General features: G+C 35.3%; 14 protein-coding genes across 21 annotated transcripts; 8 read left to right on the forward strand and 6 right to left on the reverse strand.

Moving 5' to 3' along the window:
* The first annotated feature begins 314 nt into the window (after positions 1–314).
* On the forward strand, positions 315–75,844 carry LOC142985240 (uncharacterized). Of its 2 annotated transcripts, none has more exons than XM_076133283.1 (5): positions 315–571; positions 9,988–10,353; positions 54,129–54,518; positions 57,343–57,564; positions 72,325–75,844. In XM_076133283.1, the coding sequence occupies exons 2-5, from the start codon at positions 9,995–9,997 to the stop codon at positions 72,515–72,517; spliced, it is 1,164 nt and encodes a 387-aa protein (XP_075989398.1). In that variant the 5' UTR covers positions 315–571; positions 9,988–9,994; the 3' UTR covers positions 72,518–75,844. The 2 variants fall into 2 exon arrangements, with proteins under 2 accessions (XP_075989398.1, XP_075989397.1); XM_076133282.1 differs by lacking the exon at positions 57,343–57,564 and adding an exon at positions 59,821–60,045.
* A 617-nt stretch (positions 75,845–76,461) lies between these two features.
* LOC142985290 (uncharacterized) lies at positions 76,462–80,127 on the reverse strand. Its single transcript, XM_076133377.1, has 4 exons — positions 79,182–80,127; positions 78,164–78,297; positions 77,107–77,218; positions 76,462–76,794 (listed from the first exon to the last, which is right to left on the reverse strand). Exons 1-4 carry the CDS (start codon positions 80,052–80,054, stop codon positions 76,483–76,485), a joined length of 1,431 nt encoding a protein of 476 aa, XP_075989492.1. The 5' UTR covers positions 80,055–80,127; the 3' UTR covers positions 76,462–76,482.
* Positions 78,210–137,821, forward strand: sim (bHLH transcription factor single-minded). Of its 6 annotated transcripts, none has more exons than XM_076133375.1 (9): positions 78,210–78,311; positions 125,510–125,725; positions 126,010–126,185; positions 126,911–127,032; positions 127,462–127,582; positions 128,736–128,914; positions 134,831–134,937; positions 135,949–136,096; positions 136,515–137,821. In XM_076133375.1, the coding sequence occupies exons 2-9, from the start codon at positions 125,551–125,553 to the stop codon at positions 137,110–137,112; spliced, it is 1,626 nt and encodes a 541-aa protein (XP_075989490.1). In that variant the 5' UTR covers positions 78,210–78,311; positions 125,510–125,550; the 3' UTR covers positions 137,113–137,821. The 6 variants fall into 6 exon arrangements, with proteins under 6 accessions (XP_075989490.1, XP_075989487.1, XP_075989486.1 ...); XM_076133372.1 differs by lacking the exon at positions 78,210–78,311 and adding an exon at positions 90,990–91,243; XM_076133371.1 differs by lacking the exon at positions 78,210–78,311 and adding an exon at positions 105,910–106,185.
* Positions 80,531–84,365, forward strand: Nop60B (dyskerin pseudouridine synthase 1 Nop60B). Its single transcript, XM_076132928.1, has 2 exons — positions 80,531–82,155; positions 83,097–84,365. Exons 1-2 carry the CDS (start codon positions 80,738–80,740, stop codon positions 83,221–83,223), a joined length of 1,545 nt encoding a protein of 514 aa, XP_075989043.1. The 5' UTR covers positions 80,531–80,737; the 3' UTR covers positions 83,224–84,365.
* Polr2H (DNA-directed RNA polymerases I, II, and III subunit Rpb8) lies at positions 85,741–86,817 on the forward strand. Its single transcript, XM_076132929.1, has 2 exons — positions 85,741–86,137; positions 86,609–86,817. The coding sequence occupies exons 1-2, from the start codon at positions 85,845–85,847 to the stop codon at positions 86,766–86,768; spliced, it is 453 nt and encodes a 150-aa protein (XP_075989044.1). The 5' UTR covers positions 85,741–85,844; the 3' UTR covers positions 86,769–86,817.
* A 7,155-nt stretch (positions 137,822–144,976) lies between the features above and the next one.
* Nse4 (SMC5-SMC6 complex kleisin component Non-SMC element 1) lies at positions 144,977–149,235 on the reverse strand. The gene is made up of 7 exons (XM_076133160.1): positions 148,942–149,235; positions 148,509–148,619; positions 147,871–147,989; positions 147,162–147,331; positions 146,538–146,731; positions 146,018–146,130; positions 144,977–145,132 (listed from the first exon to the last, which is right to left on the reverse strand). The coding sequence occupies exons 1-7, from the start codon at positions 149,039–149,041 to the stop codon at positions 145,079–145,081; spliced, it is 861 nt and encodes a 286-aa protein (XP_075989275.1). The 5' UTR covers positions 149,042–149,235; the 3' UTR covers positions 144,977–145,078.
* A 383-nt stretch (positions 149,236–149,618) lies between these two features.
* Positions 149,619–188,432, forward strand: mahj (LisH and WD40 domain-containing protein mahjong). Its single transcript, XM_076132921.1, has 35 exons — positions 149,619–149,944; positions 151,444–151,594; positions 152,061–152,198; positions 152,434–152,558; positions 152,953–153,022; positions 154,466–154,577; positions 154,712–154,798; positions 155,345–155,461; positions 155,913–155,998; positions 157,232–157,399; positions 157,937–158,070; positions 158,485–158,596; positions 159,515–159,651; positions 161,679–161,763; positions 162,222–162,382; positions 164,347–164,477; positions 164,676–164,767; positions 165,291–165,413; positions 166,320–166,473; positions 167,087–167,232; positions 172,115–172,309; positions 172,788–172,912; positions 173,559–173,768; positions 174,776–175,001; positions 175,670–175,789; positions 176,866–176,957; positions 177,719–177,918; positions 178,585–178,682; positions 179,320–179,397; positions 180,275–180,395; positions 180,865–181,022; positions 182,552–182,633; positions 184,130–184,257; positions 186,230–186,289; positions 188,329–188,432. The coding sequence occupies exons 1-35, from the start codon at positions 149,847–149,849 to the stop codon at positions 188,407–188,409; spliced, it is 4,401 nt and encodes a 1,466-aa protein (XP_075989036.1). The 5' UTR covers positions 149,619–149,846; the 3' UTR covers positions 188,410–188,432.
* A 4,244-nt stretch (positions 188,433–192,676) lies between these two features.
* Positions 192,677–210,044, reverse strand: Golgin104 (coiled-coil domain-containing protein 186). Its single transcript, XM_076133158.1, has 13 exons — positions 208,762–210,044; positions 207,078–207,290; positions 206,445–206,564; positions 205,767–205,875; positions 204,890–205,044; positions 204,304–204,573; positions 203,810–203,947; positions 203,333–203,434; positions 203,026–203,116; positions 202,500–202,588; positions 199,909–200,115; positions 198,832–198,978; positions 192,677–198,374 (listed from the first exon to the last, which is right to left on the reverse strand). The coding sequence occupies exons 1-13, from the start codon at positions 209,905–209,907 to the stop codon at positions 198,300–198,302; spliced, it is 2,862 nt and encodes a 953-aa protein (XP_075989273.1). The 5' UTR covers positions 209,908–210,044; the 3' UTR covers positions 192,677–198,299.
* An 812-nt stretch (positions 210,045–210,856) lies between these two features.
* On the forward strand, positions 210,857–251,609 carry Klp64D (kinesin-like protein 64D). Its single transcript, XM_076133055.1, has 14 exons — positions 210,857–211,024; positions 212,797–213,009; positions 234,219–234,424; positions 237,269–237,399; positions 238,503–238,702; positions 239,667–239,864; positions 240,619–240,749; positions 241,663–241,715; positions 242,290–242,420; positions 243,163–243,239; positions 244,144–244,324; positions 247,720–247,956; positions 248,707–248,832; positions 249,436–251,609. The coding sequence occupies exons 1-14, from the start codon at positions 211,019–211,021 to the stop codon at positions 249,565–249,567; spliced, it is 2,022 nt and encodes a 673-aa protein (XP_075989170.1). The 5' UTR covers positions 210,857–211,018; the 3' UTR covers positions 249,568–251,609.
* Positions 251,610–252,648: 1,039 nt separating this feature from the next.
* LOC142985134 (uncharacterized) lies at positions 252,649–260,710 on the reverse strand. The gene is made up of 8 exons (XM_076133119.1): positions 260,476–260,710; positions 259,979–260,134; positions 259,024–259,149; positions 258,321–258,484; positions 257,397–257,552; positions 254,278–254,405; positions 253,645–253,751; positions 252,649–253,263 (listed from the first exon to the last, which is right to left on the reverse strand). Exons 1-8 carry the CDS (start codon positions 260,608–260,610, stop codon positions 253,078–253,080), a joined length of 1,158 nt encoding a protein of 385 aa, XP_075989234.1. The 5' UTR covers positions 260,611–260,710; the 3' UTR covers positions 252,649–253,077.
* Positions 254,970–256,320, reverse strand: Kpc2 (Kip1 ubiquitination-promoting complex subunit 2). Its single transcript, XM_076132871.1, has one exon. It carries the CDS (start codon positions 256,131–256,133, stop codon positions 254,970–254,972), a length of 1,164 nt encoding a protein of 387 aa, XP_075988986.1. The 5' UTR covers positions 256,134–256,320.
* Positions 260,711–261,251: 541 nt separating the features above from the next.
* LOC142985225 (uncharacterized) lies at positions 261,252–272,085 on the reverse strand. Its single transcript, XM_076133261.1, has 7 exons — positions 271,920–272,085; positions 271,088–271,225; positions 265,488–270,599; positions 264,757–264,929; positions 263,850–264,073; positions 263,256–263,461; positions 261,252–262,710 (listed from the first exon to the last, which is right to left on the reverse strand). The coding sequence occupies exons 1-7, from the start codon at positions 271,961–271,963 to the stop codon at positions 262,650–262,652; spliced, it is 5,958 nt and encodes a 1,985-aa protein (XP_075989376.1). The 5' UTR covers positions 271,964–272,085; the 3' UTR covers positions 261,252–262,649.
* On the forward strand, positions 264,819–275,640 carry LOC142985226 (uncharacterized). Of its 2 annotated transcripts, XM_076133263.1 has the most exons (3): positions 273,059–273,282; positions 273,552–273,787; positions 275,384–275,640. In XM_076133263.1, exons 1-3 carry the CDS (start codon positions 273,133–273,135, stop codon positions 275,460–275,462), a joined length of 465 nt encoding a protein of 154 aa, XP_075989378.1. In that variant the 5' UTR covers positions 273,059–273,132; the 3' UTR covers positions 275,463–275,640. The 2 variants fall into 2 exon arrangements, 1 of the variants encoding a protein (XP_075989378.1); XR_012960191.1 differs by lacking the exons at positions 273,059–273,282; positions 275,384–275,640 and adding an exon at positions 264,819–264,957 and having other exon boundaries at positions 273,552–273,691.
* A 293-nt stretch (positions 275,641–275,933) lies between these two features.
* On the forward strand, positions 275,934–279,638 carry LOC142985293 (V-type proton ATPase subunit e 2-like). The gene is made up of 4 exons (XM_076133381.1): positions 275,934–276,127; positions 276,207–276,254; positions 276,724–276,811; positions 279,197–279,638. Exons 1-4 carry the CDS (start codon positions 276,030–276,032, stop codon positions 279,212–279,214), a joined length of 252 nt encoding a protein of 83 aa, XP_075989496.1. The 5' UTR covers positions 275,934–276,029; the 3' UTR covers positions 279,215–279,638.
* The last annotated feature ends 8,720 nt before the right edge of the window (positions 279,639–288,358 follow it).

Below are 288,358 nucleotides of genomic sequence, written 5' to 3' on the forward strand. Positions count from 1 at the left end.
AGAAGAATGTAATTTTACCGCTTCGAGAGAGAAAGGTACCTATAAGAAAGTATGTAACCCTACTTTAAAAATAATTTTGGGGCTAATCATTACCAGTAATGACAAAAGTTAGTTAAATTTTCAAGAAATTTATTAAAATTACATAAATAGTTAAAAATCTTACAAAAATACGTAACTTTTTCCTTAAAAATACAAGAACCATAATTAAATGCAGTATGACGTATCAATTTTTTAATTCGACTTCGATATCGTACGATCCCACGTTGCAAACACGTTGGCACAGAGCGCGGTAAATTCAGCCAGTGCCCGACCCGCCGCCGGCCGGTAAAGACGTCATTTCGCGCCACATCGCGCGCCGCTCCCGCCAAATTTACGACGAACTACTTTCGAAAACTTAAAATACGTATAATTTAAATAAAAGTATTATTAAAATAGACGGTTTAAGTAATAATATGGAGTTTTAAACTGTATAAATAGTGAAAGTGATATATATAAGTGATTTTTAAACTGTTTTTTGGTTCAGTTCTGGTTGGATGTGAATCTTGAATGGATATTGGGTAACAGTGAACAGGTAAGGTTCATTTTTTAATTAAAACTTGTATTGTAGAACGAGACATTTTGTCTTTTGTACATCGGAGGTTACATTACTTAAAATACACTGTATGACCGGTTACAGACTGCACCCGAAAATGAACACCAACATTTTTGGCAAGTGACACGTAAAAAATTATTCGATGCAGATTTTTTTATTTGGTTTTTTGAGAAATATTTATCTTAGGTTTTCTAAAAAAATTCTATTAATGTTCATTATTTTGTAAGACAGTTCTATTTTGTAAAATACTTCAAAAATCTTAGAAGTTGCGATTAATAGCGAATAAAATAAACGTGTTTTTTTATTCCTGTCATAAAAAAATATTTTAATTCCTACAATAAGGTATACGTATATGTATTGTTTGAACGAAATACAAGTAAATAGGAAATGCTTTACTACGTTAAAGAACGCATACATAATTCATAAGAGCATCTACTGAAAACAATTACCTATACATGAGTTACAGCTAATTAATTTAGTCCTACAATTTATCAATATGCTTCAAATACCATTGATTTTCAATAAAAAAAATTCATTATAAAATACTATTCGAACCGCAAAATAATATTGTTCGGTCCGAATTCAGATATTAAACACTTCTGTGCTGAAAACCGCATCAAAATCGGTTCAGCCAAACTCGAGATAATCGCGCACAAACATACCTACCTAGGTAGGTACATTGAATTCTTATTTATAAGTCGATCAAAAATATTATTTTTTGTTACGATAAAAGTAACCTACAGTACTCGAGGATATAACAAATTCCTCACAAAGAGGAATTTCCAAATATTTCCAGTAATTAATCATTAAATATTTTCCCATGTATTCTTTATCCTTATAACTTTAAATATAGTTCAACAATATAAGGTTATAGTAATTGTCATCTCATAATAGGTAGGTACCTACCTATTTCGTAAGCATAACATGATGTACAATACATTTTAGTTAGGTACCCACCTATGTGGCTATGACTTTTCCCTAACCTTAACTAAATACGGTAGGATGCTACTTACACGCGGAAAATTTATTTATATTTCATTTTATACATACATACATAAATACATTTTAATACTCCTTTTTCCCATAGGGGTAGGCAGAGACCAAACGCCACTTGGTATGATTCTAAGTTTCTAACAAACTTTCCTTGCTTCATTCACATACATACATGTTGTTATACAGGACTGGACTGCCGGTTACAAGTTCTACGCACCTGACCTTTTTTCAAGATGTCGTACACCCGAAAGTGTAGGTGTATGAAATACATACGCGTTGCGCCATTTACTTGTTAGTACCAGGCAGCCACTCTGCTCAAATTCGGAACTCGATAACAGCGCTATATTTATATTAATTCCAATAGGTTCTTTTTTAAATTTTACGTCACCTTAAGATCTTTTTTTAAGTTACTAAAGCTTTTGGTGGGAATGCATATATGCCAATGTAGCTACATAAAACCACGCCTTCTCCCATAAGGGTAGGTAGAGACGAAATAACGCCAATTGGGACGTTCTTGGTGGTAATAATCTCCAAAAAAGTACCCATTCCTCTCCCACTGCTCTGGATGCAGGTCTGCTCTCGGAATGGAGGAGACCATTGAGTCCAACAGTTTGCTAGGGACTTTGCGACACTAGAAAAAACCTGTTCTGAAATGCGCTAAAATTTTAGGCATGCTAGAATTCATCACTATTTTTTTTATCGTTATTTTATCTTTAAATGTTAATAAATAAATATGTAATACCTAACTGTAATCAATATTATCTATTTACCTATTCAAAAACCATTACCTTCATTAGTGATTCATGAAATTCTTCTGTCGGTAATATTTCATTATTTATTTCACCTTTGAATTAATTTAAAATCTTGAAAAATGGTTTTCTTAACGAGATGTTGATAAAAACTTGTTTTAACTGTAGCTTGGAGTTGCCAATTACAATAATCATTGTAGACTTGAGGGTGTAGGTTAAGGTGTATAAAACACAGTGATGTTTCGCCATTAATAATGTTAGTCCTACAAATATTATAAATGCGAGAGTTTGTGAGAATGTATGTATGGATGCTTGTTACTCTTTCACACAAATACTACTGAACCGATTACGATGAAATTTGGTATACATATACCTATATAGGTAGCTGAAGACCCAGAGTAACACATAGGCTACTTTTTAACTCGGGAGTTGCCGAAGGATCGGAATTTACACGTTAAGGGTTTCCACGCGGACTAGCCTATTGCCTTATACCGGCCACGTTACCAATATTTGGGCTTCTACTGAATCCTAGATCCTATTAAAATTATAAACTACCTGTATGCTAAGTTTTATCAAAATCTATACAGGAGTTTTCGTTTGAAGAGTCACAAACATATCATGTTTTTATACAGTAGCAGTAGGTACGAGTATCTAAGTTTTCTTCTAGAATAACTAAAAGATTTCTTGAAATAAATTATGCACTTAGAGTTTACGTAACGTATAGATATATAATACTTTAATATACGTAATTATTTATAGTAAATAATTATATATTATTATATACAGGATACCTAGTTGACATTATATAACCGGACGATGTCATAGTGCATTACATAATATGAAACCAGTTGCATTATGTATCTGAAAGGGCCGACTTAGGACTCAAAAAGGCTGTTTTAGTTTATACTCATCATTTATCGAGGGCACGACATAACAGACGTTAAGCCACAGGCCTTCAGGCGGCTTGAACAACTTTGACACTAGGTTGACCACTAACCATACGATAAGAATAATAAGATCTTGGGGTATCGTGTTATATCCCAGGTAACTGGATTGTGGAGGTCCGATAGGCAGTCGCTCTATATATAATCCTTGAAACCTTGCATGCCTGACAGTTATTTAGAACAGTTCTTGATGGTATGAAAATTCCCAGCCTGCACTTGGCCAGCGTGGTGGACTCAAGGCCTAACCCCTTCCTCATTCTGGGAGGAGACCCTTGTCCAGCTGTGGGATATTAATGGGGTAAATTTATTAATTTATACATATCTCTATTATATTATATATCTATTTATTAGAGCCCCAAACTCTTTTGTTAAAACTCAATTAGTTAGGACGTTTATAACATTACGAACAAAGTTAATGAGTATTTGTATTTATAAATGAAATCATTAACCAATGACAGTTACTACCGCGTTTCAAAATAACTATTTAGCAAATTAGTTAACCTTTTACTTAGAGATAAATACGAATTAAAGACATCTTTTGTTTTGATGGGAATTCTGCTCTTCGAGTGGGAGTTACTAAACGTATCGAAAAAGAAGTATAAGTATAATATATGTATTACATAAGTAAATATATTTTAATTCCTAATTTAGGTTGTAAAGTAGGTAGGAAAACGTATGCCTTTTTAAATTCTGTAATTTTTCATAAAATATCCATTTAAAATGTATTTGTCGGCATAATTTCTGCATTTAACTATAGATCTATGTATGATGTTGAGCGATTTAAACATCGAAAAGCATAAATTTTGACCAAGACTGAAACTTTAGTTTGACAACACACAGAAAAATACGATTATTATAAAGTGAACTGCAAAAGAACCTTGAACTTGACTGCACATTTTATCTTAAAAATAAAGTTAATTAAATAGATAAAAATACTATTACGTAAAAATATGATAAGTATTGACATCAATTTGTATTTATTTACTATACTATACGATTATCACATATTTATTATCTTTGAAAGGTTACAGCTACACCCATTTTTTTATTCGACCTACCTTATTATCGTCGTTTAAGTTTTATCACCACGTAAGTCATTTTTAGCATTTTTTTCAATAGAGACTTTCAAATTCGTCTTTCGATTCTCTAGCAAATGACATCAAAATGTTAAAACTACCAAAAGATGACTTACTCGTACGTGGTGATAAATATAATTTTATTTATATCTCTAGGCACAGAGTAGATGAAGAATTATCTGTTCTGTGTCTATAACAAATAAGTTTGTTTTGTATCGAGTGGTCATGTTAGTGTCAAAGTTGTTCAAGCCGCCTAAAGGCATTTGACTTCAGTTATAACTAGTAGCCCTGGTGTATTGCTTTACCCGGTACTGCTCTAAATGCTGATTTGAAATGATTATCTTGACTGGTCTGAATGTCAAATTTCTAGCCTGTAAAAATTTCCTTTTCGGTAAAAAAGAGTTCTTTTCGAAAAAAAAAGTATTTTTTGCTAAAAAATTACTACTATATGCATATTAAAAGTAATAGTAGTCGATCTCAAAATTGTAATTGATAATTCCATTGAATCAAAACATGATTCATTCATCAAATACGTGTATAAAATGGGCTTGGTCTACCACTTCAAATGGTAAAGCACCAATAAGCTAGGCATAAGTACAGCAGGACATCCGAATGAGATTAAATAATTAGAAATTTGACTTGTATAGCAATTTCATACGTTTCTTTTCTTTTAAAGACATATAAACAAATAACAGACACAAAATACAACCAGACCCGAAACAATTATTTGTGAATCGCACAAATGTCCGTGTCTGCTACTGACTGAGTAACTTCTGTCAGTAACTTCGCCCACTTTAACGAATTCCCCGAGTTTAAATATTTTTTCACAGATATACTGAATTTTTATACTGTATTCACTGCCTCGTTGAGATATGAAATACGGGTAAGGAAAATAAAAAAAAAAAACATATTTAAAGAAGACGGTGCACCTGATATCTTACCCGTTGTGTCGGTTATCCGTTTCACCAGGCTATGGTGTATGATGAAATATAAAATACCTGTACGCACTTGGATACTATAAACGAACTGATGCAGGTCGTTAATGAAACAATATCGAATATTATTTAAAACGTAATAATTCAGTTAAAATCTCTCTTATTGACAAATATCATCAAAGTCAATCAAATTGAATGAAATATAAACATATAACTCATCTCTCGCAAATTTTAATATTAAAAGGTTGTATTTGTTACTTTTTCGCCATCCCGTTTATAAAAAAAATTAAAATATACAGTTTTAATGTTATATTATCATAGAATCATACAATAATGCGGTTAAAATATATCTAACTTGCGTACAAAGTTACCGCAGCTGAGTTATTACTCATTCAACTGAGATATCGAATAACAAAGATATTGTGTATAAACCACGGTTTTACGTGTACTATGTTTAAGTAAAGATTATAAATTATATACTGTTATTAGCAGTGATAGCCGAGCGGTTTAAGTTGGTACCCCCCACGCTAGTGGTCGCAGGTTCGAATCTGAGACAACACACCAATGACTTTTCGAAGTTATGTGTGTATTAGAAATAATTATCATATGCTCCAACGGTGAAGGAAAACATCGTGAGGAAACCTTGCATGCCTAAAAATTTGTTTAATATGTTTATTGAGGGCATGCAAAGTCCCCAACCCGCACTTGGCCAGCGTGGTGGACTCAAGGCCTAACCCCTCCCTCATTACGGGAGGAGATCCTTGCCCAGCAGTGGGACAGTAATGGGTTAAACTTATTATACTGTTATTGTTTAACGGGGGTCTAGGTCTAGAATATATGTTTAATTTTTCACTTTTTAAATTCGTTCGGAAGGTGCCTGATATTTTTTCTGTTCTATGGTGTTATTTGAAGCTACCTTTTTCTTCAGCAGATAAAGTTATTCGAGAGATAAGTAAAGGCAGATTAAACTAACTGCGTATGTATGTAATCTTATTAAATAGTGTACGAAACTAATTACCAGTAGCCCGATTCTCTACTACTATCGACTACCGACAACCGACCTGTCATCGAGAAAATTTGTATGAAAATCTGATCAGCGCCTCTGGACGGGCGTCGTAGGAAATATTATGGCAGTACATTCTAAATGTCAAAATTTCGATACTCGACAGTACCGATTGTACAGAATCGAGCTACAGGTCTTGGGTTGGGATTCAGGGGTTGGGAAGAGCCTCATACCCGGTTTCTGTGGCACATTTAGCGGTAGTTTATCGATTCAAACTGTTATGTTTATATCAGCTTAAATGCTATTGAATAGATAAACTACCGCTAAATGTACCTCAGAGACCGAGCATTATTGGGTTTCATTCACAGAGAAGAGGTTTCATTAAGAGCATGCCAAAAGCATGCTTTCCTTTTCTTCGCCGATGCCGATAATGGGCGTCTTAATCATCCTTCAAAACCATACGTTTATATTTATAGATTTTATAGTTCCCAACTGGATAACACAAAACTCATAATTCCTATAATATCAGGAACCCAAAGGTCAATTGGTATAATTACTGAAATATCCCATTTTAAATTAACTCGCCATTGAGGGAATTGATAAATATCGTCGTACCGGCTCATTGTGCGGTTGTCACACACGGTGACACTTGAAACTGGACGGTAAATCAATATGCGGTATGTACTAAGTTTTATTATGATAATGAAATGCCTGTCTGCTGGAATTTGGCAAACTTTTTGGGCTTTTGAACAGTTCATTCATCGTATGGTTAATGGTCAACCTAGTGTCAAAGTTCTTCTAATCTGAAGGCTCTCTCCGAAGAATCCGAAGGATCATCTTTATTAACGGACTTCTTTTGCTTTCTTGCGTGTCCACGAAGCACGAAAAACGTTAGCTTGTATATTTCTTCTTTCTTTATCCAATGGTTAGATGTCAAATCGTTGTTCTTGTGGAAATCGAACTCACGACCTCCCGACGCAATGGCAGCGGCGTGGCGACCTAAACTATTACGCCGAGGAGGTAGACACTTTATTATGATCAGAAAAATTGTTCAAGAGGTTCCCTATATCATAAGCTATCACTACCACAGTACATACACTCACTCGCCTTATTAATGAAATGACAGACAATAGTCATGCGATTTGCTAACAAACAATTCTAATGACATTTAAATCATGTGACGAAATGCATACAACGCGGCCCTGTTCTTATTTACTGACCGATTTTCAAACTTTTTAATTCGGATTTTTAATTAGTCATATATTATAGGAAGTATATCGAAAATGACTCTGTCGCGGTAGTGTATTCGGCTGCTGATTGTGAAGTCTTGAATTCGATTCCCGAGTTGGTACTATTGGTCTGTTTTAATTATAGTAGGATATTTCTCAATAGAGCCCAGATTGTGGTTGTGTGTCCAGTATATGGCAATAGCCGCGTTCCCTATTACATGGGACTTACATTGTTAATTTAATTGGATTAAAAATCGACTACATATTATTGTGTCTTTTGCAACTTTAAAGATTTAAGACCTAACCGTCTTATTCATAAAAATATATGAAGTTATGAAAGGCTTATAAAGTGTTTATGTTTCTTTCACTCCTTAGCGAAATGAAAAAGAGAAAACATATTATAGTAGTATTTTAACTAAAATAGGTTTATAGTGAGTTTATGAATAAGAGGGTAAGAGTGTAAACACTTTGATAATTTTGAAAGGAAACCTTTGCCCAGCTAAGAGACAATAATGGATGATTTTTTTTTGCTTTTTTACTGTTTTTCTATCCCGTTAATAACTTTATTTAGTCACAAATGAACGGGACTACGTACAAACACTACGCATAAGTAAATACAATTTATTAATTAACTTACTGTACTTAGAGAACCTTGAATATCAATATATTTTAGTGTCAAAGTTGTTTAAATCTGAAGGCCTTTTAGTTTTACGTAGTTATTTGTGAAAATAACAGGAAATGGGCCTCAAGAAGGAACGGGGTGTACCGTATTTAAGCGAAAAAACGTTTTATAAAAATCTTGCATCGTGAAAACTTTTACAAACATACAAACAAGAGACAGACAGTTTTCAAATGACTGTACTGACTGTACTGAATCATCTGAATAACTGTACTTTAAACAATCTTTGTTCTATTAATTTATTTCTCTTCTTTTTCAAATAAGTAGTTTATTATTTACACAAGAGTATTTACAATTGACAAAAAATATTTTGACTAAACTAAACAAAAAAAAATATTCAAGTCAATACTCAAATATTAACGAATTTGGATTAATAGTCGGTAATTAATAGTAATTATACACCCATAGATTTACAAATATATTAATTTACTTGTTATACATGTGCATAGAGCTTAATCAGCAAATATCTCATCATTATCTGATCTCATAGTGTTAATGACATTTTCTTAGAACATATTGGTAGGTCCACTCCACACTATCATTAGGGTTGCCTAGCCGAGAATCTTTCGCCTGTACAACACACATACAAAATATCACGCCTTTTCCCATATGGGAAGGTAGACCCCAAAGAACGTCACCTGGTACGATGCTTACAAACTTCTTCTTCTTCTTATCGTATGGTTAGTGGTCAACCTGGTGTCAAAGTTGGTCAAGCCGCCCGAAGGCCTTTGACGTGGCTTAACGACTGTTATCTTAATTGACAACAACCGGGACCGACTTTTTACGTGCCCTCCGAAGCACGGATACGCCCAGCTCAAATATCGCTATGCTTTCACCCATCTATGAAATGACCGCGCCAAGGTTTGCTTAACCCACAGATCGTTTACCGACCGGTGAGCGCAACTGGCTATGGGCGCCCCTTACAAACTTCCCTTGACTTATTCACTTCCGTACATGTTGTCATACAGTTGTTCACCTGTACATCTCTTTGCATTAAAATGTCTACTTTTTTAGCACTCACTCACACGATCAGTGAGTTTCCATTCATTAGGACTATGTGTAATACTTCATTTGTTCCTAGATAATCAAAACTATTCGATTTTTCATCCTCACAGAAAGCTTGTACGTTAAGGCCTTTTAATTTCTAGTAATCTACCAAAAACCTAAAAATTATTAGCCCAAAATAGACAGCGAACATCGACGAACTCAATTCTTATATATTATTATGTGGTAACCCTATAAACATGCTAAGTATAATATTTCACCTGTATTCGTATCATCATTTATATTATTATGCTTACTGCAATACGACACGGCGTCAAGTAACTTGCCAGTTAGCGATTATATTGACGACTGTAGAGAACAAAGTTCGAATTTATTGTTGTACCTAATCTTTATGCGTGATAATCACTCAAAATAATTAATGCTTGATTTCTATATTTTCTGAGAACCTGATTTACGCAATAATATACAGTTAAAACTAGCTCAAAATGACAGAATCTGGCAGAACCCATGTTAGAATAAGAGTAACATTAAGATAACAAAAGTAACCCCTTCTAAACGGCTGAACTGATTGGGGATGAAATTTGACAAGAAGATAGATGAAATATTCCAGGTCCGTAGCACAGACCACTGTGTAATTCTAACCCTTACTTGTCTGTAAGTTTGGCATTCTCTTATTATCTAATGAAAAACTCGCAATATTTCAGAAAATCTTTGTTGTTGTATAGGATTTGAAACCTCAACTATATAGAATGGGATTCTAATCTAAGATTTCTTTGTTCCAGGTTAAAAATGGAGTTAAAATCACCAAAAGCGAAGAAAAAGTCGAGCATAGACAAACTGATATCGTGGGGCAGAATGTTCAAAACTCCTTTGCTCATACTTTTTTTATTGGGCACCACAAACTGTGAACGTGAAAGTGACATTAATGACATTGACAGTTTGCCGATACAAAATGTCGGCCATATTAGGCATAGACACAGAAATGATACAGATAGGAACATTATGAGTGAAATTAAGTATTTGAAAAGACATTTGAATAGACATGTGGTGAATTTTGTGATGACTGATTTCCTTGTTGATGGGGAAGTGGAGAATCGTGTTCATTTTAATGGAGTGACTGCTAAGGAGACGTCCGTTGGAGCTGATGGGTAAGAATAATATTATTTGTTATCTTTTTGTTCTTATGTTCTTGTAATACGCGCCAATATGTGAGCATTGAAGTCCGCGGCCTTTGTTTCTTGGCTTTATTTTTCGGACTTCACAGCGTCTTGTTGCTATATTCAGACGCATAAAGTTAAATAGCACGTATCATATGCGATGCGACAATTTTTAATCTGTGCCTGGAACCGGATGGCTGAATTGCACTATGGTTATCTACAATAATCGTTTTTATATGTATTTCTATTTCTACCAATGAAAAAAAAAATAGTAACCAAGTTGTAAGTGACTTGCGTTTTTATAAATTCGACGATAAAAATAAAATACCTAATTACTTGTCATTTCCTAATTTATATGACAAATTATTAATTAGAAAACTTTTGTAAGCAACAGACACACCCTTCCCCGTACTTTGATTCATCCATTTTGTGGCATAGTCTGTCCGGTTTATTGTCCGGTTGATGAGTGTATATTTACTAGCTGACCCGCGCAACTTCGCTTGCGTCACCTAAGAGAATGGGTCAAAACTTTCCCCGTTTTTGTAACATGTTTCGGTGCTACTCCGCTCCTAATGACCGTAGCGTGATGTTATATAGCCTATAGCCTTCCTCGATAAATGGGCTATCTAACACTGAAAGAATTTTTCAAATCGGACCAGTAGTTCCTGAGATTAGCGTGTTCAAACAAACAAACAAACAAACAATCAAACAATCAAACAATCAAACAATCAAACAATCAAACAATCAAACAATCAAACAATCAAACAATCAAACAAACAAACTCTTCAGCTTTATTATATTAGTATAGATTATTATATTAGTATAGATTAGAATGTTAGAATGACGTCAAAGACGCAAAAATAACTGAACGAATTTACTCAAAAATTTGTAGACCGGTACTTCATAACTTGGATTACCACATAAGACAGTTTTTACTCCAGAAAATCTACACACACACAGTCACACACAAAAGCTAGTCTATTAACATTGTTAACAGCGATAAAGGAAGATAAAATGATATATTTATCAACAAAACTGCACACAAATGGCAATAGTGTAGAGGTTAATTCATATATTTGTATGACATCATACATAAACAACAGTTTACTGTTTTACACAATATTCTTTGTGTCTTATCTTGGTTTTTTAGTATTTAATTAAGATGATATAAAACCTCTGTGACTGCTTCTGTGCGTTTGAACGGTAGTATATAATAATGCAGATCAACGATTCCTAAGCCAGGCAAATCTATTTATTTTTCTTCTTCTCGTATGGTTAGTGGTCAACCTAGTGTCAAAGTTGTTCAAGTCGCCCGAACTTTTGACGTGCTTAACGACCGTTATCGACAACAACCGGGTACGACTTTTAACGTGCCTTCCGAAGCACGGAGACGCCCAGTTCAAGTACGCGGTCACCCATCTTTAAATAATCTAAGACAAGTCACAGGTGCAAAAATGAAGACAACATTTTCAAAAAGATATCAAAATTTGGTCAAGTAAGTTTTGCAAGTGAAGTCTTCAAATGCGCAGATTCGCTATTTACAAAAAGTAATTTTTAATGACATAAACTAATTTATTTATTAAGTAGTACAACGACATTGATTCAAATGAGTGAAATACGCTAATTCATTTCATTTTACAATTTACGACGCATGCCGAATTGACACTATTACACAATTTTAATAATAAGTAATGTAAAGTTTTATAAAATCAGTAGTTTATTGTACGCTGCCAATAATTTATGCACTCATCAATAATTATATTGAAAGTAAGACAGTCTGTCACGTTTTTAGGGCTAAAGAATTGAACCAGTTGAGTTTTGCAGTTTGATAACTGACATCTCGAGTAATGCAAGATAAGATTAGTTTGAAACGCAGTTACGGGTAGTTTCAACTGATATATGGATTATCATAATTATGAATGACCATAGTTTGTGCGTGCTTATATGTATCTCTTACAGACGATAGGTTATTGAAAACGGCCATGAATTAAGTGAGAACCATGGATATAGTGTAACCCTACTATTCATAAAAATATATGAAGTTATGAAAGGCTTATAAAGTGTTTTGTTTCTTTCACTCCTTAGCGAAATGAAAAAGAGAAAACATATTATACTAGCTTTTTAACTAAAATAGGTTTATAGTGTGTTTATGAAAACGAGGGTAAGATTACACATGTAATACCCGAAGAAAGGTAGAGTTGAATGGGAATACAACCACTTTATAGCATATAATGTTAGACCCATAGAATAGGGGGCGAGCTTATTAGCTTATATTAGGCACGTTAGTAAACTCCGGACTACTAAGGATATTCCTACAGCAACTAAGAAATCCTTTAAGTGCGCAATTCTTTTCAAAAATCAAGCTTGAAAACTTGCATATGAGGAACACGAAATTTCAAAAATACTGTCCCTGATTCGGGATTCGAACCTGAGACCGCATAACGTGATCTGCAGTTATCATGGACCACAGGCGCAGTTATGAAATAACACAACAAATAGCTGAACACGCGCAATTCAGATATGCACATGTCAAATGTCATATTATAAGTGTCATGGCCGCGATCCCAGATAGAAAACTAATCTGTTTACTAAAGACATTTCTAATTTGATCTCTTGTTAATCTTAGAATTATTTACATTGTTCGATACGATTTATTTACGGCAAAATTATATCGATAGTCGTGAAGTAGGAAATCGCCTGCCGGGTTCCCTTTGATTGTAGAGGTATAATGATTTTTCTGCCTAGAAATTTAAAGAAATTATATGACATTTAGAAGATGTGTTCGTAGACCTCCTTATGTTCATAATGGCATATTAAGTCTTAAGCCTAGTCGGGCTTTTACTGACCTTCCCAGTCTGGAAGAATACGCTGTAAAAAACTCTCGAGCGGCTAACTTGCTTCAATGAAGCGCGCAGCCATGCAATGTAATTTGGACCCAATTTTAAATATTCTTGATTATTCATTTGAGTCTGGCTATAATAAGTCAATAATTTGTATCATGTCAAAAAGTTTTAACAACTTTTAATATCAAATTGACAAACTACGTCAACAAATCGGATCGTATAAATGAATTATATTTAAACTTTATTGATATTATAATCTTTGTTGATGTCCGTTTTATAATTAATTATTATCAAGAGAAAGATATAATGTTTATTATTGTTTATCAATGTATAGACGTAACATGGAGATACGCAATCGTTATTGAGATAGTCTAGAAGATTTAAATATCTATAAACAAGTAAAATACATTTTTAGGCGCTGAAATTTAAGTTTTTAACAGCCATTTTCAATGCTCTGTCAAAGCTACGTAGTTAAAATCAGCCTAGTCTTTCTTCCAACTATGTTGGAGTCGGCTTCCAGTCTCACCAGATGCATACGAGTACTTTACTTGGAGCGACTGCCTATAGGACCTCCACGATAAATTAGCTTGGGTTATAACACGATACCCCTCGGTAAGACTGGTTGTCAGACTTTCAAGCTTCTAACTATTGTTAATGTCTGTCAAAGACCTTTGAAAATGACAGCCGGGACCCTGAATTTAACGTGCCTTCTGAAACACTGCAAAAATCGGTATGTACATATGTATAATATGGTCACCCATCCTCTGAAGGGTGCGTCCATATTTATATTTCTTGCCAACAAAAGATTTAACAAGTTTTATATACTTACTGATGTATTATTTTCTATTTTTGTGGTTTATATAAAAAGTTGCTGTCTCAATGTAAAATATTTCAGTATCAAAGTCCAAACTGCATTAAAATCTTCGGCATACTTTTAGTAAATAAATGCATTGTTAGAAAAAACTCTTGCAAGTTTTATTTTTATATCGTTCAGTGGGCAAGTCGTGCCTTACATAATACTGAAGATTTTTATAGCATCACGTGAAAAATTGCGAACTTGCCAATTTTTTGCGCTTCTAAGAACTTTTTGCCTATGTATGACAGTTGTTATATTTGAAATCCAACCTTATGTGTAAGAAATAAGGTGCAAAATTAGGGTTTTAAGTTAGGTATATAGGACTTTTTCCTAAATTTAACGTAAAAAGGTGTGTTATTAATTACTTCTTTAATTAACAGCTTCGCGGTCATAGAATAGTTCTGATTTTATCGCGAGGTCAGATAAAGGGCTAAGGGATAGAAGACGGTCAGAGGAGCTCGTACAACAGCAAACTTTCTAAAGTTAAGGTACTATTACCGAGGTCGGTTATTAGATCGGTGACCATATTATACATACCAAGATTTTTGTTTCGGAAAACATGTTATATTGTGGGTCTGCTGTCATATTCAAAGATCTTTGGCAGGTCTTTACATATAGTCAGAAGCTCGAAATTCTGACAACCAGTTTTACCGAGAATTATCGTAACCCAAGTAACTGGGTTGTGGTCCGATAGACAGTCGCTCTACATAAAATACGAGTATTTATTTGCGCTCGGTGAGCCTGAAAGCGGACTCCAACATAGTTAGAAGAAAGGCTAGACTTTCTTTCTTTCTGCCGTATGGTTAGTGGTCAACCTGGTGTCAAAGTTGTTCAAGCCGCCCAAAAGGCCTTTGACATGGTTTAACGACTGTTATCATATTAGACAACTACCGGCACCGACTATTTACGTACCCTCCGAAGCACGGAGACGCTCAGCTCAAATTCCACTATGCGGTCATCCATCTATAGATTGACCGCGCCAAGGGCTGCTTAACCCACTGATCGTTTACCGACCGGTGAGCGCAACTGGCTATGAGCGCCTCAGATGAGAAGGAAACTTTACTTTAGCTTAAAGACTCAACGATATTTCTAAGGGTGGGCATGCAACGGCATAGTTCCAGTAACGAGTGAATGAAAGAGATGCTGTCGGCCAGTCTGTCGGGAGTAAGATAAAAGATGATAGCGAGTGATGCACTGAGATGATACGTAACAGTGTCGTTTGTGTACTTGAACGTGATCAACGAATTACCTGCCAAGCGCAGTTACATATAAAACTTAGGGCTGCCAAAACCATATAATACTGACTAATTAGCTAGACTTAGAGACCTTTGCCCAACAATGGGACAGTACAGGTTAAGAAAAAAAAAAATGCTGCCCCGTACATATCAAAATATTTAATATATTAACTATTATATCAACTTTCCACATTTTTTATCAAGAATCTGTCTGAAGAAGTCTCTTCAAAATTGGTCGGACTATTTCGGAGATCGGCTTGAACATACAGACATTATTTTTAATATAATGTGGTTTTGATTTTTTGTTGTGTTGCAAGAAGACTAGATGGTTCTTTAATCTTTTCATCCCATAGATGGGTGACCGCATAGTGGTATTTAAACTGAGCGACTCCGTGCTTCGGAGGGCACGTAAAAAGTCGGTCCCGTTGGTTGTCAATTGAGATAAAAGTCGTTAAGCCACGTCAAAGGTCTTCGGGCGGCTTGAACAACTTTGACACTAGGTTGACCACTAACCATACGAAAAGAAGACCAGCTATTATGAGCAGACCCTATACTATTATAAGGTCTTTCGTCTATATATATCTATACTATATACTATAATATTATAAAGCTGAAGAATTTGTTTGTTTGTTTGAACGCGCGAATCTCAGGAACTACTGGTCCGATTTATCAAGGAAGGCTATAGGCTATATATCATCACGCTACGACCAATAGGAGCAGAATACCAGTAAAAACTGTTACAAAAATGGGGAAAATTTTGACCCATTCTCTTTTGTGACGCAAGCGAAGTTGCGCGTGTCAGCTAGTATATAATATACGCGTCACAGACCAGCCCTACAGTATTGTTTACACAGTGTTGTTACGGGCGAGAACGGACGAGTTCCGTGTACCTGGCACATGAGCTACTATAACTACTAATTATAGACACGACAGACTTAGATTCATTTACTATTTGATTGTAGCGACATATGGCTGTGATAGACGAGTCGACGCCAACGTCTCACTCAAGCAGTCGAGAGTACGAATGAACGCGATATTACGTGATACACCAATGACTTTTCCAAGTTATTTTTGTAAAAAGATCATCACTTCTACGGTGAAAGAAAACATCATGAAACTTGCGTGGCTGAGAGTTCTTGGAAAGAGTTTAGGAAAGGGTACAAAGTCCTAGGTAGTTTGTAGTACCGGCTAACTCCAGGTACAGAGCCGCAAGGGTCTCCTCCCAGAAAGAGGGATGAGGTAGGCCTTAACACCACCACGCAGGCCAAATTCCCATTAGTGACTATATAACTTCAAGAACTGTTCAAAGCATAGGTTCTTCTTTTTTAGGGCTTCGGAGGTAACTCTAGATCTTTCTCTCCTTTACAGTTAGAGTAAAACAAATGCACTAAGTAGTATTTGAGCTAACCCAACTAGCACACAAGCGCTATAACAAGCTGCACAATGGCCGGTTAAAGGATTTTTATAACGCCTTAGGCTCCTTAGTAAGAAGTATAGTGGTTCTATAAGCGGCTACAGATCTCTTGTAGCGTCAAATAGGCCCATACTGTCCAGCTTATAGCTCGACATTGGATCTACAGTGGTCGTAAATAGTAATTATAACAGTACGTAGTATAGTAGTAATACAGGAGCGCTAAAATAAGATGAAGGTGGTATAATCGCGCTACAAGAGCTTTTTCACAGCTTCGTGGCGCTTACCAGCTGTTGTACAGAGGTGGTTAGCGCCACGAGCGTTCGAAAAAGCTCTTGCAGCGCGATTATACCACCTTTACCTTATTTTAGCGCTACTGTGTAACGGTTAAAAATGCTAACGCTCTAAATTAGTAATATGGTCGGTTTATTATGGTGTAAACTAAATATATTTTTTTAAAATGAATCATCAGTGACAAATGAGGAGACATTTTATTTTTACGGATTGGATTATTAAAATAACAAGTAGTCTATCGCTTTTATTTCTTTGTGTACGTGATATGAAACTGCGAGTTCCAGTTTGCTGTCAATATATATGTATATTATCGTCAATATTTTCATGCGCCCTCAAAATATTCAGTTTTAAATGCAAAAATTATATAGATATGTGGATTTGGAAATTGTATTTTGAACATAAATAAGACTTTGAGGGTTACAGATAATTTAATTAGGGTTATAGGTAATAAAAAATGATTTTAATTATGTTAACGTTACCAGGCTATAGATTTATATGATCTTCAAAAGATCGTAATAACCTCAAAAAATATGTTTACCAAATGCTGTAATGGCGTCTCGATCAAGCAGCTCTCAGAGTTGGTTACATCTGCTCTAGCGCCTTAAGCTGTACAAAGGCTCTAGTGTTTGCTGTTGTAGACCTCAAGGTTTTGCAGTTGTGGCATAGGAGTGCTTCAATATAACTGTTTTGGTCGCACACCAGCGTACTTTTAGGGGTCAGTCGTTGAATATTAAAATAGTTTTAGAAAAGTAGAATTTTATTTATTTTATTTATTTTATTTATTTTATTTATTTTATTTATTTTATTTATTTTATTTATTTTATTTATTTTATTTATTTTATTTATTTTATTTATTTTATTTATTTTATTTATTTTATTTATTTTATTTATTTTATTTATTTTATTTATTTTATTTATTTTATTTATTTTATTTATTTTATTTATTTTATTTATTTTATTTATTTTATTTATTTTATTTATTTTATTTATTTTATTTATTTTATTTATTTTATTTATTTTATTTATTTTATTTATTTTATTTATTTTATTTATTTTATTTATTTTATTTATTTTATTTATTTTATTTATTCTTTAAAAACAGTTGACAGACTGAACCACCACTGCACCTATGTAAATATATTATGATAATAATTTTAAGCTTTAGTATAAAGGTATATTACTCGGTTATAGCGCTTTAGGTGCTTAACATAATTCTGTAATCCCCATGGCTGTAAAAATGTTTCGAATGATACTTTATACATCTATTTGCCGTACAGAAGCCATATAAATATCTGATATAACGCTCAAGGCGCTATTAAAGACCTACGCAACTCTTTTATAGATGAGTAATACACTAGCCCTAAAAAAATCTGTTATAGAACCTAAGGCATTACAAAAAGCTTATTTACGCTCTTGAGCGCTATAAGCGCAACGCATAACTCCGTTTAAACTCCTTTATCTCCTGAAGTCCCCTTATACAGTTAACGGTGTTATAGAAGATTCCATTAACTCAGTTATACTTCCCTAGGCTGTCTAGCGATGCAATTACATGCTCATATATCACTATAAGTCATTAGTTTCCTACTAAACGGCTACTGTCCCGCCTAGCTGTTAAAGGGTTTTTTAAATAGCTAGTATACAACTTATAGAGAATTGTACAGCATTTGAACGACTCTTATGCAACTATCAGGCTGTATAACGACTGTATAAGCAGCTTGTGTGCTAGTTGGGAAGTGTCTCCATGCATAGGACGTAAAAAATCGATTCCAATTTTTGTCAATATTAAGATAAAAGTCGTTAAGCCATGTCAGACACTTTTCGGGCGGCTTGAACAACATTGACACTAGATTGACCACTAACCGTAGACATAATAAAAATAAAATAAATTTAACCCATTTCTGTCCCACTGCTGGGCATGGGTCTCCTCCCGTAATGAGGGAAGGGTTAGGCCTTGAGTCCACCACGCTGGCCAAGTGCGGGTTGGGGACTTTGCATGACATAATAATATTACTTTTTTGAAGAATGTTAATAATAGTCTAAACGTACCATGAAATTCAGACAGAAACTCAAAAATAACGAGAATGACTCAATATTTTTACAAACACGTCTGCTATACAAAGTCCAAAGTCTTTGCTATGTTTAATTAGTAGTTATATATTCACGGGACACCTGTTTATTTTTCATCTTCAACTCGTACGATGTGGCGTGATTTCGCGTGGTGTTTGCACAGGTTAAGCAACCTTGAGCAAGGTTTGGAAATGGATGGGTGATCGTAACATTATGTGACGATTGGTTTTTAGTTCTTTTAATTGTTAGATTACTTACTACAGATAAATAATATAATGTATTTTTAGTAGAATACTGAAACTTTGTATGAGAATGAATAAAACGTCTTTAGCTTAGTAGTTACTGTGGATTATCATACTGCTATCATTGCTCCAAGGGGTACTAGGTTCGAACTTCACATGAAAAATATGTAAAACCCTAAAAAAAATCTTGTTATGCTTTAGGTTTTGTAAATCGTATGTTTGTTATATAAGAAAAAATCTAAGTTGGAGAACTGCCTTACAAATTAATACTGATTATAATTTGTCTAAAATTCCTCTATTTGGCTGCCCATCTTAAAATCAACCTCAACAACATAACTTAACCTAATCAATTACTAAAGCTATCATCACTCGCGCTAAATCTTTTGCTAAATCTATTCTAGACTAACTATGCCTTCCGGTTCCCTTCTCATTAGACAACAGATTTATAATTAACTAACATCACGCCACTAAACACTTGGCAACGGCAGACAGAGGTATTTATGTCATTACAAACTTATATTTGCGGTCGTGAAACTGTTTTTGTGTATTAGTCAAATTAGTCCGCGATTTCGTTCGCGTAAAAAGATTTATAATGGTAAATATTATCCTATATGATAATCCAGGTTATAATCTATCTGTGTACCAAATATTATCAAATACCGTTCAGTAGTTTTTGTGTGAAAGTGTAACGAACATACATACATCTTCACAAACTTTCGCATGTATGTTATTAGGATAGTTTGATTGTCATGATGATCAAATTTGATCACTAATATTGATCAATAGATCGTTTTGTAAATGGTATCAAACGATGATCGATTAGTCTTCGCTTTGTCCCTTATTTATGAAAAAGAAACAATAATTTAACAGCCCTAGCCTTAGCCCTTTTCATATTAAAGTATGTTTTAACCTGAGCTCAAATATGTGATGAAACCTTTGCATGCCTAAAATGTATTTAATAAATTTCTTGATGGCATGTACAGTCCCGAACCCGCACTTGGCCAGAGTGATGGACTCAAGACCTAACCCCTTCCCCATTGAGATCCTTGCCCAGTAGTGAGACAGTTAAAGGTTAAAAGACTCTTTAGTCAAGTCTATCTACTTACTTCAATTGTTCGAAGTTTGCGTGTCCTTCATATATTTTGTAAAGCAATAAATAAATAAATATTATTGGACAACTCACACACGGTCATTAGATTCCAAACTAAGCAGAGCTTGTACTATGGTAACCAAATAACTGATAAACTTACTTATATACTTCTAAATACATACTTATATAGATACATTAACAATAAGTCTCTCTTCAGTCAGTCTTTCTCATAATGACACAATTGTAATCAACAATCGTATATCTTCAACCGCAAATATAACTTTGTCAACTCACGAGATTTGTCATTGCGAATTTTTGTTCTACTATTTTTATGCAATAAATAAATGTTTATGAGTCTTTAGTAGTTGAAATTATTATTTTAATGAGTAATAGGTTTCTTTGATTTAAGATAAAAGTGATTTGAAGAATATGGTTCATAGAAATGAACAAGAAGAAAAACATCGAAATTGTACATCTCGGGTTAGTCATCTATACTAGTCCGGCAACTTAGTAGTGAGCCTTGTCATACCCGATTTATCTAGATTAAAACTAATAGGTCTGTGTATCTCCAAAATAAAGTAGCTTTAAGAAACAGTTATGCAGATTCACTTAATAAATATTCTAAATTTTGTTTTCACATTAGTCAGTATTAGACAGTAAAATTTGTTTAAAAACATTTATTGAGGGCATGCAAAGTCCCCAACCCGCACTTGGCCAGCGTGGTGGACTCGAGGCCTAACCCCTCCCTCATTGTGGGAGGAGACCCTTGCCCAGCAGTGGGACATTAATGGGTTACATTTATTTTATTTATTAGTCAGTCGCAAACCTTGCATTTAATCAAAATAGGTTCAGGAGTTTGTTCATGGAAACGTGACAGACAGACTCTAGCATTTATAATACTAACTGTGCCCGCGACTTCGTCCGCATGAACAGATTTTTCGGGGTTAAAAATCTCTAGTTATGCGTTATCCAGGTTATAAAATACCGGTGTCAAATTACATCAAAATCTATTCAATAGTTGAGCGTAATTGAGTAACAAACATACAAACTTTTGCATTTTAACATTAGTATAGATGAGAATTAATGTTGTAGGTTTAGTAAGGCTATTTAAATCTATACGTTTTGATAAAATCGTAAACAAATACGCGATATAAGTTAGCATGAATATATTTATTTCCCGATGCCAAAGTACCGTTCAAGCTGTTTAGAAATTCTAAATATTTAAAATACTATGAAAAAATGTTTTAGAAATGCGTAGAATAGAAATATTGGCCTGGATGTTAATGTATCTATATAAGTATGTATTTAGAAGTATATGTAGAAGTATGTGTATCAGTTATTTGATTACCATAGTACAAGCTCTGCTTAGTTTGCAATCAAATGACCGTGTGTGAGTTGTCCAATAATATTTATTTATTTATTTTTCCCGTATAGTCAATCTAGTGTCAAAGTTGTTCTAGCCGCCCGAAGGCCTATAACTTAAACTCAATTGGTCTTCCGAGTAGCCTCTAAACCACGGAGATTTTTAATGATACCTTGGACTTTGTTCAATTACGGATCTAATAGTCAGTTAGTCCACTTAGTTGTGCCAAAACGTCAAGTATTTTATTCGCGATTTACCTTTGTGTGTATGAATATAGCCACAAACCGTTCCTGGGAAGAGGAAACAGAAATACAAGAGATAAAATGTCCTCTTTTACGTCTCTTGCATTAATTTTCTAACTTCTTCGTAGCGGCTTGTTACTATATTCAGGCACACAAAGTAATTCGGTTCAACCAAATATTCTCCCTAACGCGCTATATTCTCTAATATTTATAAATTTCTCGCAGCGACTTGTTGCTATATTCAGACTAACAACATTAAATGGTGCGTTTTTTAAACTCCGCTTATTTTTAGGTTTAAAGATGCTTTCCTTTGAAACAGGTGTGAAATAATAAAAGTTATTTAATTAAGTTTTATACTACACATGATATAATCGTTAAATTATAATTATCATTACAATTTACAGCTGTTATCTTGATGGAGATCAAAAGATACATAATTTTGTAAACACGTGTCGTTACGTTCCGTTTTACGTGCGATATAAAAGTAATTATAAAAAAAGGTTTAATTTATTTACGCTTCTGATATGAAGGGTAATGCTTTTTTGGAAGTTTAAGTTTATGATTCCCGCGACTTTCTTTGTCTTATATAAGAAAAATGTGAACATATTTAGAAAATAAAAATGTGTCTTTATCTGTTTTGTTGTAAATAATATGTGTTCCTGGTCTTGACTTAATAGCTCAGCCACCAACTATCAAATCTCTTAGAGTAGACCCGATGCATTACAAATGTGCGCATGAAGAAGTGCCATACTCAAATCTCCTCCGAGGCGCAGTGGTTTAGGTCGCCACGCCGCTACCATAGCGTCGGGAGGTCGTGGGTTCGATTCCCACACGGGACAATTATTTGTGCAACCCACTAAGCATTGTTTCGGGTCTGGTTGTACTGTGTGTTCTTTGTTTGTATGTTTGAAAAGGCCCCGAAACACAAGAGGAATTATAAATGCAGGAGTTGTCTTTAAAAAAAATCTTTTAACTTTGCTGAAGAGCCATTGGCTGCAAGCTACTAATTTATAACCCACCATAAAATAATAGCAATAGGCTCACCCTCTGTTACGTGGGTCAAACATGGTTAATGGCGAAACTAGTGTTTATCATACCCCTCTGCACACACCTTCGAGTGTCACAACCGTGAAGGTACACTTACAAATTGTTTCTAAAAGCCATATGTTTTACTTATAAATATATTAAATATGTCTATTTTAAAATTTCCTATTGACAGACAGGTGGAAAAATAGTTATATTTTAAGAATCGTTGATGCTGAAAAAATAAATCTTAGGTACTACCTACACGTATTTTCTGAGAACTACTCGAAAATATAGGTTTTTACCTGTAATTTTGACACATAAAAACAACTTTGTTTATGTTTATTCTTAATCTAAAAACACAAAACTATTTTGAAAATGACGGACGGTTTTGTAAACGATTTATCGAGTTTGAAAAATACAATATTTTTAAAAATACCATATTTATTGACTAGTTAAGTACTTAAACTTTAAGTTTCGGGATTTTTTTGCTGTTTTATGCTATTCTAAGATTGCTTTAGTTAATGTATAATAGAATACGGGAATTAACGCGAACACGCATTTTACCTTAAAATGCCTAACGTTTCGGTGCAGGTTGCACTCGCCATTAAACATGCAACGCGAGAGTTTAAAAGTTATGATTGCTTTAGTTAAGAGAGAATTCGCAAAATCTTTTAACTTTTTAAATACAATTCGCGGCAAAAACCTATCAATCTACAAACTGTCATCAAATGTCAAAAAGCACGTTTTCCCGCCAATAATTCCTTCACCATAAACAAGGCTATATTTTTATGAAGCATATCGTTAGGCAAAGGCAGTCGTCCCAGCAGCCTACAATGGGCCTAGCCTTTGTGCTTGGCAGAATAGATGCAGTCGCGACTTCGAGAGCATGAGGGAACATACGACACTTATTTAATGTGACGCTAGCTAATGTGGATGAGACTGCTTTTGTAATCTATACTAATATAATAAAGCTGAAGAGTTTGTTTGTTTGATTGTTTGTTTGTTTGAACGCGTTAATCTTAAGAACTACGGGTCCGATTTGAAAAATTCTTAGTGTTAGATAGTCCATTTATCGAGGAAGGCTATAGACTATATAACATCACGCTACGGTCATTAGGAGCGGAGTAGCAACGAAAAATGTTACAAAAATAGGGAAAATAATGACCCATTCTCTCTTCGGTGACGCACGGTGGATCGAAAATCGGCTGTAGAAGACATAGAATCTCGATGTCGTGAATGTTATTTTTTTTGATGGAAATGTATTCTGCTGATCATTACTGTTCTATAAAATGTCATATGAACTAATTGTGTGCACAAATGGAAGAGTTATAATTTTTTAAAGAAAATTTTGTATGGAGCTGACATGAAAAATTAGAATATCTCTGGAATCGCAAGGTTGGCCGTTATATCCTCGCACACTGATATAGTACTATTTATTTGTGAATTTTTGACATACTTTATATCGCGGCATCACTTGCGATTTTTTTTCTAAAAATCGTCAAAATTAAAAAAAAAAATATTTTGTTTATGATACATTTAAATGCTTAAGTATGACTATAACAAGTGTAATTTACAATATTTTTTATGCTTACACCAAAACGTTCTTAGAAATCACAAAATCGTACTACTCCTCCTCGAATGGTGTTCTCTAAACCTCGTATAATCTTTGTTTCGGGCCTCCGAAGCTTCTTCCGAAAGACTTCCAATTGGTACAATAGCATTTACTGCAATTATGTCCCCTCCGTGAATCAACAGTTTGTAGACGGTTGATGACATCTAGCACCCATCGTACAGTTCCATGTATTTTTCAGCGGTTGTTCTAGCGTATTCGTTAAATTACGGCATGTCTACAAACTCTTCAGATGTGATAGCTCTCAGAATCACAGCAAATCTGCGTATTATGTGTTCATCTAATGCAATGATCATCTTTGAATCGATCTTGGATTAGTTTTTACGTGGATGCAATAACTCTTGATGGCCTTTACCTCTAGCAGACCACTTTTTGTAGTCGAGACGATACGGTAGGTATGTGTAAAAATTATTCCATCACATTTATGCGGGCATGAAAGTGATACCGTAGTTGATAGTAGCTGACGGTGATACCGTATGGGTGAATCCAAAACCCTACTCACCTATGTATTACCCTCCAGTCCAGTTTAGTTTTTCGAAAGCAACCAAAGAAGTTGTCATAAAGGAAAAAACTGCTATGGATATTGAAACTCTCGTTACGGATAACAAAATTGCAGCTCTCGTTCCCTCAAAATGTCAGGGACATGAAATTAGTCACCAATTAATGATGACGATGATTGAGGGCAAAATTTGTATAGATATGTACAAAGAAGCGAAGTCAATGCGGCCTGCTACATGTGTTTGGCTAAGACCACATAAATGAATAAGTTAGATGCCGTTGCGTCAAAAACCATTTCTTCTGGTGTGTATGAGTCCGGATTATCATCATTTCATGCATGCATTTCATAAATGTGATGGAATAATTTTTACACATACCTACCGTATCGTCTCGACTACAAAAAGTGGTCTGCTAGAGGAGAAGGCCATCAAGAGTTATTGCATCCACGTAAAAACTAATCCAAGATCGATTCAAAGATGATCATTACATTAGATGAACACATAATACGCAGATTTGCTGTGATTCTGAGAGCTATCACATCTGAAGAGTTTGTAGACATGCCGTAATTTAACGAATACGCTAGAACAACCGCTGAAAAATACATGGAACTGTACGATGGGTGCTAGATGTCATCAACCGTCTACAAACTGTTGATTTACGGAGGGGACATAATTGCAGTAAATGCTATTGTACCAATTGGAAGTCTTTCGGAAGAAGCTTCGGAGGCCCGAAACAAAGATTATACGAGGTTTAGAGAACACCATTCGAGGAGGAGAAGTACGATTTTGTGATTTCTAAGAACGTTCTGGTGTAAGCATAAAAAATATTGTAAATTACACTTCTTATAGTCATACTTAAGCATTTAAATGTATCATAAACAAAATATTTTTTTTTTTAATTTTGACGATTTTTAGAAAAAAAATCGCAAGTGATGCCGCGATATAAAGTATGTCAAAAATTCACAAATAAATAGTACTATATCAGTGTGCGAGGATATAACGGCCAACCTTGCGATTCCAGAGATATTCTAATTTATCATGTCAGCTCCATACAAAATTTTCTTTAAAAAATTATAACTCTTCCATTTGTGCACACAATTAGTTCATATGACATTTTATAGAACAGTAATGATCAGCAGAATACATTTCCATCAAAAAAAATAACATTCACGACATCGAGATTCTATGTCTTCTACAGCCGATTTTCGATCCACAGTGTGACGTAAGCGAAGTTGCGTGGGTCAGCTAGTTAATAATATTGTGCTTTTAGCCAATGAGAGAAACCGGTGGAAGATTGTAAAGACCTTTGCCCAACAATGGGAAAGTACAGGTTAATAAAAATAAACTATTGTGCGGCAAAATGAACGTAACTCACGTGAAAAGAATTTTAGTAAGAATTGTTTTTTTTTTTCATTTATTATTGACACTTATGGTTATCATTGATACTTATGGTTATTAGTGACACTCACCGGCTGCAACATAGTTGAAAGAAAGTCTAGGCTGATGAGTATTGACAATTTATTACGGCTGCAAATTATTTTAAACTTATGAATGCCGCGAATAAGATATCCTTAGGCGCAGATATTGAGGTTTCCGTAAATTCTTAATGCAGTGCTGCCGAAAACGTACTTACGTACTGAAACGTACTTCGAAGGGCACGTAAATACGTCGGTCCCGGTTGTTGTCAATTAGAACAACAGTCGTTAAGCCATGTCAAAGGCATCGGGTTGAACAACCTTCAAAACTAGGTTGACCACTAACCATACCTTTAGAAGATATAACTCTACAGTTAATAATTATTTATTTTAACTGTAAAGTAACATCCGCACTACTCTCATCACACAATACATGATCGCACAAGGCGGTCAACTGAGTGCCGCGCTCACTTCGACACTCTTTGCCGAGTGATAGTGATGCGACACTGACGCGCCATAGACAAGCATACATTATCTGTGCATGTTTATTGACTGTTTTATTATTGTGCCTATTTCGTTTGTAGGTTTAATGTTTAACCTTAGAGTTATGTAGTTAGTACTATAATGGTTAAGAAAATACATGTTTTAGGGTTATTAATATTTATTTTAACTGTAAAGTAACATCCACACTACTCTCATCACACAATACATGATCGCACAAGGCGGTCAACTGAGCGCCGCGCTCACTTCGACACTCTTTGCCGAGTGATAGTGATGCGACACTGACGCCATAGACAAGCGTCTACATTATCTGTGGATGTTTATTGACTGTTTTATTATTGTGCCTATTTAGTTTGTAGGTTTAATGTTTAACCTTAGAGTTATGTAGTTAGTACTATAATGGTTAAGAAAATACATGTTTTAGGGTTATTAATATTTATTTTAACTGTAAAGTACTATCCACTCTACTCTCATCACACAATACATGATCGCACAAGGCGGTCAACTGAGCGCCGCGCTCACTTCGACACTCTTTGCCGAGTGATAGTGATGCGACACTGACGCGCCATAGACAAGCATACATTATCTGTGGATGTGATTGACTGTTTTATTATTGTGCCTATTTTGTTTGTAGGTTTAATGTTTAACTTTAGGTTTAACCTTAGGGTTAAGTACTTTAATGGTTAAAAAAAGTCATGCTTTAAGTCTATTTTAAAGATACGGCTAATTTTAATGTTACACTATCTCGTAACTAGCTTTTAGGTGCAAAACAAGGTTTACTAAACCGTTATACCGATACTTACTTTAAGGTTTTACTAGCTAACTCACGCGGCGCCGCTTGTAACCTATCTAGAAATAGTGAAGCCTAAGTTAAGTAACATTACAAGCGTGAACTTTTAAAAACAAAACAATCGCTATTAGGACTATGCTACTGTACTCCGCAAATATTTACATAAAAAAATTAAAACATCTTCATATTTTTTTTTACCATAAACAAGTAGAGTATTAATCACCTCACTGACAGGTGACATCTGATTCTCACCTGACATCACTAATCTATGCCTATTGTCTATGGCCAGCGGCGCGGCGTTTGAGATACGAAACGCGACGCTAGGGGTGCTAGTGAAAAGAAATGGATGTCTTAATTTTAGAATTTGCGATTGTGATTATAGCAAGAAGTAGTCAGTGGTGAAGTTTCGGTGCTAAGGTTAAGCAAGGGATGGGTAGTCGTTGACCACAATATGTAACTTTGAATGTCTTAGATATTCCGCTTTCGAGTATAAACTACGTACCTATGAATGTTAGTATTGTCTCTTGTAAAGAATAGAAAATCAGCATCAGTCTTCCAACTATGTTGGAGCCGGCTTGCTATCTCTACTGACTACTCTATACTTTGACGGCCACAAACATATTGCCGAACACCTTAAATCGAAAAGGCCATAATTATGAATCACATAAATAGAATTCCCGAGTGAGAATCGAATCCATACCACCAAAAGCAAAGGTGGTGTAATCAACAGCTTTAATCACGCATCTTACTATTTATTCAACGTTCGTCACATTTATTCTGCCAGCCCTGTCTTAGTTGTGCTCATAATAATTTATTATCTGTGAACATTGACAGTTGGCGGCAAAAACGAAGGAAAATGTCTGACGTTTTTTTCGGTGTTGATATTACGAAATATTGATAAAGACACCTTTGCAGTAAATAGATGAGAAATACACGCCTTTTGATACAAAACTAGAGATATTTTTTTATTAATTTAACATTAATGTCCCGAACCCGCACTTGGCCAGCGTGGTGGACTCAAGGCCTAAACCCCCTCATTACGGGAGGCGGATCTATTATTTTTATTAACATTAGATAAATACTTTAAATACTAATTTTATATGTACAAACGAAAAAGCTATAACGGCAGCATTGCCGCGTTGAATGGCAATGCTTGTTCTTTGCCCTAAGTAAAGGCCAGCCCTCTGGTCACGTTATAAAAACTATATTATGCGTAGCTTTTTCTTGTATTTGAAGATATGATTAAAAGTACATTTCTTTCGTACCCCCAAACTTTAAATTAACAAAATTATTGAAACCCAAAACAAGTAAAATAAAACAAAAAGCGTTAACAGTGATAGCCGCCCTTTTCTACTAGTTAGAACATAATGAAAACATCTTCAGAAATGGCTACAACAAAACAAATAAGTTATAATGGTCTATTAATAAAAACTGTATGAATATCGCACCGTCATACTGTAACACTTTCTATTAACTTGTGGGAGTGTGTTACCGTTTCATTAGATATAAGGCTTCTTTTACACTTATGGTTTTAATTTTATTTCTGTCAATCATGCTAGGGATTATTTGCATTTTTTTTTGGCAACTTCCGCACTAAGCATTGGTCTTGTGTCGCGGGGGTCTACAAACATATAAACAAAGTACAACCAGACCCAAAAAACTTGTCGATAGTACAAATATTTGTACTGTGTGAGAATCGTACCCACGACCTCCCGACGTAATAGTACCGGCGTTGCGACCACCTTAACCACCACTAAATGCATATAGATGAAAATAAATAGATGTGAATATAGGACAACAAGTTTATAGGGATCGTAGCTATAATGTTTCTTTTCGTCTCTACAGACTATCATGAGATATAAGCGTGATTTTATTTACGTATACAATTTCTTACCCCCGGTTTCTGAGGTACATAAAGCGGTAATTTATCTATTCCAGGGGTTCCCAACCTTTTCTTAGTCAGGGACCACTTTCATATTATTTTTGTTGGCAGGGACCACTATGTAAGTATCTTAAAAATAAAGTGTAATAATAATCCTGTAAATTTTAGGTTTTAAAATAATTCGCGGACCATATTTTGACTTCCACGGACCACCGGTGGTCTGCGGACCACTGGTTGGGAAGTGGGGAACACTGATCTATCCAATCGCGTTTTTTATATGATTTTAAACGCTATTGAATAGATAAACTACCGCTAAATGTACTCAGAAACCGGGGGTTAGTAATACATACATACTTAAAATTTACAATTGATTCAATCAGTTAATATTTTCCCGGAAGTTCTGTTACGATGTCTAGACGCCATAAAACCCATTAATACAGTTCTTGCTCAAACTGAATGCTCATTACAATTTGTCCTATAATCTATACTAATATTATAAAGCTGAAGAGTTTGTTTGTTTATTTGTTTGTTTGAACGCGCTAATCTCAGAAACTACTGATCCGATTTGAAAAATTCTGTCAGTGTTAGATAGTCCATTTATCCAGGAAGGCTATAAGGCTATATATCATCAGGCTACGACAAATAGGAGCAGAGTACCAATAAAATTTGGTACAAAAATGGGGGAAATTTTGACCCATTCTCTCTTATGTGAAGTAAGCGAAGTCGCGCGGGTCAGCTAGTTCTATTATACAAGCTTACTGCAGTGATTAAGAAACTAACGGATATGCATTCGTAAATTGGATTTCGAAAAACAATAATACTTGTTTCATGTAGGTTTTCAGTGATAGCCGAGTGGTAAAGTCGGTGCCTCCCACGCAAGTGGTTGCAAGTTCGAACCCGATGCAACATACCAATGACTTTTCCAAGTTATGTGTGTATTAGAAATAATTATCACTTGTTCCAACGGTAAAAGAAAACATCGTGATGCAACCTTGCATGCTTGAGTATAATCTGCTTAAACTAATTAAATTTATTAATTCCAACACTGTGTGTAACCCACCTTACTTCACAATTGACACGTATCCCGCTAATGGAAACAGGCCTTATTTTTTACTTTTAATTAATACCACTCTTTAATCTATGGTTCCCAGATAACGCCCAGTGTTGTTTCGAAATCGATATGATATTTAAATCGATACTCGAATCGATTAAAATAATAGATAATGTTATGTTTTGTTATGGTACTCCATTTGTTTTTGGTGTGGGAGTTATTTTCTTTAGAAATTGGTTTCATTAATATTATTGAAGTTATAAATGAATCTAACTAAATAGTGGGTGCAATGATACTCTCCATAGGTATTAAACTTTCGCGTTACATGATTCTCAATTATGTCTAATACTAGTTGGGACACAAGGCTGCCCTCGCTCTTCGTCGTTAGGTCGTCTAAGGTATAACTTTCAACTATTTTTATTCCAAAAATATAGTTCAGTAGTCGTGGAAACGTAACAGGCGGGTTTTAGCATTTAAACATGAATTTATCAGTTATATCGACCACAGGCTTTTTGGCTTGACGTTTCGGCGCTTACCTAGTGTAAGCAAATCATGTTTTTGAAATCGACACAAACGTTAACTTACTTTTATACTTATGCAAAAATGCGAAATCTTATATGGATGTTTGTTACGTAATCACTCATGAACTACTAAACCAATTTTGATGAAATTTGGTACAAAAAATATTTAAAACTTTCTACCGCGTTAGATCTTTTTACGCGGGCCAAGTTGCGTATAATATCTAATGTCATAACAAAGTAGAAGTTAGTTGCGTATAAAACCTAGTACCAATTGCAAGTAACATTTACTAGATATCTTTAACTTAAACGATCAAATCAGCTTTAAGTTTTCAACTTGTAGTTTAAACAGGCTTATCTATCTCAAGTTAGTTGACATTTCAATTTCATACGACTGTTATATTTAAATGAATTAATAATGTAAAATGTCAACGAGATAAAACAATTTAGTGGGGCATTAGGGCTTAAAGTTCTTGAGTGACTGTTGTAGTTTGTCATTATTTGGTTTAGTTTTTAATAATCACTTTTCAAAATTATCTGCACGTTTGGCGCAGTGGTTTAAGCGGTCACCTCGCCGCAACAACCGTAGCGCCGCGTGTGGTGGGTTCGAATCCCACCCGGGACCAATCTTTGTGTGATGAGCATGAGTATTTGTTCTGAGCCTGGGTGTCAATTTATCTATAGGTATAAGTGTGTATTTAGAAATATATAAGTATGTTTATCAGTTATTTGGTTACCATAGTACAAGCTCTGCTTAGTTTGGAATCAAATGACCGTGTGTGAGTTGTCCAATGATATTTATTTATTATTTTATTTAAAATGGCTTTCGATCCAACGACCGCATAATACGCTATTTTTCGACTGTTAACTTACGAAGAACAAGCAATTTATAGTTAACGGGCTTTTGTCAGCGTCTTCGTCCGCGTGGTTTGTGACTTAGGACAGAATTTTCATACAAACTTTCATCCCCTATTTTATCCCATTGGGAGTATAATTGATTAAAATCTTAACGAATGCATTCGTCATAATATCTACCTGTGTGGTGAACCTAAACTCCACCTAAACTCCTTCTACTCTATGGTAGATGCCATATATTAATCATATAACGATTTGGCATTCTCTGTCAATAAATATATCAAACACGTAATGCTCGTATTTTATTAATACATAATATTGGCGACGAGGAAAAACTGAACCTAAATGGAAAAGCTACGTAAAAAACGGAGCACCCTACGTGGGATGCTCACCAGACTCGATACCTACATCGAGCAGAGGGCGACGATGTCTGACGAGGACATCACCGCTCGCTCCGCAGCCTTGAAGGACACCATAACAGCACTGCGAGAGTTACAAGAGAAGATAGAAAACAAAACCATAGATGATAACGATGAAACAGCGTATTTACACGAACAAAATTACGGCTACGAATTCGAAGAACTTCACACTATTTTAGTATCAAAACTTTTAACAAAAAAAACCATTATTCAAGGTCAGCGACAGGAAGACCAACATAGAATATACCAATACCATAAGATTATACCAAAAATACAATTTAATCCTTTACATGAATCAGAAACGTTCAATAACTTTAAAAAACGTCTGGAAGTGTACTTTAGACTTAATGAAATTACTGAGCCCCACATGAAGACAAATATTCTTCTGTCTACATTATCACCAGAACTCCATGAAAAATTATGTGATTTAATAGCACCAGACGAACCATTGAATAAGACATTTAACGAAATTACTGAAACACTTGACGACTACTTAGACCCAAAACCTAGCAAATGGGTTCTACAACATAAATTTATATCGAGAACTCAAAAATCGGATGAAACAGTAGCGCAATACGCCGCAGATTTAAAAAAGCTCACTACCAACTGCGAATTTAAATGTCAACACTGCCAGAAAAACATTTCAGAAAGCTTTTTATCTCTTCAACTCATAAGAGGATTGAAAGATAGCGACGCACGTACAAAAATTTTACAAGACCGAACAGTATGTACATTTAAACACCTGACACAGATTGCAACATCTATTGAAATGAGTAAAGCAGAAAATACATCAATGCTTCCGAATGAACAACCAAGTAGTGACAATATCAATAAAATTTCCACTGATTCCTACAATAATTCAAAAAAATCTCCTTTTAGAGGAATCACACCAAGAGATTTAAAAGGGAAATGTTTCCGCTGTGGTTTAAATCACGAAACCAAGAAATGTAGCGCTATAAACATAACATGCTATAAATGCAAGAAGGTCGGACACTTAGCTAGTGTGTGTCTACAACGGCGCTCAGATGCGAAGCCCAGTAAGACTGCACCGGATATAAATCAATTAAACGACTCAGCGATAAGCGATGATGATGAATGGAATGATATTAATGTTATATCTGGTGAAACATCCGAAAAATACATGATAACGGTACACATTGAACATGCTAAGATAAAAATGGAATTTGACACTGGAGCCACACTTACTTCTATGTCATTACGAGACTACAGAAAATTGAAAATCGGCAAAAGAATCTTTAAAACTAATATAAAACTCAAAACATATACCGGCGAAGTAATCGAACCTGCAGGTGTTGCATACGTTCAATGCAGATGCCAAGGAAAAGAATTCCACGGTAAATTATACCTCATCAACAACAACGTTGACCCCGTTTTTGGCCGGAGTTGGATGAAAGAACTCGAAACTCTAAATTTAGCAGATATAAAAACTTTACAGCAATCAGAAAATCTAGAATTAGACCAGCTTTTGGAACTTTACAAGACATCAGTATTTCGATCCGACTTAGGCGAAATACCCAATTACAGAGGACACCTAAATCTACAAGAAAACACAAGACCAATTTTTATCAAACCACGTAGAATACCGTACGCTTTAAAAACCAAAGTGGATGAAGAGATCGAGCGACTATGCAAACAGGGTGTCATCACGAAAGTCGACCACTCTGATTGGGGTACTCCAGTGGTACCAGTTGTCAAACCGAATGGGAGTATCCGATTGTGCGCTGATTATAAAGTTACACTAAATAAAGTCATACAAGATGAACAATATCCAATACCTATGATAGAAGATATATTTGCAGAGATGAACGGAGGTAAACTATTCTGTACACTCGACATCACCCAGGCATATCTCAACATGACAATGGATGAAGAAAGCGCAATGCTACAAACACTAAGTACGCATCGAGGCACTTTTAAGGTGAACCGCCTAATGTTCGGCGTTAAGGTCGCGCCGAGCCTTTGGCAGAAATTTATGGATAAACTCCTTCAAGATCTCGAAGGTGTAAAATGTTTCTTTGATGACATCATCATTCAAGGCATCAACAAAGAACAATTACTACAGAGACTTAAGCTCGTGTTAGACAAACTAAAAGAAAGTAACCTACGAGTAAACAAAAATAAGTGCCACTTTTTCAAAACAAGCATCGACTATTTGGGACACACTATCGACAAAGAAGGTCTACACAAAAACAGAGAAAAGATTAACGCAATAATTAAAACAAAACGCCCAGTCAACACCGCAGAATTGAGGACATTTCTTGGAATGGCAAATTTTTACAACAAATTTATACCCAACCTATCATCGATCACGAATCCACTGAACAACTTACTCAAGAAAGAATCTAGTTTTCGATGGTCTACAGAATGCGAACAGAGCTTTATACACATTAAAAAAGAAATTCTAAGCGAAAGAGTACTTATACATTTTGATCCCAAGAGGCCCTTGGTTCTTGCAACAGACGCATCTCCACTGGGAATCGGAGCAGTACTGTCACATAGACTCCCAGATGGATCAGAAAGACCGATAGCATTCGCTTCCAGAACACTATCGGATAGCGAGAAGAAGTACAGCCAAATTGACAAAGAAGCTACTGCCATATACTGGGGATTGAAGAAGTTCTTTTATTATTGTTACGGTAGAAAATTTATCCTAGTGACAGACCATAAACCACTGACAATAATTTTCCACCCACATCAAACGTTACCAGCAATGAGTACAATGCGATTATTCCACTACGCTCATTTCTTATCTGGATTTGACTACAACATTGAATACAGAACTTCGCCTAACAACTCAAATGCAGATTACCTATCCAGGTTCCCAGTAGAAAACACAAAGGCAAACAAAATGGACCAGAATTACAGCTTTCAACTTCAACAAATACATACCATTGATGTCAACCCAAATATCATAGCGAAAGAGACAAGTATTGATTCCGATTATACACCATTAGTACTCGCATTACAAACTGGCCGATCACTTAAAACGCTCGGTTACAATGATAATGAATTTACTTTACAAGATGGATGTATACTAAGAGGAACGCGAGTCTTAATCCCAAAAACATTACGCGAACGAGTGCTGGACGAACTACACCTCGGTCACCCGGGCATTGTGAAAATGAAGCTACTGGCCCGCAGTTTTGTATACTGGAAAGGAATTGACAATGATATCGAAACAAAAGTTAAGTCCTGTAGAACATGTAGATTACAACAAAATGAACCAGAGAAAGCACCACTACACCACTGGGAACACCCAAAGGGCCCCTGGCAAAGGCTTCATATTGATTTTGCCGGACCTGTTTACGGATACTATCTTTTAATAGTTGTAGACGCATTTTCGAAATGGACAGAGATTATACCTACTAAATCAACGACAAGCTCTTGGTGCATCCAAAAATTGAAAGAACTATTTTGCACCTATGGAACACCTCTACTCCTTGTCTCAGACAATGGCCGACAATTTGTATCGGGAGAGTTCGAAAAATTTCTAAAAGACTGTATGATTTCGCACAAAACCTCTGCTCCATACCACCCTGCAACCAATGGACAAGCTGAACGATACGTACAAACAGTCAAGAGAATCTTACGAAGCTTAGAGGGAGAAAGGGGTAATCTTCAAGAGAAACTTGTTATGGTAAAAACTCGCCTCAGACGGACACCAAACTTGAATGGTCAGACACCTTATCAGTTAATGTTTGGAAGAGAAGTTCGAACAGCATTACACTGCATGTTTCTAAACACCCATAAGGAAACTACATCAAAACATCAAGAGATCAAGGTCAGACAGTTGGAAGTCGGCGAACGTGTACAGGCCCGTGACTACACGAGTGCTTCGCACCGTTGGCAGTTTGGTACTATCACAAGACGTCTAGGCCGACTTCATTACGAGATCCGCACCGACAACGGCGATGTCTGGCGCCGACACCTCAACCAGGTGTTGGCTGCATCTTATATTCAGAACAGCTAAGAGGTTAGGAGGGGAGAAATGTGGTGAACCTAAACTCCACCTAAACTCCTTCTACTCTATGGTAGATGCCATATATTAATCATATAACGATTTGGCATTCTCTGTCAATAAATATATCAAACACGTAATGCTCGTATTTTATTAATACATAATAACCTGCATGCCAAATTTCAGGCCGATCCGTTCAGTGGTTTGGGCTGTGCGTTGATAGATCACTATGTCAGTCAGTCACCTTTGAGTTATAAATATTTAGATAATTATTACAAAATGACAACTAGATAAAACAGCAATTTAGGGGAGGATTAGGGCTTTAAGTATTTTAATGACTTCTGTAGTTCGAAATTATTGTCCCCGCGACACAAGACAAATTCTTAGTGCGGGACATATCTTTAAAAAAATTGTTTATTTTTCGATAATGATTTAATACTTAACGGATTTCAATCTAACGGTTGCTAACAATATGCTAAATGTTGCGAAAACTAACATGTTATAATTAATTTGTTAAGTCATTAATAGATAAACAATAATAATTCTCCCCAAAATCATCAATCAATTGAAAAATGTACACAGAGCCCACATTGGAAGTAGCATAGACAATTGTCTGTCTGTTGACCATACAAGGCTAATTAAAAAAGTAAAACAGGAAACGTCAGTTCTTATAGCGTTCCGAATTTGAAATTGACAGCTGTGACGGCTGCGGGCGGGAAAGATGAATATTATTTTTTGTTTTGTTTGTTGCAATGAAAATTGTGGCTCTAATTTATATTTGAACATTTTATTTTATGTAATTTTATCTTATTAATATCGTAGTTAAAAATTTTGAAACGGCTTCGCTGGAAAGACAAGTAATCTTTTCAAAGTCTATTGCACTAAGAATCGTTCATTTATCGACAAACATACAAACTACAACCAGATCCGAAACAACTATTTATGAATCGCACAAATAATGTAATAATATAAATGACATTATTTGTGCGATAAGTCCATTAATTGAGCAAGGCTATTATTATAGGCTACGTGAAATCACACCATGACCACGCATGATTGTGTAGACATGAAAACTAAATTACAAACGAAAGAAATCGCGAGCGGCCAGTAGTAACTGAATCGTACCTAGATCCTAATCTGGAGATATAGATTGAACCTAACAATCCATACTAATATTATAAATGCGAAAGTAACTCTGTCTGTCTGTCTGTCTGTCTGTCTGCTACTCAATCACGCCTAACATCTGAACCAATTTGCATGAAATTTGGTATGGAGATATTTTGATACCCGAGAAAGGACATAGGCTATATATCATCACGCTACGACCAAAAGGAGCAGAGTACCAGTAATTAATGTTACGAAAACGGGGAAAAGTTTCACTCATTCTCTCTTATTGGACGCAAGCGAAGTTGCGCGGGTCAGCTAGTTCGCTATATTTTATTAGAATTGATGACACGTGCATCATGTGCGTGTTTGTTCAAAAAGATTTCCCGTTAGCTAATTGTTTAGTGATTGAACTAAGCCGGCTTCCGTGATTATTTCAATCAACGGTACCTTCTAAATGTAGTGTAGATGTCGCCACTGCGTGTGACCTTAAATTGTTTGACCGTCAGATTTTGGCAGAACGAAGTCCAGAATGGCTTAAGACTACTGTAATAATTATCTATCCTTAATATAATATTGTCATAAATGTGAAAATTTACAAAGGTACTAACCGGATTTGGATAAAACTTAGTAGATCCACAGGTCGTTTTTTACGTGGGTAAACACATAGGATACTCTTTACCCTGAAAAATCTTTACACGTAACTATGTTGTACTTTTTAGTGCAGTTACTTTATCTATAGAATAAGCTATGCGACACTTGTCGAGCTGAAAAACAGACCCTTCATCATCAGTTCGGCTTTTCTTCCAACTACATTGCAGTTGACTTCCAGTCTCTCCGGATGCAAATAAATATTAGTATTTTACATGTCGCTTCTACCTATCGGACCTCCACAACCTGGTTACCTGGGTTATAACACGATACCCCTCGGTAAGACTTAGTTGTCAGACTTTCAAGCTTTCGATTACTGGCAACCACTGTTAAAAATGTAAGGTTTATCACACGATACCCTGCTGTAAGACTGGTAGTCAGACTTTCAAGCTTCTGACTACTGGTAACGACTGTCAAAAATCTAAAAAACAATCTAAAACCTTAACAATGTTTCTGCTGACGATGTTCTTCACCGTTATACAGTATGAATCATTTCTCTCAAGAATTAGTTCAACTAATAATCTCTTGTTAATCGTATGCATACACGCATCATACACTTTCACGTGATAATTGCAGTGTGGTACAAAGAATTAGCTATTACTACTTGCTAACTAGTCGGGCGGTAGAGTGACTACTAAGCAGATAAGCCTGTGTTCAAACTGGTTCAAGAATAATCTGTACTAATATTATAAAGGTGAAGAGTTTGTTTGTTTGTTTGAACGCGTTAATCGCAGGAACTACTGGTCCGATTTAAAAAAATATTTCAGTGTTAGATAGCCCATTTATCGAAGGCTACAGGCTATAGAGATGAGAGAGAAAATGGGGAAAAAATTCACCCATTCTCTCTAATGTGACGCAAGTGAAGTTGCGCGGATCAGCTAGTTGTTAATAAAAACCTGCTATATTAAAAAACGGTGAAAACAAATTATTCCAATGTTAAAAATGTAGATAGTACAAAATATTTTTTCTTATTGCCGTATCTCAGTCAAACTTTTGGGCAGTTTGAAATATTTTGGTCGAATATTTCAGTGGAAGCTATACCCTTATGATGAGGTAGAAATTACTAACGCTCTGACAACATCCAAAAGTGTAATTTTTTGCAAATTTTTATTTAACCGTGCAGAAAAAATCATCTTGACCTATCATCAAACAGTTCTTGGGGGAACTATTACTCTCTCTTTTAAAGTACCTACAGTGTGAAAGAGATGCAAGATGTATATTTGTAGTATGGCAACAATCTGTGGCTAATCAACATGCATTACAAAAATCACACAGGCATCCTCGGCAATTAGATGAAAGTGTCCGCTAACCGCCGCTCTGCGCAGACGCACAGGGCTACCTTATACAATTACTTATATTTTCTTTATCTGACTGTTCTTTTGTCTGAATATTTGCGTTTTTGGAGGTTTTCTCTATGGGAAAATTAGAAATTTAAAATGGGTTTTAAATTAGTCGCTTTTCAAAATTCCCATTATGCGTAATCTTCCCAGGGTGTAGCAAAATTTCTCGGGTATCGAAATATTTCCATACCAAATTTCATGCAAATTGTTTCAGTAGTTTAGGTGTCATTGAGTAACAGACAGACAAACGGAGTTACTTTCGCATTTCGTCGCTTAGGTAACAATACCGCGCAAGTTAAATTTGACATGTTTCCAGGAGAGATAAAAAACTGATTATTATCTTTGAAATACTTCTGACATGTGTACTGAATACATAAATAGGTAGATATTAAGTTCGTTCAAGATTGGACAATTTAAAAAAAAATCTAACATCATTCGATGCGCGCTGACAAAATCTATCCAATGAAGTATAAAACGTCATATGACCATTTTCGACTTACGCGGTATTGTTACCAAAGCGACGATTTATAATATTAGTATGGAAGTATAGATCACTACTTTCCTACGGCTGAATAAGGGTTTTCACCACCAATGCCTTAAAAGTTTTTTTTAGACTTTCCATCCTTCGGCCAACACTAGCTTTGTAACTTGTTTCCAGATTTAAATAGTTAAACTAACCTTTAACTTAACTAGAGGTCCCTTTTGTGTGGAATTTTCACTCTTGTTCCTCTCTGTCGATCAGTCTTTTGTGTGAGACTAGCTGACCCGCGGAACTTCGCTTGCGTCACCTAAGAGAATGGGTCAAAATTTTCCCCGTTTTTGTAACATTTTTCGTTGCTACTCCGCTCCTAATGGCCGTAGTGAGACCGATAAATGGGCTATCTAACACTGAAAGAATTTTTCAAATCGGACCAATAGTTGCTGAGATAAGCGCGTTCAAACAAACAAACAAACAAACTCTTCAGCTTTATAATATTAGTATAGATCTTACAAATTAAAATTTGCTCAGACAATTCAAAAATTACTTTAAGACATTTCGAAAGTTACCATCCTTATATACGCTCGACACATAGCGTGCGCAGTTCAATTAACACCAATTGCGCGTTAGTGGCTGTACAAGAGTGAACTTTGTGCTGTTAAGTGTTCAGCAACTGACAGATTTTAAGATATCGCCCCTTATGAGCTCAATGAGTTACTGCTGAAACAATCATGGACATACCCTGGATATAATATATATATTAGGTCGGGGAAAAAGTCTTTTCGCTTTATAGTATGTATGAACTTGTAATAAAATCTCTTTGGCATCAAGAATCACAAATGAGTACACGGTTCATTAGGTTTCTTTCAGTGAGCTGAGGTACCCAAATATCGAGCTTTTTTGTGTAGAGAAAAGATTTTATTACAATTTCATACATACTATAATGCGAAAAGACTTTTAACCGACCTAATAATATAATATATCAACGGTAAAGTTGTTATGCTGCCAGTATTCTGGGTACGTTACCGGTCCACGATGATGAAGATACTAAGACGCGTGACGCACTCAAAGTGTTTGGCGCAGTAGTTAAAGTGGTCAACCGTAGCGCCGCGTGTGGCGGGTTCGAATCCCACCCGGGACAAATACTTGTGTGATGAGCATGAGTATCTGTTCTGGGCTTGGTTGTTAATGTACGTATACAATATGTATATACGTATATATTTAGAAGTATATAAATATGTTTATCAGTTATTAGGTAACTATAGTACAAGCTCTGCTTAGTTTGGAATCAAATAACCGTGTGTGACTTGTCCAATTAAATCACCCTTCAAATTTTCCATTCACCCATCAAAATCTATACCTCAAGTACATGAAACGTACACTTCAAACAGCCAGCATAACTACAGTAGCCAGTGACCAAAACAAAGCTTCTCAAAGCTCACTCTGAAACAAGACAACAAGATTAGGAGCCGCCATGTTGGTTCAAACGTCAAAGTTACAAAATGGATTCCAGTTTTGGCGCGCACTCTGGGGATTTTAATGTCGCTAGTTTTGAGTATTTAAGTGATATGATACGTTTGAAGCCTGTTTAACTAATTATTTAAATAAATATTTTTTTATATACTCATTTTTATTTTTCCAAAGTATGTTTTCATTATAAATCCAACACGCTCTTGTGGACTTTAGGCCTAAACCCTATATCCATTCAAGGAGAAGGCCTTTGCCCAGCAGTGGGACAGTAATGGGTCAAATTAAAAAATATTTTTTATGGTTACTGGTCACCTTAGTATCAAATTTCTTAAAGTCATCCGAAGGCTTACACGGCTTAACGACTGTCAAATTAATTGTAGACGATCGAAAGCGACTTTTATCATTGCCTCAGAAGTACGATACTTTTTAAAAATAAAACTAAGCGGTCACCCATCTATGGAATATTCGCACGTTAAGTTAAATTAACTCAATAATCATTTACTGATGATTAGTGACCAGCAACTGTGTATACTTCAAGTAATCAATATTTTATTTGTAACTTTTACAAAGTTTTCAAACAAACAGCGTGTTTTTAAATAACTGTCTTGGTTTCCCAATGAGAACCTAATGAATAAATGACCGCTGACAACGAAGTCCCAAGTTCTGACTTTAGGCGAACTTTCTCATAATGTAAAGAAACCCATGCCCAACATTGGGACATAAAAGTTTAGCATTACTTTTTTAAACCACAAAAAATCAACCATCTGTTCTTCTAAAATAAGTATCGCACATATTTTAAAGTCATCCCATTGAATTGAACCGATATAAATAGCCACTCGATCCTAATTTGTCAACTGTGTTACCTTCACTCGTAAACACAACTTATCAAAATTGTACACCATCCATTGATGTATCTAAATGATTGTTATAATACAACTGTGAAGCAAAACCAGAAATGTAAAACGTGTAGATCGAAGAACTAGTAATTTGCAGGTTCTAAACACAACTTATCAAAATTGTACACCATCCATTGATGTATCTAAATGATTGTAGTAATACTACTGTCTAGTAAAACCAGCAATGTAAAACGTGTATATCGAAATATCAGTAGTTAGCAGGTAAAATCAAAGATCGCTCGGACGATAACAGAAAAAGTTTGACAAAAACTTTTCGAGAGCTTTGAACTTTTGTTGTGGCGGTTAAAATGGCGCTTCTGGTTTACAATTGTTTATTTTTTGTTTGCTAATGTATCATTTTTGCAATATTGGATTGTTTTGTCAATATAGTACCAGAATTTTTTTTTTTAGTAAATGTAATGTAAAGTTCTTTCATCCATATATTTTTTCTTGTTACAATGAATGAAATCGCCATCTGTGAAGCGAAACGTTTGTCTGGTAAATCAGGCAGAAGAATTGATTTGTATACCAATTATCTAGAAAGAACCCTCAAAATAGCCGCTAAGTTTCAGTTGAGTATCTCCTTGTTTTCAAAGGCACGTTTCAATTCAGCCCTATTTATTAGATAAAATGTTTTTCGTCAACTCAAAAACTTAAATAATTAAACTACTTTGACACTAGGTTGACCACTAACCATACGAGGAAAAGAAAAGCTAAGCAGCATTATACCGCTCCACAGTACAACGGTCCGCCTAAAATGTTTTTGCCCGCGTGAATCATTCGTTAATAAAAACATAATTGTTTTGCCACGGTGTCTATGCTCGCCATAGACAATAATACGATCACGCTTGCCATTTCCGGTGTTGAAAGAAGTCATTAGAAAAAGTATTATAGATTTTTTGTTATCGTTTAAAATAGTGTTTGATTGTAATTGCGCTAGTTATTTTGAACCGGTTTGAAAACTAGATCAGGTTATTGACTGAGCAACTAGATGTATGTTGTCCATACTAACTTACTCCCGCGTCTTCGCCTAGAAAATTTACAACCAATAAAAAAAATAGTCTTATCTATCTCAATTCATTTTAAATGCGGACATTTTCTTGCTGTTTTAGTTACGACTACTGCGTTACGAATCTCGGATTCATATACTTCTACAAAAAAACTGTTGAATTGAATTTTTTTAATGTAAATTATTTACCCATGAAAAAGTTGAAAACATTTCTCATTTTCCCGTGACCACGGTCGATGTAATTAGATCGAAACGTCGGGTAAACAAATAAGGTATTCTAACCTTTAATTTTCAATCGCGCTTAAGACCTGTTACTTTGAATAATAACATTTTGCATATTATTCCGTTCAACGTTAAGGCGCAGGTTGCCTTTAACATAATACTTATTTAATCTACTAGGTTACCCCATTGCTGGGCTAGAATCTCCTACTCAAATAAGATTGAGGCGTTTAGACGGGTCTATCCCACTAGTCCCGTTGAGTTGTCCCGTGACGGGACAACTGGCACTATTTTGTCCCAGTTGTCCCGTGGCGGGACAAGTGACACTGTTTTGGTGCCAGTTGTCCCGTTGCAGAAAAATCACGGGACTAATGGGACAGATGGAAGGGTCAAACCAACTGGTTCCATGGAGTTGTTGTGTGACAACAGGTACTTGGTACTTTGGTAAGATAGCAGACGTTATGCAAACTAGTACATTTTAACAAGGGTAGATATCTCAAATGGAATATGCACTATACTTGTGTAGATAAATTGTAAAACCAAAGGTATTTAAACCAATATCTTAATAATAATATTCAAAGTGTACACAGGGATAGTTACCGAATTGTGTCCCATTACATCATTGTTATACTAAAACTGTCTAAAAGGGTCTCTGCGAGTTTGCTTCGTGCGTGGGGACGCATGCCTTCCAAAAGTCCGGAACTCCATAGTCCCGAGATGGAAAGGACAAACAAATAATATGATATGATATAGCGTACAATTCATCATCTACTATCTTACCAAAGTACCAAGTACCTGTTGTCACACAACAACTCAATGGAACCAGTTGGTTTGACCCTTCCATCTGTCCCATTAGTCCCGTGATTTTTCTGCAACGGGACAACTGGCACCAAAACAGTGTCACTTGTCCCGCCACGGGACAACTGGGACAAAATAGTGCCAGTTGTCCCGTCACGGGACAACTCAACGGGACTAGTGGGATAGACCCGTTTAGACCACCACACTGACCAAGTGTAGGTTGGGAACTTTTCATCCCTTCAAGAACTGTCTTTCAAAAACTCTCAGAAATGCTAAGCTTCATCACAATGTTGTCCTTTACCTTAAACTAATAGATAAATAAATTTAACCCATTAATGTCCCACTGATGGGCAAGGATCTCCTACCGTAATGTGGGAAGGGTTAGGCCTTGAGTCCACCACGCGGGCCAAATGCGGGTTGGGGACTTTGCATGCCCTCAATAAATGTATTGAACAAATTTTTAGACATGCAAGATTTCATCACGATGTTTTCTTTCACCTAAAACAAAAAATTTAAGAAAAATTAACATTTACTTACACACAAAAATAATGCCTTTATTAAGTAGAAAGTAATAGTTATCCCAAGTAAAGCTACCGTTACCCACTTGACTGTAGCCTCAGGCTGCCATACCTGTGAGGTGACGCCGTAATGATCACGCTATACGGCTACCGGTGTCGAAACACTTCGTTCCGATGATTTATTAGTAATTTGAGTTTTATGAATGAAACTAGTATTCAATTTACTAGGAAATAGTGTGTCTTTGGCGTGGTCGGTAGTGTATCTGATTGGTATACTAGGTCTGGGTACGATTACTAGGTCAGACAAAGATTGGTCAGTCAGTCTCATTTATATGCTTTTCCCGTAGACAAACGCAGAGACCAAAGAACGCCACTTGGTACGATCCTTACAAACTTCCCTTGCCTCATTCACATACATCAGCGGTTCCCAACTAGTGGTCCGCGGGAGTCATAATATCGTCCGCGAATGACTTTAAAATTATAAATTTTCAGGATGATTACTACACTTTATTTTTAATATACATACATAGTGGTCCCGGACTAAGAAAAGGTTTGGGAACCCCTGCTCTAAAGTGACGCCGTAATGATCACGCTATACGGCTACCGGTGTCGAAATACTTCGTTCCGATGATTTATTAGTAATAGGTTTTGTGAATGAAACTAGTAATATTACAATGAATTAGTGTGTCTTTGGTGTGGTCGGTAGTGTATCTGATTGGTATACTAGGTTCCAGGTTCGATTACTAGGTCGGACAAAGCTATTAGTCAATTTCTAATTTATATTAAATTCTTATCAATAGTAGTCCGGAGTTTGTCAAAATACATGGATCTAAAATTGTTAATAGGCAATGGCCAAACGTGGGTATATTTCATTCACCACATCTTCGCGCTTTTTTCCCGTAGGCAAAGGCAGAGACCAAAGAACGTCACTTGGTACGATCCTTACAAACTTCCCTTGCCTCATTCACATGTATACATACATGGTGTCATACAGGACCGCCGCGCCGGTTACGAGTACTACGCACCTAACCTTTCTGCAAGATTTTTATTATTCTTTAGATTATTGTGATCATGCATGATCAGCATCATTAAACTAGTGCCTAATTTTAGTTAACATTTCAAACATCATCAAATAAATTAATTATCAATCTTTAGATAACTTACATCCGAAACACAATTCAAAATTAATAAACTCAAAAATAACATCGAAAGCCTTTCTCGAGCGCCATATTGAAAAAAAAACGAACCATAGATTATATAGCATTCCAACAAATGATTTTGAACACGACTGGCCGTTAAGAAAGCTATCAGTCAAAAACGAACAAGATCCAAAATGAATTAATGATGTATCGATGCCGACAAAAGTTTGAGTAAAACTCGATTTATTAAATACTAGCTTTGACCCTCGACTCCGCTTGCCATTTGAGCATAATTCTTACAAAAAATACCAACTCCTTAGACAAGAATTATTGCAGTGCACATTAATATTTAGTTTTTTATATTTTAGAAAATAAGAAACTTTATGATTTTTTTTTGTCTGGGTAGTATCTTATTTGTACAAAAACCGACAAACATTACGACGGCAAACGGTCTGTTAGTTAAGCATCTCTTGCCGCGGTCATACCATAGATGGGGGACCGCGAATTGGTATTTAAACTGGGCGTCTCCGTGCTTCGGAGTAAAGAGCACGTAAAAAATCAATCCCGGTTGTTGTTATTAAGATAATTGTCGTTAAGCCATCTTCGGGCAGCTTGAACAACTTTAACACTAGGTTGACCACTAACCATACGATAAGACGAAGAAGGACCATGGTTACAAGTTACTTCGGCGTACTACATCAAAGCTGTCCAAGCCGCCTGTTGGTCTGTTCCTAATCCCAAGAATCACTGGACCGATTTTGATGTGGTACTAAATATTAGTACGCCATTGTTCAGGATGCTATAAAACTTCACGCGTCGCTTAAGTACGGAGTTGAACGTTTAAAATGTAAAGTGAGACTTGCTAATGTACCAGGAACATAATATTATGACTGTTTTAAAATTGTATAGTATTATGTAAAATGCCAGTCCATTCCCATACAAACTTTCTTCACCTACATCGGCTGTTAAGGGGATTATTTTTCAAAAACTGAGTGTCATACCTTTCGGCCCGGATTTTAAACTATCTTCATGCCAAATTTCATCAAATTCGATCCAGCGGCTCAGGCGTAATAGCACAACAGACCGACAGACTTTCGCATTAGTATGAATAAATTAGTTGGCATGACTAGACGTACATTGTTCTGCAAGGGACTCCTCCCGTAGTGAGAGAGGGGTTAGGCTTTGAGTCCACCACGCTAGCTAAATGCGGGTTGGGGACTATCCATACCTTCCAGAACTGTTCTAAAGAACTCTCAGGCATGGAAGATTACATCATGATGTTTTCCTTCACCGTTGGAACAAATGATAATTATTTATTATACACACATAACTTCGTTGCCTCGTGTTCGAATCTGCAACCACTTGCGTGGGAGGTACCGACCTATACGACACGGCTACTAACGATAGATTATTGAAACCATTTCTATCTATACAACAATTAGCAAACTAACTAGCTGTACAGCAGACACGCAAGGAATGTCGTCGAGCGCGTGCGCCGTACTTCACCGATTAGTGTTATAGTATTGTTTCTAAGACATTTTGATTCTGTTCACATTCTTATGCTAAACGACTAGAGAGAGATATTGTTTTGGTATAGATGTGGGTCAACGTTTGGTAAAACAGTGGATTCAAGGATGGGTTAGGAGGTAGAACAAACCTCGTAAAATTTATTTTAAGTGTTTTAACGTGCTGTTGTAACCACATTAGGTCCTCTTCTCCCCCCCTATCTCAGCAAAGAAAATATTGAATTTTATCGCTAGTCTATGAGTCACTATGTTCAAGCGTTATCCCGTCCTCGGCTAAGAGCTTAATTGCATTATTCTACTCATCCATTTCCACCATGAAAACCGTAGTAATCATTCGAAAATAGAAAAATTTAGGTGCTTGCTGAAGAAGTATCCAAATTAGAGCCATTAGGCAGCCATTTCTTCAAAAAAATGGTCAAGAAAATAGCTGTTTCGAACAAATATTTGGCTAGTGTAGTGCACTAAAGACCATTACAGACCAGTAAAGAATCTCCTCCAAAGGAGACCCTTCCTCAGCAGCATGATAGTGATTTGATCTTATATGGTTGAGAAGGTTTTAACATTAATAATTTTATTACGAAACTACTATTATAATCATGTCTAAAAACTTTAATAAGCTTCTATCTCTTTCTCCCAATAAAAAATACTAATCCAAAATACCCAAGCACTCAAATAATCTTAAACTAAAAAGTATCAAGCGTAGTAGGAGTAGAGTCCCGCCACAATCCGTCTGCGGTGCAAGCAATAAAGATTAACTCGCCACTGTATAGATGGCGCTGTACTCAATGTTTAAGAGCTTCTTGTTTTCGTTCAGTTTTATTTTGCTTTTTCAAGATGGATTTTTTTGTTGATTTAGTTTAGAATTCATAGATATTGAGGGATGAAATAGTAGTCAATAAATAAAGTTTTGATTTTAATAGTAGTACAGTCCGAAATAATTAGTTGTGTTCTAGAATCTTCGGCAGGCATTGTTTTGTCACTCGGAGCTAGATCGCTATGTATTTTTTTTTGACATTATATATATATATATATATTTTTTTATATCGTGGAAATCCTTCTTTTAGAGCTTTTTCTCGAAAATAGATAGACTGAAACGGCGGAAATATTTATTAAGTGGTCTATTAAGATTGTCATCGATACTAGTACCAGTCGTTCGCACAATTCCTACACAATTTTATTAACTTAAACTAATTAATTTGGCTGTAAGTTCCACTTTAGATCCAATTTTTGTCAAAATCCACACAATACAAAAAAAACTCAAATTTTCTCCACCAAAAAATAAAAACACAATTTTTTCTTAGATTTCCTTCACCATAAAACCAAGAGACAATTAACATCCCAAACAGCATCGAAATGCACCTACAGTTTTGTTAGTATAAATAAACCACCACTATCCCCTAACTAGCGGCCCCCGTACACTCGACAGACACGGTTCATTTAGCACATTCGCGGTGCTCGTAACGACTTATTTATGTACTGGCTTGTGCAAAAGTGTTGGCGATAGTGTGATTGAAATTATGTGTATACATATTAGGTCGGGGAAAAAGTCTTTTCGCATTATAGTATGTATGAACTTGTAATAAAATCTTTTCTCTACACAAGAAAGCTCGATATTTGGGTACCTCACGAGCTCACTAAAAGTGACCTAATGAACCGTGTACCTACTCACTTGTGATTCTTGAAGCCAAAGAGATTTCATTACAAGTTCATACATACTATAATGCGAAAAGACTTTTCCCTGGCCTAATATTTCTGACTTTTTTCTTTGTTATAGATTGAAATTTTATATTCGTTATACGTACTTTTTTTAGTTCCTGAAACTAAAAGCTATTTTTCAGATTGAAATCTATGTTAAACTCTCGCGACTTGTACAATAATACTATAATCATGTAATGCAACGGGTTATAACAGCGATTGTAAATTAAGAAGAGAGGAATAAAATCTATCATTATTTTCGCTTTTACATACGAGTTCACATACCTACTTTTTCTCGTTATTCCTAGCCTAACAACAAACTATAAATTACAATTTTCTTTTTGAAATTACATCTAAAAACTTGAAAACTTTATTCATAGGCGATGTTGCGAGAAAAGGTTATAATTATCAAAAGTTTTATCTCTGTCACACTACGTATATTTCTCTTACTAACCCCCCGTTTTCTGAGGTACATTTAGCAGTCATTTATCTATTCAAAAGCGTTTAAACTCACATAAAAAAACAGTTTGAATACATAAACTACCGCTAAATGTGTCTCAGAAGCCGGGCATAAGTGATTCTGCCGTCGACTGTACAGATCAAAGCATCATAACTCTCTAGGGACGTGTCGATATTATAATAGTTATTTATACCAATTTGTGCGCGACTGTACTTGGGGTACTCGCGCTAATCGCGTTACACGATAGTATATCAACTAACTGATTTATAAGTATGGCTTTTGATGGGGATGGTGGCAGGTTTGATTCCTGATTTGGGTATATAAAAGTAAATTTTTGATAAAAATCGAGCGAAAGTGGGTGTTGAAAATCTAGAAAATGATATTCATAAGTTATGTGTGTAATAGAAAAAAAATATCACTTGTTCTAATTGTGAAGCAACCTTGCATGCTCGAGAGTGCTTCTACAACCCCACTTGACCAGCATGATGGACTTTGAGCCTTTTATTCATCCATGGAGGAAACTCTTGCCCAGCAGTGGGACCTTCATGACTTATATAGACACTAATACAGCTACAATTTACGACGACTGCTGATCACACAATCACAGGTTTAATTCCCAGGTCAGACAAGGTACCACTGACGTATTTTTCAAATTTTATTTCCTAAGTCCCCAACCCGCACTTGGCCAGCGTGGTGGACTCAAGGTCTAACCCCTCCCTCATTACGGGAGAAGACCCTTGCCCAGCAGTGGGACATTAACGGCTTCAATTTATTATAATTTTATTTATTAAATACATTCTTATTAGTAGTACCAAAATATCGCCTTAAAATAGTTCTCTTTTCATCCAAAAAACCACCTACCAAAATGACTTCAGTTAAAACTCTGTCGTTTTCAAACTCGAACCCTTCCATTCCCTTCGGCTATTCTAATTTTACTTTACTTAGAACATTTTCAAGACCTAGAAGACCTATATTTCACTTTAAAATAGTACTCTTTTCATCCAAAAACTTCAAAACAAAATGACTTCAGTTAAAACTCTGTCGTTTTCAAACTCGAACCCTTCCATCCCCTTCGGTCGTGATCTAAAAAATAAACACTCGGCCGCAGACGAACGCTTGCACTTAATCTTTGAGCACACATGCCTAACTATAGTAGGCTGTAAGTAACTATGGTTAGATAGTAATCTATCGACTGAATAAAAGTTAGATAGATTATTCAACTTACCCCCGGTTTCTGTGTACATTTAGCGGTGGTTTATCTATTCAATAGCGTTTTTTTATACGAGTGTAAACTGTAAGGGCCATTTTCACGACTTATAGATAATAATCTGCCCGAAACATAGTGACCGAAAATATAAGAAAATAATTATCAGATAACCAACTGATAAGCTAATTGACGCAAATTTATTAAGAAGTGTAAACCGAGGCATACTATTTGAAATTGTTAATAATGCAATGATGTAATTGTATGTTTAACCGTTTACAAGTTAAGTGATTTTATTCATACTATGTTTTTGAAAAATTATTTAGTTACTACTTCTTGACTGTACTGGGAATTATAGGGGTCACTTTGGTAATTAATTTAAGAGGTGTCTTTAGACCATAGTGGGTACATCACATAGTATAATATACATTTGGTAGATTGGTCTACCTTTAATAAACTGTTAAAAAAGCTCCCTATTGTAATAAATTCACTCTCGTAACCAAATAGAATTAAACATCAGATATAATAAAAAGTGCATAACCCAGGGAGTGGCAATTACTATTTCCCTAGAGATGACGTCACAAGGGTGCAGTACATACACACACTCGGATTGATGCACTATCAATTATTACTAACCACCATAGATAGCTGGTAGATATGAGGCCAGTTAGTTTTTAAAGCAGGCCGAATGTCATGATTTTTTTAACGTTTGAGGTTATTTTTTTATGCAAAAACGTTTGACATAGGAAGTTCTTTAGTATGACTCCTTTTTATATAAATTTATATATTTTTTAATATTATATAATTTTCAAATAAAGTTGTTTAAATATAGAATATTCCAATAAATACTATATCGATTTAAATATAGAAAATTTACTCTACAAAGATGGTTCTAATAAAATTAGGGTGAATTTATTTTTTGCACTTTATAGGGTCGAAAGTTTATGGTCAAATCTGTCCAAAGTGAGATTCCACTTATAAGGGGAATATATCCCTCGATTGTCATGTTACTTACACTTCATTGACACGACAATTCTGTCAATACTTTAGTACAAATAGCCATGTGTCGAAATAATTATAAATTGTACCATTTTAAACTGCCTTAGATTTATTGTGGTTAGGTTAAATTGACTGTAAATATTGGTAGGCAATGAGATTGAAAAGTTTATTTAATTTTGGTATTGGGGTGGAAGGTTCAATGTCTATACTCGAAATAGATCAATTAATATTGATCGTAGTAGTCCTAAATTGGGGTATCATGTCATTGTCATAATTATGGTCATATTATTACAATATAGTATACTTTCGCATCTCAGCAACGTTACAAGCGTTGCCACGATAAATGAGCCATTTAAGAAACAAAAATTGGATTCATAAAACAAAACTAAAAATAGGTAGCTTTGATCTGAAAAACATCTGACTATGTCTGATTTTCTAGCGAAGAATACAAAACTTATAACCTCAAAAAAGCCAAACTAGACCAGTCCTACATGCTTCTAAATCAAGATATCTGATCTATCCCACTATATTTTATCAAACTAATTAGTGTTTCCCAACATTGTATTACACTATTAGCTGCATTATATCCCCAACTTGATTGACAAGTGGTCAGAGGTTGCACTTAAAGTCAGCTGGAGACGTTAAGTAAGTTTAGTATCGAAACTATGTTTTGTCTTAATTTATTAACTTCGATGGTAGTGTGGAGCGATAAAATTGATAATAGGCTGTTAAAAGTATTTTGCTTGATATCAAAAGAAGAAACAAAAGAAATTCGGCTTTTTTGTCAAGTTGCTATGAAAACACGTCCAGAAATTTATTTTAATACAACATACTATCGAATCTAAACTAATATTATAAAGCTGAAGAGTTTGTTTGTTTGATTGTTTGTTTGTTTGTTTGAACGCGCTAATCTCGGGAACTACTAGTCCGATTTCAAAAATTCTTTCAGTGTTAGATAGCCCATTTATCGAGGAAGGCTATAGGCTATATATCATCACGCTATGACCAATAGGAGCAGAGTACCAGTGAAAAATGTTACAAAAACGGGGAAAATTATGATTCTCTTATGTGACGCAAGCGAAGTTGCGCGGGTTAGCTAGTTACGTAATAAAAATGACTCAAGATATGCTTATCCTTGTCTCTGAATCGATAATTAGATGCCCCTCAGTATCAACAGTAAATTTTCAGGTCTAGAAGTATATTCAAAACGAGACAGGTCAAAACAAAAAAAAGTATGTTATATCATATCTCTCCTGTTACAAAGATCGCCTTAAGATGTGGGCAGAATAAATACACCCGCGTTTCGCCATTTCCAATGAAAGTTCCATATAGAAGAGGGTGAGAAACAAAGTGTTACGTATAGTGTGCTGCTGATTATGGGAATTGAACTCCAATTTCGCTTTCAAATTAATTAATAAATCACATAAAAGGACAATAATATAAATAATTATAATAACATTTCGTTAACCAGACACGGAAGGGCTCGAGGAAGTCATAAAGCATGTTTGCTGTAATTGAATCCGCGACGCTCTGGACACATCACTTAGTTAAGACAGCACTTTGATGTTGCACATTTTGGAGTATTTTTAACTACAGAAATTGTGAGAACTCATTACTTGGTCTTTTCGCAGTATTTGGCTAGGCTTTAATCCACCTCATGAACTGAAATCAAGTTGGATACGTTGCATAATGCTGGTCTTGCAAACTGTTTGTTCAATTGCCAGGCATGGTTACCTTATTATCCGTTCTTTGAATGATAAAATAACTTATATCCTTTTTTGTTTTTAATGCTCAACCAATTGCATGATAACTTTTACAGTTTACAGTCCCATTGCTATAGTCCCCTTTTTCCTTCCAAATTTCTAGATCCTGCATCTTGTCTTTCCGCGCTGGTAGTACGTAAGCAGTGTGATCGTCGTTCCATCTACAACATAGTCGGCATCGACTTGTCTTTTGCCAACCAATACATGACTTTATTTACCCGACTGCAATGGCGTTTGCGTGACTACAATACATAGTTTTATTTATTAATTTCATCTTTTTCTTTGTTCCAGACAAGGCCTAAAACTCCGCCAGCTGACAGACGGCCGCCATCTCATCCAAGTGATATATTCACAAAATGGCGCCGTCCAAGACTGCGAATACGTAACCCAAGAACGGACAGCCAGAAATTTTCTAAAAACATTAAGAAACGAACTAAAATCGGCTCTAGATGAGAAAATTTACAGCATTATTAATAAACAACCAAAGTTAGATGAAGAAGATAAGTTTTACAGACGATTTGGGAACGTCAGTTTTCGGATATTAAAGAATGGGGAGAGCTTGCCTCCAGATATAGCCAGTTGGATGCAATATGATAAACTTAAAATGGAGTGCTTGAGACGACATGAGGAGCTAACATATATGATGGAGAATAGAAATAAGACGGAAGGCTCTTTTGCTAGGTATTGATGATGAAAGGTTTTTTCTTGGGGTTATTTTTGGTTGTTCAGGAAACTTTGACAATAAGGTTTTGTAGGTACCATTTATTGGACATTATTTTTTTCTTTTCAATCGGAGTAATACTAAATACATTTTTTGGTTTTAATGATATTATTATAGTAGATAAACTACAATATGTGTTTGTATATATTGTTCGTAAAACTTTGTCAAAGTTACCTGAAGTAGTCGAATTGGTTTGAAATAAAATGATTTTCGTATAATATTAGAAGTGGGTATGGCTATGTCAGACACTACTTGTATCAATTGTATTTTATAATCATAGAAGATAATACGCAATGACATGTATAGATCGAATTATTCAGGAAAATCATTTTATTTCAATGAAAAAAATATATGCTACACAAAATTGTGTAAAGTCATTTGAATACCTTGAACTGCGTCACTGCACTTAAAATGCATGAAAAACGACAATCCAAATTTAGCAGAAACCTATTAGATTTAGTAATAAATGTCAATCCAAAACTTTGTGTACAAAACAGACTCATGATTGTATGTTTGTTAATACGTCAGTCTGATATGTGACGTCACCTTGAAATGTCAAATTGACGAAAGTATCAACAAGATTAATTTTCAAACTGCGAAATGGTTTATGACAAATATGAAACATTTAGCAGTATTTTTTACATTGAAAGATGCACAGTAGAAATATTTCTCTATCTTTTCTTAATATTGTAATTTATTTATTATTCTCATGTTATACCTATAATAAAATTTCATGTAAAAGAACAGTAATTGAGATGTCTAGCAATAGAGAGAAGAAGTCTTTAATATTGACAGATGCACAGAAGAAATATCAAAAAACTCTACATAAAATTGACACTTATTAAATATTTTCTTAACTTTTTTAACCCATTACTTTCAACCTTCCTAATGAGGAAGAGGTTAGGCCTTGAGTCTACCATGCTGGCCAAGTGCGGATTGAGAACTTTTCTTAACTAATTAAGTAAAAATTATCACTTTTTTTAAACTTTTTATCACAGTTCAAGGTATTCAAATGACAGCTATCACTGTAAAAAAAAACATCACGACACTCATCTCTATGGTTTCATTACTTCGGGTACTCGTACATTCAGTTCAATGACCTCTTCACGACAAACACCATTTTTGGCGCACGTATCTTCAAAATTTTCAAACGGAACGGACATTTTTTTATTTCTATCGCGGCTTGAACACTTATTAGTATATAAAGGGGTCTTATGCCCGGTTTCTGAGGTACATTTAGCGGTAGTTTATCTATTCAAACTGTTTATATGAGCTTCTACGCTATTGAATAGATAAACTACCGCTAAATGTTCCTCAGAAACCGGGGGTTTAACGCAAACGTCGGGTTATATTTACATTTTCATCGCGTTCAAGACCCACTTGCATTGTATAGTTCGCACAATTTATCATTGTGTGTCTGAATATAGCAACAAGCCGCTGCGAGCAAGACATGACAAAAACAATAAACATAGGTGTGTAGTGCGAGTGAACGAGACGTAATAACTACAGCTTACTTCTGTTCAGTCACTTGCACTCCTTGTCTACATCTCTTGGATTAATTTTATGCTTTCCTCGTCCCTCCTTGCTGCTATATTCAGACACACAAAGTTGAGTGGCGCGTGCTACAACGGAACGGATTTATTATATTTATTGCGAAACTTAAGTTTGTTATCTCATCACCAAACCACGTCATTAGAAAGCGAATTTCGTTCATTTCGTTCACTCTATCATTCATACCTGTCTAACACTTCATTACTCATTCAATTATTCATTTCATTCGTAATTAATTTTATATCAAAACCACCATTTTTTGTTGTATCTGTTACTGTAAAAGCCCGAACTGTGGCAAATCCTAAGATTTTCCGGTAAAACCTAAGATTTACCAACTCTCAATGGTAAAAGTCCGAACAAGCCGGAGTTTAAAAACTATGTTACGGTATATAAAAAAATCCTCCTTCATAACTATGTTTATAACTATTTCACGGTATAGTTATATACTGTGACATAGTTATAAAGAAGGAGTTTTGGGCACAGCGACATGGGTAGGTTAGGACGCGGAGTATCCAATCGGAGGTACCGCGTCCTGGCCACTTTATGGTGACAGTTGAAGGAACACCGTCAGGTTTTTAGTCGGTATGCCCAAGGTTAGAAGGCTAAGGTGGGAGCGAGCGAAGCGAAGCTCCCACCTTAGCCTTCGTGGTTATTTTTTTTTAACCACCCAGTAGGAGGAGCGACATCTCGACATCATCAAGTGAATATAGGTAAAAGTTCGAAATAAAAGAATTGTTCGGACTTTTACCATTGCGAGTTGGTAAATCTTAGGTTATACCGGAAAATCTTAGGATTTACCACCGGTCGGGCTTTTACAGTAACATATCGTTGTTTTTATGTTCCGAGTCAAATATTTTAGTACGTTAAAGTTTAGGTTTTCTGTTTATTCATACGTAAAGCCTAGATAAAAAGCTTTTTTATGAAACAATACTTCGTTAGTTTCATATAAAATTGGCAAAAAAAACTAATCTTTGTTTTCACATATATAGTTTAAATAAAAGTAGTAAAGATATTTTCTTGTTTTTTCACTTTTTATTTGACGAAGAAGCATGAATTATGACGAAATTAGGTAATTTTTTAAATTTAACGCTGTTTGTCTGCTCAATTTGGTTAACCATCAATCTACACTGGTCTAACCAAATCGAGAGTTCGCAAAACTACGTTAAATTTATAAAAAAAAATGGTTTTATTCTTTTCAATACGTCCAATAAATTTAGTATAACCTGAAAACAGGTCGCGTCGCTCGCTCAGGGAAAATTTCATTCTACCCGGCACGAAATGGTGCGGGGCTGGCCACATAGCGGCTCAATACGGGGAACTCGGCCTAGATGCAGCAGAAGACAAATGCTGTAGGTCCCATGACCACTGCAAATTCAACATCGGCATGTTCAAACGAAGATTTGGGTACCTCAACTATAGGCCTTATACGATATCGCATTGCAGATGTGACAGGAGGTTGGTTAACAGCCTTTTTGGTCTGTTTTTTTTTATATTTTTTACGTCATGTTGGCAGTGGTGGAGTTGAGATTTGAATTTCGAAAGGGTTTTTGGATTTGTTTTTTTTTTATTAATGGCTTTTTAGAGTAATTTAGGTGAATTTGAAACAGCCTTTACTATATAAGTAGTATAAAACTAGCTGCTTATAAAATCTAGTAAAGACTGTTTTATACTCGCCTAAATTTCTATAAAACAAGCCGACACGTTTCACCACTTACGTATAAGTTTCGGATTACCTATCTGATAGATTTTTGACAGCTATTTCTGAAAAAAGCTGTCAAAAATCTTCCTGATAAGGTAACCGGTACTTATTCAGTAGTAGTGAAACTGAGTTTAAAGTTTAGGTAAGGATTTGATCGTGTTGTGTGTGGTGGTGACGGGGCTTCTGTACACAGCAGTTTGTTGAAAAGCTTTCTTGTGGTAATAATTTGAAATATCATTGAAAATTCTACAAAAGTCACTGTAAATACACAAATTTTTTTGACATATTTCTTTCAGGTGTCATTCTATGAAATGTTTTTATTTGATAGGTAACCTTGACATTTTATCAGACAAAATTATCATCCGAATAAATTGGCTGAAACCTCCAACCCTTAGTTACTTATAGGGAATTATTTTAAAATCAAATTTACCACCTTTTGCAAAAACTGGTAAAACTACCTAGGTCTTCATTTCACTATTTTTCCCCTCATAAAAGCGACAGCGTACTTGTTAGTATTGGGTATAACCATTTTAAATTTGTCCGACTCATATATGAGACGACAAAATTGATGCCATGAGATCGACTACAAAATCAGAATTCTTCCACAATCAAAACGTAAAGACTCCTCTAAAAAAGAAATAAAATTTCGAACAACCACTAAAAATAACCAAAACTAAATATCATATTACTTCAATTAGTAACATCAGTAGTTTTCCCATCACTAAGACATTCAAATTTTAAATCTAGAACCACAATTTCAAATATCACCACATCCATTGCTGGTTCTCTTTGACAGTTACTGTCAAACATACAGTAAGAACCGTCAGTGGATAACTTAAATTTTAAGAGTCGTTATATTTTGAATTTTACTGTCGTTTTTTTCGTAATCATAGTCCTATATCATAAAGTTTATGTCCCGATTTCTTGAAAAAGCGAAGGGACGTCCCATTATGCTCCTAATTAAGATTAGATGTGAAATAATCTGATTATTACGTTATTTATTTTTATAGTGGTGTTTAAAGGATATTTTATCTAAGTAATTTTTGAACTATCAAATCAAATGTCCCGTAGCTCTGAAAGCCTCTATTTTAAGGTAAAAAGTTTCAACAACTTTTTAAGAGCGCGTGAGACAGTGCGAAAGACTATAGTACAAAATTTAAAATGATTTAATATTACAAAATTATGACTTTCATTGCAAAAGAAATATACTAGTTTACGGTTTCTTTAATATTAAACAGAAATCAGAAAGCTACAAAAATAAAAAATGCACTCCAATTACGTAAGAGTACTTAAAACTATTTCGTAACCTCAAAAATGTCATTAATGTTATTTGTTATTCATACCACGGCCCAATAAAGCAATAAAATCGCGGCGATCCATAGATCATTCACGCAACGATCTATAGATCTTTATAGCACTTCGGGATCTATAAAGGATTTACAACTAAACTCCCGCCATATTTACGTTCTTTTTTTAAAACGCGTTGGTGGTCCATATATTTTTAACACGTAGATTATGAAATAAAGAAGAGGTCATTAAGAACTGAATACCTTTGCCCGAAATTAAAAAGTTAAATAAAAAAAGAGATGGGTGATCGTTAGAATGTTTCCGAACGAATGATGAATCGATATTTGAATTAATTTGACGTTTGGTTATCAACAACCGGTGTTCAATTGAATTATTCAATTAATTAGAAACTTTGATTTCTTATTTCCGGATACGAAAATATTTATGTACAATTATTATGACCATAAAAAACCGCAAAAATAACTATATTTAATTTGCATTTAAAATTAAAAAATACCGTATGACACTACAACAGCTAAATACAAGTCATTGGCCCACATTTTTCACTAATCTAAATCTCAGGCCTCTAAAAACACCTCAAGTCGGCCTTAATCAGATAAACTCAATAAATATTTTCGCTATTCATTTGCAATGACTAATCAAAAATTGACAACCGTTACAAATATCGAAAGTCACATTCGTTCAGAAATTTGATATCACCGTAGAATGAAACGTGATACCATGGAGTTACTAAGAGTTCCTGGGACTAAATGGTGTGGAAAAGGTTTTTCTGCGACGAGGTATTCGCAACTAGGAGGCTATACGAGAACAGACCGATGTTGCCGCGTCCATGATTTAAGATGCCCTTTCTGGATCGGGGGTATGGAGAAAAAATACGGAATTTACAACTGGCGAGTCAACACATTAATGCACTGCCGATGCGATGAAAGGTTTGTTGGCTGAATGCTCGGTGCCGTTGCTTACCGCCATGTTTTTTTGCATAGTTATTTTAATTCTTAATCTGTAATTATCTTGGTGATCTTGTTACTTTTTTGTTTTATTTTGAGTTTAATAGTTAATTTGCTTATCGGTGTTGTTGGATGAATGTTTATTTTTATTTATTAATTTTAATAAATTTTTGCATGATCGGTGATGGTTTAATTGTTGAAGTCGTTGTTGTATCTAGTTATATTTTCAATTCAACTTTTGGAAATAGAAGTATTTTACGAAATAAAGGTGGATTAATAACTAAAATCCTTACTATTTGCTCAGTTAGCTTGTTATTTTAGAACTTTAAGTTTTCAAACTCTATTTCACGTTTTTTGGAAATGTCGAGACGCAAGTCTAGATATAAATCTTTCGAATTTAACCTTTCGAGTATATGACCTAACTCCCGAGTTTCCAGGTCGATTTTATTTTTTTTTCTTTTACACAATACCTATCTCTGACTGAAACCACATTTAAATCCAAATATTTTATTTAGAAACTAAATTTGTATACTAAAACTCCCATAAAATTTCTTCCAAAATATTTTCAAACTACATAACGCGCAAGCAATATTCATAATCCCATTAAAATTAATATCAACAATTAAACAAAAATATTACAATTATAAAATCAAACAGTCAAATTAATTTACTTCCCTCGGTGACATTTTTTTCATGTCACAAATGGCCGCGGCACTTAATAGAGTCATTTCCTCAACTCGACACCGTAGAGAATCGATGCGTTATAAACGAAATAAATAAAAATAAAACTGACATTCAGATACCGCAGGATTTGAGGACAGAGAAAACTATGGAAGAGTATTGTAAGAATTTTGTGTTCATGGCTGTGAAACATCCAGATATTTAAGTACTTTTGAGTGTCAGCCTTACTTATTACAATCTTAATATTGTAAGAAAGCCTTTTAAAAATGCGCCATTCTGAGAACATTTATTTATTCAAGACATGCAAAGTCCCCAACCCGCACTTGGCCAGCGTGGTGGATGCAATGCCTAACCACTCCCTCGTTTAGACCCTTGCCCGTAGACAATCTTTGGATTCATTTAGCGTGTAGAGCGAAAAAATATTTTGAGCTTTGATTTAAATGCATATCACTGGTGAGGTTCATTATTTTGTTGTTTCAAGATATTCCCTGTATCTACAATTCAAAATATACAGCAATTTTGAAACGTTAAATAATTTGACAGCGAAAATACCGCGAAAAGTCCCAGCCAAAACATGACCACAGACAATCCACTCTACATTGCCGTGTGCTTCACAAAAAAGGTCCGACTATCTCGCACCTCCTAATTGGTGCTCATAAATATCTCTCGTATCTCTGTCCGTCTGTTTGTTGGCGTGCCGTAGTGATACTATGTAGGTTTATTACTTAATTATTAATGAATTTAAAAACTGACTTTGGTTAAATTTGTACTTTAAAAAAATGTTTTGTTGAGATTTAAGTTTCGTATTTTTGAATTGATGTAAACTTTATCGCAAGTGCTGAAAAAAACGCGATAAAAATGAGTAAGATCACAGTAATTTTTGCGTTATTTTATTCGACAGTAAATGATTGTGGAATAAAATTAAACGAAAAAATATTAATATGTAAAAATTCCATTGTGTGAAAGCTACAAAATTGGTCATGCTGGCAATTTCAATACTATTTTAAACACTGGTCTAATAGTCACTGAAACTTTTGTCGTTACAGTAAAAAGATATCGATGTCTTAAAGACTTCTAAATTCTCCAATTCAGAAATATATTTTTTCATAAAAAAGATAATATAACCATTTCACCTTACCACTCGACTACGATAGTCAAAATTTCAATGAATGAAAACCCTAAAAGGCCACAGAACCCACTTCAAAATAACTACTAAATCCAATAAAAAAGTAAAAAGAACGTAATCGGAACTCTAACTAGGTGTTTATGGTCTCCAATTGTCAAAGAACTGTTTCTTTTTTATCGGGATGCAAGGCAAGAATCCTGCGCCTTGTATCGATTGAATCAGAGATGGGATAGAGCGATAATATTCATGTTAGCCACGTCCGTTACATAGAGTTGTACTATTCGAGTTTAAAACTTTTGTCAATGTTCGGAAATGGATTGTTATAAATGTTTTTTCCGTATTCATGATAGATTTTTTACAAAAAATATAAAATTAAACGTGCCCACGGTAACCGGGAGTAGTTATTACTATTATTATTCGTATGGTTAGTGGTCAACCTAGTGTCAAAGTTGTTCAAGCCGCCCGAAGGCCTTTGTCTTTGCTTAACGACTGTTATCTAAATTGATAACAACTGGGACCGACTTTTTACGTGCCCTCCGAAGCACGGAGACGCCCAGTTCAAATACCACTAGACGGTCACCCATCTATCAAATGCGCCAAGGTTTGCTTAGCCCTCATATCGTTTACTGACCGGTGAGCGCAACTGGCTATGCTATGGGCGCCTCACCTCCTCACGGAAGTAGTTACTATAGTCCTACAACTTAGTAGAAGAAAAAGACCTTAGTATGCAAGGTTCGCGGTTATCGGAGACATACAAAATTATCATGAGAATATGACCCCTAGGCTTATTCAACTGACTGTGGCCACTGGCCAGCAGCTTTGATACTGTTTCTATTAGGAAAATTATCAAAATTCTTCATTACAAACTAGATTATCCAGCCTCTAAGTAACTAACGCAAATTCAAGTAAAACTGCAGCACACAGCTAGTTATGAGATATTGCGAAAAAAGTGTTAAATATATTTTCCGAAGTTTAGTTTCCTGTATAACATTATCATTAAACTATTTAGATTCAAGATAAGACAATTAGTCTTATTATAGCTTGCATAATTTTAGACAAGCATAGCAATGTGGAATTTTAAAATACGAGCTGTATATCCTAACCCTCTTAATCACGAACAAACTATAAACCTATTTTAGTGAAAAAACTACTATAATATGATTCTCTTTTTCATTTCGGTAAGGAGTGAAAGAAACAAAACTCTTTATATCAGATCGAAAGAATTGTACCAAAATTATCTGGGAACAACTGTTTTTTTATTCATTTACTTATTCCTGGTTTTGAAATACCTCAATACCAAATTTCTTCAAAATCAGTTATTCAGTAAAATCCCGTTTGTTGTATGCAAGCCCCTTTTAAAATTCATTTTAATATTTTTTTAGTATTCGTTGTTATAGCGGCAGCAGAAATATATCATATTGTAAAAATTCAGCTGTCTAACTATCACGGTTCATGAGATACAGCCTGCTGACAGACAGACAGATGGGCAGCGGGGCCTTAAAATAGGGTCCCTTTTCACCCTGGATACGGAACTCTAAAAAGGTTATATCAGAGTCGAGGGCTTTTACTTGATCATTTATGAAAATAACGATAGCTAATTAATTATCATAATTATCTTAAGCAGGTTTAAAACTAGTTGGAGTAATTTTATATTACGATACGGCTATAACGCGACATCCGGTACTTATGATTGCTGCAAAGTGGTAAAGAATCATGGATTCTAGCAAAAATAATATTTAACACATTACTGTCCCACTGCTGGGAAATCCACCATGCTGACTAGTTAATATTTAAGAGAATTCTTTCTAATTAGCTTTTGCCCACGATGATTATATTTATATCTTCTTTTTATGTCACAGGCCATCGCTAGTATTTCTATAGCCCGTGTAAGTTTCAACAAAATATGTTCAGTAGATTAAAATTTGTCAACCAATTATGCGAACATCTTTTCGCATTTATAGCATCAGTAAGATATAATTGTGTACCTTCCCATGCTCAAATAATTACACAAAAATTTACCTAATTATCTACTTACCAAATAATTGGTTTATCTTTACAAAAATAAATAATTTACCCATCTCAACACACAAAGAAATTAATGAACAGTGTTAAATTAGTCTACTGAACAACAAAGACATTTCATTAGCTCTGAATCGATTTTTTTCCACGTTTCTGCACGCAAACCGTTACGTCAACTTGACGCGCGATGGCGCCATTTTCTCCGTTCGAAATTCGAAAATCGCGCGCGGCTCAATGGGCGGGTAATGGCGTGGAAAGCATAGACTAAACAGGTGTCCGCTTCCTCTGTTCGAGGTTTATTTTCAGCCAGTACTAAAGTTGAAATTGTTGCGAAATGTGTGGCTGTTTTCTTAATGCCATTGTTAATTTGTTTGTAAGTGATAAAACAAGGGATAGTAAAATATGAAATTACATTTATAGTTCTTAGGTGCTTTAACTTTAATACTTGTAGTCTAAGACTATGAAACTATTTCTGTGTACTGTTTAAAGCTGATCCCTATTAAAATCGGATTACGAAATTAAAATACTTTATTATAGTTACTCATATTCAATACTATCATATACTAAGGTTTCAATCCACAACGTTAGACCCAATACAAAAATAAACAATAGCGAACATAACTCAAAAACGCAACAAAAAAATGACCCTAACTTTTTCGCGCCAAAACCGCTGTCAAAAAACTGTCATCCGCCATCTTGGCGTTTATGGGCGCGTTCCGTTATCTCCACGCTTCATAGGATTTATAATGTGTGAATAATACGCGTAAGAATACGCTAAGGTTAAATATGCTTGGTGACAATACATAAATTATGATATTCGAGCGCCCCCTGGCGGCTAGGTGTGATAACTATATTCTTGTTTATCGGCTCGGAAAGGTTCCATGTTTGGTTACAATAAGACGCCGGCTATTGGGCAGATTATTTGCTGTTTATGTTATGTGGGTAGTTTTTTCTTTTGTTGTGTTACCGAGTTTACGGTCACCTGGCCTAAAAATTGTACAATAGGCTGTGGTTTCTTTGAATTAATGATCTAAAATATCGTTAAAAAGGCTTGAGGCTTTTCGAACGTAATTATAAGTTACCTAGTCTTGTAACAGTTTCCACGGACAAAGATCACATGTGAGTATTATCTGTTTTCATTCTTATGCTTTTGATTTCCAAGTCAATCAAACGTACTTATATTTTTTTCAATGAAAAGTTGCAATTTTTAGTTAGTATTCTTTCTTGTGTTTCAGTCTACTTAATAGTTAGAACTTACACAAACAACAGTCAGTAACTCTATATTAAAAAGTTTTTAGTCTGGTCAAAAATCTATTCAACAACATAATAATAACATACAAACAACGGACACAAAGCACAACCAGACCCGGAACAATTATTTGTGGATCGCACAAATAATTGCTCCGTGTGGGAATCGAACCCACGACCTCCCGTTGCAGTGGCATCGGCGTGGCAACCTAAACCACTGCGCCACGGAGGCAGATCACTTTTTACTCACAAAGTCCCAGAGAACCAAAATTTATTCTCAAACAGATCTAGTTAGTTCTGTAATCTGGCTAACGGCTCTATAATTACGTGGCCTCTATTCACTCAGTTGTATTAGTATGCAGTAATCTTTGAAACTCGCCTGTTTGATACATTTTGTACCACGTTTACCGTTGTTAGGGCTGGTTAGTGCAAGAAATTAAACAAAACAACAACAACAAATTAACTTTATATCGTCCTCAACCCGCACTTCGCCAGCGTGTTGGACTCAATGCTAATCTTTCCCTCCGTCCGGAAGGAGATCCTTGCCCAACAGTGGGACAGTCATGGGTTAAAAATGGTACTTGCTAGTCTACGGGGCTCTTGTAGAAAATGTAAGCCTTTAGTCTTGGTTTTTAAGCATAAAAATAAATGAAGATCCTGGGATCGGAATTGGGGTTATTTTTTTTTAAAACAAACTAAAGATTACATTCATTTATTGTATTCATTTATCGCACCGGTCAGTTTCTTAACTTGAGACTGACTGCTTCTGGGCTAAATTCATCGAATTTGATTCAGTGGCTTCGCCATACAAGCGAAATAGATAGACAGACAGCCTGTCGCATATAATATTGTTATATAATAATATTATATTATTGTTATTATTTTTCATAGTCCTAAAAATCCTTTCCTAACATACATAGATTTTGTTAGTCAGCCCTAAAAATCCGTGGGCGTAGTTCTATTTCGTGCAACGAATACAGATTGCGAATGCAGATAATAGACAATATCTCTATCACACGTTAGCTGTCAAAAAAATTCGCGCCAAAACATACAATAATGTCTATGGGCTAAAGATTTAAAATCGCATAAAACATATCTGTGAATAAAAAAGCATTCTTTGAATGTTTTTTGCGAATAATTTAAATAGAAATTGCAGATTTGTTACATTTTTTATACAAATCTGATGTGAGGTGAATATGAATTAACAATAACGGGCAGAGCTATATTTATACCCTTTTATACAAAAGTAATTTTGATTCCTGGGTCTTTCGACTGTGTATATAAAATAACACTATACCAAAGCTGTGCTATAATTCACTCACTTTTGCAGTGTTTCCTCTGCTTCCCGTAGGATATAGCATGATGAGCGGATTGTTGCTACAAAAATCTTCTTTTCTAATCTGATTTTAAATGTCACTCATTGGCCGTTAGTTCTTTGGTTCTGCCTACCCCTAGTAGAAAAAGGTGTGATATGATGTAAAATTATGCAATAGCAAAATTTAATTATGTTAAAAATTATTGTTATGACTCTAAATACTTAAACATTGTGTTCAAAATAAAATTTCAAATGAAAACAAAAGTTTCAATAGAAAGTCAATAAGTTTTATTTTTCACTAAGCTAACTTATTTTTAGATGCGGGTTGAGAAACTTAAACTTAGGATTAACGTTTTTCACCCCTATAATAAAAGTACGAATGATTGAATCGTTAAGATTGAGAATTACTAGTTACATTGTTGAGTTTGTTTCAATTACTGTACTTACATATTATGTAAAAACAAAATTATTCTATTTTTTATGGGAAGAAATACACCATACAATTATTTCGGGCCATGTCTAGCTTAGCCAGATTTAATGCAGAAATATTCAAACGACTAATTATTTACTGAAACAGTCAGTCATCTCAGAATATTTTTAAAAGCGAAAAGCTATTTTTATGCATCAAACTTTGTCAGATAATTTCACTAATATAAGATTAAAGTCAAAAAGTTTTCACCAAACGCCACCCCTATCCGCCATCTTAAAAATTTCCCGCCACAATTCGTTCGGAAACTCACTGCAACAAAGCATGCGGGAAAAAAAATCAAGCAATCATTTTCGTCTAGCTGACCGTCCAATACTCTAACGACCAAAGACTAACAACTCTATGTGTTTTTTTCTTTACTAATTCTTTTCGGGGCGAAGGAAAGCGTTTGTAATCCTTCTTTTGTTCTTATGTTGCCCGCATTGTTACATTTCGCGGTGCTTGTAGAGTAACTAAGCCACTTATGGCTTACCTCATAGTGTTGGGCAGGTATGTCGATAGTTTTTGAAATGAGTTGAGTTCGTAGCTAAATATTTATATTGAAATTGGTCATTGTACTTATTGCTCTCGTTGCAGCGTAGTTTTGCCTTTATAGAAATTAAGTAAATAGCTGATATGACCCATTTTCTGGTCACTGATCATAGATGTGACAAAACGTTTTATTGAAACAGTATATTTGAGAATAATCAAGGTTCACTTTTAATAATGATTTTTAAGAAATATCTCATTTAATGTCAGATTTCTCTACAAAATGTACTTAATACGATATTATCATTTATTTTACGTCTTGTTAGTATGTTTGCAATAGTTTTAACACAAGTTGTAGCACATAAAATATAGTCTATAGTAACTCAAAACAATTATATCGCGGTAATAAAAAGCTTAGACAGACTATCGATACGGCTAGCTACATCACTAGGCCGGCAGCTTGACCAGAACTTTGGCAAATGAAGCGAGAGAGAAAGCGCGGCGATCACACGTGGTGACCACAGAGCACTCAGAGTACAGAGATTACTATTGTAAAATAGTTTTAAATTATGATCAAAATCGATTATAATATTGGTGGGCTGATGGATAAGTGAGTAGAAAGTAAACTACATAATTTAAAAAGATATTTACATGTGCATTTTTTTTAATCAAATTCTAGACGAATATTTTTAATAAAATAAGATGTTTATAGAATTAAGAAACTTACAAATAACTGGAATTCAAAATTTTGTATTTTACCAAATGTACTTGAAACTTCTTTTGCTATCAGAATATATTATTATAGTCTTACGATCCAAGCCCACGCCCAACTAAGTTCTATCTATTTCCGAATATACCTTAGTAACTACAATTGTGTTCATTTGAATATATAACATATTTACTGTTTCTATCTCTGTTTGTCTGCATCACAAGAAAATGCCTTATTAAATTAAACCCACACCCTCTACATTCGCCTCTACCCTATGGTAACCAAAGCTCACAAACCAAAGTGGCAATACACGGCTCGTTATAGCAAAACCGCGTCTTTGTCAGCTTTTACTAATCCCATACGATTGGGCAACCTTTACGTACATTTGACCACCCCTACTAATCGAAGATTTTGGTGAAAAAACAAATAAAAAATGTATAGAAAAAATGTTGTTGACCTCTGGCAAGTGTTGACTGTCATTTTGTACAATGACAGTATTAATTTTTAATGAAAGTAAAAATGTTGTTGACCTCTGACAATTGTGTTTTTTTATTGAGTCTTAATTGTAAATCTTAAACAGCAATACTGTTTTTAATGCAATTACATGTGTCGTAATTTAACGTAAAACAAAAAATTATCCGTTATTATTGATCATTTCGTGATCTACAAAAGAATGCTGCATTTTTTCCTTCCGATATCTATCTTTTTCTGATATAATATATAATCTATAGATAGATCTATAATCAAAAGATAAAAAGATCTGAGTATAATAATCTATAGATAGATGTAGGTACAGATTATAGAAAGATATCTGCAAGGAAAATTATATGTAAACGCACCATTTCTTTCCACTTGACATTTAAACATAAAAACAAATTTTAATGTTTCCAAAAGTGTGTATATCTACTCTACTTGCCCGTCATCAAATTGACCTCCTTCACAAACAGCCCAAGGGTCTTAAAATAACATCTTGGATCCACATTCTTAGCTAAGACCAAAAGCCACCATTAGCGGCCGCTGTCCATCGTCAAATCCGAGGTAAAAACATCATTTAAACCAATAAAAAGGTTTTAAACCTAAGTTAACTCGCCTAGACAAATAGATGGACCTTTTTACTTAGAGTTTAGATAAATAAAGACTTGTAAGAATGTCTTAGTGTCATCAAATCTTATTTTACCAAGTGAAGAGTACGATTGAAAACTGCTTTAAACGAGAATATTATGCAAAATAATGAAAATATAACTATCAACCACCAATAAACTATATAATCTATTTTAACAATAATAATTAAAACTAAACATTAAATTAATACATTAATGCATTACCACCAATTGTCCAATTTACTATAGAGAATTACATAAGTCCTGGCTAAAAACATATGCTAAATATCAATATAAAACGGTTTTTGTGGGTAAACGCGCAGACAGCAGACTTTGATAAAGTTAATGCATAAGATCACGCCTTTCTCCCATAGGGGTAGGCAGAGACCAAAGAACGCTACATATTACGATCCTTAACAACTTCTCCTGCCTAATTTTCATCCATACATTTTGTCATACAGGACGAAAAAATAGCTATATAAAGATTATTGCTTATCTTTTCATTACAAAACTAAAAAAAAATGCGTAAAATACATTTCATACTATTAATTAATACAATAGTGTAACAACTAAAAATAAAACTTCAACTATACTTAACACTATAACCATATTAATTGTTTTAAAATTGGTTACAAAATAATATCTTCTATTTCGTTTTTAAAATACTTAGAACATTTAGTTTCTTTGTATCCATAATAGGGGAGTGATAAACAAGTTAATCGTCGATTCTGATAAGAATCTATTCTGATAATTCTGATAAGAAGAAGAAAAGTTGTATTTTGAGTTACTAAGTTATTATTAGTACGATTTTACCAATTTGGCGTTTTCATAAAAAAAATCACGTAAAACAATTCAATATTTTAAAAATCTTCAGTCGTAAGTATTCCCTTGTTCTTGGCATAGGCGGGCACTTTATCCGAATATATTACTGGATGCACCGATAAGTGCCCTCCGAGTGGTTTCCGAACGTAGTGCGTTTGACAGCGCAGCGCTGGACGTAATGGCGTTTCGCGCCATTTGTTACCGCCTTTTTTGTTTTGATGCCACCCTTGTAAATTTTGATGGTTTGTAGTATTATTTTATTAATAGATTTGAGCTTGTAATTTCTTTCTTTTCTTCTTTCAGCTTTTTAATATATTTACGATTTATAATTATAAATGTAAAAAAATGTGTATCACGGAAAAACTACTGGACGGATTTTAATGGTACACTGATAAGTGATAACTTATAGCCTGCTTAACCTAGACTAACACATTTTTAACCCAGGAAATCTTACGTGGACGGAGAAGCTAAGTTTGTTACAAAATGAAACTGCATCTCAATAATAAAGTTTGAAAAAAATCTCCTTAATTTAAGATAAATTCTCAGATCAGCATATGTCTTTCATAAAAATATTTATATTCCGACCAAAGACACCGCTTTCAACCATTAATTGACCATAACTGCCCGATATTATCTGCCACCCAAACGCCTATAAACTATAAAATACTCATAATGCAACCTTTTTTTAATTCTCTGCACTAGGCAGTTCAATAAAACGCATTCGCTGACGTAACACAATAAAAATACTCAATAAATCTATGGTATAAAACTGGACAGTAAAACCTCATTTTAATACGTCTTACCGCGATAAATGTTACAAAATATGTGATAATGATTTTGTTCTATAAAGTTGAGATGTGTCTATGGTGGAGAGGATTTTCACGCGCATTTTATTGCGCACCGGAACTAAACCAAAGGACTTTAAGAATAAATAAAGTTTTAATTATGGAAGGTTTTGTAAATTCTTAGGTGTAACTTCGCATGATTTTAACTGCTTATTATTAAGTATTAGATTTAGAAAATGCATGTTGTACCTAGTTATCTATGTAAATCTTACTTAAGTTACAGCATTAAAATAAAAGATGTATTAGTTGCCCCTAGACATATAATTTACATTTAAACGGCTAAGGGATTCAAGGGAGAGAACTTTTAAAATCCCAGTCCAATCCTCTGACCTACTAGTAAGCCTGACCTTTCTTCCAATTATGTTGGAGTCGGCTTCCAGTCTCACCGGATGCAGCTGAATACCAGTGTTTTACATAGAGCGACTGCCTATCAGTCCTCCACAATTTTAACCAACTACAACTTATGAAAGGGCATCCATATTTCCCCACAGCATTCAAGGAAATAATATTCTAAATCTGCTAACAACAGTTATTTTAATACATCTTCAACATAATCGCAAACGGCTATTTTAAATCTAAATTTATGGCACACAAATAAAGATGCACTTTACCGTTAATAGCTAAAGATTTCCCGCCTTTTACGGTGACTGTCAAAACTGTCACTTTATGACGAGGCCGTCGTAAATTGCCGCGAAATGTTTGAGACGCCATTTTGACAGTAGAATTTAAATGGCCGCATGTAGCATTTATGTAGAAATTAGCTGACACTTGCGTGAAAGTTTTGACTTTTGATGAAAGCATAGGTAGCCTAGCGCTAGGTCCCTAACTGTAACAGTCTCCTAACTTTAGAACCTTAACTTTAAAGTCTGAATTAAAGCCTAAATTTAGGCTACAGATTACCACACCCGTCACCTTTCAGGAGTTATATTAAAATTGCAAAGGCATGCAAGGTTTAATAACGATGTTTTCCTTCACCGTTATATCCAGTAATAATGATTTATAATATACTTATGACTAAGAAAGTCCTATCTTTGTAATGCCTTAAGGAATATTCTTTTCTCAACAGCTTCCATAGGTAATGCTCCACTCAGCTACTATTTCTATTAGTCATGATAACTTGTGTGTCTGGTAGTGGTCATGAACAAGACTCGGGTTCGAACCCTGATTCAGTTCAAGAACTTTCTCCTTGGTTCTGAGCCTGACCAGTCGGCTCAGTTATCCTACTGGGTTATGACATTTGAATAGATTAACTATTATTGTTGCTCTGGCCTATGAGGGTGAAGGAAAAGACAGAGAGTGTACCTGTGTATTGTGCATACACTTGGACACTATAAACAAACTCCTGCACAGTTGACTGGTTTCAACAAAACCTTAGCCTCATATCGGCCATTCTTATCGTGTATTGTATATTCAAATGCTTTAAAAATCCTCAATTTTTCAGATTCCGCGCCTGCCTTAAGCTAGCCGACACTTCAGTATCCAACATGGTCGGTAAATTATTCTTCAACGTGGTTCAAACAAAATGTTTTATCCTCAAGCCAGTCAAGATGTGCACGCAGCGGTCCTGGTGGGGCAAGTGCCTGCGAAAAGGTTACACCAAGCAGGCCTTCTTGAGAGACAACTTACCTTATTAGGCTGTTTGGTAAAGTTACCTGTGCCCAACATGGCTGACAGCTGTCATTACTGTCAATTTTGGCGGGAAATTCGTGACAAGGATTTTACTGTCGTTAGATTTACTAACGAAAATAATGGCAATATTTTTAAGAAATATTTATTTATCTGAATAAATAAAGGCGACATATTCTTTTCAGTTTTTACTGCAGAAAATGTAACGTAACTTATGTTGCATCATGAAATGTCTACAGTTAGTGAGTAGTTAATTCAGTATTTTATCAAAGTAGACAACAATATTGATTCTGAATATTATTATTATCTTTCAAAATACGGTTGAATTGAGAACTTCTATGTGTCAGCATTTGACCTAATTGAATAAATGATTTGATTTTGGTAGTGGCTATCCAATATTAAAATTTATCAACTCAGATACAGAATAGCCCTCCAGAATTCTTAAAAATCTATTTTTTTTTCTCTCGATTCACTGTCATTTTAAAATTAAAACCTGCCAGTTGTGAACCGATGTATTTATTTATATCTTTCAAAACAATTATTAATGAATTCAATTTAAAATGGACGAGCTTAAAATATATATTTGTTTATTTTACCCAACCCGCACTTAGCCAGCGTGGTAGACCCAAGGCCTGACCCCTCCCTCATTACGGGAGAAGACCCTTGCCCAGCAGTGGGACATTAATGGGTTCAATAAAATAATTCTCAACGTGTCAAATTAATTTAATTTCCAACAAAAAAATCATGACAGTTTTCCACCTTTTTTTTAATATTGTACATAAGTAATAATAAATCGATCAATTTTATTTATTTAAAAAAGAGTTAACCATAAACTAAGTGAAAAAAGTTAAATTTTATCTCTACATCTTCTTGTAAAAATAGGAAGGGTTTTCCGAATTTATGAATGGTAGATCGAAAATGAATTTTGTGAGTGAAGAGGATGATTAATAATGATTTTCGAATAAAATATCAAACCTGAATTTTAATTAGTTTATTACATCAGTAGCGTAGTGTTTATCATGTTGATAGCATAGCGCTCGTGTGTCATAGATTCGGTTCCCGTACAAAACAAACTTAAGTGCAAATCACGAAAATAATATTTGGGTCCGGTTTAATTTTGTGTTGTTTGTTTGTAAAGGTCTACAAGATTTGATTCTTTTTGACTGTCAATTTGATGGTCTATGATGGCAAAATTTTACTTCGTAAGTTTCAAAAATGTTTCAAAAATCTTGCGAAATCGTCTAAATATAAAAAAGTTATAATCATCTTCTTCACATATCTTTGGCAATAATGTTACTTAATAGAGATAGCGGTGTAGATTGTAGATATAGAATAACGAAAGCAAATCCTCGACGAAGGCTTGTATTACATAAGCGGGACTTTAAAACGAATTGTGTTTGCCGAAATATCTATCAAAGTAAGTAAACTGGTGTTCATTTAAAAAATACTATAAAAATATAATAAATAGGTTTATTCCTTAAAAACAAACTTTATATTCCTCAAAATAAAAGTGATGCATTTTAAGTTGCACGTTAGCAGTAAGTAACGCCATCTATGAACGAGAAGAAGTACTAAATGTTTGTTGCTGTCTAAAATGAAATAAATTTCGATGAAAGTAATGAAATTAAATGGGTGAAATAGTGTATTATTACCAAAATAATTGATATCTCATCATTAATTATCTTAATTACGTTCAAATATACAATTTTTGAAGAATTTGGACAAACCCAATTCGCAATTATACCCTTACTGTTCTTTATACCGGAGTTTTCCGACCTAATCTGTAGTAATAAGTGTAAAAAGGTTTAAGAACTAAAATTAAATTAATATAATATTTAAATTATTTACCGCTGAAAAGTTTATTTTGTTAATACTACATTTACACGGAAAAACATAATGAGATCAAAAAAAATTAATGGTATTTCAATGCTGCCCCTGTTTGGACAATTATAATACCTTACTCTCAAAATAATAGTTAAAATCACATTTTCCCATAGGGATAGACCAAAGAACGTCACTAGGTACGATCCTCACAAACTTCCCTTGCTTCATTCACATACATACATGTGTCATACAGGACCGCCAGTTACGAGTACCACGTACCTGACCTTTTTGTGACCGTTTTTCAGGCGTGATTTTATACATATATATTTATATAATTTTCTTTTCTAATATTTTAACCTTTTGACCGCCACGGCTATACTCGACTCACGACGCTTTCCTCGGCAAATGTCTACAAAAATATAGCGTCGGGAGCACATTCTGATTTGTCGAGTATAGCCGACTGTGGCGGTCAAAGGTTTTAAATAAATGTAGTATTTATATAAATAAACGTTTTTAGCGTATTAATATTAAGAATAACGTGCGAAGTTCCTCTATTGACAATATTTGTGTACAGTCCGTTAAGTATTTTGTGATTCTCGACTAGAAACTCTATATTGTCTATGTTAGATTAGTGTAGAGAACAATTGTTAGGTACTTATAATCCAGGTTTCATTAGGGTTAAACCCGGTTTCTTTATATCTGGATAACTGCACGTTTGGCGCAGTAGTTAAAGTGGTCGCCTCACTGCAATAACTGTAGCGCCGCGTGTGGGACAAATATTTGTGTGATGAGCACGAGTATCTGTTCTGAGCCTAGTTGTTAATTTATATAAGTATGTATTTAGAAGTATATAAGTATGTTTATCAGTTATTTGGTTACCATAGTGCAAGCTCTGCTTAGTTTGGAATCAGATGACCGTGTGTGAGTTGTCCAATGATATTTATTATTTTATTATTTATATCTGTCGGATATTTTTTCTAATTAAATTTTGAAAAATGTTTGTATACTGGTGTCAATTTATCTAGTGAATAGTTTAAAATTACACTTATTCTTTAGACTTGAAATTGGCCCCTTAATAGAAAGAGGCATATTCAATTATTTTATCCTTAAAATACTCTTAGATTTATGACTTTAGACATGTTCATCTGTCGTCATCGCTACTGTTATACCGTGGTCGGGGATTCGATTCCCACGCGAAAAAAATATTTGCGTAACTCACAGATAGGATGATTTTCGTCTATTTAAGGTACGTAATCTGCCTTTAATTGTATTCCTTTAAAATCCCTATGATACATAATTTTTTATTGTTATTGAAGATGTATCTCGCAAAGAAAGAAATTAAAACAATTTTCTCAGTTTTATAAATCCTAATGAAACTTTGGATAATATAGAAATGTAAATAGTAATTGAATGCATGTTAGTATTGTGGAAATCTTTCTAATATTATAGAGAACGTTTATTTTTGTTCCGATTAATTGTAATGATGAATCTAATATAATAAAAATATCTTGTAAATAATTTGTTGTGTTTTATTCTGTAGTATTTTAAACCTGACTACCATTTTTTATAAGAAAGGATCACTTAAAAATGACGAGAGAAATAATAATAAAATAACTTCTTAATTTCTAATATTTCCTACCTACACATAGAGAATAAGTACCAGACTTCTTTACAAAGCGATCTCTTGAATTATTAATGAAGTAAAAATTAAAGTTTTGCAGGTTGCAGCGACATCTGTTGTGTAGTAGCTAAATTAGTACAATAACCACTTCATCTATTATTCATAATGTATTATTTCAGCTACTGCACGACAGATGTCGCTGCGAACATTATATTTTTACAAGATCTCTTTGTAAGTTATGCCTGGTGCTCAAAAATGATGCTAAGGGCTAAATATATTCACAGCTATCAGTATAACTACTTGGTTGATGGTCAGAGAGAGCCAACTATCATCAATAATTATACACAGCTTATAAATTGTATTCACACTACTCGTCGCTAGATGGCGTTGTAATAAAACTTACTTAGTCCGTTTGCTCAACTACCCAAATTGTGTCTTGGCCTCCGACACGAGAGAACGTCACTTTGCCCGATCTTTTTTTTTGTAATAAAAGCACTAAATAAAATTACGATGTTTTATTTTACACATTTACACCATATACACATCACCGTCTTGATGTTTAAGTAACAAAACATTATCAGTATCTTTTAATTCATATTCAACATTTTTTATTTCATTCATTTTATTACAATCTTCAGTGACTTGTACTAATATATTTTCGTCGGTCTTGTTCTTCACTTGCACTCCATGTTTTGACGCCAGATGTCGCTTCAAACCTCTAACTCTTGCGTAGGTGGCGTTGCAGTGCTGGCACGGATGAGTTTCAGAGCGAACGTGTGTTGAAGAAATGTGTTCTTCTAAACTTATTTTGTAGCCGAATTTTTTATTGCATATTGCGCACTGAAATGCAAAGAAATCATATTATAAATGTTAAAATAACTTTCTTTCTGTATCCGAATCTTTCACGACTTAATTACAGGATGGAGGTACATAAAATTCGTCATAGCTTTACACTCGTAGAGAAGGCAAATATCGTTTTACTGAAGTAATATTAATAATTCAGAAGATTAACGACTAAACACAAAAACACCCTTTAACATGACATTATTCTGAAGTATCGTGCTATCCTTGTCACTTTGACGTATATCGTAACTAAAGAAATATTTATAAGCTTCACTTAAAATGACGCTATTCTTCGGTATGGAGCATTACCTCAAATTTCTTAACGCCAAGATGTCTTCTCCGATGCGCGCGAAGATTACTACTAGATATACATCGTTGTGGACAAATGTCACAAGTGTACGGCCTCTCACCGGTGTGTTTTCTGTAAAATAAATATATAAATATTAATATTCAAACAAACAAACAAACTCTTCAGCTTTATAATATTAGTATAGAACAGTATCGGAGGAGAACTACGACATCCATAGCCAGTAATTGCGCTCACCGGTCGGTAAACTATCTGTGGGATAAGGAAACTTTGGCGCGGTCATTCTATAGATGGGTGACCGCAAAGTGGTAGTTGAACTGAGTGTCTCCGTGCTTCGGAGGGCACGTAAAAGTTCGGTCTCGATTGTTATCAATTCAGATAAGTCGTTAGCTACGTCAAAGGCCTAAGGCTTGAACTACTTTGACGCTAGGTTGACCACTAACCATAAGATCATTATTATTTTATATTTTTATTTATTTGTAAAAACAGATTTTAAATGCATGCATTATAATCCACAGCATCGGTAAAGCAGTCCCAATCAATTTAAAAATATTGATGACCAAGTGAGGGTAGACGTAGAAAATCGCGCCACAAGGAGACGATGCTTAGCATCTACGTCAGTAAGCGCGTGACCACGGTCGATGTAATACGATCGAAACGTCGGGTAGCAAAGGTATCGTTATCTTTGAAATATTTGTCGCGAATACGACCCGTAGTGAATTTGATAATAAAGAGAAAAGTAGTGACAAAGTCAATCAATATTTATCTCAAAACTAAAGAATTTAATAATCAACATAAATAAAAGTTTTTTTTAAGTTTGTAACTGTCATGTCGGCTTGAGCTCGTGGCTTAGTTAACAACAGCCGCACGGATCGATCTCTGAGGTTCAGCCATGCTTGCTAAGGCTGATCTATGGATGGGTGACCATCTTATACATATCGAGTTCCGTATATACATAACTGTCGGGACAAATTTTCTATCAAATTCCCACGGGAGTGGAATCTACGGGATAAAATTGTACTATACATGGCCAGTCAGCTAGTAAATAGTTATAAGTACCTAATATGCATAGTGAGTGATGATCGTTGTGTGGCTTTGAAGTCACAGTGCGGGCACTGATGTCGTTTGACTCCCGTGTGAGTGAACTTGTGCTTGTATAAGTAATCCTGCCGCGAGAAGATACGACCACACACCTGAAACATCAAATGTAAGTCAAATTTAATAATTAATTACTTAATTGATAAACTACGTTAGAAGACTGGACAATAAAATTTCGAGTTAGATTTGCGTACAAAAGGTTCTGTACCATTATTTATAAAAAAACAGCATATAAATCTATTGTATGGGTGCTCCTTAAATATTATTTTATCCTGTTTTCAGTACTTTTGTAATAGCAGCAGCAACAGAAATACATAAAGCCTAAGAGAAAATTTCAACTGTCTAGATATCATTTTTCATGAAATATAGCCTAGTGGCAGACAGACAGAATAGTTACAATAATATGGCAGGAGCCCTAAAAAGGGTTGGAGTGCAAAAAAGCAAATGGAGTGCAAGGCGACTAGGACTTCTCAAAAATTTTCTAAAATGTTATAAATTGTGATTCTTTTGAGAGATAGATATCGATATACTTATTTGTATCTTTTTTTTTCTTCAAAGGATTTCAGCTAGTGCATTTTGCAACTGGAACTAGGGGTATATAAAAAATATCAAATTATTTTTTTTAAACTTTTGACAACAAAAGATGAAGACAGTCCGTATTTGAGGATAATTTACATAGTAGTAATTAATATTTTCAGGGATAAAAAATATTGAAATGTATATTATAGCAATGTACCAAATTTCATTCAAGTCCGTCCAGAAGACATTTCATGAAAGAGTAACCAACATACATCCATCTATATTCTATACTTAGAAACTTGGATTTATTTATATTAATAGGATTAGAGTAAATATATTGTAATAGAATCTGGTATTGTTTAGAAATTAAATTGTTGAGTATATAGTAAAGTTTAAACATAATACAAATTTTATACATTATGCAATTAGAGCAGCAGCAAATAAAGTAAAATATACTAACATCACAAACATATTTTTTCTCTTTAGAATGTTCACTCAAAACATGAGCATTTAACAACTCATTAGTTTTAAACCTCTTTTCACATTTACTACACTTAAATAAATGTTCTGGCAACTCCGTCAATGTGTTGTGTCTATGGTCTCGCAAATGTCTCTCATAAATACAGCGTTTTGGCAAATATCTATCACAAAAATTACACTTGTAACCATCTTTTAAACCTTTACAGAAGTTAACTTCATGACTGAGCCTGCGTTTTTTACTTTTAAATCTTTTTTCACAACCATAACATTTAAACTGTGTTCCGCCATTCTCTATGCCATGTAGTTCACTATTATGAGCGGATAAAACCTCTTTACTCTTTAAATCTATGCAGCAAATATCACAGGAAGTTGACGAACGCCTTTGTGAATACTTTTTCCTGAATTTAGAATGTGTTATTATAGCTTTTTCTATTTCGGGTTCGTATGCAGTAGTTTCATCCAAAAAGTCGTCGCTTTTATCGAAATCTTCGTCGATAACTTCATCTTTCACAGATATAAGGTCTAATTCTTTGATTTTCAGCTCGTAAGGACCTTTAGACAATATTTCGCGAAGCTTTTCATCAGACTCCCGACAAAACTTTTTGTATGAATAAAACCGTTTTATCTCGTTGCAACAACTTTCACATAGTTTACTAGGATTCATATTACTTAGATCTATGTCTAAGAAGTCTTTAATAACATCTGCTACCAATGTTTCTTCGTCATTTTCGATAAATTCTTGAAATAAATCTGTTACGGCATTTCTGTTCCAACACAGTCTACAAACATCGTCTTGTAAAAAATAATCGTATGTATAGACGTCGTCATCGATTACGACTTCTTGCCAATGCATTTTTCACTCAAAAACACGGATTATTTGATGAAAATAACACGAAAACAGTTTTGTTTTTTGTTGTGAATACCAATTGTCAGATGTGACATAAAAAAGCTTATAAATGATATTATTATAAAACCCGTGGGTTATACTGGAAAGATTTCAGAAAACGTCGATTACCAAAAAAATGATTTAATTTTATTTTCTTTTTAAACTACACGACTGAATTAATCTCCAGAACCTAGTCTGATTAGTCGTTAAAAATAACAAGGAAAACATAGACACATTATTACTATAAGTAGCCACTGTATTTAAAGTTAGCTAGTTGCTAGATATTTAGACACGCTAGTTTAGTAATCGTGATTAATTTATTTAACGCTATTTTATTGGTTTCCTGGCATAGTTTGATCCACATTCGGGCATGTTCTCTGTAGGTTGGCAATGTTGGCACCACTGCTTTCATTCATTTCAATGACGTGAAGCGCCATCTGGTGTCAATAGATTTCAGAAACTTATCAAGCACGGCCCGTGAAGCTAACCTACAATATTGTAGTCAGTTTGCACGTGTCGGCTCATTGTTTGTGCGTATCTATTTTAATTTACAAACAATAGTAATTATTACTCAATCAAATTGCCCTACATATCGTGTTGGATGCGCATAGTGCTTAGTTTTACCAGAGGAAACAAGTTTTTACTCAAAAATGACCGAAGTACTGCAACCCGGCGGCGAGGTGTTTTCTGAAAAGAAAAAGAAAAAAGTCAAGGAGAGCAAGGACCAAGTGACTCTTGGACAGTTTCAAAAGCTCGGAGATTTCAAAATAGAGCCTTCCGAGAGCGTCAGTAAGCTAGATACAGCGTATTGGCCATTGTTATTGAAAAACTTTGACAGACTCAATGTGCGTACTAACCACTACACGCCGCTGCCATTCGGTCACTCGCCACTAAAACGCCCAATCTCGGAATATATCAAAGCTGGATTCATCAATGTCGACAAACCGAGCAACCCAAGCTCCCACGAGGTAGTTTCATGGATAAAACGTATACTAAAAGTTGAAAAAACAGGCCACTCGGGCACGTTGGATCCTAAAGTGACAGGTTGTCTTATCGTGTGCATTGACCGCGCTACACGCCTGGTAAAATCACAGCAGAATGCAGGAAAGGAGTATGTCGCAGTGTTTAATTTACATTCAGCAGTTGAAAATGTTACAAAAGTTACCCAGGGCCTGGAGAAGTTGCGAGGAGCTCTGTTCCAGCGACCCCCCCTGATTTCAGCGGTTAAACGTCAACTTCGTGTCCGCTCTGTATATGACAGTAAACTCCTTGACTTTGATGCTGAACGTAACATTGGTGTGTTCTGGGTGAGCTGCGAAGCAGGCTCATACATCCGTACCATGTGTGTCCATCTTGGACTCATGCTTGGAGTAGGTGGCCAGATGATTGAGCTTAGAAGAGTACGATCAGGCATCCAAGGAGAGAAAGAAGGCATGGTGACCATGCATGACATATTAGATGCACAATGGGCTTACGAAAACCACAAAGATGAGACATACTTACGCAGAGTTATCAAACCATTGGAAGGCTTATTAATAGGACATAAGAGAATATTTATCAAGGACAGTGCTGTAAACGCAGTCTGTTACGGTGCTAAAGTCCTTCTCCCAGGTATCCTTAGGTACGATGATGGAATTGAAATTGACCAGGAAATTGTTATTGTTACTACTAAAGGAGAAGCTGTTGCTTTAGCTATTGCGTTAATGACCACATCAACTATGGCATCCTGCGATCACGGGGTAGCTGCGAAACTGAAAAGAGTAATCATGGAGAGAGACACATATCCTAGAAAATGGGGCTTAGGACCGAAAGCTTCACAGAAGAAACAGCTAATCTCGACAGGAAAGCTAGATAAGTTTGGTAAACCTAATGAAAATACACCGTCGGAATGGTTGAACAGTTATGTGGACTACAAAGGGCCGGCAGACCAACAGAATGGTGATGACGATGGTGGTAGAAAGAGAACGGCTAGTACGGCAAATGCTGACGATCCTAATAACTCTGTAGAAGTTAAGTCTGAGAAGAAAAAGAAGAAGAAGAAGAGGGATAGTGAAGCACCAGAAGCCACGTGAGTTTTTATTTATTATTTAGTTTGATACTTTTCAGGTTCAAATGACACACAATGTTTGTAAACACTAACTGACCTAGCACTTATTGGTCTTCCGAACTTCAAGCCAGATAACTATAACTTTTTCTATCCCTTCAGCAATCATTATCATATTTAATTTTCAGCCAATACAAATTGAATTGTTTAGTAAGACCATCCTTTTATATTTCACTTCTTCCATTGATGAAAAGTTCTTTAAAATCCATTCAGTCCTTTTTGATTTAATAACATAAATTCCTTTTGATGAGATTTTGTTTCATAATATGAAGTGATAATATATTCATAAATATTTACTACTAATAAGGGTACATATACCCAAGTTGATCAGTTTTATCAATTTCAATCCACTTTAAAACTATAGGTACATAATAGAAAAAATCAAAATCACTATTATCAAGTTTTGTTTAAGATTCTATTTACATATTTATTAATATTCATATATTATTATTACTTCTGATTAATTTTATTATAATGTATAGAATATAACATTTTGATATAAATTTTAAAGCAACACATTAAATATTCATTCCTTTATTCTTAAAATAAACAATGTCCTAATTACAATGCATACAGTGATTCTGTGTCTGTACCTTGGATTGTAACTAAAATAACAACAAAAGGAGGTCAACAAACTTTACTGATAACATTGTCTTGTCAGGAAACAAAGATGGAAAATATATTTATAAATAAACATAGGTTTGTGATGATGATCAAAATTGTTGTTATATAAAAATCATAATGGAAAATGATTTAAATTAAAAAAGTGTGTTTAATTTTGTCATTTGCATTTAATAGTGTTTAACATAACAATATATGTTATTTTTGAGGTTATAAAAGAGTAATTTTGGAGGTATTCTTGTGCAACTATAGACAATACTAAAGTTTATATTTTTCTTTTCCAGGGAGGATGGTTCAGGCGACGCCACAATGGAGGCGGATGTCACACAAGAAGCCGATGCCGACACGTCGCGTAAAGAGAAGAAAAAAAAGAAAAAGAAGGACAGGGACCAAGAGAGAGCAGATGAATAAAATAATATAGTCCACTAATAAAAATTTACCTAAGTTGAGAATTTTAATTAAGCTAACTAAATTTCATAACAGCTGCTTTTTTTAGTGCCTTTGCCAGCATAGTGTACTACAAATTCACTAAAAAAAGTACAAAGGATTGGCTGTAAATTAGCAAGTGAATTGATTTATAATCTGTGTGATGAATCAGTTATCTATGGTGTATGAGCATCAAGCCTTGTTAAAAGTTAAGTTTGCTTCCATGATGGTTGAAATATTATGTTGAGTCTGTTTACATATCTCAAATGGAGAAATAGTTGTGTAGTTTACAATATGGTGTCACATATACGACTTTTATATTAATTCATTGTAATAGCAGGGGTATTTAGCACTATTCTTTTCAAACAACCTCAATGTATGTTACTTGTTGAAAAACATAATTATATTATGTTTTAGCTTTTTGTATTCAGTCTTACATACCTTGACAACCAAACTGGCTTAGGCGAAATGTACTCGAAATCTTTTCTAAAATGATATTCAAATATCAAGCCGGAGAAAAATAAGATCATAGTTTACGCTAGCAAGTAAGTTGATCGTTAAAAATAAAGTAATTTTCATATATTTTTTATATTTTAATACGGGTTTTCACTATTAGCCATTAGCATTTTGTGACCCCGTGCACGTTTCCTGATGTCTAGAGATGTCTATTTTCCATTCATAGAATAGATTTTCATTATATAATATTTACCGAGGTTTTCGCGCGCTTTTACCTGTCAAAAATGAGAAGCATAAAAATGGCGGTATGTTGTCTATAAAAAATGAAAACTATTATCAATACATACAATGTTAATTAAATAAATAGCGTTTTAAGAGATGTTTCCTAAAAGCGTTAATTGTTCTTGGCGGAATTGAAGATGCCTTTGATTTTAAGGGTAAGCCTTAATTTTGTACAAAAGTAAAACTTGTATTTTTCAGTTAGTGTTACCGGTGCCAGTAACCCGTAATTTTATAATTAAAATGAAGTTTTTGTGTAGGCATCTATGTGATCGTGAGCGAAGCTTAGTTCATATATTTAGGTGTAAGTTCTATTTGTCTATAGTCTAGTTTTAAGTAAGGTTTTAACAAGATATGTGTTGGTTAATCAACATTAAATCTATACACTTATATTGATGGTTTTATTATACTACTTTTACACGTTAACCTTCTCTCGTTGATCTCGTTCAGATAATGATTTTATAGATAATAACATATTGAGTAAATAATACCACCTGTCCAAATAGTAACTTCGATAAATATATTATGTATATCAGTACTCTTTAACTGTGCTTAACTTGTAACTCTCCCGCTGAAAATTTGGCTAGGAAACGTAAATCATAGGTCTATCAAATTAGCCATCACTTTCTTCAACTCGCATGTTGTTATAGGTGTTCAACAGTAACTATTCTAATAATAATCATTTTGTATGGAAATCATCATGTTTCGCCGTTACAGTTAAGAAATGGTCAAATTCTATTTACGAACGGCCTAAAAATATCTTGTAGCCGACTGTGAGAGTACTAAAATAGATAGGTATCGTTTTATTATAAAAGCGTCAGTTCTTGACTATTCTTGAGTGACTCTATGGCGCGGCCGATAGAGTATCCGACTGACAAGCGAGAGGTCTCGGGTTCCATACGAGTACTTTACTACTACTTTTTGTTTTTCAATTTATAATATTTTTCTCAATAGCAGTCCGCAGTTTGGTAACATGTCCGGTAAATGCTAAAAGACTCGACCCCTATTACATGGGACTATCATTATTAATGGCGAATCGCGTGTGTATTTCATTAATTTCTGCATACATTTTTATTTTAAGATTATGCCGGGATGCTTCTTAAAAACAGTGTAACGATCACATTTGAATACCTGTTGCTCAATAACATAAATTAGTACCTATACTTATACCTACTGTGTAATGACTGTCTAGCTTACGTTACAAACAAATGACGTATTGGCCAGATTCTGTTATGATTATTATCTAGAAACTGCATAGATAATATCAGATCATTGACTTTGCTATGTAAACAATGAAAGTCATCGATCGGATAAAGTTTACAATGCACTTTCAAAACAACGTGATGTTACACACACATTCGCTTTAAAGTCACACACAAGACAGACCGACAGACTTGTATGGCCTATTGGCCAAAATCAGCCATAGAAAGGATTCCGCGCGTCATAAGCTCAGTAACCCTCTTTGAATGTGAAGATTACAGCCCCTCTTTTAAAACGAAGTAGAAGTAGGTATCATTCTCAAAAGTCTTTTATGTACTTGTTGTTTTCTACTAAGCAAACATGCCTTAGGATTGAGTATACATAAATACTGGTAATAAAAAGAAGATACATTTTATGTTTGACTCTAATATAATATTAGAATTTAAAAATTATTTTAATTGAGGACTTCAAACTATGCTATAGTAGTAATAAGATATTTGTACGCGTATCCAAACTAATATGCAGTTTAGCCAACCTAAGAAAACAAAAAAGCAGTTGTCTTGTCGTTGTCACTTATTTGTCAAAGTTGTCACCTGTCACTAAAGGAAGCTAAAGCGTGTTTTTATTTTAGTTTTGGAATTTTCCAATTATTTGATAGTAAATACAAGAAAATGGCAGGTGTATTATTCGAAGATATATTTAACGTGAAGGACATAGACCCTGAAGGGAAGAAATTCGACCGTGTTAGTAGACTACACTGCGAATCTGAGTCGTTTAAAATGGACCTTATTTTGGACGTAAATTCTTGGATTTATCCTATGGAACTTGGTGATAAGTTCCGTTTGGTGCTTGCTACGACTCTCAGAGAGAACGGCTACCCTGACGGAGGAGAGTGGAACCCTCTAGAAACGGAGGGAAACCGCGCCGACAGCTTCGAGTATGTCATGTCTGGAAAAGTTTATAGGTTAGTATCATGAACTTTAAAAAGTGCTTCTGATGGGTAAATGGTCAAATTTTGAAATAAATTCTACAAGCAAAGAGTAACACGGTGCAACCTACCCCATATTTTATTCGCCCAAGTTATTCAAATAAAGTTTTATTCTAAAAAAAATTTCAAATAGTAGCTAGACTTCATAAACTCCTTCAAGTAGTCTCATCATCCTTTTGCTATGTAAATTCGTAGCAAAGTCTAGCAATTCTATGGTTTGAAAAACCTGGAGTATCTATTAGCAGTTTTATAACTAAAAAGTGTTTTTTTTTCTGATAAATTACAGTTACAGTAGTAGTTGTCATGTATTTATTGATTGATATTTTATTTTGTAGAATGTCATCAAACTCCATTTGATTTAATTGCAAAATGTATCAGATGTGCTTCGGCTACATCTTTGTGTAAATTTATTCAGAAATGTCATTGATATTCAATCTCTGTTACCAGGATAGAAGGAGATGAGGCAGCAATGGAGCCAGCCTCTCGTCTCTCAGCATACGTGTCTTTCGGCGGCCTACTGATGCGGTTACAAGGCGACGCCAACAACTTGCACGGCTTCGAAGTAGACCAACACATGTATCTGCTCATGAAGAAACTAGCGTTTTAAGTTTATATACTGTAAGGTTATTGATAAGATTAAAGTATATTTTAATTCAGGAAGTTTTTTAATTTCCCCTGTTTTGATTGTTTTTAAAGAGTAATGATTAATTATTCATAAATGAAAGAAATCTTGTGGGGTGTTGTCTAGTTGACGAATGTTATAACAGCGCCATCTATTGGCGCATGATGGAAAATAAAGATTAGCGCAATTTTCTATTCGTTGATAGATGGCGTTACTTGTATCTTAGGACGATCTAATGAACTTAAATCGCATTAATTTTGTAAAAAAAAACAGCATTCGAGCCTAGGCACAAGATGAATAATCGATTTAAATCGGATGGCAGGTAGGACACAGGAAATATAGTTAAAAAGATTTCTCTTTGACAACGAATCATATTCTTATAAGAACGGAACCTGCGACATTCAAATTCATTACAAAAAGGTGCATTAAATTATATTAATTTTATACTATCACATATCTTTCTAACCCTAAAAAACAAATAGGCGTGATAATAAGTATCACACGCTTCATTTGTTCCATATTCCCAAAAACAGCAGGGCGCTAAATAATGACGTGAGCTGCCATTTTGTTGGTGTCACCTTTTTATTACTAGATGGCGCTTTCCCAAGACCACCGCTGTGATTTCAGCCATTGATTCATTGCCGCAGGGGTTTCTCATTATAACAAAACAAGGGATCTTTTTGTTTAATGAGGCGAATCATTTAATATTTGTAGGTGGCGGAAGGATTTTAGAAACTACGGATTAGATACTTGACAATAGTCAAATCAGCTACTCATTGTGAAATGTCAATAACACATTTTGTTAAAGTTAAGTTGGAATCAAATGAGTGCCTAATTTAATTGAATATAGCCACAAGCACGGAAGTATAATAATAAACAAGAGATGAGTGCGCGAGATAGAGATGGAACAACGATTTGTCCTTCCGTTCCGTCGTTGGTTTTCACAAGATGTATTTCCGTTGCCGCTATAAACAACAAAACAATATTAAAAACAATAAAGTATTAAGGGACCCCCTTAATATTTTATTGTTTTCAATTTTATTTAGTTCAATATATGTTTTTTCTCGTATTCTTTTGCTCAATATTAATTTTCTATGAAAGATTATGGAACCCTTCCTCCATGAGTCCGACTCATACTTGGCTAGTTATAGGTATCTATCCGATTTCCAACCACCCTCAAAAGAAACTTAGCTCAGCTTCTAATCTTAAAGTCTTTTAAGTCAAAAGCCAAACATATTTTCTATCCCATTAGTTCAAATTAACGAGTATTTCACTAGAACAGTGCACAGAACAATGCGCAACGCTCGTTAACGCCACGTGCGCCCCGCGTGATGTCGTCTGATCACTGGGTTCACTTTGATTGTGATTGTGGAAGATGTTTCTTTTACTTTAACGCTTTTTGGAATGGGATTGCATTGTAGTCAGCTGTTAAATAGTCTTGACTGAGCAGCCTCGCGAAACAATATCTAGGTCTCTTTTCTTTCAGACCGAAATGAGCGGGACCGAGATATTGACTCGAAAAGCTGCTCGCTCAGTTAGGACCCGGCTAATCAGGAAGAACAAGGTATTTATGAACTCACAGCTAATTTCAATTTTAAGCAAATCGCATTAAATGACTTAGAAATCGAATCCTATTATATCTACCTACCTAATCCTTACGTAATAATATTATAATGCACAAACCTGTCTATCTACGTTTTATTTATTTAACTGCACGTTTGGCGCAGTGGTTAACGCGGTCACCTCGCCGCAATAACAGTAGCGCCTCGAGTGGTGGGTTCGAATCCCACCAGGGACAAGTATTTGTGTGATGAACACGAGTATGTCATTGTGTTCTTAGCCTGGATGTCAACTTATCTATATTTAGAAGTAGGCATATATAAGTATGTTTATCACTATCAGTTATTTGGTTACCATAGTAGGTACAAGCTCTGCTTAGTTTAGAGTCAAATGACTGTGTATGAGTTGTCCAATAATACTTATTAATTTATTTAATTATTTTCGCGACAAAACCATGATCCATTTAAGTATTTCAGTAATTAAAAGCGGAAAAAGCCGAAGACCCGGAATCAAGCTTATTTTCCTTCAGAAATCAATACCATTTCCCCACATACACGCGAGTAGAACCGTGCTGGTCATCTAGTGTTAAACATCAGCCATAAAGATACTAAAACCTTTATTTTCTCTTTCAACAACAGTATCAAACAACGCACAGACACTGTCTATAAATCTAGCTGTATTATAGAGGTGTCCCCGCTAGAGGGGTGACGCGGAATTAGTCCAATTTGCGACGAAATGGCGCCCGCTAACGACCCAGTAATTATAGCAACTCGTTAAATGTTACAATGTTCTCTTATTAATAAGGTTTTACTACGAATATATAAATGTCAAATATGGAATGACATTTGTATGAAAGGCGTATTTTTTTTTTATTGGATTATCGATGATAATAAGTAGGCATCTATTGACTTCGGTTTTAAAAATTAATAATTTGTACTGTTCTTCTTTCAGGCGACTGTATTTCATTCTATCTCTTTAAAATCTTTAAAATTCAGGTAATAAAATGAAAAAAGGTCCAACTGCTGAAAAATATTTATTTACGAATAAAATACATTGTTTGTGGTAATCTTAACAAGTTAATTTGTGAATTTACGTATGAAATAATAATATAATTTAAACATACAATTTTATTTCAGACTTAAATATTAAGTATTCAGAATTCAAAAATTATGGAATTTTAATACCACCTAATAATAGTCAGAGAGCTAGAATAAAAACATTTTCTATATTTTGTTCTAAAAAAATGAATACTTAATTCTTAACTTATGTATTTTTAACGACAAACAAAGTCATTGTCAGAATACATAGATAGGAATATGTAGGGTATGTAGTTTGGTTTTTGTGTACTAATCTTTATAGTAAAAATGATAATGATATCATACTTATAGGTATTGCCGTTTTCGTAATTGACCTTTAAAGATTTCCATTTATTCCATAAAAGGAATCAGGAATAGTACAAGTTTTGTTGACCTTTTTTCTATGTATAAATAAACAAACAGATTTTCTTTAACCTGCTGAATAATATATCCAATAATACAATGTTATAGGTAAAACTGTAAAACTTTTATTTAGGTATTTACGATTAGCGAGATTCTTAATGATACCAAAAATATTTCAACAATGCAAACAATAAATTAAACAATAATTACTGCCTCAACTCTTAAAAAACCACTTTAAATTTAAAACCAATGACTTTTAACACCTAATCTTTTAATCCAAACAAAATGCATTTTGAACAATTCAAAAAATTAAAAAATCACCGGACATTTGTATTATAGAACGGATTTTAACGGCGCCCATTGGTTGAAAACTGTCCAATCAGCGCGCGGCTTACAAAGAGGCGGGAAGAGGCAAACGTCAAACCAGTTTTTTTTAAGAACCAGTTTCGCTTGTTTTGTTTAGTCTGTGGCGGAGTAATCGCGTCTGAGTTATGACAAACGCGATTTTTATATAAAATTAATGGAGATCTTGTATATAAAATGCTGTATATTTAATAGAATATCGATTTGATGAGCCATTGTGAATTTTTATTATGTATTTTGTATGAGAACTGATTATAGAGGCTGATTTCTTGAGTTCCTTTGTTCCGTAATAGTATGAGCTTACCTGTGACGTCACATTAAAGCTTTTTTCACATTTTCTATAAGTATAAATACTATAGGTACAGTAGATACACATTATGACCTTATTAGACCATGAATGCAATATAATCAAATAAGATTCTTTACCAACAAACACTTATTGACTCTAATTAGTAATTAGAAACCTTTTCCCAATTATTTCTACCTTAATAGAGAAATCGGATATGGCAGCTTTGAAAAGTATTTTTATTGATCTTCGGACTTGCAATTAATCACTGATATATCGCTTTGAAATATGTATAAAAGTATTTAAAACATTCATGTATAGAAACCTTTCTTTCTCCACAATTTTGAACAAAGAAATTATAATGTACTGCAAAACTGAAAACTCTAAAGCTCCCAACTTATCTATAAAATGCTAACATCTGCAAAATCCATGTCAAAATAATTCATTGCGTTGTTATCGCACACCTCAGCCGGGATTATGTCCCCTCTCTCTCTATCCCTCGGGATGAGAGGGAGCCAACGCTTGTACTTGTCAGTCAACCGGCGACAACCGCCCGAAGATAACGTATCGACAAAAAAACGTGTTTATTTTATTAATTTACTAATTACTTATTAAAAAATAAATAATGACAATTTAAAAAACAATGTTGGATTAAAAAGTGTGGTTCCAAAAAAAAATATAGTGCAGTAATGAGGTTTCGTTTTTTAAATTTGGAATTGGAAAATGGTGGTATTGTTTGTATTTAGTTTTGTGAAGTGATTTTAAATGAAGTAATGTTAATTGGTTTCGTGTTCTTGTTGGATTCCTGTAAGGTAATTATTTTAAACTAATTTGATTGGTTTTTCTAACAGGCTGGTTAAATGTAAGTTATTATGAGACTAATTAAAAAGATTTATATTAATGTCACATTTGAATATAGAACTAAGTATTTAATTAGCAACGAATAAAAACAAAATGAAAATAATAAAATATCGATAGATAAAAAAATGTCTAAAAAATATTTATGACAAACTCTTTGACTATAAATTACTTTTTACCATTTTTTTTTTAAATTATACGTGAAACTTTTTTATTTTGTAATATTTTCAATATGTAGGTAATATTTTTTCTTCAATCAAGTAATTATTAATTGAAGAATAATCTTACGTGTATATAATCTTAATATTTGGTAATAAACAGCTTTTAAAATATGGATACTTACCTACTTATAAATGCATTACCTACCCAGCGAAAAGCGCTGGTCGCGAGTTTTGTAAGCGTGCTTTCTAACTATAAACTTATGCGTTGAATTCTTATATCTAACAAGGAGCTGAAATATTCCGTCTAGATCAGTATTTTACCGGAGTCAGAAAGTGGAGGTCACACGGATCCTTGCTTTGAAACGAAAGCCGTCGGTCCTGCGTCTGACTTCTAGCTGGTTAATATCATCCCACCGGTATATAAGAGTGGGTACAGAGATTACACCCATTTGTCTACCTTTTTGGGTATTGTGCAGTCATTTAGACACTGTAAACAATTTTCAGCCAGTTCATTCAATAAAATAATTCACGTCAAATAAGAGTAATGTCGTTTTCTTTTTCAAAATCGCCTTTTATTAAGCTTGGGTACTGTCGCATACTTCGCACGTTCGCAAGCTCTAAGATATTAAGATTATTTCAATCATGCTGCTTATAAACTTCCGTCCCCTATTTCAGCCGGTTGGAGGGTTGGTTCTCTTTATAAAGGAGCCTATGTTTGATCTCACATCTTCATCTATCTCCATGCTAAATTATGACAATCTGAGTAGCAGTTTTGCCGTGAAAGCGAAACACGTGAAAGCGACACATTTAAAATACTAGCTTCCATCTGCAACTTCGTTTGTTTGGAAATATTTCCCACTGCAAAAAGCGCTCTTTGGGTTAATTATAGTATAGTCCAGTATATAGTGTGCCAGATTTCGTCAAAATTCATTCAATAGTATTATCGTGGTAGAGTAAAATACATACACTGATCCCAACAAACTGTCGCCTTTACAATATCAGTGGGTTTAGGGCTAGCTTCACGACTTATAAATAAGTGTCGGATAACCTATCCGATAGATAAAATTACAGCAAATATCGCTACTTCGGGGAAGAAAGGGCGTAAAAGCCAAAATAGCAACTTTACAGGGGAGCGAAAAAACGTTTTTTTTTTTAAATTTTAGAAAATAACTTTTTTTCCAATAGAGTTAAATTCGAATGAATTAGTGATATTTACTTGCATTTAAGTGCTCTTTAATATCAAGAAGCTTAATTTTAAGTAGACCTTATGGTTTAGAAGATAGGATGGATTTACGACCCAAAATTTTAATAAAATTGGCTTTTACACCGTCTATAAATACGTACTATAGGACGTAAATCCACAAATATCTATAATGCTAACATACTTCGTGTCGTATAAACCATCTTTAGACAGTGAAAAGGTCGTAATGACTGCACCACTTATAACAATTATCGTGAGTAAACCTACAATTATTATAATTTTGTAAGATTTAATGTGGTGAATATTGAAATTAAGGTGCATAGAAGCTCAAAATAATAGCATAATAATTATTATTATCTGATTTATCATAGTTCTATATTACAAAATTTATTATAACGAATTAGGTTACCTACCTGTTAAGTTAAATGCACACGATTCATGAATAGTGAAACAAAAGAAAAGATTTAATTGAATTTAACTTTGATTATTTTCATTAATTTAAATTTTAAGTTAACCGTGATAAATAATTACTATCATCTAATAAAAAGTAAGAAAACGAAACAAAAAACAGAAAAGGAAATAGAAAAAAAAGAAGATTACTAATTATTGTCAATTTGATTTGATTTATGAATGAATAAAACTGATTTGCATCTTAACTAAATTTATTTACTTAATACACCAATACCTACCTAGTAGAATAAATTACAACCATTATTTTATACTATTTTATCAATTTTCGTTAATTTATACGTAATAAATATTGTATTTACGACCAAATATTCTTTCATACTATGGTGATACGCCCTCATTAATTTGAAATAATTAAATAATGTCATATACGTCAATTTTTTTTAATAAAAATGGTTTTGGTGAGAAAAAAATCATGGGGGTAAAAGCCATTTTTTTGGGAATATCGAAATTTTAAATATACAGATCGATAGAGCGTCGAAAACTAAACAAAGTTGCATTATTAACTCATTTTGGCCAAAAGTGGCTTTTACGCCCTTTCTTCCCCGAAGTAGCGATATATGAAAATCGCTGTCAAATTTCTAATACAAAATGGGTTGGGGAATCAAACTCCGGACTACTATGTGATGGATTGAACTTGAGACTCGAACCGAAAACCTCTGGATGGGACTGTAGAATCGAACTCCGCACTTCGTGATTGTAACCTCTTTGTCCACAAGAGTCAGTTACATTGTAGTACAAATAAGTAAATATTTAGTATTTGACCGTGAGCAGTTTGTTGTCACACTGCCATTAGACCTACACCTATAATTGAACTTGGCTTCTTACTTTTAAAGTAAGTTGCCTGGAATTTTTAACCTCGTGATTTCGCGTAGACTATATTAATATGATCTTTAATTTTGAGTCAACCTGGGTAACTTTGAATCATTTGGGTAACATTGACAGTGGGAATATGAACTAATTTCGATTATTTTTTCATATGAAACCAACACAATTGATAAAAGTTTGCAAAACTAAAACAAAAACCTTTATCAATTGTGTTGGTTTCATAACAAAAAATAATCGAAACTAGTTCATATTCCCACTGTCAATGTTACCCAAATTATTCAAAGATACCCAAATTGACCTTACATGAATCAATTTAACCCATTAATATCCCACTGCTGGGTAAGGGTCTCCCGGAATGAGGGAGGCCTAACCTTGAGATGACCACGCCAGCCAAGTTTCTAGTATCACCACCACATCGACATCATCATCAGTCTAGTCTTTCTTCCAACTATGTTGGAGTCGGCTTCCAGTCTCACCTGATGCAGCTGAATACCAGTATTTTACATGGAGCGACTGCCAATAGGACTTGGGTTATACACGATACTCTTCGATAAAACTGGTTGTTAGAATTTTAAGCTTCTGACTACTGTTCACGACTGTCAAAGATCTTCGGTATCACGTATCTTAGTTGACAACTAGTGTACGTCAAATTGATGGTCACTGTTTAATACATTGCAGAAGCAGGGAGAAAACAATGTACAGCATAGTGGCTTTCAAATAGTTGTCAACTGAGATAAGCCCGCTTGTTAGACGTGATAAATAATCAAAATTATCTATATACTTTCCGGTTAAATGTAATACAGATATGGAATAGCTTTACCTCGCAAATTTTGTTAAGAAAGCTTTCCTCTCTCAACTGATTTTTGTAATAACTTAAAAAATATCCCGTGTTACCTAGGTACAATGGAACTTAAATTATAAGATTCGGCGCCTTTAGCCCTAATGTATAATTTTGTTTTTTGGTCATTGCCTTCCCCCTTAGGAAAAAGGGCATCATTATTCCTCTAATACGGAAAGTCTGTAGCGGAAAACCAGTTAGTCTAATGTTTATTAAATGATGTAAATCAAATAAGGATAAATCAGTATTTTATAGTCTTTATGACGCATCATTTCGCAAATGACGGCGCCATGTTATCTTATATCAATATTTAACTATAATAAATAAATTATCTGAACGGACAGCTGTTTGAGACATATAAATGCAAATGGCCGAAGGAAAAATCTTGCAAGCTTCTCTTATTAGAAAGAAATACTAATTATTGTAACTCTACTATTTTTTGGGTTCCTAAAAAGTAAAAACGGAACCATATTACTAATTAGCCTCCGCTGTCTGTCTGTGTCAGGCTGTATCTCATAAACCGTAATAGCTAGCAAGCTGAAATTTTCACAAATTATGTATTACTGTTGCCGCTATAACAACAAATACTGAAAATTCAAAAAATATATATTAAGGAAGGTCTCCATACGATACTTTTTCGTATTTTCTACCTGCACTTGGCCGTTTTTAACATTTAAATAACTAGCTGACCATAGCGGCCCGCCTCGTGTGTATATTCTCCATTTCAGCTGCTTATGCTTGATTCAAAGAAAATCTATAGCTGACCCCGTAACTTCAATTATTTCCATGGTAAATTCCATAAAATTGGGACCATAAAAGTGGCTTAGCCGTAAAAACACAACAAGCGAACTGACTGTATTTTTTTTTTAGATAACAGTGGTTTATTTCTTGATTATAGAAAATAGCTGTGACGTAGACGACGTTCAATTTCAGTTATTTTATGCTATCTTTCAGGGATTTAGCCGCTTAATCTTAGGAGCTACTGTACTGAAACGGTAGTAGGTTTGCTAATTTAACAACCATCTGAAATTCACAGCAAGAATATAGTTTGAATGAAAGTCATGCAACATTTTATGAAAAAGGTGTGATCATTTAAAATGGCCACACGTACCTACAGTTTAAAAAAATCTACTTTATACATAACTCAGGTACCGAAAAGATGTTCTGACAAAAACCCGGGTTTCTACATAGCCCATCAAAGGGACACTCATCCGGACATCCCTCGACAATGCAAAATAACAAATAAATTTTCACGAACAATCACCACACCACTTGCAGCCCTTAAAAAAACGAGCATCAATTAAATCGACAAACAGTGTAAAACGCCGAACAAACACAACCTTAGGGCCCTTAAATCCAGTAGGGCGCGCCGGAGATAGGGCACGTATCCAAAACGCTCTCTGATTGGCCGAGACCCTCCCCAACCACCCCCCATTCGACCAATCACGAACGTTCTCAACCCCTACGCTACTACCGGGTGGGGTAAAAAAATATTTGTCGTTCTAAAACGTTTGAATTTCGATTGATTCGTTCGATTTTTTTTTTGGATAGCGGCTCTTTTGTCTATGGTTATTAAAAAAAAACGCTTCCGGTGTCGTTGATAAGGTCTTGTCTATGGTTGTTGTATTTGTGGGATAAATATTTATTGATATTTATGAGTTTAGTGATTTTTAGAGTATGTTACCGGATGTTAACATATTCGATAAAGGGAAAGTCAATATGGAAAATGCTTTTAGTTTTATATCTTCACCATTCATTCATCGGTACATTTAAAGTTTTCTTTATTTCCTTGGTAAAACTTCGTGATGCAACCTTTCATGCCTGAGAGTTCTTTAGAACAGTTCTTGAAGGCAAAGTCCCCGCACTTACCAGCGTGGTGGACTCAAGGCCTAACATCTTCCTCATTACGGGAGGAGACCCTTGCCCAGCAGTGGGACGTTAATGGGTTAAATTTATTTTATTTTGAATTAAGATATTTTCCCTACATTTCTCTCGGTTGAGTCATGAAGAAGGAAATATTCTCAGCTTTCCTACAACCAGTCTTTAACTCAGAAAAATAAATTCAAATATTTATGTCCACAATAAATCCGCTACATTTTTAAACTGAAACGTCAGTCGGCCATTGCTTCCCGCCAATAATTCGACACGTCACATATTATTAACGGCCGTTAACCGAACAAAGAACAAAAGCTATTCGAATATCGAACGCTCACAAACGAACGAGAGCTTTGTTTTTTTTTGACATTCGAAACTGTTTTGACGTTTGGTTTAAAAAAATATAAGCACTAAGGAGGTTTTATTAGGTATTTGTTGGTTATTTTATAGGAGCTGACGTTTTGAATTGTTACATGATATTTCTTTGTTATAAATCTAATCGATAGTCGAGTGGTTAAATTTGCGCCTCCCACGCAAGTGGTTGAAGGTTCGTACCTACCCGAGGCAACACACCAATGACTTTTCCAAGTTATATGTGTATTAGAAATAATTATCATTTGTTCCAACAGTGAAGGAAAACACTTAAGTAGAATATTGCCCCATTTTCATACAATAAAATATGAATTCATTTTTAACAAATAATTAGGTAAAAAGTATACATTTCTTTTTCTTATTTTGAATTAAACAAACCGACGGTGCATGCCTGAGAGTTCTTTAGAACAGTTCTTGAAGGTATGCAAAGTCCCCAACCCGCAGTTGGCCAGCGTGGTGGACTAAAGACTAACATAAGTAATTATAGACTTATCAGATTCCCTCGAATATATAGAAAGGTATAGTTTGCTGTCCGTTTTCCCCTTTCCTTACGGAACCCTAAAAATAGTAAAACACAGTGACAAACGACTTACAACTAAATAAATAATGTCAAGGCTGAAAATTGAGCTGCGTTACGTAATTCGTGCTTGTAACCTACTGACATTGGTACACTTTGAAATTTGACAGATTCACTATATTTTTAGTACTTACTTACTTACAGTTTTGTGTTACTGTTAGAGTGGGAATTTTGACTTCTGTATAACTTTCTAGATTTGGTTAAAAGCTACTATAGGTGCCGCCAAACAACTTGAACAATTTCGCTACATGTTAGTGAACGATTTTTAGGTCAGTTTAGGTATAATCGTTTTGCGCAAAGGCGAGGGCGTTTCAGCTTCGACCACTCGAATGGTATAACAGCCAACCAAGTGTCCTCTGCACTGGGTCTACATTCTGTTTACTTTCTAATACAGCAAATTATGTTCAAGTTGTTTGGCGACGTCTATACTACTACTACTATAAGGTTTGCTACGCCTATATTCGGTACAGCATTAATCGGCCTAGTCGGGCGGCAAAACTGAATATATGTAGACGACAAATATGATAATAGCTCGGCTAATACGCGATATAAAGATAATTTATAGCCGGTAGCACTCAGGGATAATGCGACACGTTAGTGAATGAATTTTCAAAATCGGTTCAGTAGTTACAGAGGTTACCCCCTACATACAAACTTACACATTTTACCTCTTTATAGTCTTATATATAAATTTTCTATGTCACAATGTTAGTTACCGAACTCCTCCGAAACGGCTTGACCGATTCTCATAAAATTTTGTTGAGCATATTGAGTAGGTCTGAGAATCAGACAACGTCTATTTTCATACCCCTAAGTGACACTATTTTTTTTTATATGGCAAAATACGTTTGCCGGGTCAGCTAGTATTAGTATAGATTAAGCTCAATTTTATCCACTATAGGCCTGCTCCATGCTGCATCACTTCTACAATCTTACCTACTACAAGTCTGTCACAGAACTCTGGTCATTTAACAAAACGTCTATATTCGCAGTTATACCACGACGCGCATATTTGCGCACTCAGCGTAAACCCTATTGAGGTCACATACCCACGGCTTATTACTTGCCATTTAACAACGCATACCACACACGTATAATCACGGAAAATCTCATTCTAGGTCAATGACGATATTAATGCTTTATTGTATGGCATGATTTCTCTCAAAATAATGCCTAATTATACCACTTCCTCCAACGATGAAGGGCAACATCGTGATGCAACCTTACATGCCTGATGCCCGGTTTCTGAGGTACATTTAGCGGTAGTTTATCTATTCAAACTGTCATGTTTATATCAGCTTAAACGCTATTGAATAGATAAACTACCGCTAAATGTACCTCAGAAACCGGGTAACTCCCTCTTTTTTTAAGTTATCGAATACTAAGTAGTTTTCACCCGGACAGAAATGTGTGATACTTTTAGGCCCGGGAATTCGATTTGAAAAGATTTCCCGGGCCTCTCTCTTATCGTATGGTCAATCTAGTGTCAAAGTTGTTCAAGCCGCCCGAAAGCCTTTGACATGGCTTAACGACTGTTATCTTAGTAGCGTCTAAACTAATATAAAAAATGCTATTGAATAGATAAACTACCGCTAAATGTACTCAGAAACCGGAGGTAAGTCTATCAAATTCTTGCGAATCGCGTGAATTATAATTTCAATAAAAAAGTAATAGTCGTCCATACGGCGCCACTAATCTATACTAATATTATAAATCTTCAAATAATCTGACTCAAGTGCTTATTTTCGTGCGTTGAGTACAGATTAAACATTAAATTTACTTAATCTATTGCAAGAGGTCGCGTGGACGTGTTTTGATTGTATACTTAGGGGTACGCGGTTCTAATCCCGTGAAATTTTGTTTTGAAATAAATTATAATCGTAATCGTGGGACAGAATAGTATTGCAAGGCATTTTTTTAAGATTCTACTGAATATTAGCTTGCCATAGCGAAAAAATTTATAATTACAATAAATCTATATTGTGACAACTGTTTAAATTAAATAATATAATAAATTTAACCCACTACTGTCCCACTGCTGGGCAAGGGTCTCCTCCCGTAATGAGGGAGGGTTTAGGCCTTGAGTCCACCACGCTGGCCAAGTGCGGGTTGGGGACTTTGCATGCTGCCCTCAATAAATGTATTAAACAAATTTTAGGCATGCAAGGTTTCCTCACGATGTTTTCCTTCACCGTTGGAGCATGTGATAATTATTTCTAATAATGTTGTTACTGACTGTTTAAATTGTCCATGTTAAAATGGTTTCCGCCCCTATTAACCCACAGTTAGAATAGATTTATGAAATTGAGAAAATGCTAAGAAAAGTCACTTTTGTCTATTGCCCAGTAATGGGACAGCAATGGTTTTCTTTCAATATGAAAATAATTCAGTTATCAGTTCATCCTAAATGTGAGCATTTAAATGACTCCATCGTGCTAATTGCACATCTTACGGAGTAAGTGGCAGTTGCAAGCAGGCTGTACAACTTTTACGGCTAAACTGCATCGTATTTCATAAAATTCAAAAAAGTATTAATTAATTAAAAAAGGCTTTCACCCAATTTTTACTAGGTTCATAAATAATGATAACTATACTGAACCCGAACTTAAAAGTGTTATTCGCTCTGTGCCGATTAAAAACGCAAATAAAAGGTTGCTAAAAATATCAGAGTCGTGTGTCATATGTTTGTATATCTGTCTCGATCTTTTAAAAGGAATTTATAGAGATGGGTGTATATTCGCTTGTTTCTTTTGATGGGCTCTCATCATAAGTACTTTATAAATAAATTAACATTACTATATTTTTTTCTCGGCTTTTTTTACAAAACAAATGATTTGTTTGGTATCAGTGAAATAAATATATTTTACTAAGAATGTTACTGAGTGATTGCTGTACAACGCACAGCCGAAACTACTTTGGTTTATCTATTAAATGGCACCTAAACTCATATAAAAAAACGCTATTGAATAGATAAACTACCGCTAAATGTACTCAGAAACCGGGCATAAGAGAGGATTTTCGATAAATCTAATCCGAAAGAGGTAAAAAAGAGGAAAAGTCTTCTATATGAAAGATCAGCTATATTTTTTTCCTGAAAACGGGAACACTAAAAACCACATGAGCGACCGCTAGTTACATATGCACGTAATTTAAAAAAAACACAAATTATTTGAGTACTTTTTGTCAAAAATAAAAAAAAATAGTACCATAAAGTTGGTATTTCGTTTGCCGTCGGAACGAACATAGATTGTATAAATAGATAGAGTGTCATCACGGGCGGGGCGAGCGAGGCCACGCCTTTCAACAGATAATATACTATTATCATACTATAACGTGTTTCTTTACATTTTACTGCTTTTAGGGAACTTTATTTTGCATTAAAAATTCGTTTTTGAATAGCTTAACTCTACTTTAGAAACTACAAAATATTTTTTTGATATTTCGTTTATTTGAGTATATAAATTAGTTTTTTTCTTGTTAAATTAACCTCGCACTTGGTCAGCGTGATGGACTCAAGGCCTAAACCCTCCCTCATTACGGGAGGAGACCCTTGCCCAGCAGTGGGACAGTAATGGGTATTTTTTTAGGTACTTATAGATTTTTTACGTCTAATTAAATATTAAGAGCTGAATATATGCTTGAATCGAAATTACGTAGAGTATTCGGGCTCAAAATAAAATAAATTAGGACTAGCCAAACATACTTGCTACAAGCTTTGAAAGCCTGCTTTTCCTTCACTTACAATATTACGTGGAAAACCGTACTCTGCTACATAAAATACAAAAATAGAACACTCAAAGGTGTCACCAAAAATAATTTCCTTTGCCTCAGTCAGCCATTTTGATAACCCTCTCAATTCAAATTCCGAACATCGAATCCATCCTACAAAATTATAATATTTCGGTTCATTGTAAAACCAACTTTAAACTCTTAACAATAAAGTCGTCTTTTACTTGAAATATTTTGCTAATAGTTTAGTGTTCGTGACAGGGACAATGCGAGTGGGTGTTTTTTGATGTAATGATCGCTTTCCCACGCACTGTTGGAACATTTTGGGTTCTTTTAAAAGTCGTTTTCGGTTATTTAAATGTTAGCGGGTGGTTTGGTGAGAAAAATATGAATGAAATAAAACAATAGGTTTTGTTTGGATATTTAGATGTATGACGTGGTAATTGTGACTACTGTCATTGTGCTGGGTAATGTGGGTTCGATTCCCGCTTGCTATTAATATTATGTGTGATTTACAGATCGTTCAGTGTCTGAAAATATTTTGTAACTATGTTTGAGTTATGTATGTATGTAAAATCTTAATATCGTCCTGGCCGATTCGGCTACAGCGGCCAGTTACATTGAAACTAGCCAACTGTGCAGGACTTCGTTTATAGAGTCGTCGTGTGTGCTCAATACACAAGTACACTCTCTATTCCTTCATTCTCATATTCCGGTGGGACGGCTAAGCCGACACGACCAGTGAGAGGCTGACCCGGGATTTGAACCTGAGACACTACCCACCGCGCCACAAAGGCAGTTAGATGTAAAATCTTAGTGGGAGTTCGTCACGTTTTTGCTCGTCAAAAAAAAGCCATCATTCAGATATAGATATCTATGATGAAAAGAACTAGGGAAAAGGCAAGACTTTTATATGTACTTATGTAAAATTTGATAAGCTTTAAAAAAAATGGCCAAACTTTATTCTTGGAAAAAGTCACGTCCAAAACTTTAATCTTTTACATCTGCTTTTCCATTTACAACGGAAAATGCCATATAACAGATCAATTAATCATTGTACTACAACTTCTGCAAAACCCTTCTCAAAACCAATATCACATTTCGTACAAATTACAATAGAAAATGTGTAAAACATTAATTTTATTTAACAGCAACACCGCCGCCATTGTCTCAGCTGTCAAAAGACGCGGGAAAAATATCGTCATCGTATCACATCATAATACGGCACAGGCATTCGCCGTCACGTCCTCTAGAATCGATACTCGGCCTCTTTTGTATAGAAATCTTTATTTATTATGCCCTGCTTTAAATACTGTGAATTAATAAACGGATGCTAGGGAGGGGACGTTATGGTAATGTCGGGATTTTACGATTGGATTAGTGTTGTGCTGTACACTATTGTTCGTATTAGTGTTCCGGTTTTTATGTTTTATTGCGAGATTGTCATTTGGCATATTGTATATAAATTAGTTATGTAATGTTCTATGTAATGGACGTTTGAATCACCGTGGGCGGGACTTTGACAATACGCTAAAACATTTTTATTGGCTTCATTATGAACGATGATTTAACTATAAAATTGTTATCATTCTATGAGGAAAGGTAAAAGCTTGGATATTTTTCTGCATACCCGTATTTTTACCCAGTCTATCACTGAATCTTACTGCAGTTGATTTCACACACTGATCGTATTTAAGCATTTAAAAATATTCAACGTTAATGAAAACCGTAATTTGTAAAAACTCTTATTCTATAATGAATTATATCTGTTGATATTGCCGCTATCACTGCGCCGGAAGATCGTGAGTTCGATTTCTAGTAAGGCAAAAAAATTGTATTAGACGTTTACAAAAGGTCATAAGCGTCATAAAAATTCAATTCTTAGTGCGTGAGATGTGTTCCTTTAAAAAGAATATGTTCAGGAAGTAAAGCCAATCTCCAAAATTACAAGTAAGTACCTACTTAATATACACGCAGGCGTATTTAATTAATTACTTGGCGGGGATGATGCTTTAACAAAATAACATACCGCGAAATGGAGTTACCTTAGGAAAAATCGGATTAATTTGATTATAGAGATACATAAAAAGCTATTTCAGTTTTCAGTTTTTCGGTTCTTGGTACTAAATATCGCTACGAATAAAATTATAGCATTTCTGATAATAGTGTAATAATTAACCTTAAATATCCCATTTCTTTTCATTTAAAGTAACCCCTGTATTTAAAAGTAACCCAGTTTTACCTATACACAAAAAAGTAATTTCATATTTTACCCTTATTTTGCTTTAAACATTGCCTGGTGTTCACAAGTTCCAAAAATCTAAAGATTTTCGTTCTCCTTTTACCAGTGACAGGTTTGACTTTGTGTTAATCATTAGCACATTCTATCACCTTATTTATAACGGGATGGAAAGAGACAACAAATTAGACTGGAATATAATCCTTTACCCGTATAAAAGGTAGAATAATAGATAGGTACCAGAGTTTTAAGGTCTTTATAACTGGAAAATTAGTTATATTTGCGCTCCACCTAACCTATTATATTGGGTGTTTGTTCCATTTGATACTTACGTACATATATGTACCATCACGCTTGTTTTACCCGAAGGTGTAGACAGAGATGTATAAACTAAGTATATCCTTTCCCATAAGTTTCGCTATATATGTATAATAAATTTTAGTACCACGAAATAGGGAGCGAGCCTATTGTCACATGCTTGCCAAACTCCAGGCTACTTAATAAATATTTTAAAAATAAAAATTAAGGAAGACAAATAGCACTTTGGTAAACTCGGGAATCGATCCTAAAACCTTGTAGTCGTATACACTATCGCCCAAATACAGAGTCAAACATAATATAACGCCTCTTATATCCAAAGGTGAAGGCAGGGGTGTACGAAAAATAATTACATTGGCGTAAATGCTCTTTTTTCATAACAAAATTACAGAAACTACAAACATATTTAGCTATACATGTACAATTCGTATACTACGCAACTTAAGTACCAAAAATAATCTTTACTAATATTATAAAGCTGAAGAGTTTGTTTGTTTGAACGCGCTAATCTCAGGAACTACTGGTCCAATTTAAAAAAATCTTTCAGTGTTAAATAGCCCATTTATCAAGGATTATATATAATTGGCATATTACTTTTTACATGACAAAATTACAGAAACTACCCACATATTTAGCTATACATCTACAATCAATTCGTATATTACGCAACTTTTAATGTGACAACCAATAAAATTTTCATGTGTCATAATTTGACATGTTATCCTCATCGATCGGCGAGCAGACAAAGGCATCTCGTTATTCAGGCTCACGTAGTGTTGCCCCGAGATTGTCTATTGTTCTTTTGTCGCTTGTTTATGGTACTTTAATGGCCGTCGCGTAAGTAAACTATTATTATTTTATAATAAAACAAATGTGGTTTTATTCGTACAAGATTGATGTATGAAATATGATTTTTATTTAATTCGACTTGTACGGTAGTTGTGTGAAATTATTACGTGTATTGTACGTGAGAGAATGTAGTTTTAAAACGGTTATTGTAACCTATTTTATTTGAAATCCACCAAGTATTTTGTAAAGCGATAATTACTGCAATTATATACATACGTACATAAAATCACGCTTTTTCCCCATAGGGGTAGGCACTGTAGGCAGAGAACAAACGCCACTTGGTACGATCCTTACAAACTTACCCTTATGGGAAAAAGGCTCGATTTTACGTTAAACAGTCAAGCTAATTTCTAAAACTTAGTCAGTCTCTATCTCATTGTAAGGAAGGTCTAGCTGTACGTAATCTAAGCCAAAAATAAGCTCTCGACTTCGTTATGTCATAATGTTAGTTACCGTAGGTACACCTCCGTAACGGCTTGACCGATTGTCATGAAATATTGTGACCATATTGAGTAGGTCTGAGAATCGGCAGTGACTGGCAGTGAACTATTAAAAAAAAAATTATACAGCAAAACAACGTTTGCCGGGTCAGCTAGTTATTGTATAAGTGCCCGCAGCAAATGTCTCGACATTAAGCATATTTTTTCGAGGATCAAAATTCTTACTTTACATCCAGGTAAAAAAGAGTTCGAATTTGCTGCACTAAATATCAGTTTCGGCACATGTTAGCATTTTTCTGTGTATATTAATGTTTCTTTTTAAACTCGCACTTGGACATCGTGGTAGACTTAAGGCTCAAACCCTCCCTCGATTCGGGAGGAGACTCTTGCCCAGCAGTGGGACAGTAATGGGTTAAATAAAATGTACTATGTCAGCCGTAGTATTATGTAGTTACTTTTGACTTCGCTTTTCTATAAAAATACAATTATTCTTATTCTTTCGTAGGCTTTACCTTACGTCCGCAAATCTTTTTGTACCTTAAAATTCAATTACAGTGCTAAAATTCAACACAAACTTTGATAATCATGTGTCATAACGCATACTTGACCTAAATGTACATAATTATTAGATTCACACAAACAAAGAACACATAAAAGATAAAATAACATATTTAAATTACTTTATGTAACGCAAACGCAAATTGAGGGCAGTGCAGTGGATTGCATCTTACAACCAGCTGACTCGACTAAACTCCGACATTGATTTTTAATTGAAACAAGGAAGTTTGTTATATTGTCTTAGTCTCGTTAAAAGAAAACTGTTCACAAATGAGGTTGTGTCGTGTTCGCGCGCTTTTCTGACATTTTATTTTTTTAATTTTTTGTTTGAAGTTTTACATTTCGTTCTGAAATTGAGTATGTGCAGTGTGTGAGTGGGTGTTTTGTTTTTTTTTTTATAATTGTGTTTTTGAAATCTTTTTATATGAAATTCAAAATGGCAGGTGAGTCAAAAAGTATTCTTATGGAAATTTTTTTCCATACATAAAGTTATTTGATATAAGTTAGTGTAAATAAACATTATTTTACAACGTTTTTAACCGACTTCAAAAAGAGGAAGTACACAATTTGACCGTATTTTTATGCCCAAAATATCGATGTTCATAAATTAAAGTACAAAAGCCATGAAAATCTCACTGCAGTGCTTATTGAACAACCTTTCAAAATCAGTTCGGAAAGCGCACCCAGTAAATCTTATAAAAAAAATATTAAAAAGTTTTCAATTTATAAAGTAGATTCATTAAAAACTGTCTAAACCTCAAACAGAACCATTTTTTCCACTGTTTTTGTTTAATAATGCTTATCTTACAAATTATACCTACCTATCTGCCTACTGTACTCACCGGCCTATCAACCTTTGTTTCAATAAGCATATCTACCTCCCTGGAGGTCACTGAGTCATAAATAAATAGCAACGCATTAAAACAATGTAATACCTACCAAGAACTTAATTACGTAAGCGCTTAGAAGACTAACCCTCTTATTATTAAAAATATATGAAGTTATAAAAGGCTTTTAAAGTGTTTTGTTTCTTTCACTCCTTAGCGAAATGAAAAAGAGAAAACCTATTATAGTAGCTTTTAACTAAAATAGGTTTATAGTGTGTTTACGAATAAGAGGGTAAATCTATACTTATATTATAAAGCTGAAGAGTTTGTTTGTTTGAACGCGCTAATCTCAAAACTACTGGTCCGATTTGAAAAATTCTTTCAGTGTTAGATAGCCCATTTATCGAGGAAGGCTATAGGCTGTTTATCATTACGCTATGACCAATAGGACCAGAGTACCAGTAAAAAAATGTTACAAAAACGGGAAAATTTTGATCCATTCTCTTATGAGACGGAAGCGAAGTTGCGCGGGTCAGCTAGTTATACATATAGATTTTCTCCGTGTTTCGGAAGGAACGTTAAATTGTTAGTCCCGGCTGTCATTTTCAAAGATCTTTGACAGTCGTTAACAGTATAGTAGTCAGAAGCTTGAAAGTCTGACGACTAGTCTTACCGAGGGGTATTGTGCTATAACCCGGGTAACTAGGTTATAGAGGTCCAATAGGCAGTCGCTCTATCAGCTGCATCCCGAAACAATTATTTGTAGATCGCATAAATAATTGCTCTATGTGGGAATCGAACCCACTACCTCCCGACGCAATGGTAGCGGCGAGCCGACCTAAACCACTGCACCACGGAGGCAGTCTTTGACTCCTAAACACTCATATTGCCTCAATTTTCTCTACCTGTACAATAAGTGCCGCTTCATATAAAATATAACTAGTCACTGTACTGATTAGATTAGCACATAAACTCGCTTATCTATTTAATTGAGTAAGCTTTTATATCATAAATACGTCAGCCATTTTAACATAGTTATTATTTGTACATTGCTTTTTCATAAAGGTTCATAAAAATCTTCAGTGCAATTTATTTTTTTCGTAAATAATGACGAAATTGTAATTTTATTATTACAGCCTAAAACATTTTATTAGGCACGCATTTGATATCAACGAAAATACGAAGCTGTGACGTCACTGTCGTATTTCTATACTAAAATGTGTGCTTGACGTTTTGTAATTTTTCGAAAATATTGTTGAATTCGTAATTATTACAGGCTGAAACATTTTATTAGGCACTCATTTGATACCTAAAATACGGAACCGACGTCACTGTCGTATTTCTATACTAAAATGTGTTTTTGACATTTCATAAAGAGTAGCTGATTTGACTGGTAGGCAACTTATAAGGTATGGCAGAGGACACCACAGTTAAAAAGAAGCCAGCATAGTTGACAGATAGTGCAGTCAATTAAGCTTAAATTAGGTAAGAATCTCGGAATTCGAGATACCCAGCTGTAAGTCTGTAAATACTTGTATATTGACACCCTAAAAGTAGTCTCAAAACCTACATATGGTAGGGTGTACGCAACTATAAAATTTCAAGGTCCAAAGTCCCAAAAACCGGTATTTTGAGATTTTTTTGTAAATATCTCATTTCCTATGGAATTTTTGCATTCGTATTCATTACCAATATTGTACAGTATAAAATTCTCTACAAATTTTGTTTGAATTTTTTTTTTACGGTGAACCGTTTTCGAGATAGAGGGGGGAGAGCGCGCGGTCACAGGATCATTTCAAGTCAACCGGTGCCTCCGGTCGAAGATGCGCCATATATATTATAGTTGATGAACTATCGATAAATCAATGATTAATAAATATTTGTCAATTTCTATTAACTATTACATTATTTTTTATCATTTTTTTCATAACCTATCCACTTTTTATTCAGTATTAATTAACTTATCAACACTTACCTGCCCATGTAATTGCAGAATTTTTCATGAAAATATAGGCACTATATTTGAATTTTAACCTAATTAATATTAATAACTTCTTACATGATGAAAAAAAAAACAAATAAATCAGTATTATTGAAAAGATATAGATTTAATATAATTATGAAGAAAATGATGACACCAATGACTTTTCAAAGTTATGTGTGTATTAGAAATAATTGTCACATGCTCCAACGGCGAAGGAAAACATCGTGAGGAAACCTTGCATGAATAAAATTTGTTAAATACATTTATTGAGGGCATGCAAAGTCCCCAACCCGCACTTGGCCAGCGTGGTGGACTCAAGGCCTAACCCCTCCCTCATTACGGGAGAAGACCCTTGCTCAGCAGTGGGACAGTAATGGGTTAAATTTATTTATTATCATTGATTTATCGATAGTTCATCAACTATATATGGCGCATCTTCGACCGGAGGCACCGGTTGACTTGAAATGATCCTGTGACCGCGCGCTCTCCGCCCTCTATCTCGAAAACGGTTCACCGTAAAAAAAAAAAATCAAACAAAATTTGTAGAGAATTTTATACTGTACAATATTGGTAATGAATACGAATGCAAAAATTCCATAGGAAATGAGATATTTACAAAAAAAGCTCAAAAAACCGGTTTTTGGGACTTTGGACCTTGAAATTTTATAGTTGCGTACACCCTACCATATGTAGGTTTTGAGACAACTTTTAGGGTGTCAATATACAAGTATTTACAGACTTACAGCTGGGTATCTCGAATTCCGAGGTGAACTTACTATAATGACTGGACTAAGATATTAAACCGCGCTTAAATAAAAAAGGAAAAACCTCACATTCCTGGAATGAAGGCTTGACGGTCAGCCATTTTGTTTTGTTTACTCGCAAGATGGCTACCGAGCGCTTCCAAGTTCAAATAATGATTTTATTGTGGACCGGTTTCGTGTTACCCGAAATATTTAGAGGGACCCGTAGTTTCGGACTTTTATTTTTATTTTGATGTATTTATAAATGGCTGGAATTATAAGTAGGTAACTAATCCCCGGTTTCTGAGGTACATTTAGCGGTAGTTTATCTATTCAATAGCGTTTAAACTTATATAAAAAAATCCCTATGGAATAGATAAACTACCGTTAAAAGTACCTATTCAAAAACCGGAGGTAAGTAGTACAGTCTTTTGACTGCCTCTATGGTGCAGTGGTAAAGGTCGCTACGTCGCCGCGTCGCTACCATTGCGTTAGGAGGTCGAGGGTTCGAATCCCATCGGGACAAATTTTTGTGTGATGAGCACGAGTATCTGTTCTGAGCCTGGTTGTTAATGTATCTATACAAGTATGTATTTAGAAGTATATGAGTATGTTTATCAGTTATTTGGTTACCATTGTACAAGCTCTGTTTAGTTTGGCATCAAATGTCCGTGTGTGAGTTGTCCAATGATATTCATTTATATTTACTTAAATTTTTAAAAACCCTGTATTCTATCACAGAGTTGTATAAACTCTTTCCCTCTTATTCATAAAAATATATGAACTTATAAAAGGCTTTAATAGTGTTTTGTTTCTTTCACTCCTTAGCGAAATGAAAGAGAAAAATCATATTATAGTGGCTTTTTAACTAAAATAGGTTTATAGTGTGTTTATGAAAATTTCTTGACATATCTGACATTATATTTTACCATTATATGATTGCTTACGCTTCAACATATCTGATGACAAGGAATTAGACCGGCTCCCTGTCAACACCGGTCCACGTAGTAGCTACCTCCGTTAATATAAAATAGTTATAAAAGTCTGTTTTAAAAGTACGGTACCCAAGAATAAGACGTCATTACTGTGATCTAAGTGCTAATTGAAAGAAATGGTTTGTCAACAAGTGAAACCGTCGGGCACACTACTTTCATACAAAAGAAAATAGTCTTTAACGTATAAGGAATAAGGTACAAATACATTTGTAGTTGGTAATAGTAAATAATGTAATGGTACGTCAATTTTGCGTTTAAGAGCTGAAAAATGTTTTGTTACGCGAAGTGCTTCGGGTTAATTTGAAGTGAGTACTTTTCTTTAAGGAATTTAGGAATAGGATAGTTGCCTGGGTTAAGGAAAGATTATTAGACTCGTACTCGTAAAAGGTTGATATAAAATGCTCAGACTATTATGTTTTTTTCGTTAATAATGTTGAAATTGTAATTATTACAGACTGAAACATTTTATTATGACAAAAATATGATATAGTGACGTCACTGTCGTATTTCTATACTAAAATGTGTTTTTGACATTTCATAAAGAGTAGCTGATTTGACTGGTAGGCATCTACCCTATTCCTGCCATATTTAACCATGTAATCCCTAGTTCGATTGCCAAGGAATACCTACATGTAGCCCTATTTTCCAAAAGACATCTCGTTTGATGCTGCATTCGTTAAATTTTCGGTCAAAAATTAGGTTGTCAGTTTAGTTAAGTAACAGTCAGGTTATTTGTGAATATACTTTTAAATTTAAATGGTATGGAGTTTGAGTTTTTTGGTCCACCTCTATCAAAATTTATAGGACTATACCATAAACATTTTAAACTCTCGCGACTTGTCGTATAATCACGGACGTTATCCTAAAGTTTAAGACCCGTTGCATTAAATTATTATCTATAGAAAAAGTTAAGTTCTGTTATTTTAACTCAAACCAATCCTAGATACCTTAAGATATTCGAATAATTATATTATTTACTTAGAGTTTCAGTTATTAACACAAAAACTGTTCTATACTTAGGACTGATGAATGGAGTAGTGTTTCTTACAGACCCACGCAAAATCTACTAATCAGGTTTAAAGAATTTTGACACACAGAATCTTTAAAACCTATTTATTTATAGGTTTTAATTTATGTAACCCATGTAGGATGTTTTTTGTTTATTCCGGAAAATCTTTTTAGGCAAACAAAACGGTACAAGCTACAAACTATACGACTAAAAGTAAATTTACTTTTACATGGAAGTATTCAAGAAAAATCCATATTTACAAACTCTTTAACCAGTAGTCTTTCAAACACATTTCCCAATCGAAACCAAAAAACAGCTGTTAACCCGACCGCCATAAAAACTCATGAATGGACGTTCGGAAACCAAACATAGCGTGCGTTTAAAAAAATGCTTCGAAATCTATGGAACATCACGCACGAAAGCGATCTATTAAGATTTCGTAGACGTCGAACGTGCGTACACGCACTAAACCAAAATGGCGGCATTTTTCTACGATTTTTTTTTCACTATTTGTTGTTATAGCTATATTTGTTTTTATTGCGTCGGAATGCATTCGAAAAGTCACGGATTCGCCATTAGTGTGATCCGAACGTGGATTTTTATAGTTACACAAATTTTTATGTATCAATTTGGTAGGAGTTAGATGTCGGCTATGAATGGCGGTTTTTTGGGAAATTGAATGAGATCAATGGGGATTTGTACGTGTGTGGTGCAACGTTTTAAGTGTTTGCAACTTCGGGTGTCGTAAATTTTATTGATTTGCTAGTTTAGTGTAATCTTCTTATAGTTGACAGGTATAAGCTGTAGAGAAACGCAAAAGCTATTGCTAAAGTTTAATTTAAAGACAAGAAAATTAATAGGAAGAAGTTAGGATAGCAGCATGTGTGTATCGCCACATTTCATTTCATTATAATTCGTGTGTACACAATCAATTCCTTACTCTTTCACTCTCATAGTCCGGTGGGACCATGGTGGGACGGCTAAACCTACACAACCAGTGAGAGGTCGGGCACAAGACCGACGGTTTTACGTGCTCTCCGAGGTACGGAGGTCTACTACCGTAACTTCTTAGCTCCAGAGCAATTTACTAAGCATTGCTTAAACGAAATACTCCAAAATTTGTCTGGACTTTTGATTCTAACCGAAGGGCTTTACACGGCAGTCCCATATTCTACCGACCGCGCAAATAAGTGGTTTAATATTTATTTATCGTATTAACGGATAGTGTATGTAGACAATCGTTAAAAAAGTTAGTCATCCCTTCATTATCCAGCAAATTAATCATCATAAATCAATTAAAAATTTCTCCAATTCCGCTTTAAATCACTCAACGTCAAAGCTCGCTAAAACCGCCATTTTATTTAATATATTCTTCGAAGTACCCTCCTTGAATTACACCACTTGTTACAACTATGTATTTGTACGTGCTGTAACTGGCAACAATATGTACTGTGAAGCACGTACGGTTGCCAATCATTACAAAGTTGCACTTTTGAAACGGTATATTATTTGTAATTGTTTTTGCTTTATTACTTCAAATGTTGAAGTTAATTTTGCAAGAAATTGTTATATTTGTGCTACATTTTGGTTTACAAGTAAGATTTTAACGGAGCTTTATCGGAATAGGAATTTTAGACATGAACTGACATTTTGCCAGCAACTACGCCGGCGTGGTTTGTGACTTAGGACGGAATTTTCATACAAATTTTCATCCCCTATTTTATCCCCTTGGGAGTAGATTTGATTAAAATCCTTTATTAGCGGATGCCTACATCATAACATATATCTGCATGCCAAATTTCAGGCCGATCCGTCTAGTGGTTTGGGCTGTGCGTTGATAGATCTCTATGTCAGTCAGTCACCTTTGAGTTATAAGTATTTAGATGAAAAGCATGCGAGTAGCTTTAAAAACATCCGTTGAACTAGACTTAATTTAAATCAATGTGACAATGAAAGTTCCAGCACCCTGCGTTTTGTGGATACAGAAGCGTAAACAAAGTTTTAAATTCAGTCGGATGTTTTTTCAAAGGCACATGCGAAGTTTTTTGACATTTTAGGAGACCAGCGCTTGATTTTCTGAAGCGCATTTACACGTCAATATCACAGAAAGAACACAGCTGGTTTCAAGAAAACTGGTCGCCGTAACTAAATATCGAGTTAGTAGGACTTTTTTTCATGGCTCCCAAATTGATTATCTAATCGACTAAATCGACTATTGACTAATTACTAAACAAAACCTAATACTAATACCAATATTACTAAAATACGTTTATTTTTTTCAAAATTAACTATCTAGACTACCGACTGATTACTGAACCAAACCCAATATAACTAAAATGCACAACATCCCTTAAAAACTATTAACAGAAATTGTTCCAGATGTCCCGCCGGGATTACGAACCCCACACCAACGCGCGTAATCCTATAATCTGCTGAGCCGTTGGTATAAAAACTCTCAAATGATTCATATTAGTACTTCCTGTGATTTACGCCTGTTTTCTCACCTTTGCACTCAAAATGGCGGCCGGGGCTCAGTTTAATTTAATAGATTGTTTTACGCTAGTTTATTGGTGTCGTGATGTTAGATATGGTAGTTTCGGCTAAAAGATTTTAGGTGGTAGATAATTACGGACTTTTGGGTGTTTGTTAAATGAGACAATCGTGACAAATATTTTTTTATTTATGTTTTTTTTAAATGTTGACTTTTGATTCACGGAAAAATCTATTTAACAGATTTTGATGGAGTTTGGCACACATATGTAGTTTGTAACCTGGATTAACACATAGGAGTACTGATTAGACATTTTACCCCTAGATCTATATATAGGCAGACACGTTGGCAAAGACTAGTGTTGAAAATTAAAGTTACAGTTAATTTAAAAAAAAAATCCATTCAGTAGGTCCTAAAGAAAGTGTTATAGAAATCGGATACAAGAAAACTAAAAGAACTGTCGGTTGCTTTTATTTCATTAATAGTTAATCATAAGACATTTATTTTCATAATGAAATAAGTTAACTAAATTCCCATAAAATAGCAAAACAAAAAACATGAAAAAAGTTTCCCGCCGTAAACAAAGACTTCCCGCCAATTATCATCTGTCAAAAGACATATAGTTTTAAACTTTTTAAAACAGGCAAAGGCAACCTTCTGCCATTCAGCCAAGTACCGTTCAGAAACAGTATTGTTAAGTTAAACTTGTTAAATATTGTCGTGAAGCAGTCAGTCGTTTTATTGTCTGATGCATAATTCTATTGGTTAACGTGGGAAAAGGGTGTTTATGAATGAACGGAATGGAGAGAACTTTCTTACTTAGAAAGTAGATATTAATGTACAGTCATGCGCGGGATATAGCGACTTTAACCATCTTTGCGAAATGAGGACATCATAATATTACATTTTTATTGTTCTTAAATGTAACTTCAACACATGTTAAACTCGGCAAATACCTATATATTTAACTTTATTATGATAACATAGTATACAAAACATGAAATGATTTATTGTTAAAATATTTTTTTCTGTCAAACTGCCTCTACCGTAATCTCTAGGTCTCTTGCTATTAGGCAATGGTCTTCCCTTCTACAGTTGTCTACAACCCCGGTAATTTCCTGTCCACCGTTATAAACGATCACCGACAACCTTTTCTCGACCTACCTCGACGTCGTCGTATTTCAAGCAACAGGCCTGAAAATTAAAATAACAAAAATTGATTGAAATTTTTCGATATTCCAAAAATTGGTTACAAATAAGTAATCATATAGAGCACAGAAATTAATGTGATTTCAGTGCTTTTAGCTAATTTTTCAGGTCTATATACTTATAACTTCCCATGTCCCACTTACCATATTCTCGCCGTTGACTGTACAAAATGCAATAAACATCGTAGTGGTCGTTCGTTGTCGTTGTTTTGTTCATCGCGGCGAATTTTCACATTTTATGAGATTCCCATAGTAATGTGTACCTACCTGAAGTGGAAATTGTCTGTGAAAGACGATTTTCACATGAAAATACTATGAAAATGTTTTTAAATGTCTGAAATGTATGTGTCATACTAATATTGAGAAAGGTTATTATAGCATAAAACTAGATCTTCAAATACAAGTAGCATTTAAATGATGCAAGTGTTGTTTATTGTATCATGTCGTCATTAAGGATATAATTATGATAGTTATTCCAGAAAATGATTGAATATTCTTGCCCGGTTACTGAGGCACATTAAGCGGCAGTTTATCTATTCAAACTGTCTTGCTTATATAAGCTCAAACGCTATTGAATAGATAAACTACCGCTAAATGTGCCTCAGAAACCTGGGGTTAGATTTTTATAATAACCTTTTGGCATTTGAGAGTTTATTAATAGTAAATGTCTTATAATTAACATAATAAATATGTATACTACAACAGGTGTTTTGCGAACGATAAAGCTTCATAAAAACGGGATTTGGATAGAATGACTCATAAAAAAACCTCGAAGTCGCAACGACGAAAAGGGTTTCCCTACATTTTGAATGATGACTTATATTGTACGCTCTACATTCAAAGCAAATTCTAAATGATACACTAATTTACACTACGTGCCATTCTCTATAACATTCTCCACAAACGCACTTGTTTCTCACAGTTCATTCAAATTCAAAGACAAAGCGCGTTTACAAAGCAAGTTACACCCTCAAACAGTTCCCACGCACAAACGCAAATTACTTCGTGATTACTACACGAAATTATGAATGACTCTGCAGGTGCCCTACTACGATAGAAAAAAACAAAACACAGTAAAACCTGCAAAGACACGTGCGTCCTTTGCGGCCAGAGACAATGGCATTATCGGTTCTGTCCTTTGCTTGTAAAAAAAAACTTTTGGCGCGAATTTTATTAGCTTGTTACTCATTCCCACGTTTAGGCGATTGTCAAATGTTTTTTTTTTGGGAAATTTTGGTTATTCGTCACTGTCATAAAATTTGAATATTGTGATGACATAATATTGAAATGTAGGTAGAAGCTTGGCTGGAATTGGTTAAATAGAAAATCTTAGATTATAGAAGATCTCTCTATGGTGCAATCATACGCAACTTAACTTCATTAAGTTGCGTATGATTGCACCATAAAAAAAATTGTTTTAATTACCTACTCGACCTAAGCGAAAAATAATTTGCTAGGAAATTAAATAAAGGTTTATCCGGGCATTTAACTGCTTCCTTAACCCTTTCAACGACTATTGCCTCACAACCCGAATGAGGAAACCGATAACGCTACTTCAAAAAGTTAGTAGGGATCATAGAAATAGGCATTTTTAGGTCTATCTCTGCCTACAACCATAGAAAAAAGGGGTAATTTTATGGATGAATGTATTTAGGTTGACTAAAGTAGGTAACCTAACTCTAGCTTATAGTTATTGAAACCCGTCGGAAGTCAGAAAACCTTACATTGCTTCACCCGTAAAACAAACCCGAGACTTAACAATCGCTTCCTCTAACATTCTAACTACTATCTAAATCAATTATCAAATACACATTTCTTTTCCTAATCCTTTTAAACAAACAGTCTTCCGTAACGTCAAATATTTTGTATAACATAATCCCTGCTAATCCGTCGCAGGCCTGGCAGGTGAGTTACCCAATCTGCTGCAATATGACTGACATCTGTTCCGACTTTAAAGTTTCTGAACGAAAGAAAATGTGGTTAGGATTGAAATATGGCCATTGTTTTTAGTTTTGTAAAAGTTGCATCGGATTTTAATGGAATTGCATCTGTTAAGGATTATGCAAAATTACGTGATTATAAGAATAAGAACGAAGTTTTCCATTATTTTAGTTTTTGTAAGATTTCCCTAGAAATGATTAAAAGTTAACCCATTAATGTCGCACAGTTGAGCGGGGGTCTCCTCCCGTAATGAGATAGGGGTTAGGCCTTGAGCCCACGCTGGCCTATTGCGGGTATACATAAAATCGCGCCTTCTTCCCGTAGGGGTGCCAGAGAACACCACTTGGTACGATCCTTATTAACTTTCTTTGCTTTATTCACTTCCATATGTGTCATACTTTTTTAGAAATAATTTTAAATAATAAATTATCTTAATTTCTCTCTGTAACTGCTTAATCGCTCGACAGATTTTCATAAAAAATACGAAATAAAGTTTTATACTAAGGAGAAGGTACGTTTTTTAACAAAAACCTTTTATTTACATAAAAATATGTCCTAGCTATCCAATTTCACTTATATATCTTTAAAACAAAGCTAAGACACCAGACAGTCATAAACAAGTGCATATCTCAAAAATATTGTTTTACAATACGGCTGTCAAAAAAATATTCCCACGTCCGTTTCCAAAAAAATAGTTGTGAAACAATAATCTTGTTTATGACTTGTCACTTTGTTGTGTCTTTTGTATCATAAATGCGCTTATACGCAACATTGCGCTTATTCAAATAGACTATTTACTTTTGTAAAGTTATTTTAATAATATTTATCCCATTACTGTCCCACTGCTGGGTGAGGTTTTCCTTCTGGAATAAAAAAACGGGTTAGGACTTAAGGTCACCAAGTTAGCCATAAACACTTTATCATAGTTAAATATAAATAACTTTTAGGCATACAAGTTTAAAGCCGAACGTTCACCGCCAGCTAAAATAAGTTAATATAGTATAGCTCGCATAGTTAAAGTAAAAAAAAAAAATAATAATAAATTTAACCCATTAATGTACCACTGCAAGAGTCTCCTCCCGTAATGAGGGAGGGGTTAGGCCTTGAGTCCACCACGCTGGCCAATTGCGGGTTGGGGACTTTGAATGCCTTCAATAAATGTATTAAACTTTAAGGCATGCACGGTTTCCTCACGATATTTTCCTTCACCGTTGGAGCATGTGATAATTACTTATTTCTAATACACACATAACTTCGAACAGTCATTGGCGTGTTGCCTCGGGTTCGAACCTGCGACCACTTGCGTTGGAAGTATCAACTTATACCACTCGGCTACCACTTGTAGAAGTAAATTATAAACCGAACAAAAACTCACTGTAATAAAGCGTGTATGGGCTTATGCCTCCCACACAGTCAAAAGGTCAAAATGAAGCCTACGCTATGACCTATGCTATAACCTTTTAAAGTAATGTGTGTATTAGAAATTATTATTATTTTTGTCAAAAATGTAGGAAAGATTAAAGCCGAATGTATAATATTACTAACTAGCTGACCCACGCAACTTCGCTTGCGTGACATAGGAGAGAATGGGTCATAATTTTTTTCCGTTTTTGTAACATTTTTCGTTGCTACTCCGCTCCTAATGGCCGTAGCGTGATGTTATATAGCCTTCCTCGATTAATGAACTATCTAACACCGAAAGAATTTTTCAATTCGAACCAGTAGTTCAAACAAACAAACTCTTCAATAATATTAGTATTGATTGATAATGCCAAGATAAAATTTACACGCGCAGCTTTGCTCACGTATAGTTTCATCCTCCTATGAGCATTCCTCTATCTTCTTCTTTGTTCTAGAACTATTTCCATGTAAACTTTTTACTAAATTATACTGTCAAGCTGATATGTAAACAACGTCCACATAAAATACGTCCTTAGGCTTTGAGCCCTCGAAACAGTTTGAGGGAAAAGTTCATACTCGTTTAACGCAGAATAAGGCAATTTATAAACCTTACTTTGATTTTAACTGCACGTTTGGCGCAGTGGTTTAAGCGGTCACCTCGCCGCAACAACCGTAGCGCCGCGTGTGGTGGGTTCGAATCCCACCCGGGACAAATCTTTGTGTGATGAGCACGAGTATTTATTCTGAGCCTGGTTGTTAATGTATCTATATAATACAACTAGCTGACCCGCGCAACTTCGCTTGCGTCACCTAAGAGAATTGGTAAAAATGTTCCCCGTTTTTATAACATTTTTCGTTGCTACTCCGCTCCTAATGACCTTAGCGTGATGTTATATAGCCTATAACCTTCCTCGATAAATAGGCTATCTAACACTGAAAGAATTTTTCAAATCGGTCCAGTAGTTCCTGAGATTAGCGCGTTCAAACAAACAAACAAACAAACAAACAAACTCTTCAGCTTTATAATATTATAGTATAGATAAGTATGTATTTAGAAGTATATAAGTATGTTTATCAGTTATTTGGTTACCATAGTACAAGCTCTGCTTAGTTTGGAATCAAATGACCGTGTGTGAGTTGTCCAATAATATTTAATGTTTATTTAATTGCAACTACTAAAATGAATATTAGAATCTACTTTTCAAGTGCTCGACTCCATCTTTATTTATTGAGTACACCAAAACAGTAACTCAATACGTTTCTTTCGACGTTATTATGAACACGTGCAGGATCCGGGCGGCGCCGCGCGGCGTGGTGGTCTTATGTTATTGTTTTCAAACGGATTTATATCTAGGCTGAACGATGGGGAGATTTTTTTTAAAGGCTGTTTGCGTAACGTCTGTGCTTCAGTTTTGGCGGGATTTGAACTGTCAAATTGAAATTTATTTTTGTTTATAAAAGTAATATGGTATTTATTTATTACAGCTGGCCACGTGTCGACCCTTGAAATAGAATTCGCGATGCTGACCAAGGCCTAGTTAATAATCTAGCACGTCCTTCAAAGACTTTAAATCAGTAACGATGTTTTCTTTCTCTGTTACTGTATTACTACTTACTTACTTTACTTACTTGCTTACTATAAAGTAAGCTGAAGTTAATACTGTACATGTTCATTGCTCAATAAGTACGTTTATACATACAAAAATTACGCCTTTTTCCCATAGTGGTAGGCAGAGACCGAAAACGCGATTTCTTACGTCCCCTACAAACTTCCCTAGCTTCATTTTAATTCATACATCTTATCATAAAGAACTATTAATACTTTCACTATCCCAAATTTCTTACTTCAAATGACCATTCTATTTTAGTATAAGACACCTCTGCCTAACTCTCAAACACAGCCGTGATATTATTAAGCGATTTGTCATACAATAATACTGCCGTCGTAAATCTAAACACAGTAACTTCAAAATATGCGTTTTGAGAAAAACGCGGTTGAAGTTTAATGGTTAATTTTTGCTCTCATGAAGATACTAATTATTGTATATTATTGAATGCAACTTTTAATGTTAGTATATGGTTAAATCTTTGATTCTGTATATATATATCTAGTATATTATTATTGTATAAATAATAAAATTAGATAATGTGTTTTAAGCTAGGGTAATAATATAATATTTTTTTCTTTTTTAAGTTACAACACGGTAACTCAACGGTTACTGTGTTGTAACCAAGTTTTACCTATTACTGTGTTGTAACTTTGTAAAGATATTAACATTAGGGGAATTACGACACAGTAAGTATGTACATACTGTGTTATAACTATGTTTCTTAGAAATACGTATAAAATCAGTAATACAGTAAATGAGATACTGTGATTTATTCAAGTATTTGTTGTTTATCTTTGAACAATATTTTATACGCAATCACAGTAACTGAAGAAGCCGTGTTATAATCAAGCAAAATAAAAAAAAGTAAATCTATTCACGTTAAAAAAACACAGTTAGTAGTGGAGATACTGTTATTTAATTTAAAATAACACAGATACTGTATTTTTTATTAAAAAAAATGTTTTTTTTGTAAAAATACTGTGTTTTTATTTAATGTATTTCGGTAACTATCCATCGTACAAACAAACCGAAAACTTTCTCAGATAGCCCGCGGTCTCCTGATTCCAAAGAACTAAACAAACTATAAACACAGTAACTTAAGTTACTGTGTTTACATTTACGACGGCAGAATACAAATATCAAAAAATCGTCCCCATTTTATTTCCGAACGGAAAAAAAAACAAATCCGCAATCTATTCGAAGTTCATCTTGAGGACACTCGAGATTCAAATTTCGAATTGTTATTTTTTTTCGAGCGTCGAATGGCACATGCCCTTTGGTTTATGCCAAGATGGCGACTGATATGCAAATTCGTTCTTTTATTGATACTGTTCTTTTCATTGGTTTTGTTAGATGTGTGTACACGCATAATGTCCTTAGAAATTATGAATGAATAGTTTCAGATGATTTTGTATTTTTGATTGCAAGATTGATTGTTCCGAGCATAGAGATGACCGTTAAAAAAATTTCAATAATATGGGAATCGGGAAGTCTGCAAATAAGCATCTATTTTCATCTGAGTATTAATGATGTTTTGCTCCAAAAACAATTATTAAGGCTGTCAATCAAAGCAAGATAAAAGGTTTGAACCATAAGTCTGTATAACTAGAAAATAATCATACAATACGAACGCTAATTTTAAAAGGTCCGTCTCTTGGCTTAGGATGAGAGGATTTATGTCGGATACACCTACACTATAGATAAAGAAACAACAATTGAATGAAATATTTAAAAATAATCTATTTTATAAGCTAACCGATACTTATCCATAACCCGTAAAACAAGGCCTCAAACTTTCAATCAATCAAATGTATTACCGCCATTTTGCAAAAAAAAAGCCCGCGAAAACAACTGTCAAACTAACATCAAATCTATCAACAATAAACAAGATATCCCACGTCCCACAGGATCCTAAACATCTTATAAACCGTTGTACAACGTTTAGAAGATAATCTAGACATTATCTATTCACAATGCGAATCAATCGACTCGTGTTATACGGGTCGCCATTGTGGTACATGTGTAGCTTACGTTATGAGAAAAGGGATGCTGTGTTTAGTTAAGTTCGATATTCTATGAAGTTCGAAGCTTTTAAAAATGGTTTTCATGGAAATAACTTTATCTGAAAGATGGCCGATATAAAATATAATTACCAATTAGACGGGCCTTACTATTTTATTAAACGTGCTAATATGAGTTATCTATCGATCGTGATTATGACTTAAGTTTATGTCGTAGGTCATGAAATTAGGCAAATGCAAGTGTCTATATAGAGCTCTATTTGTTTTAAATGCAGCATTGTTTTCATAGAGTTCCTTCAATCAAACCATCACTTTAGAAAAATGTTTAAGCAACATATTTTCTTATTTTTTTATCAGTCATATTTATTTGGTAGTCAATGATTTCTTTATATTCAATCAATTTAAAGTGTAAAGCAGTACAAATAAGCATAGTAGGTAGGTATAGTTTTTTTCAAGTGTACTACAAACACACTAAGAAACAATAACATTAACATTAACAACAGTTAATCCTCGCCGAACGCTCGTATTTTCACAATTTGCCACGTATTTACAACATAATAAAACATTACATAAAACTAAACTATCGCTTACAAAACATGTGCGAACAATCAAAGTATTTATTTCTAAATTCTATTGTCTTTGTATTTTTTACTAGTGGACCTGCGTGGCTTCGCTCGCGTAAACTCAGGATAAGTTAAAGTTGACTTTCAACCACCTATCTATCTCGTAGAGTTCAGCCAGCATTTGCAATGTAACCAAAAAATGTTTTTTTTTACCACTTCGTATAAGAAATCTTGAAACTATCAATAGTTCTCTAATATATTAAGCATATTATCTATACTAATATTATAAAGCTGAAGAGTTTGTTTGTTTGTTTGTTTGTTTGAACGCGCTAATCTCAGAAACTACAGGTCCGATTTGAAAAATTCTTTCAGTGTTAGATAGTCCGTTTATCGAGGAAGGTTATAGGCTATATATCATCACGCTACGACCAATAGGAGCGGAGTAGCAATAAAAAATGTTACAAAAACGGGGAAAATTTTGACCCATTGTCTCTTATGTGACGCAAGCGAAGTTGCGCGGGTCAGCTAGTAACATTATAAACCTCCCTCTTGAATCACCTTATCTATAAAAAAAGACACCTCAACCCGTTACTTAGTTTTTCTTTTTTTTATATACATATATAAATGTACATATTGTACATAAATATGTGCATACATACGGACATATCGACAAACGGGAAGCGACTTTGCTTTATATTACGTAGTAATGCGACAAGCAATAACGTGACGTAACCTAACAATATTATCCCTCTTGTCAATATTGTTCGCGCCATTGTCACTACCTGTCATTTGTGTTTTTTTTTTATTTCGGAAATGGACACAGGAAAGAAGGTGGATGCAGCCAGTACCGATTTGAACCTGTTAGTGTAAGGTGCAATTTTATTATTTCATTTCCGAGTTGCGTATTTTAGTTCGATTTATTTTTTAATATTGTGTTTTTTTTTATTGCGGCTGAAAATTAATAGTGTTATTTATTGTTAGTTTGTAAAGAATATTAATATATTTTATAATGAAATACCCATGCAGGAAGATTTTCACTAAATGTGCGACACAATTTGACATGGATTTTCGTGAGTATTTTCTGGGTTATAGAATTAAAAAAAAATAGCCACTTTCAAAACACTTTTTTTTTGTTTTAGGAAAATAATTTGTTCGTTAAATTAAATGTGTTACGCTAAATAACTTTCAGGAAAAAGTTTTTGCGAAAATTTTCCGGAAAATCGCTACGAGATTTTTTTTAAGTCTTTTGTGTTTACTGCGATACCCGTTCTAAGATAAAAGACCAGTTATTTTGCTAAATTTATTTCTTGCAATTAAGGTTTATGACGTCCTAAAAATTCTACGCCTTACTTTTAAAACGTTTAGTACTTTAGTCACCTTTAACAAAGTAACATAAACTCAACTTCGTAACTCTATTTCTGTAGAACTATTGAGTCTAAGCCCGCCATGTTAGCCGTAAAACAAAAATATTCGCGCGCAAATTCATAAATGGAACGCACGGAATCCGATCGGGAGCTTGTTTATGGCGCCTTATAAATGAAGGCCGTATGCTATTATGTTGTTTATGGTTGGAGCAATTTATTATCGAAATTGTGGTTACACGATTTGCAATAAATAGTTTTTACTTATAATTTACCCCGCATTGGTATTTTATTAATTGATCACGATAAACTATCGCGGCTAAATTACTCGAAAGTTCAACATAATTTTAAAATTCAACATTTTTAATATTACGATACCTATCATCTTATTATCCGATGTTTCGATTGAGTTATACCGTCAGCCTATAACCACGATCGAAACGTAAGGTAGTTAAAAAGTTATCGCAAGTCTTGAAAGTTTCAGTCGCACATAAGACTTGTTATGCATCTTAGTAAATGGCAAAATGTGTCTTGTATTTATAACTAGCTTTCACCCGCGACTTCGTCCGCCACCAGATTTCTCCCATGGGAATGCGTCATTTTCCCGGGGTAAAAAGTAGCCTATGTCCTTTCTAGGGTATCAAAATATCTCCATACCAAATTTCATGCAAATTGGTTCAGTAGTTTAGGCGTGATTGAGTAACAGACAGACAGACAGAGTTACTTTCGCATTTATAATATTAGTATGGATTTATACTATGTTTTGTAAGCACATTACATTTAAATAAATAATTATTATATTCTAGTAAAATCTAATTAATTTTATTTATTTTAGTAAAATCTCCCTGAATGCCAAAATTTTGCAACAAAAAATGCGAATCATCGTAAATTTCCGCCATAAGGCCTCCCCATAACAAATACAGCATCATTTGTAAGAATTAGGTGCATTGCATTATTCATGTGATGTTGTTTTCCCGCCAAAACTCTATGGCACGTTGTTTTTCATGCAGAGGTATGAAGTGCTGCCAGCCTATAAATATGCATCGCGTCGTTAGAAGGTAGATGTTAATTTTTTGAATGTATAATTTAGAGCTGGTAATTTTTTTGGGGTAGGTCATGAGTTTCATAGAACGAAATAAAGATTTAAGAATTTCGTATTTTATAATTTTAGCCTCTTAGTCTAGTACTAATATTAAATGCGATTTTTTGAGAATAAAAGGCTGTCTGCTTGCTCCTCTTTCAGCAAAAACGACGGGAAGTTTATGATTTAATTCAGCATGCAGTTAGTAAGGTTTATGCGATTAATACATAAAAAACGTGTAACTTAACGTGTTTTTCAGCAAGATTCTTTAGGACCTAGATTTTTCTATCTTAACTACATTGAAAAGAACATGGAATACAAGGTCTTCATAACCGGATATTTTATAGACACCGCGATGAATTCAAATACTCTCCTATTAATCCCATAAAAAACATCATGACATACAAGAAACTTCGCCGACTACTTCTTAGGTTTTTTTACCCATAGCTGTCCCACTGCTGAGCATCTCCTCCCGAATGAGGGAGGGGTATAATCTGTATTTTTAAAATTAACATGTTTTTCTTCTTTGCAGCTTGTCACAAAGACAGCAGACCGCTCGACGCGGCTGCCATCATGAAAGAAAAGAGCAAGAACGCGGCGCGTTCCCGGAGAGAGAAAGAGAACGCAGAGTTCTTAGAACTTGCCAAACTGCTCCCACTACCTTCTGCTATTACGTCACAACTGGACAAAGCGTCTGTCATCAGACTCACTACCAGTTACTTGAAAATGCGCCAAGTTTTCCCCGATGGTAAGTCTCTTTCACTCACAAGGCGAAAGACGGAGAGATCAGAGTTTTTAGAACTTGTGAAGTATGTGTTTTTTACACTTATTAAGGTAACCGACTAGAAACGCTATACAAGTCGTAAAGAGAATCAAATCGAGGTTAACGATTATGTATATCATATTTAACCTTCAGTCGCTCCATGTAAAACACTGGTATTCAGCTGCATCCAGTGAGACTGGAAGCCGACTCCAACATAGTTTGGAAGAAAGACTAAGCTGATATACATTTAACCTTCATCTCTTCTCTAGGTCTCGGCGACGCGTGGGGCGCAGCACCTCCTCCACCACAACCTCGTGAACTGTCCATCAGAGAGCTCGGCTCTCACTTACTCCAGACCCTGGACGGCTTCATCTTCGTGGTCGCTCCTGACGGCAAGATCATGTATATCAGTGAAACAGCCTCCGTGCATCTAGGGCTAAGTCAAGTAAGTTACTGAAGCTGTTCTAATGAAAATATTGTAGTTAGGACTTTTAAAAAGGTAACTTTTCCAAGACCCACTTTTGCTTTTTTAATGCAAATGGCAAAATAGGAGTTCAGTTGAAGATAATTTTGTTGCATCACTATAACTATGGTTTGAATCTATTTAACTACTTAAAAAACGCTGGTTTCCTTGAGTTTCTTACCAAGTTTTTTCATGGATTTTACCTCTCACGGATAAAACCATTATCTGTAACTAACCAACACAAGTATTAGGTCGGGGAAAAAGTATTTCCGCATTATAGTATGTATGAACTTGTAATAAAATCTTTTACACGTACCACCTCACGAGCTCACTGAAAGAAACATAATGAACCGTGTACTCATTTGTGATTCTTGAAGCCAAAGAGATTTTATTACAAGTTCATACATAGGTACTATAATGCGAAAAGACTTTTTTCTCGATCTAATATTAAAAAGTTTACCTTAATAAAGAATTGAAATAACTTTTATAGGAACTTAATAACGAGTGCACATATTCTATAGTTCCAATTAATTCTTGCTTTAACTGAATATTCCAAAATAGGCTTTTATTTACAAAAAAACCTTTTAAAGACCCTAAATTGTTTGACGTGTCACCAAAACTTCCAAAATACAAGCTTTTTGCTTCAAAATGCCGGTCTAATAAGAAGTTATGTAACAAAACTTTACACTCTTTCTTTATTCCCACAGGTAGAGTTAACAGGCAACTCAATATACGAGTACATCCATCAATCAGATCACGACGAGATGACAGCAGTACTCAGCTTACAGCATCCACACTCTTATTTAGGACACCAGTATCCTAGTCTTGGGTGAGTTTCCTATTATTACCATTTATTTTTCGTGTAAAATATTAATTTCTTTCTCTTTTAAAAGACAACTCCCGCACTAAGAATTGCACTTGTGTCGCGAAAATTTTACAAAACCCGAAACAATTTTTCAATTATATATAATTGTTCCGTGTGGGAATCGTACCCGACTAGCGGTGTGGGCGACCATAACCACTGCGCAACGGAGGCAGTCAGTTATTTTATAACCTGAATTTTGAAGATTTAAGAATAAAAAAATACAGTAGCCTGGAAAAATAACAGTACTTACAAACTATTTTTAAAAACCGAGTCAATAGATAGGTACCTACTTATTAACATCCAATACTCCAATCAAAAAAAATCGATGGTCCTGTAATGTTAAACTTAGCTAAACTTTCAGTGCAATTTTTTTAAAATAACTTATATTTGTAGGTACCCAGTAGGCGGCACTTGGGGTCCATCGGTTGACATCGAGTGTGAGAGAGCGTTCTTCATCAGAATGAAGTGCGTCCTCGCCAAGAGAAACGCTGGGCTTACCACATCAGGGTATAAGGTAAGATAATAACTTATTTTGTCATTATTGTCAAACATAAACATCTACATTTAAAATACAACTATATACAATTTAAAATATTATAAATTTTTGTTGTTAGTAACACGGAAATGGGTCAAGTTAAAAATAATTTTAAAATATGGCACCCTTTTCCGCTACAAGTTTCTCGTTCCATAAATACTTTTAATTAAGAGAATTTATCTCGGTAATCAAATACGATAGTATTAATATTCTTGTAATTTCAAAACAATTTCTTTATGTGTTTTTTAACTAATTTGAATCTTAGAATCCGGAAAAGTTACATATTTCTTACAATACTACAGGACACAAAAAATACAGATGGCAATGGTTTTCAGAACAGTTCCTAACTAAATAATCTAAATTGGAAATAATACTAAGCAATTCCTTTCCCCAAGTTTGGTATTCCAAACCAAAAATTGTAATAATCTCAACACTCACGAAAAAAGCAAACAACAAAAATCCACCCTAGCTTACGCATTCAATTAATATAACTAATACAAATAATCCATTCACCCCACGACATAATACCTACACGCGTCCATATTGTTTTAAACCTTACGACAATTGGCTCAATCACAATACTTGTGTTCAAAGACACGTGGCTGTTAAAAAAAAACAATGACGTTAAATTGCGCGCGAAATTTTTAGATGACAGATTTGTTTTTTTTTTTGTTGTGATATTTTTTTAATTGATCTGAATCCCATAGAATTAGGTCTGTTAAAATTTTACAATCGATTGAGCTTTGAGAGACCACAGATTTTAGGGTTCCGTACCCAAAGGGTCAAACGGGACCCTATTACTAAACCTCCGCTGTCTGTCTGTCTCCAGGCTGTATCTCATAAACCGTGATAGCTAGAAATCTGAAATTTTCACAAATGATGTATTTCCGTTGCCGCTATATAGCAACAAATTCATTTTTTTTTAATAAAAGGGGGTCCCCCATACAATAAGCGTGATTATTTCGTATTTTTGAGACGGAACCCTTCGTGCGCGAGCTCAACTGGCACTTGGACGGTTTTTTCAAAACAAACCAGACCTAACAGCTAACTTCGTAATAATTCGTATTATCCCAACATAGAACCTCCTTACGGCATTTCCTCATATAACCTCTAATTCCCTCTCATTCTCCAGGTGATCCACTGCTCGGGCTACCTCCGTGCGCGGCGCTTCGGCGAGGGCTCGGCGCCGCTGGGCCTCATCGCGGTGGGGCACTCGCTGCCGCCCTCCGCGGTCACGGAGCTGAAGCTGCACTCCAACATGTTCATGTTCCGAGCCTCGCTGGACATGAGACTTATATTCTTGGATGCCAGGTATGTTTATATCAAAATTTTTATTTCCTTAGCCTTTAAGTGTCCCACTGCACCACACCAAATCCCAATCAAAATTAAACAATAATAATTAATTAATTTAATATTTGATGTAATTAATGAAATTAATCAACTACATCAAAATTTCAACAATTTAGTTATGTTCCCGTTTAGATTATTCTAGTAAGATTCCATCATAAGGATTTCTTTGAATCTTCTCGTTATCGTATGGTTATAGTGATCAACCTAGTGTCAAAGTTGTTAAAGCCCGAAGACCTTTGCCGTGGTACCTTTAGTGTCAATTAAGATAACAGTCGTTAAGTGTTATCTTAATTGACAACAACCGGCACCGACTTTTTACATGCCCTTCGAAGCACGGAGACAAATTCAAATACCACTATGCGATCACCCATCTATAGAATGACCGCGCCAGAGGTTCGCTTAACCTACAGATCGTTTACCGACCGGTGAGCTTAACTGTCGAATGCCCAAACTCTTTCAATAGGATTTAAGATAGTATGGGAGCGCTAACAAGACTTTTTTCTACCTAAGCACCGTTATATCCAGTCCGTATTAAACTAAATATCACTGCTAATATACAAACATATATCGAAATAACAATTAATATAGGTGTACGTCGATACACACAGTATTAAGTGGTTCTCAGAAGTTGTAACTCGCGGTCACAATGCCAGGTCCTGAGCGTTTGCCAATATGTCCGACACGACTGCTGGAGGAACGACTTAGATTAACATAGAACAGTGAAAATTATTGATTGGGAAAAGGCAATTTCAGATCTATACTAATGAAATGAAGTAGTGTTTTCCTGTTTATTTGTTTGAGCGCGCTAATCTTAAGAATTACTGGTTGGAATATGTTTTTGTTGAATAGTTTTTTTTGTTGAAGACTATAAACTGTATAACATAGCGATATGGCTAATTGAAGTGGTGCAGTTAAAAATGTTATGAGAATGGTAAAACAAAATTTTAAGTTAATTCAAAGAGATTTTCTTTTCTGCTTAAATTAATCGACAACATGGGTGATTTAATATATTTTGAATAAAAGCTTGTAAAAATTGATCTAGATTTTAATTAAAAACATTTTAAGGTCGTATAGCATAAAAAAGTTGTTATAATAATTAAAATTATAGATGTCAGCTGCAATGAATCACGTTTTGAACTTTAACTATAATCAATATTAAAGCAAGCTATAACTTATTACAATAACATACTAAAAATTCAAGCAATCTTTGCGTTTTCCACTGCACCCGACACAAATCAAAATCTTTTCCATTCACATCCACATTGTAACTCGGTTTAATTCAGCGTGGATTGTAAGGATTATGTATATCCGTCTGTAACGAAACGGCCCATAAGCGAGCCCGCTAACGAACAATGCCGAAACTGGTGCGTTCTCCATTTGTGTCGACACATAGGTTCACAGATGGTGAGGAACGTGTTCTAGCTGTGTATATTGATTTCATTCTGGGAACGCGTAACTCTATCGTAAATGAATAACTGTTGTCGTTTTCCATATGTGCCGACTGGTGTTTTAAATGTTTTGAGTTCTTGAAAGTAGAGAGGCTGAATATGGTATGATGTGTTTGGTTTTGTACTGTAAGCTTATAAGAAAAGCAATGTGAATTGGAGCAATTATGAAGAGCGACTACTAATGATTATCTAGGTATAATTGCTAGTAGAAGGCAGGAAACAAGGTTTTCAGTAATCTTTGACTTCAGAAAGATGCTTTCATAATAAAAAGGAATCTTACTTTAGTAATTTTTTAGAATATATTAATATTAATGCTTTAGAATTCATTTTGTAAGAACAATCAGTAAATGTAATAAATGGGCAAACCAGATTCTTACTGAAATTCTAAAAAAAAAAATAAAAAAATATGTATTTGAAAAATCTTATGACGCTGTACCTAATAGTATTTTATTTGTATCTGTAAATAAATCAATTTAAATATTTCCGCAGATTTTCATTTGTGTAACATTTCTGCCCTACATTTTCAAAAATCCGATGCACAGATTAGTATTTTCTTTTTCTCAGAATCAATTCATACGTTTTAGCACTTTTTTTTTATCTGCGTAAAACTTTAGTCTATTTCTAAGCGTATCAAATAATGTCGATCAAAATAATTAGCTCTGATCAGAACTTCAACATTGATATTATATTATTTGTGTCGTACGCAATGGAAACGCGCGTCGCACGCAAGTTCAACGTTTATTGGTTCACGGCAATCACGGGCGCGTAAACCTCAACAATGCGTTGTTCGTGGAACAAACGCCGCCTGGGTATGAGCTTGTATGTATGTATGTCTCACTGTATGTGTCTGTGTGATAGAGTGCGAGATTTAATATATTTTAAACTTATTTCTATAGAATAAATAATGATTTTTTAAATTCTATCTATCTATCGTATGATTAGTGGTCAACTTAGTGTCAAAGTTGTTCAAGCCCGAAAGGCCTTTGACATGGCTGTTATTTGAATTGAGAACAACCGGGACCAACTTTTTACGTGCCCTTCGAGATGCTCAGTTCAAATACTACTATGCGGTCACCCATCTATAGATTAACCGCACCAATTTTCATCGTAATCGGTTCAGTAGTATTTGCGTGAAAGAGTAACAAACATCCATACATACATACTTTCGCATTTATATTAGTAGCATAGCTAGGGTATTAGTATCCTAACTAGTAAAGTTCCTAGGCTAGCATATTTGAAAAGGTATTGAATATCAAACACCTGGGGACAGCTGCTTGCAATATGTTTTCACAGATAATACTTATATAGACTTGTTTATTAAAACATTTCAATTTATCATTAACAGTCTATCAATGCCATCTATGGATACGTAATAAAAACATGGAACACTATACACGGACCATTACAATCATACGAACTACGTGATAGTCAAAATTGTCATAGCGTGTGACAATACTAAGCCAGTTTTATAAGACGGTGTAAGTGTGAGCGAGAGTGTCCGATAAATATGCTATTCTAAGTAATTCGCACGTTTGTAATAGCCCGAGTCTGATGTGACGTTATTACCACCATGCCGGAACCATTGCGTCGGGAGATCGTAGGTTCGATTCCCACTCGGAACAATCATTTGTGCGATACACAAATAATTGTTTCGAGTCTGGAGTTGTACTTTGTGTCCGTTGTTTGTATGTTTGTAAAAGTCCACGCGACACAAAAGCAATTCTTAGTGCGGGAGTTGTCTTTTTTTAGAGTATAATTCTAAAAAAAGTATTCCTTCAAATGTGTTATAATTGAATATTTGTTGATGTGTATTATAATTGTATGAATGTGAATGAAGCAAGGGAAGTTTGTAAGGATCGCACCAAGTGACGTTCTTTGGTCTCTGCCTACCTCTATGAGAAAAAGGCGTGATATTATGTATGTATATTAAAATTGTATCATTGTATAATGTACGTGCTAAAGTGGCCGGTAGTGGGAATACTTCCGCGCAGTCAGCGGGTTCGACGCCGGCTGACGCAGCGGTAAAACTTGCTGTGTACGCGGAACTGTTTGATTGGAAGTAATTCGGTCAAGAGCGAGTTGCGTCATTTAATTAGTAAGGTTGTTTTAGTACTTGTTTTTAAAAAGACAATTTTCATTATTCAAAAGTCCGGCCAAGTGCGAGTCGGACTCGCGCATGAAGGGTTCCGTACTCTATATCTATCTTTAATAGACAATCACGTTTGTTGTATGGGAGCCGCCCTTTAATTGTTATTTAATTATTCATTTAAAGGTAATAGGTATATAAGTGAATATTCTGTGAAAATTTGAAGCGTCTGCCTGTTATCGTTTTTAATATTGAGCTAAACAATACGAAATAAAACACGTTTGTTGTATGGAGACCTCTCTTAATATTTTTTGTTTCAAGTATTTGTTGTGAAAATTTCATCTTCCTCGCTATTATGGTTTATGAGATGCAGTCTGGTGACAGACGGACAAACAGCAGAGGGCTAGTAATAGGGTCCCGCTTTTGCCTCTTAGTTACGGAACGCTAAAAATTATTAAGGCCGGGCTTCTTTTCTAACACGATATTAACATCGATCGAATAATCTTAATAAAAGATGTTCAGTTTATAATATAAAACTAAAAAGAACTATTTTAAAACATCTAAACAGAGACTCGAACTCGGTACATCAGTAAAGCGACAAAACCATACTCCACTCTACACGTGTAACCAAAAAAAAACTATCATTACAAAAAAATATTCCCAAAAAAATGTTCTTAAAAAAGTGCTTTAGTTAAAACCCTTGTACATTTTCATCCCCTATTTAAACGATAGGGGTGTGAGACAATGCTGCCCACCCCATATTAATTGATGTTGTTATAGTATCGGATGTCCGTTGCTAAGTGTTTGTCAATGGAGGGTGAAAAAATAAGTGGGTTTTTTACTAAACCAAAAAAAATATATAACCGTTTTTGATAAAAATATCATTTTAAGGTTAGCAATAAATCTTTCCTAGTTAAGGTATGAAAGCGTTTCAGACTTTACTTTCGAAATACGTGGAAGTGCAAAGCAGCCACCCATCCCTAGAATATTCGCCCGAAAGGTTGCTTTACCCAAAATTATTATTATTAAGTTCTTTGTAAATAACTATAATTGAACATTTATAATGTTAATAAAATATAAAAACAATTGGGATTTCCAAAAATCTTTTGTTCCTCTACACTTCCTAAGGATTTTTCATAGCAAAATTCAAGTTTCTACGCTCAGTAGTTTCGGCTGTGCGTTGTCCATCAGTCAGTCAGTAACGGAAGAGTTTTATACATATAGATTGTTTGTTTGTCGTATGGTTAGTGGTCAACCTAGTGTCAAAGTTGTTCAAGCCGCCCGAGAGGCCTTTGTCATGACTTAACGACTGTTATCTTAGTAGAAATAACCGGGACCGACTTTTAACGTGCCCTCCGAAGCACGGAGACACCCAGTTCAAATACCACTATGCGGTTACCCATATATAGAATGACCGCGCCAATGGTTGCTTAACCCACAGATCGTTTACCGACTGGTGAGCGCAACTGGCTTTGGGCGCCTCACATATAAATATTGATATTGTATAATTATATAATATACATATTGATTATATAATAAAACTCAATCGATCTCTAATAATATCCATTGAACTGAAAAACCCCACCAATTATAAAAAACTACTGTTCTTTCACTCGTAAAATCTGTTGACGTAGTATTCTTGATGCTTGAAGCAATTAACCGCGTGACAGGGTCTCCCTTGTATAAGGGGTAACTAATTATCGAAGGGTCGCTCAAGTGTAGGGGTAGGTCCGGATGTAGGGAATTTGTAAGGTGGTGTGAAAATCTGTGTTTTTCATTGTTTTAAGTAGAAAATAAAAGGTGAACGCTTGTTTTGAAACTATTGACATCAAATTGTATGGTGTAAATCTAAAAATTTTGTCTGAATAATAAATAAAGAAATAATGAAAAATTATTTGATTTTTAGACATAGTCTCTCTTTGTATTGAGATGGTAACTCTACAGGTACAGTGCGCGAAATTCTAAAAGTTAGTGTGGAAACCACTTTGCCCCATGAATAATCCATCTTTTAATACCAATAAATTAATAAGAAACGTCATTCTATATTTTTTTAATATTTGTAGCTTAGTATAATGTACTTGTAACCGGTGGCCCTATACATATGACAGAATGTATGGATGTGAAGGGAAGTTTGCAAGGATCGTACCAAGTAACGTTCTCTGGTCTCTGTCTAACGGAAAGAAGGCTTAATATTATAAATGTTCAGCGTTAAAATAGTGTAAACCAAAATTTTTACTATTAATAGAGTGGGGACTCTTAACAAACATAGCAGCTACAACGTTATATAATTATAACGAGTTATAACGTTAAACTAGCAGTTATAAACAGTTATGTTGTTTACAGAGTGGCGACGCTGACGGGGTACGAGCCTCAGGACCTGATTGAGAAGACACTGTATCACTATATACACGGCACCGATGTGTTACACATGAGGCATTCACACTGTACATGTAAGTATTTAATAATACCTGATATAACACAGAAATTAAAGCGATCATGTATTTTTACATAGGTTTACTTAATATTTCAACACTAGCTGACTCGCGCAACTCCGCTTGCGACACATAAGAGAGAACGGGTCAAAATTTTCCCCGTTTCTGTAACATTTTTTACTGGTACTCTGCTCCTATTGGTCGTAGCGTGATGATATATAGCCTATAGCCTTCCTCGATATATGGGCTATCAGTCACTGAAAGAATTATGTTCCTGATATTAGCGCGTTCAAACAAACAATCAAACAAACAAACTCTTCAGCTTTATAATATTAGTATAGAAGTATAGATAACACAGGAATTAAAGCTATCACGTATTTTTACAATAGGTTTACTTGATATTTCAAATTCGGAAATCAGAAGCTGGCAATTGTCTATTGACCACAGCCAAGGTAACCTGTGTAGTTGTGAAAAGTTAAACTATCTATTTTTTTACCCATTACTGTCCCACTGCAGGGCAAGGGTCTCCTCCCAAACGAAGGGTAGGGGTTAGGCTTTGAGTCCACCACGCTGGCCAAGTATTATACAATTTTTTAGGCAGGTTTCATCACGATGTTTTCCTTCACCGTTCGAGCAAGTGATTACTATTTTCTAATACACACATAACTTTGGAAGTCATTGGTGTGTTGCCTTGGGTTCGAACCTGCAACCACTTGCGTAGGAGGTGTCAACTTTAACCACTCGAGGCCCCAATAGCCAGTTGCGCTCACCGGTTGGTAAACGATCTGTGGGTAAGTAAGCAATCCTCGGCGCGTTTATTCCATTGATGGGTGACCGCATAGTGGTATTTGAGATGGGCGTCTCCGTGCTTCGGAGGGCACGTGAAAAGTCGGTCCCGGCTGTTGTCAATTAAGATAACAGTCGTTAAGCCATGTCAAAGGCCTCTCGGGCGGCTTGAACAACTTTGACACTAGGTTGACCACTAACCATACGACGAACGAACTTTAACCATCGAACTATATATTGCAGTGTTAACTAAAGGACAAGTGACGTCTCGCTACTACCGGTTCCTCACCAAGAGCGGCGGCTGGGTGTGGATGCAGAGCTACGCCACCATAGTACATAACTCGCGCTCCTCGCGACCACACTGTATTGTGTCCGTCAATTATGTGCTGAGGTAAGGAAAAGATAATTATTTTGAGATATTTTCTTTGAGATTTTGATCAAAGACTGTTGATGAGATTGTATATACTTAGTGCATGCTATACAATTTTTAACCTACATTAATGAGAACAATTTACATTCCACCATATATTTTTGAAAATTAACTAAGTATCCTCGTTTGAGGTTTTATTCATTATCAAAAGCTCTTTATTCTTCGTTAAAGAAATTGGGTACCAGAATTGGACTCCATTGTCTCATCGCTGTATGCTGAAACTTAATGATGAAAGATCTCTCAAAATAAGAGAAATGAACGGAAAGGCAGATCGCAGTGTGAAACCAAAAAACGCGTTGTTTTTTTCTTCATTTACCGCCACATAATAATTACGTTATTTTAATTATGAAGTAATTCTAACAAATATTTCCTTTTACAGTGACATAGAAGAAAAGCACCTCATCCTCAACATCAGCCAAGGGGGTCCTAAAGTGAACCACGTAGAAATCCCCACCCCACACGTACCGACCACGACCACACCTCCCCAAGTGAACCACGTGAGGCACAGTGACAAACTAAACACGGTCCATGTGACCGACACCGAATATTCGGACTCTAGCGGCGGCTACAACTACCCAGAATACAACATACCTTTAACCCAAACTTACGAAACAGAAGACTACCAACAAAATGGCTACCAAGAAATATTCTACGAAAACTACGCGGATACCAACGAAATCCTACCAAATTATGTAAGTTATCCACAAAATCAGAGACCTTTTTCAGCCAGCTCGTCCTCCTGTAGTTCCATCGAAGGTTCCGAAATCCCTAATCAATATAATTATACTAATTTAATATCGTTTTACGGGCACAATCAGGGGCAAAATGGGAGGCCTGTTGCGGAAAATTTCGGCAGTTCGTTTGGCAAGATGACGCCCAGTCCGTCGGTCCAGGAGGGGGGGTATACTAGTGTGATTGTAGACAATACGCAGCAGTTCCATCATCACGGAGGGGGGGTGAATGAGTTCGTGCATTGATAGTCTCAGTTTAATTCGGATTTTGTAGGTCTACTTGTATAGGACTGAATGAGAATATGTGTTGAACTCTTTGCAAGGGTTTGAAAATCTTTTGTTAGAAGTCTTGTTCGTGAAAAAGGCAGAGAATTTTCATCTTTTATAGTATTTGAATTAAGTTGCTTACGTGTGAAATTTCTGAAAAGCAATATTAATTTCAGACGATGCTACACTTTTTAATCTATTTAAATAGAAAATCTGTGTAGACGTCTGTCTTTTTGAACTTATTTATTTAACAAAAGTTACAATACTTTAACATCCTAAAGTATAGATTTTTTAATTTTTTCACACATTTCTATAGAGTTGTACACATACATGTATGACAATATGTATGAATGTGGATGAAACAAAACAAGTATGTATAGTTTGCAAGAGGCGTTCCGTTAGACCTTCCCTAAATAAGGCGTGATATTATGTATGTATGTTTGTTAAATTCGAATGCAGAAACATCAGTCAATTTTAAGTGATATTTTGTATATCTATCGCTATAACACGTCAAAATGACAACAACATGATAGGTAATTATGTAGTGGTTTGAATTCAGGACAGAGTCTCAGTCTCGAATTCAAACAGTCCGATTTACCCCCGGTTTCTGTGGTACATTTAGCGGCAGTTTATCTCAAGCCTAAATATGGTCTAAATACGGTCCGTGAGTGACTTTAAGATTGAAAATTTTGAGGATGATTATTACATTTTATTTTTAATATACTTATGTACTTATATAGTGGTCCCTGCTAACAAAAATAATATAAAAGTGGTCCCGGACTAAGAAAAGGTTGGGAACCACAATCTAAAGCTATATTTTTGTCGACATTTGCCGACGAAAGCGTCGTGAGCACTTTCTGATTGGTCGAGTATAGCCGACCGTGGCGGTCAAATGGTTAATTCGTTTAAACTCATATAAAAACGCTATTGAATAGATAAACTACCGCTAAATGTGCTCAGAAACCGGGGGTTAGAGTTGCTTCAATGTTCACTGACGTTTTTGCATTCGGTTAGTCTAGTATTTTAACAGGGCCTTGAATTTGTATGTTTGTAGAATTCGTGTGCTAAATAGCGGTGTGATCTCGTAGTATCAACCAAAATGTGTTTTTAATTTCCACCTACAAAATGTATTAAATATCTAAGACTAATTTCCTGTACCCCTTAATTTTAAAATCATATAATCTTTATAACATTTATTCCAAAATAACGGTTTTTGTACCGTTTCTGTAATTATTAGTTAAGTTGTGTAAATTATTGTAAATATAAATTAATTATAAGTATAATTATTGTAAGATAATATTTATAATTATAATTTTATAACGATGGACTGTAGGCAGGATAAAATACAATATCTTTTTATATGTGAATCTTTCTTTAACACCATTTACCTGAAAATATAATAAAATATTTATACCCCTTGTTTCCCCATAGTTAGATAAAGTCATCCTCCCGAAAGGTTTAAGGCCTTAGAGCGCTCCACGCTGGCCAAGTGCGGCTTGAGGACGTACAAAAATATAATAGCAATAAAAATAGCTTAAATTCATAACGAAAGTAGTTAAAATATCTGCTACATACCTAATAGCAACCCTATCGTTAGTGACGAACAGAATATATCATACTCTAACCCCCGGTATCTGAGGTACATTTAACAGTAGTTTATCTATTCAATAGCGTTTTTTTTATATGAGCTTAAACGCTATTGAATAGATAAACAACCGCTAAATGTACCTTCGGAACCGGAGGTAAACTATTGCAACTCTCAGAAATGTAGCAATACATTTCTAACACAAAAAAGTTACTCATATACGTATACTAGGAGCAAGCGACACATACAAAAATCATTTGATGTAATAAAATGCTTAATAAACATCAATTAAATTAACGTAAACATTTGCATAAATTGAAATAGCATTCATTCAGTAAATAACAGGTAAATAACTGCTATAAAACATAACGAATTGATATAATCATTCAATTAAAAATACGTAATAATCTGCTACAAAAACAAAACGTTAAATAGCAATAACAATGCTATGTAGTTTATATTAGCTGACCCGCGCAACTTCGCTTGCGTCACATAAGAGAGTATGGGTGAAATCCCCGTTTTTGTAACATTTTTTACTGGTACTCTGCTCCTATTGATCGTAGCGTGATGATATATAGCCTATAACCTTCCTCGATGAATGGGCTAACTAACACTGAAAGAATTTTACAAATCGGCCTCGTAGTTTTTGAGATTAGCGCGTTCAAACAAACTAACAAACTCTTCAGCTTTTTAATATTAGTATACCTACCTAGATTTTATCTTGTCAACAGTTCTATGAAAGTATTGGATATTCTCATAGATTTGTAATAAAGTAATTAAAGATATGCGATTGATTATCGACATATCACGCTATAGACAATAATAGTATGTAGTTTTTTATTTTGTCTGCTCTTTCCTACTAAAAAGGTTGCAAGGAACAATTAACAATTTGACCGGATGTTTTTATCGTTAAATAAATTAATTAGTTTATTAAAGGGCATAATTGGGTACTTGACTACCAGTCAAATCAGCTACTCTTTATGAAATGTCAAAAACACATTTTAAAATAGAAATGCGACAGTGACGTCACACCGTATTTTCGTTGCAGTTCCTAATAAAATGTTTTAGTAATGAAAAAATAGTTATGTAATAATCACGTTTTCTACATGATTTAATAAAATAACTACCCAATTGGTTAGTTGACTGGGTGAACGAAAAATTATTAAACGTGTAGGTACTCGTAAAAAGTTAGTCTAAAATTCTCAGGCTATGTAATTTTTTCGTAAATAATGTAAAAATTGTAATTATTACAGACTAAAACATTTTATTAAGCACTCATTTGATACTAACGAAAATAGTGACGTCGTATTTCTATATTAAAATGTATTTTTGTCATTTCATAAAGAGTAACTGATTTGACTGATAGTCAACTACCCTATTATTTTTTTATTCAATTTGGTATTAGTTATTTGCCTCCTCCTCCTCCTCAGTCTGAATTGTTTTTAAAAATGATACTTAATAAAATAAAGCAGTATTACTTTTAAATTTTAACTTTAGTTTCTTCTTGTAACTAATTCAATGGACTTTGTATTGCAAAATATTAATATTTGCTGTGAAAAAGAACAATAGTGATGTAATTATCGTGTTAAAAGTGTCCGTGCCTCGGAGAGCACGTAAAGCCGTCGGTCCTGCGCCTGACCTCTCACTGGTCGTGTCGGTAATCCGTCCCACCGGACTACGAGAGTGAAGAAATAGAGAGTGTACCTGTGTATTGTACACATTTGAACACTATAAACTAAGTTCTGCACAGATGGCCAGTTTTAACTTTTTTATTTATTTAATTATTTGTTTATTAAAATAGGAAAGAGCAAGAATTGAGGCTTATTTTGTCATATAATGTATAATCTTAATATGTAAAAAGACTTGTGAATCAAGTGCCATTCTATGGGAGTCTACTAGTCTTTAAATTGTACATACATTTACACAATATAATATAATGTAAACGGGTTTTAAACGATATAAACATTTGAAGAAATTGAATTTTGTCGAATTATCTATATTTCTTCCGTTACTGACTGACTGTTGGACAACACACAGCCGAAACTACTGAGCGTAGAAACTTGAAATTTGGTTTTAAGATTCCTTAGGAAGTATAGAGGACCACTAAAAGGGGATTTTTTGAAAATTACCTCCCGAAAGAGGTAAAATTGCACAGAGGAAAAGCTGCGGGCTAAAAGCTAGTATGTTATTATTATCAACTGGAAAGAAAAAAAATATCTTTAAATTTTAATAGCGTTTAAAACCCGTTTGTATTACATTATTATTGTGTACATAGATTTATTATAACACATATTATTGTAACAATTCAAATACATAACTACATATTTATATTTATTTTGTGTTTTATATTTAAACTTACTTTTAAGTGAGGAGAATAATATTTTATTGTACAAATCGTACTTTAATGTAATATTATAAAAAGTAATAGCAGTAAAAACGATGTATCAAATATCATTTTGATACATATATCGTGATAATCATTTTGAACCATTATTTAGTTGCTTTTCAGAAGAAGAAACAAGATAATACATCAATAAATTTGTAAATCGTCAGCAGCTATTTATACTACGCTAACTCAATTTTTATAAAAATCTTCTTTATGCCTAATTACTTAAAATCTTTTACATGCCATAAAACTTTCACGAAGTAATATCCTAGAGTAACAAAGTTACAAAACTTACACAAAGCTAATTATTGTAGTTTTCATTACAAAAAATATCTAGTTTTTACATAAAACGCTTCTACTATAAGGTTAAATTTTAACGAGTTAACATAATATAAATAGCTCCTGTCGATGTGTATATTATTGTATTTAAAGTGTAATTTCGTTATCTCTCAGTCTAGCCTTTCTTCCAACAATGTTGGAGTCGGCTTCCAGTCTCACCGGATGCAGCTGAATACTAGTGCTTTACATGAAGCGACTGCCTATCTGACCTCCACAATCCAGTTACCTGTGTTATAACACGATTCCCTTCGGTAAGACTGATTGTCAGACTTTCAAGCCTCTGACTACTGTTAACGACTGTCCTGTCAAATATCTTCGAAATTGACAGGCAAAATTTAACGTTCCTCCCGAAAGACGAAGAAACTTGATAAGTAGGTATAAGATGGTCACCCATCTACAGAAGAACCTCGGCTCGGTTCGCGCGGCTGTTGTTCACTAAGCCACGAGCTTTTTGAGTTTCGTTTCGTTATGATAAATGCTATTTTTATTAATTAATAATTAAGCTATATTTCTCCTCACTTATGTTATGATGATTTTTTTATCATATTGTATGTAAAAAAGTGTGTAACTTTGAAACTATATCGTTTTAGTGTTAGTGGAATATTTCGGCGAATAACGGACAAACAAATTGTGATATTTCAAACATATTACCTATTTATGATATGAAATAAAGTGCATTCAATATTCATAATAAATTAATGTTTTGTTTTATTTATAAAAAACACCGTTTTTAGGGGTGCAGTACTCAAATAGTAAAAATGGGACCCTATTACAGTTACTGTCAGCCTGTTAGCAGGCTGTCTCATGAAACGTGACAGACTGACAGTTGAAATGTTCATAGATTATGTATTTCTGTTGCTGCTATAACAACAAAATACAGAATAAAATAATTAATTATGAGTCCCCATACAATATTCCTGTATTTAAATGCAGTTTCACAAATTGTTTAATAATGTCTAATATTGTCTAATAAATGATTTGAGCTGTTCCTGAGTTTTCTGCTTGGCAACACATGTGGGTACCAGGCTTACATAAAATACAAAGAGATCTTTTATAATGAACGGCCCGTAAAGTTTGAGTTTTGCGACATCTATCGTGCAAAAGCTGAGTTAATACAATAAAAATATTTAATTAATTATTCATATTGTATTAATTCAGCTACTGCACGACAGATGTCGCTACGCACATACTTATTTCAAAAGACCTCTTCGTAAGTTATGCGACCCTGGTACCCAAACCTGGTATCAAGCGCTAAACTCAAGAATAGCTCAACCAATTCGACTTGTAGTTTTTGTAAAATTGTATTTATGACACTGGAATATAAAATGGAGATTTCTTTGGAGAAAAAAAATGCGTTGTTCAGCTAGTTATCTATATATAAATAATAAATACGTGAAGCAAAATAAATATATATAAAATTGTAATCATAGTTGGATAGCAGGCAAAAAGCCAGCACCCTGGTTACAAGTAGCATCAACGAGACGCTTCGCAATCTCTCGGTAGAGACTACGAGCACTCGGGCCCCTGTGCCCAAAACTGTTATCAAGCGCTAAACCCATGAGCGGCTCACCAAATTTATTTTTGTTTTAGTAAAATTGTATTTAAGGCCCTGGTATATAATATGATGATTTATTTCCACAAAAAACAATTAGAAATGCGCGAGCAGAGCTGCGTGCTTCTGCTAGTATTATACAGAAGAAAGTCTTCAATAACTAAAACTTGTACATACACTTTACGATACGAACATTCTGATTTCAAAAGGTCTCTTCATAAATTATGCAAGCATAAATTAACATTGTTAACTCAGTAGTAGCACTTATTGTTCTGAGAATACTGAGATAGTAGTGCCGGCGCTGCTCCGCATCAGCCGAAATCCTCAAACGATGCAAATCCATACTAATATTATAAATGCGAAAGTAACTGTCTGTCTGTTACTCAATCACGCCTAAACTACTGAACCAATTTGCATGAAATTTGGTATGGAAATATTTTGATACCCGAGAAAGGACATAGGCTACTTTTTACCCCGGGAAAAACACGCATTCCCATGGGAAAATTCAGATGGCGAACGAAGTCGCGGGTAAAATCTAGTCTTCTATAATATAAAAATGAATATCTAAGTTGCTAAGCGCAAATCTAAGGAAGCAGTTGAACCGTTTTCGCTAATAAAAGAATTATTGTATTGTATTGTATATACATTGAAGTAACAACGAGAAAATTGAAAAAAAAAAGCAAAATGAAAATAACATTTTTAAAATAAAGAATCTCGGCGGGTCTACTAGTATCTAATATATTATTATAATATACCTATAATTGGTAATTAATTATTGGTAATATATCATTTGTAATTGATTAATGGTAATTAATATAACATTGGTAATTAATATAATAATATGATTGGTAATTAATTATGCATTTGAGCCGTTTGGGGTTGGGACCATGGGGCCCGAGTGCTCGTAGTCTCTACCGAGAGATTGCGAAGCGTCTCGTTGATGCTACTCGTAACCAGGGTGCTGGTTTTTTGCCTGCCATCGTGATAATAACGTGGATGATAATTTTATAATGTATATTTTGCTTCATCACGTATTATTAATATTATGATATAGATAATTAGCTGAACCGCGCATTTTTTTTCTCTACAGAGAATTCTCCATTTTATATTCCAGCGTCATAAATACAATTTTACAACTAATAGTCGAATTGGTTGAGCTATTCTTTAGTTTAGCGCTTGATACCAGGTTTGGGTACCAGGATCGCATAACGTACGAAGAGGTCTTTTGAAATAAGTATGTACGGATCTCAGTTTGAGTTTTGCGACATCTGTCGTGCAATAGCTGAATGAATATAGCATTATAATTTTTATAATTCTACTAATTGAGCTACAGCACGACAGATGTCGCTACGCAAAACTGAAGAACAGCTCAATCAACACGAATTAGTTTTTTTTTATTGTATTTAATACACTGGAATATAATATGGAGAAAAAATTAAAAATTACGTGTGCAGAGCTAGTAGAAAATAAATAAATAGTCCAAGCATTTGAAAATATTATTATCAGTAAAAATTTATTTGTCTGGCAATAATGCCTTTCACCGGTGACAACTGACAAGTGCATAAAAGAGCGTGCGCGGCGAGCGCACGGGCATTTGATCGTGAGCGCTTGAACTGAACGGAGCTCTGACAAGGTGTTTTATTATATGCTTTTGATGACTTGTTGTAAATCCTAAAGTAATATCGAAGTGCTAGTGCAATATTGTATGACAAATGAGCATAGCCTTTCTTCAAACTACGTTGGAGACGACTTCCAGTCTCATGGGATGCAGCTGAATACCAGTATTTTATATGGACAGGGTTCTTTAGAGCAGTTAATGAAAGGTATGCAAAGTCCCCAACTCTTAGTTATTCAGCGTGGTGGACTCTAGGTCTAACCTCTACCTCATTACAGGAAGAGATCCTTACCCAGGAATATGTCAGTAATAGGTTATACTTATTTATTATCTTTATTAATTAAAACACATAAAATCAACCATTTATTTACAATTACTATAATAAAACAATCACAGATTGTACTTCAATACACAGGTATTATCACGCTAGTTAGTCAGCAGAGGTACACTTATATAATAAGTATAATATTATCTTTTGAACGTCATCATTGGGTCCGTGATGCCGAACGCGTTCACCAAATCCTGAAAAAAAAAGACAAATAAAAAAATCTTTTTTTTTATTGATATAATGTATTTAATCACAATTAATATATTGTCACAACTTTTCGATCCTACACTCGCTGCATCAGTAGTTTTGTGGGCCGTCTACTAAATTTTAATAACTGTTAAATATGTTTAATAAATAAACAAACTAATATGGCGGTTTAATTTCCACAGGGAACAATAACTCTGTGAACATTTTTGCCCGGTTTTATTGTCTTATGCCACTTAGGAATTATTGGCAAAGAATTGTATTCAAAATAACTTTTCAACGTCAATTTTATATATACGCCAGATTCGCTTTAGTATTTTATAGTAGGCATATAAAATTACAGATTATACCACTTTTGCGCTAACGGCTTCAAATAGTCAATACGAAGAATAAACTTTGAACAGCTTCGAAAATGGTTCCTTGCATGACTTGTAACGCTAGCAGCATGTTCGTCAAATCTTATTCACGAACGTCGAGTATATAGGAATTATCATTAATTGCAAGATATTTTACTTGCTTGGTAGATAAGCTCTTGCATTTCATGTTTCATTTCTTAAAGCTACACAATATTGTTATGACAAACTAGCTATCTTTTTACTAAAGAAGCTGCAATTTTTTGAAATTACAATTACTACTGTCTACATGTAAAAGTGATAATATGTTTGGTATGTTTATCAGTTATTTGGTTACCATAGTACAAGCTCTGCTTAGTTTGGAATCAAATCACATTGTGTGAGTTGCCCAATGATATTTATTCATTTATTATATTGCTGTAAGTAACTACATAATACTGTAGTATTGTTAAAATAACTAGATTCTGTTTATCATTTCTCAAAAAAACAATTTAAAAACCATGGCTCTTAATGTATTCTTACCTGCCACCTTTGCATGTCCATGGAGACAATGAATTGATTCTCATCAGATATATCTCTTTGTTCCTGTTGGGCTTCTGGCACTGGGGTTATGAACGGGAGGCCTGAATCGTTGTCTGTAAAAGAAATGGTGCAATTTAAATCTTAATTCATGTAAAAATATGCATTTCAGACCTCTACGATGATCATCGTCATTCAAGCACATACTGCCTCCGTGGCGCAGTGGTTAAAGTCGCCACGCCGCTACCACTGCGTCGGGAGGTCGTGGGTTGGATTCCCACACGGAACAATTATTTGTGCGATTCACAAATCATTGTTGCGGGTCTGGTTGTACTTTGTGTCCGTTGTTTGTAAGTTTGTAAAATTTACCGCGATGCAAGAGCAATTCTTAGTGCGGGAGTTGTCTTTTAGAGAAAAACAAAATTGGTGTTGCCGCGGGTTCGAAGTGCGAGGTATCAAATTATACCACTCTGCTTTCATTGCTATTTATAATATTAGTTGGATAGTAGTAAGTAGTACTTACCAATTTTCATGCTCAATTTAGCATCTCTGACTAGAAAGGAGACATAGTATATGTTCTCAATAGTGGCACTGAAGCTGTGTGGGTTCAGTACTGTGTGGAAGTAGCTGAGAGGCTTCCCCGATGTCTTGTACGTCTTGGTGATGAAGCGGTTCACTCGGCTCACCATCTGGGAGCCTTCTTCTATCTTTTCTAGCCTGGAAGAAGAGTATTTGACAGGTAAGTTACAATTTTATTAATTTCTTTGGTTATGTATTGCACTAATAATACAATAGTGTTGTAACTCAAAAAACATTTGAACTAGACTTAACACTATAACCATACTATATTTTTTTTATAAATTTGTTAGTAACAAAATCTCTTCTATTTCATTTTTTAAATTTAAAGATTTGCCCTCCATTTGTACCTTTAAAGAATTCATGATCAGTGGGTTAAGCAAACCTTGGCGCGGTCATTCTACAGATGGGTGACCGCATAGTGGTACTTGAACTGGGCGTCTCCGTGCCGTCTCCGGAAGGCACGTAAAAAGTCTGTAGCAGTCGTTAAGCTACGTCAAAGGCCTTCGGGCGGCTTGAACAACTTTGACACTAGGTTGACCACTAACCATATGATAAGATTTTATTATACCTGTTAACATTTTCTGGTGCCTTCAAGGCTTGTGCCTCCTGCCTCTGCACCTGTCTGCGCGGCGCTCGCGGCCGCAGCTCCGGCGGTGTTGGCGCGAATGTGCCGAACAAGAAGCCCACAGGAGGCACCTCGCGAGGGAATGGGAAACACCAGAAGTCTGGATTTTCACGCTGTTAATAAGGTAACCATTTTCTATTAATTTCTTACCAATTTATTTTTTTAACATAATATTGTCCCACTGCAGGGCAAGGGTCTCCTCCTAAACGAGGGGGAGGGGTTAGGCCTTAAGTGCACCATGCTGGCCAAGTGCGGATTGGGGACTTTTTCTGTTTATAAAGACAAACTTCTGCACTAAGATTTACTCTTGTGTTGCGGGGACTTGTACAATTATACAAACAATGGACATAAAGTACAATCAGACCTGAAAAAATTATTTGTGGATCATACAAATAATTGTCCCGTGTGGATATCGAACCCACGACCTCCCGACGCAATGAAAGCGGCGTGGCGATCTAAACCACTGCGCCATGGAGGCAGTCATTAATGTTAGTTCTATAACACACTTGCGATTATATTTATATCTATGCCAGAAAATAGATATAAAAAAATATATGATTTAGGTACTATAGTACTTATTATTCTGTGATTTAGGTACCAAATATTGCAAGTCAGTCATTTATTTATAGTTGTGTTATATTGTGATACTCACTATATGTAGTGCAAGATCATGTTTGTCATATGTGTTGACATTACCGCTCACTGCTTCAGAGCACCTCACTGCGAGGTCACTGGCTGAGCGGAGCACTCGAGAGTCTAAGTAGCCTTCACCTGAAATAATACAGACATAAGGTAAACCAGTGGGACGTGTATGCATGTTTAACTCAGTGGTTTATGTGGGCACCTCACTCAATAACCATTGTGCTGCGTGTGGTAGGTTCAAATCCCACCCGTGACAAATTTTTGTGTGATGGGCACAAGCATTAAATTTGTTCTGAGCCTGTTTGTCAATTATCTATATAAGTATGTATTTAGAAGTATATAAGTATGTTATTTGAATACCATAGTACAAGCACTGCTTAGTTAGGAATCAAATGACTGTGTGTGAGTTCTCCGGTGATATTTAACAATATGCTGTAATAAACGTAAGTTAAGTCTTCCTCCGTGGCGCAGTGGTTTAGGTCACCAAGCTGCTATTGGATTGCACCAAGGAGGTTGTGGGTTCATTATCAGTTATTTGGTTACCATAGTACAAGCTCTGCTTAGTTAGAAATCAAATGAGTGTGTGCGAGTTGTCCTACAACATTAGTTATTATTTAAATGTTAAATAAAACCTTGGATATATCTTACCTGGATGTTTTACTCTTTCTTCAACTCCTCCCTCAGCTAAGAGTGTCTGTGCTTCCTGCACCACATTCGCAATCTTGTTCATAAGCTCTGAATTATTACCATTTTCGTCATCTGAAATTACATTTAAATTATTCAGTGCTGGTCTCTAAGTGAAAGAATAACAATTGATAAGTTAACTTGGGATTAAATTAACCACCGTATTGAAACTAATGAAGTCTTGAGTACTAATGATGAGTCTCGAGACCCGTATCTGTTCACTCAGAAAATACTATTTGGAATCAAATTCAAAAATGTATTTATGTATACGAATTCTGTTAAGCAAACTATCGTCTCTAAATGCAGCTTAGCATTAGATAGCCGTGGTATAATGTAAATTTCAACATAAACATTCATAATGCTTGATTTTATATAGGTTTTAATTTATTTCACTCACCCACTGTAGACAAATCTTCTAGCAACGCTCTGTATCGCAGTTTCCTGTCGTAACTGCCCATACTACTTCTCGAAGCTTGTGTATCGTTAAATGAAGACATTTTGTTTATTATTTGTGTAAATTAATTGCTTGTTTTCAAGTTTTTTTTTGCCAAAATAAGTTTCGGCTGTTTGGGTTTGGGCGGCAGTCCTCCGCTTCTGACTTCTCCTATGTTCGTTCTGAATCCAAAATCTACTTACAAAGTTATGATACAAAATCCTTTCATAAGATTTATGTAAATGTGGTTTAAAAATAAATGCCAAGATTCAAATTTCCCCAAAATTATTATACCTACTTGTTTTAACTTAGCGTTATCCATAACAAAATTAAGTTTAGTTCCATTCCGTGCACGATCCAACACATTCTTTCAATATTACCAAAATACAACCAAAACTACTATTCTACTAAGAGGCACTAAAAATTAGAGAATTAACATTAGTTTCCCTCATTCTTCCTCAAAAAATATTAAATTTATTTTTGCTTATCTGGGTGCTTTAATGTGAACTAGAAAAAAAGAAAATATTTTATCCGAGTATCACGCTTTTTGATATTTCTATAAGCGATAGGCATGTGACAAGACGCTTGTTACAGGAAATAAAATAGTAGAATATGTATTTTTTTTATATGGTATCCCTATCTTAAAAATTGTTAAAAGGAGTGCGCGGTATAAAGACAAAACGTTCTATTTTAATTATTTAGCTGTAATTAATAAACAATTTTATATGATACAATGTAAGATGATGTATAGATTTATTATTGTGAATATAATTAGCGTAAATAAATCGCTGTGTCGTACACAAAATCGAGTGACAAAGTTGTAATCAGTGAGGTTATAAATTACCAAGTATCAACAATTATTTTGTTAAATGGATTCACCGCCTGCACAAGAGGTAACGGAATTGCTAAGACAATGGGAGGAACAACACGCGACGCCAAATTACGATCCTATTCCGACATTAACTCGGTAAGTTGGTTTATTTACGTAGATTTTGCAAAATTTGTAATTAGCAAGTTATTGTGCCGTATGTGATCTAGACATGTGGCTTTTGATATAAATGGATATAAATAGACGCACACAGAGGACTTATTATTTTATATCTTTGCTTATAATTTGATACAGAATTTTTACTTTTAAAAATGTTTCGGTATTGTTTATGATATTTTTTTTCAGATTGTTTGGACTTTTATTCGTTCAACAATTACTTGTAATAACTTAAAATGTATATTTACCTAGTTATAACAATCATATAGACATACTTAGATACAAATATAACCTCATAATAAAACTTAATTCTAAAACAAGTATTTTCAGGTTAAAAGTTTAAAATCTACAACTAAAATGTCGAAATTGATTCAAAACTGGCTTTATTCTCATAACTATCTGTATTCATTATCATTTCAAAGTTCTAAAAAGTTTTTATAACTTATATTTACTTCTTAAAATCATCTTCCACAGTTGGAACAATGTCAATGCCCTTAGAAAGTTTTGAAACCTTATGGAAATGCTTTATATGCTTTAGGGACTTTTAACTAGGTACTATTATAGTTTGTTTCTTATTTGGTAATAGTTTCACAACAGCCTTAGATGAAAATAATTAACAGAAAATGGATATAGAGCGTTGGTAAAATTATAAATTTAGATTTCATTATTCCCAGTTTCTGGGGTACATTTAGCAGCAGTTTATCTATTTGATAGTGTTAAAACTCAAACAAAAATAATGCTACTGAATAGATAAACTACTGCTAAACGTACTCAGAAACTGGAGGTTAATCTCTCTTATGCTGCAGAACCGTAAATTAACTTAGTTTGTCAATTTAAGATTCATCATATTCCTTACCTATAAAAGTTAAGCAAAGATGTATGTATAGTGTAATAAATAAGACTGTATCACTTCAAAACGAATTCTATCGTGTTAGAAACATGTGCTAACTTGTTCTACAGTCTCAAATACACAATATTGTGCAATATTTTTAGGTAATAATATCATCTTACCTATATCTAAGTACAGATTATACATCATGCATTGATATGTGTTAGTAAACATACAATTATATAATGACAATGCATATTTATCTAGTACCTGTTGTGATGATGACTTGAAAGAGATCTGAATGATCTTGAATTTAAAAAAAAAATATTTTGTTTATGCTTGCTATATTTTTTTAACCTGGTTAGTGACTGCCTCTAGAGCAGTCGGTAGTATATCTAACTGTTGGTCCCTATGTGTTGGCTTTAGGCTGATGTTAGGATAATCCAAAACTTAAATTATGTTTAATTGAGTATTGTACAATGAAATATGGTTGAAATATTTTTTTATAATTTCCTTAACCTAGGTGTAGGTCTCCCAAAGATTAGCAAAAGCGTCTTCTGTGCCTTACCACAACAACCCTTTTGCACCCAATTGATGAAATTCAATGTTCACCATAATAAAAAATGTATAATATTTTTTGTTATGTTTCCAGGATAGCAGAGATAATAGAAGCGGAGACAGAGAACTTTATGAAGAAGGACCCGGACCCGTTCGACGAGAGACACCCGTCGCGCACCGACCCCGAGTGTGCGCTCGGACATGCACTCAAAGTTATGTTCAAGAAAGACAACTTTATGACCAAAGTAAGACACAGTTTAAATTTATGGATAATGGTCAACAGTGTAGTGGGAAAGTTATTCAACCAGCACAAAATGCCTTTGACATAGCTTAACAATTGCTCATTCTTATAAACAGATTTTCCATAAACTTTTTGCCAGAAGAGTGAAATCTCCATATGGTTGTGGTTGAGTTCTATTCCCTTGCAAGTCAAAAAGCAATAGTCAAAATAGTTGTTTCAGGTCTTGTTAAACAATTGTTATTAACTCAGCTCCAGTTTCAATAGTGTTAAAACTCATATAAAAAACTACCACTAAATGTACCTCAAGCACCGGGGGTTGGTGTAACAAATGTCTTAAAAAAATAAACAGGTTGTTTTCCAACAATATAGTTTTTAGATTTTAACAAGAGACATTCCTTTGGTCTCTACAAATTTTCTTGAGGTGTGATACTTTGTATACTATCTAAAAATGTATTACTTTTGCTCCACAGTTAGTAAACGACTATGTACGTGACACGTTCTACTCGCGGCAGAATATCACAGGTCGTGACGTCACCAAGCTCAACGTAGCTGCCTGCCGGCTCACGCTTGACCTCATGCCCGGCCTGGAAATGAGCGTCGTGTTTCAGGTGTGTACTTAACTTTTGAGTTTTTCTTAATTATTCTAGTAGGTCGTTCAGACAGTTCGTTTCTCTGAGAGAGAGAGACCTCCCCCTCTCTCTGTCTCTTCCTCAACTACTTTCAATATTTACGACCTTAAAATCAAACAAAGGTATTTTATGTGTAAGTAGTTGGCTATGTTTTGTCATAAGTGACATTCAAATATACTTAACAGCTCATGATATACATGCTATATTTTTCCAGGACAACGAGGCTCTAATCCACCGGCTGGTGAACTGGGCGACCAACTCCACGGAACCCCTGCAGTGCTACGCGACAGGACTCCTAGCTGCTGCCATGGAGGTGCAGGAAATTGCTACTAACTTCCGGTGAGATACTATCATAATTTAACTGACTAAAGTAGTTATTGGTGTAGAAAATGACGTTATCTATTTTAGATTGAATATAAATAATATAAATTTAACCAATTAATATCCCACTGCTGGGCATGGGTCTTTTCCCGTAATGAGGGAGGGGTTGCTGGTTGGGGACTTACAGAATATAGGTGATGATATTTTAAAATAGAAAGACATTACCAATATTGGTACAGTAATTTAGCTGCAATATCGCAAGACAGATAGATAGACAGATAGTCTTTCATGTTTACTATATTAGTATGTAAGGGCCAGTTAAGTTAAAACTAGTTAATGCGTTTCAAAACCGAAACAAGGCAGTTCACTGTGTTTTAAAGTATTTCTGATGCATTGTGAACTTTTGTTTCAGTGATTTGAACGCGATGCTAGTACCATTGATGTTAAGGAGGCTACATTTATTGAGGAATAAGTCAGTAGAGGTGAGTGCTTTTAAATACTTTTGTACTATTTCAAATGCATTTCGTAAAAAATTGTTTGTATTTTGCGTTATATTTCCATTCTTTAAGGTTTATTAATATGTATGGGATAATTCTTCGTCAACGACGTAGACCATTGTGGCGAGACTTGTCTACGACGTAGATCCTATAGACGAGACTTGTTTGCGACGTAGACCATGGAGACGAGACGTGTCTACGACGTAGACCATGTAGACGAGACTTTTCTACGACGTAGACCATGACGACGAGACTTGTCTACGACGTAGACCATGGAGACAAGACTTTTCTACGACGTAGACCATGACGACGAGACTTGTCTACGACGTAGACCATGACGACGAGACTTGTCTACGACGTAGACCATGGACACGAGACTTGTCTACGACGTAGATCATGGACACGAGACTTGTCTACGACGTAGACCATGGACACGAGACTTGTCTATAAACGTAGGCCATGGACACGAGACTTGTCTACGTACGTAGACCATGGACACTAGACTTGTCTACGACGTAGACCATGGACTCAAGACTTGTCTACGAACGTAGACCATGGACACGAGACTAGTCTACGACGTAGACCATGGACACGAGATTTGTCTACGAGGTAGACCATTGAGACGAGAATTGTCTACGACGTAGACCATGGACACAAGACCTGTCTACGACGTAGACCATGGACACGAGACTTGTCTACGACGTAGACCATGGACACGAGACTTGTCTACGACGTAGACCATGGACACGAGACTTGTCTACGGCGTAGACCATGGACACGTGACTTGTCTACGAACGTAGACCATGGACACGAGACTTGTCTATGGCATAGACCATGGACCGTTCGCATCATCATGGGCTACGTCGTAGACTGTTCTCGTCTCCATGGTCTACGGCGTTGACCTTGAACACGAGACTTGTCTACGACGTAGACCATGGACACGAGACTTTTTTACGACGTAGATCATGACGACGAGACTTGTCTACGAGGTAGACCATGGACACGAGACTTGTCTACGACGTAGACCATGGACTCAAGACTTGTCTACGACGTAGACCATGGACACGAGACTTGTCTACGACGTAGACCATGGACACGAGACTTGTCTACGAGGTAGACCATTGAGACGAGAATTGTCTACGACGTAGACCATGGACCGTTCTCATCATCATGGTCTACGTCGTAGACTCTTCTCATCATCATCATGGTCTACGTCGTAGACTCTTCTCATCATCATCATGGTCTACGTCGTAGACTCTTCTCATCATCATCATGGTCTACGTCGTAGACTATTCTCGTGTAAACAATAAGGTATCCTTACCTTAAAATTTTGATCGCGTTTAAGACCTGAGTTCAAAATTCTTAATTTAGCGATTACAATATTAAGCATAGCTAGAGATAGTAATACTAATTATATGTTTGTTTCAGCAAAACAATCAGAACACGACGCCGCCGAATCAAACGCGGCACTTCGCGCGCTTCGACAAGACGAAACGTAACAGTGATATCAAGAGTAATGGACCTACTACTGACAAGAAAGGTAAGGTAGCTTGGTTCCCGAGGCATATTTAGCGGTAGTTTATCTATTCAATAGCGTTTAAACTCATAAAATAATTACAGTTAGGGGTGAGTGACTGCTTATTATTTATTAATTATTAATATTGTTTATTTCAGACGAAGGCGGAGGGGGTGACATGGTGGTAGACGAAACCCCGCCACGAGCCAGCAAAGACCCCGAAACACCTGTTAAGAATTATAATAGTAAGTGTGTATTTGTAACAACATAAACTGATCACGAAGTATCGGGTTCGATTCCTGGATCGGGCAAAGTGAAAATATTCTTAATAGTGCTATAGAGCAAGGCAGATGCGGATGCGGATTTTTTTTTATACATCCGTGGATGCAAACAAGAATGGCTGAATTGATGCGGATGTCTATTTATTTATTAACTTAATACAAACGTTGTATAAGAGCCCTGTCCCTGTCACGTTGCCACACAGTTGCCACGTGAGTTAGGTGACATACATTTCAATATCAACTGCTTGGATACGTAGCCAGCGATCCCGCCATGGCGCCCTAGTAAGGCAGGGCTCTAATTCCAAAGGAATTCTCTACCAGTAAACCTACAACACCCCTGGTCATCACTTGGTTGTTACCTATAAACATCCTCATCCGCAAAATCTCCGCTTGAATTAGGCGCGAATGTCAGAATTAATGCGGTTTTCCGCCGATGTGGATGCGAATATCCGCAACACCCCTACTCTGAACTTTGGTAATGTGCTGTATTAATAATGATGTGTTGTGCAGGACTAGCATCTCACGCGTTCTCCCCGAGCGACGGTCTGCTGTCGCCCCCTCCCCGCTCGCTGCAGCACGAGACCTCCTCAAACTCCTCCTGGGCAGAGATGGAGACCCACATCATAGGTAACACATACATACAAACTAATGAATATTGTTTAGTAACAATTTTGATCCCATCGATCCCATACAAACCATGTCCCGTTAAAAAAGTTAAACATACTAAAATATGAATTATCCGATTTTAGTACATTTCGGTTAAACATTATTGTTTATATTGATAATGTAACTTCGAATTTAACTTTAAAATTTAAAAATTATTGTAAAATGTAGTTTTATTTTAAGTTAATACCTTTATGTGCCATCTATATAAATAAAAATGAATCTCCGAAATGTATGTACGCCCAAAACTCTTGTATAATTCTTTTTTTACACGTTTCTTACTGTCGGAACAAGGTTTGTATGGGATCGATGGGATCATAATTCCTACGGGAATGGAATCAACGGGAAAAAGTTGTACTATACGTGGACGAAGTTAGGACTTGTAATAAATAATTCCTTCGTTTTTTGTTATCAGGTAATATACAGATCCACCCACCGACGGACGCGACCAAACAAATGCTCATACTTAGATATCTAACACCTATGGGAGAATACCAGGAGGTAAGTTCATTATATCTTTACTAATAATTCAATAATTAAACTAATACTAGCTGACCCGGCAAACGCATGTTATGCCATACAAATTTAAAAAAAAAAGTGTCACTTAGGGGTATGAAAAATAGATGTTGGCCGATTCTCAGACCTACTCAATATGCTCACAAAATTTCATGAGAATCGGTCAAGCCGTTTCGAAGGAGTACGGGAACGAAAACTGTGACGCGAGAATTTTATATATGTTACTGTAAAAGCCCGAACTGTGGTAAATCCTAAGATTTTCCGGTAAAACCTAAGATTTACCAACTCTCAATGGTAAAAGTCCGAACAAGCCAGAGTTTAAAAACTATGTTACGATATATAAAAAAATCCTCCTTCATAACTATGGTTATAACTATTTCACGGTATAATTATATACTGTGACATAATTATAAAGAAGGAGTTTTGGGCAAAGCGACATGGGTAGGTTAGGTTAGAAGGGTTATTTTTCTTCGAGGTTATTTTTTTTTAACCACCCAGAAGGAGGAGCCCCGCGAAGCGGGGCTCCGGCGACATCTCGATATCATCAAGTGAATATAGGTAAAAGTTCGAAATAAAATAATTGTTCGGACTTTTACCATTGCGAGTTGGTAAATCTTAGGTTATACCGGAAAATCTTAGGATTTACCACCGTTCGGGCTTTTACAGTAACATATATAAGATTTAGTGAAACAGTGATTGAACAACAAAGATAGAAGAACAGTACTTAAAATGATAGTAAGTCTGTTTGTCTGTCTATCACATTTTTGGAACTAAACTATCATACTGATTGGTATGAATTTTCACGGTGTAAGAGCTTATATGCTTCAAGAGCTTATTTGATTCATGAAATAAATTACTTTCTGCATTTTTTTTGGATTTAAATCTGCTCTTATAACCGCTGAACAATTATATTTGTGCGATCCACAAATAATTGTGACGGGTCTTATTGTGCTTTGTGTTCGTCATTTGTATGTTTGTAAAATCTCTGCGACACGAGAGCAGTTCATAGTACAAGTGTTGTCTATTTAAACGATATTTTTTTTTGTATATTCGATATTAAAATTCAACACTAAATCTAATATACCGTGGCAACTTTTAAGTAAAACAGCTCTAAGCTAATATTGTGAAACATGTTTGTAAACTTTTTATTAGTGTATGTTTTGTAGGTTGTCCTTAATAAATAAATGGTAAATAATAATATGTATGTTTGTTCCTTAGTTCCTGTCGCACGTGTTCGAGCAGAACGCGCTGGGCCTGATCCTGGGCTACCTCAACGTGCGGGAGTCGCGCGACTCGCGCCTGGCCTTCGAGGCGCTCAAGTACCTCGCGGCGCTGCTGTGCCACAAGAAGTTCAGCATCGACTTTATACATATGGGAGGGTTGCAGGTACTCAACCTTGATTCAAAAATTTACCTTCTCGGTACTGCTTTTGAATAGCTCTTCTCATAAGTCTACCCCCTTTCCGAGCTAGTGGTAGATTCAGTAATTGTAACGACTATCATAAGTGTCAATATTTGTCCTAAATTAATTAATGATTTGATTTTGACTGATGATTACGTTGGTTCAATTCCCAGGTCTGCTGTAAAAAATATACAATAATATGACTATCTTAAATGATTTGTACGAAGTTTACGAAATAAAAGTAATTTTAAATTAAAATTTGGCTTAACATTGGGAAAAAGTCTTTTCGCACTATAGTATGTATGAACTTGTAATAAAATCTTTTCTCTACACGAAAAAGCTCGATATTTGGCTACCTAACTAGCTCAATGAAAGAAACCTAATGAATCGTGTAAGTACTCATTTGTGATTCTTGAAGCCAAAGAGATTTTATTACAAGTTCATACATACTATAATGCGAAAGGACTTTTTCCCCGACCTAATATAATGAATGAAGCGACTAATTATGCTGTTGTTTTCCAGAAATTCCTGGAGGTCCCTCGCCCTTCAGTAGCGGCGACCGGCGTGTCGATATGTCTGTACTACCTCGCGTACTGTGAAGACGCCATGGAGAGAGTCTGTCTGCTGCCCAGAAGAACACTGGCGGATCTTGTCAAGTGAGTAACAGTGGTATATTCATGTTGACAGAAATCGGAATTTAAATGAAAACTTCTTCGTCTTATCGTATGGTTAGTGGTCAACCTAGTGTCATGTGCAAGCTGCCCGATGGCGTTTAATATGGCTTGATATGCTCAAATATCACTATGCGGTCACCCATCTATGGAATGACCGCGCCAAGGTTTGCTTAACCCACAGCTCGTTTACCGACCGGTCTCCGTGCTACGGAGGGCACGTAAAAAGTCAGTCCCGGTTGTTGTCAATTAAGATAACAGTCGTTAAGCCACGTCAAAGGCCTTCGGGCGGCTCTCAAATGAACATTAATTTATATTATTTTTTTATTATTCCCTTGCCCAGCAGTGGGCCAGTAATGGGTTACATTTATTAATTTTATTTTATTATTTTGTTGTTAGATACGCACTGTGGCTGTTGGAATGTTCACACGACTCGGGCAGGTGTCACGCGACCATGTTCTTCGGCCTGTCCTTCCAGTTCAGACTTATTCTTGAAGAGTTCGACCACCAGGTATGCATATTTACACTTATTAAATCAGCATTTTTGTTATGAATTAGTTGGCTTATTAGGTTAAATGTTGACAGCTGTTATTATACATTTTGCTGTTACATGTCATTTGGTTTAGGTCGCCACGCCGCTACCATTGCGTCGGGAGGTCGTGGGTTCGATTCCCACTCGGAACAATTATTTGTGCGATCCACAAATAATTGTTGAACACAAAGTACAACCGTCTTTTTGTACTTTGTGTCCATTGTTTGTATGTTTGTAAGAGTCTCCGCGACACAAGAGTAATTCTTAGAGGGTAATTATTTCCCGACTGCGCCACAGAGGTGGTATAATTCATGGAATAACTAACAAGAGGAAGGGCCATGTCATACTTTTTCAATGAAGATGGCTGTCTCCAAACCCAGCCGGTGACATTTAACGCACACTGAAATACGAAAAGGAATAAACGTCTATTACAAAATGAAATAACCAACCATATTTTTATGACATTAGAGTCGTATTTTGCACTAATACTTTGTGATTTATGTCGGAATTCCATCTACGTGCTTTTAGTGTCATCTATTAGGTTAATACTAGGGTATGTGATTCTGCGCTTACTTTACACAGCAGCCCACATGCCCCTTCCTCTTGTGTTAGATATTCCGTAGTATAATCATTATGTTTATAATATGCATTTATAAGTAAACTAGCTTTTACCCGCGACTTCGTCCGCCACCTGAATATTCCCAAGGGAATGCGTCATTTTCCCTGAATAAAAACTAGCCTATGTCCTTTCTCGGGTATCGAAATATCTCCATACCAAATTTCATGTAAATTGATTCAGTAGTTTAGGCGTGATTGAGTAACAGACAGACCGAGTTACTTTCGCATTTATAATATTAGTATGTCTGTATAACTAATGTAATTTGTTTGTATGTACAGGACGGTCTCCGCAAGCTATACAACGTGATATCGACCCTGCCCATCCTGAGCGCGGACGAGGACGAGTCGCGGGTGTCGGAGGACGAGACGTGCGCCGCACGACAGATCGTCCGACACGTCTGTGTGGCGCTCAGGAGGTAACACTCGTTATATACTCAACTGCTGAAATATATGCTGTACTTAACTGTATGCTATATAACGACGAAGAAAACCCATTTACAGTATTAGAATGAGTGACGTCAGCATCGCTGGCGTCACCCATCCCACTTTTATTTGCAGACATTACTTAATTATAACTATTCTCCTAATCGACACTTTTAGTAATTATACAAGCAAAAACTTACAGTCTCAGAATTCTCAGACAGCACAGGTCCTCACATGTCCTCGTTACCGCTAAGAATGCATTGCAACATGGCGTGCTTCATAAGCGGAACACGTATAATTAAAAATGTTTTAAAATACAACAACGTGTTAAAACCATAAACTTTTTACATCAAAAATTCTAATCTAATTAATTAGTAATTTTAAAGCCTTTACATTAATTTTTTGCATTTAATTTATTAATTATTATCCAAATCGGATGTGTTTTTATCAAATATTAATAAGGGCGTCAATTGAATAAGGGCGTCAATTGAATAAAGACCTCAATGGTAATAAAATCCGTTTCAATGTTGTTTTAGCTAGATATCATTAAAGGTTGATAAAAACTAGAGATGAAACGGATATCCGGTAACTATCCGGTATCCGGCCTATCCGGCGGCTTTAATACTATCCGGCCGAATACCGGATAACTACTATTCGGCCGGATAGACATCCGGCCGAAATAAAAATAGGTCTGGATAAAAAAAATTGTTTAGTGATTATTTACTTTATTTAGTAAGACTTAAGAACTTGAAATTTTCAAATAACAATAGCACAATGAAATAATAACCTAAAGTCACGCACGTGTCTGCACTGCAATCGACACAATAAGTCAATGAATGAAAGAATTGCTAACTTCGCTCATCAACGAAAAGACCCGAATCAAACCGAGGCCACCCGGTCGTTCGCACGTCGCCTACGCCAAGTGCGTGTGCGCTGCACCAAACGGCTAAGGTCCGCCGAATATTCGGCGGCCGGATATCCGGCTATCCGGCCAGGTGGTAGGCCGAATATCCGGTATCCGGTATCCGGCCAAACTGCTATCCGTTTCATCTCTAATAAAAACACATCGATTGATGCTAATAAATCCTAATATTAATTAACAATATTGTTTAGGTAATAAATCTTTGCACTTAAAACAAATAACAATTTGTTTGTATTTGATGGGTACAATCCAACCATCAAATACTTTCATTTTAAAGTTACAAAATCAAATAAATGAATAATAATATTTAGGCAAGACACCAAAAGCTTATATTGATGTTCAGTTTGATTTGATAAATACGAATTATTTAATTAGTTATTCTTTGCGAATAATTAGTCAACACGATGCGTCGACATATATATATATATATATATATATATAGTTTTATCTGCAATTAGTCTCAAACTATAAGCAGATTTATTCCGTGTCATTTTGTCATTTTTAAGGAGCTCCTCAGTAGGAGGCACCTTGTCCTTCACCATCTGTCCATCACCAATTACATCGTAGCGTTTCAGTCGTTTTGTGTAGGAGATGGTTGCCAACGCAGTAGCTAGGTCATTTGGGTGATTTTCCAGCCGTGTTTTATATGTACTGAAATATAAATTGCTTTGTCAATCATTTTTAATGCCAAGTAAAGTGGCAAGTGTTACACCGTTTTGAAATCTTGATTAAATGCGCCGACTTTTGAAATAATTTGCCAAGGGTACCTAGTGTAGTAAATTTGTTTTTCATTGTGAAGCGTCAAAGTTAACTAACAATATTTTTGTAAACCGTGACTCAATAAAACTTAACTTTTTTTATTAAATTAACTATCTATTTTTGCATTTATTTGTTTTATAAATCACAGCGAAATTGTGATATTGGTGATCACAGGACTTGAAAATGCGACCAAGGGTGTGGAATTTCAACTTTTTAAAAAAATTTATATTATTGCCGAACCAAGTGAAATGGATTTTTTTTTTATCGTATTCATCCGGTCTCAGATTATCGTTGAGTTTTGGGACACCCTATATATAAATTGTATGTTTATTTATGCAGGTACTTAGAGGCTCACTTAAGGTTGCGAGCTGCGCAAGTAGCGAGGCAACACGGCGACAATGTTCCAGAACCACCGCCTTACAAAGTAAGCATACTTATACTTATTACTTATAATTTCATTCATTTCCAAGCTTTGTTTAAATGTATAATTAATCTTCGAAAACGAGTACTCTGCTTGCTACACACATATTCAGGTGCCGACCTGCATATTCGGGTCGGCAGCTCGGGTTATGTCGATCGGGTAGTTCCTTCGGATTCGATCGTCACAATTCGGTTTCGTCGCCTGGTTAGGACGCGAAAGTATTTAAGCAAAAATCTATTAAGACACATGATAGTTATCGAACATAGAATTTGTAACGAAACTTCGGATCAATGTATATATGTTTGTTACCCTTTCTCGAAAAATATACCTACTGAACTGATCTAAATATGATACATAGATAATTCATAACCTAGATTTTTCCCGCGCCGAACCTAAATGTTTTTATATTGCTCAAGTGCGTCTACAATTAAACTATCTTAAACATGTTTATATTTGTCTAGGCATCAAAGTCGTCCCCCGAAGAGATCCAGGAGCAGATCGAGCTGCTGCAGAGCGTGGCGTGGTCGCGCTGGGCGCCGGTGGACGAGCTGGTGGAGCTGGGCGGCGTGGCGCTGCTGCTGCAGGTCGTGGGCTACGCCTACGAGTGGAACTTCAACGGCAGGTACTGTCATATGCTGGCTACTTATCTTAACTGCTTCTGTGGCGTGGTCGGTAGTGTATGCCACTGTTACGCAAGAGGGCTCGGGTTCGAATCCTGACTCTGACTAAAATGTACTTCGGGCATAACGTGTCGCCGTCGGTCCTGTGTCTGACCTCTCACTGACTATGAGAGTAAAAGAATAGTGTACCTGTATATGACTAACTTTTAAAAAAACTTTCATCCTCTATTTATTTCTATATATATTTGTCTTATATTTTTTATAAATAAATACCCGTTAATAACTGCACGTCTGGCGCAGTGGTTAACGTGGTCACCTCGCAGCAATAACCGTAACGCTCGCGTGTGGCGGGTTCGAATCCCACCCGAGACTAATCTTTGTGTTATAAGCACGATTATTTGTTCTGAGCCTGGTTGTTAATTCATCTATATATGTATATATTTAAGAGTATATAAGTATGTTTATCGGTTATTTGGTTACTATAGTAAAAGTTTTACTTAGTTTGGAATCAAATGACCTTGTGTGAGTTGTGCAATGATATTTACTTATTATATTTTTCTAAATACATAAGTGAGTATCGCAACAATGTGGAAGCCAGGACCCTACTTATATAACACGTAGTTACTGCATCCCGCACAGGTCGAGATATAACACATAGACATATTAGTGTATGTTATATAGTGAGTATAGCAACAATGTGGAAGCTAGGACCCTACTTATATAACACGTAGTTACTGCATCCCGCACAGGTCGAGATATAACACATAGACATATTAGTGTATGTTATATAGTGAGTATAGCAACAATGTGGAAGCTAGGACCCTACTTATATAACACGTAGTTACTGCATCCCGCACAGGTCGAGATATAACACATAGACATATTAGTGTATGTTATATAGTGAGTATAGCGACAATGTGGAAGCTAGGACCCTACTTATATAACACGTAGTTACTGCATCCCGCACAGGTCGAGATATAACACATAGACATATTAGTGTATGTTATATAGTGAGTATAGCGACAATGTGGAAGCTAGGACCCTACTTATATAACACGTAGTTACTGCATCCCGCACAGGTCGGAGATATAACACATAGACATATTAGTGTATGTTATATAGTGAGTATAGCGACAATGTGGAAGCTAGGACCCTACTTATATAACACGTAGTTACTGCATCCCGCACAGGTCGCAGATATAACACATAGACATATTAGTGTATGTTATATAGTGAGTATCGCAACAATGTGGAAGCTAGGACCCTACTTATATAACACGTAGTTACTGCATCCCGCACAGGTCGCAGATATAACACATAGACATATTAGTGTATGTTATATAGTGAGTATAGCGACAATGTGGAAGCTAGGACCCTACTTATATAACACGTAGTTACTGCATCCCGCACAGGTCGCAGATATAACACATAGACATATTAGTGTATGTTATATAGTGAGTATAGCGACAATGTGGAAGCAAGGACCCTACTTATATAACACGTAGTTACTGCATCCCGCACAGGTCGAGATATAACACATAGACATATTAGTGTATGTTATATAGTGAGTATAGCGACAATGTGGAAGCTAGGACCCTACTTATATAACACGTAGTTACTGCATCCCGCACAGGTCGCAGATATAACACATAGACATATTAGTGTATGTTATATAGTGAGTATAGCGACAATGTGGAAGCTAGGACCCTACTTATATAACACGTAGTTACTGCATCCCGCACAGGTCGCAGATATAACACATAGACATATTAGTGTATGTTATATAGTGAGTATAGCAACAATGTGGAAGCTAGGACCCTACTTATATAACACGTAGTTACTGCATCCCGCACAGGTCGCAGATATAACACATAGACATATTAGTGTATGTTATATAGTGAGTATAGCGACAATGTGGAAGCTAGGACCCTACTTATATAACACGTAGTTACTGCATCCCGCACAGGTCGGAGACGGTCCGCTCGGCGCTGGACGTGGTGTCCGTGTGCTGCGTGGCGCCGCGCGTGCAGCTGCTGCTCACCGAGAAGATAGACATGAGGGACGCCGACCTTACTACTGGCGTTAATATTGTGTTGGGTGAGTTAGTTTACATATATTTGTAGTATTAATTAACCGTTTTGTACCATCAGAATATGTATAACTTGCAGTCAAAACTCTAAAACGATCAATCAAAAGTTTGAAATGATTCGGTCAAAATGTAATTATTTTATAGATATACCAAAAATATATACCTTTTATCCCTAGACATTTTTTTAAATATATTTTGTGTTGTAGGTGCGGCGGACGGTGAAATAGTACCGGAGCCTGAAGTACAAAAAGCTGCCTTAAACGTTTTAGTTAATTGCGTGTGCGCACCTGTACATAGAGTAAGCATATATTATTACTAATATTATAAATAAATAATAATATTATTCTGTTTCTTGAGCAGATCTTGATCAAAGTAGTCTAAGCATACACCTCCCATGCCAGCGGGTTCGAAACACAAAGCAACACACCAATGACTTTTCAAAGTTATATGTGTATTAAAAATAATGATCATTTGTTCTAACGGTGAAAGAAAATGTCGTGGTAAAAATTAGCATTCGTCATTTCTTTAAAATAGTTCTTACCTAACCACGTGGTGGATTCAAGGCCCCTATTTAGGGAAAACAGAGGCAGTAGAGGGTTAAATTTTATTTATTTTTCCACTCTAGTTGTATGGCAGAAGATTCTGGTTTAATTCGTAGATCAATTCATACAGTTGTAAGTCATATTTCTATAAGAAATTCTCAAAAAAAGCCTGGTCTATATGCCTTGGAGGGCGATACTGCCAGCATAATGGACTTAAAGCCAGTAGTAAAGTAATAGTATTAGTCCAAAATAAATTTATTTTTGTTTATTTTCGTCCAGGCGGGTACGTCAACCACTAGGTTCTCAATAACCGGCTCCACTAAGAAGAAAACAGCGTTGAAGTCGTACGAGGACGTCATACAGAAAGTGTGGGAGAGCGTTAGAACTAATAATGGAATTATGGTGAGTACTTTATACATCAAAAACATATTCTATATACTAGACCAGGGGTTCTCAACCTTTTCTTAGTCCGGAACCACTTTTATATTATTCTTGTTAGCAGGGACCACTATGTAAGTATATTAAAAATAAAGTGTAATAAATATCCTGAAAATTTTGCATTTTCAAATCACTCGCGGTCCATATTTTGACTTCCACGGACCACTGGTTGGGAACCACTGTACTATAGACTAGACACAGACTATCTTAAATTTTGTCGAATCGTTTTTAATGCCAAATTATAAATTACTAGCTGACCCGCGCAACTTCGCTTGCAACATAAGAGAGAATGCGCTATTGGTCGTAGCGTGATGATATATAGCCTATAGCCTTCCTCAATAAATGGGCTATCTAACACTGAAAGAATTTTTCAAATCGGCCCAGTAGATCCTGAGATTAGCGCGTTCAAACAAACAAACAAACAAACAAACAAACAAACTCTTCAGCTTTATAATATTAGTATAGATATGCTAAAATGACCACATAAATATAATAGTAGTCCAAATGTGAAGAAATTTTAAACTATTTATGATGCAAAGGAATAACTTAAAAAAGCTCTTTAAGGGATACACAGACCATTACTGACTGAATGATCTCATAATTCGACAGCAGTGGGACAGCATTGAGCTGTCGTAAAAATCCACAAGGGGATACTAATAGTCTTTATCAAATGGCCCATATATGCCATATGTCATAATTTTTATATATGTAAATTTTTTCATAATATGTAAAAGAGGCCTGACCATTTCCTAGTTTGGGAGGTGACCATTGCCCAGCAGTGGCACAGTAATGGGTTAAAAAAAAGCAAATGAGTGCATAATTTTGGGTGTTATCGACCTTATGGGTTAGTATAGTATTATTTGTCCCCAGGTGCTGCTGTCGCTGATGATGGTGAAGTCTCCCATCACGGACGCGGACCGGCTGCGCGGGCTGGCGTGCCGCGCGCTGGCGGGGCTGGCGCGCTGCGCCACCGTGCGACAGATCATCTCCAAGCTGCCGCTCTTCACCACCTCGCAGATACAAGGTACTACATCATTAACCATTTGACCGCCACGGTCGGCTATACTCCACAAATTAGAAAGTGTTATAATTTTGTCGATATTTGCCGATGAAAGCGTAGTGAGCAGAGTATAGCCGACCGTGGCGGTTAAACAATTGCGGCTAGACCACGATCGCGACGAGAGAGCGAGATGTGAAGCTGCAATGCAACAAACGCAATCTTAACGAAACGTAATGCTTGCTACATACTTATTAGTTTCGTCATTAATCGGCCTAGCCGGACGGCAAAGCCGATTATGTGTAAATGTACCCGATCGGCACAAGCCGAACAAGTGAGTCGAGTCGGTTTTGTTTGATAAATATTGCCGAACCGACTATGTGTGTAGCAAACCTTATTGTCGTCAACGAATCTCTATATAAAAACTTTCTATACGATTTTTTTTATATCTAAGCATTTCGTTTTTTTTTTTATTTCCACCGTCATTAATAATGCCACGAACTTGTGGTGTTTTCATCACACACTCATTTAAATAAACTTTATTTAACCAAACTATAAAATGTCACCCAAAAAAAAATATTTCTCGAGCTCTTCGTGTCCCACTGCTGGGCAAGAATAAAAATGTCTTTTTACTCCACAGTACTAATGCGCGACCCGATCCTACAAGAGAAGCGGCAAGAACACGTGATGTTTCAGAAGTACGCGCTAGAACTGCTCGAGCGAGTCTCCGGTAAAAGCAAGCACAATGGCGCCGAGTTCGAAACATCGCTCGCTAATATACATCGAGTAAGTACACAACTATTGTATATTATATATTAAAGTTACCATCGCGATTTGTACAAATAATACTGAATTGGGTACTAGACAAATGAATACCTTTAAAATTCCCATAGCCTTTCATTCAGGCCCAGTTAGCAATTTAGTATTATGACCAATGTAGTTGAACTACTTAAGACTACCATAGCCTTGGACCTCGCTTGTCTAGTGCAGACACACGTATACTTTAATTCCTTTAAGTAGCACTTAAAAACTCCTGTATGATTAGTTTTAGATTGGTGAAGGAAAGAACAATGGCAAAATCTCATACATCATAATCACTAATTTTAAAATGTTGCGTCTTCAAATAAAACAAATGTTATAATATGCAGCATTAATTCCCGACTCTAAATATATAAATATTTCCATTAGGCGCGCCGGAGATTTTAAGTAATTTGAGTTTATATTTTTATAGGTTATGTCATCATGACTTCATTAAAATGTTAATATTTTTGTCAAATATTGTTTGAATGTTAATTTATTCATAATATCACCCCTGTTATTCTACGACGGGGCAGGCGAAGGCGAACATTGACGTATCGCCAATCATCTATTGTAGTATATTACTATCGTCATCGTAGTGAAGTTGACTGCCTCAACCTTTCGAGCAGGTATAGCCCCAAAACCAATATGTACCCAGAGGTTTCCGTATGGTAACCTCTGGGTCTTATCTACATTTCCAATTCTTTGCGTTAATAAAGAGCTGATAGCTGCTGTTAAACCATTTGTAGCCAACTTCACTCAGGCAGATTTTAATTGAGTCATTGTTCCTACTACTAGATAGTTATATTATAAAACAAACTGTTCTATGGGGTACTTAAGTTATCAGATAGTATAAATCAGCTTGGTTGCAATAACAAAGGTAAATAAAAAATTAAAAGGTTATACATTATTTATTTCTTTCATACACATCTCTGATTAGGTATAATGTCATTTTAAAATTCAGCTGGTACTATAATATTATCTTGATGCCTGGGCTATCCTAAGTACCAGACTAAAGTCAGCACAGCAGCCTATTGTATGCCAATCCACCGGACTACCTACTTTCGTGAGATATGTTATTGGATAAACCCAGCTAGTCAGCAATGTGGCAACTCTTGTAATTTGTTCCAAAGCAGGGTATCAGCGGAAGCTATTCTATGTTACAATTCAAAATTCGAGTCAGTCTGACACGACTTCCCATACTTGAAGAAGTATTAAACTAGTTCACAAAATCCAAAAAGCAAGAGAAACGTCCATGATGAATCAGTAGAAGTCATGTAGATGGAATCCAAATCGAAATCCGTTAGAGATGCAGGGTTGACAAATAGAGCAGAAATCCTCAGTAAGTCAGAGTTGTTTGAAAATAGGTACGAAAAAGTAATAATAGACTAATATACGCGAAAAAGTAATAGTAATCGCTAAACACAACAACACGTCAATGCCGAATATCACCAAACGTCAACGACAAACAATCAAATCGAACCGAAAGTTGAGAATATAGTTGCCATACTTTAAAAAGATAATACTACTAAAATATCTCTGTTGACTGTAAATATATCTTTGTATGAGCAAAATAAATGAGAAGTTTTTAGTTTATTAGTCACTGTTTTTAATAACTTGTCATAACAATATATTTCACGTTGAAGACTATTCAGTTATTTAAACAATTAAATAGACAAAGACAACATAAATCTACTTATTAAACAACAAAGTACCGAATGGCAACTTTTTTTTATCTAAAGGAAATGGAGAATCATTTTTAGATTAATTATATAGTCAATTTATAACTTTTTGTTTAATCTATTAAATGTCGCCATCAGAAGTAAAAATGATATTACTGAAATTCATACGATAATTAATAAAGTACATTAGTAATATTGAGATTCGAAGACGCTCAAAAAATATAAGTGATTTTTTTGCCATTGTTCTTTGGAAAATCAAATTGTTTTTTAAAAACAAAGAAAGCATAGTCATTTCAACTAACTAGACTAATAGCTAGACGGTGCATGAGATACAGCCGGGTGACAGACAGACGGACAATGGAGTCTTCATAATAGGGTACATTTTCATTGGTTACTTGTCATAATAATATTATGAAATCAAAACAGTCTCTAACGACTCTAATGGGCCATTCCAAAAGTGCTCACTACGTCATAATCAAAAGAATCATAGTAATGTGACAATGTGTAGTGAGCGAGAGACTCCGATATAATGACATGACGTAGTGGGCACGTTTGAAATGACCCTAACATAGTAATATTGATATTGATTATTCTTAATAATAACTAACTGATGCTTTTTCAATATTGTGATTTGTCTAGCTTTCACTTATTTTATTAATACATAACCCTAAATTAATAAATAAATTAATTATTTATTCGCGTTAAGAAAATAGTGACATACATTTTGTTGGTATAAATTCTTTATACTAGGACCTCGTGGCTAAGTAACAACAGCCGCACGGATCGATCTATCAGGTTAAGCTACGCTTGCCGAGGTCGATCTTGGATGGGTGACCATATTATTATATTTACCGAGTTCCTCCGCGTTTCGGAAGGCATGTTAGATTGTGGCTGTCATTTTCAGAGATGTTTGACAGTCGTTAAAAGTAGTCAGAAGTTTGAAAGTCTAGCAACCAGTCTTACCGAAGGATATCGTGTTATAACCTAGGTAACTGGGTTGTTGAAGTCAGATAGATAGTCGCTCCATGTAAAATACTAGAATTCAGCTGGAACCGGTGAGACTGGAAGCAGACTCCAACACAGTTGGAAAAAGGCTAGGCTGACGATGAAATAATATTCCTCTCATACAAAGAAAATAATTATAATTTAATTCATGCAAAGTCCCCAACCCGCACTTGGCCAGCGTGGTGGACTCAAGGCCTAACCCCTCCCTCATTACAGGAGGAGACCCTTGCCCAGCAGTGGGACATTAATGGGTTAAATTTATTTTTTTTATTTTTATTTTTAATTCATTCAAGTAAAGCCAAAATCTGTCACTATTTTGCTACCGCTGTACCGTATCACATTTGTCCATAACGCTGGAGTCATTGGGTGTTGGCCGAGTGGTCCCGGCCGACCATAATCTCGACAAAGTAGTCTATCACCTGCCTTGTTGAGATTTATGGCCATCCGGTGCCGCTCACTACGACGCACGGTCGAGGTAAGTATAATACGCTAGTGGAGTAAGGACGTAAGTTGTCTTGTTGTAGTGTCTACTTACGACCTTATTCCGCTGAAGATGTATTTGCAATTTTAGTGGAAGAATTGGTTAAAAGTAATTTTCGTTCCAAAAATCCTCTCTTTTAGCTATGAAATATTATTAAGTTTTTTTTGTTTCGAAAAACTACATGTGATAAGAACTATGAAGATTTCCCACAATTCATCCACAAAAAATGTGAAATACTTTAAAATGTGTACACCGCAGGCTTTTGTCATTTATAATTATTATTGTTTTACTTTTCATGTTAAGCATTCGACGCATACAATAGGGACGCATATAAAGGGGCTATAACAATTAATAACTGGTGATGGTTTTCTATACGAAATTCTAATCATGAGGTTTTAGGGTTTAATTACCGGGGCGGGCAAAGTGCTTTTGGTCTTTACTATTATAAATAGTAGCCTGGAGTTTGGTAACGTGCCTGTATGTTCCTGTGATTAGCGCGTACAAACAAACAAACAAACAAACTCTTTAGCTTTATAATATTAGTATAGATGTCACGGGCATTTATTTTGGTTATTCTTTTTTTTATATTGTGTTGCAATGCGATTGTCATTCGTTAGTTTTAAACAGGAATTTTAGTGTTACTTTATTTCTTCTTTTCATTTTTCTTGTGAACTGTTAAAATATTGTGTTGCGTTGCGAATGTCGTTACAAATATCGGTGTTTACAAAAGTTTGGTTAACCTCAAAATGTTGACATTAGTAACAATTTTTAAAAAAATATTAATAACCAATTGTTCAATAAATACAGCATTTTGTTACTTTTAAACTTTCGCGTTGCATGTTTATATCATACGGGAATGAATGCGAACATGCATTTCACTTTCAATTATTTGACGTGTCAGTACAGGTTATCCTGACCATCTTAAAATAATATTCTACGGAAATTAATGCATGTTGCATTCTACATTGGATTCCTTGTCGTTTCGCCGCAGTTAATAAAGACCGTGGTTGCAACATTTAGTTAGTTAATAAAACTGTTGTAAACACGGATATGACTGCTATTATAGTAAACTTTTATTATGAATTATCTGTGTGCCAAACAAACATTCGGTTTAGCTTTTTTAAGTGATTGAGTGACAAACATACATACAGTTAGCATCAAGTCGATGACCACAAACATTTTTAATATTTTCGTAGTTTCGAAAGGCACGTTAAATTGCGGTACTCGGCTGTCATTTTCAAAGATCTTTGACAGTAGTTAACAGTAGTCAGAAGCTTGAAAGTCTGACAACCAGTCTTACCGAAGGATATCGAAGGGCAATCGCTCTATTTAAAATACTGATATTCGGCTGCATCTAGTGAGACTGGAAGCAGACTCCAACATAGTTTGAAAGAAAGGCTTGACTGATTTGTTGTTAAGGTAGTACCGGATATGCATGCCTTATTTTCTTGTAACCATAGTTCGACCGATATTTTATGTATAGAATTGAGATAAGAAATAAACAAAATTTCAACGGATAAGTTAAGTAAAGCCTCTGGTAACACGCAGAGGTTACGGAGAATTTAACTATTTTGCAGGTTAGAAGGTTATGCGGACAAATTAGCAAAATTAAATTAACTCAGTCACGTAAAAGGCACGCGTTTGAAGGCATACAGATAGTTATCCATCCATGTCCAGTGTTTCACTAAATAATAACTTACAGGCAAACGTAGTAGCGCAGACTCGTATAAACTACAACGAGAGGCAACTGTTACAACTGGTCGCTGCCCACTTGACGGCGAGGGGACTGACGCAGAGTGCCAACATGTTGAGGCAGGAGGCCAAGTTACCTCCCCCCGCCGCGCCGGCCCCGCCCGCGCCTCCTCCGCCGGTTTATACACCATCTACACCGACCAGGGTGAGTGCATTCGTAACTATTATTAATACGCTGAGGCAGGAGGCTAAGTAACCTCCCCTCGCACCTCCTCCGCCGGAGTACACGCCCTCTATACCAACCAGGGTGAGAAGTAACGGATTTCACAGCCTGAAAAATGTCGACATGAGTTGGCGAGCCGGTGATCTCAAAACTTATTTTTCAAATATTCTAAATATGGAACAACAATTTTCGGGTTACAGAACTAAATATATTTATCCCATCTTAACATCCCATTGCTAGTACCCTCCTCCAGAAATGAGGGCCTTGAGTCCACCACGCTGACCAACTGTGGGTTGGGGACTTTGCATACCTTCAAGAACTGTTCTAAAGAACTCTCAGGCATGCAAGGTTGCATCACGATGTTTTCCTTCACAGTTAGAGCAAGTTCAATGTGCCAGCAAATAAATCAGAAATGTATATCAACATACAATTTGTATTACATTGCGTATTTCATTCACAGCCGCGTCTGTCCGTGTCTCGCGCGAACAGCAGTGGAACGTTACACCGCGACAGCGTCGATCTGAACTCTTCCCACAACATGCATATAGACGAATCCAGTCCACTACCACCTGTTATTAAAATAAGGTAAGTTACTTTAGAGCTTTATGTTAGAAAATTGTTACTTTATTTTTTTCCGTTTTTTTCTTCATAGTATCGTTCCTCTAGTTTTCTGTTTTATTGAATATTTGAGAAATTGATGAGTTTACTGGTACAGATGTCTTAGAATTTGGAGACGCGTGAATATTTTTTTCATTCTTTTGTTTTCATGTTTCATCCATACTAATATTATAAATGCAAAAGTAACTCTGTCTGTCTGTTACTCAATCACGCTTAAACTACTGAACCAATTTGCATGAAATTTGGTATGGAGATATTTTGATACTCGAGAAAGGACATAGGCTACTTTTTACCCCGGGAAAATGACTCATTTCCTAGGGAAAATTCAGGTGGCGGACGAAGTCGCGGGTAAAAGCTAGTAATTTATAAGGGGAATAGCTATGGTACTAAAATGCAGATCTATAATAGGTACTATTTTATCTCTAAGACTAACGGCACCTATAGCCAGTTGCGTTCACTGATGGTTTCTCGGTCTGTCAGTTTATCGATGGGCGGACCTATGATATGAGGCCTTGTGGGTGACTTGAGCAGCTTTGACTCTCAGTAGACCACTAACCATATGATAAAAAAAAACTAATATAATAATATAACTAACTAATATGTTTTGTTACAGAAAAGTACAAAACCCTCCCCTCACCCCCCTCCAGACGCCCACATCGGAGCACAAGCGCTCCCTACAGAAGCAACTGAGCGTAGGGCTGAACGAGCCGACCCCCAGCCAGCACCGAGTGACACTACACACCATCATCACCGAGTACTTGTACAATCAACACGCGCTGTGCAAGAACCCCGTCGTCACTTGTCCGCAGTTCAACTTGTTCGAGTGAGTAGCGCCGCCTTACTTTGTGTCTGTCAATATAGCAACTGAGCGTAGGGCTGAACGAGCCGACCCCCAGCCAGCACCGAGTGACACTACACACCATCATCACCGAGTACTTGTACAATCAACACGCGCTGTGCAAGAACCCCGTCGTCACTTGTCCGCAGTTCAACTTGTTCGAGTGAGTAGCGCCGCCTTACTTTGTGTCTGTCAATATAGCAACTGAGCGTAGGGCTGAACGAGCCGACCCCCAGCCAGCACCGAGTGACACTACACACCATCATCACCGAGTACTTGTACAATCAACACGCGCTGTGCAAGAACCCCGTCGTCACTTGTCCGCAGTTCAACTTGTTCGAGTGAGTAGCGCCTCGTTACTTTGTGTCTGTCAATATAGCAACTGAGCGTAGGGCTGAACGAGCCGACCCCCAGCCAGCACCGAGTGACACTACACACCATCATCACCGAGTACTTGTACAATCAACACGCGCTGTGCAAGAACCCCGTCGTCACTTGTCCGCAGTTCAACTTGTTCGAGTGAGTAGCGCCGCGTTACTTTGTGTCTGTCAATATAGCAACATGCCGCTGTGTAGAAGTCGAAAAATAAGTAAAAAATTGCTTCTAAGGCGACCAGTTTTAAAGAAATTAGTCAGTTTTGTAGAACTTTATTTAGTGTCGTGCGCACAATACGCACGATCAGTGAGAAGTCAGGCGTAGGACCGACGGGTTTATGTGACCTGTGAGGCACGGAGGTCTATGACCTCAACTTCCTAACTTCACCCTGCTTCAGTTATTACCCTTTAAAGTTATGTGCACTATGAAGCTTTATGTAAAACCGGCCATTTTAGTTCGTCCGGTGTAAAACAAAGCTGAATATTAAGATTTGCGGCTTGAACAACTTTGACACTATGTTGACCACTAACCATAAGATAAGAATTTAGTTACGATACAAGCTCTTGGTAATTAGTTGACCGTGTTAGAATAGTCTTAAGATATTATTTATCTCCCAGGCCGCACAAGTGCCCGGAGCCGCGCACGTCGGGCGGGCTGCTGTGCTCGCGCACGGACAGCAACGTGTGCGCGCGCGTGGTGCGGCGCGAGCTGGGCGGCGCGGCCAACACGCGCCACGCCTTCGCCACGCGCCAGCACGCGCGCCTCGCGCACTCCAACTTCGCGCCCGTCCGGACACTGCGGCTGCAGGACGATGACTCTTACTTCACGCATACTATATTTCATGTAAGTATTATTTTTTATGATTTATTTAGACCCTGTATAAAGCTACTTTTACGCAAAGCCTTAACAAATGTTTCACTTAAACTTGATTTGATTGATTGCTTCTGACTATCGCAAACAGGCAAACGAACGTGACAAGGAGACTTTATTTTGATTATAAAAATAAATAAAGTAGTATATTGATGAAAAACTATAATATTTTTTTAACTGAAAAGTTAATTGTAAATACTTATAAATTCACAAACTTCTTCGCCGCGACTCCGTCTGCGTGGACTACAGTTATATAGCTTATGTTATGTCGTGCTCATGCACGAATTATCGGCAAAACTAGCACATTTCAATAGTGTAATAATGTCTCATAGCTCAGCTACAGCACTACCAAGTTTGAGCAAATTCTGACCATTAGATTTGACGTGATTAGAGAATATATTATAGGCTAGTACAGCCTATAATACCATTTTTAAATGAAATTGTTAAATAAACAATTTCAATTAAGTCTACCGCTGCCTTGAAGGCAAAAATATTTCTAAGTAAAGATTCTATGCAAGCATATTTATCTCCAGAAACCTTTTCTGAAAATCAGTGCCGTCAGGCGTAAAGATCTCGTAATTTATTCAAAAACTTATATTTTTTTTACTGAAAGAATCCTAATGTAATTTTGTTGTTTCCAGCCAACGCAACAGCAGTTACTAGCGGCGACATCTTCAGGCGACATTAGGATATACAATTTGTTCAGCGGCGCGGAGGAAAACTCTTATCAAGTTCACGAATCTTACATATATCATATGCAGGTAAATATATAGTGTACTAGCTGACCCGCGCAACTTCGCTTGCATCAAATAAGAGAGAATGGGTCAGAATTTTCCACGTTTTTATAACACTTTTTACTGTTACTCTGCTCCTATGGGTCGTAGCGTGATGATATAAAGTATACCTTTTTTTCACGAAAAATATATCAAAATTATTTATATCTCCTAATATAACGAAGTCGCACGAAGGCATATCCGCCATTACAACAGTTGCCATGACAACGGAATTTTGTTAATTTAATGTCATTGAAATGAAACACACCAATGACTTTTCGAAGTTATGTGTGTATTAGAAATAATTATCACATGCTCCAACGGTGAAGGAAAACATCGTGAGGAAACCTTGCATGCCTAAAATTTGTTTAATACATTTATTGAGGGCATGCAAAGTCCCCAACCCGCACTTGGCCAGCGTGGTGGACTTAAGGCCTAATCCCTCCCTCATTACGGGAGGAGACCCTTGCCCAGCAGTGGGACAGTAATGGGTTAAATTTATTTTATTTATTTATAATGCCATTGAATAATAATAATATTGATTATTCGCGACTTAATTCGCCACCTGAATTTTCCCGGGAAATACGTCATTTTCCCGGGGTAAAAAGTAGCCTATGTCCTTTCTCGGGTATCAAACTATCTCCATACCAAATTTCATGCAAATTGGTTCAGTAGTTTAGGCGTGATTGAGTAGCAGACAGACAGACAGACAGACAGACAGACAGACAGACAGACAGACAGACAGACAGACAGACAGACAGACAGACAGACAGAGTTACTTTCGCATTTATAATATTAGTATGGATAAGTGATGATGATTTTGGGGATGATGATGATGATGATGATTTTGGTGATGATGATGATTGGGGGGTGATGATTTTGGTGATGATGATGATGATTTTGGTGATGATGATGATGATGATTTTGGTGGTGATGATGATTTCGGTGATGGTGATGATGAATTTGATAATGATGATTTTGGTGGTGACGATGATTTCGATAACGGTGATAATAATGATTTTGGTAATATAACATGTGTGATATAACGTATGTGTTTATTTCAGCCAAGCAGAGACGGTATGTTGCTATTAGCGTCCGCGACGACTCCGTGGCGACCTCTCTCCGCGCTATGGAATATGAAGGATTTCGAACTATTGTAAGTCATCTACTCATACTTATATTACTTACACCCGGTTTCTGAGGTACATTTAGCGGTAGTTTATCTATTCAATAGTGTCAAAATTACTATTAAAAAAAGCTGTTGAATAGATAAACTACCGCTAAATGTACTCAGAAACTGGGGGTTAGCAATGACATGTACCACAAAAAATAAATTTCTAAATTTATGACTTTGTATTCTCGACTAATTCCGTGGCGCAGTGGTAAAAGTCGCCATGCTACCATTGCGTCTGGAGGTTGTGGGTTCGATTCCCACATGGAACAATTATTTGTGTGATCTACAAATAGTTGTTTCGGGTCTGGTTGTACTTTGTGTCCGTTGTTTGTATGTTTGTAAAAGTTCCCGCAACAAGCAATTCTTGGTGCGGGAGTTGTTTTTTTTAACAAAAAAAAATGTAGACTGCATCTACTTTATGTACCTCTCAACTAAGACCAGAATTTTTTGCTTCTAGTGAAAAAGGGTATAAGTCCGATTTTGTAGAGAATGCGTTAAGTATAGTAAAATGTTCAGGAAAAAATGCTCTAACTTTAAACTAATGTCAAAACTTTAAAAGTTAGCAATGTGCAAAAATTGCACTAAACATATTACCAAAGAGCGATATAAATACACTCTAATTTATTAACGTTTATACACGTTTTTACTAGAGCACACGTTATTTTTAACCTCCCAACAAACCACATATTTGTACAAAATAAATAAATAAATACAACAGCATCTTAACCAAAAACCTGTTCCAGTCGTTTCCAGCTAGATAACGAGGAGTACGTGGAGTTCTCCAAGATGTCTGACGAGCGCATCATCGGCACCAAGGGCGAGACGGCCACGATATTCGACACGCGCACCGGCCGGGAGCTCATGACCCTCACGCCAACCATCAGCAACCAGTACGCCAAGAACAGGGCCGTGTTCAATCCTACTGATGAACTGATATTGTCGGGTGAGTTATACAACATTTCTGGATATTTATTTCTCAAAAAAGAACGATTACAGTTCACTTATATCAGGAAATGCATATTAATTTACAACATGTTTTAGATTTTTGCACTATGACCAAAACTATAATACACTGAACAATTCAATTAACCAGTTATGCAGCAGCAGTAATAGCCAACAAAAAAAATTAAATAAAACATTCAATTTTATTATTCTGAATATTTGGAGTCTATTGTGGCTGGAAGTAAATAATAAAAGATTATTTCACGCCTTTTATAAACAAAGGGGTCTACTTGTTGTATGGTTAGTGGTCACTGGTCAACCTAGTGTCAAAATTGTTTAAGCCAACCGAAGGTCTTAGACATGGCTTAACGACTGTTATCTTAGTAGACAATAACCGGGACCGACTTTTTACATGACCTTTGAAGCACTGAAATACTCGGTTAAAATACCATGTGAAACTGTATTAATTTTTTTTACCGGATAGGTTATACAGCACTTAACCATGACTGAGAATTTGGCTCTTACATTTCTGTTACTTAGTTATGATTTATTCGGAAGTTAACGACTAGTTTAAGAATTAATGACCACATCCAATAAAAAAGGTATTTGAACCTTAGCCCTCTCGATCTTAAGTCCGAAGTCTTAATCACCATATTTTGTTTTTCAGACGGTGTGTTATGGGACGTGAACACGGGGAAAGAAATACATAAATTTGATAAATTAAACCAAACGCATAGTGGAGTGTTCCATCCTAATGGATTAGAGGTAAGAAACATACATACATACAAAATCAAATCATTTATTCATTCAGGTCAAATGCTGACACTTATAAATTAGTCAATGATACGGAGAGTGAATTTACCGCCAGTTTGGAGCAGTTGTTGGTAGGGCCGACAAATACAAATGTATCATACAATAATTTTTTTCCTGACTCTTGACTGCCGCGCAGTCTTGAGTTCAAATCATTTATTCATTATCAAATTTCTGATGTAAAAAACTTGATTACTAATGAATGTGGAAAAAAAGTGAATAGATTTCCCGTGGAAAAATCTTATTAACACATAAGATCTAGGTTATAAACTAGCTGTGTATCAAATTTTATTAAATCCACTCACTTCACATTTGCAATAGAGTAACATTAAAAGTGTATATTGTATGGGGACCCCCCTTAATATTTATTTTTTATTTTTAGTATTTGTTGTTATAGCAGCAACGGAAATACATAATTGGTGAAAATTTCAGCTTTCTAGCTATTACGGTTTATTAGATACAGTCTGACACAGACAGCGGAGGCTTAGTAATAGGGTTCCGTTTTTACCTTTTTGATACGGAACCTCAACATCCTTCGTTTATAATATTAACAGGATATATAAACTGGTATTTAAATATGTATAATTTTCAGGTAATATCTAACACGGAAGTGTGGGACCTGAGAACATTCCACCTGCTTAGAACAGTGCCTACTTTAGATAAATCAGAGGTGAGTACGTTTTAACATAACCTTTATAATGATACGCATATTTGTTCATTATTCTGTCTGACGCCACCTGAATCATCTGCAATAGATGTACACAGGCCAATGATGATGTCACTAAAAAAAACATTCGTACAATCTTGAATCTGTTAGTGTGTTTAAATACGGAGTACTTATATATTTTTAACTAAATAAGTGTACTTACTTTGATTTAAAAAACGGTTCATCATTATAATTATATCAAGAATCGTGTGATCGATTCCTTAACGCAAAAAAAATGTGTGTTTTGTTGTAATTTGTGCCTGTTGTTAGTATGTTTGTACAAGTTTTCAGTTTTCATGTCAACCAGATTTTAAAAAATGTCAATCATTTAAAAAAATACATTTCCCTTCTGTCTTCACAACCCCTCTTTCATTATAGCAGAAGACTTACCCAGTAGTGGGTCAATTTTACAATTACACAACTGTATAAAAACTGTACAAAGTGATATATTTTTGTGTTAACTGCACATTTGGCGCAGTGGTTTAAGCGGTCACCTCGCCGCAACAACCGTAGCGCCGCGTGTGCTGGGTTCAAATCCCACTCGGGACAAATATTTGTGTAATGAGCACGAGTATCTGTTCTGAGCCTGGTTGTCAATGTATCTATATAAGTATGTATTCAGAAGTATATAAGTATGTTTATCAGTTATTTGGTTAGCAATGCATATTTATTTTCTCGCGCCTTTTTATCGAATATCTCGAAACGTTGTTTTTGTAGATAACGGCATTATAGTTAGGGGACGGCAGTATGTCAGTCAGTCACTTTTGAGTTATGAACGCAAGTCTATAAAAATGTCTACTTTATGCACAAAGTAATAAACCTTTTTGTGTGTGTTTCTCAGGTGGTGTTCAACCCGTCGTGCACGGCGTTGTACGCGGTGTGCTCGGACCAGGACTCGGAGGAGCGCAACCAGTTCGACACCAGCTTCAAGACATTAGACCCTTACGATTATTCTAGTATAGGTGAGAGTACTACATTACAATTAGGGTTAACCGTAATATTAGGTCGGAGAAAGTCTTTTCGCATTATAGTATGTATGAACTTGTAATAAAATCTCTTTGGCTTCAAGAATCACAAATGAGTACACGGTTCATTAGGTTTCTTTCAGTGAGCTCGTGAGGTACCCAAATATCGAGCTCGAAAAGATTTCATTGCAAGTTCATACATACGATAATACGAAAAGACTTTTTCCCCGACCTTATAATTTTTTCTCTAAATCCTTTTATTGTACTAGCAACAACCTCTGAGTTTCGCTGACTTGCGGGTTAACCGTAATATATCCACTAAAATATTTCTTGATAATAACTCGATGTGTAGTGAAAACCGCATAAAAATCCATTTGGTAGACCCTTCGTGCGCGAGTCCTAATCGCACTTGGCCGGTATTTTTTATAATATGTAATAAAAATGTTTTTGTTTTCCTGTTTTCCAGCGACAATAGACGTGAAACGCAACATATACGCGTTGAATGTGTCTCGGTACGGCACTCAGATAGCGCTGGTGGAGAACATGGGCGACTTCGAGCAGATGCAGGAGTCCTGCGTCAAGGTCTACGACGTCGGCAGGCGGCGCGACCATGACGATGACGCGGTATGTAGCGAAATTTTAAGAAAATTTATACAAACTGTCACCCCTATTTTACTCCTTTAGGGGTGGAATTTATCAAAATCCTTTCTTAGGAAATGCCTACGTCGTAACATATATCTGCATGCCAAATTTCAGCCCGATCCGTCCAGTGGTTTGGGCTGTGTTTTGATAGATCCGAGACTACGAGTATGTCAGTCAGTCACCTTTGAGTTTTATAAAAAATAGATTGTATTGTTGTATGGTTGAAATTGTGTTTTGAAAAATGTAGGTCCGTTTTTTTGTTTATTAACACGTCAAACGGAAAAGTGGGTTTTTTGCAATCTTACAAATAAGTTACAGCAGATTTAAGATTATACTACTTTTCCACTTGACTCGCGGTAGAATTATAAAAAATATTAATTCAGGTTATTAAGTTATAAATTGTTATCTATATAAAGATAAACAAACATCCATACTAACGACATTTCGTATTTATAATATCGCACCCCAGTGAAACAATGGCGTAAGTATAATTTTTTATTTCAGTTTTTAATAGTACATTTAAAAATTTGACCATATGTATATTGTATGGTCATTTTTTTAATGTAATGCAAAATTGTTTGTTCACATTGACTATTGTACTATGGTAGGTAAACTATATGGTACATTTTTAATGCTCAAATTGATCATAAGTGTCTCTTATGGTCAATTTCTAAGGTAAAATTTCAATTCAAAATGATGTTTTATGCCAATTTTTTTTTTGTGTAAATATCAGAAAAAATTAGAACAAAAACCTAGTTTAATAGGCTTTTATACTCTTGTAAAATGAGTGAATCTCACTTATGCCTTTATTTCCCTGAGGGTATGATATGTTGTTGATAAAACTATACGTAAAATTACGTTGAATTGAAAAAAATAAATTGGATGTTTTTATGGTAACGACACAGAAATTTTAATTAGCCTGTCAGTCAAATGAAAAATATACACGTTTTTTCATCAAAAGCGGCCTCCGTGACTCAGTGGTTAAATTGGTCGCCACGCCACTACCATTGCGTCGGGAAGTCGTGGTATTCCTGCACGGCGCAACTATTTGAGCGATCCACAAATAATTATTTCAGGTTTGGTTGTACTTCGTGTCCGTTGTTTGTATGATTGTAAAATTCCCAGCGACACAAGAACTATTCGTAGTGTAGGATTGTTGGCTAATGACGTCACGTTTTCGTACATTTTCTACTATACCGTGGCGTCATGCAACTTTTCAACTCAATGTATCGCCGTAAATATTTGATTATGTGTAGAAAGAAAATACGTGTATGATAGTTTTTCACAATCTACCACACGAACTAATAAATGTATGTATGTATGTATTTCAACTTTATATACAGAGCTGTATAATAGCGGAGTTAATGCCAGGGGCATTCTCTGCCAGTCTACCTTGGGGTGATGCAGAGATAATTATGTAGGTGTTTAAAAAAGGTTCATTTAGGTTGTATTATTATAATATCTGCATGACGTATGTATGTTCTATTATAATGTTTGTATGTATGTAACAGGAGGAGGACGAGGAGGACGACCTCGCAGGCAACACGGACAACGACGACGGCTCTGATTCAGGATCCGACAATGATGATGATTGTAAGTGTTCAACAATATACTATCTTTTATATAATATGTTGCATGTACTTTATAAAGATTATAGCACATTATACCGACATTATCTCTCGAAATAACGTGGCTTCTCGACTTTTAGTAGACTAATACATGCTTTATATTAGGTCGGGGGAAAAGTCTTTTCGCATTATAGTATGTAAGAACTTGTAATAAAATCTTTTCTCTACACAAAAAAAACTCGATATTTGGGTACCTCACGAGCACACTGAAAGAAACCTTATGAACCGTGCACTCATTTGTGATTCTTGAAGCCAAAGAGATTAGGAGACAGCAGTGTCTTTGTCTGCTGGTATAATATGCTATGATCTTCAAGTCCAAATATCTTTTTGATTTCTTTCCGAGTGGTGTTGTAAATTTCGCAGTGAAAATTTAAAACTGATTTGTATATATTTTGCTTTTAATATTTGAATTACCTTTACAGTGGGAATACAAATATAGTAACACTAAATTTAAATTATATTTAGTCCTTTACAGTCCCACTGCTGGGCTAAGTGTCTTTCTGTATAGTGAAAAAGCCTTAAGTCCACCACGCTGACCAAGTGTGGCTTTAAAAATTTATTTAAAACTTTTGCTTAAGTCAGTTTCATTACTTCTTAATAGTATCGTCAACTGTGGCATCTTTACTAAGTCATGTTAACATTACCTATAAATAATAAAATCCTGTAAGATACTAGAATATGACTTATGTTAAATAATAGGTACACCTATAAATAATAATATAAAAATAAATCGCTATATTTGTTGCTAAGCGCAAATCTCGAGAACAGCTGAACCGATTTCTATAATTCCTTTTTTATAATATTGAAATACGAGAATGGTTCTTGCCGAGAGAAAAATTTAAATAAATAGCAAAAATTATAAGATTAAAAAATATTATATAAAAAATGTATAAATGACCGTAAGGTACGAAATAGCAATGAAAATAATTGTATATTTTTCAGTTGGCAAATTAACATGACAAATTAAAGATGCCACAGTTGACGGTAGTCGTGAAACTGGACATAAGATGCATTTAACATTAAAGTTTAAGGTTGTGTTTTTTCTAATCGTGTGCTCTTTTGATGATTTCAAAGCATATTTCAATACCCACACGCCACTTCATAATTTTTTTTTTAAGTTCGTTTTATAGTTTCTGTAGTTAATTTTTTTATTTAAATATAATGCAACGCGAAAGTTGAATATACAAATACACACAAAACAAATACAAATACATGGATACAAATGCATTCTAATACATGAATATAAATACGTAAACATATTGTATGTATACACAAATACAGAAACATAAATACAACTACATACATAAAATACAAATACACAAATTCAAAAATACATAAATACAAATGCATACATACTAGTATACAACTATATTTATACAAATGCATAAATACAGATACATAAATACAAATCCATGTATACAAAAGTGGCGTATGCGTATTGATATTGTATTACAAATACAGTGGCATCATCTATATTGCGTAACGCAGTGATGGGCCTGGCCGAGGCCGACTCGGGCGACTCCAGCCCCGACGAGAACGAGGAGAGGAGGCCGCGCCGCAGGGTGAGTGATGCTCAGGACGATGACAATGTGGGTATATGGTTACTAACACTACTAATTAATGTACAATTTGTGTGTGTGTGTGCATGACGCGTCATGCTAGGATTTGATGCGGGTAAAGCATTTTATGAAGAGCGTGACAGTGATCACGCTGACAATGGTAGTGGAAGTAGTGTGCATGATGCGTCATGCTTGGATGTAACACAGTTGTCATGTGATGTTGGTCAACACTGAAAATTATAGTGTTGTGTAGATTTCACTGATGGTTATGTGTGCATGACGCGTCATGCTTGAATTTGATGCGGGTAAAGCATTGTGAGAAGTGTATGACAATCACTGTATATGATAGTGTAAGTAGTGTGCATGACGCGTCATGCTTGGATGTAACACAGATGTGATAAGTGATCACTGAAAAAATAGTTTTGTGTAGATTTGATAGATGGTTATGTGTGCGTGACGCGTCATGCTTGGATGTAACAGTAATTGTGATGTGATGACAGTGATCGTTTCCAATGGTAGTGTAAGTAGTGTGCATGACGCGTCATGCTTGGGTGTAACACAGATGTGATAAGTGATCACTGAAAAAATTGTATTGTGTAGATTTCATAGATGGTTATGTGTGCATGACGCGTCATGCTTGGATGTGATGCGGGTAAAGCATTTTGTGAAGTGCATGACAATCAGTGTGACGCGTTAGTTCGGGTGACATCACGTTATATTTTCGGGAATATGGCCTCAAACATGTGCATGAATAACAAGTCATTTCAGACGTCACGGTATTCTCTTTCTATCTATAACCGTGGTTTAAAAGTCGCGTCTTACCAAATGCCTGTTATACTATAACAAAGTTAAATATTCGTATCGCTTGGTAATGTTTGGTAAAGGGCGTAATTGTTTCGCTTGGGAATGTCATAATTTGGGTGTTTGGTAACTAATTACCGCTTATGTTTTGTTTGTGTGCGTGAAACTAAAAAACTTTGCATGATGCGTCAAACTTAGCAGACAAGAACTATTAAAATGTCAGTAACACACAATTTTATCATGATCGGGAACAATGTTCTAACTTCAGCATGACATGATATACTTGTCAATCGAATATATTCGGATTCTATATGAATGTCTTAGAAAAAAATTACTTATTTTGCCCTTCGGGAATCTTCGACAATTTTCGTAACTAGTAGAGACCCTAGAGCGATATTAAGCGAATAAAAAACGTCTTGAAAATCGCGAGCATGACATCAAATCACGCTATTTTATTAATACATGCATGATATGGCTTCGGCATCACTCGGCAGTATTCGGTAATGCTCGGCTTTAGCATAGTTAACACTCCCCCGGTTTCCGAGGTACATTTAACGGTAGTTTATCTATTCAATAGCGTTTAAACTCGTAGAAAAAACCGCTATTGATTAGATAAACTACCGATAAATGTGCCTCAGAAACCGGGGGATAGTAAAAACGGTAGAGAAGAAATATTTTAACACATACTAAATAGCTTGTATTAGTAACATTCAAAATAACAAAATTTTCCATATAATGCACATGGGTCTTATGACCGGTTTCTGGGGCATAGAGCAAAAACAATGTTTTCCTTCACCGTTAGAGCAAGTGATAATTTATTAGGTCGGGGAAAAAGTCTTCGCATTATAGTATGTATGAACTTGTAATAAAATCTTTTCTCTACACAAAAAAGCTCGATATTTGGTTACCCCACGAGCTCACTGAAAGAAACCTAATGAACCGTGTACTCATTTGTAATTCTTGAAACCAAAGAGATTTTATTACAAGTTCATACATACTATAATGCAAAAAAAAAAATCCCGACCTAATATTTATAATACACACATAACTTGGAAAAGTCATTAATGTGGTTCGAATCTGCAACCACTTGCGTGTAAGTTACCAACTTAAACCACTAAGCTATCACTGCTTTTCATCTATTAATATACTACTAAATATTATAAAATAAACAATATCATCTACATTGGCTGGTTCAATAAAGCGTGCTGCTCGGGGGCGGCGCGCGGCAGACAGCGGCTCCGACAGAGAGGTAGCGACCGACGTGAGTACATCACTTGTCGCATGACTCGCAAATAACATGTCTGTAGTTAGAATAACTTGCTATGATTATTATTTATTTATTTATAATAATAATTGAAACTAAACATTAAATTAATACATTAAATAATAATTTTATATGTACAAACGAAAAAAAAATAAGAAATTAAATATAAATAAAATTAAAGTAAGGCAGCAATAATAATAAAATAATCATCATCATTTATTTATTATTCAGTTGGTACATACATTTACACATATGCCTACAAAACCATTTTTTGTCTTGACTGTCTCGAACTAAATATAACTAAAAACACATGTAGAAAAAATAACAAAGAACTTACATTACATTAAGCAGCAATATTATATGTATTTAAGTTAATGCATGATTTCTTACTTAGGGCAAAATTTCCATACAAACCTTCTTCCACTATTTTATCCCCTTGGAAGTAGAATTGATCAAAATCCTTTCTTAAGTACTGTTTACGTCATTATAACTTTGTGCATGAAAAGTCTCGGCCCGATCGGTTTAAAATTGACAAAGTTACATACAAACCCTATTTTATCCTCTTGGGGGTAGAATTGGTCAAAATCCTTTCTTAGCAGGTGTCTGCGTCATAACATCTACCTGCATGTCAAATTTCAGCTCGATCCATGCATTGGTTCAGGCTGTGCGTTGATAGATCACTATCCCCCGGGTTCTCTAGTATTTCTATTCAATAGTGTTTAAACTCATATAAAAAAAGCTACTTCAGAAACCGGGGTTAGTCAGTCAGTCACCTTTGTGTTATATATATTTAGATTGTATTAGTAGTCGCTATGCTTTAGTAACCCATTACTGTCCTACTGCTGGGCAAAGATTTCCTTCCGAATTGAAGGGCCTAGAGTCCACGATACTAACCCAGTTCGTGCATACTATTATGAAATGCGTTGTACATAACTAGAAAGTCGTTTGTGTGTTGCTTATCATTAAAAATTACTAACAACTAATAAAATTATTAAGACTACTAAAAGGGATATTAACAATTGTGACAAAAAAACCAATAAATATTCATAAAAACTTCTCCTTTTTTCGCTCTATATTCAATGTTATTGGTTACTGTGTCCAGCCAGTCTTTTTAGTGAATTCGTTCGCATGTATTTTTTTTTTGTCAGCATATCCGCAATCAGTGATGAACTATAAGCGGATTGGTTCAATATTCTCGACTTGCAAGAGTGCAATCCAGCGAGTGCACTTCTCCTTTTATATTAAGTCCTTGACTCAAGTGCTGGAATTAGCTGGAAGTATACTTTCTGTCCAGCTCCATGATATGTGCCCTTTTTAATCGTTTTGGTGGGTTGCTGGCAAATAACCGTTCGCATGTATGTGTTTGTATTGCATGCTTATTTCTATAATCAAATTATCCCCAAATGTTTATCAAGTAAATCTAATGTAAATGTGTGATACAATGTGTCAATATTTATAAGTTAACCGATGCTTTGGAAGTGGTTGTTAATGCTTTTTCAAGGAGTTTTAATACTCTGTGGTGGGGTACTAACATATTTATTTCAATTAATACAAAAGTAGTTTATTGTTTTAAATATTTTCATTGACAATAGAAATTATGAAAAATACTAATCCTATGTGTCAATTTCTTTGAAAATATTAAGATAAAGTTTTTTATTTTATTTTTATCTGTGATTTCCCTTTAATTACAATTTGTCTGATTGATTCAATGCTGTAGCACCTTGCAAAATGATGGCCTATTAGAGCTACTACACAGTGAGTGAGTGTGGCTCCGGCCTTATAGCCAGATTTTGTAAAATGCTACAGTATTGAAAGAAACAGGCATTTAAAGAATCAACATTATGCCTTAAAAATGGTATACTTTTTGATGTAGCTGTATGCGATGTTTAAGGCATTTCAGACATAATATCAGGCATGTGTAGAATGTCTAAATGTCTTAAAAATGGTGTACTTTTGGAAGATATTTGATTTTTTAGGCATTAAGGTGAATAAAAATGTTTGCTGTGTCGTGATGCTAATGTAGTGTTTGATTCCAGGCGGGCGGTGCTCAGAGCAGTGACAGTGACGGCGAAGGAGACATCGAACTAGGAGATATCATCGAGTTCGATATTGACTAATACAATAAATGTGTTGATCAGTTTATACCAATTTTCTTTTAAAACCTCCCTGTTTAAGAAGATACTAGTGACTACCACTACCTATAAGCCCGCCTCGACTACAGCTATGAGTTGTAAAGCTTATTAACAATATGATCTCTAGGCCAACTGTATATGGATTGGTTTATAGTGTCCAAGTATGTTCACTCTATTCCTTCACTGTCGTAGTCCGGTAGGACGAATAACCGACACGACCAGCGAGAGCTGCAGGATCGACGGCTTACGTGCTCAGAGGCACTGAAATCTACAACGTCAAACTCCTTATTCAAGGCAATCTTAATTTGAGTATAACTAGCTGAACCGCGGATCTCCTCACTTTCTCTTATTTCTCTCCGTAAAAATCTTTCCCGAGTCTTTAATACAATTTTACCAAAACAAGTCTAACTGGTTGAGCCGTATTTGAATTTGGCAGAAGCTCGATTTTGTACATTCGATAAAATCGTCATCCTATCTAATACCATACATTGCTACTGAGCTACTCGTGAGAAAGCCAGAAGAAATCCGGCAGAAAATCTCGAAAAACCAGTAGGTATCTGAAATTGACATTTAATTTAACATGAGCCAGAAAAGAAAAATTAAGATTCGTTCGGAAATTTTGTTCTCTACTTTAAATTAATTTAATTTATTATATAACTGTAAATATTTTCTGTTTTGCAAATTATTCATAGTTTAGTATTATATTTTATATGTTAAAAGTATGTAAATAGTAATTGTAACACTTTATAGAGAATTAATAAATCCTTATTAAGATTAATTAATTTGTCAATATTTGTATGTAAACTAATTTAACACATCATTTTATATAGTCGATAAAAAATAATCATGTGCGGTATTATTGTCATAAATAATTATTATAGTCTACATTGAACCGTTTAAGAAAAATAATAATACATCAATAATATGAAAATATCCTAATTAATGTTGTTAAACGAAATACGAAACAAAAAAATATCAGCGTCTATTTCTTTTGCCTTTCTTGAAGCAGGCAAAGGAAACAATATTCATTGAGCCTCATCTTCCTGAAATATCCAATAATAATATGGATTATTTAAATTATTTAATGAAATTAAAAAGAGATTCTTTTTATTTCGGTTTGCCTAAAATGCGCTCAAGAAAAAAAAACATTTTTTTCAAGATTTATATTATTATAATGTTTAGTAGAAAATTGCACTTTTGAAGAACATAGTTTTTGCAAAAATACGCTTTATTTGATTTTTCTCTCAATATTTCACTCCTGCACCTTATTAAATGCAGTCTTAGAAAAACAATCAGCCATGTATGAGCCGTTCCTGAATTTTCTGATTGGCAACACCTTTGGGTACCAGGCGCGCATTACTTACGAAGCTGCGAAGAGGTCTTTTGAAATGGAAAGGATCTTTGTAGTGACATCTGTTGTACAGTTGCTGAATTAATAGAATAATTTATGTAATTGTAATTGTATTAATTCAAGTCCTACACGACAGATGTCGCAAAACTTAAACTTTGTCTACCATTTTAACTTCAGAAGATCTCTTTATAAGGTATGCGATCCTGGTACCCAAACATGGTACAAAGCGCTAAACTGGAGAACAACTCGACCAAATTCGACTTAATGTTTGAAGTAAAATTATTAATATTGTCTTTAAGACATGACGAAGGTTTTTATGTAGAGAAAAAAAATGCAATGAAAATTCGTAAGCGGAACTTCGCGGGTCAGCTAGTCTATAATAATGAATCTTAATGAAACGAAATTAATAAAAAATTAATCTAAATTTGTTGCTAAGCGCAAGCAAATCTCGGGAGCAGTTGAACCGAATTAGATACATTTTTATAATATTCCTTGAAGTACGCGAATGGTTCTTATGGTGGGAAGAATAGAAATAAATGATAATGAATATTTAATTTTTTTAAAAATGAATTAATTATTCATCATCATTGGCCTGAATACATCTATTGCAGATGATTAAGGTGGCGTCAGGCAAAATTAGTACACTTTCGTTCGTGGCTGAAAAGGCTAATTAATTATTAATCAATTATTTAACGTAGTTTTTATAATTTAAAAGTAAAGAATCGTTTGTAAGGTACGAAGCTCGCCGGGGTCAGCTTGTTTAAAATAATTACAGTCCACTGTTGTTTTTATTTAATCGTCGATCTATTGCAGATACACCACCTCTCCACTAATTTTAAGCCAAATCAGTTAAGCTGTTCTTGACAATAAATAGATCCACAGTTATCAGGTATCATCATCATCATGGACTACTTGGTAGTGTAGTCTCCATGTTTTTTTCTTCTACCAGGCACAAACACGGTCGAACGGGATAAAAATATATCCTATGTCCGTCTCCTGTAGCGCAATTCTGTACAACTATCGAGTATCGAAAACCGGCTAGCTATCGATAAATTTTGTATGAAAACTTGATCAGCGCCCCCAGCGGATTTTGCAGGAACTGTGTTTTTTTGTTTTTTTAGCGACCGAGGGGACTGGAAGTCTTGGGGAGAACCCTTTGCTCAGCAGTGGGACACAGAAATAGGCTAGATAAAATAAAATGTTTTTCAGTGACGCCATTTTCCACCAAATAATAAAAGAAATCATAATAAAAATATTATTTGTTGGAAGCATGTTTAGAGGCAATTCGAAATTCAAATTTCGAAGTAAAAAGTTATTCTTATTTTAAATTTTATTAAATCATTTAAATAATTCATTGTGTAACATTATTGCATATTTTATGAAGACAAGGCTATGGATATTGTTTCCTTCGCTTGCTTTAATTTAAAGGAGGCAAAATAAATAGACGCAGATTTTTTGGCGGACCGATGTTCAAAAAGACTTTTTTCCTTTTTGACTCCCGTTAAATTATGTCAAGTTGTAGACACTCGAAAGTTCGCTATTCTCTGCCGGATTTCTGATGGTCTCCTAACGAGCAGCTCAATAGCAATGTATGGTATTCGATAGCGTAACGTTAGTATCGAGTACAGAAACGAGCCACTGGTTCTAAGCTACCTCTCCACCAATTTCCAGTCAAATCAGTTCAGTCCTTGAGTTATAAATAGTGTAAATAACACGATATTCTTATAATATATAATACTAGCTGACCCACGCAGCTCTGTTTGCGCATTTTTTTCTTTTGGAAAGAAATTTACATAATATTAATATTTCCAGTGCCTAAAATACAATTTTACAAAAACTTTTAGTCGAATTCGTTGAGCTGTTCTTGAGTTTAACGCTTTATAACAGATTTGGGTACCAGGATCGCATACCTTACAAAGAGATCTTCTGAAGTTAAAATTGAAAACAATATTTAAGTTCTGCGACATCTGTCGTGTAGTATCTGAATTAATACAATAACAATTACATAAATTATTCTATTAATTCAGCAACTGTACGACAGATGTCACTACAAAGATTCTAATTTCAAAAGACCTCTTCGCAGCTTCGTACGTAATGCGCGCCTGGTACCCAAAGGTGTTGCCAATCAGAAAACTCAAGAACGGCTCATACGTGACTGATCGTTTTTCTAAAACTGCATTTATTATGACGCAGGAGAAAAGAAGAAAAAAGACAGAAAAAAAAGAAGAGAAAAATCAAAGTGTATTTTCGCTTTTGAAATATTAATGTTCTGTAGCGACATCTGTCGTGCAACAGCCGAATTAATTAATACAATTATATATGTAATAGTATTTGTATTAATTCAAGTACTGCACAACAGATGTCGCAAATCTTAAACTCTGTCTACGACCCGTACATTCAAATTTCAAGATCTGTCAGTTATGCAAGCGTTTAACTCAAGAACAGCTCAACCAATTAGACTTATACTTAGTTTTTGTTAAATTATTTATTTAAAACAGTGAAATATTATATGGAGATTTTCCCATATAGAGCAAAAGAAAAATGCACGAGCAGAGCCGAGTGAGTCAGATAGTAATTATATAGATAATAAGTAAGTATATAAACAGAGAACATATAAATCGTGGGAAGGCTAAAAGCAGTTCTTGAAGATGAAAAGTCCCAAGCATTTACCCAGGGTGGACTTACGGTGGACCTCAAAAGGTGACTTCCATTAATCACGTTATTTTTTTTTAAGTCTTGTGATATTTCATGAGAATATAGACACCCTTTTGAAATACACGTGATTAAAAGCCGGTACCTTGCATGAAGAAACAACTGCCTATTTACTCCAATCATTTTTATTCTGTGTCAGTCTTGTTCAGGTAAAAAAAATATATAAAGACTCAAAATAAAACGCACAAAAGAATGCTGAAAATATATTTCGTACAACACAACGTTCGCTAGTCGCGTAAAATTCCCACTTTACAACAAATATACAATAATATCTTATTTTACGTCCTTCTGTGTACACGCACCGAATAAACGTACAATTTTAATGGCTCCCGTAGATTACTGCTATGCTATTACACTATAATTATTGCAGAAATTTCAAAATCTGTTGAATAAATAATTAGATTTTTCGTTATGAACAATATTTTTTTTATTATTTACTTATTAAATAAAAAGCTCATGCCAGACTATACTTAGACCGTTACAATCGTGCCGTTGTTTGTTTGTCGTATAGTTAGTGGTCAACCTAGTGTCAAAGTTGTTCAAGCCGCCCGAGAGGCGTTTGACGTGGCTTAACGACTGTCATCTTAGTAGACAACCACCGGGACCGACTTTTAACGTACCCTCCGAAGCACGTAGACGCCCAGTTCAAATACCACTATGCGGTCACCCATCTATGGAATGACCGCGCCAATAGTTGCTTAACCCACAGATCGTTTACTGACCGGTGAGCGCAACTGGCTATGGGCACCTTAACAATCGTGCACACTACGTCATAATCAAAAGAATCATAGTAATGTGACAATGTGTAGTGAGCGAGAGACTCCGATATAATGACATGACGCAGTGAGCACGTTTGAAATGGCCCGTGTTTAGTTTAAATCTAAAACGACCACTAAAGGCATGTTTCAGTTGTCTAGATAATGATTCAATGCCACCTTATTACAATATTTATTCACTTGACTCAAGGCATAACCTCTCCTTTATTCTGAGAAGACACTTTTGCCCAGCGTAGACACGGTAAGTTATCCATACTTCATACTAATATTATAAATGCGAAAGTAACTCTGTCTGTCTGTTACTCAATCACGCCTAAACTACTGAACCAATTTGCATGAAATTTGGTATGGAGATATTTTGATACCCGAGAAAGGTCATAGGCTACTTTTTACCCCGGGAAAATGACGCATTTCCATGGCAAAATTCAGGTGGCGAATAAAGTCGCGGGTGAAAGCTAGTGGGAATTAAAGAATAAAAGTTAAAATGGTGCGTGTACACAAAACGTTACAATAATACTATACAGTTAAATACATTTGATCATTTATATTAGACACCGTATTGAGGTACCTCGGACATGATTACTGATTCAAATACATTATATTGTAAGAACGCGAGATAATGTGAGTAAAGGTACCTAATAATATAGCCAGCTTTACACACACACTGTATCGCACGTTCTTAGGAGCGTACAGGATTACGCGCGGGAAGGCAGCGCACAGTGTATTAAAAACCCGATTTTTGTTTCGTCGTCTCCTTCTAAAACCAACGAGTTAGGTTTTAGAAATAATACTGCAAATAATAGAAAGTATCAGCAATTTTTTGATGTAGGAATGACCACCTACTACGGCGGTTTAGATGAATAAAAAAATAAAAACGAAAAATGACGAAAAATTTCAATAGTAGGATATTCCGGAACTTTGACATTTAATAAAAAAAAAGTACAAGTCTTAGCGGGCCCCGAGTTTAACTCTAATCATCAGAATTGTATACTCTATCGATTAATTCAATGAAAAGACTACGAAACAAAAATAGGGTCTATAACACACTGTGCAGCGCGCTCTTCGCTTTTGATTTTCTTCGCGGACTTGACAGACGAGCGCGGCGCGTGGTCTTTCCTTTCCCCTTACACGCGCGCTCTTTCACACGCGATTGTTGTTTCAAGCGCGATAAAGTGTGTGTAAAGATGGCTAATGTGTAGTGAGCAAAAGACTCCGATATAATGACATGACTTAGTTCGCACGTTTGAAATGGATGTATAAAATTAAATATAGTAATTTGTGACATAAATCACAACTAGAAATCGAACCTAGAACCTCACATTCACTGGACTATTGTATTATTACTAAAATAGTACAATATAATGTATTTGAAACATAACTACATGATAATTTAATACGAAGACTTATGTGTAACAAATAATTACAATTTTCATATAGACTTTAGTTAAAGAGTGTATTTTTATAAATTCGCGAAAAATAAGGAATAATTAAAATTTTAAAACATTTATACTGAAATTAAAGTTTATTTACAATACTGATTGATATAGTAACAAAAAAACTCCTTTTTCATATAAGTGTAGGCAGAGATCATAGAACGCCAATTGGTACGATCCTTACAAACTTCCCTTGCCTCATTCACATCCATACATGTTGTCATACAGGACCGCCGGTTACGAGTACTACACATTCTTGTCAAACATCACCGATATGATCTGGTATGTAATTTATTTACTTACAAATTGAATTGTATAATATTTGTCTACAAATTTCTCTTTACACAATATTACAATCAAACTATCTAAAGTTATTTTTCATAAATGTTTCTCCTCCTAACAGATATAAACAGCGAATTTATTGAAACTCCACAACTGTGTGTACAATACACAGGTACACTCTCTATTCCTTCACTCTCATAGTCCGGTGGGACGGTACACACGACCAGTGAGAGTTCAGTTGGCTAAAGAATACTGAAATATACTATTTCCCTTCGCAGAATTATAAAAATACACTCCTTTTTTCATTTTAACAAACACATTATGAAACATACAATCATAATATGACACAGTATTTGCACTAACAAACAAAATAGAAAATTATAACTGATTTAAATAATATTTTTTACACAATGTTTTTCAAATGAAATTAAATTATTCATAACTTTTTGCATGACTATACTTAGGCCATTACAAACGTGCTCACTAAATCATAGTAATGTGACAATGTGTAGTGAGCGAGAGACTGCGATATAATGACATGGCGTAGTGAGCACGTTTGAAATGACACAAGCATAATAAAAAATATTACATAGAAATTAAAGTCATCATTAATGATAGTTTTTGCTCGACATTTCGACACAGTGTTATATTAAGCTTGCGGCCTGTATAACCAGCCGAAACGTCAAATAAAATCCAATCTAAATATATCGCACCCTCGGTGCAACACTGTCACTTTTGCAAAAATGTAGTTTTTCAGGAGAAGCATTTTAAACTTTGACACCTCCCACAACAATACCTTTATGTGATATTGATAAGATGAATACATCAGCAAATACTTTTAACTTTACTTTTGCTTATATAATGATAATAGTAATACAGTAGTAGTGCTTTAAATCAATTACTACATAAGTAACTCATTTTTGCACTTTTTTACAAAAGTGACATTATTGCACCGGGGGTACGATATGCAAGATTGCATTAATAATAACTACAAATTGTCGCATATTTTCGATACTGGCGGTAGACTGGTTTACAGATTTTTTTATCAGTCAAGAAATAAAATTAAGTACATATTTGTATAATAAATAAAAGCATTGAAACATTGTAATTGTATTACAATAAAATAAATATAGTATATTTTACAAATCAAACAATTTAATACATAGAATCACACCTTTTCCCGTAAGAGTAGGCAGAGACCAAAGAATGTCACTTGTTACAATCCATACAAACATATTTATTTCATTCACATACATACATCTTCAATCTTCATACATGTACTAATCAATTAGGTACAATATTTAAAATCAATTATTTATACTTTTTCATTTTTAATAGGATGAAGACTGCATGACATCTTAGAAATACACATATGGAATTTTCGAAGTCAATGTACAAAATACAGAACAAAATAATATAAAAAATAACATATTTAACTTAAATACATTAGGGATGTATGTAAGTAGATGCTCCCATCATGCTTTGATATCTTGTTTTCTAGCACCTTAATATATTGATTTATTTTATTTATACCAAGCAGAAATATTGTTCAAACCATTTTGTCAATAAAAAGAGTGGCCAGGAGTTTCTTACCAGCTTCTCTCAATTAATTTCAGCATCCCTATTACGCATTTGAAATGTCCTATTGTAGCACTACATACATTTATAAGAAATAATATTCATAAATATCTCAGTAAAATAGGCGGTTAAAATAAATCTTTTCGATCAAAAATACGATCATAGCACACAATGAAATAAAAATAATCATACAGCCCCCGATAACTTAAAGACGCAGCTAAAATTTTTGACAAAAAATCTCTTATTTCTTTACAAATCATTGAAATATACACATTTATTTGGTAGAATTCTAAATAATAATAGCTACTACAACAAAAAATAATACGATAATTTTATTTAATAATAGGTACACTGGAAGGAAACAGACTTTAATTAAATGCTGATTACATATACATATATAATGATGACTTTTGAAAATGTCCAAAGTAATGTATAAATAAATAAATATTAATGGACAACTCACACACGGTCATTTGATTCCAAACTAAGCAGACCTTGTGCTATGGTAACCAAATAACTGATAAACATACTTATATACTTCTAAATACATACTTATATAGATACATTAACATCCAGGTATAACAAATTTCAAAGCCTCTTTTGCTAATGATTTGACAAAATAAAAGGATTTTGTTTGATAAAAATATAGTCTATTAAACTCAGGGCGTTACAATCGTGCTCACTACGTCATAATCAAAAGAATCATAGTAATGTGACAATGTGTAGTGAGCGAGAGACTCTAATATAGTGACATGACGTAGTTCGCATATTTGTAATGACCCGAAAATTTTATTATATATACGTAAAATCAAACTTTTTTTACCATAGGGATAAGTAAAGAAAAGAGAACGTCACTTGGTACGATTCTTACAAACTTCCTTTTTCTCATTCACATACATACATGTTGTCATACAGGACCGCCGGTTACGAGTACTACGCACCTGAGCTTTTTGCAAGATATCACCTGATCTGGGTATATCTTTCTAAGGTATGTCTATTTATAATTTATAGTATAATAATTTAAACTGGCTATTACGAAACAACTTTTTTTTTTCAATAATATTAGGTTAACTTCGGAAAGACGTCAAAAATATGATTTTTACAATTTCTTATGGTTTTATTTCGTTCAGAAATAAATTTGCATGAAAAATTGTATTTTTAATAACAATAACAATTGCAATGTCAAGAAGTGCTTAAATAATATAGGTTTTCTAGATAGTGTCAATTTTAAATTATTTTTTTATTAAACAAATTTTATTTTCTTAATAATTTATAAGCTTTTTACGTTATAGAATATTTATGACCGTTGTTTTTTAAATCCTCAATCTTTATCTTAGAAATTATATTTACGCAAATAACTGCTATTATAAAGAAAATCTTAAGTTAATATGCTTTAGTTCAGATCTGTCTGAAAACATCTAATAGATCTCAAGAATAATTTAGGGCAACTAATATAAAAATACATAAAAAAAAAACTTGACAACTGTCAAAATGCTACTCGACACTTTTTTTTAAAGTATTTTTTTTTTACTTTTACGTAGTTACATTATATTTTGTCCTTTTCTATCTAACCATAGTGTGGTTAGATAGAAAAGTGTGTGCAGTGCGAGTAAGAGACAAAAAACAGCGATCAAAAACACTCGAACTTAACTCGTCTTAATGTCATCATTGGCATGTTGGAATGTGATAGTTTTACCAATTAATTAAATATTGGAATAATTTAGTCTTACTAATAATAAATAGTTATTTAGTATCGTTAGTCGATTTTATTTGTTCTTTTAGTCTGGATATTTCTGCGCCTAGGGTGTCCATGTTTTCCTGGAAATTACAAGATACATTTTTATATTTTTTGCTAATAAAAGTTTTAAAAAGTAATTATTGCTTTTTCTATGTGAGTGAAGGAAATTCAAACTAGCGCGTGTTCAAACACTTTAAATTTCATCTTAATCGGTTCAATAGTGGGTATTTGCATGAAAGAGTAACAAACATCCATACATATATACATTGTCACAAAATTTCGCATTTATAATATTAGTAGGATAGGTGTTATTACAAGTATATTTAACTAGCTAACCCGCGCAACTTCGCTTGCGTCACATAACAGAGAATGGACCATAATATAATTTTCCCCGTTTTCGTAAAAAAAATACTGGTAGTATCCTACTCTGCTACTATTGGTCGTAGCGTGATGATATATTGTTCCTGAGATTAGCGCGTTCAAACAAACAAACTCTTCAGCTTTATAATATTAGTATAGATTCAGAAAGTCCTTTACCTTTAGAGTAATGTTTTTAAGCAGCGTATCTTCAAGCACGGCTTGCAGGCGCCGGTTCATCTCGAGCGAGAGTTCCGCCGTCATGCCGCCGGGGTCGCCGCCCCACACCGCCGCCATTGCGCCCCCGCCCAGACGAGCTATTTCTTTCTACAAATTTGATAACATTTGTTAAGTTATATTGTTGAAATATATAGTAAATGTTAAAATTAATTTCTCATTTAAGTTTTTAATTACTATTGCATCGGGAGGTCGTGGTTTCGATTCCTACACGGAACAATTTTTATGCGATCCACAAAAACCTAGGTAGTTGTTTATTATATTTATTTCGGACACACACGCCTAGTAGTTAGGGTTATAATTTCAGACCTTTAACTTTAAAATTAACAAGCATGTATCAAAAATATAAATAAATACTTTCCAAATACCTTAGCCATCTATTTCAAAATGCACTAAAATACATCATGATATTTGAAATGTACAAACAATAATTTTACGTTACCTTAGTTAATTTCCTTTTGGGCTGCGGCAGCGTGAACAAAATGATAAATATTTGAAAATGATATACAATTAGCTTATATCAATTACTTATTTACATATTAGCCTAGCACATAATAGAAAACGCTTATGTATAGCGAGTGCTAAGGGAAAATAATTTCGACTGCCTCCGTGGCGCAGTGGTTTAGGTCGCTAAGCCGCTACCATTGTAGACCGTTTCCCTGGGACCGAAATGTTGCCCGTCGCGGGGACAAGATTATAAAACAGTGTAACTAGTTCAAAGTGTTGCTTTTATATGGGAATGAGCGGTCGTTTCTTTACAGTTTTCAAGCGTCAGTCACTTAGAACAAGCGGCCATTATGGTGGGGTACGATAAGGGTTCCAATAGCACGATTCTTTACAACTATCGAGAAATTTTGAATGACAATCTGGTTAGCGACCCTGGTGGCTGGCGTAGGAATTAATTATTCAGTACATTTTAAATGTCAAATTCTCGATACTCGTAGCTATATATATAGCTATAGTAGTAGATAGCTACTGGTGTGTTCTATCAACTGATGGGTAATGGTTGGTGGTACCCACCTTGTTGTCGTCCCGGTGGCTGCCGGCGACGGCTCCGGCCGGCAGCTCGCACAGCAGGTGGCGCAGCACGCGGGCCTTGGCGCGCAGCTCCTGCGTCAGCTGCTTGCTGTGCTCCTCCAGGAACTCGCAGCGCTCGGCCCGCCGCGCCGCCGCACGTTGCAGGGACACTATACGCTCTATTAACGTTTGACGGTCTGGTTCACGGACCTAGAAATGGAGGTAACATTCTATATATTGTTTAAACGGTTGTTGAAATTTAAGGTTTTATAGCTACGCGTTTCGACTGAAGATGAAGCGCGCGCGTTCGGATATGGCGGTAGTAGTTGCGTTTTATAGCCACGCGCTTGAGCAGCGTTTGAGTAACTGTTCGCCGGTGCAGCGAAACGCGCGGTGCTAATCTCGTTTTACAGCGGACCCCGCGCTGCTCAACGGCGCGTCTTACAGCATAGCTATAAAACCAGCCTAAAATGTCACTTGATCAGTATGGACAAAACCTCTTATTTCGTGCTAATGCGTTTGCTACACTTTTGATTCGGCACGATCCGTTCGCCAATTTTTATCAAGCAACAAAACCGAAAACATTACTATACTTGTAAACTTGAAACAATTACTGGTAGGTACTTGTTCAGCTTGTGCCAATCGGGTAGTCATTTCGGGTCCGATGCACTATAGACGATGGCTATGCTATTTAACCATTTCTAATACCACTCTAAAAACCTTTTAATACTTACGAAACTTACTAAAAATACGAAAGTATGAAACGAAATGATTTTATGTTTATAATTTTAACTACTATGTACTTATGTAATAAAGTATTTAAGTACAAGTACCTATATGACAATCTATAGAACATTACGAGTACTGCTATCTATAACGGCTTATATAAACAAAATAACCAATTTACTGGTCGACACGCACGCAAAATTCAACAATAACTTGTAACACGATTCTGTATTGATTCTATACAACTATCGAGTATCGACCGGCTAGCAATAGAGAAATATTGTACGAAAAATTTATCAGCGCCCTTAGTGAATTTTTGCAACAACTATGTTCTGCAACGGCACCATCGCGCCATTTTCCACCAAACAATAAAATAAATTAAAATTTAACAAATTATATTATTTGCTGGAGCCAACCTTTTGTGGCAATTCGAAATTCAAATTTAGAAATAAAATATTCTTTCCATTTTTAATTTGAATAAATATTATATTGGGTAATTTTAGGAAGACGAGGCTGAATAGGTATTGTTTCCTTTGCCTGCTTCAACGTAGGCAAAAAAAAAACGCAGATTGATTTTTTTTCGTGTTTAATGTGTCGTTGAATAACATTAATTATGATATTTTCATTATTCATGTATTTTTATTTTTACTCATACGGTTTAACGTATACTATAATAATTATTTATTTAAGAGAATAATACCTAACATGATTATTTGTTATCGACTATATAATAACATAATGTTTCAAATTAGTTTATAAACAAATATTGACAATTTAATTTAATTCACAGAACAAATTTTCAGAACGAATCTTTTTTTCTTTTCTGACACACGTAACACGTTAAATGTCAAGTTTTTGATACTTGATAGCTCGCGATTCTCTGCCTGATTTTAGCTGGTTTTCTAACGAGTAGCTCAATAGCAAATGTATGGTACTCAGAAGAGTAATTATATTAAATCTCACGTTTTTTCTCATGAAGTAGCGCAAGGATCTAATAATACGCAATGTTCGCGGAAAATTGTGTTCAAAGATTATTATATTTTACTAGAGGCCGCCCGCGACTTCGTCCGCGTGGAACCCATCCCGTGTAATCCCGATCCTTCGGAAACTCCGGAATAAAAAGCCTATGTGTAATTCTGAGTCTTTAGCTACCTATATACCAAATTTCCTCATAATCGGTTCAGTAGTATTGGCGTTAAAGAGTAACAAACATCCATAAATACATTCTCACAAACTATTGCATTTATAATATTAATAGGATTTATCAATGAATAACATACTTTTAAATTCTAGTTTACGTAAACTAATTACATGAAAATAGGTTCTTATTAATTTGAAGTGTACCTTTGCAAATATTTTACCGAATATACTTGGAAATGTAATCTGTAAATAAAAAAATAATTTTAATATAAAATCTATCTTACCACTGAGGTCTGTTCCTGTGTTAGACATGGAGGACAAATTATAAGTAACTTAAATACATATTACATATTTTACCTATAAATAACTTCTTCGATCCAGGTTCCTATTATATTCAAATATGAAATCGGTTTTTCGGAAATGTATTTAACGGACTGCCTTGGAGTATTTGACTACTCATCATGAGGTCTTATGTACGATTTCAGAGTCGGGCAAATTTTCTAATGTATATGGAAATGTTTAATTTAACGGTTTAAATTATTTTTATTAATTTTATTATTGTGAAAGTCTTACATACATACACAATACCACGCTTTCCTCCCATAGGGGTAGATAGAGACCAGAGGACGCCACTTCTTTCTCTTATTCTCATCCATACATCTTATCATACAGGACCATCGGTTACGAGTACTACGCACAAAGTTTTGGCAATAAATATAATAACATACTTGTATATCAGGTAACGCGTCTGTGTGTCCGTTCTGTAGTCGTTCCTCTTGCGGCGCGCTCTCCCCACTACTTAGTGATGATACTGAACCTATACGAAAATATAACATTAATTAATCTTTACCAATATAATAAAGCTGAAGAGTTTGTTCGTTTGTTTGTTTGATCGCGCTAATCTCAGGAACTACTGGTCCGATTTGAAAAATTCTTTCAGTGTTAGATAGACCATTTATTGAGAAAGGCTTTAGGCTATATATCATCACGCTACGATCAAAAGGAGCAGAGTAACAGTAAAAAATGTTACAAAAACGGGGAAAGTGTTGACCCATTCTCTCTTATGTGACGCAAGCGAAGTTGCGCGTCAGCTAGTTTATTATACAATTATAAAAATAAATTCGACGCATTACTGTCCCTCTCCTGGAAATTCTCTTCCCTCATTACGGGAGGAGACCCTTGCCCAGCAGTGGGACATTAATGGGTTACATTTATTATTATTATTTATTATGGTAATGTAATATAACGTGTCACCTGTTCTAGTAGAAGGCGCGTCTGGCGGCGGTAACTTAGCTTCTAATTGTTCACATCGTTTTAGAGTGCGTTGTAATTCACGATTTAGTTCCTGAAACAAACAACAAAATAAGATTACTAATTAAAAATTTGTATTTTATTATCATTTATCAAGCCAGAACGGATCGCTGAATTTTGATAAATTTTGGTACTTACACAAATAGTTTGTAACCTGTATTAACACACAGAATATATTTTACCCCGGGAAATCATTTCAAAACAGACGAAGTCGCAAGTATAAGTTAGTATTATATATATTAGTAATTACCTTAATAGCGCTCGCGTGTTTCTTCTTCAACACGCCATTTTCTCCCTTCTCCCATTCTAACTTCTTGTTCAATTCCGCCACCTCCTCTGTTAACTCGGCCACCTGTAAGCGTGAAGATTGAGTGATTGAGAATTACGATTATTATTACTAAAACATTTAAATTGATTTATTTCGTAACATTTTTTACTGGTACTCTGCTCCTATTGGTCGTAGCGTGATGATATATAGCCTATAACCTTCCTCGATAAATGGACTATCTAACACCGAAATATCGACCAGTAAGTTCCTGAGATTAGCACGTTCAAACAAATAAACTCTACAGCTTTATAATATTTGTATACTATATATTGGCCAACCCGCACTTGGCCAGCGTGGCGGACTCAAGGCCTAACACCTCCCTCATTGCGGGAGGAGACCCTTGCCCTGCAGTGGGACATTAATGGATTAAGTTTATATTTAATTTATTGATTATATTACCTTTCTAGCTAGTACTCTGTTCTCCTTGTTCCGCCTGTCGGTCTCCTCGCTCAGCGCAGTCTGCAGTCTGCTGCAGTCCGCCTCCAGGGTCGCGATGCGTTCTCGTAGAGATGTGTTGTCCATGCTTAGTGCACGAGCCTGCGAAGAAAAATAAATTTTATTTTATTAGTTTATTTCTTTATTAAAAGACAAGTGTTCAAGTTTTTAAAAGGACTATTAATATATGTATATTGAGAATATAATGTATGAAAACATGTATGTATGTGAATGAGACAAGTGAAGTTTGTGAGGATCGTACTAAGTGACGTTTTCTAGTTCCTACCCCCATCTGTATTAAAAAAAGGCGTGATTTTGTTTCTCACATCAGACATGACATCCAACTAACTATCCAACATGCTTTCCAGCATTTCATCCAACATGTTATCCAACATGCTAGTCAACCAACCATCCAACACTTGTTGTCCAACTTATCATCAAATTTTCAAACAACTCACCTCAGCCTCATGCCTCTCAACCGCGGCACTATTAGCAACATGAGCAGCAGTTAACTTCGCAGCATGCTCCAGCGCCGCAGCCTCCCTCCTCCCGCAAGTCTCGGCCACGGCTCGCTCGACGCTCAGCGCTTCCTCCGCTTGCGCCGCGCGCTCAGTCTCCCGGCGCAGTTGAGCGCTGAGCGTGTCCGCGAGCGCCGCCTTCGCTCGTAGTGCTGCCAGCTCGGCTGCTTCCTCTTCTAAGCGTAGGTTGCTTATTTTTAGTTGTTCTACCTGGAGATATAAAGTGCAGTTTAGAATTTATTGCCTATAATATCACGCTTGTTATAACCAAAAGGTGTGTAAGCAGAGGTGTCTAAGATATACCCATGCGGTGACTATGGCTGAGAATGTTCTTATATAAATTAGAAACTATAAATAAATAGTAAATTTTCCGACTAAGGAATCGAATCCAGGGCTTCGTAAACAGCAGTTGTATACACTACCGCCTAAGTCACAGAGGCGGTCATACTCCAAATATCTTAACAAAACAAAGGAAATTACTTTAAAAAATCTACTTGTTTTTTATTATCAAAGTACTATATCTCACTTGTGCGGTGGTGCGAGTGAGAGACTCGATAGCGTTGTCCCTCTCGCTCGTGCACTCTTGTAGCTGTGACGTCACGCTCGTGCATCTTCGTTCCAGTTCGTCACGCTCGTGCCGACAGAGGATTAATGCTGCTTGGCTCTCTTTTAGTTTCGCTTCTGAAAACGTTGGACAAGAAATATTATTAATATTTTAAATTAGGTCATAGGTACTTGCGCTCAAGGTAAAAGATTTGTGGGATAAGCAAACTTAGCGCTGACATTTCAATGATGGGCGACCGTTAAGTCGTATCTGAACTCGTAATACAGTGGGACAGATAACTGACACGACCAATGAGAGGTCAGGCGCAGGACCGACGGCTTTAAGTGCTCTCTGAGGCACGGAGGTCTACGACCGCAATTTCCTACTCCGGGCAATCTGAGACATTCTTAGCAGAAAACTCCCTAAACCAAGGATTAGAACCCGAGAACTCTGCACAATAGTCTCGACCGCGCAGAAGCAGTCTAGTCCCCGGATATTAAGTAAATAAATCCCGTCTATTTTTCACAGGGGTAAACAGAGACCAGAGAAATAATCATGTTTAAAGGCTATTGAAAAGTAACATTTAGGGTTTATTTTTTATTTTTAGAGAGGACCTTTTTTGCCAAATGGCGGCCGGTGGACGAAGGAGGCGACCCCACAAACGTCACTTTAAGTTTCTAAGACCCCCCTCTACACATTGAAACCATTGCATTCTCTGAAATACGCAAGCTTTTTCTTTTGTTAGCCCGTATTGTCCCACTGCTGGGCAAAGGCCTCCCCCATTTTCTTCCAGTCCTCTCTATCTTCTGCTAAAGAAAAACGCAAGCTAAGGTCTAAAAAACTGTTATATTGTATGTACCTAATTGTTTAGCTCTCGCGGAGTCGGTCGCGTTGGCGGCGGCGGCTTCCTTGGCGGCCTCCAGTTCCGTCACCTGCTGGGCCAGCTTGTCGGCGCGCTCTGAACTCTCCTGTAACAAATACGGTACAATTACAGTTCATATTTAAAGCACTTACCCCCGGTTTTTGAGTACATTTAACGGTAGTTTATCTATTCAATAGCGTTAAAACTCATATAAAACGCTATTGAATAGATAAACTATCGTTAAATGTATTCAGAAACCGGGCATTAGATTAGTCATAATGAATCTACTAAGAAGTACTAAAAGAATTAAAAGTCGAGTTAAGAAAACAAAATATTTGGATTCCGTAGCCAAAGGGTAAATGGGAACCTTATTATTAAGCCTCCACTGATTGTCCGTCCGTGTCCAGGCTGTATCACAAATTATGTATTTCAGTTGTCGCTATAACAACAAATACTAAAAATTGAAAAGATAAAAATAAGGGGATTCTCCATACTATAAACGTGTTATTTCTTGTCGTATTTTTTTTATTATAATTATTTCTGTTGTTCAATAAATATTGAACAAATCTAGTGTTCCAATGAATTACAATTCGATTCGGTAATGAACCCTTTTCGATTGTTCATATTAGAGCAACTATTGCTATTGTCAATACTATATGGTTATAAGTACTGTACCTTATAAGCATCCATCTCGACTCGTAGCTTACTCTGGGTCCACTTGAGTCGTCCGTCTAATTCCCGCAAGTCCTCACGTAGCTTGGCCAACTCTCGCTCCGTATTCATTAGCTCGTGGCACTGCAAACATATACACAAAATTACTTAGCAACTACATATTGTATTGAGAACAGCATAAAATTTAAGGTTTAAGCTTAATATTTGACTTATCATTGACTTTTCCAAGTGATGTGTGTATTAGAAATAATGATCGCTTGTTCTAATGGTGAAGGAAAACACTATTATGGAACAGTTCTTAAAGAATTTAAGTTCATAGCTTGCTAAACCCTTCTTTCAATTCGAACAAAGACTCGTGGGACAGGAGTAACGCAAGACCTAACCCCTATCTTATTTAAGAAGACCCTTGCCCAACACTGGAACAAGAATTAAAGACTATATGAAACAAGATTAGGAGACAGAAATTCAAAGCATGTCACTTTTTGTAATATGCTTGCTAAACAGCAACACAGATAGCAGAGCAATAGGCATTGACCTAATCCCTCTCTAACTCTGGAAGGAGACTTATGCCCTGCAATGGAGCAACACTTCATCATTCTATAAGAAGGCCCAGCAGTGGGACATTAAATATCCTACCTTATCATCATACAACTGACAGATTCTCTGTTTCTCCCCATGTGCGGACTTGAGCTTCCCGTTCAGGAGTTCCACCTCGTTGTGAGCGTTCTTCTCTGCTTTAGCCGCGTTGTCAGCCGCGCGGCGCGCCTCTATCGCCGCGCACTCCACGCTCGCGTACCGCATCACCGCCGCGTCTTTCTCGCGTTCGGCGTGCTCTACGCGTTTTGACATCTAATGAAGAAAAATATATTGGTAACTTTTGACTGCCTCTGTGGTCGGTAGGGTTCGATTCCCACACGGAAAAATTATTAATTCGTGTGATCCATAAATAATTGTTTCGGGTCTGGTTGTACTTTGTGTCTGTTGTTTGTATGTTTGTAAAAGTCTCCGCGACACAAGAGCAATTCTTATTGCGGGAGTTGTCTTTTATAGAAAAGAAAAAAAAACTTATTAATAATGGGAGGCTTTTTTTTTAAAAATGTGTAAGTAAAGTAACTCAACGAATTCAGTCTTCAAACGACTACCGCCGTAAGACCTAAGAAGAAGGCTCTAAGACTTTCCAGTGAAGATTGTTTAATGTTTAGAATCCTGTTTGATATGCTATGGCTGATAAATACCCAAGCATTTCCTCCTTTCTCCCATATTTTTTTCGCACTTATATTAAGAAAACAAAATAACTTCTCCACTGGAAGGAGTTAGAATTGTACTTATTATTTTTCTTAAGTCTATTTCCTATTAATTCAATCTCCTCTAGACATCCTAATTCTTGCAATATAGCATGTGTACAGTTCTATTATTATCATGCAATGTGTAAACTTGACCTACATAACAAACAAAAGTGTTATTGTTTTAGCTCTTTGTGTGCATAAATAGTTTATAAAAGTACTATTTTAATGTAACTTTAGGTATTATACCTACTATTGCGCTTGTTATAGGCTAAGGTATATGAAATACACTTATGTTTGACCATATACCATATAGTACTGTAATTAACAATATTTTAGTTTTAAGGGAAGGTTCATATCTGACGGAACATGCGTCGCGTATTATCAGTCGCGTAACGCCAGAACAGACAAATGTACAGAAAAACACTCGACCTTTCACACTCAACGGACGATGCGTAGTTGCGGAGACCATACTTTTTAGTCTACGCCCTTTTTAGTCTTCCGTCATATATATTATATTATTCTTTCATTCAAGCTTGTTAAAATAATTGCAATTGAATGTTCATTGTTATCACTGACGAATTTATTAATAGATACAACACATTTTATCAGTTATTTCCTGAAATAACAAAGAGGTAAACTGTGTATGTGGGTGAAGAGAAATAGAAATGCGTAAACTTCGGAACTAAATTCAATAACTATTTAACTATTTACAAAAAGGAGTCTACAATATATTTGACTAGCTGAACCGGCGAACTTTGTACCGCCTGATGGTTGTTTCTTTATTTTTTTTTACACTTTTATAAATTTTGCTCTTCATTAGAACCATCCTCATACTTAAAGGAAAATTATAAAAAAAGAAATAGTGAAATCAATCCAGCGGTTCACACATGTTACTCTTGTTGTTACTTGTTCATTTGGAAATTACATTCAGATGGATTTCTATAGAATATGGCACACAGTTGTTTTATCACCTGGATTACTGCATAGAATATATACCGCTAAAATTGCATAAACTTAATCAGAATAATACTCACCAAATCCAACTTGCTTTCAAGATCTTTGAACGTCAAATCTTTTTGTTGCAATTCGTCACACTGTTGTTTAACTCTCTCTCTTAGCGACGCATTCTCTTTTCTTTGCTCAGCCAATAACCTTTCTAAAGACTCCACTTGTAATCTCAAAACATCCTTTTTAGCATCACCGGTTTCTCCGTTCTCTTCAATTTTCGTAATCATTATATCTACGTTTGATATTGGAATGTTTTCTATACTTTTTACAGGATCCTCTGCTACTTCTATAGCATTTTTCTGTTCGATATTTTCATCTTCAAATATATCATTCATTAGTTTACCGTTAGGCAGGTTTTTTACGGCTTTAGTTGGTTTCTGAACGTATGCAGTACGGTGTGTGTATGCGCTTTTAAGACTGCCGCTAACAGATGAGAATATTCCATGTACGTTTTTTACAATACTGCCTATGTCTTGCGATAATAATTCTTTCGGTATTCTCGTGTATTTAGGGTCTAAGTTAACTAGGTTTTCAGGTATTTTTTGCACTGCACTGATTTTTGTTTTGTGGCTCGTAAATTGAGAGAGAATTTTGTCTGTATTCAAATCTTTGTCACTGGAATTTAAGTTAGCGTTTTCAGTGTTTGCTTGAAATGTGACTGATATGTTTTCAGCACTCCTACTGAAAGGAGATTTGTTGATAATCGCATTATCTACAGGTTTCTGATCGTTCAAGCTCACGGTGGAGGTCGTGAGCTCTCTATTGAGGTTTTCAAGCTCTGCGGCCTGAAATTCAGGAGAATTTTCGACATTTTCATCGATTTTTTCAGTTGAATCAACATTTGTACTATCACTACTTGTGACTTCGGCGTCTTTGGGTAAATCTTCGGTATTTTTAGTAAAATCGCTCTCAGTAGCGTTGTCGTCAGACACGGGACTTGACAAACTACTTTCATTTGATAAGTCTGCCGCAGTGCCGTTGCCCAAGTCGTTTAAAACACTTTTTGTAGGCGAACCTTCGGAATCCGAAGGAGGGAAAGTAGCGGAACAGGAATCTAACGTTTCAAGCCCCGAATCACAAGCAGTTTCGCCTATTGATTCGATTTCTTTCACTTTTTCATTGACGTCAACACAATCAATATGGGGCCCATTTTCTTCTGTATCCGTCGACATTTTTGGTTAATACACTGGTTATTTGTAATCTAATACATCTAATTTTATATTCATGAACGCTAATGCCATGAAGAAATTAAATTATTGATATTTTTTAATGAAAATAAACATCAGCAGTGTTTGACGTTACTGATCGATTGTTGACAGTTTTTGTTTTTAATAATGTTGCAATTGTATAATATTGCTTAACATAATAATCCAACAAAATAAACCACCTATTTCAAACTTTTTATCTAACTTATATTCGATGATAAGTTTTTAAAATGTTTCTCTTAACGAAGAGAAAGGCAAGGGTATGAGGTAAGTTGGCACTTTTAAATTTTTGCTTTTTACAGGACTATGGTTTAAAACGTAGGTCACATATTCAACTGTATTTTTTTTCACTGCAGTAGACAAAGTTTATAGAGATTACCTACATAATAATATAAACAAATAATGTAGCCCTACTCATGAAGTCTTAATTGATTATTCAGATTGAAATATTTAGGGCTGGTAACATTGAGCACTTCCGGAAAATGTTTCCAGAGAAAATTATAAAATTTCTTACACAGAACCATAGTACCCGCCAAAATAACTACCACGTTTAATTTATTAATAAATTTTTATCTGTTGAATAGAAATTCAATTTTAACGGAATGATAAAATAAACAAGATTTGAACGATATAAAACTAGAAAATAGGACAATATGGATAGAATAATTAATTAGCACCACAAGACTCGGAAAGACATATTCATTCATTTTAACGTCTGTTTTAATCAAAAGGGTTCATAAATGTAATGTTTTACTCAAAAAAAAACTGTGACGATTTACAGAAGCATAAATAGCATTAAAACGGCAAAATACTCTGCTATCAGATTTTTTGTTGTTCCGGAAGTGCTTAATGAAAACGTGTTGATTTATGACTAGTAGAATTTTTTCTACCAAATACCTGGTAACATTATCTGAAAACGTCATGTCATTTCCATTTCGTTCGCCAAAGAAATTGAAACGGAAAAGTAGGTCGTCAGTATTGATTTTTAGAATATTCGACAAACAAAAGCCATAACTCTGCCGTGTGCGTCGTTATAAATTATATGTTCTCCTGATACGGGCGGCGGTCATCAAGAAAAATGCCTGTAAGTAGCACGTTTTATCATGTGATTTCCGGAAATTTGATATCGATTCTTATTCGTTCTTATTAGATTATTATATGATTTCAGTCGTAATAACGTTTTTTGTGAATTTTTTTAGGTAATTCCTTGTTATATTTTGTAATTTGTCGTTAATAATCTAGTTAAGGTGATGAGTCATGGCGTAATTCGTGTCAGGGTCATTTCAAGTACCGTCGCGCCAGTGCTTACGTACAAGTACCTACAAATTACGCATTACTAAACGCTCACACTATTCAGCCATCTGCTAAGCGTTTATCATTTTATGACTGTTTGAACGTTTCCTTTGCTTTGTTTGAAGAGCACATTGTGCTAATAGACAATTTTACATTTTTTTTATTGTAACGAGTGGCGCGTTAGTTTGATTTTTGGCTCCCCACGCCATTTCCTTTTACTATTTCAATGCTATTTTATTTATGAAGGTTATCTATGTATCAAAGAACATATTTAATTTTCAGCTTCAGCTATGCTATGATTATTCCAATAAGAAAAGAAATGAAAGCTTCAATTTAATTTTCCTTGTTTCTTCCATACCTATATCTTTAATAATATACAAAATCAAGAGATTCTGCCTTGGCTATGCTCCACCCCTAAATTCTTTCAAACAATAGGCTTGGTAGTCTAGGTACATGTTTGCTCTAATGTACCTGCATTAGAAAACTTCTACAGTTGCTTAGTAACTTAAATAACAAAGCCTTATTGAAGACATTTTAATACAAGTCTCTAATCTATAATTAAAAGATGTTCTATTGACTATAAATACAGGAACTTGTATTATTTATTTCACATCAGGTAAATGAGTAATTTCCTACATTATCCAAACTTATAATACTCAAAAATAAACTATGTTTTGTTATCTTATCTGTAACTTTGGATTAATTCATACTTCTGTGTATGACCATAGTAGAACTGTAAATTATTTAATTCTTGGTCTGAAACATTCAACTAAATGGTTGAATCTATTTCATAGGATGTAATTATGATAGACAAGTGGCCTGTTCTGGCTTTGCCTGAGTTATACTGCTTATTAAACATAACAGACTGAAACATTACTCAAAAATCTATCTATTGCTGAAAACCAGATAATAATCAGACCAAATACATTTTAGTCTAAAAAACTTCCATCCAATTTAAACAGAATAATTTTGAAACAGTATGTTTAAGTAGGTAGTTGATGAATTGACTGAACTTTAATAATATCAGCAAAAATGGTATATTAACTTAATAAACTTGCTGATTTAAACAGTTACTGTCTTGCAAAATATGACACTTGCATGTCTTGCAAGCAGCTCCTGACATTACATTAACTATGAATTTTAAATAATAGAACAATAAATTATAGGAATCAGCTAAAATATTTACATTACATTCAAATTATGGTATCTTATTTCATTATTCCTATTCAAGAATTTATACATTTCTGTGGATTAGACTTATTAATGTCTCATTAATGATTTTACATGTTCGTCAAATTTTGTGGTGAAAAAAGGTAGCTTCATATCCTTTCCTCACAAATATGTATTTGCATTGGTAGACTAATTTTGGCTAAGGAAAGCATATTCCCTAATATATCACTCAAATTTAATCTCAAATCACATTTAGATACATTATTTAAACAAAAATTGGTATTCTACTAAAGAAAAGCTAAATTATGCTCAACTATTTCTTCAAACAAGTTAAAACAATCTGCACAAATCTACTTCTATAATCCATTCCTCATATCTCTCAATGTTGTCCAGGACGCAGAGCTAACAGCTCCTACAGTGGAGAATGTCCGCGTGGTCGTCCGAGTCCGGCCCATGGACCAGCGCGAGAAGCTGGACAACTCCTACAACTGTGTCTCCGTGGACGCCGTGAACAACACTGTGGCAGTCACCAGGAACAACGTGACGCCGCCCGAGCCGCCCCGCGTGTATGCTTACGATGCTGTGTATGATAGTAATACTAGCCAGGTTAGTGGGTGTAGAAGGTGGAATGAATGGTGATGGATGAAGTATTTTATATTACAGGGTTTTTTGGAGTAATGTGTAATAGGGATGCAGCTTGGTTAGAATAATAGTTGGAATTTGGTGCCAGTTATGCTCCTATCGAAACATACTTCTCCCTTTTCGGATGAGGGTTTCATTTCGTTGGTTATCTTCAAAATTGTAAACTTCAGCACCTACCTACAGTGTCTTCCTTGCAAATCGTGTTAAAGGTATATTGAGTTAAGAATTTTATAGGCCTTCAACAAGATGTTTTTGGAGCTAGTGTACACGCGTATCTGCACAACTAAGTCTTTTTGAAGTTATTATATTGCTTTGAAAACTACATTCGATTGCTATATAAATGTGAGCATTTTCTGATTGTTAAGTCGATAAAGTGAGCGTTTTTCTTATTAATCGTATTTTTCAAAATCAAAATGTTGACACTTTTGATAGTCGTTACTGAATCTACCACTAGTTCGAAAAGCAGGTAGTACCTTTTCATTGTGTACTTAAACCTTCAAATTAGCGTGAAATTCTGTTCAATACTTATTAGTATGTCTTCTATTCGCTAACGTAAGGAATACCTACTACTTTCTTAGTAGCTATGACGTCAGAACTAGCCAATAAAGTGTTTAATATTGATTCAGCGCGCCTTAGCGACGTCTGACCGGCACGTGTCGACAGCGTTATAATTATGTTCGCATGAACAGTAAATATATAAATATATGGTAGCTAAACTACATTATAAAACTGTGGTTTTATCTCTTTTTCTTCAAAGATAGTAGTAGCATAGTCACCTTATACGAATTTGTCTTAAGATAATAGTATATTAGTGAAACAGGAAAAAGATATGTTTCAGTATTCCTACAGTTTTCGGTGCGCATTAAAATCCTTAGATTCCAATTTATCCCTATAAAAATACAGGTAAATTGAGAAGTTGTTTTAGACGAGTTATTAGACATTTTTTTATAACCATATAGATCTCCTATTTTGATCTTGAAATTAAAAGCGCAATGGCTAGGATTATAGTGTTCACATAAAACCCAGTTGTTTTAATTTGATGCACAAAATCATTGTGAGAGACTTTATAAAAGTCGCATTTAAACTACAGATCCTGTGTATTTAGTTTAAAATATTACTGTAAATAGTCTATAACTCAGAGTTCCTAGTTCTGCGTTCCCTGCCCAATGCCTAACTGTAATGCGTTCTCGTAGTCTTACAAACAAAGGGAATCAGATCGTAGCGTCGCCTTACGGGCGTGTACGTGCACGCAGACGTATGTATACGTACGCACGTATATGTTTTGTAACGTACGTATGGTAATTGTCACACATCAATAAGCTCTAAATATGATTTTAACATCGCATCGCGTCTATCTTTTTGGTACTAGATCTTTATATTAAATCGTGTTTCATCGATAGGCAGTGACTTTAAATCTAAATATCTATTCGAATGATATTGAAAGTAGTTGCGTTGCTCGGCTCCGCTCGTAAATCCATCCCATTTAAGTTGAATAGAAGGGGTTGATTTCCAAAAACTGCATAAATCTGATGTCCGTTCAGTAGTTTTCGCGTTGTGCAATATATTCGTCATTGCTTTACGATGTGTAACCATAGTCATTCAATTTAACTTTTATGTTAGTCATGTCGGAATATGTGCCACTGCGTAACGACCAATAAAACTCGATATAATGATATTACTGTGTCTATAAACACGTTTTTATATTCGTACTAGCTGACCCGCGCAACTTCGCTTGCGTTACGTAAGCGTTAAAAATTTTCCCCGTTTTTGTAATATTTTTCACTGGTACTCTGCTCCTATTGGTAGTAGCGTGATGATATATAGCCTATAACCTTCCTCGATAAATGGACTATCTAACACTGAAAGAATTTTTCAAATCGGACCAGTAGTTCCTGAGATTAGCGCGTTCAAACAAACAAACTCTTCAGCTTTATAATATTAGTATAGATATGCAACTTTATCTATACTAATATTATAAAGCTGAAGAATTTGTTTGCTTGAACGCGCTAATCTCAGGATCTACTGGTCCGATTTGAAAAATTATTTCAGTGTTAGATAGCCCATTTATCGAGGAAGGCTATAGGCTATATATAATCACGCTACGACCAATAGAGGCAGACCAGTAAAAAATGTTACAAAACGGGTAAAATTTTGACCCATTCTCTCTTACGTGACGCAAGCGAAGTTGCGCGAGTCAGATAGTGGATATATGTATGTTTTGTAAATAGCTGCAACGAATAGTCTGGTGTTCGTAATATACATCAGTTAGAGAGGCGCTTATAGCCAGTTGTGCTCACCAGTTGATAAACGATCTGTGGGTTAAGCAACCGTTGGCGCGGTCAGTATTTAGATGGGTTACCGCATAGTCGAAAAGAGACTTTGTTTTATACTATGTAGTGATTTGTCGCTTTCAGATACTAGCGAGCTATACTTAAATTGAAAGTTCTTCTCTTTGAAGCCGTTAGGTAGATATTTGAACAAAAAAGTAGCCTGTATTTAGCCTCGGATCTTTAACTATCTATAGTTACTGGCAAATTAATGACACTAGGCCAATTTCTCCAATAAATTTAATTATGAATCTTTGTCTAAAGTGACACTTGTGAAGTTTTGATCACCGCGTTTTCGCAGGTCATAGTGTTGATGTAAGGTATCGAAATAAGCTGTCTATGGTAAATGTACCTACTTAAGTAATAATATAGAAAGAAATGCAAATCCGACTAGTAATTCCTGAGATCACCTCTCTAAAAGCTTTGTAACAAAGCTTTATAACATTTCAGTCTTATAAAAGAATTAACAAAATAAATTAGGGCCCCCTCTTCTTATAAATGCACTTATGAAACAGATGTACAATTCTAAAAGATTTCAATAGTAACAAGTAATCAGACGGGTCAGTTCTTTGTATAAAAATTACACGTCCGAAAAATTCTTTTCAAAACTACTTTTATATACTACAATCAAACAACGCTATGTAGTACATATATAAGCAGTGGGGTTGCAATTCCCGGGTGTTCAGCAAAACTAGGTCACGACCCGACTCCCCCCTCCCCTCTCCTGCCCCCCCAAAGCCGTGCGATCGACATGCAACCTGTTAGTTCTACTCCGCGCTTAACCCTATGCGCACGTAAACCTCTCCGCGGTCCGCTCTTAAAAAAGTAAATTTAAAAATAGTATTCTCTATGATTTCAAACATTCGTTTTTCGAAAATAGATTCTTTATTTACGTGCGCAATTTATGGTATTTCTTTTTTTGTAGTTTTTTCTCAATTTTGTGGGTTAATGGGTCGTGTTGAAATAGACTGAAATTTATTGCCTTCGAAATGTTTCTGATGTAGGACGGGTGCTTCGTTTAGTGATAATGTACACAAAGAAAATGTATTCAGTGACAGAAAAATTGTGTTAAATATTGCGTTTCAGTGAGTTTTGCCTGTGAATTTTTTATCCTAAAACTTTACTACAAAGAAATAAGGTTTAATTTTAACTGCATTGATATTTATCATAGGCAAAATGTACTGAAACGAATATAAAGTGTCACGAAAAGGATTTTTTGTTAAGTATTTCATGTATTCGTGTCGTATTTTAGCGCTTTTGAAGAAAGAAGATGGAGTTTAACGCATTTCCCATCCGCCATTCGTCTCGACTGGCGCTGTTTGACGCATCAGTCTTGTCGAATGGTGGGTAGGATCTGTGTACAATCATCATAAAGAAGAGGATCTAAAGAAGACCTGCTTTGTTGATTTCATTGTCTATGCTGTGTGTTCTATTTTTAATCTGTGTTTTTGTTTTTTTTAGGTGATTGTTCCAAATTTCGAATTGGTTTTTTCTTTGTTTGAATTGTAAAATTTGGTTCTGTTTCGTAAAACTGTGTTCTGTTTTTGAATTTTTTATTTTTTTCTTTGTTTCATCTGAAAAGTTGTAAATTTTCTTTGTGTTGACGTTGAGTTTTGCTATTTCATTCTTTTGTCTTAATTTTTTCTGTTCTAAATATTTTTTCTTTGTTATCAACATCGAAATGTAGTTTCTTAAACATTTTATTGCAATTATGTTTTTTTTTGTAATTCTTCAACGAATAATAATACTTAATTTACACAGATTTTCATAATAATATGTAACTTTTATTCCGTTTAAGACATTTTTTTCTATTTTCCACTATGTAAATTACAACAAAAAATGTTAACTAAATTGTATATAAATCTAAATCATTTACAAAATGTATGTATAATTTTATAACAAAAAACTACGTATTATAATTTGTAGTGTCAGGGCGTATTGCAGATGTTCCAATTTCAGTGACCTAGTTGCGAGTACTCATTGATTTTGTACAAGCGAGCTTCAGCGCTGAGCTCCGATGTTATAGATTATAATGTATCTATTTATTGTATGTATTTGAATACAAATTTAAATGTATTTTAGAAAAAAAAAGTTTTGACAGTTAATTTTGCAATTGACATTTTACGATAGACAATTGTTTTTTTTTAATTTGACAGTTACGATATTGGTATAGACATTTTTTTTAGAGAAAATTTGTCGTTTGTTTTCGATAGCAAAAATATTTTGAAAAAATGAAAAGTGAACAAACATTTCTAAATTAAAATTGTAAGATTTTTCTTAATATTTCAGTATTTTGACTATCACACAGTATCACTAATTAAAATATAGTTTCACGATTCCAAAATATTACTTATTTTTTTTGCAATGTTTTTTTTTTCACTTTTTATTTACCTAACCCCCTCCTTACTCGGGAGGAGACCCTTGCCCATCAGTGGGACTAAGGGTTATTTTTTTATTTAAACACAATGTATTTGTCATAATAATTTGTGTCTGTACCTATACATACCTATGTATTTTATTAATTTAAACCTAACCTGTATATTTATAAAATAAATATAACCTATGTATTTATGTATTACTAACCAATTATATACTATGTGTAAATTTTCAGCTCAAAGTAAAGTTCTTAACGCATCTTGCAGTACATAGCGCGTGGACATAGTCCTGCTATCGCCCTGTGTATTATAAGACATTAAGAAATATAGTGTATTGCGACGTGAACAACTCCTGCCATATTATGGAAGCCTGGTACCTTTGAAGATTAGATGTTAAGAATTTTTGTACAAAACTTTCAATCTTTTGTATATTTGAAATATAGTGTAATGCGACGTGAACACCTCCTGCCATATTATGGAAGCCTGGTACTTCCGAACATTTGATGCTCAGAATTTTTGTAAAAAAATTTGTAAATCCTTTGTATGTTTGTTGTATATTTGAGACGGTTTTTAATATCGTGTCTTCAAATTTGGTTAAGTTATCTTGCTAAATGGGTATTTTATAGAATTTAATTCGATTCAAATTCAAAATATATTTCGTAAACTTCGTACGAAATATTAGAAATATTTTTTTGTCGGTTTTGGAAAAGACTTAAATACGTGATTTCCTATCTACATTAAAGTGGACCAATGTCATCGAATAATATTGCATTAAATAGTATTTTTTAAACATAAAGATTTTCTGTAGTCCTAAAAATGTATGAAGATTTTCTTTAAACATACATTATGATAGATTATTTTGACATTGTCTACATTGATTTTATATTAATACTGTTGCCAGCGACTTATTTATGTATTTAAATGATGCTTGCGAATTTAATAAACTATTATATTTGTTATTATTGAAGGAAGTCCATTATATTTGTTCCATTGACTTCGAAATAACATACTTTATACATTTTGGATTAATATTTGCTATCATCTATTAAATAAGTGTATTTTCTCTAGTTAGTAAATGTGTAAATCTCAAAATTCCTCCTGTTAAATTGTACAAACTTGTAAATATATTTATTTATATGTATTGTAAATAACTTACCCTACTTGTAAAGTACCCGTCCTACAACACTATGACGTCTTGAAAAATTTGTAAACAATATTCTTTGGCAATAAACAAATCTTTTTAATTTTAACTAAATGTTTTCATTGTAACTCCTTACCAAAATCCGCATTATTCCTAAATCATTATTTAGCACTTTAGCTCTCTCATAGTAGTGTCAAGTCTAGAACATTCTTAATAGATACACCTAGTACCTAGGCATAGTCAAGCCCTCATTAGCCTAGCCTTTCTTCCAACTATGTTGGGGTCGGCTTCCAGTCTCACCAGATGCTTAATACCAGTATTTTACATGGAGCGACTGCCTATCGGACCTCCACAAACCTAGGTCGATTCTTAATAACTATCAATAGTCTTCATATTAGCCTTCACAATAATGAAATAAGCGAATGGAATTCTTTGATAGACTTATTCTATTATACTTTTTCGTACAAGTACTTATACAGTTTAGATAGTTAGAATCAGATAAGCACACCTTATATTCTTGTACCATGAAATTGATTAGATGTCAATAGTAATTTTTATTAGAAATTTAATTAGTTCAATATCTCTTTGTATTAAATTTTTCGGTACAAACTTAACATGCATTTTGAATTATAAAGGTATTCAGTAATCCTTTTGAGAGCTTATTATTCGAGTTAAATCAGACATGGTTGTTCCGGCTTCACACTGTATTATTATACTACATAAATCAAAATTGCCGATGGTGAAATGAAAGGTGGTGTGTTCTTAATTTACTTTAACTCACTTTAATCACAAGTCCCCAACCTGCGTTTGGCCAGCGTGGTGTACTAAAAGCCTAATCCTTCCCTCATTCTGGAAGGAGATCCTTGCTCAGCAGAGGGACATTAATGGGTTAAGTTTAATTTAATAACGCATATTAAATCTTTGTCTCAAATATAGAGTTGAACGAACGAAGCAAGGGAAACTTGTAGGGATCGTAGCCAGTGTCCTTCTTCGATCTCTGCTTTCTCCTACGAGGATAAAATCCTTCAAGACTGTAGTTCTTTTCAAAGATACTCTATTTCCTGGAATGCCATAAAACTGTCACAAATCTATTGACTAACTAACCATGAAGCCAAGGCACACTATCGTTAACTGAGAAGAAATGTTTATGACTTCAAACCCAAAAAGGAACCACTATAGTCCAACTTAATAGAGCCTTGGCGTACACCATTTATCTAGATTACAATTAAAAAATCTGTGAATAATTAAAATAAAGTTCCTGTTAGTTGTCTGCAGCCGGTCACCCATCTGTCTCCCGACATCTTCAACAACTCCTTAACTTCATTTTCGTCAAACAAAGTACTAAATATGATCACAATAATGTAAATTCATGTAATCTTCACATCATGACGGTGACCGGACGCGCGAAGGTTATGTCGCAACATGATATGCTTACTATGCACTACACAATACACTCGAGCTATTTCAGTATTATTAGTAAATCTTGTATGACTGTTTAGATGTGGAGTAAACAGATTGATAGGCACGTTAAATTGCATGTGTTATGAGCTAATCAGCAAGCTTTGTGGTACAATTGAGAATGTTAACAAATTTGGATTATAAGCTCTCCATATTCTCTGCTAAAAATAAAAAATACTAGTGAAAGAATTACTTTGATACGTCAATTAGTTTCCGATTTATAAGCAAAACAAGTTGTAACCGCGCGAGTCGGTGTGACGTCATTGTACATTACGCTAAGCCTGGCTCACATAGTCTTTTTTAATAATATTTATTATTATTACACTTTAAATGTAATAAGCAGACGAAAACACAACAAAATACTGCATAAGCTATTACATCTACGGCTGGAGACTTGATATTAAGCGGGACGCGGCCCGCGCGGCATGGTGTACTATGACGTCACGCTGTTAGCGGGACTCGATATTTTTTGAAACTTTGAATGCTTGTAAAACTACTTGGTATTTTTGACTGAAACAAAAATTAGTTTGCATGTACATGTACAGGCTTTACTGAGTCAAAATTTCAAGCGATTTGGCATACCTAGTAACATTCTCCATTGTTTACCCACCACGCAAGTTACTATGGGGTTCGATCATTCGATCATTCAATTGTGGATGTTTGGGATAAAAACTCTGCATCGATATCCGCAACCCTAGGTCAGACCTATGGCTTAGGGCTACAGTTCTAAAACATACCGTATTAGTATAGATATAGTTGTTGAATAATTGAAAAGACACCCCCGGCGTCTCACTCCCGGTTTCTGACTACATTTAGCGGTAGTGTATCTATTCAATAGGGTTTTTTTATATGAGTTTAAACGCGATTGAATAGATGAACTACCGCTAAATGCGTTCTGAAACCGAGGTGAGACGCCTAGGACGCACGCAGAAGAAAACAGGTGACAGGACAGTGTCGTTGTCACGTTTCCGTAACTCACACTAATCTCCTAGATCTCTTGTTTTATTGTTTGTCTTTCTCGCAGCGACTTGCGGCTACATTCACTCATACAAATCTATTTGGCGTAATATAAGTTAAGCACTCGAAATTCACGACATAACATCATCATTGGTTAAACTAAAGGTCGCAAGCGTATGAAACGTTTTCCCAGTAAAAGGGCTTTTCCTAGAAATTATAATTATTACTATATTTCAGAGGGCTTTGGATATGTTATGAAATTATATAGTTATGCTGATTCGTGGAAGGTACGAAGATGATGCTAGATGACTGACGTATAGTAGGTTGGGAAAGAAGTCTTTGCGCATTATAGTATGTATGAACTTCTAATAAAATCTTTGGCTTCAAGAATCACAAATGAGTACACGGTTCATTAGGTTTCTTTCAGTGAGCTCGTGAGGTACCCAAATATCGAGCTTTTTTGTGTAGAGAAAAGATTTTATTACGAGTTCATACATACTATAATGCGAAAAGACTTTTTCACCGACCTAATATGATATCACGCCTTTATCCCCATAGGCGTAGGTAAAGTCCAAAGAACACCACTTGGTAGATCCTAACAAACTTCTCTCGCCTCATTCACATACATACATGTTGTTATACAGGACCTCGGTTAACGAGTATTACCCATACATTGACATCAAACTTACAGATGCCTATTATAAATACGAAAGTTCAGATGTTTGTTACTCAATCACGTCAAAACTACTGAACGGATTTGCATGAAATTGTGTACACAGATAGCTTATAGCATGGCTTAACACGTAGACAACATTTTATCCCATGAAATTTTTGGTCACGGGCAGAATCTAGTGAAACATTTTTGTTTATCTGTTTCTTGGTAAAGCGTACGGTAAAGTATGGCGTACTAAGGGGTCTATACTGAACAGTGGCTAGAAGTGAGTTTAATAGATACATAAATCGTGATCATGATTAAATGAAAATACATTGAAATAGTAATAAATTAGTAGATAGCGAGCCTATTGCCATTAGTGGTAGAAATATTATATCTAAACTCTGACCAGCTGATCGGTAGCAGTACTTAATTGATATCTTATAGGTAACTCTTATATAGTTTTCGCGAAAAGTAGAATCATTACATTATGATATTTACTGGTACATGGTCATTGGACGTCATAAATCTCATTTACTTTCATACCTTCACCTACATACATGAAAATGTATGTATAATGTAAAGTTTACATGACAAGTCTTTGTTTCTGTCTCTCTGTTACTTTTCTTATCGCTACTTTCAATATCCTGTAAAAAAATATAGATAGATTGCTTTCTCAGAATGAGGCGTGTATAGCCCGTTGCAACCCTAGCGCTAATATTTTATAGATGGATAGCCGTAATATTTTATAGATTTAGTTCGAATACCACTATGCGAGTGGTTAACTGAGCGTCTCCGTGCTTCGGAGGACACGTAAAACGTCAGGCGCGGTTATTGTTAACTAAGATAAAAGTCGTTAAGTCATGTTTGTAGAATTCTATCGGGAGTCTCTAACAACTTTGACACTAGGTTGACCACTAACCATACGATAAATGAATTATGTAAAATGTCTTTGTCTACCTGATATCTATGCCTGTAGATCAGTTTACTACGTATCAGAAGGTACGGACTCTATAACCCTCTTATTCATAAAAATATATGAAGTTATGAAAGGCTTATAAAGTGTTAATGTGTCTTGTGTTTTCCATATTATAGTAGATTTTTAGCTAAAATAGGTTAATAGTGTGTTTATGAATAAGAGGGTAAGAATTTATTGCTTTGTTAGGGTTATGTACCTGAAAGGTAAAAACGGAACCCTGCTACTAAGGTTTTGCTATCTGTCCGGCCATTCGTCTGTCCGCCTGATCATCAGGCATCTCAAAACCGTAATAGCTAGGAAGCTGAAATTTTCACAAATTATGTATTTCTGCTGCCGCTATGCGTCCACGAGTTGGAAATTTAAAACTACGATTTGATATTTATATGTTTGAACCAATCGCGTTTCATTTTCGACTCGATACTGTCGGGAGTAAGCCTTGCAGAAGCTTTCAGGCCGTATGTTTCGATAGCGACGCAGTAGATAGCGTAAAGGTGAATCTGATTAGGCAGCAGACATGTCAATTAACGTAACGTCTAAATCCCTGGAGCTTTAGAATTGACATATAGTACTTAGCTCTCCTCACATTGACTTGCCGCACACAAAGGATTTTGGATATAACCAATTATTAAGACTTTAAGACATCGGTACCAGTGTCAAGTTATCTTTTATACCAATAATATGGATATTTTATGCAGAAAGATGTTTCAGAAAGCTATTAAAAACTTAAAATTAAAACATTTACGAAGCAATGGAACCAGCCAGTAGTGACAGTGGTTGATAAAAATGACGAAATTAATCACGAAAAATGCATTTGTTTCTTTTTGTTTAGTGTGGCGATTGGCTTAGTTTTATGCCGAATTAAATAATAATAAATATAATTCGGAAAAAAGTTTAAAATTCCATTATTTGGACAGCTAAGCATCCGTTTTCTAAATATAAATATCTTCAATTCGTCATTTTCTATGTACAAATCATTTTGACACATGCCATAGACAACTGTCAAACTCATTTTTTTTTATACCAGACGATGGAATATAGTCTTAAATCCTATCAATAATAAGTACATTGCATTCGTTATGAGGGAGGGTGCGGTCCTCCCCCGCCCTACATTCTGCTTGCAGCGGATCGATAGCGCAGCGCGTAGTGCGCATGCGCGCGCCCCATTGCCCCTGTTAGCCGTGCCACCCCGCCTTCGATGTTGTACCGATATACACAATATCAAATATAAGTGTCACTCAATTTTGAGTAGTACTTTATGGTATTTCAGTTTGTACGAGTTGAGAAACATGATGGTGAAATTTTGTGTCGTGGATGTATAATGTCTTAACAGTAATGAAAGGATTTTTAAAATCACTCTTTTCAAAGAGATGTAATGTTTTTCTTTTAGGAAAACTTACTTTTTCTAGGATTTAATTATCACATACTCACGAAAACAATATAACAAAGGATTTTCTTAATCCATAACGACCCACTTTCACCCACTGCCGGACAAATGTCTCCTCCCGAACAAGGAAATTGGGAAAGGATTACGACTTTTTTTTGTATCCGTGTTTTAAGGTATCCCTTCCACTTCTTATCCTGGCTATACGTACAATTGTAGTAACAACGACCTTATAAATCTTTCGCATATAAAAAATGCAGAGGATGGTATTATAAATAAGGATTATATCAAGGTAGATTGCGAGTTTCATTGTTGCTGACCAACTACATACCCCCTGCAACTGTCTGCTCGAAACGATAGGCAAACCAAGCTATATTATTATAATATACTGTTTTACTAATAAACTTTGTGCAAGCTCTGATTATTTAGTGTTTTGTCTTTTCACTCATACAGTTTCATGTGATTGACAGTGATAAAACACTGAATTTTATTCAATTTAAAGACATACAGATCATATCGGTTATGACTTGCAAAAAGGTCTACGTAGTACTCGTACCCGGCGGTCCTGTATGACAACATGTATGGATGTGAATGAGGCAAGGGAAGTTTGTAAGGATCGTACCATGTGGCGTTCTTTAGTCTCAACTCCTATAGGAAATTGATTTTATTTATCTAAAACACTGTCAATCTATTATACTCGGGCCATTTCAAACGTGCTCACTACGTCATGTCATTATATCGGAGTCTCTCGCTCACTACACATTGTCACATTACTATGATTCTTTTGATTATGACGTAGTGACCACTATTTTAATGGCTGGAGCATAGTAAGAAAGATACAGTGCAATTAATTCCAATATTATTTTAGATAACAACTCTTAACTCTCGCCCTCTCCAAGCACATACTTCTCCCTATAAAAAATCTCATTAAAAACTGCTAGAAGATTTACAGCACCAATAAATCTACTTTGAACATCTAACGAATTAGCTCTTCGCAATTCTGCTAGCCTGGTACTAGCGGCCGCTGCAAAGATAAAATCAATTAGGCTCCGACCTGATTGCCACCCACCGCCCCCTTCCCCGAGGGTAGGGGGCGCGATGCAATCCTCCCCCCGCACCCGCCCCCCTTAAATTGTAGACAAGTACTGCATAGATTTGAATAATTGAAAACAACGGTGTAGGGTCTGGTATCGACTTTTTTTTTTTCATTTTTTGACCTACTTTTTAAATAAGTGATGTTGGGAAGGGATAGAAAGGGTTTTTGAAAATAAATCCTTGTATGCCAATAAAAAAAACTTATAATATTACTTTTACTTTTTTAAATAATGAGTTTTTTGTTTCAACGTGGTTGCTTAGTAGTTAAAAAAATACGAATTTAAAATATGTTTTGATATATTTTATTTAATACTCTGTTATTGGCGGCATTAGGCCAGAATTGTCACCAAGCTAAACAAAAAAAAACGAAATAAATGGTTTTGGACAACACACACGGCCATCTGATTTTAAACTGAGCAATTTAATATGCAATTTAAAAATGGTTGATGATAAACCCTTTCTATTATTTTGAGTATGGTAGTAAATAACTATCAACTATTTATCAGTTATTTGGTTGCCATAGTACAAGCTCTGCTTAGTTTTGAATCAAATGACTGTGTGTGAGTTGTCCAATTATATTTTGTTAAGCATATTTCTTATGATATTTTATACTGCAGTTAAAATATAAAAGCAGTGTTCCCACATAGTATTCAGTATGTAATTTTCGAAAAGCAATTCACTTCATCAAAATTAGATCAGTGGATAGACTCACCTGCTCGGTGCCTTCCCCCTGTGAGCGCGATAGCAAGAGTAGAGAGGGACAGACGATAATCAGAGAGAGAGGGGCAAGGGGGCGCATCTGCCCTCTCTTTCGCACTTAGTACTGTCTGCTATATCCGATTCGTTATATGAAAATAGTTGTGTAAAAATTGAAATCTCATCTAGACTACAGTAATTTTGTAATTCGATTTTTTTATAATTATTCTATAGTCTTTGTGTTATGTACTCTTTGAAATATGGTACCTTACTATATTTTTTTAAGTTTTAGGACAGTTTCCACCACTTAAAAAAACACAAATAATATTTACGAAAATCGCTTATTTACGAAAGTCGGTTTCTTAGGTACATTTAGCGGTAGTTTATCTATTCAATAGCGTGTTTTTATATGAGTTTAAACTCTATTGAATAGATAAACTAACGCTAAATGTTCCTCAGAAACCGGGGGTTAGCTAAGCATCAGTCTCTCAAATAATATTTTGATAGGTACTTTCATTCATTTGTTGTCACTCTTCAGACACATCAGATTGGGTAACCGAAACTTATCCGTAAGCCGCGAAACTGACCCTTCTTTAACTTTGACCATTGAAATGTATAAAATACTGTCTACAATGACAAATAAAAGATTGAATGGAAACTATCCTGTGTGACAAGATGTATGGATGTGAATGAAGCAAGGGAAGTTTGTAAGGATCGTACCAAGTGACGTTCTTTAGTCTACCTATTGCTATAGGATAAAGGCGTGATATTATGTATGTATGTATGTATGTATGTATGTATGAAATGCTTACATGAATACTGTCTACAATGACAAATATAAAACTGAATGGAAACTATTATATTTTATACACTAGGGTCCTTTACAAAACCACGTATTATTTCTTTATTCTTAATCTTTTGAATGTTTTGTGGTGTCTAGTGTAACCGGATTTACCTGAAGGTAGATAATATGTGTGCTATTTTTTGTCTGTCTGGAAGATTCTACCAAAGTTTCAGACTCGTATTTTTTAAGACGCTGATGACTTTTCGATGCTATGTGTATAATGTAAATAATTATATAAATTACACACTAAAAGTTTTCGGGATTTCCGAATATTGCATGGAAATAAATACAGTAAATTTTGACTTAAACGTGAACAGATAGACGCGGCAATGAAACTTTATATGATAGTATGAAGAGAAGTGATTATCTCTTCTTCTTACTGTGAAGGAAAACATCATGGTGAGAGCATAATATCTTAGAGTTGATTAAAATAGTTCTGCAAAGTCTTCAAACAGCATTTGGCTAATGAACTAAGGTCCAATTTTCCCCTTATTCTCGGACAAGACCTTTGCCCAGCAGTAGGACAAAAAGGGAGCATTCTCTTATCTCTGCGGCTTTGTAAATCATTTGTGAAATTAAGACGAACTTATGCATTCAACTAAGTATATTCTTGTGTATTATAACCTCAGGCATTCAACTATCTCTATGCTGAAATTCAGCAAAATCAGTTCGGTGGAAATATGTATATCAAACATGACATAGCATTAACATTTTAATGCCTTTCATGAAAATCTATTCAGCTATTTACTCCTGAAAACGTAGCAGACAGATTTTCGTATCTACAACAGTATAGACATAAAACTCTATCCACATCCTATACAACCGTACAGTCAGATTTACAGTCACCCCTTCATAAGGGTAGAGGTAAGGCTAGACTGTATTTCGGGGGTTGTGGAATTAATTAGCGGTCGTCAGACCGGACATGGTATTGTATAGACTATGTACACTGTACTATATAGTATATTATAGCATGTAGCTGTGCAGTACCTGGAAACATGGGTTGACAACATTTTTTGAGGTTAGAAGCTGGAAAATAATTTTGGAGTAGGTATATTATCGATTATATTTTGGAGTATAGATTTTTTGTGCAGAGAAAAGATTTTATTACAAGTTCATACATACTATAATGCGAAAAGACTTTTTCCTCGACCTAACAGAATGCTTAGAAAAAAGAATGCTTATAAACTGCGTCTTTAAAACTTTATAAAGATGTATGGGGATTGATTTTTAGAAAATATACGCTCTCTGCTTAGCCTTCTTCCCGTAGGGGTAGGCAGAGACCTAAGACCTCCACTTGGTACGATCCTTGCAAAACTTTCTTTACTTCATTCACATCCATACATCTTGTCATACAGGACCGAAAAAATATCCTTAGAAAATATGTTTCAGTACATAGCCTCATAATTTTATGAATCACTAGAGGTCACCCGCGACTTCGTCCACGTGGAAACCCTTCCCGTGTAAATCCCTATCCCTCAGAAACTCCGAGATAAAAAGCCTATGTGTTATTCTGGGTCTTCAGCTACCTACATATCAAATTTCATCGTAATCGGATCAGTAGTATTCGCATGAAAGAGTAACAAGCATTCATACATACATATATACATACACACAAACTTTTTAAAAAGACAACTCCCGCACTAAGAATTTCTCTTGTGTCGCGGGGACTTTTACAAACATACAAACAACGGACACAAAGCACAACCAGACCCGAAGCAATTATTTGTGGATCGCACAAATAATTGCTCCGTGTGGGAATCGAACCCACGACCTCCCGTTGCAGTGGTATCGGCGTGGCGACCTAAACCACTGCGCCACGGAGGCAAACTTTCGCATTTTTAATATAAGGAGTATTTGCAGATTTCGTTGTTCTATAAATGTATGTTTCTTAGAAATGTTCTTTATAGTTATTTCATATCAACTTTCTACATGATTCATATTTTACGTACTTTAGTAATACGATAATACAGGAATTAACACTATCAAGCATTTTGTTTCCATTATGTTTGATGATCACTTGCAAACGCCGTGTAGCTGACTCGACAGTGTCGTTTTATGGTAATAGACACTTTCGTCGTTCATACAATTTTGTGCGAACACAATAGTTTAACGATATAAGCTAAATTGTATTTGACACATACTTTTCTTTACTTGCGGTTCGGCTTACTAGCATTTTTCAAAACAAATGCATGCGGCTCTTGCCAATCTGACTTTAAGATCCTTCACTATCCCATAGTACTAACAAATAAACACACTGTTCCTCTGTTACGCTTAAATTTTTTAAACAAATGCATGCGGCTTCTGCCAGTTTGACCTTTAAAAATCCTTGCACCATAACATAGTACTGACAAATAAAAATACTGTTTTTCAGTTACCCTTTTAGGACGTTCCCACTGAAATTCGGCATGAAAATATTTAAAAACAAGCGCTCGAAAATTTGCTACTTTCTTCAAATTACTATCTCCAATTTGCAAAACAATACAAGACCGAGCAGTACAGCTTGATTCAGCTTGTTCAAAACACATTCCTGAAACAATTGCTGTATGATTTTTCCAAAATGTTGTCGATCTCCGACGCAGACCGCCACGCGGAGGGTTGCAGGCTCCGCCCTACAAGGGTTGAATCACTTGAATCAGACGAGACGATGTGTATGCATCGATTACTCAGCTGTCTGACTGCCTGTATTTATGTGCGAATATGTACTCACGGTGAACGAAAACATCGTGGTCAAACCTTGAATCTGACCACCGGTTTCTGAGTACATTTAGTGGTAGTTTATCTATTCAATAGCGTTTAAATTCATACGAAAGAAACGCTATTGAATAGATAATCTACCGCTAAATGTATTCAGAAACCGGGGGTCTAAGAGATGTATAAAACAGATCTTTAAGGTATGCAAAGTCATCAGTCGGCTTGAGCAGTGTTATAGACTTAAAGCCCTACCCCTCCTTTATTACAAACTATTTCCATGAAAGAACGAGTAGAAGGTTTTGAATTTTTGATAGATAGGCAAAGAGATATTGTTTATTTTTTAGTTCTGTTCGAACAAATACGAAGAGCGGTGCCTAACATTTTAACATTTGGCTTTTCAGTTAATTGCAATAAATCCAGTCAGATTGCATGATTTGATGCATTGCATTGATCTTCCTCTGCTTAGATACAACTTTCAGTACAAAACACTTGAAGATATAAAAAAACTTCTATGAAACTACCCTTTCCAGGTTACCCTTGCACCTTTCAAGAATACTTGCTCTACAATCCACGTATAGAAAACCACTGCAACCTATTAACAATACGAACAATATCCCAGACAACAAAATAACAAAGGAATAAAAAATAAAAGAAATTATTCAAAGTAACGATTACTTTTGACCGTTATATTGTACAACCCCTTGTATTAAAGCGACCCTTTGAATATAATGAAGATGTTATTGAATGTATGAATGTGGATGGAGATTTGTATGACATGTATGTTTGAATGTGTGAGTTGATATCTGGAAATGCTGGTTCAAAAAAAATGGTTTAAAATTTTGTTCTTATAATTTAAGTAGTAAAGTAAGTTAAATAAATATAAGTATACTACACAATGTTGTACAATCCCCAATCAAAGAAAGTTTTAAAAAACTGCTTGAAAAAGATTAATGAGTTTTTTAAGAAACATTTTTCATTAAAAAAAAGTCTATTTTACTAAAAGAAACCAGGGTTTGCGGCTTAACTTAACGGCTATCCATCTAAAATTCGACCTCAGTTGCATTACTTAATAGCAATAAAAAATCAAATCTAATGCATATACTTATCACGATAAGCATGACAATCTTTACAAAAAGTAGCCTATAAAAAAGGAACTCAGAAACATCGAAATATCTCATGAAAAACTGCACATTATTAATTTTTTCTACAATAGGCTTCTTCTTATCGTATGCTTAGTGGTCAACCTAGTGTCAAAATTGTTCAAGCCCGAAGACCTTTGACGTGGCTTAGCGACTGTCATCTTAATTGACAACAACCGGGACCGACTTTCTACATTCCCTGCGGAGACGCCCAGTTGAAATAATAGCGGTCACCCATCTATGACCGCGCCAAGGTTTGCTTAACCCACAGATCTTTTACCTGTGAACGTAAACTATGGGCGCGTTATATTTAAAGTATAATGATTACAAAATTTCGACAGTAAATAGTTAATTATAATCTATTTCAACACCCATGTCCTTGGTGCCGGCATTGACGAGGTGCGACGTTGTCACACCGCCGCCGTAAGAACGGCAACGTGGCGTCATATTTTCCGTTTTTCAGCTACGTTAGCTAATTTTATGTAATAGTTGATTCTGAAAGGTTATTGATGTTAAAGATTACTTATTATTTAATTCAATTGTAGTATTGATGTTAATTTTTACTTATTTACGGCCAGTTTCTTCATCAAAAATGGTTATCAAATTAGTTTTTTCATGAATTGAAATAAATGTCAAATACAAGTCAATGGTTTTATCTAAAGTAACATCATCATCATAGTTATAAAATTTCTATGGCACAATGTTAGTTACCGTACTCTTCTGAAACGGCATGACCGATTCTCATGAAATTTTTTTGAGCATAGGTAGGTCTGAGAATCGGCCAATATCTATTTTTCATACCCCTAAGTGATTTTTGATGATTTTATTTATATGGCAAAACAACGTTTGCCGGTTCAGGTAATTTTAGATATAAAGAAACTGGCCGTTAGTTACTTAAAATTAGACAGGTCGATACAGTCAAATTGATATAGGAAGGAACACTAATATAACTTGTATTAGTAAAAGATATCCAAAATGTTCAAGAGCAGCTGTGTCGAATTCTTTCTTTTACAATACCAAATACGAATAATTTATCAGTCATTCTTATTTTGATCCTAACTTAAATACTAGGCTAGGTACATTATGAACAACATAATAATATTGTTAATAGTTGACCAGCGCAACCTGGCTCACGAAATTTCGTAGCATTTAGTTGTTTTATCTTTCACTCTATAAAAAACTTTCTCGTGTTTTAAAGACAATTTTACAAAAACAATAACTTGAATTGGTTGAGTCGTGCTTGAGTTTTGTGCTTCATTTTTATTTATAAGAAATAAATGTTGAAACAAAAGTCCTGAATTTGGTTTTCATACATTTGTTGTTACCTACTGCATTTAGCAGATAGTTCATTTAACAATTAAATGCAAACTGAAACAGGCTCTTATACTTTTTAATTTAAAATACTGGTTACGTGGATGCAATATTATATTGTTATTGAAAATTAATAAATAATAAAATAAATATCTTTGCACAACTCACACACGGTCATCTGATTCCAAACTAAGCAGAGCTTGTACTATTGTAACCAAATAACTGATAAACATACTTATATACTTCTTAATACATACTAAATAAAGGTTAAGAATACCTTATTTGTTAAATAAAGTATTCTAACCTTTAATTTTCAATCGCGTTTAAGACCGTTACATAATAATATTACGTGGATGTAATCTGTCAGAATCTAGGTTCTATAATCTAGGTGTTCTGCGCATTGCAATCTGCAGTGTTTGAGGGGTAGGGGGGTAGAGGGAGGGGTAGATCGATGCCGTATCCCGGCGCTGAACGAGGTCAACGTGTCAGAGGGGCGCGGTCTGATGCAGCACTGCATTACAACTATAACTATGTTTACAGCCCCGCCTTGCACGGGGATATGGATGCTGAACAAAAGATTGGGATGAAGTATATTGATAATCTAATTTAGAATTGTCCAACTAGCATTCTCTAACAATGCAAGTAGTGGAATGTTCGGAGAATGACTGTGTTAGGACTCTGCGTTGCATGGGATTTGTGTATGAAAACTGAACAAAGAGATAAATTTTATTCAGGGTGGTAAACAGTAGTAGTTATTTTGTCTTAGCATGCAAGTGTTCGCAGTTGGACTTTCTGATAGGACTAGAGATATGGATACTGAAAAAAAGATTGAAATGTCCTTTATGAAATTGAAATTTGCGTTACAAAGAGAGATAGTCGAATGATCTAGACATTATTTACTACGGAATCTGGACAAAAGATTGTACGATGTGAATTTTGATTGATAATATAATTGACATTAGAAAAAGAGAATCAATTGATCGAAATATTCACTAACAATGCAAGTGGTCGAGTGTTCGTTATTCGTGTTTTGTCTCCGTGTACGGGATATATTTTTTTAACCCATTACTGTCCCACTGCTGGGCAAGGGTCTTACCCAAACGTGGGAGAGGAAAGCCTTGAGTTCACCACGCTGATAATACGCCCAATGATAATAAGTATACAAATAGCAATAATAGTTATATTGTCTAAGCATTCTTTAAGCATGCAAGTGTTCAAAGATCGATTTTGTGTTAGAACCCCGCCTTATTCGAGAATTTTATAAGGATGCTGCTTACAAAAGATTGCACGGGGTGGATTTTGATGACGATATAAGTAGTTTAGATTACAAATAGTTCTAGGCTCATAGGCAATCTAAAGCAACACTGCAATGACTTTTTGAATATGTATAGTAGTTCAATTATGCCATGTGCTAATGGTGAAGGAAAACATCGAATTTTTTTTATATCAATTGTTCGAAGAATACAAAGTGCCCTAACTCCTTCGATAAAAGAAAGCAATGAAAGAGGCATTTTAAATTGTTTAAAACATCTTAACGGTTGATACGCATTAAACCCGTTACTGCCAGGCAAGGGTATCCTCCCTGAATGAGGCATATAGTAATCCTAATGCATGCTAGGGATTTTGAATCCCTTCAAACATGCCAGGTTTTATCACGAAATATTCCTTTACCATTATAACAGGTGATCATTATTTCATTTATCTTACTCTAATGACTATCTTAAGTGTCAACATTAAACCTTAACGAAAAAAATATTTAATTATGATTTCGAAAAATCTTTAGTTGGCTTAAAACCCTGAAATAACTTCATAGGATTGACTTTGATAGGTCTTCAGTTGGCTTAAATCTTTCGATCTGAATAAATTGATTGATTAATTAACTGCAATTGATTAAATTTATTGATTGACTGCCTCCGTGACGCAGTGGTTAAGGTCACCACGCCGCTACCATAGTGTCGGGAGGTCGGGTTCGATTCCCACACGGAACAATTATTTGTACGATACACAAATATTGTTTCGGGTCTGGTTCTCGCGAGACAAGAGTAATAATGAGTGCGGAAATTGTCTTTAAAAAAACATTATAATAATGACCCTAAGCCCTTGTTAACATATATTTTTCTTTTCCAGATGGACATATATGTGCAGACGGCCAGTCCTATTGTGGAGCAAGTGTTGAAAGGGTACAATGGTACGATCTTCGCGTACGGTCAGACGGGCACCGGCAAGACTTACACCATGGCTGGCAGCAACACCGCGCCGGAGTTACGAGGCATTATACCTAACTCCTTTGCGCATATATTCAGCCATATTGCTAAGGCGAAAGAGGATGAAAAGTAAGTATAGAAAATATATTTGTTGTATGAGAAGATGTAGGTCACCATTTTGGTCTCCATGGTGGTTCAGGCATTTCTTTCTTTCAATTCAATTGTTACTTTCGTGGCGCAATGGTTAACGTGGTCTCCACGTTATTACCAGTGTGTTGAAGAGGTCATGGGTTCGATTCCCACACAGAACCAATATTTGTCCGATCCACAAATAGTTTTTTTGAGTCTGGTTGTACTTTGCGTCCGTTGTTTGTATGCTTGTAAGAGCCCCCGCGACACAAGAGCAATTCCTAGTGCTAGGCTCCTTGGGAGTAGTCTTAAAAACATTAGCAAGAAATTTGCCCCTTATTACAATGGTGAAAAGGGTGAAATCTTCCATACATCTCTACCTACACCATAAGGTTTAATAGGCGTTAAGTTATGATAAAGGTGTTACTGACTTACAACTACAGTTTTTATTGAGAATAACATATTTATAAATGATTTCAAAATCTAAAGATTTAGCTTCAACGTCAAATGGTCACCCATCTTTGGACAGGCCTCATCAACATTGCTTGCTGCTCCAATAAATACGCTTAGATTACCTAATAGTAACTGCAAAAGATTGTATTCTAAATATGTTCTAATAATTTATTATGTGTAGGAAGTATAGGTACTAACTTATCAGTGTTCCCACATTGAAGGATTTCCTGCAGTCTTCCGGTACTTTCCTGATCTATGAATACTACTATATTATGAAATAACTACAATATTTATATAAAAGTATAACGAATTTGTGCATTATGCATTTGGGATAGTCCCTGAAACTATTAAAGGCACATCTGGTACATAAGATGCTTCTTATGTCTTATACACATTCTTCTACATAGAATTTTAGAATCCATTTTTCGAGTTTGCTACCACATATAATAGGTGCAGTCAACTGTGGCATCTTTACTTTGTCATGGTAACTTTACCTATAAATTATTTAATTACAAATATATTTAAGTTTAATGGTAAAACGACTAAACCAAGATTTTTATTACAAAAGATGACTTATGTTAAATAATACATTTACCAAATACAAATAGCAGTGAAAATACCTATATTTTTCAGTTAGTAAAGTTAATTTAATACGGAAAAGTAAAGATGCCACAGTAATTATAATTATGTTGTAGCATACTCGAAAAATTTACACAATTTACGGTTCTTCAAACGCTTCCAATTAAAAAAAAGCAGAAAAATACGCCAACCTTCTTGCTGTAAAAAACAAAAAAGAAATAAACCAACGTTCTCATTTCAAAAGCGCTGTCATTGGATACCATAAAGAAAGCACGAAGGTTTTATTCATTAGTGATGTCGCAACTACTCGAGTAAAATAAAAATGGTTCCCGCTAAGTGCGCGGCGACCCGTTGACCTAAATGCGTAGGGAGGCTATCTGGGTTACTGGTGCGGGATCGATACCCGCAGAGGACAAATATGTACCTTTACATGTAGATTAACTGTCTATTTGTGAAGTTTATTACTTAGTAATGGATGGGAATGAAGCAAGAGAAGTTTTTAATCTTAGCAAATGGCGTTCTTTGGTCTCTGTCTACCCCTTTGGGTAAAATGCGTGATATCATCAGCCTAGCCTTTCTTCCAAAATATGTTGGAGTTGGCTTCCAGTTTCATCGGATGCAGCTGAATACTAGTATTTTACATGGAGCGACTGCCTATCAGACCTCCACAATCCAGATACATGGGTTATAAGACGATATCCTTCGGCAAGACTGGTTGTCAGACTTTCAAGCTTTTGACTACTGTTAACGTCAATTTAACATGCCTTCCGAAACACGGAGGAACTCGATATGTATAAGATGGTCACAAATCCACATAACAGCCTCGGCAGGCAAAGCTTAACCTCAGAGATTGATCCGTACGGCTGTTGTTAACGATAGACAAAAAGTTTAGACGTTTAAATAGATGTTTGTTTTCCAATGACGCTGAAACCACTTACCGGATTTCGATGAATTTTGGCACACAAATAGTTTAAATTCAGGAAACGTTTTTAGACGAACAAGTCCTTTGAAGAATCTAGTATTGTATCGTAATAAAAGACTATTTTTCTTACAATGTTTCCTTGAACAGAGAGGTCAGCTAGTGTCCGTGAGATCGATAAAATAAATTATTTATCATAGACATGAAACAATGACTAAACTCACACACCCACTCGTTTATTATTAAAGACAGTGTGTTTTACGGTAATTAAGTTAAGCTTTGATAGAGAGGTTTGTAATTGGATGGGTGACCATTTAAGACACAGATTCTTAAAACAATAAAGGTTTTTTTTGAAACGTGTTTTTTCGGGAGGTGTTATCTTTACTAATATTATAAAGTTTGTTTGGTTGAACGCGCTAATCTCAAGAACTACTTACTGCTGCGAATTGAAATTATTTTACTGTTGGATAGCCTATTAAGGAGATAGAGAAGGATATATAACATTACCATTGGGGGCAGAGTAGCAATGAAAAATTCTTCAAAAACGGGGAAAGTTATGACCCATTCTCTTTTATGTGACGCAAATGAATTTTGCGCGGGTCAGCTTATTATTATTATTTGTATGTCTGATCATTATCTCAGGACTATGCAGTCCCGGACTTTTAGAAGGCGTGCGTGGGGCCGAAGCCAACACGTAGAGGCCCATTTAGACAGCTTTAATATTCAAACAATGTGTAAGGTGTCACAATCCGGTGACTATCCCTGTCTACACTATAAAATGCACCCAAGGACAGTCACCGGACTGTGTGTATATTTTTTTTTTTTTTTTTTGCCTTGTAGGCAGTCAAAAAAGTCAAAAGCTTGTTATAAAAGAACATTGTATTGCTTCCCAGGTTCCTGGTATGCGTGACATACCTGGAGATCTACAACGAGGAGGTGCGCGACCTCCTCGGGAACAACCCTCACCAGAGCCTGGAGGTCAAGGAGAGGCCTGACATCGGCGTCTTCGTTAAAGACCTTACTGGTAGGTTTACTATTCTACGGTACTTTAAAACAGGGTATTATAAATGGTTTTATCTTTATACTAGGAGACTGGCCCGAGTTATTCATGGTTAAATACAATTTGGTCCCGGCAGTAACAAACATGTAAGAAAAAGATTCATCCAATTTGGTTTAGTTGTTCAAAAGTTAGGTGCGTACATTTCGGCGATTCTTTTTATTTATTTAGATTTGGTGAATTAAATTGCTTTTCCCTGACGAAGACGAGATAGTAAGATATTACCAGGGACGCTAACTAGGATGCTGGAATGCATTTAATCTTTTGAGGTGCTCATAGGTCATTGTGCTCACCGATGGGTTATCTTAACGAATACTGGAAGTTGAACAGAGCGTCTCCGTGCTTCAAACGGCACGTGAAATCCGGTCCCGGTTGTTGTCGATTACTGGCTTAAACAACTTTGACACTAGGTTAACCACTAACCATAGGATAAAATAAAATAAAAATCTTGTATGCATCTTTTAAATTTCAGAATAATGGAGAATGTTAACAAATTTGGATTATTAGCTCTCCATATTCTCTGTTAAAAATAAAAAATACTAGTGAAAGAATTACTTTGATACGTCAATTAGTTTCCGATTTATAAGTAAAACAAGTTGTAACCGCGCGAGTCGGTGTGACGTCATTGTACATTACGCTAAGTCTGGCTCACATAGTCTTTTTTAATAATATTTACTATTATTACACTTTAAATGTAATAAGCAGACGAAAACACAACAAAATACTGCATAAGCTATTACATCTACGGCTGGAGACTTGATATTAAGCGGGACGCGGCCCGCGCGGCATGGTGTAGTATGACGTCACGCTGTTAGCGGGACTCGATATTTTTTGAAACTTTGAATGCTTGTAAAATCAAAACTACTTGGTATTTTTGACTGAAACAAAAACTAGTTTGCATGTACATGTACAGGCTTTACTGAGTGAAAATTTCAAGCGATTTGGCATACCTAGTAACATTCTCCATTGCTACTTTTACACACACACAGACACAGAGAATACGGGACGCACACCTATCTAAACCCAAACCTTGTCTGCATCCAACTACTAATATTCTTCAAATTCCTCAGGTTACGTGGTCCACAACGCGGATGAACTGGAGAAGATAATGGCGGTAGGCAACAAGAACCGTCACATCGGCGCCACGGCCATGAACACGGAGAGCTCGCGATCTCACGCCATTTTCTCCATCACGGTGGAGAGCTCCAAGCGAGGCGCCGACAACAAGATGCACGTCAAGATGGGGAAACTGCACCTTGTTGATTTGGCTGTAAGGTTCTATTTGCTTTAGTAGAGTGTAGTGACTTAAGACGTTATGGTATTGGTGAATTGGTTGCGAGTGCGAACGAAATTGCACTTTGTGAACTTGAAGGTAAAGTACACTTTCTTATGGCTATGGATAGTGACTTAAAACTATTTTATTTTGATGAATGCAAGATTTTTTTTATCCATAGATTGGAAGTATTAGAGTAATTACATTTTTCTGATTTGATGGCTTTCAAGTAGGCAAATAGTCATAACGAACTGACAGAAGCAAGAGACATTGCACCTTTTTTCATACATACTAAGGTTAATTTTACAATAGTATAGTTAGTTAGTTAGTGTAGTTAGTGTAGTCATTACTTGAACACGGAGAGCTCGCGATCTCACGCCATATTCTCCATCACGGTGGAGAGCTCCAAGCGAGGCGCCGACAACAAGATGCACGTCAAGATGGGGAAACTGCACCTTGTTGATTTGGCTGTAAGGTTCAATTTGCTTTAGTAATGTGTAGTGAGTTAGGACGTTTTAGTATTGATTTATTGATAGATAATGTTGACGAAATTGCAACCTTTTGTATATAGATTGTAGGTCCAAATTTATATACCGAAGTGTAGTGTACTTGAAAGTTTTGGATATTGATGAATTAACAGAAATAATTGCGACTTTTCACATGTCTATTTTTATAAATGGCAAAAATTTACATCATGTTAGTGTATTTCATATTAACAGGCGTTATGGTACAAATACAAAAACTAGTACCTACGTTTTTTGTATGCGGTCAGCACCGTACAAAGTGGAAGGCGTGCTGAAGGAGAGGCATATACTCGACAGTGGGAGGAAACGGGCTGATTAGATAGATAGATAGAAACTCAAAGGTGTGGTTGTACAGTATAAAATACACTCACTTTTCACCGTAAACAATCAGATAGTTTTATTGCATGATACTATTATCAATTATCTTCTCTCCCCAGGGTTCAGAACGGCAAAGCAAGACGCAAGCCACCGGCACCCGCTTGAAGGAAGCGACGAAGATCAACCAGTCGCTCTCGGTGCTGGGCAACGTGATCTCAGCGCTGGTGGACGGCAAGTCCACGCACATACCCTACAGGAACTCCAAACTGACGAGGTTGCTGCAGGACTCGCTTGGTGGGAACTCCAAGACTGTCATGGTGAGGGAACTATTGTACCTACCACATTTTAGCACATTATATCATTGGCCCTACCTTCCGAATCCTTCCTATGTGTCAACATTTGACCTAAATGAGTAAATGATTTTGATTTTACCTTACTAGAGGCAAAATAAAATTGATTTTCAACCCACTAGAACTGATTTTCCAAAAACATTGGAACTCTTGTTCATTTATTTCAAACGAAAATCCCAAGTATGATTTTTTATGCTTCTGTCTCCGAAAATAACGATCTTTAATACAAACTTTCACGGGTGGATTACTAAAAAATCCTTTCTTATGGGATGTACGTACATGACAAGAGGCATCTCTTGACCAAATTTTATGTTTCTATTATATGTAGATTGAAGAACGTCAATAAAAAAACGATTATATAATGTTTTGTAACATTATATAACAGTAAGTAACAACAATCTATAAGAAAAGTCGTCGAGGGTTCGAGCCCGAGACAACTCACCTACTTTTCGAAGTTATGTGTGTATTACAAATAATTATCACTTGCTCTAACGGTGAAGGAAAACATAGATATGAAACCGTGCATGCCTAACACATTTCTTGAGGACATACAAAGTCCCCAACTCGGACTCGGCCGGCATGGTGGATTCAAGGCCTAACTCCTCCCTCATTCCGGGAGGTTTACAAATTACTATTTCTATACTTTATCTACTCGATAAGTAATCTAGAACTTACAAGCTAAACTGGCACTCATATAACTAATATAATATTTATATTACAGATCGCCACCATAGGCCCGGCGGACACGAACTACGTAGAAACGATAAGCACCCTGCGATACGCGAACCGTGCCAAGAACATCGAGAACAAAACTCATGTTAATAGCGAGCCGGGAGACGCGCTTCTTACTAGGTAAGTTACAATAACCAAGCCAATATTCGACCATAGTGGTCAGTTTCAATGAAACTAGCCATCTTGTAGTAAGGTCCTAGGTCAAATATGTCTACCCAGGGTAGGGCCCCCCCAACAGGGGGGCGAGCCGCGCATGGCGTGCGTCTTGCGGTACTAGCTCATAGCGGTTATCCCAGCGCACGTCTTTGCGGAAGCGGTTGGACACTCGTCAGGTTTTTAGTGGGCTCTACGGCGGACCACATACCCCGTTTGCGCAGTCCCAGTGCAGCGGGGACCTAGCCGGTGGGTCGTTTTAATCGACTCCAACGGGTTTTCCTGACGAAAAAAAAAAAAAAGGTCAAATATGTCTATAACACGATACCCTTCGGTAAGACTGGTTGTCAGACTTTCAAGCTTTTGACTACTGTTAACGACTGTCAAAGATCTTTGCAAAAAAACAGCCGGGACATACAATTTAACGTACCATCCAAAACAGTCTGTATGTATAACTAGCTGACCTGCGCAACTTCGCTTGCGTCACATAAGAAAGAATGAAAAAAAAAATTCCCCGTTTTTGTAACATTTTTCGTTGCTACTCCGCTCCTAATGGCCGTAGCGTGATGTTATATAGCCTCAAGCCTTCCTCGATAAATGGTCTATCTAACACTGAAAGATTTTTTTAAATCGGACCAGTAGTTCCTGAGATTAGCCCGTTCAAACAAACAAACAAACAAACAATCAAACAAACAAACTCTTCAGCTTTATAATATTAGTATAGATAGTATAGATATGGTCACATACCCACTGACTAACAAGCATAGACCTGGGTGATCGATGGCGAGATCCTCGAATACTCTACCACTAACAAGATAATGTCCTTGTGAAACATTTCTTGACTCGCTGAGTTATCTTAATTTGTTGTTTAATATTACAGATTCCAACAAGAAATCGATCAGCTTAAGAAGCAACTGGAGGAGAGTACAAACGGTAAGAACTCATCTATTGTATACTAGTTAAGTTTGTATAACTTTAGTTATCCCGTTTTAACCATATTTTTTATTGCTGACCTTTTATTTAATAATAAATTTAACCCATTAATGTCCCACTGCTGGGCAAGGGTCTCCTCCCGTAATGAGGGAGGGGTAAGACTTCGAGTCCACCACGCTGGCCAAGTGCGGTTTGCGGACTTTGCATGCCCTCAATAAATGTTTTAAACATTTTAGACAATGTATTGGGTGGGGGGGAAAAGTCTTTTCGCATTATAGTATGTATGAACTTGTATTAAAATCTCTTTGGCTTCAAGAATCACAAATGAGTACACGGTTCATTAGGTTTCTTTCAGTGAGCTCGTGAGGTACCCAAATATCGAGCTTTTTTGTGTAGAGAAAAGATTTTATTACAAGTTTATACATACTATAATGCGAAAAGACTTTTTCCCCGACCTAATATTAGTAGGATGATTGTATCAGTTGTATAGTTACAGTACAAACACTGCTTAGTTTGTAATCAGATGACCGTGTGTGAGTCATCTTAATATAATGTATTTATTGTTTGTGTGTAGAAGTGGAGGAGGAGGGCGAGGAGGACGTGTCGGAGGAGGAGCTGTCGGACGACACGCTGACGGACCCCGAGCTGGACGCGCTCGACCCCGACGAGAAGAAGATCAGGAAGAAGATGAGGCGGGAGGAGAAGGTACTGTACAATATAACAAACTAACTATAGATTTTTTGTCTTAATATATTTAAATTTCCTTTACATAACGATATTATTAAATTTAAAAGTTAATTACTTTGTTTACGTTTTTATTAAATAAATGAAGTATGTAACAGCAGTTATATAAATTTGCGTTATATAAATTAACTAGCTGACCCGGCAAACGTTGTTTTGCCATACAAATTAAAAACAAAATAGTTTCACTTAGGGCTGTCAAAAATAGATGTTGGCCCATTCTCAGTCCTACTCAATATGCTCACCAAATTTCATGAGAATCTGTCAAGCCGTTTCAAGCAAGGAGTATGGCAACGAAAACTGTGAAGCTAGAATTTTATATATTAGATTATTTCTTAAATTATTTTGATTAATCGGGGTAGCTGAGTGTACTCCTAGAAATACTGGAAAGTTTCAGAAATGTTGTATCTGTTAAAACTATTGGCTTATTTCTATAATGTAAAAACGAGTCGGTAAATGTGTTACTACGGGCGAATCTCGAGAGCAACTGAACCGATTTAGCTAGTTATTTTTTTATAATATTCTCTGAAGAACGAGGATGATTCTTAGAAAAAAAAAACAAATATAACGAACTCTAAAAACCCTTCAAATACTAAGATATAATTAAATTTTGTTAAGAGCAAGCAACAATAATAGTGGTCCCTATTAGTATTGATTTTTAATATAATAAAATATTAATGAAAATAATCCGTATGTATGTGTACAGGAGAAGCTGAACAGAGAGAAGGCACACCAAGCTCGCAAGGTCCTCGAAGAGAAGAAGGCTGAACTGCAACGTACCAAGTGAGTTAATAATTCAATTTTAAGTACCATTTATAATGTCCTCCTAGCCGATATACGGCTACGGCGGTCAGTTTCATTGAAACTGGCCATCTGTGCAGGACTTTGTTTATAGTGTCCAAGTGTGTGCACAATACACAGGTACACTCTCTGTTCCATCACTCTCATAGTTTGGTGGGACGGATAACCGACACGACCAGTGAGAGGTCAGGCGCAGGACCGACGGCTTTACGTGCTCTCCGAGGCACGGAGGTCTTCGACCTCAGCTTCCTAACTCCGGGCAATCTCTAAGAAATTCTTAACAGAAAATCTCAGAAAATACTTTTTGGCCCGACCCAGGATTCGAACCCGAGACCTCTGGCACCGCAGTCGTATATACTACCGACCGCGCCACAGAGGAAGTTATATCACACTACTTGCAGACTGCCTGAAATTGTCTGCGTAGAGTTTAGTTTTCCCGTTTTTACAACATTTTTATTACTGATGTTTTATATAAAATTTAGTTCCCGTTAGGAATTTCTAGAAATCATATCTTACCCCCCGTTTTTGAGTACATTTAGCGGTAGTTTATATATTCAATAGCGTTTTTTATATGATTCTAAACGTTATTGAATTGATAAACTACTGCTAAATGTAACATAAGAACCGGGGGTTAGTGTTTCTCTACACTTCCCAAGGAGAAGATTCCTATCTCTTTGATAGCAAATTTCAAGTTTTTACGTTCAGTAGTTTCGGCTCTGCGTTGTCCATCAGTCAATAACGCAAAAAATGTATGTAATATATTAATTGGTATATATAGAATCAAACCTTGTAATAAAAATTACATCGAATCTCTTATGTTTATTTATTATAATATGTATAATTAAACAGTACAAGCTCCACACATAACTTATCCCACCGTTCCTAGAAAACAACAAGAAGAGCTCAAAGAGAAGCTACAACGTCTGGAGTCCAAGGTGCTGGTGGGCGGCGAGAACCTGCTGGACAAGGCGGACGCGCAGCGCCAGCTGCTGGAGCAGGCGGCGCGCGAGCTCGAGCTGCGCCGCCTCAACGAGCTGCGTCTGCAGGAGGACTTGCAGAAGAAGGAGGTAAGTTCTCCCTTTACACATCACTTATAAAGGCCCCATACATTTTTGGGCCTTTTTTAAAGCCAACAAAAAAAATGGCATTTAACAATAGTGTATTTAAGCCATTAATTTCCCACTGCTGGGCAAGGGCCTCCTCCCATGACGAGGGAGGGGTTAGGCCTTGAGTCCACCACGCTGGCCAAGTGCAGGTTGAGGACTTTGCATGCCCTCAATAAATGTATTAAACAAATTTTAGGCATACAAGGTTTCCGCACTATATTTTTCTTCACCTTTGGAGCATGTGATATTTTTTTCTAATAAACACATAACTATAGTAAATATTTCAATAAATAATATTAAAATATTTATCTAAATATTTATGGACAGATAAATGTTTTATATAAATATTTTGGACAACAATTAACCTTACCTTAAATATATCTTGTTAAATGTAATGTAAGTTCTTTGTTATTTAGTCAGTTTACAGTCAAGCCATAAATAATTTTCTAAGAATATGTGTAAATGTATGTAGGTACCAAAATACTGAATAATAAATAAATACACCTGCTTGTGTTCAAGTAATCACACAAATAAAAAATATTCTCGTGGAAATATTGTTATATTCAGTGTTTAAGTATAAATTTCACTAGATGGCGTTACTAGGGTTAACTTAAATATACTATTTCTGTTTTAAAATGATAATATCGTGTAAATGTTGGTCTTTAAGTGTTAAACCCACTAGATGGCGTTACTATCGTGTTGTCATTTCCGGAAAGCGATGACAGTCGTGACAAGAGCGGGAAGGGACATTCGTTATTCGGCAGTTGTCAGAGAAAGACGTGCAATAGTGTCTTAAAGTGTCTTGATACTGTTTATTATAAAATTACCTTTATCTGTGAGCGTGAATAGTGATTTAATTTAATACTGGTGTTTGACTGCCTCCGTGACGCAGTGGTTTAGGTCGCCACGCCGCTACCATTGCATCGTCGTGGGTTCGATTTTCACAATTATTTGTACGATCCACAAAATAATAATGTTTCGGGTCTGGTTGTACTTTGGGTCCGTTAGTAAAGGTAAAAAAAATGTTGCTTTAAAGAATGATTGTGAAACCATTCTGAGTTAGACATCCTTATAAAAGAGTGTTTGTGCTTGAGCAAAGTGTAGAAGTGAATTAAAATAGTTTAATCTATACCTAATAGTGTATTTTTCACCCGTATCCCATTTGACGCCCACTATCCCCAACCCGCACTTGGCCAGCGTGGTGGACTCAAGGCCTAATCCCTCCCTCATTTTTGGAGGAGACCCTTGCCCCAGCAGTGGGACAGTAATGGGATAAATTTATTTACTATTTATTATTATTATGAGTGATTTAAATAAACTAGTCCCAAAAATTAAAGGATATAAAAAAAGAATCCAAATTTTTGGGTGAATTTCAACAAGCTGTAACTCCGAGGAAAATGGTCGTACAGAAAAAATAAAAACAACAAATTGTAGCTCCAAGTGTCTAATTTTTAGATATGACCATGAAATTTTTTTGTCATCGCCAGGTCTGGAGAAATCCTACGAAAACTACCAAAAAAAAGTTTTTCCAAATTTTTTCCCTCCTAAAAAAAGGTCCACGGGCTTCAAAAAATTTTTTTTGATTCTTTCGTTCTAAAGTTCTTTTATAAAATTTATTCCTCTTTAATTTGCCGTATTCAAAAAGCCTGTACGACGATTTGCCACGGAGTTATCGTCAATCAAAGCAAAAAAGTTATTTTTGACTTTGATATTCAATAACTCCGGAAATAATGATTGTATAGGAAATCAAAGGAGGGTTTTGAAAACTGCACAATATTCTCTATAAGAAAATGTAAACATCTATTAAGAAAAAAATTTTTTTTGAATTGAAAACTCTGACTGAAAAAAAGACAAAAATTCGCAAAATTAAGGATATTTGGATAACTTGGTATAACTTTGGATAAAATGGATGAACGAAGGATATCGTCGGTAATTTTTCAACCTCAAAGTGTCCCCTAAAATCCCTCAAAAATTCAAAGCGCTGCGATTTTTTTTTCATTGTGCCCCGAAGCTTCAAATTCTTTGTTGTTGCAAAAATCACCATTGTGAGCAATTTTGTGATTTTTATTCATTTTTTTAATAAAACATTTTTTTTCTCTCTAAAATCTTTATTTTTTCGATTAAAAAGCAAATCGCAAAACGAGAGATCGTCTATCGCTGCCATGAAGTCAAAATCGAGATTTGTCAGTCCATAAGACACTGGTCCACTGTCTACGACCCCAATCGTGATGGTCATGCGCATAAGCCAATCGGGCTCGACGATGTCGTGGAGTGAGCATAGGCACGCGATTTGCTTTTTAATCGAAAAAATAAAGATTTTAGAGAGAAAAAAAATGTTTTATTAAAAAAATGAATAAAAACCACAAAATTGCTCACAATGGTGATTTTTGCAACAACAAAGAATTTGAAGCTTCGGGGCACAATGAAAAAAAAATCGCAGCGCTTTGAATTTTTGAGGGATTTTAGGGGACACTTTGAGGTTGAAAAATTACCGACGATATCCTTCGTTCATCCATTTTATCCAAAGTTATACCAAGTTATCCAAATATCCTTAATTTTGCGAATTTTTGTCTTTTTTTCAGTCAGAGTTTTCAATTCAAAAAAAATTTTTTTCTTAATAGATGTTTACATTTTCTTATAGAGAATATTGTGCAGTTTTTAAAACCCTCCTTTGATTTCCTATACAATCATTATTTCCGGAGTTATTGAATATCAAAGTCAAAAATAACTTTTTTGCTTTGATTGACGATAACTCCGTGGCAAATCGTCGTACAGGCTTTTTGAATACGGCAAATTAAAGAGGAATAAATTTTATAAAAGAACTTTAGAACGAAAGAATCAAAAAAAATTTTTTGAAGCCCGTGGACCTTTTTTTAGGAGGGAAAAAATTTGGAAAAACTTTTTTTTGGTAGTTTTCGTAGGATTTCTCCAGACCTGGCGATGACAAAAAAATTTCATGGTCATATCTAAAAATTAGACACTTGGAGCTACAATTTGTTGTTTTTATTTTTTCTGTACGACCATTTTCCTCGGAGTTACAGCTTGTTGAAATTCACCCAAAAATTTGGATTCTTTTTTTATATCCCTTAATTTTTGGGACTAGTGTATTAACGATCATCCAACATGTAGATAGATAGAAGTGCACTTTAAAAAGTAGGTAAAGACAATAAGAACATCTGGCAAAAACTTTTGTTTCAACATAGTTGCTTAGCAGTCGAAAAATACAATTTCATTTTTTTTATATTATTTTATTTTTTTACTGTGTTTTTAGCCGAATTAGGCGATAAGCCAGGATCGGATTCGAACAGGAACTTAAACAAAAAATCAAAATAAGAAAATTACCTCGTATTTTCCAGGCCGAACGTCTAGACTTAGAAGAGCGCTACTCCTCTCTGCAAGAAGAGAACGCGGCTAAGACTCGTAAGCTGAAGCGCGCGGTCCAGCTGCTGAACTCCGCGAAGGCCGAGCTGGCCGACCAGCAGAGGGAGCAGCAGCGGGAGATGGAGGGGATCCTGGACAGTGTGAGGGCGCTCAAGAGGGAGATACAGCTCGCCGACCTTGTGCTGGACTCTTATATACCTAAGGAGTATCAGGTAAATAGCAAATTAATTACAAAATGAAACTTGTAAGTTTTTAGTCGATTTTTCTTAAGAGTTGTCTTGTACATCAGCACATAAATCTTTCCTCTTTATAATATTAGTATAGATTAAACAAGACATACAAAGACAGATTTTGCAAAATATCTACTTTATAGAAAAGCCGCTGCGCAGATTAAAAAGGCGTTTTTTTTTTCCGAAACAGCGACTTCTTTTTTGTATAATTAAAAACATCTATAGACTTGTTGATAATCAAAAAATGTCATGACTTTTAAAATTTCGCATTGCATGTTTATTATATAATAGAATACGGGAAATACGAGAGCTCGTGGTTTAGTTAACAACGGTTCGATCTCTGAGGTTAAGCCACACTTGCCAAGATTGTTCTGTGGATGGGTGACCATATACATATCGTGTTCCTCCCTGTTTCGGATGGCACGTTAAATTTTCGGTCCCGGCTGTCATTTTCGAAGATATTTGACAGTCGTTAACAGTAGTCAGAAGCTTGACAACCAGTCTTACTGAAGGGTGTCGTTTTATAACCCAGGTAACTGGGTTGTGAATTTTGAAATATTTTTTAACGTCCTGCCGCCTAAGAGCTTTTTAATTAACTATCTATATTATTTTTAATAGCTTTTATATTATGTTCTAACGTTAAAACATTGGGCTGCAGGATTGTCCTAGAATATTAACTAGATTTTAATATTCTAGGACAATGCTGTAATATATCTGTTTTCTTGTCTCCAGGGTCTGATCGAGCAGTACGTGCACTGGAACGAGCAGCTCGGTGAATGGCAGGTGAAGTGCGTGGCCTACACCGGCAACAACATGAGCACGCACTCGCACCTCGAGCGACACCACACTGCGACACATGTATGTTACTACTTTTATATTATCTAGTCTGGAATTTAATCTATCACTATGATACATTTTTGCTAAATTGGTCCAGGTGTTTTCTCGCAAAATAAGGACAAATAAGCTCTTCATTGTTAATTTACGGGTGACGCTTTTGTAGGTCTTTGTGTCAATATTTTTATTGTTATGGCCCAGACAGTGGTTTCGCTAATATTTGTCAGTAAATAATCGTGTTAGAACCTTGCATGCCTTAAAAAAATATTTTAATACATTTCTTGAGCGCATGTAAAGTCCACAACCCGCACTTGACCGTCGTCGTGGACTTAAGTTCTAACCCCTCCCTCGTTCGGGAGGAAACTCTTACCCAGCAGTGGAACATTAATTGGTTAAATTTATTTTAACTAAAGATATGACAATTTAACCCAAAAACTCGATAACTCATAAATAATAATAATAACTTATAGTTATAATATAACATTATTATTAAATAAATATATCCGCCCCCGTTTCTAGTCCTGAATAACTTACCAGACGATGTAATGACAGTTGTTTTCACAACTTCACTTTATCTAACACTCCTTAACATTAAAACTAACCCTTAAACTAATATATGTATTACAGATTGAACCCCCAGACCTGTCGGATCGCTACCTGTCTTATAGCAACGTGAACAGTCGGCCCGGCACTCGGCTCGCAAGACCACACACCTCCGCCGTGCCGAGACCACACACCGCACTAAGACAACGACAGTAGACATGCATAACCATGCACATATCTATGCATGCATGCATAACTATGCAACGTTATATGTATTTTTTAACTCTCGCGACTTGTACACATAATATTATAATGCAACGAATCTTAAACGCGATTGAAACTTAAAGGTTAGGATACCTTATTTGATCACCCGACGTTTTGGTCGTATTACATCGACCGTGGTCACGAGCTGATGTGGCTGCTAAGCGGTAAAGTAGGCGTTAATTTTTTTTCATTTTCAATCGCGGTTGAGACCCTTTGCATTATAATATTAAACGTTATATGCATGCACAGTCATATGCATGAAGTAATGCAAAATTTGTTATGTCAATAGCATATAGGCGATGCTTCCACTGAATCAGCTAGGCGCAATAGGAATCCAAAGTAACAAATTTCTTTCAAAAGATTCCGACTCGGTGGATGCGTAGCTTTAGATTGACAAAATAATTCGATTTGTATGCTTATAGGTACATTTAGTATTTCAGGCAGGTTATTCAATTCTCTAGAATTAAGATCTCATTAATATATAACTAAAAGATTAAAACCAAAAAAATATTTAGATATTAATTTAGCACTTTGCAAATGCTACAACTCCTAAGTTAAATTTTTGCGTATTTTGCTTAATACCTTAGTATATCAACTATGAAAATCTTTAGTTCGCTACTTGGGTATATTTTAGCAAATACAAAATTCTTAGTAGAAATTTTACTATTGTTCAATAGTTTCAAAATACCTATGCATAGATGATATCGGTAATGTCTTGCAATAAGGTCAGGTGCGTAGTACTCGTAACCGGCGGTCCTGTATGACAACATGTATGTATGTGAATGAGACAAAGGAAGTTTGTAAGGATCGTACCAAGTGGCGTTCTTTGGTCTCTGCCTACTGCTATTGGGATAAAGGCGTGATATTATGTATGCATGGATTGAATTTTCCTAGTAAATGGTATGTGCTAAGGTTTTTTTGGCGTAATGTATGCATCTCTGCATTTTTGAGTATTAGTCGAGTAGTATATACTAAAGCTGAAGTATTTTTTTGTATATTTTGAAATGATATAGTTTTAATTAAAAACTACTAAAATTAATAGTAACAAAATTAATTTTAAATTTTTATATTATTTTCATATTGAAAATGAAATCATGACAAGTATTTTGGAATTTAATATTATTTACTTATAAGTTTTATACTTTTTATATTAATTATGGTTGATTCGATAAAAAACAATTATATACACATGTATTTAAAATGGTCTGCTGCGTTTTTTAATGTTGTGCTATATAGCAACAAGTCTGCGCAAAATATGAAACATAAACATAAGAGACATATTATTATACAAGAAGTGCGTGTAACGGAGACGTAACAACGTCCTTTCGTTCCGTTTATTTTAAATTGATTTAATTTACCCTAGTTCGATTTGGGTCTTGTATTTATTTCTCTTATATAACGGATTGTTGTTATATCCTGCCAAATACATAAATATCACTGAATTTAAAGTGATAATATCGCTATGATACAAGTCAAATTTGCTTTCAGATCGATATTTCTCTATTGGTACAATGATAATGCATGAGACTTAAGGACTATGATACAAGTCAAAGTTGCTTACAGTTGATAGATATTTCGGTATTTAGTACAATTATAACGCATGGGTTGTAAGGGAAACGCGGCATCGATTTCAAAATCATTATATTTAGAATAATTTGTACTAAGCCTTGCATGGTTTGCGGATGGCGTAGGTAGACAATATAGTGATATGTATAAATTGCACAATTTATTAATATTTTGATTGAGAAATCTACACCTAGACATGACTCTACTAAGTTGTCGGACTTTACGCCAGGTTTTATTTTCGAAAGCGTTTCCTATAGACCCTAAAATAGACCTTTATTATATTACTAGTCTCATTCCAGTGATAATTAAGTTAATGTTGATATGTACTCACTATTATTGTATGCACAGTATTTCAATTGCTTTTGTGATAAATTGCCCAGTATGTATCGTGCAATGTTTTGTTTAATAAACACCTTTTTTTATGAAAATTTGTATATAATTTACTTGTTTATGACCTACCATAAAATTACTATTAAAACAAAAAAGTTAATTTTGGGTGCCGTAATTTTTTGGGGATAACTTTTAAAATATGATGATACCGCAATCATTTAAAATTTAAACAAAATTCTTCAACGAGCTCTCTTATTGCGCACCTTGAAAACTTTCCTGATTTCTATTCACTCCGTTTTACGGTACCTATCTTGGTAATGTTGGTAAAACGAACTCGCGCGAATCTATTCGCGGCGAAATCGCCCCTTCTGAATGTCTTAGATGAATTTGCAACACATTAACTTGTCTCTGGGAAGAAAAGGACATAATATTTATTGCAACAAAATTGCACCTCGCAAAAACAGTATGGAAAAATGTACTTTTCCAGAAAAACTATTTAAGTTGAAGTTTTACGACATCTGTCGTGCAGGGCCATAATAATTATATTAAAGCGTTATTGTATTAATTCAGCTAGTCCACGGCAGATGTAGCAAAAATTAAACTTTAACTACGACTCGTACATTTCAAAAGATCTCTTCGTAAGTTATGGGATCCTGGTACCCAAATGTTTTTTAAAGCGCAAAACTCAAGAAAGGTTCAACCAATTCGAGTTATTTTCTCAATTTAGTGTTTTTTTCGTTCTATATCTATTTTTAAATTGTAAATATTTTATTTTTGTTAATTGGTCACAGTTTTGTTAAGTATTATTAATATTTCTCACTGGTTAATAATACAAAAGAAGTCGAAAACATACTAATTAATTATTACCAATTTGAGTTATTGTGTTTGTAGAATTTTATTTACGAGAAGATAATAGGGAGAGAAATAAAACAAAAAGAGATTGCGTGAGCTGAGATGCGTGGATCAGCTAGTTTAAATCTATTATATTTTTATCAGTTGTCTGGTTACTATTGTACAAGCTCTGCTTAGTTTGAAATCAAATGACCGTGTGTGAGTTGTCCAATGATATTATTATTTATTACTATACCTGCACATACCATAGAATACTTTTAACCGATGAAAACGAGTAATAAAAAACAGCTTTTTAATTTAAAGTAAGTATATATTTACAAGAACACATTTTACTAACGCATTTTTACATTAATTAGCAGTATCTGGGGGTAAGTAAATTCTACATAATTATCAGTAAAAATGTAGTGTTTGGCGGCTGTTTCGTTACTTACTTCAGAAACTAAATATTGACATCACCTCCACGACGAAAATGGCGAAGCCATACATTTTAAATCAAATGTTTTAAGTGGGATTTATGTAAAGAAATGCGCTAATTCTGTTAAATCTGTTAAAAAAGACAACTCCCGCACTAAGAATTGCTTTCGTGTCGCGGGGACTTTTACAAACATACAAACAACGGACACAAAGCACAACCAGACCCGAAACAATTTCAATTCAATTTATGGTTGAAAATACGCAATTCTCCTCAGCAACAAAACACTTTATAGCTATAATTTATCTATGTCTAAGAAGTGCCTGTCTATAATACTTCTCATTAGCTAATATTCGTGTGTTGCTCTCGCCTCTAATCCATTTGCCTTCGTGCTTCCGTCTCGAAGACCTCACTTCTACAACTGGCTGGCTGCTCAGCGCGCTCCCGAGACCACGCAGAGTGTCGTACGTCAAAGATGGACGTATTATCTAGGAACAAAAGTAAAAAGGACTTAGGCATCTAGATTAGCTTTTGTCTTTACAATAAAGAATCTCGAAAACCGCAACTTTTTGAGTCTTTAGCAGTTCGGTTTATTTGTTATACTTAGGTATGTATACTTTTTTGACAGTTAATACTCTGTATTTTGGTCACGAATAATTTCCTTTAATCTGTGTTTTGTTTACTTAGTTTAAGCAAATAATACGTCTATGAATTAACGGGTCTTAAGTGCGATTAATATTTAAAGGTTTACAGTACCTATATTTGTAACCTGAAATTTACATCGACCACAATTTAAAAGCTTAGCTTTACCTTTGAAATTTTGAACATTATTATAGACCTACTTAGGTAAGTAAGAAAGTATGATTTACCCTTCCAAATACGACGTTCTTTAGATCAAACTGCGGTAACGCCTTGAATGTGATGTTGAACAGGCCGCATACTTCATCGTCACACGTCACTCGCATTGAAAGCAAACCTGTGGAAAATTCATGAAAATTATACCTGAAATATCATTATTTTAAGTTATAACAACATTCATTAAAAAATTAGGTCCGTATAGTAGTAAATTTAAGGTCTTGGTAGCTTGAGTAATGAAGTGACATGCTTTTTTGTGTAGAAACTGGACTTTTACGCCACATGTTTCTATGATCAAGTAAAATTACGTTTTGCGGTTGTTTGCAAGCACTGGTTTTGTTTTCGAATAAACTTTATAAATCCATGCTTTTATAACGAGATTTTCTACTTCTATCGTCAATCGACAATCTGCTAGCTATCGAGGAATTTTGTATTAAAATCTAATCAACGCCTCTAGCGGGCGCCGGAAAAACTATTTTAAATATCAAACTCTCGGGAAATAAAAAACATCCGTAGAAAATTGCACTATAGAATATTATGTATTCAAATATTCTATTACTAATGCATACAAACGAGATGACTTCTATAAATCTAAAATTACTTTAAACAGGAGTATTTCTATATAATTTTATTGATATTGGTTATACCGGGCATAGAATGAGAGAAGTGAAAGTTTTCAGCACCGATGGGTCTAATTCTCCCTCTCTGAGCGTAGCAGCCGAACCCGTTGTCATATATCACGTCCCCGCCAGACCAGTACAAGTGGGGGACTTTCCTGACAACACAGCATAATGATATATTATTACCATCGTTGAAAATTATATTTAAATTAAAAGAGCAGTTGTTTCACCTGACATCTTTATAGTCTCTGTTTCTAGATTAGATTTTAGAGGCAATGCGCAAGAACGGTATTTTGTCGTCAAATAAAATGAATGAAATATACGCCAAGAATCGTCATCGTTTATGCAAGAGCTAAATTTTGTGAAACGTGTTTTTATCGCGTTTGTAACTAAATTTTAGTAGTAGGTAATTCTAAATTTAAAGTACTGTTCTAGACCATAATGATGCTGCTAGTTCGGCTTAGTGTTTTTCGAGTATCAGCACTGTTATTCTTAAAAGATCTAAGTAGATCAAGATATCGTCATAACAGATGAAAAGCTAATTAACTTAGAAAGCCTTAAATAATTTGCTTCATTTTCAGATCATGAAACAAATATAAATTATTTCAAGATTGATGTAAGAAACAATATCATCCGCTAATCGAAAGGTTAAATAAATAAAAACCAATTAAACTTGAAAACAAAACATTTTATTACAAAAACAAACAAGATCAAAACGTTCAATTTCTTTGACGCGACGTAGACGGCGCAGACACGGTGCGCTCAGATCTCTCCTCCGAAAACTGGTTCACAGCAAGACAATACTTCTCTGAATGATAAGTACGAGATATTTGCGACAATAATGGACTTCCGTGAGGAGAATTGAGCCATAGAGAAGCACTCCCAGTTTGTCCCACCATAGCAATAAAAGCTATTAACATTCTTGTATTCAGAAGCCCGCGTTGTATCTGCGGCTGTTTCAGCAAAGTTTGTAAAATCAATCCGTCTGGTAGTCCGCTCACTAGCTCGAAAATACTCGAGCCTCTCTCTCCAATTAAATATGAGGCAGCCGCTGGAACGTTACAGCCGGTCTGCCTCAACGCCGAATCGGCTTCTTCGTACGTAAAGCCTAGATCTTTCAAAGCTGTTATAGCTTCAGGATTCGGTGGTTCAGCGATCTTAGCTCGCCAAATGCGAAATTTCTCTAAAAATCTATGCAAATGTTCCGCTCTACGGTATAAGTCGTTCTCATCAGCTTTGTTGTTGACTGATGATTCTTCGGCGTTCGCTTCCATTTCTGCTGCAAGTCTAGCAGCGATTTCTTCAGGAGTAATGACTTGGATGATAGACTGCTGCGTTCTTCGAGGCTCGTCTAATGCAGCTGATAGCTGAGAGAGCGTCATTTCGTAGTTCTTCCCAGACGTGGCGAGACGAGCTCCTGCTTCAATCAAAGAGATAAGTATCTTACGTAACTCATAAGACAATTCGTTTGTAGATAACAAAGATTGTAGATTCGGTTGCCTTATGGGGTTCTGCGGCATCGGTAGAGATGCTGTAGCGGCCGCAATGGAGCCGTGTTGGGGAGCCCTGACTTGTCCCAAGTCCCACAAAGTCCCTGCCTCGGGCAGACGTCTCTCAACTAAAAGTAACTCCTCTTGCATCATGACTTGCTCTTGACTTAACGTCAAAAAATCGTGAAGCGTTGACGTGTCAAATACTCGCACGATTTTATACCGCCCAGCTCCAGTTTCGCCATTCGGGTAAAAGAAGTCTATAGCCCTATTCTTTACTTCTTCTATAAGGGTATCTTCGGAAAAATACGCAGAGAATGTTTGCCCTTCTGGACTGATGACTTTTATTAAAATGTCATTGCTGCTTGCGACACCAGAGTCGGACACCAACATTCTGTTTGACGTCAAATATTGGTAAGTGGGAAATCTTCAACGATCTCCTTTGCTAATGAGTTTGGCGCGTCAAAGCGGCTGAAATCTATACATTTTAGATGTACGAGTAGTAGTATTAATGTAAGGCTGCTAAAAAGCGTGGTCAGGACCCAAATGAGTTTGAGCATTATAAAGCGTTCACTTGAAAATGTTGTCACAATTTGACGTTTGTTTTTTATTTTCGTAGTAAATGGCTATTTCATGACAACAAGTTATAAAAGAGTTTGATTTTACTTTTAGTATTGTATTAAAACTTTTACCTTTTCTTAAAGTTATTAGGCATAATCATTATTGGAAGAATAATAATTTTAAAGAAAGGAATCAGATAATTGGTTTTCGTAAAAAACGAACTTTGAACATTTTAAACTCGTAAAATTATTTATTTTATTAAATTTTTACGTTAGGTAGGTAGGTGAAGCTTTTTAGCAGTTAGTAGATTTGAACTTACTCGTTCAAAGTGTCTTTCTAAGGAACATTTTATTCTTCAAAAATGTGTTTTTTTTTTGTGAATTAAGAAAAATGGATTAATTAAGGTATTTGGCCTCGAATGCAAATCCCTGTAGTTCTTTCGAGAGTAAATCAGTGCCTAGCTTTGGAACAGTAAAGCATTACTTATCACTAAATATTACTTAGAAGTAACCAAGTGTGTGCGTAGTACTCGTAACCGGCGGTCCTGAGTGTATGACAACAAGGATGGATGGGAATGAAGCAAGGGAAGTCTATGAAGATCGTACCAAGTGACGTTCTTTGGTCTCTTCCTATCGCTATGAGGAAAAAGGCGTGATATTAGGTAAGAATATTTTTTTATAAATATATATTTTTTTTATATTTAAAATGAAAATTACAACAATACTCGTAACTGGCAGTCCTGCGTGATAACATGTATGTATGCGAATGAAGCATGAGAAGTTTGTAAGGATCGTACCAAGGTCTTTCTTTGGTCTCTTGCTACCGCTATGGGCAAAAGGCATGATATTTGACTGCCTCCGTGGCGCAGTGGTTTAGTTCACCACACCGCTGCTGTCGGGGGTCGTGGGTTCGATTCCCACACGGGACAATAAGTGCGATACATAAATAATAATTTCGGGGCTGGTCGTACTGTGTCCGTTGTTTGTATATTTGTAACAGTCCCCGCGACACAAGAGAAATTTCTTAGTGCGGGAGTTGTCTTTTTAAAAAGAGACAAGAGATTATGCATAATGTATGTATAACCAAGTACATTACCTATAGAAGCAGGTGCCGACATAGCCGTGTCCTAGCGTGTCTCCGTCCAGTAGCTCGGTAAACAAGTGACTAGTGACGGGGCAGACGTCCGTGAACAGTTCTATACACAGCTCGCCTAGTACTGCTCGCTCGTGGATGCCTAGCGTCATGTATACCCTGAAATTGTTCTAGATTATTATATATTAGGTCGGAGAAAGTCTTTGCGCATCATAGTATGTATGAACTTGTAATAAAATCTTTTCTTTACACAAAAAAGATCGATATTTGGGTTCCTCACGAGCTCACTGAAAGAAACCTAATGAACCGTGTACTTATTTGTGATTCTTGAAAACAAAGATATTTTATTATAAGTTAGTTTATAATGCGAAAAGACTTTTTCCCCGACCTAATATTTGTTAACAATTATTTATCGATTTAAGAGTGGCCGGGAGTTTCCTGCCAGCTCTTCTCATTAACCCTACCTTCCGAAATGGCGGTAAATTCACCTTCTGGATTTGACCATCATGAGTGCCTGTACTTAACCTAAATTAAAATAATTTGATTTTGAAGGAGCAATTAGCTTAAATTATAAAGCAAAATGAAAACTACTGATTGACATAAAAGTCAAATAGTGAAACTACATAGTCATGTATTTAAAGGATTATAAGTTATGCAAATGACGAGGATAAATCAACCAAAAGCTATCAACTTATGAATAATTAATAACTAATTATACTCTTGTTACTATTAAAAAAAACACAATGGATCTAATCAGTTTTAATAAAATAATAACCTATATATCTTAAGTACAGATTAATACGAGCCTAAATATCAATATAATTATTCCTTAAAATCTAAATGACAAATTCTCCTTGCGTTTTTCTAAAGATACTTTTAAATTTAATCGGTACCTATAGCTTATTCTTTAAAAACATTCCACATTACCTAGGTCTCTTGTATCCATGTGGGGCTGCGAAGGCAGGGTCCTCCATGTCCTGCTGCGGCACCGGAGAGAACAGCACGAACTTGTTCAGTGCACACTTGACTATCTCGTTACGATTGTGAACCCATTCACGGTTCAGTGATGATGTGGTTTGGACGCGGGGTGGCTGGGCATAGTGAAATAATTTTAGTTTCCTGTCCATAATAATAACATCTAAGAACAGAGTGCCTTGTCAGATTTTTCTTTTAGAACCTGCGCGTTCTTTGTGGAGTAATCAGGGTGTATGAACCGTGAATTTGTCACCTTGCATTCTTTTATATGGCGCCGAACTGCCGATCTCATAGACGCAGTACCATAGAAATTAATAAATAAATAAATATTGTTGGACACACGGTCATTTGATTCCAAACTAAGCAGAGCTTGTACTATGGTATTTGGTAACCAAATAACTGATAAATAAATTTATATACTTCGAAATCTTAAAATCAAAGCAACAAATCCTTACGGTTCGTATCCTTCAATTCCGACTCAAAAATGCAAGGAGGCACTCTCGGGCGTGAGGCGATAAATATTCCGAACAATAATTTGGCAATCTAAAGACGAGCGGCATCCTTCTCGTGTAATCAGTGAAAAATATTGTCGTTTTAACAGTTCCTTTTGGGGAAAATTTTCAATGTTGGCTAATTAAAGCATGAAGCAACTCACGGTAGTCATAAATCTATGTAGCAAGAACTGGTTGTCTCGCTGCACTCTCTTCATAAAGTCCACTCTTGTTCTGTAGTATTGCTCGAATGGACGGTGCGTGTACGACCAGTGGCTGTCTACTTTACCCTGCAGCAAATAAGTCATTCTGGCCGACAATCCGATACGACCAATTTCAATAAAATTAGCCAACTGTGCAAGATTGTAAGAACCTACACAGGTACACTCTCATAGCCCGTCGGGAAGGTATATGGCACGTGCGGCGGCTGGGCAAGCATAGACCCGATATACGATTTTAAATTACGGCAATCATTAGGAATTCAATGCTTTGATCGATTAAGTCCGCCTATGTACCACTACTGCACATGAAGTTTAAATAAATATATAACAAAATTTCTAAATAAAAAAATCAATTTTTTGGCCCAACTTGAGAGACACATTCATTGTCATAGGTATATTGGCCAATGTAGAGTCCGGCCTACCGAAACCGAGTGTCCAATATGACGGCCAGTTTCACAGCCTTTAGATAACTGTTGGATATCCGGTAGATAGTGACAACAGACGTTATCATATTTTGTTCATTATTAAGCATGTTGTTAAATTATCTATACTAATCTATACTAATATTATAAAGCTGAAGAGTTTGTTTGTTTGATTGATTGTTTGTTTGTTTGTTTGTTTGTTTGAACGCGCTAATCTCAGGATCTACTGGTACGATTTGAAAAATTCTTTCAGTGTTAGATAGTCCATTTATCGAGGAAGGCTATAGGCCATATAACGCTTTATAATATGACTAGATATTAATTTAGTAACTTTGCGAATTTTCTTTTTTCTGTTAATTTTTAATATGTTTATGAAAACACCTGCTACATCCTACTTGATTAGCTATCTAATACATATTGAAGTGGTAAAACTATTTATTATTTGGTAACATTTTTAAGTGGTATGATTTATTTACCCCCGACAGATGCGCTTTCTTGATCAACATCATGAGATAGATGTTCTCAGCGAAGATTTTGTTCTGATCTTGTTTCCATTGCGACAGACTGAGCAGATGGCGCCCCATGTCTAACATCGGCGGGGAAGTGTCCACGCGGGCGGGAATGTGAGCATACTGGAATATAATTTCATTATTTATTCATTTAAATAGGCAAAATTAAATTACATATATAAAGTAACCAATAATGACAAACTATTTGAATTGATCAAAATAGCCTATGTCCTTTCTCGGGTATCAAAAAAACTCCATACCAAATTTCACTCAAATTGGTTCAGTTGTGTAGGCGTGATTGTGTAACAGACAGAGTTACTTTCGCATTTATAATATTAAGTATGGATGAGAAAAGCAATTACTGTTAAATGGTAAAATCATTCGCCTTCTACACAAATGATCACAAATGATTTTCGAATTAGAAGTACCTAAATACCTACATTAAAAATCTGTTTTACACTTACTTTATGAACTCTTCTCTTCTTCCTTCCAGTAATAAACTCGTCGTCGAGTTCGGGAGGAGGTGAGAATAACTTTTTATCACTTTTAATACTTTCTTGCGATGTAACTTTGTTTAATATTGCTTCCATTAACGTCATTTTAACAAGAAATTTAAACTAATTGTAGAGAAATATAAAGATCTTTAGTAATAAACAAGAATTTGTAAGTTAAGCTCTAATATTTGATGTGAAAGTCAAAATTGTTTAAATCTATATGGCTTTGGATAATATTGTGTATGTAGGCATAACCATGTCTTGAAAACCAAAGGATTTTAATTTATTCAGTAGGTACAGGGATTTTTTAAGATAAAAAATAATTCTCGATTCCTTCATAGAATTTATTTATGCAACTCCGCCAGTCTTTTTTTGAATTAACTAGCTGACCCGCGCAGCTCCGCTCACGTTTTCTTGTTTTTATTGAATACCGCGCCTTTTCTAATTTATTCACCTTTTACACCTTCTCTGAACTTCCACAAATAATTCTAGACCAAAATTAGCCAAATCGGCCCAGCCAAAATAAATGAAATCACATCAATATGTTTATTTGCTAAGAATGTAGGTATGCAGTTTACAGTTCTAGATGATAAATAAATGCGCTTATCAACATATTTGGCGATTTTATATAAAAGATGAAAACCAACTTATCCAAAAATCTTAAAAAAAACTATCATAACATATTACATTACAAATAGCTACTACAATTTCTAAGTGGTAAAGAAATAAAACGCAAAATACATCATAATAATTATATTTCCATTTATCAAACATCCACATTAAGTTCAAAACACATATTATTATAACAATCATCAAATCTTACCAATACTGTTTACACAAACGTAAATTTAACTAAATCTTTGTTAAATGAGTAATCTATTACATTAAAATGGCGCGAATTTATCTAAAATTATTTACAACATGATTTAGGGCATTCTAACTCTTACCTTTAGTCGAAAAATATATTGTTATTTTTGGCTGATAATATATAGGCCCAATGCAAAACGGCGGACGCGTTAAGATACTGAAAACTCTATCTAAATATATCGCACTAATAATACAATAATGCTGTAACTCAAAATACAACTTTTATCAAAATGGACGAATAATTTTTAATGCTCCCTTATAAGGGTACAAAAAAAAAACTAAATGCTCTTTGTGTTTTAAAAAAGGAATAAAATATTATTTTCTGACTAATGAATTTAAAAAATGTGTAATGATAAATAAAAAAAAAATAAAAACAAAATATGGTTAGTGTTAAGTCTAGGGTTACAATACTATCGTATTATTAGTACGATTTAAATTTAGATCAAAGGTGACTGACTGACTGACATAGTGACCTATCAACGCACACCCCAAACCACTTGACGGATCGTAAACATTAATTGTCTTATTAATAAACATTGGATAAGCTCTCATTAAGTTATTTTGTCTTCACTCATATACAGTTTCAAAATTGATTGAAAGTGACAAAAATCTAACTAATCAGGGCTTAAACCACGTTTATTAGTAAAAAGTTTCCTCCCACCCACCACTTACAACGCACACAATGATATTACTATATTATTGTACAATAACAACACAATTTTAAAAATATATTGTAAATCTGAAGATAAAAATAGTCGGTGACAAATATTGCAATCAAACTTTAAACTTAATTTCAATGAATTTTTTATTAGACTTTTCTCTGCCAGTGCCATTTCATTTCGATAAAATAATTTCAGGAACCCCCGCGTCTTTTAAACAGTTTAGTACTTAGACTTATATATCAATTATGTTGTTAAATTATCATAGTCTTTACATGTATGTATATCGGTATTCACTATTATTCAGCTGCATCCAGTGAGACTGGAAGCCGACTCCAACATAGTTGAAAGAAAGGCTAGGCTGATAGATGCATTAACTGATTTTAAACAAACAAATATATTACTATATTATCAAACTAGAAGGATCCAAAATTCGGATTGCGTCGTTTATCGAAAAATATTTTGACAAATACAGACACTACATTTCAGTCACATAGTACAAAATAACTACACAAAATTTCGACACATTTTTATATAAAAAGAAACATAGGAATGTTTGATAGGCGTCCTGTACTCGCACGGTGTGCGTTAGAATAACATAAATGCAGTTTAATGACGTCACGCTCCCAGCAACAGATCGTCGTCTCGCGTTTTGTGTTTCAGGTATTTGAAGATTCGCCTGAAAAGAAAAAATACTTTAGTGAATCTACATAATAATATATCTCACGCCTGTTATACTCCCAAGTGTAGGCAGAGAAGTATAAAATCCACCGACATTTGGTAGCAATGTTAGTTCCATGTAATAGGGAACCTATTGGCATACCGGGCTCGTTACCAAACTCCGGACTACTAGTTAAATATTCTAATAAAAATGAGAAAATATTAATACGACCCGGGAATCGAGCCCGAAACCTCATGATTAGCAGACGGATACATTACTGCGCATTGCTCTATGATGGTTAAAGTCGCAGACCTCCGTGCTTCGAAGAGCACGTAAAACTGTCGGTCCTGTGCCTGACCTCTAATAGGATTTTTTGTTGCAGATTATTTTTCAGCGTTCAATAATGTCTCAGTTTGAAATTTAAAACTACGATTTGACATTTGCTCAAACCAGTCGAATTTGATTTTCGACTCGATACTGTTGGGAGTAAATCTGCAGTTTCAATTAAGCTGACTGGATATCGGCTAGGACATTACTGTCTAAGTAGTTATGTGTATACAGACCACAGTGTCCGTGGGGCGTGTCCCCAGTCTTTAGGCGTGTGCTGCAGCACGTGCCGCAGCTCAGTGTCGGGCACGCGCACGTCGGACAGCACGCGCAACACGCGCACGTCGCCGGCGCGCGGCCACGGCGCCTCGCGCGCGTCCTCCACCACCAGCGCTATCTGCAGACTTACCTCCCACACGGAGCGGAGGGGGAGGTTCGCTACCTGGTGGACGGAGTGGTAAAATAAACTAATTTATTCATTTAAGTCAAATGCTGACACTTATGATAGTCAATGATACAAAGATGAGAAGAGCTGGCAACAAAACTCTTTTCAATTACCAAATGATTGTTACAATAGTATATAGAAATTTGGCCTAAGTGGAACCATTTTTTCGGTTACTTTATTCATTTAAACTTTGGAACCGTAACCGTAAACAACATGTCCAGAATTACAATTAAAACAAATTTACAAGATTATCTTAAATTACCACAATTTTCAAACTGCATCAGATTGTGTTTTTCTTATTTTTCTTCTGACACCTACAATCAATCCTATCACTCCATTTTAACTTAACATTGAATTAGACACTATATATTCATTGTCAAATTACCTTCAAAGTAAGATGTCCGTCAGTATCGAGCGTGTAGGCCAGGTGTAGTTTAGCGTCATGCATGGCGCGGCCCCAGCGCAGCGCCACCCGCGCCACGGCGGCGCCGCGCCGCAGCAGCGCGGGCACGTCGCGCGCGCGCCGCGTGCCGCGCCCGCGGGACACCAGGTAGCGGAGCGTCTCACATGCGAAGCGAACGCACAGGAACGCTTCTGGATTCTTCTTGTCTGGTGAGGAAATAAATAAATTTAACCCATTAATGTCCCACTGCTGAGCAAGGATCTCGTCCCGTAATGAGGAAGAGATTAGGCCTTGAGTCCACCACACTGCTTAATTGCAAGTTGAGGACTTTACATACCTTCAGGGACTGCTCTCACCCCTTTTATACCCAAAATAGACCCGTGTTTCTTCGTCATTTATGTTATTAATTATTGAATAAATACTTGTTACATATTTAAGAATTTCAGTATAAGTTTAAAATCTATTGATAAACTCTGTAGTACAGGTAACTGGCTCTGTGGCGCGTTGGTTAGTTACCCATCCTTGTAGACTAAAAAGTAATCAAATGGGTGACTACTAAAATATTACAATGTGTACTCATTTAATTCATTTGACATTAATATATGTGGTTAAACTGTATTGTGTGTTCTGTTATTTGTGAGGAGAATAAATAAATTTCAACATTGCTAACGAAACAAATTCACATAGCACGAAGATTGCGTGAGCATTTTGGAATAAACTTTTACGAGTACAAGTTAAAACAATTTTCGTTAACTCAGTCAACTACATTACATACCCCGGTTTCTGAGTACATTTAACAGTAGTTTATCTATTCAACAGCGTTCTTTTTAGATAAACTACCGCTAAATGTACCTCAGAATCTGGAGATTAAACGTCATCCCCCACTAACCTTGCTGCAACGTCTCCACAGTGACGTCAGTGACGGGTGTGTCGGCCTTCACATGCGTCCTGGTCGCGTTATCATGCCGGTGCGCGAGCCGGACCGACAGCCGCAGGCGACCGTGCAGCAGACGGAAGCACCACGTGTCCGACGATGACGACTCCCACTCACATTCTGGTGTACTGGTGAAAGATACGGAAGGATGTTCAGGTGAGTCGAAAACTTAAGTTTGTTTATCACTATCTGACCCGCAAAAGGTGGTTTGCTATTTAATTTTTTTAAAAATTGTGTCACTTAAGGGTATGAGAAATAGATGTGGCCGATTCACAGACCTACTCAATATGCTCACGAAATTTAATGAGAATTAGTCAAGCCGTTTCGGAGGAGTACGGTAACTAACATTGTGATAATTAACTCATTATTGGCTCGCTGCTGGGCAAGGGTCTCCTTACCGGAATGAGCAAGGGGTTAGGCCTTGAGTCTACCACGCTAGCCAAGTGCGGGTTAGGACTTTGCATACCTTCAAGAACTGTTCTTAACTCTCAGGCATGCTTGGCAATTGTTTCAAAGAATTCTCAGGCATTTCTTTGAAACGTTTCTTGAAGGAATGCAGTCTTGACCCGCAATTAGCCAGCGTGGTGGATTCAAGGCTTTCTCCCTCATTTCGAGACGAGACGCTTACCTAGCAGTGGGACAGTGATAGCTTAAATTGACTATATATTTTAATAAAATAAACTCACCCCATAAAAGGCAGCATATCAATCTTAGCCACGATATTAACACCCGAGTCACTTTCGACAAGATTCCTAGCAACCGGGCACACATCAGCTTGCCAGTCAACTTTAGACGCTAAACTCTGCACGGTAGACTGAGAATGCTTTGACGATACACTCTTAGTACTATTTGTCGCCTCGATCTCGTTTAAATTCTTACTACTGGTAAACGAACTCATAATTTCTAAGGAATTTGTATCTAAGATTTCACTAGGCGAAGTCGGTTCCGTAGAACTATCAGACTTCACAGTTTTATATTTAGGTAATTTTAACGCTTCCAAAATTTGTTTGTCTAAAATATTCTCGTTTAATCCAGCATCTATTTGGTACTCGGTGATCAATTGTTGAACCGTCACAGTAGTGGCTGATTTCTCGCGAGATTTCCTAGGCGACTTTTTATGTGGTTTACTTGTATCTACATGGTCTATAACCATACGATTTTCCTTGATTTCAACCTCTCTTACTTTTGTTTTAGTACATTGTACCGATAGATTCGGACTGTCAGATATTTTCTGCATTTTCGTATTGGGTTTAGGTGTCACTTCGACTGTTAGTGAAGTATTTTTATTAGGCGTAGCCGGTTTGTAAATACGCTTTTTCCCTTTAGAAGAATCTAATTCCTCTTTAGACGTATCAGTTGATAGTTTCCCTGTTTCTTCTTTCTTAAACGATTCTTCTTTCATATTGAAAATGACTCTCATAGGACTTTTTTGACACATATCGGACTCTTGGGACGTTTTCGATTCAGTTTCATCGACTAGAGTGAGTGAGGAACTAGTTTCAAGTAGTTCCTTATTCCCTTTCATAGCTATGAGAGTATTTACTTCAATATCTTTCACTTCAGACAGTCTCACACTTACTCCTTTGTCGGTAGAGACTGGTTTACTTATTGGGACTGTTTTTAAACTCTGCTGGACATCTCCTTGCATGGCATTCGTAAACCTCGCTTCAACATTATACTGCATAGTTACATTCTTTATATCATCATTCGGTTTAGTATCAATACTCGTTTGTAAAGATTGACTATGTTGTGACCCGCATAGGGACTCGGCAGAATTGCTTTCATCACCCGAAGGATTGTACTTATGTGCCCTACTACAATCTAAAGGCCCTAATAATATATTGTTCAATGGATTTTCATGATCAAATACTAAAACAACTGGTACATTTTCATTGCAAGGTCGGACTATTTGAGGTTGTATATAATCTAACGTTTTTTCAGTAGTCTCTTCCGGATAATGTTTTATAGGTTCTGCTGAAATTTTCAGGATCGAGTGTGGTTGATAGCCGTAGGTGTTTTTGCCCATGTCGTAGGCTGATTCTGGATTGGATGATAGCTCAACATCTAGGTCAATTTGGCTAGATGTTATTAAATTAGCCTGGATTTGGGTGCTTGCTGTTGAAGCTGTTCTTTTTAAATGGCGTTCGACACAAGTTTCGAAAGGTAATGTATCAGCCATAGGTTTAACTAAATCCGACATTAGTTCTTTTATCCCGTCTGACACATCTTTTAAATAAGTCGGGATTACTTTTGCTTTAGAGTCCTTCATGTAAGCAGTCTCACCGAACGCAGTCTTTTTCAAAGGTGACTCTTTGGAGTCACATTGTAAACTCAATTCGCTTATAGACTCATCATCAAAATGTAAAGTTTTCACCACTTCGTTGCTCAAACGACCGGATTTTTTCATAACACTAGTCTCTTCCGGCGACGTGTCCTGCGTATCCTCTGTTAAAGAACTATCGTCGTATTCCAAACGTGATTTTTGTAACGCCGCTTGCGCCATTGAGATGTTGTTCAACAAATCTTCTCGGCTTATTAGAATAGATTGTCTTTTTGGCGCGAAACTTAGGCGTTTTGGTTCTATAGTGTCAGTTTTCGTTTCGCCGGACACATGACGTTTAACAATTAGACTGGGCACGCCCTCGTCCTCCATACGAGTTTTGTCAGTAAAATCTGAAATCATATCTAGTAGTTCCTTAGTGTTATTCGCATCTTTAAATGTAGTATTTCTTTCATTATCTAAGTCTGTATTCACTTGCATATGTTTCTTCATTTCGCTTCTCGGGCTATCGTCAATAATTTCTATAAAATCTTTTTTTGTCGACTCCAAAGGTACTTCTAGGCATCTCAAGGGGCTTTTCACAACTTTATCTATTATATCAAAAGTCGATTGTTCATTAAGTTTGACGTTTTCAGAAATAGATGTATCCTTTTCGATTGATTCTTCAATTATCGCAGGTATAGGTTGAACAGGCTCAGGTAACTCTGGTATACTGTCATCAATTTTCATGGGATTTTCTTGATTTTGAATGAAACTTTTTCGTTCCTGTATCTCTGTATGAATTGGTGACGTTTTTAAAACTATTTTCTCATCAACATTCAAATCTGATGTAGTTATATTCTCTTGGCGTACAGGAGAGACATTTTTATTATCCTTTTGTGGAGATCTGCTTTTTCTTTTAGGAATTTCGATACTCTGATTATTTGAATCTGTATTTTTCATACTATTATTAAGGCCGGACATACGACTGCCTCTATTTTCAAATTTCTGCGCCGGCAGAGTTTTGTTAAGTGAATCTTTTTTATTTTCTATAGACTTCATAACTGGTAGACTTTTTCGTTTGCTTTCAGTGACTGCCGGCAAGCTTTTCCTTCCTCTTTTCTCCTGTTTGTCTTCTATACTCTTAGTGCTACTATTCTCTCGTCTAGCGGTTTGTAACTCGGCTAACTTCATCTCAATCATGTCTACAGCGTCTGTAGTTTTGTACTCAATGGGTAATGGTACTTGGGTCTTACTTTCGACCTTTTCCGTCTGTACCCCAAAGTCTTCATCACTACGTATATAGAATAATGTATCGTCAACCTTATTTTCAATTTGTTTAATAGAATCTACTTTCACCATTATATTCTTGTCTATATCATCAGCTGATCCAGACATATCTAGTAACGCATTCAGAATAGATTTCTTAGACTCAATTCCTTGTGTATCTGTTTCGACCTCATTTTGTTTTTCAATTAAATTATCAATTTCGCCCACATTTGAGTTATTTTCCTCAATATCCATAGCTTCGGTTGAAATATCAACGTCTTGGTCACAAATTCCTGTCTTTTCTAGATCGTTCGATGATATTTTCGTTGGTATTTCGATAATAGACGCAGTTTCACGTATTCCCTCAATCAATTGGCTCGGTACGGCTTGTGTAATGGAAATATTACCAGTATCGTCTTCATAGACAATCGTACGCCTTTTATTAGTATCGGTATCTTTCAAAATTATATTTGTAGGTAAAACTTGTGTCATAGAAATGTTGGCTGCGTCGAAAATTTGCGTCTTTTCATCAGATTGCGCCATTCCTAGTATTATATTCTGTGGTATGGCTTGGGTTACAGAAATATTTCCCGTATCGTCTTCGTATAGAATAGTACGTCGTCTCTCGGGCATATTGTCGGAGTTTGAACGTAAATTCATGTTAGAAGAGCTCTCCTGTTTCACAGATATGTTTCCCGTTTCATCCTCGTAGATAACTGTTCTGCAGTTATCCTGACACGGCCCGTCTAACACGATATTAGCCGGTAACGCTTGAGTTATGGAAACGTTTCCATTATCGTTATCAAATACAATCGTTTTTCGTTTTTCTGGCACTTTTTCTAATATAACGTTTGAAGAAAACGCTTGTGTTATCGAGATATTACCGTTATCTTCGTCAAAAACTATAGTTTTACGTTTCTCTTGGTTATTTTGTAAGATATTAGTAGGTAATGATTGTGTTATAGATATATTGCATGTGTCGTTTTCATATACCACTGTTCGGTCTTTGGGCTTCGAATTTTCGGTAATAATCTTAGAAGGTAACGCCTGAGTCATAGACACGTTCCCAGCGTCATTATCATAGACAATCGTGCGTCGCTTGTCCGTCCCACCTGTTATAATATTAGCATATAACGCTTGTGTTATAGACATATTGCCATTATCATTAATAGTCTTTCTTTTAGGTAAAATAGAGGCCGCATTGACAGGAACAGTCATAGATAAATCAATATCATATTTGGTTGAAATCATATCTTCTGACTGAGGTTTTAAATCATCGGTTACTATAGGAATTAATTCAGATTTTCTGCTCATATTGTCAGCAAAATTAGGTAAATTATCGCTTGTTTCCTGTCTTATTTCAATAACAGATTTAGAATTCAAATCTTCTGCGAAATTAGGTAAATCATCATTGGTATTTAGTACAATAGTTTTACGCTGCGGCGTCTCAACAGACGAATTAGGCAACAAAGTCTGTCTAAAATCTTTATCTTTTTCAGGTTTTTCAGTATGTAACGTTAATCTTTTCCCATCGAATATAAGTACTTGATTAGGCTCATCATTCACCGCAAAATTGTCTTCGCAAGGCGGCGCGTAGGGATTTATAGCTATATTCTCTTTATCCGTAGCCCAATTGTTTAAAGTCTGTTTTTTATCAATGGACGTGCTTCTTGAAACGTCTTGAACTTTCGGACTGTGTATTGTATCAGTGATGGACATATCACAGTCGTCCTTAGCACTTGTCATGTTTAGATCTACCTCTATATATTCTGATATATTGTGCCTGTCGCTCGGCCCTTGGCAGACAACATTGGAAACACGCTCTAAATCCCTTTGTATGTCATCGAGATCATCTCTCATCCCAATTTGTTGTATAGCGGAGAAATTAACGTCTATTCGGCCTGACATCTCACCAATCCCGGTAACAGTGAAATCATTGCCAAACAATTTACTTTGGTGATCGGTTAAGTTACTAAATTCTAGTTTATGCAGTGGAGCGGTTAGTTTACCGTCGTCTGTGCGTTCTAGAGACGCTATTTGCTCAGTGAAGTTGCTCATAGAGTTGTTTATATTTATCGTAGGGTTCAGTGTGCCCATAAAGTCTATAGCCTCGACTTCCTCGAACTGCTGGTCAAATATTCGCTTGCCGAGGTGCAGTACCGGCTGATGCTGGTTCGCGTCAGAATCGTTGCCGGACGATTCTAACGATTTGTTGTGTTCTTCATAAAAATTCTTCCATGTCGTCGTCGCTTCGTTTGTTACGAATTCACTGGAAATCAAAGAAGTGAAGTTGAAGTTATTACAATAAGACAATATGCAATTAAATTTCATTTACAAATTGGTATATTGGTACTAAATTGCAGAATAGAATCCTTAAAACAACCGCACTTTGGTGTTGAAGAGAATAATAAATAAATAAATATTATTGGACAACTCACACACGGTCATTTGATTCCAAACTAAGCAGAGCTTAAATAATCAGTAATGTACTTTCACATCAATAACACTACAAGCACGTAATAAAATAAGTATATTCATTTTGAAATCAAATACACACTATTACAAATAAGTCTGAAACTCAATAAAGACTATAGCTATTATACTCTTAAAGGCTGACTCAACCAGCTGGTTTATTCAAGTCAATAAATGGTATTAAAATATTATTAATGTAACTAAAATATTTGACATTTTAATAAGGTACCAAACTAGTGTGTGCAGCGCAGTTATAATATTGTACAAATACAGTGCAATACTCACGCTACACCAGTGCGCTTAGAGAAACTAACTCGTCGACTTTTGGCAGTGTCAGTAGGGGTGGCTACGTTGAACTCTAGCTCGGAGAACGGAGTCCGCGCTGGACGCTGACTCTTGAGTATTGATGATCTTCTTTTACGACTGAAAATAATGTTAGAAGTATTTCATTATTGTTACTTTTATTTACAAACTAGCTGACCCAGTGAACTGTGTACCACCTAGCAGTTGATTCTTTAATTTAATATTTTTATTTTGATTTTTTTTCTCTTTTCTTTTTTGTATGTTTATGAAAAGTCTTGCAACTCTTTCTGCATAGACAAAAGTTTTATTTTATCCTAGGTGACAAATAAAACTATGGGTAATAATTGTGTAATTTGGGTATAAAAGTAAGCCCCATAGAAAATTAAAATCATTCAGTAGTTTTTGAATGAATAAGTGACAAACATACTACATACATCTTTAATTTACTTTTGCATTTAAACTATTAATAACAAGGACTAATGTTTACAAATTATTTAAATAAAACTTAACAAAATTTTGGTTTTTGCGAACGAGTAGGTACTAAACTCTGAAACGATCTTAGAGACTCATAATACATGCTGTACTAAACGCAAGAGACAAGCATTTTTCAACTTGATAGAATAGCGTACAGTCTATGTTGTGAAATCGTGAAAATCATTTGAGTCATTGTAACATTGAGTAACAAATTTAATGGCTCTCTTATAAGTTCATTCTCATATAAAGCTAGTCTCATATATAAAATACTTCGCTTGTGTTAGACAAAACTGTTTCCAGTTTCATTGATAACGTGATTTCATTCAGCGTAGACACTTACGTCGCCGCAGCATCCGACGCTCGACTTTGCTGCGTATCATCCATTTTGCACGTTAATTGTAAACTACAAGTTAACTAAGCATTCACTTCATCACTTCACACATCTAAAACTTTATTTCCGTAACAATTGTTTATTTTGAAACGATAAATTCAAAACACAACGGACGCACGCGAATTCAAATTGACTTTGACAGTTTTTAAAACAGACGAACGATTTGTTTCTTTGTGCATTGTGAATACTAGTCTTTTGAGACGATGGTTTAATGCATGTAATACATTCAATAAGAACTAATACATAAATAAATTTGATTTTCGCCTGTTGCATTTGTTCATTTTCGAATACTTACTTGGTATAATTTTATTTTGATAACGTTTTAATAATATAACAAAACGATAGAGTAACAAAAATTATTGAATCAAAAAAAATATTAGAATGATTGCGGTTTCTTTCACTATCTTGCAGCAATTATTTTTTTTAGAATAAAAGACAGGTTTTAACTATAAAAAAATATAGCGCATCGCATTGACTGTACCTTTAGAAAATTTTAGAAACCCTCTCTCTTCCAATATCGGATTTCTGAGTTTTCAAGTAGGTTAAAATAATGGCCAAGAAAATAACTTACAGCACAAATACTACGCCGAGTACTGTAATCGTCAGTAGCGTAGTATACACAGAACAAATAGCTAACCAAATGAAAATAATAGCATTGTCTTCCACATTTACTAAATCAGACATCAGCAATATACCAATTTTTTCTTCATTGCTCTTTCTATTCACAAAAATTTTGAAATATAATGAATTTTCACCTTACATCAATTTTGTAGCCAAATCACATCTGAGAAATACTGAGAATATCAATTTGACAGCATTCTTCTTTTTCATTCTGGTCGACAAAGGACAGTATTTGTGTAGTTTGAGGTTTATGCAACTTTCATGTCTTCAGTGTATTAATTAATTTTTTCATAGATTGTATATTATTTCAAGGTCTAAATTGTTAACCTGGAAGCAGAAATAATCAGAGTTAAAATAATTTTGCAATTTTTTATTCCCTACCTACTGTGCTATTGGCAGAATAGGCATAATGTCGAGAACGCCATGAAATAATATTTTAATTGAAATCTATCAATGACAACCGTTGTCAGTCATAATCGACTGTGATCATAAAAATCGAAATTTTTATAGTTTAAATGAGATAAAAACCTGCAACAACACAATGAGATCTCCAGAACAACCAAGGGCTAAGCCTTACAGACCTCGAACAACTTTGAAAAAACATGGGTCTAGAAGGACATGGAGTTTTAAAAGCAATTACTTTTCTTCTTGTGTATCTCTCGGCAATATAGATGAAGTATTGCGTGAAACGGTAAGCTATTAGCCAGTTAGTGATTTTAATAAAATATACATGTGCTGCCAAATAACTTTAATAATGACGCTAGATCGCGATCGATGTGAACGATTTTTAAGTCCTTTTGCAAATCTATCGCGCTTTGATTTCCCGATTGGTAGAACTCTCAGCCGTGTGTCCTCTGCACTGTGTTTACGTTCTGTATGATACCTACTATGGCAACTCTTCTAGAGTTATTTTGAAGGTACAAGAGTTTTTTTATAAGGCCCCATTTTTTATTGTTTTAGCGATCAAAGCATGGCGAAGGTAGAGGCTCTTGGAAAGTAGTTCCCAAAGATTCTTGTGAACTATACAAGAATAGACGCAAACGCCAGCAAGAAGAGGAAAGTAAATCCAATGATGGAAGTTATAATAGTGAGACATCCATTGAAAAGAAAGAAAAAAAGAGGCCTCGTAAAAAACAACTAAGGAAAAGAGTTAAGACTAGCAAAAGGTCCAAGACTGATACGAAAAATTCTAAAAGGTTAAAGAATCATATAAACTAAAATCTTTTGCCCAGCAGTTTGCTGGAAAAAAAGTATCCCATTGTACTGGCTGCCAAATAGAAATTAGATTTTTTTTTGAGAATGGAGAATGTTACCTAATTTTGATTTTTAGCACTCCATATTCTCGTTTAAAAATAAAAAATACTGGTGAAAGAATTACTTCGATACGTCAATTAGTTTTCGATTTATAAGTAAAACAAGTTGTAACCGCACGACGCTAGCTCTCGGTGACGGTGTGACGTCACTCTACACTTGCTCAGTCTGGCTCACACAGTCCGCTTGAGGTCGCGCGCTCGGTGCGTTGAAATTATTCCTAAATACTTTTAAAAATGTTCAATTCAAACACTAGGAAATCATATTTTGTGCCTAAATGTAATTTAATATTATGTAAGTAAGTACATAAGTAATAATAAATAACTTCATCTTATAATAAAACAATTTCTAACCGGTTTAATCGCGAGTTTATTGATTTTACTGTGGCAGGAAAAATGTAAAATCGATAAGTATACGATTATTTCGGTTAAAAACTGTTTCATTATAATATGCAGTGATCGTAAATATTTATCTAACATTATTACTTATTATACCTATGTATAATATAGGTACTAGAAGCCGTCCACGACTTCGTCCGCATGGAAACCCTTCCCGCGTAAATCCCGATCCTTCGGGAACTCGAGGATAAAAAGTAGTCTATGTGTTATTCTGGGTCTTCAGGTATATATCAAATTTCATCGTAATCGGTTCTGTCAAATTTGCGTGAAAGAGTAACAAACATCCATACATACTTACATACCTACATACCTACATACTTACATACATACATATACAAACATACGTACATACATACATACATACGTACGTACGTACACACATACATACGTATATACATACATACAATGACATATGTATGTCATTGTATGTATTACTTATGTACTTATGTATGTACATATATACATTCTCACAAACTTTCAAATTTATGATATTAAGTAGGATTTCGGAAGCAACAAAACCTCTATTTGTTTCACAAATAATTCGCAACCATTATTCCATTTATTTTAGGTACATTATCCGATTGCCCTTTTTAAAATCCTTTATCCATTTTATTAATCGAATAGTATTTACTATTATTATAAGTTATTTTATAAATAAACGGACGAAAACACAACAAAATACTACGCAAACTATTACACCTACAACAACGATTGGCGACTTAATACTAAGCGGGACGCGGCCCGCGCGGCGCGGTAAAGTAGTATGACGTCACAGCCGCTAACGCGGCTGTTAGCGGGACTCGTTATTTTTCGAAACTTTGAATGCTTATAAAATCAAAACTATTTGGTATTTTTGACTAAAACAAAAACTAGTTTATATGTATACATACAGGCTATACTGTGTCAAAATTTCAAGCGATTTGGCATACCTAGTAACATTCTCCATTACTACTTCTAGATAAGTAGCGGTTAGCTTGTATAAAAATTGGCAGCTTCGTTCATGCATATGCTGATTGTCTATCTACCGGATAGAATGCCCCCCCTAGGGTTGCTGCTATTAATTTATGTTTTTATTTTGTGTAGGTCTCGTGAACCGTCAACTTCTTCATGCAAAGCAGCTTCAGAAACCTCTTCACAAGCGAGTGTAGAATATTTAGATTGAACGGCGTAATAAATTTTGAAGTGTATTATTTTATTTATTAACTGTATCACGTATTTTTTTTGGTTTGTAGGTACTGTTTTTTTTTGGTAACTGTGCGTTTGTCAACGTTAAATTCTCCATACTACAATTTTTATTGTTTGTTTTACCTGTTAATGTATTAAATTATTTTAAATGATGATTTTGGTGAGATATTTCATTGGCGAACTTGTTTTTTTAAGTGGCAATCCACTCCTTTGCCGACATTCCGGACTACGTTTTATTGCGTCGGTACCTACGTAAATAATTTTCTTTTTAGTCTTCAGAACAGAAAATACTAAATATTGATGTTTTGAGATATCTTTTTTTTCTCTTTGTCAATACAGTGGTAATATTTTAGGTGAAAAAGAAACAAATCGAATGTATTCAGACATTTGATAACGTTTATATTTCAGTGAAATGGAACGTTGAAATGTCATATGACTATCGACGTCAGTGCTACCAACATAATCAGCCTGTCCACCATTTTTGTGCAGCTGATGTTTGTTTGAGATAAAATAATTTAGAAATATTTCTAAATAACATCTCAAAATGGGTGCCTCTTTCGTTCCCATCACCGTTTTCACCGTCCTGTGGGGTATTGTGGGTATTGTGTGCCCATTCTTCGCTCCTAAAGGACCCAACAGGGGGTAAGTTACCGCTCCTTCGTTCTCAAAACATATTTGGTTATTTCAGGTCTAAAACACATATTTCGTTGCTATATTTCAGGATCATCCAGGTGGTTTTGATGTTAACTGCCGCTACTTGCTGGTTATTGTGAGTATTTCTTAATTATTTTATCGATATGAGTCATTTGAAATAAGGCCTTCATAGACGTACTTCTGCCCTAATTTCCTCTTAGAATCCTTGTGTACTGCGTATCTAAAGTATATTTATAACTACGATTCAATAAATAATCCCTCCAAAGCAAAAATTCATTCAAATAAACCCCAAAATAAAGTTTCAGTACGATACCATAAACAAGTCATGTGAGTTTTTAAGTGTTTTCCTGTCAAAATGGTCTGAGGACTTTGGTGTGCCATTTACTTCCAATAGCTTATTATAACGCTATATTAAGCTTTTAACTGAGTTTTATTTAGTAAATTAGTGATTTAACTTATAATTCTATCTTGTGATGATTAGTCTTGTTACAAATGTCTATTTATATTCTTCAGACTTCTCTAAGCAGTAGTTCTTCTCTAGTTTTTGTTAGCTTTACTAATATTTTTCTGTACCTATATTTCAGCTGGCTGTGTGCGTACATGGCGCAGATGAACCCCCTCATCGGGCCCAGACTTGACAACGAGACTCTCATCTGGATCTCCCGTACTTGGGTATGTATTCACACAAATTTGTTTGATAAAACAGCCTGTAATGACTAAATACACATAACATAGCTTGCAATGCCCTAAGGTGTATTGTTTCTGAGATAATTAATAGAGTAAAGGTTTCAGTACTAGTATAGTGGATGTCAGTTATCTGTCCCATCTGTCTATGAGAGTTAAGGAATAGTGTTCCTGCGTATTGTGCACACACTTGGACACTATAAACAAAGTCTTACATCATTGGCTAGTTTCAATGAAATAGGCTACAATAGCCGGATATTATTATGAGCTAGGAAGACATTACATTATTATCATTATAGTGAGTATGTATTACTACAAATCTGACCTCCACAAAGTATAAGTACTGACTGTTTAATATGAGTACACATAATTTTAACTGCATGTTTAGCGCAGTGGTTAACATGATCACCTTGCCACAATAACCGCAGTCACTGCAGTGTGGTGTGTGGTTTGAATCCCACCTGGGACAAAGATTTGCATGATGAGCATGAGGATCTGATTCTGTTCTGATTTATTTGTTTGGTTACCATAGTATAAGCTCTGCTTAGCTTGGAATCGAATGACTATTATTATGTGAGTTGTCCAATGATGAGTGATGAATGATGATGATGACATCAGATATAGTTCCTTTAGTACTTGAATCATAATAATGCATGATAACTTTCTTAATAACTACAATATGCTGCAATTTCCTATAATTATGTTGCTTGAGAGACTATTTTTTTGTTGAGTAGTAACTCAGAAACTTATTGCATTTACTACTGTCATGTATTGTGCCTATGCATTTTAAGTAGTACATATGAATCATATCTTTAATCATAAATAATTATATCAGAGAAGTGGATAATAGATGTTTTTTATAAAGTTAATAGCTAATTGTATATTATTCAACACAGAATTGTTCTTCTGAGAATTAAATGGCAAAATGTTGCACTCAGAATGACTTAAGTTTCAAGGCAATCACCTTGTCAAGGCACTTCCTACAGTTTTTTTTTAAGTACTATAATATAAGTGGTATTGTCAATTTACCAAAAGTTACTGTTTAGTGAATTCATCCTTAAGATAGTTCATAGACATATATTTATTGCATTATTTAAAACTGTACATAAGTTGTTACAATATTATTTTAATACTAGTTCCAACAGTTACCTGTTTCGGGTGTTGCAATTTTAAAGGTACATTCATTTGTACTACTTACTATCTATCTAATCTATACCTAATATATTATCTAATTGTATTAAAAGTATCTTAGGTTTGGGTGTTGGTAATTACATATGGGGGTTTGGTGTCCTTACAATTTTTTTTGTGTAATTCATAAATACGTAATTACGACTTCTATCCTGCCTCTGGTTTTGACAATTTGTAGCGATTCTCAATTAAATCCTAGTTTAGTAGTGGACTTTACAAAAACACAAATAATTGACTCAAAAACAACCAACCGGAAGACCAACTATAAAATATTCACTGATTGTCTTTTAATAATAATTGATTTATTGATAATATGTAATCAAGATGCATATCATAGTATTTGCGATGTGTCAACAAGTGGCACACACGAGTCTTGCCCTTACGTGACTGACCCCGGGTTTCTAGTTTATCTATTCAATAGCGTTATTATGTGAGTTTAAAGTTTTAAACGCTATTGAATAGATTAACTACCGCTAAATGCACCTCAGACTGAGGTTTATTACCTCGTGTGTGCACGTTATCAAATATTATCGGCCACAACTTTATCTGCGTGGACTTTAGTTTTCCTGCTTTCCATTTTCGTCCTTTTAAATAAAAGCTTTCCACCTTTTTGTGCATCTCAAAGATATTTGTTCTGTTTAAGAGTTTAACTCTTGACCGCATATATGGACATTCTCGATATTTAAACTAAATGTCTATTACATACTTTTTTGTATATTCGTTAATATTGTCGATACATAAACTTTTACCTCACTTGTTACTAGTCATATGATATAATTTTCATCATCAAGTAAAACTGTCCACTGCTGCGAATACACATTCCCAAATAGAATTCCACTAGCCTAGTCTTGGTAGCCCTCATTCGACAAACTACAGCAATATTTTGTTTACTTGACAAGTACATGTGTAGAAAGAGAAACCATATTTCTGTCTCGCTCTATCACCTTATACATAGTGAATGTAATTATTTATCAAACAAATTTAATACTCTATTTATCTATCTTCTAAGGTGAAGGTTGTAAACACACGTTTCCTCAATAAAATATACGTAGTAGTTTTATCACGTGAATTCGCTACGACGAGGTGCAGAGCGGAGAAAATCGCATTATCATGACTAGGCTATTTATTATATTACATGTGTCAATTATTGTAAATAGTTAACATGCATTTCTTTGTCTTTTCCAGGGTAACAAAGCAAACTGATTCCCCTAAGCATCCACAGCGCCTAGCCCTAAGTGTTGAAGTTATGAGTGCGTCGAATCGTATTATAAATGCTATTTAAAGTTCAACCTAACTATTTATGAACACCTATAAAATAATTGTGTACAAACTAAGAAAAAAGTTTGAAAAATAAACTTATTTTTTTTGCTCAGCACTACCAACGTAATAAAAAAAAGTATTAATTTTATTCCTAGTTACCACCTTTTATGTCGTTTGATAATGACAACCTCCTTGGTGTAAGTTTGTCTATGGTTTGTATGTCTTCCACCTCGGCGTACATTCTCGTTATACTCAACTGAATTAATTTATTTTATCATTCCAATGATTGCTGTTCAAATACTTCTATAACCTATGTATGTATTAATTCTTATTATATTGTAGATAATAAATTTATTTCAGTTTAAAATTAATGTTTTATTTGCGGGCATACAGTTCCTGCGTTCCCATATACAGACCACGCCGCACGGGGCCGTTTTCTCCAGACATTACTGAGCTATTGTTTGCGCAAAAGTTAAGTCCCACAGTTTAACCGAAATAATTACAAACTAAACTACACACTTTACCACATCACTTAGTAGACAAAAGTTACAGATTTACATATGGCTATGCCCTGTACAAGAGCCATATCTGCGCCAATAGAGAAGTGCAGGTGCAAAGCTACGTCGAGCTCTACAGCCGACAAAAAGTCCCGGCCTCGGGCCTACTTACTAAAACCCCAAGGTGTTTCTTCAAGACGGGACGGAGGTGGTACTCCCATTCGGATGCTCCGCGTGACGGGTAAGAGCTGCACCTATAATTTATAACGACAGTTCACTAGATAAATCCTATTTACGCAACGCAAATTGAAACATTCAATTACCTATCTGATTCAGACTATTCAAATCAACCTTGCAAAATATGTAGTTGTCGTTCCCTCGAAAGATCTAACTCAATGAGAATAGATAGACATAATCGTCGTCGGCCTTATAACCAATTGTCTTGTGCCAACTGAAAAACAATTTTATTTACCGTTCAAGAACCCACTTCCGGTCTATGAAAATACGCGCGAAAACGTCAATGATGCAAAAAATTTGACAGTTCACGAGTTTTGTTACTAGGCTGACAAAGTTTTTGGCCTTCGTTTGTCATGCGTTAATGCTTTTTTGTTATTGCATAATTGCTACCTAGGAGCTAAATGAAAAGTTTCAACAAAATTCTGTGATAGTTTTAAAATAATCTAACTTTTTTTGCGTTCACCCGAATTCCTACTTTGATAACTGATTTAATATTTTCTTTCTTCATCTTATCCATATAGAAACTTTTTTACTTTGTATGTATTTCTATTGAGGCCTTTGCTCAGCAGTGGGCCATAGAAACAGGGTAATTAAAATAAAATAAGAAAATCATGTTAATCTAAAGTGCTAAGTGAAATAGACCTCTGTCTCCCTATGTAAAGTTTTCACTACATTTTGATACAATATTAATGGAGGTAATTAACGGTATCTCTTTATACGCCCATCCCAGATTATGGCGTCATTCGGTTTTATCGATTGATCGAAAGAGTACCTATATCGAGCACCTATACCTACCTATTTATCGATTGATGGATATGCACGATTACTCCGGGGCTAACGTAGCTATAGATACTATATTCGGCAATTTACTAGAGTCTACATTTGCTCGATTTATATCGATTATAAATATTATAATTAACAATTCTTTGTATTTCCTAAATAAAGTAGCTGTACCAAACAGGCTGCCGTCATCTGCATAAGGTGGCAGGTCAGTGATGCTTTAAATCGTACTACTCTGTATCTGTATACATCCGACAGCCGCGAACCAGCATGCAGTGCTAACTAAGTTGTTAGGCTGTCAACCTACAAGTTAGGTAGAATACTGTCAAAGATAAATTGATTGCTATCTGAGTTATTTACAACTAAATGAACTATCATTAACGAATACCGCTAGAAGTTGCGAATTAAAAATAATGTTTATTGCAGAAACTTTACAGCTTTTACAGTTAATCTTTCTCTCCTTTTAAGTTATAAAAGATATACCTGTAATTATAGAAAGGGAAATAACGATACCTACAGTAAAAGTTAATGCTTGTCTTTTTTATGTAGACAGTCGATCATTTAGTAAATTTAGCGAAAAGGTTATAAAGACAGTAGAAAAAAAAAGTTATGCAGCGTAGAATTTATGAAACTGTAGTCTATGAATAGAACTGGTGCATATCCCGTGAATGTCGCGTGAGGTCAGTTGCATCAGCATCCAATATTTACTAACAAACGTTAATATTATTTACTGCGATTTACTTATCGGTGCAGCATGCTAACTGTCGTTGTTTAAGCGCCATTTTAAATACTGCACGCATTACGGGAAATACAAAATTTGCTCAAAAATAAAACGCCAATTTAGACAAAATTCATATTTATTTAAGTATAATTGTTTTTTTTGTAAAAAAAAAAGTTGCAATTGGCATTATGAATTTGCGCGCGTAACGTAGGTAAACTTTAGCCTGTATTTAGACAGATTGCCTGGACGTCTAAAATCTGAAAAATAAATTAAAAATATCTATGAATTACATAACGTAAAACTCCTTATAATTTTTCGAGTTTGACCCGTGTAATGACCTTGCGCTACTTATGATCTGTGGCGTAGAATAGTTGGCGTCTATCCAGGTCGGCGCACGCGCTAATACGGGACACAATTCCACTTGTCCTTTCTTATGTAACGACTCGTGATCTGTACTTGACACCGGACAAGTGCATGCCAGTGGCTGTTTGAGTTTTGTCCTTGGACACTAAATTTGGAAAGTCAAAGTGACAGTTCGTGTTTTTGGTTAGCGGGAAAATTTAAGTGTCAAAATGTGATGTGATATTTTTTTTTGGAATTTGGTGAATGTTATTTAAATTTTAGTGTTAGGTAATTAAGTGTTAATAACTTATAAGTTAGTTTATTAGTGTCTTTCATTATTCTCTCCGTAGCATGGGAGAATCTAACTAATCAGGTCTGACGAGGGTTTGGTAACTTTACTTTCAAAAACTGTTTGAAGAATTCTAAGGTACACTAAAGTTTGCAGGTTTCTATTGTATTAATTTATAGGTAAATCAATACACAAAGCCATCAATAAATTTTCTGTAACTATATTTTTTTCTTGGATTTAAATCGCTTTTAATACAGGTAATTCATTAGATATTAATATTATAAACAGGAATTAATTATTCCAAATATTGTAATGTCGTCAAGCTCACTCAATGAAGAAAATTGATTAAATAGTTCCGCTACAAAAAATGGCTTGTAATATTGTCTTCAACTTTTATACGTATTTGAGAAGTGTAAACAATAAAATAAGCCTCCCTAGGTGAATAGATAAATATGAATTAATTTGCAATTGTGTTTTCTGTTGCTTAGGTGCAAGAAGATCTGATAGACGAAAAAACTTAAAGCGAACATAATAATCGAAGTTGTAATTAAATAATAATGAATACCTATTTATCTAGGTACCTTTTCATATAGTATATTAGCTTTTACCCGTGACTTCGTCCGCCGCTTGAATTTTCCCACAGGAATGCGTTATTTTCCCGGGGTAAAAAAATTGCCTAGGTCCTTTCTCGGATATCAAAATACCTATACTATACCAAATATCATGCAAATTGCTTTAGTATTATAAGTATGAATTTGGTGGTCATCTCAGAGAGAAGATCTAGGTACCTACCTACCAACTTTTATGTTGGTAATAAACAGGTAATCTTATGACTATTTAATTTTCTTAAATCGATGTACGTAATATGACGCAGTAAACGTTATTTCCAATTTCTTATTACAATTTAAGTCAAGTGTATTTACTTTTCACATTATCATGTCCGACCAAATTTTTATCACAATCTCGACAATTCACGTGTCTCGCTTTTATTTCTAAAGCCTCGTATCCACTAGGCAACATTTGGCGCGCGACACGTGAATCTCAACATGTACGGCAACGCTGCACAACAGCGCGCGACGTTGCCAGCTACCGCGCAACTTGACGCGCGGCTTGTTGTTTGTTTAAAGTGCATCGTTAGTTGAGCATCAATTGTTGTCGAGTGGAGACGTGACGCACAACAATCTTCTTTTTGATTTCGATAAAATTATAACCACTGCCGCTGAAATCAACACAAGTTCCTCTGGCGACATGTTGTCGACGACTGAAGAATGTGTGGACAGACAACGTTGTTAAACAAATGTTCCGCGTCAACATTCAACAAGTTGCGAAACATGTTGAGCAACATGTCGCGCGTCAAATGTTGCCTAGTGGATACGAGGCTTAAAGCAAATAAACCACGCATGTGATTTTTATAAATAAAAATCTTTTAAATGACTTTGTTTTTCATTATGACCCCATATTAAAAAAAAATGTAGCTACTTTGTCTACGGTCATCGGCTGAAACGATGTGCCAATTATTTTAAAAGATTTCATTATCATCTGAATGATGCCCTTTAAGATCTATTTGCAATGAATTTTGACGGTCAGTGGGTGAAAAAGTTATTTCTATAAGAGTTTTCAAATTGTATGCAGGTAGATATCATTGTTTCCTACCTCAACCTAATATAATGTCTTTATCGAAACTCCAGTGATAGTCTCAGCTTTAAATTTAACTGGTAACAGTTTTCAGGTGTAAAATAAATTAAAGCCAAAGTAAAGTCAAGTCTTTGTTCTAAGGAGACTTTAAAAAGAAATCGGATAACTTAGGTAATTTCAAATGGAGGTAAGTAAACTTGGAAGATACCGATGTCTACTTATTAACACCGAGAAGTACATACATAAACCCACACTTTTTTCCGATAGGGGTAGAAAGAGATAAGTCAATGAAAATGTCAATTCCTGCACGACAAAAAAAAACAAAACAACTTTGATATTTTTTTTAAATGGCGTCCTGATATTCTCGCCAAATTTAAAAGCAATTGACAACTGCATTAAACAGGTGTGTTGTGTGCGTGTAAAACTTTCAGCGCATCTAATTTATTGATGTTTAAAATGTCAAATGTCTTTGAACCGTCTACATCGCGTCTGAACGCTGTTTTCACAAACAAATCTACACTTATTGATTTGAAAAAATAAATGAACTAACATTCTACAATCTTAGCTCATCAGGCCGTATTTTTGCATTGATTTTCACACGGTTTTAACAAAACTGAACGATTTAGCACAATGACAGGATGTTTGATTTGAATAAATATTATTGATTTCGTACTACACTATACAAATCTTTGCGTATAAAATGTTTATTTCTTTCAGAATTTCAAGGATGGATTTTGTTTAGGAAAACCTTCGGAATTCTGTAAGTACTTTTTTTCTTTCTATTAACTTTTTCGACTCGATTAACTTTCTTTTTTTATTTCTATACTGCAATAGATCACTTAAAATTTAAATTCAACTTATTAATGCCCCACAGCTGTGCAAGGGTCTCTTCTCGTGATGAGGGTTACCTTGAGTCCACCATATTGGCTAATTGCGGGTTGGGGACTTTGCATACCTTCAAGAACTGTTCTAAAGAATTCTCAGACATGCAAAGCCGCATCATGATGTTTTCCTTCACCGTTGGAACAAGTGATAATTACTAGATCACTTACAACTTTGTAACAGTGTAGGTATTGTTTTTATTTTACCGTATTGTAGTCAACCTAGTGTCAAAGTTATTCAATCCACCCTAAATGCCGACTGTTACCTTAATCAATTGACAATAGTCGGGATCCGTACTTAACGTGCCCTCCGAATCACCTCCCCTCAACTCAATTACTACTATGCCCATCTAAAGAATGACCGCGCCAACGGTTTCTTACGTCACAAATCGGTTGCCGACCGTGGATATGAGCGCCTTAAAAAACTTAACTAGAGCTTATCTTTCTCCACCTCAAAATTATTCGAGTTTCCTTGACACTACAATCGACCGAAGGCAGTCTAATTCAGTCTTGAAAACTCGAATGACGAAGAAAACAGCTCGGCATCGTTTCAAGTGTAAGATGGAGTCACGTGCCGATATTTATAGAGATACCTACGTAATCTGTACGCAGATAGCTCTGTGTGTAGTTGTTACGTCTAGGAGTAATGCGTAAATTACTTGCTCGTGCGAACTTTCACGTTGCAACGCGGATCCAGGAGTTTGTTTTAAAGGTTGGAAGTTTTAAGGGCTTTCTTGAAAAAATACCTTTGGAAAGATTTGATTAAGCATCAGAGTTTATAATCCTATACTATCATCATATCCATATCCTGTACATCATTACTATGGCATCGTTCGAGTTACAAAGGGTCAACCTCGATACATTATGCTCCTTCTTGGCTAGTTGTCACTCTGCAGAGTATTGGTAAAAACTGAATGAAAATCCGTTCACAACATTTCCATTTATCGCGAATAGATTCACAGGCAAACGCGGCAAAGGGCTTTTTTATATGTAGTGATTTGCCAAAGTCTACAAAGTCTACAAGGTTATTGGTATTGAACAAGTGCGATTCTGTGATTCTATCTCCTTTAGAAACTGATAGATTACTTAGACATACAGTATCCTGACAATGTTTTCCTGGCCCGTTAAAGCACCGACAACCGACTGAAAAGATGATTTCTAATAAGTACATATTACTTAGAATATTAATTATTATTATTATTATTTATTTTTATTCCAAGTAACAAGACTCATATCGTGTTAGTAACAGTATTTCTTACATCAATGTTAGTATTCCTATTCTAAATTACCTACTTACTATACATGTAATCACTGCTGCACGCTCATCACCGAGGTGGAGAGCCTGCAGCAGCGATTAATAAAAGTGCAGTCAAGTCTGCTCGCAATACAGCACAGGATACTGTTGGGGCTTGCCCGCACGCGACGCACCAGGGAAGCACATCTTTTTCGCATCGTAGCGTAAAAACAGTCGATGCGAGCTTCTGCAAACATCCCTGATGCACTGCAGAATCGAGGCAGCCCCACCAGCACCCTGTACGCATTGTTGTATTGTACGCGAAGGGCGTTGTACGATCTTTGCGAATAATCTGCCCACAGGCTGCACGTGTAAAAAGATGTGCAATATGCACGAAACAAGGTTTTTTTGACCTGTACTGAACAACGTGCGAACCTGCGAGCTATCATATTAGCTCGGACCGACAACGCCCTTCGCTCTCTCTCAATGTCCTCATTGTCCTTGATGTCGGAGGTTAAAAGATGGCCTAGGTATTTGAATTTGTACACTCTTCTAAGCAGTGCTCCATTTAGGTTTATGGGAGGTACAAATTCAGGGCCCCTTCCCCGGGCAGCAAAGACCATGATTTCACTTTTTGAAGTGTTGTAGACCAATCCGTGAAGTCTAGCATAGTCTTCACAGATGGTCACCAACCGTCTTAGGCCACAGGGCGAGGCACTCAGAAGGGCCATGTCGTCGGCGTAGCTGATGTTATTAACACATACCCCGTCAATGTAACAGCCGGCACGCTCCCTGCTGAGCACCTCGATCAGCTCGTTGACGTATAGATTGAAGAGCGTAGGCGAGCTTAGCCCTCCCTGCCTCACTCCGCACTCCAATCCATACGGCCCCGACAATGCCCCAGCCCAGCGCACCTGATTGATCTGGCCTCCGTACCAGTACTTTAAAGTATTTATAAGCTCATGAGGAACTCCAGCAGTCTCCAACTTCTTCCAGAGAATACTGTAGGAGACCAGATCAAAAGCTTTGGAGAGGTCGAGGAAGCAGGCATACGTAGGTGTTTTCCGGTCTGTGTAGTACTTGACAGCCCACTTCAAGGACAAGATGGCACTCTCGGTTGATAATCCGGGTCGAAAACCAAATTGATTATCGTGCAGTTTTATGTGTTTATTGAGACACTTATTAAAGAGGCTGTCAAGCACTTTCGCTATCACCGTTGCCAGAGAAATAGGTCTATAGTTTTTTAAGTCCGCCATATCAGCTGTTTTATTTTTAACTATAGGAACCACAATAGTTTTAGTCATCTGACTAGGCACATACGCATGACTTATACAGAAATTAAAGAACATTGCCAACACTCTTGGTAAATGAGGACCCGCGAACTTGAGATGCTCGATGCTCAGACTGTCATGACCCGGAGACTTGCCTCTGGACATGGTGTTGAGGACACCTTTGACCTCCTTGGCTGTAAACCTAATTCCAAGGTCATGACAACCACCAGCACCGAGCCCACAAGAACCGGGGCCCAGTGGTGATCTTATCCTAAAATGTTCCTTAAAGAGGTCAGCAATGCTTACAGGATCGCTCACGCCACCGACAGATACAGGGAGGCCAGGCCTTCCGCTCAACCTGTTAGTGTGCTTCCAAAAAGACTTAAAATCATTATTCGAATGATGTGAGGCCAAAATGTCCATTCTTATTTGCTCTTGGTGTGTTTGACACCATTTCAAACGAGACTTAAATATCTTCTTTGCCTCACACATAGCATAAAATGTAGGGCCACTATATGGTTTACCACAATCTTCCCACAAACGGAATTTGAGCCTGGCGTCCCCGTACGCATCGCCAACATGTCGATTCCAGCCTATCACAGCCTTCTTGTTCACACGTCTGTTGCGCCCTCGACCCACCGCAGCGGATTCCGATAAGGCACGCACAATACTATTATACATAGTGTCTATTATGTTGTGATGACAATGTTGTACACAGATCTTATCACAACAATTCCTTAAGTCATCAGGGAAATCAATAAGCCTAAGTCTTTCATGACAAGCCATGGTATAAGACTTTATTTGATCAGGACTTCTTTCCCCCCATAACACACAATTTTCTACAAAACTATAGGTACTTTGTTTTTGACATATTTTATCGAACACACATTCAATAACTAGTGGATAGTGATCTGACCACATTACATCATAAATAACACGCGCTGCGACTACTGAGTCACGCGCCGCCTTTGTTACTACACAATGGTCCAGCCACCTGCGTGAACCGTGCGCATCGCTTATAAAGGTATAAGTGTCTGAGTTTAGCCCTAACAAATCTGTATCAACACAGCTCCATTCAAGTTCCTCACAGAAATCACTTAGTTCATAGAAAAATCGACATGATGGGTGTGCATTAAAGTCTCCTAAAATATAGCAGCTTTCAATATTATACGAGTCTATTATAGCACTCACCGCGCTCAG

Source organism: Anticarsia gemmatalis, chromosome 29 (assembly GCF_050436995.1).
Source record: "Anticarsia gemmatalis isolate Benzon Research Colony breed Stoneville strain chromosome 29, ilAntGemm2 primary, whole genome shotgun sequence".
Classification (NCBI taxonomy): domain Eukaryota; kingdom Metazoa; phylum Arthropoda; class Insecta; order Lepidoptera; family Erebidae; genus Anticarsia; species Anticarsia gemmatalis.

Bases quoted from the DNA above. Each gene is read 5' to 3' on its own strand.
- LOC142985240 (XM_076133282.1), top strand. From the start codon at position 9,995: ATGGAGTTAAAATCACCAAAAGCGAAGAAAAAGTCGAGCATAGACAAA. The intron at 54,519-59,820 runs GTATTGATGATG...ATATCACCGTAG, and splicing joins ACGGAAGGCTCTTTTGCTAG to AATGAAACGTGATACCATGG. The intron at 60,046-72,324 runs GTTTGTTGGCTG...TCAATTTTTCAG, and splicing joins CACTGCCGATGCGATGAAAG to ATTCCGCGCCTGCCTTAAGC.
- LOC142985290 (XM_076133377.1), bottom strand. From the start codon at position 80,054: ATGCATTGGCAAGAAGTCGTAATCGATGACGACGTCTATACATACGAT. The intron at 77,219-78,163 runs GTACTTATAACT...TTTATTTTACAG, and splicing joins TCACTCACTATGCATATTAG to AAAACACACCGGTGAGAGGC. The intron at 76,795-77,106 runs GTAATGCTCCAT...TTTGCATTTCAG, and splicing joins TTGGCGTTAAGAAATTTGAG to TGCGCAATATGCAATAAAAA.
- Nop60B (XM_076132928.1), top strand. From the start codon at position 80,738: ATGACCGAAGTACTGCAACCCGGCGGCGAGGTGTTTTCTGAAAAGAAA. The intron at 82,156-83,096 runs GTGAGTTTTTAT...TTTCTTTTCCAG, and splicing joins AGTGAAGCACCAGAAGCCAC to GGAGGATGGTTCAGGCGACG.
- Polr2H (XM_076132929.1), top strand. From the start codon at position 85,845: ATGGCAGGTGTATTATTCGAAGATATATTTAACGTGAAGGACATAGAC. The intron at 86,138-86,608 runs GTTAGTATCATG...CTCTGTTACCAG, and splicing joins ATGTCTGGAAAAGTTTATAG to GATAGAAGGAGATGAGGCAG.
- sim (XM_076133370.1), top strand. From the start codon at position 123,545: ATGAAATACCCATGCAGGAAGATTTTCACTAAATGTGCGACACAATTT. The intron at 123,606-125,509 runs GTGAGTATTTTC...TCTTCTTTGCAG, and splicing joins ACAATTTGACATGGATTTTC to CTTGTCACAAAGACAGCAGA. The intron at 136,097-136,514 runs GTAAGGAAAAGA...TTCCTTTTACAG, and splicing joins TCCGTCAATTATGTGCTGAG to TGACATAGAAGAAAAGCACC.
- Nse4 (XM_076133160.1), bottom strand. From the start codon at position 149,041: ATGTCTTCATTTAACGATACACAAGCTTCGAGAAGTAGTATGGGCAGT. The intron at 147,990-148,508 runs GTAAGATATATC...GTATTATTTCAG, and splicing joins AGAAAGAGTAAAACATCCAG to GTGAAGGCTACTTAGACTCT. The intron at 146,131-146,537 runs GTAAGTACTACT...TTTCTTTTACAG, and splicing joins TAAATTGAGCATGAAAATTG to ACAACGATTCAGGCCTCCCG.
- mahj (XM_076132921.1), top strand. From the start codon at position 149,847: ATGGATTCACCGCCTGCACAAGAGGTAACGGAATTGCTAAGACAATGG. The intron at 157,400-157,936 runs GTACTCAACCTT...GTTGTTTTCCAG, and splicing joins TACATATGGGAGGGTTGCAG to AAATTCCTGGAGGTCCCTCG. The intron at 166,474-167,086 runs GTACTACATCAT...TTTACTCCACAG, and splicing joins CACCACCTCGCAGATACAAG to TACTAATGCGCGACCCGATC.
- Golgin104 (XM_076133158.1), bottom strand. From the start codon at position 209,907: ATGTCGACGGATACAGAAGAAAATGGGCCCCATATTGATTGTGTTGAC. The intron at 207,291-208,761 runs GTGAGTATTATT...TTTCTTCATTAG, and splicing joins TTGAAAGCAAGTTGGATTTG to ATGTCAAAACGCGTAGAGCA. The intron at 203,117-203,332 runs GTAATTACTAAT...TGTTTGTTTCAG, and splicing joins AACACGCGAGCGCTATTAAG to GAACTAAATCGTGAATTACA.
- Klp64D (XM_076133055.1), top strand. The intron at 241,716-242,289 runs GTAAGAACTCAT...GTTTGTGTGTAG, and splicing joins ACTGGAGGAGAGTACAAACG to AAGTGGAGGAGGAGGGCGAG. The intron at 248,833-249,435 runs GTATGTTACTAC...TATGTATTACAG, and splicing joins GACACCACACTGCGACACAT to ATTGAACCCCCAGACCTGTC.
- Kpc2 (XM_076132871.1), bottom strand. From the start codon at position 256,133: ATGTTGGTGTCCGACTCTGGTGTCGCAAGCAGCAATGACATTTTAATA.
- LOC142985134 (XM_076133119.1), bottom strand. From the start codon at position 260,610: ATGACGTTAATGGAAGCAATATTAAACAAAGTTACATCGCAAGAAAGT. The intron at 254,406-257,396 runs GTAATGTACTTG...CTGTGTTGTCAG, and splicing joins GTCGGCACCTGCTTCTATAG to GAAAGTCCCCCACTTGTACT. The intron at 253,752-254,277 runs GTATAACCAATA...AATTTTCCACAG, and splicing joins CTTCTCTCATTCTATGCCCG to GTTTGCTTTCAATGCGAGTG.
- LOC142985225 (XM_076133261.1), bottom strand. From the start codon at position 271,963: ATGGATGATACGCAGCAAAGTCGAGCGTCGGATGCTGCGGCGAC. The intron at 271,226-271,919 runs GTAAGTGTCTAC...CATTATTTTCAG, and splicing joins GCGTCGGATGCTGCGGCGAC to TCGTAAAAGAAGATCATCAA. The intron at 264,930-265,487 runs GTGAGTTTATTT...ATCTTTCACCAG, and splicing joins GATATGCTGCCTTTTATGGG to TACACCAGAATGTGAGTGGG.
- LOC142985226 (XM_076133263.1), top strand. From the start codon at position 273,133: ATGAGATCTCCAGAACAACCAAGGGCTAAGCCTTACAGACCTCGAACA. The intron at 273,283-273,551 runs GTAAGCTATTAG...TTATTGTTTTAG, and splicing joins ATGAAGTATTGCGTGAAACG to CGATCAAAGCATGGCGAAGG. The intron at 273,788-275,383 runs GTTAAAGAATCA...TATTTTGTGTAG, and splicing joins GATACGAAAAATTCTAAAAG to GTCTCGTGAACCGTCAACTT.
- LOC142985293 (XM_076133381.1), top strand. From the start codon at position 276,030: ATGGGTGCCTCTTTCGTTCCCATCACCGTTTTCACCGTCCTGTGGGGT. The intron at 276,128-276,206 runs GTAAGTTACCGC...GCTATATTTCAG, and splicing joins CCTAAAGGACCCAACAGGGG to GATCATCCAGGTGGTTTTGA. The intron at 276,255-276,723 runs GTGAGTATTTCT...CCTATATTTCAG, and splicing joins GCCGCTACTTGCTGGTTATT to CTGGCTGTGTGCGTACATGG.